General features: G+C 47.0%; 9 protein-coding genes and 3 pseudogenes across 22 annotated transcripts; 5 read left to right on the top strand and 7 right to left on the bottom strand.

Annotated features, from left to right (window-relative positions):
• Positions 1-9,534: 9,534 nt before the first annotated feature.
• On the bottom strand, positions 9,535-10,896 carry LOC134391275 (non-POU domain-containing octamer-binding protein-like; annotated as a pseudogene).
• A 6,549-nt stretch (positions 10,897-17,445) lies between these two features.
• LOC134390252 (alpha-1,3-mannosyl-glycoprotein 4-beta-N-acetylglucosaminyltransferase-like protein MGAT4E) lies at positions 17,446-18,600 on the bottom strand. The gene has a single exon (XM_063113469.1). The coding sequence runs from the start codon at positions 18,598-18,600 to the stop codon at positions 17,446-17,448; it is 1,155 nt and encodes a 384-aa protein (XP_062969539.1).
• Positions 18,601-41,939: 23,339 nt separating this feature from the next.
• Positions 41,940-57,886, top strand: TMEM183A (transmembrane protein 183A). 2 transcript variants are annotated; one of them, XM_063114683.1, is made up of 8 exons: positions 41,940-42,118; positions 42,291-42,380; positions 43,547-43,714; positions 47,722-47,878; positions 48,766-48,946; positions 51,374-51,454; positions 55,905-56,060; positions 57,351-57,886. In XM_063114683.1, exons 1-8 carry the CDS (start codon positions 42,010-42,012, stop codon positions 57,534-57,536), a joined length of 1,128 nt encoding a protein of 375 aa, XP_062970753.1. In that variant the 5' UTR covers positions 41,940-42,009; the 3' UTR covers positions 57,537-57,886. The 2 variants fall into 2 exon arrangements, with proteins under 2 accessions (XP_062970753.1, XP_062970752.1); XM_063114682.1 differs by having other exon boundaries at positions 47,719-47,878.
• Positions 57,887-60,703: 2,817 nt separating this feature from the next.
• On the top strand, positions 60,704-109,180 carry PPFIA4 (PTPRF interacting protein alpha 4). 7 transcript variants are annotated; one of them, XR_010024924.1, is made up of 31 exons: positions 60,704-60,794; positions 71,976-72,611; positions 76,140-76,241; positions 76,614-76,778; positions 77,081-77,155; positions 77,389-77,478; positions 77,980-78,171; positions 78,463-78,609; positions 78,867-79,001; positions 80,837-80,920; positions 81,228-81,359; positions 81,734-81,796; positions 82,495-82,586; positions 84,769-84,877; positions 86,484-86,692; positions 88,122-88,362; positions 88,806-88,841; positions 89,056-89,189; positions 89,493-89,659; positions 91,591-91,684; positions 92,101-92,182; positions 92,736-92,936; positions 93,651-93,713; positions 96,116-96,291; positions 99,723-99,820; positions 100,527-100,702; positions 103,044-103,112; positions 106,081-106,255; positions 106,502-106,609; positions 106,871-107,106; positions 108,641-109,180. XR_010024924.1 is itself a non-coding variant. In XM_063115113.1 (30 exons), the coding sequence occupies exons 2-29, from the start codon at positions 72,378-72,380 to the stop codon at positions 106,558-106,560; spliced, it is 3,600 nt and encodes a 1,199-aa protein (XP_062971183.1). In that variant the 5' UTR covers positions 60,704-60,794; positions 71,976-72,377; the 3' UTR covers positions 106,561-106,609; positions 106,871-107,952. The 7 variants fall into 7 exon arrangements, 6 of the variants coding, with proteins under 6 accessions (XP_062971183.1, XP_062971186.1, XP_062971185.1 ...); XM_063115113.1 differs by lacking the exon at positions 108,641-109,180 and having other exon boundaries at positions 106,871-107,952; XM_063115114.1 differs by lacking the exons at positions 60,704-60,794; positions 108,641-109,180 and adding an exon at positions 71,752-71,822 and having other exon boundaries at positions 106,871-107,952.
• A 4,738-nt stretch (positions 109,181-113,918) lies between these two features.
• Positions 113,919-116,826, bottom strand: MYOG (myogenin). Its single transcript, XM_063114250.1, has 3 exons — positions 116,276-116,826; positions 115,434-115,515; positions 113,919-114,815 (listed from the first exon to the last, which is right to left on the bottom strand). Exons 1-3 carry the CDS (start codon positions 116,819-116,821, stop codon positions 114,694-114,696), a joined length of 750 nt encoding a protein of 249 aa, XP_062970320.1. The 5' UTR covers positions 116,822-116,826; the 3' UTR covers positions 113,919-114,693.
• ADORA1 (adenosine A1 receptor) lies at positions 115,176-194,710 on the top strand. 7 transcript variants are annotated; one of them, XM_063114248.1, is made up of 7 exons: positions 115,176-115,358; positions 118,311-118,396; positions 118,788-118,944; positions 157,926-158,023; positions 158,262-158,510; positions 159,197-159,261; positions 192,694-194,710. In XM_063114248.1, exons 5-7 carry the CDS (start codon positions 158,508-158,510, stop codon positions 193,331-193,333), a joined length of 708 nt encoding a protein of 235 aa, XP_062970318.1. In that variant the 5' UTR covers positions 115,176-115,358; positions 118,311-118,396; positions 118,788-118,944; positions 157,926-158,023; positions 158,262-158,507; the 3' UTR covers positions 193,334-194,710. The 7 variants fall into 7 exon arrangements, with proteins under 7 accessions (XP_062970318.1, XP_062970313.1, XP_062970316.1 ...); XM_063114243.1 differs by having other exon boundaries at positions 158,864-159,261; XM_063114246.1 differs by lacking the exon at positions 118,311-118,396 and adding an exon at positions 115,662-115,733 and having other exon boundaries at positions 158,864-159,261.
• Positions 194,711-194,902: 192 nt separating this feature from the next.
• MYBPH (myosin binding protein H) lies at positions 194,903-203,083 on the bottom strand. The gene is made up of 11 exons (XM_063114427.1): positions 202,829-203,083; positions 202,591-202,725; positions 201,696-201,863; positions 199,122-199,210; positions 198,563-198,758; positions 198,272-198,411; positions 197,535-197,694; positions 196,538-196,674; positions 196,190-196,376; positions 195,878-195,928; positions 194,903-195,343 (listed from the first exon to the last, which is right to left on the bottom strand). Exons 1-10 carry the CDS (start codon positions 203,037-203,039, stop codon positions 195,912-195,914), a joined length of 1,440 nt encoding a protein of 479 aa, XP_062970497.1. The 5' UTR covers positions 203,040-203,083; the 3' UTR covers positions 194,903-195,343; positions 195,878-195,911.
• A 3,572-nt stretch (positions 203,084-206,655) lies between these two features.
• On the bottom strand, positions 206,656-213,296 carry CHI3L1 (chitinase 3 like 1). The gene is made up of 10 exons (XM_063114438.1): positions 213,263-213,296; positions 213,036-213,065; positions 212,097-212,298; positions 211,503-211,559; positions 210,562-210,712; positions 209,652-209,773; positions 208,416-208,539; positions 207,743-207,925; positions 207,005-207,121; positions 206,656-206,796 (listed from the first exon to the last, which is right to left on the bottom strand). The coding sequence occupies exons 1-10, from the start codon at positions 213,285-213,287 to the stop codon at positions 206,656-206,658; spliced, it is 1,152 nt and encodes a 383-aa protein (XP_062970508.1). The 5' UTR covers positions 213,288-213,296.
• A 19,573-nt stretch (positions 213,297-232,869) lies between these two features.
• On the bottom strand, positions 232,870-244,358 carry CHIT1 (chitinase 1). The gene is made up of 11 exons (XM_063113468.1): positions 244,334-244,358; positions 243,222-243,251; positions 240,552-240,753; positions 239,923-239,979; positions 238,647-238,812; positions 238,293-238,417; positions 237,964-238,087; positions 235,617-235,802; positions 235,186-235,299; positions 233,686-233,812; positions 232,870-233,114 (listed from the first exon to the last, which is right to left on the bottom strand). The coding sequence occupies exons 1-11, from the start codon at positions 244,356-244,358 to the stop codon at positions 232,870-232,872; spliced, it is 1,401 nt and encodes a 466-aa protein (XP_062969538.1).
• A 29,629-nt stretch (positions 244,359-273,987) lies between these two features.
• LOC134390281 (aldo-keto reductase family 1 member D1-like) lies at positions 273,988-275,699 on the top strand (annotated as a pseudogene).
• A 3,091-nt stretch (positions 275,700-278,790) lies between these two features.
• Positions 278,791-279,973, bottom strand: LOC134390250 (sorcin-like; annotated as a pseudogene).
• Positions 279,974-280,058: 85 nt separating this feature from the next.
• LOC134390249 (splicing factor U2AF 65 kDa subunit-like) lies at positions 280,059-281,685 on the top strand. Its single transcript, XM_063113467.1, has 2 exons — positions 280,059-280,075; positions 281,037-281,685. Exons 1-2 carry the CDS (start codon positions 280,059-280,061, stop codon positions 281,683-281,685), a joined length of 666 nt encoding a protein of 221 aa, XP_062969537.1.
• Positions 281,686-284,213: the final 2,528 nt, after the last annotated feature.

The raw sequence follows: 284,213 nt of genomic DNA, 5'->3' as shown, positions 1-284,213 counted from the left end.
CTTACAATGAGAATGTTATTTACTGTAAATGAAATTTTTTAAAGATTATGAGGGTAGCCCACATCAAGAATGGAAGGACAGGGTGTCTATCATATAGAGAGTCTAAAAAGCATTGAAACCGATTTTGCTGAACTGAAGCCTGTCTTAGTCCTGGCTTTGCTCTCCAGAACCATCTCCTGTGCTGCAGATCTACTAGAGTAGACTTCTCAAGATTTTATGTGCATACTAATCACCTGGGGGTCTGGTTAAAGAGAAAATTATGATTTCCTAGGTCTGGTGTAGAACTAGGATTCTGCATTTCTAACAAGTTAATGGACCACACCTTGAGTAGTAAGGCACTAGATGATCTCTAGACCCCCCCACGGAACCCAAGGAGACTACCCACTCAACACTGTGTTGTCACCTCCCAACTTCTTACCTTTTACTCAGTCCCCTTTTTCATAGTTCTCTCCTGTACTTTTCCATCATTACCCTAGTTTCATCAGGAGAGGGGATGGGAGATTAAGGGACTCAGAATTACTGTGTGTTGCAGCCTAAATTCCTTAGACCCAGTCCTCCATCTCAGCATACCTGTCTTCTTACTTTTCACCCACCTCCCCTTCTACCCTCGCCTGAGCTGGATGACCTACCTCCCGCGGACACTCACTTTTTTCCATGGGAGGGGCTCCAATCAACACACGGGAGTTCACATTTCTCAGCGATTCTGAGTTTCTCTGCATATCTTTGAAGGTTTTCAGGTGGTTTGTTCTACCAGGGTTGATCTGCATCCGAGCTCTCTGCCAAGCTACCATCTCCTTTTCCTCCTGAGAAGAGTCAGCGTTAGCTCTATGATTCATCCTCTGGGAATAATGGCTGGGTGGATCCCCCTTCATATAACATAACAAAATAATCTCCAGGATACAGGGCAGGTGGCTCAGGCTCAGTTCAAGTTTTTTCCTTGTCTTCTGGGAAAGTCCTATTCTAGGGGTTCCCGTATAGGTGTGGATCCTGGGGTGAAGAAAGTTGGGATTTCTCTAGCTCTCTTGGGTTATATGTAGGGAATGAGATGGTGCCAGTCTATGCCTTTCTTCACCTATAATTACAGTCTGGTATGGTTCACCTAATGTCCTGAAGGGCATAGCATGAGTTAGGTGTGAGAGATGCAGAAGGCCGGGTAATACCACCCCATGTGCCAATCTACAGTCTCTCCCATTGGCGGCATTTCACACTTTCGCATTCATTCATCACCCTCCCTTCTCTTTTATCTTTTCTGGATTCTGGTGGAATTTTCTCTACTCCTTAAAAGTTTACTTGACTTAGAGAAATGACTTAACTGCTTTGAGATTCAGGATCCTATTGCATAAAATAGGGGTAAATGTATAACTTTGAAAACCAAGGGAGATTTTTTAAAATGGGAAATTTATAAAACAAAGAGAAAAATTCAATTGCCGTAAGAAAAGGACTAACTCTGCTGAAGCATTAAATGAAGGTTACTACTTCCCAGCCCTGAATTCTCTCTTTCAGAGTGCCACCATCCTGTATTATTTGCATCACATTTAAATAATATGTTGATTCTTCAAGCTTTCTTGTCTCTCTTCTACTTCGAATGTCTACAATATTCAAGACAATTTCACACAGATACACACTTACCTGTCTTTTTTCTTCTAGTCTGGAGATTTCAACTTTGCCCCACCCAAAATTTTCGGTACTCACCAGAGACAGGAAACTTGTAGTATCAAAAGGGTTTTCATCAATGAAATAGAAGATTAGGAGCAGCACAGCTACTGCAGTAATGATGCATCTCCATAGGGAATCTTCCATGGTATTCGGGTGGGAGTCTGCAGAGCTGTTTCTGACCCTGTGATCCTTGGAAGTACACTCAGGTGTCTGCAAGTTATACACTATTGAGAAACATTTTCATTTGATCATAAATTTTAAAAAAACTTTACTAATTACAAAGAAAAAACTTCTTTATTGTTATAACTTACAATTGAAAGACATTACCATTGAATAATTGTAGTTTCCAAACCAGCAATTCTCAACCTGGGGCTCTTGAATATATATTCCTAAGGATCCTTAACAATTTTTTTTTCTTCCAAAGAGAACTATATACTTCTCACATTTGAGAAACACATGTGTATAGGAATGTAAACAAGGGACTCAGTCTCACAGCCAAGTCTGCCTTCCTCTTACCTGCAAGTCTCCCCACCCAATCCTTCATTTCTCTTCTTCTTGATACCACTGTTTAATGAAATTTCTAGAGTTCTTTCCCACCTTGATTGCCCCTCTGTCCCCTTGACCTGATTTCCATCGAAGGTAAGATGAAGGGCAGAGAGCTCGATTCTGTTGCAGAAGGAGTTCCCAGGTGCATTACGGGGAACAGTTCTTATTCACACATTTAAACCAGACAGCATCCCTTGAGGAGGTAAGGAAGGGATTGTGAGTGAATGAGTCAGGGACTGAGATGAGGTGATCTTTAATGGATATTTGTGGTAGAAGAATCATGGAAGAGCCTATTGAATGCATTACCTTATTGATGCTCTGCAGCCAGGAAGACATTAAGACTTTGCTCTAGTCTGTATATCTTACATTAATAGTGGAATGTTCTAGAATGAGATATCTGAAGCCTTTAATTCTCTCTCTCTTCCAAGCTCCATTTCTTCCAGAATGCCCACTGCTCCCTCTGTCTATCACTAATTTTCAGATGTTGTACAGATTTAGATTTGCTTTATGATGAGCCAGAAGTTCTGTGAGGTGATACTTTTTAGTTAAGTACTAATTGCCCTGTTCTGATCTCTGTACAATCCCCAATGGGATCAAAACACAATTGAAGTCACACCTAAATACTAACTCCAAGAAGAGAAACAGTAGGTTACTCTGTCCTCTCCAAACCTCAAGCGAGTATTTCTTCTTGTTTTGGGGTGTGAGGTCTCCTATATCCCCACAGGTTTTCTGCCTGATTCCAGAGACTGTCCTTGCTGTGTGTTTCTGGGGCATGCTTGTCTGGGGCTTTGGAAGTGACTTCAAGTTCTTCCAGGGATGCCTTTCCCCACATTACCTGAAGTCTAGGCACTTTTTGGTCATGCATTCATCATTCCTGACTTTTTGTCACGTCATTTTCTTTTGTTCTTCTGGATGACTCATTGAACAAAACGTAGACTTACTAAGGCACTTATGAAGGATATAAGGTAGGGTATGAATGGGAGCAAGTCAGAGGTTCAGGAGACAATGCCCCTTTCTAACAGGAGCCTTCCAGTCCCCCAGGGCTCTTGAGGAGGCGGTATGTAAGGAGATTTAAAAGGTTTTTGTTGTTTCTTTTTAAAGATTAAACCACACACATGAAAGTCCTCACCTTGACTGAAGCTGTAGTTCCATCTGAGACTTTTTTTTTCCTGGTGTACAGGAACTCAGATTCACATCCTTGGAGTGTTCAGGGCTTTCCCCAAAGTCAAGAAGAAAATATAATGTTTGAGGGAACTGGGATGGGGCCAGAACGTGCATCCTCTGAGGCAAGATGACGTTGGTTACCCTCTCAGATGACACCTCCTTGACAACCATTGTTGTCTCTGAATGGGGCTATTTAGCAACCCAGCCTCACACCAAACTCCAGCTCCTTGGAGAGGGAGAGGGTGAGGAAGGTCTGGTATTAGCCTCCCAGGATTCTGACCCAGGGATGAGGAATGTAATTGGGCCACATTTTTCTCCAAACGAAAACAGTTTTATTGGTATTTTTCCCAATTATAAATATGATACATGTTCAATGAGAAATTTTCAATCAATTTCAAAAGAAAAAGCAAAAAGGATTCAAATTCCCAATGGTCAGAGGTCACTTCCTGTTGTCATCTGAAGAACATCTTGAATCAAAATGAAAAGGGTGGATTGAAATCTGAGTTTATGGCAACAGAGGTCGAGTCACTAAGAGCTTGAGCAACTGAACTTACCATGTGTGGCAATTTCTCAGAGAGTTCAGAGAAGAGGTACGTCTGTCTCTATAAATTGCCCATTTTCAGTTTCCTTGGGCAACTTCCAATTCCCACTTACCCCGGACATGCTGTCCTTTTCTCCTAAACATCTCCATCACCTTCTTTATCTTGGCATCTTCCGCATCATCCTTAATAATTAATGCCCTAAGTCTGTCTGTCTATCCCACTCCATCTCCCCTTCTACCATTCCTGGTCTGCTCTGGACATCACATGCAATCAGTTGCTGCATAAGAAAAAATGATGGCAGTATAAGATTATCACCTTTGTCACGCCAGATTATCACTCCAGGACTGCAGTTTTCACTCTTAAAAAGATCTCTCCCCAAACAACTACGTCTGCAATAAGAATCAGCTTTTACTTAAAGTCATTTGCCCAGAATATTAGGATTCTCTCTTCCCTTTTCCGCTTGCTCTTCATCGCTTCTGTTCTTTCCTCATTTCTTCCTTGTCCTCTTCTTGATCCTTGTTATCTGCCTCTTATGCTTCTGCTTCTTCTTCCTGTAACTGAGGTCCAGTTCTTACAAGAATTGATGTAGAGAGTGCTGGGCATAGCCTCAGTCTCAGGAGGCTGCATCTAGTCCTGGTGTGCAAGCCAGACTGGGCAAGATCTGGACGCCAGCCCCTCAGAGAATATCCTCAGGGGCCTCTTCATGCACTTTCCTTTGATGCTGGGTGGGGTCTCGGGTTGGGCCTGGGTCACGGGCAGGGTAGGAGGCAAGGTGGCTGCAGCAGCAGCGGTGGTGTGATGGTTGCCTTCAAGGAACCAGTCCTTCTCTTCCATCTCTCCCGCCTCTGGTGCAGAATTGTGTGCTGTGGTTGTATCTTTAGAGGACATTATCATGGATGAAGAGTTCCATGTAATTAGGAGAAATTACACGGACAAGTATTACGAGGAGTTTGAAGACATGGAAGAGAATAATCACCTGTGCTGCCTATTTTTAACCAATATAGTTGCTTGGTAGAAAAGTGTATAGAGAAACAGCTGCTAGAGGCTTCCTGCATTTAAAATTGTGGCTTTCACAACATCACAACCCAGCATCATTAGTCTTTAGGGAAATGCAGATCAAAACCACAGTGAGACACCACTTCATACCCACTAGGATGGCTGTAATAAGAAAGACGGACAATAACAAGTGTTGGTGAGGAGGTGGAGAAATCGGAATCGTCCTCCGTTGCTGGTGGAATGTAAAGTGTTTTCCACAGCTACTGTGGAAAACGGTGTGGCAGTTCTTAAAAGTCAAGTGGAGTTACTACATGACCTAGCAATTCCACTTCTAAGTATACACCCAAGAGGAATGAAAATACATGTCCACCCAGATATTTGTACATGAATGTTTATAACAGCATTATTCAAAAGAGCCCAAAAGTAGAAACAACCCAAAGTTCATCAATTGATTAAAGATAAACAAAATGTGATATTCCATAAAAAGGAATAAAGTACTGATAAGGGGAGGGAGAGGGGGCCGGGGAGAGATTGGACAAGGGGCATAAAGAATAATTATGATTTGTAACAATATATATGCTAGTAATACTGATTTGATCAACATATCTTGATGTTGAACCCCAAAAATGTGTATAATCAATTTAGATTCAATAAATAAAATAAATTAAAAAAATAAAATAAAGATAAACAAAATATGATATTCTATAAAAAGGAATAAAGTACTGATGCATGCTACAACATGTATGAGCCTTAAAAACATGCTAAGCAAAAGAAACCAGATACTAAAGGCCACATATTGTATGATTCCATTTATATAAAGTGTCCAGAATAACAAATCTATAGGGGCAGAAAATTGGTTAGTGGTTGATAGGGTTTGGGAAAGAGGGAATGGGAAGAGTTTGATAATTGATGCAGAATTTCTTTTTGAGGTGATTAAAATGTTCTGGAACTAGATACTGGTGATGGTCGCACAACTTTGTGAATATGTTGTAGAACACTGAATAGTGCACTTTGAAAGTATGACTTTGATGGCGTGTGAATTATATCTTAATTTTGAAAAGAATTGCATGGATCTGACTCTCTTGGGACCGCTGTTTCTCCTAAAATATCTTCCTGTACTTCTTCCGGAGTAGACACCTGTCCCAGGTGTTTCTGAGTCAGGTTACTGCGGGATGAGTGGATATTGAGCATTCCCCTGGGGAAGCCCTTCCCCCAGCATACATGTTGGTGTGTCAACAACACCGAATCACTTAACATCACACACACTCTCTGTTCCAAGTGCCACAAACAGAATTTACCGGAATCTTGTGGGTGTTCACAGCTCTTTCACTTGATCAAGAGCTTCAGTCCTTCAGCCCCAATGGCCCAGCTGTGTGGTGTTTATGACTATTTGGTAGTGTTTATTTAGGCTTTTATTTAAACCAGCTGCCCCTTTTTAAGTTTTCTGAAGTTCTTATTTTCTGTCCACCATTGTAGGACAATCACAGCTAGTCTTGTCTATGGAAATCAGTGGAAAGAGATGTGCTTTATGATAAAGCTACGTGTGAAAATCAATTCCTAGTCTTAGGTTTGCAGTCCTTTTATCGCTATGTCTTCTGTTGATCCTGAGATAGTCCCACTGTTTCTAAGAGAAACTCCTTTTTAAAATCTTTTTTCCTCCCTTTTCTTTTTGGCAGCTGGCTGGTGCAGGGATCAAACTCTGGACCTTGGTGTTATCAGCACCACACTCTAACCCACTGAGCTAACCAGCTAGCCCAGAAACCTCTTTTTTAAACAGGACTATTTTTGAAAACAAAATTTTTATAGATTAATACTTAGGCTAACCTAGTGGATTTAACTTGGAATTTATCTTGGAATTTCCAGCGATCACCCACTCAAAGGTGTGCTTTTTAGTTGTTAGGGCTCTGAAGGCAAAAATGTTTTCTATATCGGAGTTCCTATTTTGCTGGGCTCCAATGCACATATGCTGTGCACTAGAAGCTAAAACAGGTGTTCTCTTCTTATTGCATGTTAAGTGTGTGCAGGTTTGCTTACAATCTTTTGTGTATAAGGCAGTTTGTTAGTTTTCCGTTGGGGTGGGGACAAGTTTGGTAAAAATGTGCTCACTGTGTGAGCACTGAAATTCCAACTAAATCCTCTTCCTGTCAAAATCTCTTGTACGAAGATCGTGTTCTACCTGTCTAACTCAGCATAAAAGGAGGTGGCAAACAGCTGTAAGGATTAGCTATCTGACTTAAGTTTAGTAAAACATTTTACATAACATTACTGGCCTGAAACTATGTCACAGCTTTGAGGCCAGATCTTTGTCACAGACAATCCCAAAGAACTCAGGTAGTAAGAGGTGGATAAACCCAGGGGTGGGGAGCCACAACAGAAGACCACAGGCAATCATTACTGTCTCAGAGAGTAATAACTCCTTTTGTGGGTGCTTCATGGTCCACCCCTTCTCTCACCCCAGGACAAACAGCATTATGGGAAACGTTCCTCCAGTTGTAACTCGCCAGCCCTGGGGATCTGGAAGAAGGAGTGGAGCGGGGGGGGGGGGGGGGGGGGACTCCCGCAGCTCCCACATGCTCTGTCTGCTCTGCTGGTTAGCTCAGGCACAGGGTTTCTGCACTAACCTCATGTTACTTTTGAAGACCCCAGAGCTCTAAGTTGCCTCAGGTGTAGGGACAGGTTGTTTGTCCCAAAGCAATGCTGGGGGAAGCAAGAAGTCAATTTCAATAGATCCCTGCCTCTCTTTCTGTCCCACAGCTACGCCTGGCTGACTCCTGCCCAGACAAATGCCTGCTATCTGATTCAAAAGAGCTCACACCCACCCTCCAGGGTTTCTTGGTGTTTTCTCTCTTGAGTTCTCCTGGGGCTGATTTTGGGAGAGGGAGGCTGGTATCTTGGAAGGAACTTCTGGCTATAGTTTTCTTGTTTTGCACTGTAGTTATGAGACTACACAAAACCTTTGGGACAGGCCAAGGAGATCTTATGTAAGCAAGACAGACAGTCAACAGGTGTTTCCTTATTTCCACTTCATAGTTGGCATCGTTCTAGGTGATGGGGGAATAACAGTGGATTAACTCAAGGAATTTGCTCTCAAGGAGACAAATAACACAGAAATAAAATAAGAGTAATATGATAGTGTGGCCAGGAGATTGCCTTAGTTAGGGTGAGGGGGAAGCCTTCAGAAATGTGATATTCAAGTTGAAACCCAAATGATGAGATGGAGGTAACCAGGGAAAGAGATTTGCAGAGATATCTGAAAATTCAATAGCCCCGAGGAAGGAATAAGTTTGGTGTATTTACGGGATGGTAACAGATTAGTGTATTTGGAGCTTGGGAGTTATTTGTTCCTCAAAAGCTTTAAGGAAATTGTTCATAAAGTCATCCAGAGCAAGATTCATTTCTGGTAGGTAAGGATTTGATAACTTTTAAAATTTCTTCCTCTGTTACTGTTATATCCAGAAAAATCTATGATTTAATTCAGATATAATGCAGCATTCATATATTGTTTCCACAGTATTCTTTAGTAGCCTTTGAGTGAGATCTTTTCTAAGTAGTAACATATTCAACTTCATTTCTCGGCTCATTAATCTGTTCTGCATCAGTCTTCTCTCATCCATTTTATTACCTTTTCCTCATGGAATCAGCTGTTCAACTAATTTTTTTAATGAGTTTTCTTGATTGGAATTCATTGTCTCATCTTTGTTATTTCTTGGGCTTTTAAATGTGTTTTTATTTTTCCTATTTTTAAAAAAAGGTTTGAAATTTGTATTTTAATAAGTTGATGGTGCATTACTGCCCCATTTCTCAGAAACCCCCCAAATTTAAGGGATCAGGGAAAAATGAAACATGGTACACCAATAGAAGAAAATGTAGAGCATAACTACCTAAGAAAGTCAAGGCTAAGAGCTACTGTCAGACCTTCAGCATACAGCAGCTCTATTCCCAAGATTGTACTAGGCCTATCAAGAAAAGCTGTGAACAGCAACATGGTAGACACAACATAAAAGGGCCGTTCCTGGATTGCCCTTACCCAAGAAAAAGATGGAGGCAAGTTAACACAAGTTTTTTAAAGATATGCTAAAATGAACATCTCTAAGAGAAAATATCCTTTTTAGGACATAAAGGGTTAATAAACGGGATAGAACAGAACGGTATGTACATTGCCTGTGACCTGTGTGGACATTTGCCTGAATTCTCACCTGGGAGTGAATGGGGCAGTGGAGCTAAGGTCATTGGGGGAGGTTTGGTTTTTGTGGTCTATGTGGCAGTGTCTCTGGGGTTGGAGGACGGTAAGGTTGAGAAAGCAGATAAAATAGGATGGACAAAGCACAGAATGATCAAGATTAACAGGGCTCTCAGCGGATCCCTTTTGCCGTGGAGGCCCTTAACAATCACATTTGAGACTTAGAAATGCACCGCACAATTGATTAAACAGTATACTACACAACTGATTTGTTAAATACCACCCATCCATTGCCCTCTGCCTCCAGCATACGCCTTAGAGTAAGTAGTACCGGCAGGGAAGACCTAACTATTGGGAGGAATGCCTAACACTTTTCCAGGGTAGAATTCTGGCTAGTCCCAAAAGGGTCCTTCCTTTAAGGGTTTTGGGAAACTAGACACTGAGAGTTTATTAGTATCCGCGATGTCTGTTTGGAGCAAATTCAGCTCCAGGAGCTGCACGGTTGCATGCAGGAGGGCTTCCACCAATTGCCCCAGTTCCTTCCATTGGGGCAGCTTGGCCAAAGCGTTGAGTGGTCGGTGGAGTCAATCCCAAGGTTCCATCTGACATGGTAGTGGCAGGTCCTGGAGGAGCTCGAGCTGTCACAGGAGCGGGGGGGTGTGGGGCATGGCACCTGTGCTGTTTGGACTCATAGCACCTCCCATAGCCGTCTGACCCAGCCGTACCTCCTGCTCTCTCGCATCAGGAGAGGTTCCCTTGAGTCCTTCCTGCTGTCGCCGCCTCCTTTCTTCCCGGTGTCACAGCACCTGCGCTCCTCCTCCTGCCTGATCTCCAGTTGCTTTTGCTTTGCACCACTTGGTTGGGCAGTTCTTCCATCCTCCGGAGTTCTGTTTGGCTCCTCATTGAATCCTGCCTCATCAGCATGACCTGGAGCTCACGGAGAGCAGCCTCCATCTGCAGCTGCAGCTCCTCACGAGCGCCCTGGATGCTGCGGTCACTCGGTCCTGCTGCTGCGTCTGCGGCTCAGCCAGTGCCTTGCAGCCCATGGCACGCTCACACTCCAAGGAGCCGGGCCGTGCAGAGCCGGGGGCTGCTCTGTTCCCTGTGAAATTGCTGGTCCTTTATAACCAGCTTCTCTGGAAGTCCCGCTTCGTCCTCTCACTGGTGCACGGGCTCCACTGTCACAGGTCGAGGAAACGTGGCGAGCAGGAAGGAGGCTGCACTGCGTCTGTCCAGAGCTTTCCGAGCAGCTGGCTTCCCTGAGAACTCCACGATGGCTTTTCCTGAGGGCCTTCCTCAGTCATCCGCGATGATACAGCCCGCGCCACCCGGCCAAACACAGAAACGTACGCTGGACGCGTACTGAGGAAGGTTCCAACCGTGACGGATGACGATGGCCGGCAAAGCGCACCCGCGGCTGTGGTCCAGGGAGTGGCGCTTGTCCAGCTCCACCTCGGCGATCCCTGCTAGGGGTCGTGTTTCCAAGCGGATAAAGCCAAAGCCTCTGTCCTTGTGAATGCAGACCTCGCCTGCCTTCCCACACTTCTCCGTTTCCTCACTTCCTCCTCAGTGGTGTAGGAGGACGACTGCCCACAAAGAGGCGGCTGCGTGGGGTGACGGTCTTCTCTGCTAGTGTCCTGCAGTTCTCCAGGTCGGTATCAAGCCTTCATTTGGGCTGCTGGCTTGTTGCCCGCTTGCAGGTGTTGGCGGTGGCGGTGGTGGCTGCTGCTGGTGCTGCCGGGGGTGATGCCGATGGCGCCTCCCTGGAGCACGGTTGTGCTTCTCCAAGTTAAAGGCTGTGTCGCTCTGCATTTTTTTACTCCTCTACTGACTTCTCAGAGTGACGGCGACGCTCCACGGCCTCTACCAACCTTTGTCCTGTTTTTAATCTCTTGAGTCGAATGGAATAACAAACATCCAAATGCTTTCATTGTTTCAGCTTATATATATTATACATATGCATATATGTGTGTCTGTGTCTACGAGGGTACTTCAAAAAGTTCACGGAAAATGGAATGGAAAGAGAATATGAATCTTTCCATGGACTTTGTGAAGTACCCTCGTACTTCAATAATACCTATCTCATTGGGTTTGCTGTGATATATTTGTATAGTTATCTCTATGCAATATGCAATGTATATAGTATGCAAAGTGTATAGTGGTTGTATATACTATATGAGTATGTAGTACACACTATACTAATTTTCATTGGTTAATTAATTCTTTCTCTTCATGTCAGGCTGTGTGTATTCCACTTGAAGCAATGTATATAGAAAGCCCTTGGAGTGCTTGAACAGTAGGGAGAAGTTTAAGGGGAAAAGGAACGGAAAAGACATCTTCCAACTTAAAAACATCCTTTCAGAGTGCTTGGTATGGAGGTGGGTGGAGAATGGGCACAGGAAAAAGTCCCGTTCTCTATGGATTATAGACGGAGGTCACAGGACACAGAAGATCGAACCAGACTTTGTAATCCCGCCATCCATTCTCAGGCTGTTCATACTCATTCTCCATCCCTCACCTCAGCTTGCATTGCTGAACTGCAAAGAGCCGATGCGGTTTTCCTGCTTTGGATGTGGGTAGGTGTGATGGCTAATTTGGAGCACTAAATGCAGAACAGTGCCTTCCTTAGGCAATGGGGTGGGCAGAGTAGGAATTAATGACAGAGACCCCTCCTCCAGGTGAAAGTGACACCTAGGCCAAGAGTTGCCTGCAAAGGCCATGTGCCCCTCTCCACAGGAGGTCTTCCCTCTGTGTTAGGCTTAGAGCAGACCGAGTTTGGGGCTTCCACAAGGTTTTCCTCCCCAAATCCAGAAGAATTAAAGCAATGATGGAACTAAATAAAGGCCGATGGTGCTTGAAAGTCAAAGCTGGTTACTTCTTCCAGAGAATCTGACAATCACCGTTCTGAGGGGGATTGTGAGGACCAGGGTGGTGGGGCAGAACTTTCATCTTTATTCCAAGGGCGGGGATTACAGGAAGAAGAAAGGACTTACACTCTGACAAATATTGTGGGTGTGCTTGGTCAGCATCCACTTCAGCCTTCTAATATGCCTCTCTGTCTTGCAGAGACTGAAAAACTGAAACCTACATTTCCAGATTCCTTAAGCTGCTAAGGTTCCAATATGGTTTAGATTTAGGTTTCCACAGTGAGATAGACACGTATAAAATCCAGAAATGGAACATTTGTAAGATGGGTGTGATAACAATAATACTTATCTCATTGGGTTTGATGTGATATATTGATATAGTTATTTCTATGAAAGATGCAATGTGTATAATATGCAATATATATAGTGGTTGTATATATAGTTATATATAGTTGTATATATATACTCATACAGTATACTATCTCTATATACTATATACTACATATAGTACATATATAGTATATGCAGTATATATTATATATAGTGTATTGTATAGAGAGAATACAGTGTACTCATATATATAGTTCATATCTATGTGTGTGTGTGTATAGTTTATATACATATAGAGTGCCTGGTTCATAGTATGCAGTATATATGTGTTAGCTATTAGTTATTAGTACATTAATTTTTTTAAAGATATCCTGATAATTCTAAAAATACAGCCAAGGTTAGAAACCACTGACTTAAGGCCTTATAACCAAGGTAAGGAATTTGGACCTAATTTTAATTTTATTTAAGATATTAAAGAGCTTTAAGCAAGGGAGTAATATAATCTTCTTTATATTGCTAAAAGAATGCTCGGGCTTTAGTGTAAAGAGAGAATTTTGGAGTGGGGAAAGAGCAGAAGAAGGAAAAGAGTTAGGTAGTACAGAAAGCCAAGTAAGAGACGATGATAGTTAAGGCTGAACAGAGAAAACATAGTTGAGTTTATGATATGTTCTGGAAGTGGGTTTCACCTGCAGCTTTGATGGGTCGGGTGTGGGTAGGTATGATGGCTAATTTTAGGTGTCAGGTTGACTGGATTAAGGGATATGCTGATAGCTGGTAAAGCATTATTTCTGGTTATGTTCGTGAGAGTGTTTCCAAAAGAGATTGGCATTTGAATCAGTGGACTGAGTAAGGAAGATCTGCCCTCAGTGTGTATATGCGGGCAGCATCATCCAGTTGGCTGAGGGCCCAGATAGAGCAAAAAGGCAGAGAAAAGGTGAATTCAGTCTCTCTTCTGGAGCTAGAACATCCTTCTTCTCCTGCTCTGGGACATCAGAACTCCAGGTGATGCAGCTCTGATAGCATTTTGTCTACCAAACACCATCTCAAGTGGCAGGGTAGTTTGCTCCAAACCTTGACCTGCTGCAAAGCTCTTTATTACTCTTGGTCTGACTCAAAACTAGCTGCCTAATTTGTTACTTTGTAAATAGATTGGGATAGCATACCCCAAAGTGGTGTATGTTGCCTCTGAAATCCAATCATTTTCACCAAGCATTGTGTCTTTTTTTTTTTTTATGGTGAATGGTACAGGGTCCAAAGTCTTGTCTCTAACTTTAGAGGGAATAGCCTAACATGTCCATCCCAGAAACCTCTTGGTGTATTAGGCTCCTGAATTTTCAGGGTGACCATCTCCTAACTTTTGGTGCACATGTATCTAACCAAAGAATCTAGGTCCAGTGAATATAGTACCATCAATTTAATGGCTCAGTGTAATATTCTGTGGGATACCAGGGAGTTCAAGTTTCCTGCAGGCTATATGACAGAAAACAGGAGAGGTGAAAGAGCTCTGGGCCGAGGTGTTAAAAGTAGACTGTTTTTCCCACCTTGTATATACATAGAGACATAGAGTTTTTTATTTTCCTTACTGATAGGAATGAAAAGAAGGCACTTTCCAGATCAGCAGCTGAATTCAGGTGCCAGGGGCTTTGTTGATCTGCTCCAGTAAAGATGCCACATTTGCAACTCAAAACTGACTAAATTTGCCACAATTGACGTCAGTATTCAGGATTTATCTGGCATTGGCCAAATGGATGAATTCAATGGTGACTTATATGAGAATCACCCAATTGCGTTATTGAGTCTTTTGATGATGACACTAATCTCTGCAATCTCTCTGGGAAGTGATATGGCTTTTGGTTTACTGTTTAGGTGAGGGTGAATTCATCCGATAATAGCCCTTCCACTGTGGGTCAGGGAATCAGTGTGGTATTTATTTCTGCCGGTTCTAAGCATTTTTAATCCTCTTATACAATCTGAGATTTTTGCAGGGGAGGGGGAACCAATACATGTGTTTGAGGCCCTATTGGTTCCACTGCGACATAGGCTAGGGCAAAGACTCGTCTGTTACCTGACTTTTATAAGCCTCTTCTGTGACCCATGGATCATGGTGACAGTTTGGGTGTCCAGGATTAGGGTTACTTTATAGCCCGTATCCAATAATCTGTAAAAAGTTTGGGTACAGTCATCCCTTGGTATCTGTGGGGGTTGGTTCCAGGACCTTCCTCCCAAAGTGGATACGAAAATCTGCAGATGTTCAAGTCCCTTATATAAAATGGCATAGTATTTGCATATGACTTATGCACATCCTCCTATATAGTTTATGTCATCTCTAGATTACTTATAATACCTAATGTAATATAAATGCTGTGGAAATAGTTGTTACACAGTACTTTTAATTTGTATTATTTATTGTTGTATTGTTAGTTTTTATTTTTCTAAATATTTTCAATCTGCAGTTGGTTGAATCTGCAGATGTGAAACCTATAGGTACAGAGTGCTGACTGTATTTCCCATTCTCTGGCACATCCTGGTAAATATGGGGGAAGGCTTGGGAAAAGATTCTTGGTATACACTTGTAGCCTTATTGCAGGTCTTTCCTCAAAAAAATCTGTAGTCCCTCTCTGAAAAGGGGCTCCAAGTCCGAGCTGGATCGAGAAACTGAGTAAAATGCTGTGAATCCTCACTTCTGCAACTCAAGTTTACGTTTAGCAGACCTGGAATTTTTCTATCAGCTACCCACTTGTTTTATGTCATTTCTTTCTTTTCTGGAGGCTTTATGATCAATTAGGCATTAACAGATCCCTATGAGCCAAAGCGCAAAGCTTATGGTTTGGAAATAAATAAAGTTGTCATTATTTGTAGATAACATGATAGCATATGATAGAGGCTGGATGTGTTGTCCCCCCCAAACTCATGTGGAAATCTGATCCCCAATGTAGCAGTGTTGGGAGCTGTTTGAGTCATGGGGGTGGATCCCTCATGGATGGATTAGTGCTCTCCCTGGGGGGTGGGGTAGAGAATGAGTTCTTGCTTTATTAGTTCCCACCAGAGCTGGTTGCTTAAAAGACCCTGGCACCTCTTCTCTCGCTCTCTTGCTTCCTCTTGCCATGTGATCTGCTTGTACCCACCAGCTGCCCTGCCGCTTTCCACCATGAGTAGTAGCAGCCTGAGGCCTGCTCCAGATACAACTGTCCCAGAATTGTGAGCCGGATAAACCTCTGTTTATAAATTACCCAGTCTCAGATGTTCTGTTATAGCAATGCAAAAATGGACTAATACAGCATACAAAGAATATCCCAAGCAATCTACAAACTATTAGAATTAATATGTGAATTTAGCAAAGGCACTGATTGTATCAATATAGAAGTATCAATTATGTTTTCTGTATAGTAAATACAAATAATTAGAAAATAAAATTTACAAATGATACCATTTATAATACAACCAGAAAACATCAGTCCTAATAATAAATCTAACAAAAGGTGTGTAAACCATCAAAACTGAAAACTATATTATTGAAAAACATGAAAGATGCAAAGACATGGAGGAATATAACCTATTCATGGATTGGAAGACTAAATATTGTTAAGATTTAAATTTTCTATAAATTTATCTCTAGTTTTCTGCAATATCAATCAAAATTTCAGGAATTGTTTTGGTGGAAATTGACAATTGGATTCTAAAATTGACAGGGAAATGCAAAGTGCCAAGGACAGATAAGGCAATCTTGAAGAACAGAGTTGGAGGACTTACACTGCCAGTTATGAAGATCTGTTACAAAGCTATCGTAGTTCAGACAGTGTGGTATTGGCATAAAGATAAAAAAGTAGACTGATGGAATAGAGTAGGAAGTCCAGAAACAGACTCATGCACGTGTGGTCACTTGATTTATCACAAAGGTAATAGTACAGTGTAGTGGGGAGAGGATGATCTTTCAATCAGTGTTTCTAGTCAACTGGGTATCCACATGAAAAATGAAATCATAATCCCTAACTCACATTACACATAAAATATCAGTTCCATACAGTCTAGTGTTACTAGGAGAGTAGGAGAATGGCTATCAGGTAGTATTTTGCACTGCTAGTGGTGTATTTATATGTGGTAAAATAAATTTTTCCTCATTACTCTCAGAAATTTCTTGGATATTCTCATATGTTCATTTTTATAGATGGTTCTTAAAATTAAAATGTCAAATATAAAGGAAACTACAAATAGCCTAATTAGAATTTTATTCAGATTGCATTGGATTTATACATATTTCTTACATATACATGATTGTATACAAAGAAAATCCAAAAGAATCTACAAACTATCATTTTGAATAGTAAGCATTTGTTGTTGCTATTACCCTCTTGTTAACACCAACTATGTTTTATTCATTTTAGAATCTGTCCTACCTTGAATAGGGCCCAACAAAAAGAACTCACAAAAAATGCCTTTGAATAAATATGTGAAGGAATAAATTAATGTATGCCCTCAATTTTTAACCTAGAAATGCTAAATACAAGGGTATTTCCAAAAGTTTGTGGAAAAATATATTTGAAAGATAGTACGAAAATTTCCACAAACTTTTTGGAGTCCTCTCATAGATGATTTCATGCTCTTAGGTAATAAATTGTTTATTGCCATAAAGAAAGTGTATCCATCAGTTTTGTAATTTTTATGCTTTTGGGGGGACATACAGAACACTGTCCTAGAAAAATGTAGAGATGGAAATAAACAAAGGTTTGCAGCTACTTCTAAGGAATTCATAGACAGTTGAAAGCCCATGTTTGGGCCCTCAGTAGGGTCCAATGTTTGGAATTTCGGAGGACTGGACCTTACATGAAGGTGAATGCCAGTACTACCCTTATATCATGTTTTAGGTCATTCCCAATGCTCTGTAAAGCAGTACCTGCCTCAGGGAAAGATCCTAGGATGGAAGACCTGTGAGGAGAGAAAACTGGGCAAGGGCATGGTGAATACTTCCATCTCTCTGGCAATTGGGGGTCAGATGGATCCAGTTCTCTTTCTGCTTCTTAGGAGGCTGTGTCACCTCTATTAAGTAGCCTGGAATGACTATGAGTATGATACTCCTGACCAATTTAAAACCTGTAATTTATTGTCATCTGTGTTGAGTCTATCCCCAAACCTGATCCTTTCAGAGTCCACATTGGCCTTTTTATCCCTACCCTTTCTCAGGCTTAACCCAGATATTGATCTGTCTAATACAAACACTAGACTCCTGATAGTCTGTCACAAGCAGTCGAACACATCTCACTGCCTCCACAAAGTCTTCCTCGTAATACACCTTCTGATGGAGTTCCCCCTTTACCAGTGGTCCCAGCAGCATATAGCGGGCACAGACTTTTTTCTCCAGAAGAGGCTCATAGCCCAGTTCCACCTGTCCATGTTGCAGGTGATATATCCCCTGCTTTCCAAGGCCTGTCAGCACCTGTATCTGGGTCACACTGTGAGACTGATTCAAAACCAAAGTATATGTGCTGCCTGGAGGGGAAAGGTGAGTCTGGAAGTGACTTTCATTTTGAGAATAAGCATGTTCCGGGAGATGATGGCTTCTCACCATCATGTTAGTGTAGATCTCGGCAGGAGGGTTGTCAGGTTCACCAAGATTCTCTTTCCCTTCCTCTTCTTTTGCCTCTTCATAACATTTGTCCTCAGAAGTAGAGAAATTGTTCCAAGAGTGAAAGAGATTGGGAGCAAGGCTAACTGGAACTGTTTGGCCTAAGAGTAAACCAAAACTTGATAGAAGCAAGTCAGTAGGAGTGTTCTGGAAGAGGAGCAAGAAAGAGGCGAGGTGGGAGAGGTCGCTCGTGTGGAAAACCTTCCCAGAGAACCTCAGGCTGGAGAACTCCAGCATCGCCCAAGGCAGTTCCTTCCAGGCTGATAATGCCGAATAGATGGCAGTCACGAATTTGGGGGTGCAGCGAACATTATCTTCCATCAACAGAAAGTAATCAGAGAGCGTGCTTGCCAAGTGCATGAGCAGGGCATAACCTGCTTTCTGCCTGGAATAAAGCCCTTCGCAGGGTGAGGAGTGACTCATGTTCTTCAGATCTCCCGGGAGGGGAGAGCCACTGAGGAGACCCAGGGCCACGAGCAGGTTCCCAGCCTCAATTTGTGGTGCGAAGAGGCCCGAAATATTGGCAACCGTCTGGCCGAGCCACTTAGGGTCAGGATCTGCCAGGTGGAGCAGCACCACGAGGTACTTCAGCTCAGGTTCCGAGGAAGCTTGGAACAGGGACCGCAGGGTGTCCAAGAGGTAGGTCCCATGAGGACGCCACACTGAGATCCCCACCGTCAGCAGCTCTGGGGGAGACATGGGGACCTTTAGCACTTGAGGATGGTGAAGAGGTCCTAGGACTCTCCTCCTAGGCCTTCCCCTTCATGCCAAGACCTGTGACAATTTCACATTTCTTTTCCCTGGGAGACTATGGTCCAGATGAGGGGTTAATATCTGACAAGAGCTGTGAAGTGGTCTCATCTGATATCTGACACTTTGAACAGCTGCAGGGGAAGTGTAATGAAGGACAAGGCTCTCTGATGGGGATGGCCACCATGTACCACAGGCAGATTTGCTGGCTTGGCAAATTATCTTAGCCTGGCCTTGACCTTCAGAGTTATTATCTCAGCTACCGTGGATCAACTGGACCTGGATCAGAGGATCTCAGAGACCTACGTAAACCCGAGGTCTGGCGGTCTAGGGCACTGTGCTGTGTAAACCCAAGGGCACTCAAGCACCTGGCGGTCTAGGGCACTGTGCTGTGTAAACCCAAGGGCACTCAAGTGTCTGGTGGTCTAGGGCACTGTGCTGTGTAAACCCAAGGGCACTCAAGTGTCTGGTGGTCTAGGGCACAGGGTCACAAAGTCCACGCTGCCCTCTTTTCCCTCTACCGAGTGCTTTTTCCCATGGCTCCCCCAGCTCCTCTCCCATCTTGTCTTCCTCTCCCTGGGGAACCTGCCATGAATGAGCTTCACTATGGGATGGCTCTTTCACAGGGTCCCTGTGGCCTTCTCATCCTCTTGGTCACTGAAGGAGCTGGCAGCTGGGAGGAAAACGCACTCAGGATTCTCACTGCACCAAACTCTATCACGTGCCCTTGCTCAGAGCACCCTCCTTTCCTCACCAGACGCCAGCCAGTTCCCCTCTTACCCACCTGCCTTCGTCTTGTTGCAATACCTTGTCCGGCCTTCTCCCAGTCTCACCCCTCCCCCCACATACTCACTCTTTTCCTGGGGAGGGGCTCCAGCCAGGAATTTGTAGTTGGCGTGTTGGAGTAAAGGGGAGTTTTTCTGCATCTCCTTGAAGGTTTCCACATGTTTCTTGCTTTCAGAGCTGATTTGTTCAACAGCTATCTGCCAAGCTATGTCCTCCTTTTCCTTCTGAGGATAAGATATGTATTAGCCCTGAGGTTCATCCCCAGATCTTCTGGAGATAATTGAGGGGCAAATCCCCCTTTTAGGACAGGCCGGGCCAGCCACAGGATCCAGTCACCAGAGACGCCTAGTGTCAGGGCTCAGTTAATGGCTCTCTGCACCTACTCATGAGAACACACAGGGCTTTCTAGCAGAGGTCATGTTTCCTGAGTCTGGGCAGTGGGGCTCCCCAGGTTTGTGTGGACTGTCTGGAGGAAGGCCCTAGGCTTATGCAGGGTAAGAATTTTCCTGCCCCTCCCCACCTCACACCCCACATCCAAGTTCTCGTACCATTATCAGGCTGGCAAACATCATTTAACATGGCTTAGGACTGTGCTACATCGTGATGGAGATGCTGAAGACCAATGCCTGGTTTTAGGAACTTACACTCACTACCTCATTCTAAAGTCCTTTCTTTTGCTCAAATCTGACCACACACACACACAATTCTAATCCCCTTCTCCACGCCCACCCTGTTCTTTGCTGCAGCTGGTCCGAGGTGTTTTAGAAAAAATATGGATTCCAACAGCTCAGCGTGACCTGTGTGTATTTGGTCTTCTCACTTGCAGATGTTGGACACATTGGGAAGTAACTTCAAATCCCCCATGTGAGAAATGGGAAGACATTTCCCACGGCAGGCCTGGTGAGGAAGGTGACTAGCACCCAGGGCTCCTCATGGCCTGCTGGTCCTTCCGATGAGCACAGTCTACAGGGGCAGCTGTGCCTCTTCCCCACACTTACAATGCCCTCTCTTCTTCCCTGTCCCTATTCACATCCTATCCATCTTTCAAGGGCCAGTGGGAAGTGGCTGCGTTAAATTAAAAAATTTAGAAAGTAACTGTGAATCAGCCCGGCAGGTGCTGGTTTTGAATGCTTCTTTTAACCATGTGGAAGACCCTGTGGAGTTCCTGAAGGAGAGCTGCAGGAAGCGATGGAATCTCAGTCGCTCCTGTTCCATACTTCTGTGCTTGGTGGGCCTCTTAGTTACCACAAATTGGGCATCAAATCTCCCATTCTCTCCGAGGTCTAATGCCACTCTGTTTTCCCCTGGAAATTTTCCCTTTCTTTATCTGTCCCTTTCTAGTGTCATCGTTGACCGTTATAATAAGTTACTCTTTTTTTATCCTTTTTTTTTTTTATTTTGTCTTTTCCGTGACCGGCACTCAGCCAGTGAGTGCACCGGCCATTCCTATATAGGATCCGAACCCGCGGCAGGAGCGTCGCTGCGCTCCCAGCGCTGCACTCTCCTGAGTGCGCCACGGGCTCGGCCCTTTTTTTCCTTCTTGACTGGGTGATTTACAGAAAGTAAATTGCCTTTTCTTAAGAGAAATGAATAAATTATGTCACTTCCTTTTGTGTTCATTTAAAAACCTTTCTCTAGGTCTTTACTTCTCTTTTCTGAGAACATTTGCAGTGATTCTAGTATGTTCTACGTAGACAAGACCTGAACATGTACTTTTATTTATTTATTTTCCTACATAATAATTGAAAATTGGCTCCACTATAAGATTCTGGTACTCACCAAAAGAAGTTTATATTCACCATTGTGGACATTCTCATGAAGGAGGATGCTCAAGAGGGCTAAGGACATAATTGCTATGATATATTTCCAAAGGCAGTGGTGCATGATGCCAGGGTTGAACGTAGTTCTGCAGAGAAATGTGAACAGCACATGGATCTTAAGTACCTTCTACTCAGTGAAGCACACAGATGCCATTTTCATGTCCTTTTTCCTCCCATTTCTATTTCAAAGTATCGCTGCCTTCTTCTTTCCTGAGCTCCCTCCACCCCATACTGACACTCCTCACCCAAACTTTTTGCCATCTAAAAGTGAACCCAACGAGTTTGATTCCATTCAGTCTCCACATTCTGTACCTTCTGCATGGTTTTCCAGATGTATTGTTATTTTCTAGCTGTTTATGACAGGATAGGAACTAAAGCTGCCTTTATTCATCCACTTAAGCCAAGGACACTTCTTAGGAAATATGAGGAAAGAAAATGAACACGTCCATGCTATAAAAGGGAAAACCCTTTTGGAATAGGGATCCAACGAGAAAGGGAGTGGTGCCAAAGAAAGAAAACATACCAAGAAGGCAAAGGGCTCAGATATTATTCTGTACTCCCAAATCCTCAATCTCAAACTACAGTTCCCTCTTGGGTTTTGCTAATTCTCCCTGTCTCCCAGCCATTATGCTGCCTGATTCCTCAAGGATCACCTCAGTGTCTCCTTCCAAGCTCATGTTTGGTTGGGTGGTAGGACCGTCGTAGGGATTTATGCCATAGAGTCAGGTAAAGACAGTAGAGTACACACTCTTCATTGCATACATTCCCACAGCACTGTTGAGGCAGAAAGGAAAATGGAAAGTAACCAGAAGTTTCTAACCATGTGAAAACCCTCACCACAGTTGAAGCAGTAAGTCCACTGAAGTCATTTCATCTGCCTGATGGCTCTTGGGTCACACACATCCACAAAGGAATGTGAAGTCTCTCAGAGAGCAGGGATTTTTCTGAAACTAAAAAAGAAAATGACCCTAGTATCTACAGGGCTGGACTCTGACTACATGGAGGAGATTGAAGCCACTGAATGGCTTCTGCTGCACAGCCAAGCCTGGTCCTCCCTCGCAGGAGACAGCCCCTGGCAACCATTGTTCCCTCTCAATGGGGAGCAGGTAACTCACCATCCCCAGCATCGCAGCAAGACCTGTTTGCAAGTGAGGGTTAGTTTTGGGTGGTGAGAAAGTGTTAAAGCCAGCTTTCTAGTAGTGGCAGAGCCAGAAAGTCTCTTCAAATATTCCATTTGCTCCCCTACATTTCTTGGTCCCCTTGCAGTTAGATGAGGCCACAATACTAACGCCAGCCAATGAAAAACGAGTAGAAATGAGTTTGTGTCATTTCTGGGGCGAGACAGTGAAAAACCCATACGAGATTCTCCGCTTTCTCTCTTCCCCCACTCTGGTGACTGAATTGCCTATGCAAGTCCAGATGGGAATAGCTACAATATGGTGGAAGATCTGTCAGCCTGGTTCCCTGAACGGCTGTATACAGCAGAGTCAGTGCTTCCTCCCCAAACCTGGATGAGACATGTAATTTCAGGGAGAAATAGATTTTCATTGTCTAAAGCCACTGATCTGGGGTCCTTTGATAGTCCAGTGTAACAGCCTATCCTGACTTAACCCAGCAATTTACAATGAGTTTAGAATGCAACTCTATCACTTTGAATCCAATTGGTGGTAGGTTTTGAATGACACCTCCACGAACGTAGAAGAGCCTAATGGAGAATTGTAAAGAAGAGCTATAGGGGTGATGAGTCTCCTCATTACTCCCATCCCACACCTCATTTCCAGGCTAAGATCAGGCCCTACTACTAGGTAGGCCTCATACTTACTATAAATTTGTCTTTAAATCTGATTCTTCATAGTCTCTTTGATGTTAATATTTGACCCAGGAAATTTCCCTATTCTTCATCTGTTCCTCTTCAGTTTTATAATCGACAACATCCCACTTTTTCCCTGGCCTTGTAGACTTTTACTCTACGTGCATGGCCTAGTAGTCAGCAAAGACTTGAGGAAACTCCTACAGAGATTTCTGGAGCTCTTTTTTTCTGCATAATTGCCTCCTTTCTGGAACTCTGTTCTGCAATGTCTGTGGTCCAGAAATTTCCTCATGGCAGAAAGCCAGGGCAATTGTAAGGCTTACTTCATTTCTTTCTCTTTTCTCCTAGGTAACTTGTGGTCTAATGTCTGAAAGCATTTTTTTTCTTATATTTTATCCAATTTTCTAGTTGTTTATGACAGGAAGTTAATACCAGTTCTAATTACTCCATCATGACCAGAAACAGAAATCCTAAATTCGACTTTTAAATTTGAAAAATAAAGCCTACAATTATAGACAAGCTTTACTTGGTGATACTATTTTTTTTTAAAAAAAGGCTCATGTATAAAACTATAGTATTATGCCAGAGGACATGGATCACCTGAGACTGGGATAAAGAAGCATCCTTTTCCTCTCCCTTTCCTCCTCTTTCTTCTTCTACACCTTTTTCCTTTTCCTTCCTAAATTTTTTAAAAAATTATTTAAAAAAATTAAAAATTGTTTTTATCTCATCCTCTTCCCTCTCTCCCAACCAAAATCATTCTTAAGCAATTTATACAGAAGTTAAAATGACAATAAAAGTTCTAGTATAAAATGCAATTATTAGTCTAAAAGCTAGTATTATTGTAACTTTGGTTTGTGACTCCACATTTTGTTTTCTATATGATTTCAGAGACTAATGCATTTAAAACACAATTACTAGTCTATGTTTTTGGACACGCAATGTATAAAGATGTAACTTTTTTTTTTTTCTTAAAAGATGACCGGTAAGGGGATCTTAACCCTTGACTTGGTGTTGTCAGCACCACGCTCTCCCAGGTGAGTGAACCGGCTATCCCCATATAGGGATCCGAACCCACGGCCTTGGTGTTATCAGCACTGCACTCTCCCGAGTGAGCCACGGGCCAGCCCTAAGATGAATTTTGTGACATCAACAACTGAGAGGGGTGGGGAAGGAGCCAAGTATTTGTATGTTATTGAAGTTAAGCTGGTACAAATTTAAATTAGAGTGTTATAAATTTAGAATGTTATATGTAACACCCATGGTAATCACTAAGAAAATAATTATGGAATATACGCAAAAGGAAATGAGAAAAGAATAAAAATATTTCACTACACAAAATCAGCTAAACACAAAAGAAGACAGCAATGTGGGACATGAAGGACAAAAAAGCTGTGAGTCATATGGAAAACAAATAGCAAAATGACAGAAATAAGACTTATTATTGCTTTATTTATTTATTCATTATATATATATATTTTTAGGTGGATGACCAATATGGGGATCTGAACCCTTGACCTTGGTGTTACCAGCACCACACGCTAACCAACCTTCTTATTGCTTTAAATGTGAATAGATTAAATGCAACAATTAAAAGACAGAGACTAGTGCAATGGATTTTTAAAAAAGCATGATCCCACTATATGCTGTCTGTAATAGACTTGCTTTAGATCCAAAGACACAAACTGGTTGAAGGTAAAAGGATGAAAAAAAATATTCCATGAAAATAGTAACCAATAGACAGTAGGAATGGCCGTACTAATATTAGACAAAATAGAATTCAAATTGATAAAGTTTGAAAGAGACAAAGAAGAACATTATGTATTAATAAAAGTTTCAATACAGCAAGAAGACAACAATTATAAACATTTAAGTACATAATAGCAGACCATCAAAATATATGAAGCAAAAATGTATAGAATTGAAAGGAGAAATAGGCAGTCCTACAGTCATACTTGGATACTTCAATACTCCACTCTAAAAAAATGAATAAAACAACCAGATAGAAGATAACTAAGGAAATAGAGGACTTGAACAACGCAACAAAACAGCTAGATATAGCAGACATATACAGAACACTCTACGCAACAATGACAGAATACACGTCCTTCTCAAACGCATGTGAGACATTCTCCAGGACTGACCACATGTTAAGCCCCTAATTACGTTTCAGTAGATTAAAAAAGATAGATATCATACAAAGTATCTTCTCTGACCACAATGGGATGAAGTTAGAAATCAATAACAAAAGGAAAGCTGGAAAATTCACACATTTGTAGAAATTAAACAATACTTCTTAAACAACCAATGGATCAAAGAAGAACCACACGGGATATTAGAAAATACTTAGAGCTGAATGAAAAGAAAAACACAACCTACCAAAACTTACAGGATACAAAAAGCCAATGCTGAGGGGAAAATTTGTAGCCATAAATGCTTACTTTAAAAAAGAAGATCTCAAATCAACAATCTAACTCTACAACTTAAGGTACTAGAAAAAGAAGAACAAATAAAACCCAAAGCTAGCAGAAAGAGGGAAATAAAGATTAGAGCAGAGATAAACAAAATAGAGAATAGAAAAATAGAGAAAATCAACCAAACCAAAAGTTCTTTCTTTGAAAAGATCAACAAAATTGATAAACCTTTAGCTAAACTGACTAAGAAAAAAGAGAGAAGATTCATATTACTAAAATCAGAAATGAAAGTGGGGTCTTGCCTGTTAGCTCAGTTGGTTAGAGCATGGTGCTGATAACACCGAGATTCAGGGCTCGATCCCTGTGCCATCTAGCAACCCCCGCTGCCCCCCACCAAAAATGAAATGAAAGTGAGACATTACTACTGAGTCTACAGAAATAAGGATTATAAGAGAGTAATTATAAATAATTGAATGCCAACAAATTGGATAACCTACATTAAATAGACAAGTTTCCTTTTTTTTCTTTTTGGAGGCTGGCCAGTATGGGGGTAAATGCACCAGTTTCTAGGAACACAAAACCTACCAAGACTGAATTATGAAGAAACAGAAAATATAAATAGAGCTACTAGTAAGGAGACTGAATCAGTAATAATAATTAAAAAATCTCTTGACAAAGAAATGCCCTGGATCTGATGGCTTCACTGGTGAATTCTACCAAACATTTAAAGAAGAACTAATATCAATCCTTCTCAAACTCTTCCAAAAAGTTTGAGAGTAGGGAACACTTCCTAACTCACTCTGTGAGGCAAATACTGTCCTGACACCAAAGCCAGCAAAGACATCACAAGAAAAGAAAACTACAGACCAATATCCCTTATAAACATTGGTGCAAAAATCCTCAACAAAATATTAGAAAACAGAATTAAGCAGTATCTTAAAGATTACACACCATGACCATGGCAGATTTACTCCTGGAATGCAAAGATTGATTGATGGTGAAAATCAATCAATATATATACCACATTAACAGAATGAAAGGGAAAAACCACATGATTATCTCAATCTGGGCAGAAAAAGCATTGACTAAATTCAACAGTCTTTCATGACTGAAAACACTCAATAAGCTAGGAATAGAAAGAAACTACCTCAACATAATAAAAGTCTGCATGAAAAACTTACAGTGAACATCATACTCAGTGGTGAAAGTCTGAAAGCTTTTCCTCTAAGATTAGGAACAAGGAAAGGATGCCCACTTTTGACACTTCTACTCTATAGTACTGGAAGTTCTAGCCAGAGCAATTGTGCAAGAAAAAGAAATAAAAGTTATCCAAATTGGAACAGAAGAAGTAAAATTATCTGTTTGCATATGATATGGTCTTATATGTAGAAAATCCTGAAGATTCTGTAAAAGACCCTTTCATAACTAATAAATGAATTCAGCAATTTAGCAGAATAGAAAATCAACAAACAAAAAAAATCAGTTACATTTCTATACTTTAACAATGAACAATCTGAAAAGGAAATTAAGAAAAAATTCTATTTGTAATAGCATCAAAAAGAATAAAGTATATAGGAATTAACTTAACCAAGGATGTGAAAGACTTGTATGATAAGAACTATAAAACACTGTCAAAAGAAATTAGAAAAGGCATAAATAAATGGAAAGACATTCCATGTTCACTGACTGGAAGCTTAATATCGTTAAGATGTCAGTACCACCCAAAGTTATCTACAGATTCAGTGTAATCCTGAGGAAAACGCCAGAGATTTTTTTTTTGTGGCAGAAATAAAAAAATCCATCCTAAAATTTACATGAAATTTCAAGGGACCCTGAATAGACAAAAGAAATATTGAAAAATAAGAATAAAGTTGGAGGACTCACACTTCCTGTTTTCAAAACTTACTATAAATCTACTGTAATCAAAGCAGTGTTGTATAGGCATAAATAAAGACATACAGACCAATGGAATAGAATAGAAAGCCCAGAAATAAAGCCTCACATATGTGGACAAATGATTTTCAGCAAGGAAGCCAAGACCATCCAATGTGGAAAGGACAGTCTTCTCAACAAATGATGCTGGGGAAAATGGATATGCACATGCAAAAGAATCAAGTTGAACCCTTACTTTATACTATACGCAAAAATTAAATCAAAATGGATTAAAGACTTAAACTTGAGAGGTAAAACTGTAAAACTCTTAGAAGAAAATTTAGGCAAAATCTTCACAATATTGAATCTGGCAGTGAATTCTTGAATATGACACCAAATGCACTGCAACAACAACAACAACACACACACAAATTGGGATTCATGAAAATTTAAAATCTTGTGCATCAAAAATCACTATCAACAGAGTAACAGGGCAACACACAAAATGGGAGTGAATATTTGTAAATCATAAATCGAATAAGAGATTAGTATTCAGAATATATAGAAAACACCTAAAACTCAACAATAAAAAACCAAATAACCTGATTCAAAACTGGGTGAAGGCCTTCAATAGACATTTCTCCAAAGAGGATGCAAATGACCAATACACACATGAAAAGATGCTCAACATCACTAGTCACGGGGAGTACAAACCAAAACCACAATGAGGACCTCACACCTATTAGGATCACTATTATAAACAAACAACCCCCCCCCAAAACAAAACAAAACAAAAAACCAGAAAATAACAAGTGTTGACAAGGATGTGCAGAAATTGAAACCTTTGTGCATTGTTGGTAGGAATGGAAAATGGTGCATCTGTTGTGGAAAACTACATGGTGGTTCCTCAAAAAATTAAAAATAGAATTGCCAGCAAATGGTGCTGGGATAACTGGATATCCATATGCAGGAGAATGAAACTAGATCCATACCTCTCACCGTATACTAAAATCAACTCAAAATGGATTAAGGATTTAAATATACACCCTGAAACAATAAAACTTCTTAAAGAAAACATAGGAGAAACACTTCAGGAAATAGGACTGGACACAGACTTCATGAATACGACCCCAAAAGCACGGGCAACCAAAGGAAAAATAAACAAATGGGATTATATCAAACTAAAAAGCTTCTGCACAGCAAAAGAAACAATTAACAGAGTTAAAAGACAACCAACAGAGTGGGAGAAAATATTTGCAAAATATACATCTGACAAAGAATTAATATCCAGAATATATAAGGAACTCAAACAACTTTACAAGAAGAAAACAAGCAACCCAATTAAAAAATGGGCAAAAGAGCTAAGTAGGCATTTCTCTAAGGAAGATATACAAATGGCCAACAGACATATGAAAAAATGCTCAGCATCACTCAGCATCCGGGAAATGCAAATCAAAACCACATTGAGATACCATCTCACCCCAGTTAGGATGGCTAAAATCCAAAAGACCCTGAACGATAAATGCTGGCGAGGTTGTGGAGAAAAAGGAACTCTCATACATTGTTGGTGGGACTGCAAAATGGTGCAGCCTCTATGGAAAATGGTATGGAGGTTCCTCAAACAATTGCAGATAGATCTACCATACGACCCAGCTATCCCACTGTTGGGAATATACCCAGAGGAATGGAAATCATCAAGTGGAAGGTATACCTGTTCCCCAATGTTCATCGCAGCACTCTTTACAATAGCCAAGAGTTGGAACCAGCCCAAATGTCCATCACTGGATGAGTGGATACGGAAAATGTGGTACATCTACACGATGGAATACTACTCAGCTATAAAAACGAATGAAATACTGCCATTTGCAACAACATGGATGGACCTTGAGAGAATTATATTAAGTGAAACAAGTCAGGCACAGAAAGAGAAATACCACATGTTCTCACTTATTGGTGGGAGCTAAAAATTAATATATAAATACACACACACACACACACACACACACACACACACACAAACGGGGGGGGAAGAAGATATCACAACCACAATTACTTGAAGATGATACGACAAGCAAACAGAAAGGACATTGTTGGGGGGGAGGAGGGGAGGGAGAAGGGAGGGAGGTTTTGGTGATGGGGAGCAATAATCAGCCACAATGTATATCGACAAAATAAAATTAAAAAAAAAAATAGAATTGCCATATGATCCAGCAATTCCACTTCTGGATATATACCAAAAGAATTGAAGGCAGGGACTTGAGATATTTGTGCACCCATGTTCATAGCAACATTATTCAGAACAGCTAAAAAAAGGAAGCAACCTAAACATCCATTGACAGATGAATGGTTAAGAACAAGGTGGTATATACATAGAATGGAATATTATTCAGCAAGAAAAAGAAATGAAGTTCTGATTCACACTACAACATGGATGAAACTTGAAAATTCCCAGAGCTCTCAGACAGTTATACTAAGCTGCAAGTAGCATGTTTACAACTAGCAATGTAGCTCCATTTTTTATTTTTATTTTTTAAATTTATCATTATACAATGTAGTTGTTTTTCATGGCCCTTTACCAATTCCTCCCTTTTAGCCCTTCTTCTCTCCTTTTCCCACCCCTCTTCAACATCATATCTATTCTCTTATCTTAACAAGTTTAAGGAATTATTGTGATTGTTGTATCTTTTTTTTCTATTTGTTTGTTTATTTATTTTTATTACCTCCTACATATAAGTGAGAAGATGTGATATTTCTCTTTCTGTGCCTGGCTTATTTCACTTAATATAATTTTCTCTAAGTTCAACCATGTTGCTGCGAATAGTAGTATTTCATTCTTTTTAACAGCAGAGTAGTATTCCATTGTGTAGATATACCACATTTTCCTTATCCGTACATCTGATGATGGGCATTTAGGCTGGTTCCAACTCTTGGCTATTGTAAGTACAGCTGCAATAAACACGGGAGTGCAGATATCCCTCTGACATGATGATTTCCATTCCTTTGGGTATATACCCAGCAGTGGGATAGCTGGGTCATATGGCAGTTCTATCTGTAGTTGTTCGACCTCTCCAGTATTACTATTCTCAGTCTTTTGGATGTTAGCCATCCTAAGTGGAGTGAGATGGTATCTCAAAGTGGTCTTGATTTGCATTTCCCAGATGCTGAGTGAGGTTGAGCATTTTTTCATGTGTCTGTTGGCCATTCATATATCCTCCTTTGAGAAATGCCTATTCAGCTCTTTTGACCATTTTAAAAATCAGGTTACTTGGGTTTTTTTGCTGTTAAGTTGTTTGAGTTCCTTGTATATTATGGATATTAATCCTTTGTCAGATGCATAGTTTGCAAATATTTTTCCCATTCTGTAGGTCGTCTTTTCACTCTGTTAATTGTTTCTTTTGCTGTGCACAGCTTTTTAGTTTGATTTATTTTATTTTGGTTGCCTGTACTTTCAGGGTTGTATTCATAAAGTATATGCCCAAACCTACTTCCTGAAGTGTTTTCCCTAAGTTTTCTTTTAGGGGTTTTATAGTTTCAGGATGTATATTTTATTCTTTAATCCATTTTGAGTTGATTTTGGTATATGGTGTAAGGGGGGTTTAGTTTCATTCTTTTACATATGGATGTCCAATTTTCCCAGCACCATTTATTGAAGAGGCAGTTTCTTCCTCAGCGTGTATTCTTGGTACCTTTGTCAAAGATCAGATGGCTGTAGGTATATGGGCTGATTTCTGGGTTCTCTATTCTGTTCCATTGGTCCATGTGTCTGTTTTTATGCCAGTACCATGCTGTCTTGGTTACTATAGCTTTGTAGCATAGTTTAAAGTCAGGTAGTGTTATGTCTCTGGCTTTTTTTTTTTTTGCTCAGGATTGCTTTGACTATTCGGTGTCTTTTGTTGTTCCATATGAATGTTAGGATTGTTTTTTCCATTTTTGCGAAGAGTGTCATTGGTATTTTGATGGAAATTGTGTTGAATCCATAGATCACTTTGGGTAGTATGGACATTTTCACAATGTTAATGCTTCCAGTCCAAGAGTATGGGATATCTTTCCATCTTCTTGTGTCCACTTTAATTTATCTCAATAGTGATTTGTAGTTCTTGTCACAGAGATTTTTCACATCCTTGGTTAAGTTTATTCCTAGATATTTTACTTTTTTGGTGACTATTATAAATGGGCTAGCTTTCTTGATTTCTTTTTCTGCTAACTCATTATTGAAGTATAAAAATGCTACTGATCTTGCATGTTGATTTTTTATCTGCAACTTTGCTGATATCATTTATCAACTCTAAGAGTTTTTCTTGTAGAGTTTTTAGGCTGTTCTATATATAGGAATATGTCATCTGCAAACAGGGACAGTTTGACTTCATTTTTTCCAATCTGGATGCCCTTTATTTCTTTCTCTTCCCTGAATGCTCTGGCTAGTACTTCCTATACTATGTTGAATAAGAATGGTGAGAGTGGGCATCCTTGTCTTGTTCCTGTTCTTAAGGGAAAAACTTTCAAATTTCCCCATACAGGATGACATTGGCAGTGGGTTTGTCATATATAGCTTAATTGTGTTGAGATACTTTCCTTCTATACCTAATTTGTTGAGAGTCTTCATCATGAAGGGATATTGAATTTTTTCAAATGCTTTTTCAGTGTCTATTGAGATAACCACATGGTTTTTGTCTTTGATTTTGTTGATGTGGTTTATCACATTTATTGACTTGCACATGTTGAACCATCCTTGCATCCCTTAAAAATCCTATGTGGTTACAGTGTATAATTTTATGCATGTGTTGCTGTATTCTATTAGCTAATATTTTATTGAGGATTTTTGCATCTATATTCATCAAAGATTTTGGCCTGTAGTTTTCTTTTTTTGTTGTATCTTTGTCTGGTTTTGGTATCAGGATGATGTTTGCCTCATAGAATGAGTTTAGGAGAATGGCCTCTGTTTTAATTTTTTGGAATAGTTTGTAGAGAACTGGTATTAATTCTTCTTTAAAGGTTTGGTAGAATTCTGCAGTGAAGCCATCTGGTCCTGGGCTTTTCTTTGTTGGGAGACTGCTGATTACAGCTTCAATCTCTTTGATTGTTATCTGTTCAGGTTTTCTATGTCTTCTTGGTTCAGTATTGGTAGTTTGTATGTATCCAGAAATTTATCCATTTCCTCCAGGTTTTCAAATTTGTTGGCATATAGTTGTTTATAATAGTCTCTAATGATTCTTTGTCTTTCCAAGGTATTGGTTGTAATATCTCCTTTTTCATTTCTAATTTTTGTTATTTTGTCCTCTCTTTTTTTTTTGTTAGTCTAGCTAATGGCTTGTCAATTTTATTAATCTTCTTGAAAAACCAACTTTTTGTTTCATTGATCTTTTGTATAGTTTTTTTTGTGTTTCTATTTCATTTAGTTCTGCTCTGATCTTAATTATTTCTTTCCATCTACTCACTTTGGGGTTGGATTGTTCTTGTTTTTCTAGTGCTTTGAGGTGAAGTGTTAGGTTGTTTACTTGCCATCTTTCCATTCTTCTAAGCATTTATTGAGATCCAATCAAGATGGTGGAATAGACAGTCTGCAGCACCTCTCTCTCCCACAAATCAACCAGATTTACAACTATAAAAATGTAGCATCAGCCAAGCCGGGGCTGTTGGAGCTCAGGGGAAGAGGAGGAGAGACCTACGGAGTTCATGAAGGTGGGAAAAACTATGACGAGAGAAAAAAAAAGCTGCTCTGAGCATTTCGGGCCACGGCTGCTTTAAGGCTCGAGCACATAAGTGCATGGACCAGGAGCTGGCAGAAGCCACAGCTGTGCCCTTCAGATGGAGTTGCTTGGAGGCAGCAGGAGAGAAGAGGGCCTTGGCAGCCCCCAGGACAGCAAGACCACTAATAGGGTTCCCACAGACCCACGTAGGAGCGAGGAGCCAGAACAACTGAAAAAAGGGAGCCATTCAGACGCCGGTGAGTCATCACAAGGGACTGGCGCAGGGCCCATCCCATGGGAAGTATATGCAGCACAGGTGGTGGGGGAGACGTGCCCACCAGGGGAACACTGGGGCACAGCAAGGACAGCCGACCTGCCCTGCAATCAGCATAGGACCACTCAGAGGAGACTGGTCAGGAATGCAGAATTGCATGGCGTGCAGTTTGATGAAAAAACTCAGACCCAGATCAGATGTTCTACAGAACACAGATCCACTGGGTCACTGGAGAGCCAGAAGTACCTATAAGGTCAACCCTTAAACCCTGAGCTGCTCAAAAAGCTTTTCCTAGGGAAACAGCAGCAAAGTAGCAATTTAAACAACTACACAGCTCAAGTACTGGTTCCCACAGGAAGTTCCCCTGTGGTAGAAGCAAAGGACAAAAAATTAGTTCCAGCCCAGGCACACCACCAGCACCTTGGGGCCTGCCTGGGAACTGGAGGCTTGGATCTGGGGACCGGACCCCACTCCCACTTCCAGGCAAACTGCACCAGTGCCTTGGGGCCAGCTGGGGGACCTGAAGCATGGAGAAGGGAACTGGAGCCCCCTCCCACAATGAGGCACACCATGCCAGCACCTTGGGGCCTGCTCAGGGGCCCGAGACAAGGAGAGGGGACCAGACCTCTCTCCCACAACCACACACACTGAGCTGGTGCCTTGGGGCCCACCCAGGGACCTGAGGTATGGAGTCGGGGACCGGACCACCCTCCCACAACCAGGCACAACATGCCAGCACCTCAGAGCCCACCCAGGGATCTGGGGTATGGAGAAGGGGACCGGACCTCTTTCCCACAACCAAGCACAACATGCCAGCACCTCGGAGCCCACCCAGGGGCCTGGGGCAAGGAGAAGGGGAATGGCCCTCTTTCCCACAACCAGGCACACTGAGCCAGTGCTTCAGGGCCCGCATGGGGAACCAAGGAGTGGAGAAGGATACTGGACCCCCCTCCCACAACCAGGCATGGCACGCCAGCACCTTGGGGCCTGCCCAGGGACTCAAGGCAAGGAGAAGGGGATAGGACCTCTCTCCCACAACCAGGCATACTGAGCCAGTGCCTTGGGGCCCACCCAGGGACCTGGGGTATGGAGTTGGAGACCAGACCACCCTCCCACAACCAGGCACAACATGCCAGCATCTCAGAGCCCACCCAGGGACCCGGGGCATGGAGAAGGGGACTGGACCTCTCTCCCCCAACCAGGCACACCACGCCAGCACCTTGGACCCTGCCCAGGGACCCAGGGCATGGAGAAAGGGACCGGACCACTCTCCCACAACCAGGCACACCAAGCCAGTACCTTGAGGCCCACCCAGGGACCCGGGGTATGGAGTCAGGGACCAGACCAACTTCCCACAACCAAGCACAACATGCCAGTACCTCAGAGCCCACCCAGGGACCTGGGGTATGGAGAAGGGGACCGGACCTCTCTCCCACAACTAGGCACACCAAGCCAGCGCCTTGGGTCCCACCCAGTGACGTGAGGCATGGAGACAGGAATCAGACCCTCCTCCCACAACAAGGCACACCATGCCAGTACCTTGGGGCCCACCTGGGGACCCGAGGCATGCAGAAGGGGACTGGACCCTCCTCCTACACCAGGCACAAAACACCAGCACCTTGGGGCCCACCTGGGTACCTGAGGCATGGAGAAGGGGACCAGACACTCCTCCCACAACCAGGCACACTGCGCCAGTACCTTGGGGCCCACCCAGGGACCCAGGACATGGAGAAGGGAACTGGACCCCTCTCCCACAACCAGGCACAAGGTGCCAGTGCCTTCGGGCCTTCCCAGGGACCAGAGGCATGGAGAAGGGGACCAAACACACCCCACAACCAGGCATATCACCAGTACAAGGAGCATGCCAAAAACAGCACCTCCACATGGGTGGCCCACCACAGCCACCACAATAACCATGGCTGCTGCAAAAGTGGCTAGACGCCACAGCCACCACACAGATGGCCTGCCAACCACTGGAGTGCATTCACACAAGAAGAGTCACCAGCAGAGAAAAAGAAAAGAAGAGGATGTCTCTTTCCACAAAACCCATTTCAGAGTGACAGAAGCAGCATCTGCTCTATGATAATATTGGGGGAACTGATCACACCTCTCAGCATTGGACAGATCGTCTAGGCAACAAGTTAACAGAGTAACCATTACTCTTTCAGAAGGAGAGAAGAAATCTAGGGTTATCAGTGGTTGGAGGGGGGAGGGAGAGGGGGATGGGGAGAGGTTGGACAAGGGGCATAAAGAATAATTACGATTTGTAACAATATATATGCTAGTAATATTGATTTAATCAACATAGCTCAATGTTCAAACCCCAAAATATGTATAATTGATTTTGATTCAATAAATAAAATAAATTTTTAAAAAATGAAGTAATCATTTATTGCTGTAAACTTCCTTCTTAGTGCTGCAAGTATTAACCTACAAGTAGAGTATTTACAACTAGCAATGTAGCTCCATCCTTTTTTTTTTTGTATCCCACAGAACTCTGGTGTGACCCCAGGAGAAAGGGATGGAGCAGGTATTCCCTGATGGAGGAGACAGTATAAAGATCCTAAGGTCAGACTTTAGTCTGGTCCCCAAAGCTGACTGAGTCACAAAGTGTGGAATTATGAGGCTGAAGAAGATTGTGTCTACCCCCCCAACTGGTCGGCCCTTGAGACATGATGCTTGGTCCTTCTCACCTGGCCCTATTTCATACTTGTAAATTAGCAATCCAATTCCCCAACTTTGCAGGCCTAGTGACAATTTACAAAAGCAAAGAACTGCACCTACTTGGACTGATGCCCATCCTAAACAGAGCCGACTAATAGCACACAGGTGATAGAAAAACAAAGAGCTTTTTCACTGTGAGAGGGCCAGAGCCATAGGAAGAGTACTAAGAAAGTGGAGGGTCACCGTGAATATAGTTTCAAGAAGGATGGGATCTCACAAAAATATAAGAAGAAAGAACACTGAGAAAATGCAATTAGGAGGTCACTGGCTATCTTGGAGAGCAAAGTTGCAATGGGCAGGTGAGTTCTGAAGTCAGAGTTTGGAGACAAAAAATGACGAGGTGATGAAGAATCAAAGATCATGGGCCTGTTAGTACACTGGGTGGAGCCTGGTGCTGATAACACCAAGTTTAAAGGTTCGCATCCTCTTACTGGCCAGCTGACCCTCTCTCCCAAATCTGTTCTTACTAGTCATGAATGGGAGACAGAGGAAGGAGCAGTGTTTACCACAGATCTGTTCAAGACAGAATAGACGTGTGCAGGTTTGTAAATCAGAGAAAGGAGCCTGTAGGTAGGAAAAATCACTTCTGTAAGTCCTGATTTGTTTAGTTTTTGCAGAGTCAGTTTTCAAGTTTTATTAGTCCCCCAAATCTTGATCCTGTAATGAGGCTGTACTGCCCCCATGAGGTGTAAACTGACTGGGAACTTCATTCTAAATTAGGAGTCTGCAAACTTGCTGTTGAGGGCCAGATGTAAGTACTTTAGGCTTTGAGGTTCATGTTGTCCTCTCACTACTCCGCTGCCCTGCTAGAACGAAAGGAGCCACAGATGGTTCTTTGAGGAAGACGTGGTCGCAGCTGTTGCGGACTCTGGTCCGCCCACTCCAGCTCCTGACTCGGGGCCGTTCTCTGTCCCCGAGGAAGCAGCGCCACAGACTCGGCTTTTACAAACACAGGAAAGACACCCGTGGGACCAGAGGTGGCGATTCACCAAAGCAGAATTATCCCAACCAGCCGCCACCCTAGGCGAAGATGTGTGCTGCCGACTGGATCAGAGACGCAAAGGAAAAGAATCCCACAGTGAAAGAACCCGTTCAGACCCCTATCAACATTCTGAGAATCACTGCGAGAACAACTTTGGGCTGAAGGTTCTAAGACTTGGGAGAATCCAGGATGAATCCATAAGAGAATCCACGAGCGACTCACCGATCTTGCACAGTTCTTCCGAGATTGTTAAGAGCAGATTACTCCCTTCAGTATTGAGCCAGGCAGGTGTCAAGGTTGAAGACACCACTGCAAATTCACCAATTTTAATAAATTAATTACCAGGTATTTAAAAAAGAAAGTACAGATAATACATAAGCAAATTGGCGCGTCTGTGTTCCAGTAAAACTTCATTTACAAAAAATAGGTAAGGGTCAGATTTGGCTTGCACCCCTGGTTCGCTGACCCTTGATCTAAACCTGTGGTTCTCAATATTTGGGCTTGTTGGGAAAATATAGGAAAAAATGGTCAGGGCCCCTCAGGTGTTCAGAATCTTGCCAAGCATTTGATGTAAACAGGCATATGCACTCAGGTGTTCCCTGGTTATACTCTAGTGTGATTGCGCATGTGCACCCAGGCGTCCTGGGTTATGGACTAAAGTATAAGGATGAGTGGCTCTGACCCACGGCGCCTCCCATCCCTGGGATGCCCCCCTGGGGGGTGGGGAGGGGGAGGCCACTAGTGCTGCTGGAGGCTGCTGCTGCTAGTGCCCCCGGGACCCTCTGCAAGGCCACTGCCACTGCCACTGCTGGACCTGTAAGCTACCGAACGTGTAAGCTGCTGCTGCTGAGGAAGCTGAGGACGGAGCTCATGTCATCTGCCAACAGCTCCTGGAATCTTTCCCAATTAACTAGCATGAACCTGCTGTGTGAGGGGTCTGGTGACCCAGTCAGTAGTATGGGTTTGGAGGGTCTGAGCCCTAGCTCTGACAATATAAATGGAAACAGTATAACTAAAATGATGAAACATTTTGGCTTTAGTTATGATTTGTCTTGCTTTATAGGGCTGAACATTAAAGTTATCGGTTTGTTTGTTTTTTAAATGTGGATGCCCAGGCCCCACCTCCAACTGGTTGAATAAAAAACTTTGAGTGTGGAGCCAGGTCACTGGTACTTCATAAAATTCCCTCAGGGAGTCTTTTGTCCAGTCAAGGTTGAGAAATACTGATTCAATTGAATATGCTTCTAGTTGTAAGAGTGGCTAATGTTTGAATGCTTACTCTGTAACAGGTGCTGAGTTTTCTATATATCATCTGTTAATCCTCACAAGTCTACAAATTAGGTAACATGTCCATTTTATGGAAACGGAAACTGAATTTTGGTGAGATTAATTTGCTCAAGGTCATGTAACTGTTAAGAGGAAGAACCATCTGCCTCTAGAGCCTGAGCTTCTCATCACTAGGCTACTCTTATTTTTAACTAAAAAAAGTCTCAGCCTCTATCTGAACTTAACTAGATAAACTATTTTTGCCTATACTATATTTTAAACGAGGCATATAGTTAGTTACAAGCAGTTTCCCCCATATTTAATTAATGTACTTTTTCTAGTGCCACTGAATTCTTAAATTGTTTCTCAGACCTTGACCACCCATTTGGCACAAAGAAATTCATTAAGTACCCTTTCAGTTTGTCGTCTTACAGATTTTCTCCATTTAGCCACTGTTTAACGACACATCTGCTTAGACTATTTTAATCAAAAGCAAAGGTTTAGTATGATTGTTCTCCATTTTAGAGGCTGTATGTATAGTGTTTTCATATGTGGTCTTTGAAGACAGTCTTCAGCTTGAATTCTGGTTCAGCCACTTGCAATGCTAAGTACTTAGTAGATATTAGCTAGGCTTCTAGCATTTTAATCAATGGGAATGGGCTCTTTTGCTTCTGACTTATGTATTCTCTCTTCATGCAATAGAAGCAAAAGGAATTAGTCACCTAAGTTATCTTTAAACAATCAACTTTATACCACCATAATAGCTTACATTTGAGTGCTTTACTATTGCTACTTTAGATGTCTTTTATGTTAATGAATTTAATTATTTCAATAACTCTGAAGCAGATGTTATCTGTAATTTACAGGCAAGGAAACAGGCCCAGAGACATTAAGTAATTTTTCAAAGGTCACATAAATAAGTGGAAGAGACAGGTTTTGAAACCAGGCATGTGACTATTGCAGAGCTGAACTCTGGGTCCTCTCAGTCTCACAGCCAAACCTCAAAATAAATAAATAAACACACCGACACAGGGTTGCAGTGGAGGAAATAAGACATTCAATTCCAAGGCCAAGAAATTAGAGACCAGGCAGCTAAGGCTGAAAAATAAGACTGGAGCTTTCCCCCTCTTACAAGCCAAGAGATTTTCAAAGGGAGCCTTAGTGGGTGGGGTTTGAAACAGTGAGCAGCCAAATGGATGCTCCTGGTTGGTTGCTCCAGGTGAAACAAACAGCTCTGGAACTCTGCTTATCAATCTTCTGACATCAATCAGTCTGGGATCTTTGGTTACTTACATAAGACAGATCCAGGTGAAACAAAGACAACCCACGTTTGATCATCACATTCCAAGAGCTAGGAAAGTTAGGTTCTGGATTATGAATCCCAGCTGCCCATTCTGTTCTATGCAGCTGCCTCCTCTATACTCTCTATTTGAATTTTTCAATTGTAAATCCCGACTTCCCAATTAGCCTAATTCCTAGACTCCAGATCACCCCACCTTTTAGGGGAGAGGCCCAGCTGAAGCTCTGTACTTTTAAAAAAATGAATAGAGGAAGGAAACCTGCTCAGTATCATGACTTCACAATCTGTGCTCTTTACTACTTTTAAAATATTGCTTTATTATACTACACTATCTACAATAGAAAATTCCACTGTCATGTATTTCTTTAAATCAAAAGGAATAATTTTCCAATGCCTCCAAGCAATGGTACCAAGGCTTTAGAATTTCACAGGCTATTAAGATTTAAAAGAAGACTCTGGCAACCAACATAGACTTGCCACCTTTATATTTTGATAAGAAAGAACCTTAAAAAGCAACTCCTCCACCATCAATTACTATTAGCACAAAATAAATGAAAATTTAATACCAAAAAAGTAGGGTGGACAGAATCTAGAAAGATAGCATCCTAATAGTACATGTTTTCATACATTGTCCTTAAATTTCCCACTTTGCTGAGGTTAAAGATTTTAGAATAACATTTTCCTTCCACTTTCTTCCTAATAGTTACATTAAACCACTGCATTTAAATATAATGGCAATTTTAGTAACTTTTACAACTTGTCTTTCTAGAAAGAACCTGTGTCTTTGGGTCTGGAAATTAAGGGTCATTGATTAAAAGTTGTTGCTTTTGAATAAAAGTGGCCAAAGGACTTAAGAGTCAGAGAAGCCTTGCTTAAGATCTTCTCAGTTTTGAAAATTTGAAAGATAAATTAACAGTTGTGGGAACTAGCATTTCTTCCATCCCAATGGGTTAAAATAGTAATTATACTATTTAAGTTTTTGATAGTGACAATGTAATTGATAGGGTTTATGTCTCTTGCATCTTTGCTTTCCTCCAGAGTCCAAATTGCCTGAGTGTTTTCAACAGGGTGCCACATGAGCAGAAATCTACATGCATTCAGGCCTCATGAATTTTTTATTGATAACATTGTGAAGTGAGAAGGCGTAGTGCTTACCATCTGCATTTTGAACTTGACTACAAACATAAATTATGTATACATGGAAAAATTATTTGAAATAATTTTCTTTCAGTTAACAGTCTATTGGATGCTTGTTTCGTGTTTTAACTTTAGATAAGCTTCAATTATAATTCCTGACTCAAGCCTACTAGCACGACCCCTGGTGGTAGCCTGTTACATAACGTTAGTAAAAGACCAGTGGTTTGCTCCTAATGAACTTATAGGTAGTAACTAATTAGATTAAAAAATAGGAGTCCCCTTCTCAATATTTTAGGATGACACTCTTTGGTGGACCCAGCAGATTAGATGCCTGAGCCCTATGTACTGTTTCTCAAGCCAGGGATTATCACACAGTAGAAGCTGAAAGGAATTTAGAAGGATAAATGAGAACATAATTCAGGACACCAAATAACTTTCTTTCTTCCTGCGTTTTGTGTGTGTGTGTGTGTGTGTGTGTGTGTGCGCGCGCGCGCGCGTGTGTGTGTGTGTGTGGCTGGCCGGTACAGAGATCGAACCCTAAACCTTGGTGTTATCAGCGCCACGCTCTTATCAACTGTCAAATAACTTCCTACTCGCACTGGTGGTACTAACCCAGTGTCTGCTCCCCCACAGTTCTGTAGCCTTCACTCAGTGACTCTCTTCTCTCTCAATACAAAGGAAAGATCACGTCGATCCTTCTAGTATTTTGTTTGGGGGATGGCGATAGAATGAAAATCTTTTAGGAACCCCTTCTCCTATTTTGGGAATTCAGAAGTTTATAGCTTTCGTAAAAGAAATTATAGTGAAGACTCTTATAGACCCATGTTGGAATAGCAGGTGCTCAGTATTATATGGCCTGAAAGAGATGGAGCACCAAGATGACAATGTATGTGCATGTAGGTGCTGAAGTGGGCCTGGGGGGTAACGAGGCGTTAGCAAGAAGAATCCGGAAGACCAAGATGTAGGCTCTGAGGTCTAATAAAAGCGGGAATGGATTGCTTGTCTGAGACACTAATTATCTCACAAGAGGTACTGCGAAAATCGACACCACAAAGCAGAACAGCCCCTCTACCCTTGCGGAACTCACACCCAGCTTGACCCGCGGGCGCCGGATGATGACGTATCGCTGGACCTGGCGGTGGTTGGTTCCCGAAGGGCGTCGCCGCCAACGCGACTCAGAGCCCTGGCTTAAGTCCTCGCGAGAGCCGCGGTCTCGGCTGAGGGATGGCCGCCGAGCCGGGCGGGGCTGTTCTGCGGCTCCCGGGTCCCGCTCTTCGACCCGAGACATGGCTCGGGGCCCCGGCCCGCTAGGCCGGCCTCGCCCCAACACAGTCGCCATGCCCAAGAGAGGGAAGCGACTCAAATTCCGGGCCCACGACGCCTGCTCCGGTCGAGGTGAGCGAGGGGGCGGGGGCGCTGACAGACTTGGGGCTGGCGGCACGAACGGGCTGGACCGTGCGGGTGGGAGGGCGGCCCGGGCTGGGGGCCTGCAGTGAGGAGGAGGTCTTGGTGGGGAGGACGCGGAAGAGAGAGGGCCTCTTCCATGAGGGCTGGTGCTGTGTTTCAGTGACTGTTGCGGATTATGCCAACTCGGATCCGGCAGTCGTGAGGTCTGGACGGGTCAAGAAAGCAGTCGCCAACGCCGTTCAGCAGGAAGGTAGGCATTGGAGGGTCCTTTCAGAGTCAGGCCGTTAAGACAAAACTAAGTGTTTTATTTTTGGGGGGATTCTGTCTCACTGTTTTTCTTGCATTTCTTTGGGCATCTTCCCGTAAACGTGTTTGCTTTTCTCAATGTTTATTTAGTCTTTTATTCAGGGAAAGGAGGATTCGCCAAGAATAGCAGTTTCTGTGGCAGAAATACTTTATTTCTGTCTTTACATTAAAAAGAAAAAAAAATCTGCGTACTCTTTAGTTTCCTCTGCTTTCTTCTTGGTTATGAATCTCTTTCCTGTAGTTCACGTATATTTTATTGTGCCGTTTGCTTCCTTGTGTAATAACCTTGGAGTGTTCTTTTCCTTTTCTGGTGTTTCTTTTGCTTTCAAGCTTTTTACTCACGGGTCCCTGAGACTTTTATGACACCTACTGTCTCCAGACCAGGAGTAGGGTTAAATTGGATTCGGTTTTCTCTCAAACATTGCTCCTCAGAATTTATGTAAATGAGAATTACTTTTTTTTTTTTTCAAAGATGACCGGTAAGGGGATCTTAACCCTTGACTTGGCGTTGTCAGCACCACGTTTTCCGAAGTGAGCTAAGCGGCCATCCCTATATAGGATCCGAACCCGTGGCCTTGGTGTTATCAGCACCGCACTCTCCCGAGTGAGCCACGGGCCCGCCCTCACCTTTTGTTTTTATCCTGCATGGTTTATAGTGGGAGAATTGTGCACTTCCTTTTTCTTAAGGGCTGAAGTTGGCACTTAAAAACATTTTTTTTTGAATTTATATTTATTTTTGTGGAGTACAGTGTGTTGTTTCAATACGTGCATATACTGCACAATGATTCACTTAGGGTAAATAGCATAGTTTTGTATCCGTTAGTCCACTGCTTCTCCTTCTCCTACCCCCCAACACTTGAAGTTGGCACTTCTATGAAGTCAGTTTCTGCAACTTTGGAGTCAGTTTGCCCATTGCTTTCCAATTTTTTGTATTTAAAATACTAAAATTTCTTTAAAAAAAAAGTTGGTGACAGATTTTCAGCTTTCTCTAGAAGACTCACCTTGCTTCCACCCCACCCCTTCCCTGGTAGATACTGCTATCTTGGCTAAGTTGTTTGTGTTTCTGGGTGGAACTGTGTGCCATCTCATTCTCCTCTTATTTTCTTCTAGTAAAATCTCTTTGTGGCTTGGAAGCCTCCCAGGTTCCTGCGGAGGAAGCCCTTTCTGTGTCTGGTGAGCCCTGTGACATCATAGACAGCAGTGATGAGATGGATGCCCAGGAGGAAAGCATTCATGAGAGACCTATCTCCAGAAAAAAAAAAAGCAAGAGGCCCAGAGGTACAGGGCTTGCTTTCTTTTAGCTTGTTAGTCTTGTCTCTGGTGATAAATTGAAGCTATCACTTTCTCAGTAACCCAAGGGTAGATTCAACGTGTGATACTTAGGGGAGTTTGGAGGCAACCTGGCTTTCAGCAAAGATCTTGGTAGTGGGGATTGGGTTTAACACTTGGCCTTTTCACTTTGGTCTAAATTTGAGATGGGAGGAGATTGGTAAGAGCCAGTAGGAACTGTGAATTGGACTTCAGAAGCCATTCGTTGAGAATATATTATTATTAGGTAAAAACTTGAAAACAAAAAGCCTTTGCATTTCTGGATTTCTGAATGTGTAAGAAAGCAGAGATGTGACAAAAAATGTTTTCCCAAGTATGTGGACTTTATGTAACCAGTTTTATTTCAGATGAACTTAGGTATTATTATGGGCTTGTAAGTGTTCTGCAATTATTAATGTCTGCTTTATGTTTATAGGAACCATGGGAAAAAGAAAAGTATGTGATGTTTACATCTTAAAGGTGATAAAACTTACACACAAACAAAAGAAAATAAACTAATTGTATATAATGTGTTAGATCATCATTTTGATTCCACATTGTGCTCCAGACTTAATGAATCAGAATCCCTTGTGGTGGAGCCCAGAATTCTTAACGCTAACGTGGTTCAGAAGATCAGCTAGGTTTAGTGTAAGCTGAAATAAGTGATAGGGGTAAGGGGTATTTTTGGTCTTAGATCTATCAGAACTGTCATCTCTACTTGAGAATCAGATAGTAGATATTTGTATTTGTTAAAATATATTGAAATAATCAATAAATTAATGAACTGACATTGCTTTGCAATTGTAGCAATTATTGTCAGTGATGTCCTCTTTCTAGCATCCAAAAACTAATACTGAGATTCTTCACACTTCTTTGTTCCTTAATTTCTTGCTTAAAATTCCTACTTACCACCACTGTTCTATTACAGATTTATCTTATTTTTGTTTTTTGTCTTTGACACATTCCATAGAAGAGGTTAGACTTTTTAAAAAAATCTTTATTGAGATAAAATTCGTTCCTTTAAAATGTACAGTTCAATGGTTTTATATGTTCAGAGTTGACCAGCTGTCAACATGATCTAAGTTTAGAACATTTCCATTAGCAAGAAAAGGAACCCCATACCTATTAGCATCACTCCTCATTCCCTCCCAACCTCCCACCCCTTCACCCCTCCCCGCCAGCCCTGACAACCACTAATTTACTTTCTGTCTCTATAGATTTATCTATTCTGGGCATTTCATATAAATATATTGTCTTTTGTGTCTGGCTTCTTTCATTTAGTGTAATGTTTTCAAGGTTCATCCATATTGTAGAATGTATCAGATAATGTTGCTATGAACGTTCATGGACAAGTTTTTGTGTGGACATATGTTTTCATTTCTGTTAGGTAGGAATGAAATTGCTGGATCACATAGTAACTGTATGTTTTACTTTTTGAAGAATCACTGAACTGTTTGGTAAAATGGCTGCACCATTTCATATTTTCACCAGCAAGGTGCAAGGGTTCCAATTTCTCTTCATCCTCCTCAACACTTGATATTATCTGACTTTTTAAATTATAGTGGATATGAATTGGTATCTTATTGTGGTTTTGGTTTGTATTTCCCTGTGCGCTAACGATGTTGAGCATCTATACATGTGCTTATTGGCCATTCGTGTATCTTCTTTGGAGAAAAATCTATTTGAATCCTTTGCCCATTTTTAATTGGTTATTTATCTTTTTATTATTGTTTTTTTTTTTTTTTTTTTTTTGTCCCTTTTTTTTTTTTTTTTTTTTGTGACCGCGCTCAGCCAGTGAGCCAACCGGCCATCCCTATATAGGATCCGAACCCGCGGCAGGAGCGCTGCTGTGCTCCCAGCGCCGCACTCTCCCAAGTGAGCCACGGGTTCGGCCCTTATTATTGGGTTTTAAGAGCTCTTTATATATTCAGGATACCAGTCACTATCAGATATGTGATTTGTGGCTTATAGACTCTTAAGCATAATTCATCTTTTAGTTCTTTGCTCCACTTTACCGCATTAGGTTCCTCCATTCTGGACATACTGGATTTTTGTTGTTGTTATTTTGTTTTTTTCTTTCTTTTAGCTTCTTTTTAATGAAACATATACAAAAGAAGACAGAATAGTATAACGGATTCCATGTAGCATTACCTAGCTTCAACAATTTACCCAGCTTTCAACATTACCCAGCTACAACTCACGGCCATTTTTGCCTCAACCATTATTCCTCCACCTCATCACATACAGAGTGGATTATTTTGGAACGTATTTTAGTATTTCTCTCCAGAAGGGAAATACTGTTAAAAAACACCATTGTCATATTTAATAGACTTAACAGTAATTTCTTAATATGATCAAAATCTTGTTAGACTTACTGTTTTATTGCCCTCACATATTTGTTGTTTTTATGAGAAACTTGGTTTCATGCTAGCTCTTTATTTCACTTGGCATGCTTTTCCTCTTAACTTGTGTCTATCAAAACTTTTTATGTCCTTCATGGCTTATCTCCACGAAGCCTTACTGATTCTGTTTTCTTCATTTTGAAATTTCTTAATAATTATGTATAAAACACTGACAGTTCTTTGGTATTTACTGAATTTTGTCCCTAAACACAGAAAATGTTTAATAGCACTCTGCTTTGTAAAAGTCCTTATGGATCTCAGTAGAGGAAATTCTGATAGTTATTTCCCTTCTTTTTTCAGAGGGAGAAGATGTAATGTGGGAGAAGTGGGGACCTAGACATGGTAGACTGAGCCCTGAATGGTTACTGGAGATTACAAGAAGGGATAGGAACCAGAAAAGAGGAATTTTTTTAAATTTTTTTTATTAATATAAAGATGACCGGTAAGGGGATCTTAACCCTTGACTTGGTGTTGTCAGCACCACGCTCAGCCAGTGAGCGAACTGGGATGGCCATCCCTATACAGGATCCGAACCCGTGGCCTTGGTGTTATCAGCACCGCACTCTCCCGAGTGAGCCATGGGCCGGCCCCGAGGATGTTGTTTTTGACATATTGTTGTCTGTTGTAAAGAACTTAACACAAGATCGTGATTGAGTCATAGAGCTGCCGGAAGCAGTTAGCTAGAAAAGAAGGGGCAACTTTCGGGAGGTGGTAGCTTCTTTTTGCTTAGAAAAGAAGAAAGCTGGTTTTAGGATAGTTCTATGACTGAGTCTGAATTAAGGATTAGTACAAATTCAGGTATCTTTATGGAGTTGTTACCTGAACCTGAGATGTACAGTAGACCTCATAGTCAAGAGAATTAATAATACCGAGGTCTGACGGAGGAGGAGGTGGGGATACATTGTCCAGGAGTGACTGAATGCTTCTAGCCAGGATCACAAGTCAAACTGCCAATGACAAAGGTGAAGCTGGAAGAAAGGAAGCATGTTTACAGGAAGTTATTGAGTAATGAGAGTACGCAATAACTTAACTGGTTTTTCATTTAGTTTGCACTTTGAAGTTTCCTCATATCTTTTAAAATCAATTTTGTTTTTCACATGACTGAGCTGAAGAAAATGTTTTGTGGATGGGGACTGTGAGGGAAATCAAGGGCAGGGTTTATAGTACAAAGCTGGAATTTGGAGTCAGAAAACCTGGGTTCTATTTACCTTGACTAGGTGGCAAAGTTCTGTTCTCTTATTAGTAAAATGTACACAGTAATATTTTTATTTGGATTGAAAAATTATTTGAGTTGAATGATATAATGTATACAAAGGCACTTTGAGAACTTCAAAATAGTATGTAAATAGTTGTTAAATAAAGTTTTTAAGAATGAGACCTATTCACTTAGACAACAGCAGGTAAAAGTTTCTAGCAGCTATAATAAGTAAGAAATGATAAGTTGAAGGGGCTTCCTTGGACCTATTTAAAACCTTTTTCTTTGCAAGCCTTGAGAGAATTGAAATGATTGAGTATCTTTAGATATGTGTGTAGTAGAAGATCAAAGATGATTGTTCTTTTTTTCTGTTTCAGAAGACCTGGATGGGTCTGGAGGAGAAGAGTATCCCATGGATATTTGGCTATTGCTGGCCTCCTACATCCGTCCTGAGGACATAGTGAACTTTTCCCTGATTTGTAAGAATGCCTGGACTGTCACTTGCACTGCTGCCTTTTGGACCAGGTTGTACCGAAGGTGCGACCACAGAGAGCTCACTCTGTTTTCTGTGTAGCTGATTTCATTGCTGTTTATAATTTGGAACTACTCTTTGGATGGTGACCTCTTTTCACTTTCTCTACTCCATGCCTGGGCATGACCCTAGCTTTGGGCTCCTTGAGCCCCTCTCTAATTTAAACTTGATATTATTAATTCATCCAGGTAATTGTCTTCCCTGAGGTTGCCTCCTCCTCCCCTCAAGTATCCACTTTCAGCAAAAAATCTTGCTTCAGGTCCCAGAAAGAACTGTCCTTGACTTTTCGTCAGAGGTTTATCTTAGCTAGAATGTTCAAAAGCTGCAGATACATATCTGCTTATCTTTCCAACTGGATTAGTTTCTTAGATTGCTCGTTATCTTGAGGTATCTGTCATACAGTTTTTGTATTTATGCTGCCCTGTGTAATATAGTTGTAGTGGTTAGGAGCAAGTGAATTATTATTAATAAAAAGTCGAGCTTTTGATGCTGGGTATGGAAGTGTGATGGAGGTTATAAACTGTTAGTACGGTGTAAGAGGGATGGGTGTTGAAGTAGCAGGGAGTAGAGAACTTGCTGAGATATCCAACAGGAGAACCTGGTGGCTCCTTCCCAGTACAGGTTCTTTTTGAGCAACTGAAGTATATCATATCAGTTTAGAGTCTTGCTCTTTTACAGAGTGAAAGAGTTAGAATTTAAACTTTTAAAATGAATGAAGAAGTGAAGAATTACAAGGTACAGAAGCAAAAGTTACTGAGAAGTTAAGCATTGGGGATAAGCTAACTGTTGGCCAGTACAGTAAAGTTTGTACAGAGACCAGGAGTCTTAGGAGACTGACCTAGAGCAGGAGAGACAGGTCACAAATTGGTAGGAGTAATGTGTCATGTTTCAGGCACTACACGCTGGATGCTTCTCTGCCTTTGCGCCTGCGACCAGAGTCAATGGAGAAGTTGCGTTGTCTCCGGGCGTGTGTGATCCGCTCTCTGTACCATATGTATGAGCCATTTGCTGCTCGAATCTCCAAGAATCCAGCCATTCCAGAAAGTACTCCCAGCACATTAAGAAATTCCAAAGTAAGTGAGAATTAGTGTTGGGGTTTGACTAATGGACTCCTACATGGTGAGCCTGTTATGGCTTGTCTCCAGCTTCTTTGATGGGGAAGGCTGTAGGTCCCTGGCTGCTGGGAGACTAATGTAAACTTTCAGGGCTCAGAGGTTTCACTTCTCCAAGATATTCCTGCTCTCCTGGGCTGGCTTATGTTACCTTTACCTTAAAGCTTTCTTGTGCTTTTAGTGTATTCCTTATTCTCTTTATTTTAATTTATTTTCATGCATTGTACGTTGGACCCCTTTAGATTTTAGATTTTGATGGTTTGGGCTAGGAAGAGCACAACTCAAATGGTAGATGCATGCTAACCATGCTACAAAGATAAAACACGACGGAAACAGCTCACTAATTTTCTCTTTCTAATGTGACCTTGACATGTTATTCCCCGTTATTGTTGACTTCCTTAAAGAATTCTGATGTAGGCTTTACTTCTTTAGCATTTGCTAAATGCCCTGTGCCTGGCTATTGTCAGGCTCTCTGGTAGGTAATCTGAGACTATAAGGTACACCAATTCATAGACCTGAGCTATCTAAAATTCTTCCTGAGTTATAGGCTATTTTTATCTCTGGATTTATCCAGTATTTTATATTCATACATTACATTCAAGTTTTTGGCATTCTTCTGGTTTGTAAATAGGTCTACTACCTTTGATCCGTTCTCTCCTTTTTTTCTTCCCTGATGAAATCTCTAGTGAAATCACCTTTGCCAAGCTAGACTGGTATAGCAGATATGATTATTTAGGCAAGTTGATATCTCAGCCCCTTATTCAACTAATAATGTCTAAATTTCATATCTTTTGAGTTTGTAGGTAATTTTTATTACTCTATTCCTACCCCAAATCTGATGTTCTACAGCACATCCCATTCTCTTGTACTTTGTTTTTATGGTAATGGACATTATATAATCATTCTTCTCCCCTAGTTTAGCTCTAGGGTGATAACATTCTACCTGATACATATTAATTAAAAGGGTACTATTGATTTCAGGATTATCAAGATTGCCCCCTAGGCTTGCAAACTGATATAGTCAGGACCATTGGCTGAGCTCAATTTAATATCATGCTAGCTGATGGATTAAGGGCGGGAGTAGAATGCTGGGTGAGTAGAATTTCACCTAGCAGCTGCTTCTGCTTGTAATACGAGTAGACAGACAGTGTATCATCTCACATTTACAGTGTCTCTCCCTCCAGAAACATTTGATGGTATCAGACTATGGTGAGTGTGGGAATCATCCCAAAGTTAACCGTGCCAGGTGTGAATCAATAGCTGGGAGCAGAGCAGCATTGGGCAAACTCCTCATGCTTGACACATCTTAGCGGCTCCAGTGCACAATGCAAGTACTACTGCCTAAATTCTAAAATACCCATATCTTCATATACTTATCACTGTATATTAATTTTTAAAAGTGGACTATAAAAAGCAAAAGCAGAATGAAAACTAAGGTCTTAATCCAGATAGTAAGCCCAGGCTATCTGGCTGCTTCTTTTGTGCCTTGTTGTAAGAGATCTTCTGAAGAGGGTGTGGGACCTGCGGTGGCAGGTATCCCATGCATGGCCTTGCCACTTGTATATCCACAATCGCATGGCATTCAGGGAGTTGCCAGCATGCCTTAAGGAAATTGTCCCATGTTCCTGGACTCCAGCTTTTTGCATTTGATTCCCCCTCTCTCTCTTTTCAGTAGCATAGCTTGTGTGGGACACTGGAGCTGTTGTGATGGCAGCAGATGTGTTTTCCCCTTAGAGCCAAGCCCATTATTTTTGATGGAACAGCAGGACGTACAGGGCATGTCTGAAGGGCAGGACAGCTGGCACGGCGGACGACCCACCCCTTTTCCCCTGGGAGGTACTTCACTTCTTGTGCTTAACCCTAGCTGTAGCCTGACTTTGATTGAGGGGCTTACTCTAGACTGAATTTAGCCCAGCTCTGTAGTTTCTATACTGGCTGTCTGCTCCCAGAAGGTCCTGAGTGGCTTGCTCCCATTACAGGGTCAGCCCTCCCTGCCTGCCTCATGGCCTTGTTATAGTGGCTACTGGCTGCCCGTATATTTTAATATAGAGGAGTGGCCCGTTGAATCAGAGAGAATGCCCCAGTCTCTAGATACCATGTTTCTGTCTTTAAAGATGAGAAGAATAGGGGTTGACCTCAGTAGCCTCTGAGGTTGACTTATATTGGTCCCTCTTCTTACAGAATAGCCCTGGGATTGTCTATTTTCATGTTGCACGAGTGTCAAGTTGGGGGCCTTTCTGTGCCAAAGTAAATGTCTCAGCATTGGGACTTGGCTGGCTTTAGAGCTGTCAAACAGAGAGGTTTTTGCTGATTATTTTTTTGTTACCTTATAGTGTATTTTGATTTTTTTTTTCCCTTTTTTCTCGGTTTATTTTTACTTTCTTATAGTGCTTACTTTTCTGGTGCAGAAAGGTTGTTGGGAACAGACAGGAACCAATGTGGGAATTCAACTTCAAGTTCAAAAAACAGGTATGTGGTCTTGTTTAAAGAATAGAAATTTATTTCCAGTTCTGGAGGCTGGGAATTCTGAGATCAAGGTGTGAACCGATTCTATGTCTGGTGAGGGCCTGGTCTCTCTGCTTCCAACATGGTGTCTTGGTTGCATCCTCTAGAGGGGAGGGACACTGTGTCCTTACATGGTAGAAAACGGAATGCCAAAAGGGGCCAAACCCAGTATGAAACTCTTTTATAAGGTCCTTAATCCCATTAATGAGGAGGAGACCCCATGACCTCATCACCCCCTAAAGGCCCTACCTCTTAATATTATTGCATTGGAGATTAAGTTTCAACTTAAATTTTGGAGGGGATACAAACATTCAAACTATTACACTAGGCATGAAATTGCCTTAATAAAGTCAAATAATATAAAAACTTCTAATAATGTCATAAAAAGAAAAGCAAGGAGGAACTATTCTGTATTGAAAGACAAAAAGATAACCTAATGCAAGGAGTAAATCTTGAGTGGATCATGGATTAGGGATCAAAGAGCTATATATAAAAGACATTTTGGGGGCAATTAAGGAAATTTGAATATGCTATGGATATGAGGTGATAGGAAATTATTAATTTCCTTATGTGTGATAATGATATTGTGGTTATGTGTTATTATCTTCTTTCATACTGAATTAAGAGTGAAGTGTCAATGTTACTTTAAAATAGCTTTGTGCCCCTTCCCTGCCAAAGAATGTGATTTTTATGTATATATGTTTGTGTGTACACACACACACACACACACACACACACACACACACACACACACACACACACACACACAGAATGCGGAGGGAGGGAGAAAACAAATATGGCAAAATGTCCAATGGTAGAGTATATATGGTTTATTGCACTGTTTTAACATTTCTGTATACTTGAAGACTTTTAAAAAGTGGGACAAGGAAAAAACCTGTTGTAATGATGTTCTGAAGTTATTTGCTTAAAATGTTTTTTGTTGGTCAAAGCAAATGTGTTTGTAAACAACAATCATTTACATTGCTTTACGTCCGAGGCAATTTGGGGAAGCCATGAGGAGAGGGATTGCCTAAAGTCTTTGAGAAGAAGACTAGATACTAGTCTTCTGTTTCTCTGCCATTTGTCAGACTGTACCTGAGATCTTGGCCACAGTGAAGAGCTGTTTTGCCTCCTTAGTAGCTGTTTTAGTCCGTTTTGTGTTGCTATAACAGAAATACCTGAGACTGGGTAATTTATAAGGAAAAGAGGTTTATTTGGCTTAATGATTCTGGGACAGCAGCATCTGGCACGGGCCTCAGGCTGCTTCTACTCATGTCGGAAAGTGGCAGGCAGCTGGCGAGTACAAGCAGATCACATGGCGAGCAGAAGCAAGAGAGAGAGAGAGGAGGTGCCAGGGTCCTATAAACAACAAGCTCTCTCAGGAACTAATAGAGCGAGAACTCACTCGTTACTCCCCCCTCCCCCAGGGAGAACATTAATCCATTCATGAGGGATCCGCCCCCATAACTCAGTTTCCAACACTGCCACATTGGAGATCAAATTTCCACATGAGTTTTGGAGGAGACAACACATCCAAACTCCATCATTCCACCCCTGGCCCCCCAAAACTCATGTCACTATCACATACAAAATACAATCATTCTATCCCAACAGTCCCAGAAGTCTTAGATTGCTCCAGCACCAACTTAAAAGTCCAAAGTCTCATCTGAGACCAAAAGCAAAAGTCCTTCCAGCTGTGAACCTGAAAAACAAAACCAAATTTATCTACTGCCAAGATATAATGGTGTAACAGTCATTGGGTATACATTTCCATTCCAAAAGGGAGGAATAGGCCAGAAGAAAGGAGAAACAGGCCCCAAACAAGTCCAAAACCCAGTAGGGCAGACATTATGTCTTAAAGCTCCAAAATAATGTTCTTTGACTCCAAGTCCTGCATCCTGGGCACAATGGGACATCCAGGCCCCCAAAGCCTCGGGCACCTTTGCTCCTACAGCTCTGCCAGGTTTAGCCTTGTCTGCAGCTTTTCCAGGCCTGCGTTGCACATTGCCAGTGGCCCTGCAGTTCTGGGGTCCTGGCGGCAGCCCTGCTGCCTTGGCTCTACTAGATGTTTCCCTGGTGGTGGCTTTCTGTGGGTGCTCTGACCCCGCTTTCCTGCTCAGCATTGCTCTAGTAGATGGCCTCTGCAGTGGCGCCACCCCTGCGACAGATCTCTTCCTGGGCCCCCAGCCTTTTCCATAAATACTTTGAAATCTGGGTGGAGGCTCCCAAGCCTTCCCAGCTCTGGCATTCTGTGAGCCTGCAGACCTAACACCACGTGGATGCCGCCAAGAGTCCTGGCTTGTATTTTCCAAAGCTGCAGGTTCAGCCACACCTGGGGCCAATTTAGCCACAGCCGGAGCAGCTAAAGCAGCTGGGGTGCTGGTGCTGGAAGCAGCTTCTTGAGGTGGCCCTGGGCAGCAAGCCCATGGAGGGTGCCTTGGGCCTGTTCCCCAAGACTATTCTGTCTCCTTAGGCCTTTGGGCCTAAAATGGAAGGGTTGGCCCCAGAGGCTTCTGCAATGCTTTCAGGGCCTTTTTTCCTTTGCATGATAATCCCTTTCCTTTGTACTAATCTTCTTAGCTAATGGTCACTGGGCTGCACCATTGCATGTTATCTGCTTTTCTAACACGTGACTGTGCTGCAAATTTTCCAAATCTTTATGCTCTGCTCCCATTTTAAATTCTGTCTTTACATCATGCCTTTTCTGCCATAACTTAGCATAGGCTGTTAGAAATAGCCATGCAGCATCCTTAATGCTTTGCTGCTCGGAAATTTCTTCCGCCAGATACTCTGGTTCACAGCTCCTAAGTTCCAACTTCCACAAAGTCCAAGGGCATGGACACAGTGCAGCCAGGTTCCTTGCTATGGTGTAGCAAGGGTTATCTTTTGTCCAATTCCCAATAAGTTCCTCATTTCTATCTGAGACCTCCTCATCCGCATGGCCTTTACTGTCCACATTTCTATCAGCATTCTGCTCGCCATCACATAAGACTCTAAGACATTCCACACTTTCCCTCGTCTTTCTGTCTTCTTCTAAGTCCTCCAAACTCCTCCAACCTTTGCCCATTACCCAGCTCCAAAGATGCATCCACATTTTCAGGTATCTGTGTAGCAACACCCCACTCCTCAGTACCAATTTTCTGTTTTAGTCTGTTTCGTGTTGCTATAACAGAAATACCTGAGACTGGGTAATTTATAAGTAAAAGAGGTTTATTTGGCTTAGGATTCTGGGACAGCTGCATCTGGCACGGGCCTCAGGCTGCTTCTACTCATGGCGGAAAGTGGCAGGGAGCCGGCAGGTACAAGCAGATCACATGGCGAGCAGAAGCAAGAGAGAGGAAGCGAGAGAGAGAGAGAGAGAGAGAGAGAGAGAGAGCGCGCGCGCGCGCCAGGGTCCTATGAACAACAAGCTCTCGCAGGAACTAATAGAACGAGAACTCACTCAGTAGCCTTATTTTTTCCCATCTGTCTCCTCTGCTTAGTATCTCACTGATGGGATACATTGCAAATACAGTTAGTTATCCCTCACTTGATGGCAGGTGGATCACAGATAAAGTTTGTAATTAAAGTCAATCATATTTTCCTATTGACTTATTTCAAAAACACAGTTCTGGGGAAGAAGTTTGGCTCTGATATTTTACATTTAATAAGATGCCCACTATCTGTGATAACCATTAGACATTGGTAGGAAGTCCACCAGAGGACCTTTCTGGGGAGGGATTGAGGGACAGTCTTAGCAGTGGTGAAATATGACTAGAAGCAGAGATCAGAATTACTGCAAGAAAGTAAATGCTGAGATTTCCATTAGTTCAGAGACTTATGTCTCCTTTGTTTTATGGTGCCCGGAATTAGGTGGCCACTTCTGCCTCCCTTTTGTGCAGCAGATGTTCCTTGGAATCTGACAAGTTACAAGGAATTTGCAATCTTTCAAACATTGGAATAGTTTTCCATTTCTTGTCAGACGGCAGGGAATACCATCTACGTGAAGCGTAAATGCACTGCCACATTTATCCATTCAAATGTGTTTCCCCTTCTTTCAATGGGCAGGTTTTCTTTGATCTCTGTATAGAAACTGATATGTATATAAAGAAAGAGGAGGTAACAGAAAAGTGTATCTCATTAGCTTTAGTTGAGCCATAGAATTTTCATTAGTGTAGACTTGGAGCCACGTGAATTTCTTTTTCTTTTTCTTTTTTTTTTTTTGTCTTTTTGTGACCGGTAAGGGGATCGCAACCCTTGGCTTGGTGTCGCCCGCACCACGCGCAGCCAGTGAGCGCTCCGGCCATTCCTATATAGGATCCAAACCCGCGGAGGGAACGCCGCTGCGCTCCCAAGCGCTGCACTCTCCCGAGTGCGCCACGGGGCCGGCCCCACATGAATTTCTTCTAAACCATTAATTTTCAGTCCTCTTCAGTCCCCTAGGTTCAAGAGCAAGTGTATGGGAGGATTGCAGCCTCCCATTCAGTATGAAGAAGTTCTTACCAACCCAGACCAGGACTGCTGCCTCCTGCAGGTCACTACCTGCAATTTCATCTTTATTCCAATTGTCATGGGAATGATATTTACCCTGGTAAGTGGGGATGCAGGATGTCATTCTCAGCTGTTTTATAGACTTTCAACATGTCTAAGGTTTGAAGGAGATTTGTAAATTTAACTGCTGAGGAAGAAATCTTTGAAGAATAATGAAAAGACAGATTTGTGGGGAAGGTAATTATATCAGAATATTTTACCTTTGTTTCCTTCTCTGTAGGGAAGGGAATGTTTTTGCATATTCATGTGTAGTGGTCATTAATGACTGAGAAACAACTTGTTAGGAGTAATGAGGAGGCATATATGTGAACACTGTATATGAGGACCTTGAGGCACGCAAGTGGTGTCATAAATAGAATATTAAAATATAGGGTGATAAATGGAATATTAAAATATAGGGTGACCAGCTCAGCTCTGTCCTTTGTGTGACGTTCTGACTCTTAAGAGATTAGCTAAGAATTAGATTAGTAAATAACACATGTGCCCCTGGCATACATTTTCCAGGTTCTAAAACATTTTAATTGAATTGGCAACTGGAGAGCTCATATGATTTGTCTTCTCTGTATTTTAGGCTTGTGTTCAGAGGTACATGGAGTTTTCCATCCACAATGAAAAGACTTTTATTTTTTTATGGTAAAATAAATCATGCTTCATGTAAAGAATTTAAATAATATTTATATTGAGAAAGTAAAGGTGACTTAGACTTCTGGTGTCCTTTAACTGCAGTTAACCTTTTGGGAACTGTTCTTTTAATGTTTCTGATAATATGTATATATCTACTCTTTTAAATAATTTTGTATAATTGTGATTATGTCATACATGCTGTTTTTATTGCAGGCACCTTTCCCCACCCTCCAGGTTAATCCATATTAATGACCTAGTTATTTACTCATACTCCATGTATTCCATACTCACAGTTCTACAAACACACATGCACACATTTAGAGGTTTTGTGGCTTATTTTACAAAAAAATGGGATCAGATTTATGTTTCATGCATCTTGCTTAACTTACCTTCGAACCATCTCTTGCAGCTCCAACCCAGTTTATTAAAAATTGGCTTTGGTGGTAGTCTTTGTGCATGTATCCCAATTTATTCATCTATTTGTGAGGCTTTTTTTTTTAGCATAGATTTAAATACTTAAAGCTGAGAAGACCTTATAAAATCGCCCTTAATGCTTATATCTTTACAAAAGGTGCTGGTGTTTTAACTTAGAGTCTGATCTTGTGGCCTAGCCAGTGTAAGTTAAATCTAGACTGTTTCGTTTCATAGTGAACCATTGGAAACTAAGTTGTGTAGGTTGGATATTGAATTCTCTTTTCCCTTCCAGTTTACTATCAACGTGAGCACAGACATGCGGCATCATCGAGTAAGACTGGTGTTCCAAGATTCTCCTGTCCATAGTCGTCGGAAACTGCGCAGTGAACAGGGTGTGCAAATCATCCTGGACCCAGTGCACAGCGTTCGACTCTTTGACTGGTGGCATCCTCAGTATCCATTCTCCCTGAGAGCATAGTTACTGCTTCCAATCCCTTGGGGCAGCCCTGAGTCTAGTCCATTAGTAATCAGATTCCAGTTCGGAGGGGGCGGCTGGATTGTATATCTGGTTAGTAATGCACGTGCTCTTCAGTTTCCTGGGGCTCCTGTTACAGGAGGGAGAATGGATGAATCAAAAGGAAAATCAACTATGATTTATAAACATATTTTAATGTAAAAATTTGCATTTGAAAGGAGAAACATGGCCCTGTTTTCTGTGTTAAAACCCCATTTGGTGCTATTGAGTTTGTTGTTCTTTATTCTTTTATCCCAGCAAAAATGGATGATTTTGCTCTAGGAAAAAAATTAAACTCTTAAATCTCCAAACAAGGAAGTTTCAGCATTCGCTTAATGGATCAGAGGAACCTTAGAGCCTAAAATTGTTGCTACTGTTGCTTTCAGTTTATTTGCCCCTCAAATTCAAGTGAATATTTTCCCTTCTCCATTTATCCTTCTCCAGAAATAAAGCAGGTGACAGGGTTTTCATAATCTTATAGGATTGACTTGTGTATCTTTTTAAAAAATAATTTTTGGATATTTATTGCATAAATATTCTTTGGCTAGTTTTGGATTTTAGCTATTTTTTGCAGGAGGCTGTTAGTGGTGATGATAATGACTTTGTGCCCTTGGTACTGTACTAGGAATTTTACATAGTATCTCTCATTCTTACAATCTTGTAAGATAGGTGATACTATTTCTATTTTATGGTTGAGAAAATTGATTCAGTGACTTACCCATAACAGCTAGTAAATAGTAAATGCAGAGCCAGGATTCCAACCCAGGTCTTTTTGCTAAACCACAATTAAAAAGGACAATCTCATTTTTCTTGTGATAGATGGTGGTAAAAGGGGGTAGGCAGAGTGTACATAGATAAAAACGTAAAAGGGTGAGTACGGATTTGATTGTAATATACCTTATCCCTAATCTACTAAATACTAAAAAGTATTTAAGATTGATGAAAGAATCTTTTAAATAAGTGTTTCTAAGTAAAATGTAAAACCAAGAAAGTTATTTCAGGAAGGACGGTGGCATTTTCATTGAACTGTTTGAAAGGCATTTATTACATAGCTGAAGGTCATTTTAAAAAATGTGTTGCATGTTGAAACCCGCCTCTTGAACCATAAGCACTTAGTGACTTTGCTCTGCCCTGCACTGTGCTACCTCTGCCATTAGCCTATGTGCCTTCAGGAGCCTGGCCTTTTGTTGGTGCAGAGATGCTAATAATGTCCTTTTGGTCAAAGGACTTGCTATAGCTGGTGTATTCTAAGAGGATAAGGGGTGTTTCTCTTTGTTTTGCTAAGAAGATAAGCTTCCTGTTTGTCCTTTCCCCTCACTGCCCACCCTCCCCTTCCACCAAAAAAATATTAACCAGTGAGCCAGATATTAGCTGGATATTGCCAAGAGATGGGCATTAAGACGGTGTTCTTTAATCATGAAAATCTTGTGGGAGCAGATACTGTGAGCCAAACTGCTAAGTTAGCATGTTTTTTCCTTACCATCTTCCCCACCCCCTGCTATTTAAAGAATATTCTTAGGAAGCATCTGCTTAATACTGCTGCTAACAGCTAACCTTACCCCATATTGAGGGTGGTACTAAAGCTGTTCACACAGAAAGTGAGCCTGGATCAGTGACACAGAGTTTGGGCATTTAAATGATAAAAACAGACAAACCTAAGGACAGTAAGCACCTTGCAGATCTCTACAATCAAGCTGCCTCTTTTGAGGCAGGAGGAGAGAAGCACACAATCCCTAGTTCCCGGAACTAAAGATACCATGGAGCCAGGAGGGAGTTCTGGTGAACTGTTCCCCGTTTAGGAGTTACCTTTAAGAGGGGGTTGAAATAAATTTGGCTTAATAATTGTGTACTGAGGTAACTTGAGTTTTTGTGTCAAACCCCATGGTATGATTATTACAAACTGCTTCAGCTGTTTTCTCAGCATAAATTGACAAACACTTGTTAAAGTGTTATCAATGGTTATCATGACTTCAGCCTTCCTCTGCATTGGCCGAGTTGCCTTTTCTAGCTTGATTCATGTTTTATTCATGAAAGGATGTGAATTGTCTCAGGGATTTCCTTTTGGTGAGAACCCCAGACCACCTGGAGAAGACTTGGACCTTTCTGGACTACAGGTTAAAAACTGCTTTGTAATGTTCACTTCCTTAAACATATACTGTGATTTTGCTCTGAGGGTCAAACAATAATACAGATTTAGCTTCAGTAGTTCTCACTCCCCCCCGCCCCCCCCCCACTAAATCAGAATTACTCAAGATTTCCCTGCGTTTTAGAGATGCAAGGAAACTAAGCCGAATGGTAAATATATTGGGGGAAAATAAAGAAGGTTATGTGTGTCACTGATCTTAGTTACAATATTCGCTGCTGATAACAGAACATGCTGTGTACGTATGTATAAATACATATGTACACGTTGCCTGTATATAAAAATTCACATTTCTAGCAGTGCTTACAGAGTATTGGTAAATGATTGAGTAGGCACTGTGATGAAACTTCTCAAATCAGGTGGGAAAGATGCATTAACAGCCGCAGGGGACGGAGTATGGGAGCATGTAAGAAAATGGGGAAGTTTAGCTAGGACTTTTCACACTATGTACATATACTAGACAAACTTATAACAGTGTCAGGACACGCAGGTGCCTGAAGGCAAGCGACACAATTCACTGTAGTGCTTGCTTCAGAAAAGTATCTGGGTTTCAAGTTTCTCCACTTTAAAAATGGGTGTGGCCAAAGGAAAATTAACAAACTGGGCAGGAGAGAGCAGTTCTGAAAGGTGACAAATCACTGGCAACGATTACAAGGCCAGGACCGAGGCCAATTTAGGGAACGGGTTATTAGACTAGGGACGGGGTGAGTTCAAAAGGAGGGGCAATGTGCCGAGACCTTCCTCCGCCAAGCGAGACCCTGGCATTCCTCACCGGGTCGGTATTCTGGAGGTCGCACCAAGATGGCGCACAACATCAAAGCGGTGCCCTCGTCACGTGCCGGGCCGGGGAGCGCCCGGGGGCGTGGCCTCGGGAGAGGCGGACGGGCCCCGCCCTTGGGGTGGGGCCAGGGATGTCCGCGGCGAGGGGGCGGGGCCTCGGGCTTGGCTCTTGGGCGGCGGAGGCTGCAGCTACCTCGGCGCCCGCTTGGCTCTGTAGGACGTGTCAGGCTACCCCGGTCGGGGGCGGCTCCCTGCTGCCTCCGAGCCCGAGCTGCCTGGCCATTGTCGATCGCAGGCAGGTGAGCGCTCAGAACCCGGGCTTGGGGAAAGGATGCCACTTTTTCCCACTTCCTGCTCTCCTCAGCAGTTCGGGGAAGGGTCTCTGTTTAGCGCGCCTTGGGAAACAGACCCTTTTTGCTCCGGATGTGTCGTCTCTGGCAGTCATCGATACTGCTCCCTCCGCCGCCCCTCGCCGGCCTTTACGGTGCCCTGTGCCCTTGGGGTCAGAATGGGGGCCGATGCCCGATTTGCGGGAAGAGCGTGGCGTTCGCCCTCAGCTCCATCGGCTTCGTGGTAGGGGGCTGAGTTGGCGAGTCCCCCAGTGGGAACTGGGTGGACTGCGCCCCGTTTCCCCTCCAGGAGAGTCGGAGAAAAAGCGTCTGGGCCAGCCCCGCTCCTTTGGGTACGCGCTTCTGAGGGGTTGAGGTCTTCGCGCTATCTGGGGGGTCTTGATCCCTCTCGTATTCCTCATAGCACCCTTGTTACTATCGCTCGTTCCCCATTCCTTGAACTGCCAGTCTCGGGCCGTGCAGGGCGGTGAGGTGCAAGGAGCGGCCAACCCGAGGCCTGGTGGGGGTGGGGATGGGGTGGGCGCAACAGGAAGAGCGCGTTGAAACAGAGGTTCCTGAACTGGGAGGGTGGGAGTGGGGAGCTGACTTTCATCCACGCAGTGGGTATGTTTTCCAGTACCGATCTTGAGGTTCTGATGGTGGGTGGGGAGAGAGGTCGGGTTGGAGGACTTGGAAACGTGGTGTGGGTGGTTTTCTTTGAGAAGGAGGAGCGATCCAGGACAAAGTGCCACTAGGTGCTGATGTCACCTTTGAGGAGAGGTGTGCTGGGGGCCCCATTAGAGGGGTATGGGAGTTGAGGCTGCTGTTCTGCTCGTCTAGGTGAAGAGCAAGTGGTTAAGGAGGAGGCTTTGCTTAGCATAGATAGCCTCTTATGGTGTGAGTTTAAGGGGCCCCTCCAGGAGCCAGGCTTTAGGGACTTCCCACAGTCTTTTCCAGAGTTGTTGGATCTAGTACCTAGTACTTTGTAAAACATCCAGCAAACATTTATTGGGCACCTACTGTATGCCAGACACCATGCTAAGTGTTTGGTCTTCTGCAGGCAATTTAGGGTCATGGAGCAGGTAAAAGGTACACATAGTAGGCACAAGTAGTAGGTACTCTAACACCTCCCCCGTCCCCTCCCCACCACAGTTTTGTTGCATTACTATTGGATTAGAAAAGAAAGAGCTGTGTCCAAATGCTTTCAAACAGCTGTCTGAACTGGTTTCCAATCCATGCACCCCCTACCGCTATTAACTTGCCAGGTAGCTCCAGGGGACCTGCCTTAGCAAAAAGGACAGCATGAATGATTTCCCTTGGTTATTTTCTCAGATTTTGTCCTGAGGCCTGAGGCCGCTTCCTGGGATAAATGGTGTCTCAAAGTAATGAGATTGTGAATAACACAGTGGGTCTTGAGGATCAAGAATGCACTAGACTCTATGCACAGTGGGAGACACCATCTCCAGAAGAGGAAGAGTGTGGAGGAGGGGTGTGTGGAAGGGAAGTCTCATCCAGTGGTGTCTGCGTGTGTGCTGCTGAGCATGTCATGGTGTCAGAACTGTGGAGTGTCTGTGGTCTGGCGGCCGGGTTGTGAAGGAGGGGTTGGAGGGGCAGAGCAGGGCAGGCAGCCTGGGTTCCCTCTGAGTTGATTGCTGAAATGTTGAGTTGGAAACCGAGTTGTCAGGGGTTGCTTATGGGTCCTTTCTGAGCCCCTGAGGATAGCAGGGCTGGAGCTAGGGGAGAGGATGTAGAGTTGGGCTGTGGTGGCCATGAGGCAGGGGTGAAGGCTCAGTAGGATCAGGGAGCTGTGTGCCAAGGGGGTTATAAGTTATGGGGGAACTAGCCCAGGCCTTTTTATGCCAGGTGTACTCTCCCCTGGGCTTTCGGCCCTAATGTGCTGGGTTGGTGGATGGGTTGCTGTAGAAACAAGGTGTGGTGACTGAGTGGTATGGAGAGGTGTGTGTGTGTGCTGGGGTGGAGGCATTGGTGAGGGGCAGGGAGGACTGAGGGAGTGAAAGCTGCCTCAGAGTCTGGGTCCCAGGTAGGGAACTGGGAGAAATGGAGGGAAGGGAGTGGGATCAGAGGGAGGGCCAAGTGTGTATTGCAGCCACATGAAGTCACCATCTGTCCCCCCTCTGGCCTGCTAGCTCACTGACCTATAATTAGCTCTGGAGGACATACGGTGCTGGCTCACTGGAGTGTGGTACTTCAGGTGGCCGGCAAAGTAAAGAGTACTCGGAGGGGCATGGTCCTACACTGTGGTACGACGCTGAGGACCCGGCCCCTCTGAGTACTCTGAGAGGGGCTGCTTCTAGGGGAACCTTCGCATGTGCTGTTGTGGGAGGGGTCTAAGGGAACTGAGAATATTGTGGAAGCAGGGCTGGTGGGAGAAGATAGCAGTGGGGGAAGGTGCTGGAACAAGGATCGTATGAAGCTTCAAGACTGCGCAGAACCTGAGGACTCCCCTTTTGTCCTGGCCTGGCTCACCACACACAAGCACGATTGCTGCCCAGCCTATTGCTCTGCCTTCAGAGAGGCTTGGGTGCTGCAGCCTCCGGACCTCCCTCCAGTGTCATCTCCCCCAGGTGAAGTCAGCTCTAGCACAGAGCAGCTGCCTGCCTTTCACTTGGGGGCTAAGAGGCCTTGACTGGGCTGTTTCATTCTGAGAGAGCTGGAGGAGAAACTGCCACCCTTTAATTCAATTGGCCATACTCCAAGTGGTGCTCAGCACTGACCCCTGGGCTGTGCCAGAGAGTGAATATTTGGTCACATGCTACTCTGTATTTCTCTCCAGTGATTACATGTGTATCTGTGTTCTCCCAAATAGGCTGTGAACTTCTAAGGTTGAGATGGTATCTTACATATCTTCTGTATTTGGATTCACAGAAATCATTTAGTAAAGTGATTAGTGTGGATTGAATTGAAGATGTCTGTCTTCTGGTCCCCTGGGTTCAATGAAACAGGGCCTCTTTGCAAGTAGAAATATTTAACCTGGAGCAGAGAAGCCTCTGGGGACCCAGTACAGTGGTGTACATTTCAGTGGGGGAATCAGATTCTACAGGCAGTAGAGTAAAAATCTCTAAATCTCTCGTAAACCATGGTATATGGGTTTAGGTTTATAACCCTGAAAAAATATGAAGGTATTGATATAGCTTGTATTGTACACATTCTATATTAATTATATAAATAAATAATGTATATATTATTGTGCAATGATTAAAAAAGAGTACATATGCACAATATAATTTTGTTAGGTATTAGATGAAATAGCTGTTTTTAATTTAGAGGTCATTATTGCTTATTTTGCTCAGCCAGTAGAGTTGAATTCTCATAGATTAAATGCATATCTGATGTGCCTTCATGACCATTGTCTTCAGGTAGATAACTGTCATTTCAAAGGGGAAATAAATTTCTGTTCAATTTAATAAAAAGCTTCCTTAGAACAATGAAGATTTCCTCATTTAGTAGTGAGCTCCTTGTTCCTGAAGGATAATTAAGTAATGACTGAGCTGTCAGGGAAAGGAATGCCTACACAGGGTGGGAAGTTGGGCTGCATGACCTCTGAGAACCCTTCTAAGTAGGAATCTGCAGTTCCAGGTAGGGTGTTGGGTTGGGGTGGGTGCTGGATGGTAGAGGTCCTTGGCAGCTGCTTCAGAAGAGGGCTGGCCTTTGGCTTAGAGGAGCGCGGCTGAGAGTGGAGGGCCTGGGGAGTAGGGCCAGGCCTGGAGCTTGGCCTGGGATGTTCCATGAGAAGTGGGCATTCTGGGAGATTTCAGGGATGACCCCAGCAATCTCTCATGGAAGTAGAGCCCTGAGCTTAGGAGACCCTGCGATGCATCGCTAATGGGTGGTGGTAAGTAGAAGGGTGGGCTGGGCCCAATTCCGTAACCTCAGCTCACACTAGGCCAGTTGTGTAGTGCCCCCAATTTTTGGCCCTGTTTGGGGCAGAGCACCTGAATCAAGCGGAGTTGTCATTCTTTCATTTTCATTCCCTTCCCTCCCTCCCCTCCTTCCCCTCCCTCCCCCTCACACATTCTCACACAGGTTCAAGACCATACATATACTTCTTCATGACCAGCAGTAAACTTTCATGATCACACACGCATGCATGCACAAGGTCTCATGGTGCTCATGTGCTCTTCTGAGCATATACAATTTCATGACTCCCAAATTCATGTGGTTGTATGACCACACGTGTTCACTCATGACTGTGCTCATGCTCACATACATGTTCTCATGAGCACAGTCACATGCAGTCAGGAGCCCTGATATGTACGTATGACCACACACATCCACACACTGTCATGACTATACACACCCACATGCTCTCATGCACATGTTCTCAGGACTACATTCTCAGGACTGTACTCTTGCACATGCACAGTCCCTCTCTTTCCCTCTTTCATGATCATGCTGTTCCATGAATACACATGACACTCCCCTGACATTCTTTTTTTCATGACCACACACACACACACACACACACACACACACACACACACACACACACACACACACACACACACACACACTTTGGTGACTGTGTACACATGCATACTTTTTATGATGCCTGCCTACATTTCTCTGGGAAGTTCTGCACTCTAGGTTTTTCATGTGCTGGCACGTGATAGCACTCTGGACAGCCTTGTTTTCTGCTATGGGATGGCTCCCTAATCTGATGGGCTGATCTGCTAATGCAGTGACTTCTGAGCATTTATTTCTTTTTTTCAACACCAGAGGACTCTGTTTAATATTTACCCCACATGGACTCCTAGTTTTGAAAGATTTTTATTCTCTGAATATGCCACACCTATTACTTTATTTCTTCTTTTGCAAACGTTTGACAACATTTGTGTTAATTAAAGGCTCTGATTAGCAAACAATGACTAGGGTTATTGTATTTAATGATGTAAATTCAGCAGAAGCTGTGTGCTATGTTCAGTGGTACAGCCTTATACCTTGGCTTGGGTAAATAAATGATCTCTGTTAGACATTTAGAATCTGGACACTAGCTGGTGGGCTCCTGGTGTTATCTGTACAGCCTTCCCAGGTTTATTGCTCTGTTGCATTGATGTGCTGCCTCTCTGAGAGAGCTTGTGTTTATTTCAGCAGGGACCTTCTGTACACAATACTTAAACTAGGAATTTTCTAACCTCTTTTTAGACTTGGAACACTTTTATACAAATGAAACCTTAATCAGGTATTCTATAAAACTGACAGATTTGGAGTTGATGGGATTAAAGTAAGAAAAGGGAGTTCAGAGCCCTTGGAGTTTGTCACATCTCTCCCCTTTTGTTTGTGCCCCTAAAGGTACTTTGTTCTAAAGCCCAGCTTGCAAATCTCTGCCTTAATTTAAAGAGGCCATTGTGATGGCTGTAATTTTGGGCATTTCAGAAGAGGAACTGTTTTGGGGGTGCACAGAGGCTTGTAGTCTTCCCTTCCCCACTAGTCTTTGACGTTAGTCCACCTGGAGTGGTGATAGTGAGTGTGACCATATGGCCAGGTATGCCCAGCACAACTCCGGTTTACACCAGTGTCCTGGTATGATTGTTAACAGTGCCTCTATTCACTCTCAAGTGGGTCCTGGTTTGGACAGTAAGTTGTATGCTTACCCAAGTGACAGGCCATGTCTTGGGAAGAAGTGGCCCATATCTAACTCGTGGGGAGCAGCTAGAGAGATGGGCTTCACAGAATCAGGGCCAGGAGAGCCTGTTGGATAAACAGACACTTCCTTCTATGTCCCCTGAATGTGCCTGGCATTAGGCAGCTGAGTACCTGGACTGGCAGCTGGTGCCAACCTGTGCTTAGGTAGCATTTAATACTTCTCAGAACTCTTTCATGTCTGTTATCTCCTTTGAGCCTCATGACACCTAGGAGGTCACTAGAGAGTGTTGTGTGTTATGACCTTCATTTTCCAGATCTGGGAACCTGAAGCCCAGAGAAGTGAAGTCTCGCTGCTGGTCTTGTAGGGGGCCCAGAGAACTGGATGCTTTTGGAGGGATTTATAACTAACAGTGACAAAATCTTAAGAGCTTTTCCAAGAGTTTTTTTTCTAGGAATGGCTTTTCTGTAGCCAGAATGGGTTTCTAATTTTCTTACTGTATTTAGAATGGGCCCAGCCTCGAGGCTCTGGGAGCCTAGTGTGCTGAGAGTTAATACTTACAGTGTTCCCCGGGCACTAATCTCAGCACTTTATGTACGTTAACTCTAGTAATCATCATATCAGCTCTCTGAGGTGGGTACTGTTATCATCTCCATTTCACGGAGGGGGAACTGAGGCTCAGAGAGATTAAGTATCTTCCCAGGGCCACATGAACAGTCAAGGAGGAGCCAGCATTCAGACCCATCAGCCTGCTCCTGAGTCTGCCTTTCAAGACAGGAATGGCCCCCATCTTGCTCTCAAGAAGCTTTAATTTTCAGTGGGCAAGATAAATAAACTTATTCCCAGGCCTTGAGCCAGTTTTTTCTATTTTGGAGTTCCCCTTCTTGAAGTTGGTCAGAAATGACTGTCACACGTATCCATTCAGTTCCATATATGCCCTGTGTTAGAGCATCTGAAGGGTAGGATATGGCTCATACCCCTGAGTCTGCAGATGGGATGATGTAAAGTAAGATCAGTACCATAAACAGAGGTATAAATAAAGGGCTGTGCTGGATCAGCAGGAGGGCTGATCTCACCCATTGTAGGGAATCAGAAAAGGCTCATGGAGGACATGGTGTTTGAGATGAGCTTAGAGGGTGGACTATGTTCTTTAGATTGACATGGAAAGGGAATGAGGGGCCAGGTGTGGTGCTGGAAGGGCCCTGGGAGTATGTCAGTGAGCAGGGCCATTGAGCAGCAGGGGAGGAGGTTGAATGGGGCTTTTGGAGGAGAAGGTAAGTTTGGGCCAGGCTTCTTGGGGTGGCGAGCTGGACAGGAGAAGAGGAGAAATATCTGGGGGAGAGGGAAGGGGAGGTGGGCAGCCTGAGGGCGTGGGCAGCTGGACTTCAGCTTCACTGGGTGGTAGTATCTGGAAACCCCACAGGAGGAGGGGGGCCGTGGCTCAGAAGAAGGTCGGTTTCTGTAGTTCCTACAAGAGTCTGGGTGGGGTGGGGAACTCAGGGGACTGCTTACAACTTGATGTGGAGCCAGCTAGGGGTTGGGGAGAGAGATTTGGGTAGACAGTGGATGGGGCCTTAGAGACAGATCACTTCCCCCAGACTTGAGGAAGAGTGGTAAGAGGAGGGTGAGGTGAGCTGTCCCCAGGCCACCATCACCCTGATGCAGGTGGGAAAGGCCATGGCCAAGGCCCAGGTACGTTGGTTCCGGGGAGGAGACGTGATACATGAAGGAGTCACCTTCACTCTTTCTCTTCCTTTATCCTCTGCCCTCCTTGGAGTCAGACAGATGAATTGAATCCTAGTTCTTCCTTTTACTAGCTGTGTAGGACTTGGTTACATGCATTTGAGTCCTAGTTCTCACATCTGTGAAGTGGGAAGAACTACATCTTCCTTACAAGGAATTGTGAAGATTAAAATAAGTTAATATATGTCGACTGGCAACAAACTGCTTGGCACGTGGTAAATATTGAAGAAGTCATGTGGCTATCATAATCATTATTTTCTGGATGACCACCTCCCCCTTGCTCAGCCTTCATCCTTCCTCCAGTGGAGTGGGTATATGACTCTCCTCTTCTACCTCTTACCTCTGAATGGGCTCCCCGCCTGCGGCTCCGTCTTTGCCCAGTTCATTGTGCTCTCAGACTTTAGCACAGCCCCCAGCAGCTTTGCTGGCCCTGCGGCCTCCACAGGAGCTGGCAGCCTTACCCTTGCTGAGCGATCTCAGTGTGTTGGGGCCTGCCATCTGGTAGGGCAGTAGGGAGCCAGCCTGTGTGCATGTGGCCAGCCAGACATCAGACCCAAGTGCCTGTCCTTCCTGTTTGTTAGGAAAAGATGGGGGTGACTTTGGGGAAACCACACAGGCCGTAGAGTTTGCCTCTAGAGGCCTAGTTTTGTCCAGCCCCTCCCTCCTCACCCACTCGCTCACACCTGCTCACTCTGGAGCCCTCTTCTGCTGTTTCACAGCCTGCCCACGCTCCTCCCTGGCAAAGCCCCTTGAAAATGCTTGCTTTGGGGGCTGGCAGCTTTCGCCTCTTAATCATGTCCCGTGAGTGTTATTTAGAAATTGTGCAGGAGTTGAGGAGGCTTCTGTTAGGCTGAGATGATAATTGAGCTATTTAAAGATGGCCCTGAAGCCAGGAGCCAAGTGTCCCGAGGTGGCTGTCCTAAAGCTCCCTTCTGCTCACTGTGCTTGTGCAGTGGGTGGGGGCAGGGGCAGGAGGTCCTGGACTGTCATCTCAGGGGCATCTGCCTGGCATCCTTCTCTGGGCTCTTCTTCAAACTAGCTCTACGTGATGCCATTTGGCCAGGGGAAATGGAGTTGCTACCTGGCACCTGGTTTGGAGAAAGCCCAATGGGCTGGTGGTACTAAAGCCAGCTTCTCAGTTGCTAGAATAACCAAGAGGATTTGGGGAAGCCAAATTGGACCAAATAGCACGTCCCTCACAGTTGGCAGCCTGAGGTCTTGTTCTTCCCTCCTGAGAACTATTTCAGCCCCTTTCCTGTAAGGAGCTTTAAAAACTTCACCTACAAGGGCCAGCCTGTGGCTCACTTGGGACAGTGTGGTGCTGATAACACCAAGGACAAGGGTTCAGATCCCTATATAGGGGTGGCCAGTTAGCTCACTTGGGAGAGCATGATGCTGACAACACCAAGTCAATCATACTCCCCTGCCATCGTAGGGTGCTTTCTACTTTCAAAGCTCTGCTCATCCATAATCTCATCCCCCCAAGGCAGGCAAAAGAATTGCAGGTTCCATCTTATAGCAGAGGCCTTAGTAGGTGGTGACAAGCCCAAGGTCACTGGCTGGTCTGTGGCAGAATTGCAACCCAGCTCTCCTAAGTCCCAGTTCTGGGCTTCTTCCTTTGTACACTGCGGGCCGCCTGGGGATCTGCTGTGCTGAGGCTATTCTCATTGTACCTGAGCTCCTGAGCATACTATACTCTTCTCCAAAGGACAGCCTCTGCTACAAGGGTCCCCTGCCCCAGCCTGGTGTCCTCTTCTGGCTTCTCATTTCTTCTTGTTGTGTGTGGGGCATTTGGAGGAATAGAGGAGGCGTGGGCCTGAATGATGACTAGCTTGGAGAGGTGGTGGGGCCATGGGGCCCTTCAGCCTCCTGGCCTGGAGCATTCAAGGTGAAGGGTCCTGGGCACAGTGGGTGGGAGAACTGGAGGAATTGCTGTGATTAATAGCTCTGGCCAGACTGGGGTAGCAGCCCCTCCCCTCCACTCCCTGCTGCTTTGTGGGGCAGGGAGGTGAGTGCGGGCTGCCTGGCTGTAGCAATGTTGGGGGAGGTAGGGTGCAGACCAGGGTTCTACTTCTCATTTCTGTAGCTTTTTGGGACTCTTCCCTCTACGGTGACTATCCCGCTTGGGTAAATGATCTCCTTGATCAGAGTTTGTATGCAGTTTCTATGTCTGGGAGTGTGTGTGGCTACTCATGTGTATGCCTAGGTCTCCACGTTCCTGTGTCTGCCTGCGTGCACACGTGTGCATATGTGTGTGCCCACGTGCCTGCTTGAACTATCGGGCCCCTCTGGGAATGGCTGAGGTTGTGAGCTCTGTAGTTTCCATGCTGGTGCTCTGACTTTCATCTGACCCAGGCCCCACCTTCCTCCCTAGCCTCCCTCATACTGCCCCCCATGTCTACATAGATCATCAGTACTCTGGAGGGAGGTGTTCAAGTGGAAGAGGCTTGGCCCCTCTGTTTCCCCTGCTGGGTTAGATCCTGCCACTGGCCTGTTCAGTGTCTGATCTCCGGCCTCACACTCGGTCCCAGTGTCTTCTGTCTGCTGTGACCCTCCTAGTCTGTCTATTATTCCCACCCCTGAGGGATAAACAGGAGGCTTTCCTGTGTCTCCCATAAGAGGAGGGACGTGGGAAGGAAGGAAAGCACGTGTTAGGGACCATTCCAGGTTTGCCCATCATGCCCATTCTCTTCTGTCTGAGCTCTGAGACAGTTCCTCTGAAAACTGATTAAGGTGGAGGCTTTCTAATAGTGGACAGGGAGGTTGCAAGCCAGGGGTAGACAGAATTCCCCAGCTGCGTGCTGCTTCCTCATTACATCTTCATTTACCCTGACCATTGGGCTTCCATGTGCCAGGCTTCAGACATCCCTGGAGCCAGGCTGTGCACATGCTAACCGTCCTAGCTAGTGACTCCTGACAGTGCCAGCAATGGGTAATTACACTGAGGGAGCAGATTCCCAGCCATGAGCAGGGAGCCCCACACTGCTGCCCAGCTCTAGGAGAGTGACAACCCCCTCCCCCCACGTTGGCCTTGCATTTCTTTCCATCATTCAGTCCCTTCTCCAATGCAGAGGTGGTAGCCTATGAATTCAGAATTGAAGCCTTCTGTCTGCCAGGCCTGCGTGCCGTCCTCCTTGGCAGGTTTCAGAAGTGGGGAATGACGAGCCAGAGCCTCCTCCCTGAATTATGGACATGGTAGCAGGTCAGGGCTCTCTGCCTGCCCCAGTGCCCAGCTTGTGCCTCTCCAAGGCCTCAGCCCGGTTGTGCCAGTGGTCAGGACAGAACTACTGCCTCCCGTTTCCTACGACCCCAGTAGTACAACCTCTGTGGGACTCACACCCACTTAGAGCCCTTTAACCCCTTCTGCACTTGCCTTGGCTTGAGTATGAGAGGGGAGACTGTGTGGGGAGGGTCCAGAGACCCTGTTTCTTTCCCTCCCACCCCCAGGTCTCAGGAGGACTCTGGGCAGCCTGCCGGCTGCTCCCCTACCGCTGACTGAATCATTTCTATATTTGGCCAGCGAGCCACGTGGGTGGGGAACCACTGCACTGCACTTCTGACAGCTGCTGGGGTTGGGGGGCAGGGGCTGGGCGGCAGAGGCTGTGGCAGTAGGCAAGTGTGTTCCTTGGGAGAAATAAGGAGGCGCCATCAGAGTAAGCCGGGAGAAGGGGTGGGAGAAGGAGCATGGGCCAATACCTCCCTCTCCTCCCCCATGCCCTGGTTCAGGTCCTGCCGCCTCTGCCCCAACCCCTCCCTGATGCCCTTCTCCACTCAGCTGGTCCTCACAGCAGTCTCTTCTCCCACAGACCACACCGCCCTCCAGAAATGATGGGTGTTGCTAGACCCAGCTGGGATTCTGCCAGGCTCCGGCGCTCAGTCTAAGAGAACGACCATCTTCCAGCCCTGCTCTCCCTGTCTGTCATGGCCATGCTCCGCTGCTGCCTGCTTATCTGGGGACACAGGGCACCCAGCCCTAGCCCTGAGATCTTAAGCCAGGCCTTCTGGCTCCATTCCACAGGGGTACTCCAGGCCCCAGGCCCCTTTCAGAGCAAGAGCAACTGATGCCATGGGAGAAGCCCCTGCCCACCTGTCCACTCACCTGGCACTGCCTGTTTTGAGACCCAGACACTGGGTCCACCTGGAGGTGCCAACCCTGTGAGTCTTTCCCCTGTCTCTCTGACGCTGAGAAGGTCCTGCCCACCCCCACCATGTGTGAGGTGATGCCCACAATCAACGAGGGGGACCCCCTGGGACCCCCCCATGGTGCCGATGCTGACGCTAACTTTGAGCAGCTGATGGTAAACATGCTGGATGAGCGGGAGAAGTTGCTGGAGTCCCTTCGGGAGAGTCAGGAGACCTTGCTGGCCACGCAGAGCCAGCTCCAGGATGCCCTCCATGAACGGGATCAGCTTCAGCGCCACCTTAATTCTGCCCTGCCCCAGGTAAGGTCTCAAGGTCTGCACCTCCCTCATCCTTGTGCCCTCCCCCAGCCCTGCTGAATCCAGCGTCCCCTGGGCCCTCAGCTCAACTGCCTCTATTTGCATATCAACATTGGAATTCACAAAGCATTTACTTTATCTTCCTACATAAATCCTTTCCCTGTCGCTCCCAAGCTCCTCAGCCTGGAATTGGCTTCACCTGGAGAAATGGATGGAATGTGATGCAGGAAGAAAACCCAGCCATAGTTGCCAAGTGCAGTGAGCCCAGCAGGCCAGTAGGTGGCACCCTAGACTGGAAAGAAACCTTACCCTGTTTTGGAGGTGGCGGAAGTGGAAGTGGGAGAAGCCCTAGAGATCATCTAGTCCAGCTCCCTTAATGCACAGATGAAAAAAGCAAGAGATGTCACACAGAAAATATAGGCAGAGCTGAGTCTAGAAGCCAAGTATCTTGACACCCCATCTCATGCTCCTCAACAGCACTACTGCTAGCTATGACATAGTTACCACTTAACTGTGTATTTTCTGTGTATTAAGCACTTTGTATGGATTATCATACAAAATTCTCACAGCTATGAACTTGATACTATTGTCACTATTAAACTATTATTTTACAAAGGATGAAACTAAAGCTTGGGGAGATTAATAAATTGCTCATGAACACCCAGGTGGTAGAGGGAGGAATTAAACCCTGGGCTGCATGCCTCCAGAGGCTGTCTACCACTCCACTGTATTTCTACTTGGCCACATTGGCCCCAGAGCTCTCTCTTGCTTCCTGCTTATCACCCATTTGGTAAATATTCCAGGCAAGAAGCATGCTCTGAGGATGGAGAAGGGAGCAGGAACCTGAGTTATCAGGCTCTTGTCTGCCTGTTGCTTGTTGAACAAGGTGTGAACTCTGCCTGGTAACCAGGCCCAGGGAGGGTTGGCGTTGGTCTGCCTGTGAGCACAGTGCTGACAGTGACTGTGAACTCTCCACACTGGACACATTGCATAGTCCACCCTGAGCCAGTGGGTGCACTGCTGGGGTTGGGGGAGGCAGCCCTGAGGAGCCAAATAGCTCAAGCCTCAGCTCCAGGCCCTTTCCCCATGTGTGGGGAGAAGAACCAGGGCTGAGCCTTGGTGGGTGAGTTTCCTGCCCAGGGCTCAGAAGTAATGGGGGGCAGAGTCTTGTGATGCTTTAATTGATAAGAATGTGGAACCCTGGTGAAGAAGCGGGGTGAGCAGGTAGGCCCCTCCTATCTCAATGTGAACAAGACCCTGAACATGCCCTAGAGTGAATGAGCTAGTCCCTGCCCCCAAGGAGCTCATATGCTAGAAAGGAGACATATAGAACCCAAATGACTAGAAGAGAATGTGGGAAGATAAAAGAGGCCCACAAGGGTTGTTAACCACAATATCAGTGATAAAAATAGCTGCCTTTGATGGGCTTGGACTAAATGTTTTCTGTACGTTGGCTCATTTAATTCTCATAGCAACACCTGGAGGGAGGACTGTTACATCTATCTTACTCATCAGAGAATGAAGTTCAGAGAGGTTAGTTAACTAGTCTGAGGTCCCACAGCTGACAGGGACAGAGCTGAGATTTGATCCCAGGCCTGCCCAACTTCTCACACTAGAAGCTTCATGAGGGCAGAGGTTGTGTCTTTCTAGTCACTGTATCCCCAGTGACTGGCACTGACTCTGGTACATGGTGGTTGTTCACAAAAATTTTGGTTGAGTGATGGACTCCCAAACTGGTGTTCTTAGCCACCGTTCTGAACAGTGTTCAGGGGAGGGAAAAAGCCTTCCCCTGGGGAGTCCAGAAAGCTCCCAAGGAGACTGATTCCTTTGAGGTGGGCTTTGAAAGGTGCATATGTTTTCATCAGGTGATGGCAGAGGGTTGGGCTCTCAAGGGGGAGGGATTCCATTGAGCAAAGGTGTGGTATTGGAAAGGATTGTTGATGTTCAGAAATAGCAAGTAACCTAGGTTGACTGGGCCTTAGGGTATATGGAAAGGAACCATGAGAGAGAAGTTTGAAAACCAGGATAAGAAGTCTGGATTTGTAGACAGTGTTGTGCTGGGGGAGATTATCCTGGTAGCAGTGTGTCAGATAGGTTAGAGGAGGGGAGGGAGGGGACAGGTGTCCTGGGGTGGGGAGACCAGGCAGACACTGAGCTTGGAGGGTCAGGGGAGGGGAGAGCGCCGGCCCTTTGGTGGTGGTGTCATGGTGTGGGGCTGGGGGGCATGCTGTCAAGTCTTGTCTCTGGGAACAAATGTGTGCATGTGTGTGCGTGTGTGAGCTGAGGGGTGAAGCAGCATGAGGCTCAGGCCTGGGTTTCAGGTTGTGAGATGCTTGACCTCGACTGTGTTTGGCCATGGCCTTGACAGAAAGACAGTAATCAAGGAATAGGGTCAGAGGTCTGTGGTTTCTCATGCTCTGGCATCTCTGGTCCCTTGTCCCTTCTCACAACCCATCTGCCTAATCTGGAGTGATAAGAGGGGATTGCTTTGGGGATGCTTTCTGTGGTCATGAATTTTGGTGTGTGAGGGGGGCTGCAGGTTAGGATAGGGCTGCACCCTCTGATCAGTCACTCTCAGAACTTGGACATCCACAGAGTTTGGGCCACTCATCTGAAAACTTTTCTGGAATAAGGCGATGTTGGATTAAATTAATATGATATGATGAGTCTGGAACTGTGGGGCCAGCCTCTCACCCCTGTATGCTTGCCCTGATGGAGGAGGGTGGGCTGGCAAGGCCTCTAAGGTGTCTGGGCCTGACAGTGTGGGAATGGGTCTCCCTCGAAGGGATACTTGGTGCACGGACATTCGGTAAAACCAGGGCAAGTGCCTTGGCATCAGGTGGTGGGGAGAGCCCTGGCCTGATTGAGCAGGGCTCCCAGGAAGCCAGGGCTAAAGCCACGTGGCCATGTGATTGGGGAGGTCTATGTGTGCTCTTGCTCCCCTGTAGCTGGGTCCTTCAGTCCTCTTATTTCACTGGCCACCTGCAGTTTGCAAAGCCCTGGGAAGGGGTGGGAGAGAGCTTCCAGAGGCACTCACTCAGACATTCTCTTCAACACCCCCCTTCTCTTTCCTCTCTAATTTCCACCAGTTTCTGTTTGGACCTTATTCCACTAAACCAGAAGCGGAACTCCTCTGTGTTACTGAAGGAAAATGTCATTGGATTGCTGGAGAAATGGAAAGCCAAGTGGGAGGGAGGACACAATCTGGTCATATTGGTTGCTGGAGGGGGAAGGGGCTGCAGAGCAGACTCAATGTCTTTCTCACTCTTGTACCCAACTTTGTTCCATCAAATCCTAACACATACTTGGAATGCATGGAGGACCTGGAGGAATCAGAGATGTGGACCCCTCGGGGGAAGCACATGCTAGCTGCAGGTTTACTGCCCTGCAATGTTGGTGGATCAGGATTTTCTGGGGGGCAGGTGGTGGAAGTAAAGGCTGAGTGAGAGGATCCCACCACTGACGTGGACATACAGGACACTGCTTAGGGGGTGAATCCCCAAGCACTGAGGGACCTTGGGGGGTTTTCAGGAATTTGCCACCTTAACCCGGGAGCTGAGTATGTGTCGGGAGCAGCTTCTAGAGCGGGAGGAAGAGATATCAGAGCTGAAAGCAGAACGGAATAACACAAGGGTAAGTGGGAATGACCTGAGGGTGTGTGTGTGTGTGTGTGTGTGTGTGTGTGTGTGTGTGTGTGTGTGTGTGTGTGTGTTGCAGCCCCCTTCTTACCTCTTCCTGCCTCCCATCCTGGGGTGATAATCAGGTCATTTAACCACCAGTGCTGGATCATAGAAAGTGCAGGTCCTGGGGGAGAGGCCAGGGCGGCTAGCCTAGGGGTGGTTACTCAGCTGGGGCAGCAGCTATTTACCAATATGGAAGTATTTCAGCATTTTGACAGAGCTGTGGCTGTACTCATGTCTAGTCGTTGATCATGTGGACCCTCCTTGTAGCTCCTGAGGCACATGCTCATAGCCCTCCCTCTCGCCCTCCCCTGCTTCCTGCCAGCTGCTTCTGGAACATCTAGAGTGCCTGGTGTCCCGCCATGAGCGATCACTGCGGATGACTGTGGTGAAGCGCCAGGCCCAGTCACCTTCGGGGGTCTCCAGTGAGGTGGAGGTGCTAAAAGCACTCAAGTCTCTGTTTGAGCACCACAAGGCTCTGGATGAGAAGGTACCCTCCTGAAACCCCCATTCCCAATCTAGCCAGGCTCCCCTAGGGGGCCCCATGTGTCCCTTCTCCGAGACTTCTGCAGCCAGTGTTTAGAGAAAACTACCTACTAGCTTCAGAACTGGCTCCCTACTACCATTGACCTAATTTCAAGGTCCTTCTGTTAGGTTTCCTCCTGGAAATTTGCCTCTTGTCAGGCCTTTCACTTTCCCTTATGCCAGCAGTGGTAGAACAAGCCCAGGCCCTTCCAGCCTGAGTCCAGTGGAGCCCTCCTTCCTTCCTCCATCTCCCCTTACCTTGGGCAGGTGCGAGAGCGGCTCCGAGCAGCACTGGAGAGAGTGACCACTTTGGAGGAGCAACTGGCAGGTGCCCACCAGCAGGTAAGCTGCCTGCCCACCTTCAGTCTGCAGACTGCAGCTCCTGGTAGTCTGGACTGGTTTATCCCTTTGCCCCATACTGTTCCTCATCAGATTTCTCCCCACTGTGGCTGGAGACAGCCAGCCAAGGCTAGGCTGGGCACCTCTTTCTAGGAGGCAGAGGACCCAGGAGGGTCTGGAATGTATAGGAGGTCCTTTTCTCGTTGACTCATTGCCCTGGTGGCTGTGTCCTACAGGTGTCTGCCCTGCAGCAGGGAGCAGGGGTGCGGGATGGAGTAGTAGAAGAGGAGGGGACTGTGGAGCTGGGACCGAAACGCCTGTGGAAGGTGGGTAATGGGGAGCTATAGAGCAGGGGGCATGTATTCCCCAAGACAGGTGAGGAGGCCCTGCCCTGCTTTAGTTCAGTAGAGTAACTGTTTGAATTAAATTTGGGGCTTTCTCCAATATTCCCACTTCTCTTTCCTTCTTTCTCTCACTCCATCTGCAAAGAAATCTGTAGATTTTCATTTTAGTGCCCAGCACACTGCTAGGCACATAATATGCTTTTCCACTTGAATTGTTAGGTGCCATCTACCCTGTGTGTAGGGATCAGTCAAGATTCCTTTGTTCCCGTAATCATGCCCCTTTCAGGGTCACAAGAGGCTAAGATAGGTAAAACTAGTAACTGTTGTTTTTCAGCTCTTAGGGTCCAGAGGAAGAAAGGTGGCCCTGGAGGTGTGCTCTGCTGTTAGGGGCAGAGCTGTGATTGCTCTGGTGCTGCCACTCCTCCCACTGGGGTGGGATGCCCTGGGCTTCCATGACTGACTGGTGGCTCACTGTCTCTGCAGGATGACATGGGCCAGGTGGAGGAGCTGCAGGAGCTCCTGGAGAAGCAGAACTTTGAGTTGAGCCAGGCCCGGGAGCGACTGGTCACTCTAACAGCAACCGTGGCTGAACTTGAGGAGGACCTGGGCACAGCCCGCCGGGACCTCATCAAGTCAGAGGAGCTGAGCAGCAAGCATCAGCGGGACCTCCGGGAGGTGAGTGGGGGCCTGGGCCTGTTCTCAGGGACCTCATCTTGCAAGGTGCAGGCATTTGGCACTCAGGAGGGAGGGCCAGGCAAGGGCTCGAGTATAAGACTGAACACTCGGCTGGGTCCATTGTGGGGACAGTTGATGGGAGGGGTGGGTCAAGGCCAGAATCAGACAGGAGGGTATAGATCATGCCCCTTTCTGGCTTACAGCCAGCCAGGTTTGGTGGAGAGGTGCAGAAAGGATGGGCACAGGGAAAGGCTGGTGACCTTCCCATTTGTCTCCTTTTCTCCCACCGAGGCTCTAGCCCAGAAGGAGGACATGGAGGAGCGAATCACCACACTGGAGAAGCGCTACCTGGCTGCTCAGCGGGAGGCTACATCCATCCATGACCTCAATGACAAACTGGAGAATGAACTGGCCAACAAGGAATCCCTGCACCGCCAGGTATCTCCTCTAGGTGGAGTGGGAGTGGGCATTGTACTTGACCCTAGAGGTCCCGATGACCATGCAGGAGCCTTCCCTTGGTGGCCCCAGAGTCTGTAGGTCACCTTGGAAAAGGGGAAGTCAGGCATCTTAGGCAGCCAAAACTCAAGATTGTCCCTTGCTGCTTCTGACCTGTCACCTGCTCTCTGCTGAGGCTGGCGAGTAGGGAGAGGCTTCAGTGCTCCCTCTTGAATCATTTCCCCACCCCACATCACTAGTGTGAGGAGAAGGCCCGACACCTGCAGGAGCTGCTGGAGGTGGCAGAGCAGAAGCTGCAGCAGACGATGCGCAAGGCAGAGACGCTGCCAGAGGTGGAGGCTGAGCTGGCCCAGAGGATAGCAGCCCTCACCAAGGCAAGTGGGTTGGGGCCCTGGGATCTCTGCCTCTGTGTACGTGTCCTGAGCTCTTATGGAGCCCGGCAGGGAGCAGAGAGAGGGGAGGCACTTTGGGCCCAGAGCCAGGAAACTGCTTCTCACTGTGGGACTCCAGGAAACACACTCCCTTGTGTCTGTCCTTTGGAAGAGTAATCCCTACCTTCATCACCCCACAGGGATGTAAGAATCCCATAAGAAGGGGTGTAAAAGTACTTTAAGAAGGAGGAGAGACTATGCTGATGCAAAGTATTTTTATTATCATTGATACCATGGTGGTTCATACTTCATTATGTTTGGGGCTGGAGTGGAAGATTAGGTTTTTTATCTCTCCAGAGAGGAGAGAAGAGAAATGATTAAAGTCTATATATTCCTGATGGGGGTGGGAAGAGGAAGTATAGGTTGAGCACATCGTTTTTTACCAAGTTGAAGCATTCTAGATTTAGGGACCATCCCTGGTGGCTTGAAGGCTGCAGGTTTAGGATGAATAAAAGGGAATATAATTTTACCTAATGGATAGTGAACTTTATGGGGTAGTCATTCCTGGAAGATGTGCCGGCTGAAAACATAATAGGTTCTAGAAAAGCTAGGTAAATATATGGACTTAGACATGGAGTGGGTTAATCAAAAGACTTTAAGAATGTTTTCAGTAGGTTGGAGGCTTTCAGGGGGACTAATGTGGGATAACTGTAGCTACTCCTGAGCCACAGGTAGTAAGCACCAGGCCCTGGAGCCCCTGAAGGACAGAGGCTGGCCTGTGTACCATTGTGGCAGCTCAGATGCTCTGGGGATGGAACTGCACCCTGATTGTGCCTCCCTAGACCCAGTTCCAAGTCTGCTTCTGCCACTGACTGGCTCTGTAGCCTGAGAAAAGTCACCCCCTCCCTAAGTGGACCTCCACCTATGGTGATGGAGTTGGACTTAGTGGTCTCTAAGGTCTATCTATACTCTAGGATGAAAGGCTGGGTTTAAATGACAGCACAGGATGTGATGAGTGGGATGCTGAGCAGTCAGCTTTAGTGTCTCCCAAAAACTGACAAGAAGGGATGGGCTGAAGTGATTAATACGCTCAAGTGAGTCATAGCAGGAGATTTTAAGGAAGGATTTCCTGACTGAGATGCATGATATTTTGGAATATCTTGTCAGCTGAGACAGTGGGGTCTCCATCTCTGGAGATACATGAATGGAAGGGGAGACCACTCTACCTGGGCTGGTTTAATAACCATGGCTAGGCTAGCATTTGTTGAGTGCTTATTGTGTTCTAAGTGTTTGCCACGGATTAGCTCACTGAGTTGTTACAGTGGTCCGATGGGCATAGGTGCTGTTATGATCCACGTTTTCCAGTTAGAAAACGAAGGCACATAGAGGTTCAGTCATTTGCCCAAGGTCACACACAGGTAAGAGAGGGAGCAAGGATTTGAACCCAGACGATCTGGCTTGAGTCCATGCTCTTAAGTGCAGCTCCATCTATCTGGAGGCATAGAGGAGATTTATGGTAGGTCATGCTTTAAAGTGGAATTTTTTTCCAGAAGCACGAGGAGGATTTATAGTATCTTGAACTGCCAGCTCTGAGATATTTTAAGGCTAGCCCTGAGCAGGAAGGAGATGGGAGGAAACCTGGCAGGGGTCAGGGTGCTTGGGAAGAAAGGCAGTGGTGATGGCAGTTCTGCTCTAAGGTGATAGGTGGAGGGCTGGGCTTCATTGGTACTTGAGGCCCTGACCCCAAAGACCACGCTGGCCCCAGGGTGCATGGGCTATGGGGGCCTGAGCAGGAGGAACAGAGAGATCTGTTCCACTGGCCCACCACTGCTCCATAGGCTGAAGAACGGCATGGCAACATTGAGGAGCACCTGCGGCAGCTGGAGGGGCAGCTGGAGGAGAAGAACCAGGAGCTGGCAAGGGTGAGGGCCCTGGGCTGGGCTCTCAGGCCCCTTTCTGTCCCTAGGGCATGCTCCCAGGACTGGCTGTGGAAAGGACATGGAGGAAGTGTGGGAGCTGGGGAAAGGACTGGCCAGGGACAGAGGGGTGGCAGGAGGCCCACGGGTCGGGGAGGAGGTGGCTCAGAGGGCTGGAGAGGGGCTTCTAGAGGACCAGAGGGGGACGGAGGACAGACGAGTGGGGTAGAGCCCCGGTGGGAATGGGTGGCTCCCTGGAAAGGCAGCAACAAGGCCCTGGGGTGGCCTGGTGCGAGGTGGGCTGGCTGTGCAGGTGCGCCAGCGGGAGAAGATGAATGAGGACCACAACAAGCGGCTGTCGGACACTGTGGACCGGCTGCTTAGCGAGTCCAACGAGCGCCTGCAGCTCCACCTCAAGGAGCGCATGGCGGCCCTGGAGGAGAAGGTGCAGTGGGGCCTCGGCCTGGGTGGGTGGGGCTGGTGGGCGGGACTGCCAGGAGGGGCGGAGCCGGCCAAAAGAGGCGGGGCGAGGCGAGGGTGTAGGTGGAGTCAGGCCGGCCTGGAGGGGGCGGGGTTGGGATGTGGGAGATTAGTCGGGGCGGGGCGGGGCCTGCGGTGAGTGGTGGAGTCGGCCTGGAGTGAAGCTGCAGAAGAGAGGAGCAGCAGGGCGGGGGAGGGGCGGGGGGACGTGGGGTGGGGAGAGGAGACGTGGAGGGTCAGGTCCGGGCTGGGAGACAAGGCATGGGCCTGCGTGGGGGCCTGAGCTGAGTCAGGCGACAGCGGCGGCGGGCTTTCTGGCTCACAGCCTTTCTCCCCCAGAACACGTTGATCCAGGAGTTGGAGAGCTCGCAGCGGCAGATTGAGGAACAGCACCACCACAAGGTACCCAGCTGCTGGCCAGCCCGCCCAGCCTGGGAGGGCCAGGGTTGCCCTGAGGAGAGGACACGCCTGCTTTTCACGCAGCTGCTCTCATACCCAGCACTGTGTCAGCTTATACATTAGTCCATGTGCATATGTTATGACATTATTCTTGACTATAGCCCATCATGGTAGATACATCACTTCTGACAGGTAAAGAAGAAACTGAGGCCATAGCATAGGGCATGGGGTGGGCAACAGAGAGGCAGGGCCAGTGAAGGGCTCAACCAAAGGATTTGGTGGGGCCTCAAACACTGGCGAAGCAAGAGTCTGGTGATTCTGGGGGGATTAGCCACTGTCCCTGCCTCAGCAATGTCTGTGGGGTCTGGAGATTGGCACTGGGAGGCCTTCTGCTGCCCAGCCTCCTCTGTCATGCTTTTTTGTGGTGGTGAGGGGTCAGCAGGTCTATTCTAGTACAGTCTTTCCTTAGACAGACTCCTTTCCTAGCCCTGCCCCTCTGCCGACCCTTCTGCTCACTTTCCAGTTGGACCTCTTCTTTTTTGGTGTCATCTGTGGGCCTGGCCGGGGCCCCTGGCTTTGGACTCTGCAGTGTATTCTGCTTCTTCCCAACTCTGCTGTCCTCTCTGTCCCTCTCTGACTCCCACTCTCCCTTCTCTGCCCCTCCCTGGCCCCCACCCCCACCCCGGGTCTGCCTGGCACAGGGCCGCCTGTCTGAAGAGATTGAGAAGCTGCGCCAAGAGGTGGACCAGCTGAAGGGTCGAGGGGGGCCGTTTGTGGATGGCATCCACTCCAGGTACTGGAGCGCGGGAGGCTGGGCGTGCTGGGATGGGGTCCTGGATGGACCCTGAGGAAGGAGACTTCCCCCGCCAAAAGACCGCCCAGGACCTCAGGGTCCTCCTCCTACTCAGGGTGGGACACTGAGGCTCAGAAAATTTGGACAAAGTCACTCAGCTCACTTGGGCAATTTGGAAGGGAGCACCTGTCCTCTGAGGGATGCTGAGAGGGAAATAATCAGATGATGCTCCTTCCCGATTGCCCTGGAGAGGGGTCTGCTAAGTTACGTGCTCACCCGTGTCCCACAAGGCCACTGGTGGAGAATGCCACTCACTCTAGTTCTTTGAGACACCATCTTTGGGATTGTTTTTTGAGAGTCAAAGACCACCTAAGTTCAGGTAGCAGGCACGGGGCAGAAAGACAGCAGAAGAGATTGAAATGAGGTATCAAGAACTCCCTTACTGTTGGAATTTGAGGTGCTATGTTACTCATATGGTTGTGGCATCCCTTTTCCTGAAAACATTTAGAAAGGTGATGAATAGAGCTTGCCACTTCATGCTTGAAGTAGGCCCACATTTTAGAGAACCTGTGGATTTTTCTCCACATTTTGTGAAGCAATTGGCATTGACCTCAGACCTCAAGCCTGTTGTCAGTTCTTAGCCCAGAGGAGTAGGGTGAAGCTCAAGGAGACTGAAGTGAATGTTGCCACTCAAGGTTCATGGCTCCTGGCTGTTTTCTCTCCAAACCAAAGTTTCTTAGAACAGAACCCTTGTGTTTCCCTTTGATCATGCTCTTGATACAACAGGGAAATAGGGATCAGCTATTATGAAGAAAGGTTAAAGGAGATGTGTGTATATATATGTGTGTGTGTGTGTGTGTGTGTGGCAGAGTAGTACTCGAATTAGGGAAAGAGATGTTGAGCTTAAAGAAGAGAAGCCTGTGGGTGTGCTGGGTGGTAGACACTTAAGTACCATCTTCAGGTTCATCAGGAATTATTGTGTAGGGGTATGAAGAGAAACAAAGAAAGGAGACAGATAACAGTAGTTGGGATTACTCCTGCTTCTCTTTTCCTGTAGGAAAAGACCAGAAAGAACAACCCCTCAATTAATATGACATGGCCTACAGTACACCAAGCTATTTGCCACTGCTTGCTTTCCCTAATGGTTGGAAATTCCTGGCTTTTACTGTAGAATCACTGGACCCATCATGGAATTGAGGCTGAGTTGCATGGAATTAGGGAGAAGGAGAGATAGGCAGGAACTCTCCTCACCTTTGAGCTACCTTGTGGAGTCTGTTGCGGGCTCACCCTGTCCCCTTGTTCTGACCTCTCTCAAGGGTTCCAAGCTGGGAAGCCATAAGGAAGAAGTGTCACTAGGGGAGGCTTCCAGATACTCCAGAGGATCATTACTGGGATCCTAAAATCTTGGGGTTGGAATAGATCCTTGGGGCAGTCAAAGTGGTTTCTCTAGGGCCGAGCCCATGGCGCACTCAGGAGAGTGTGGCACTGGCAGCGCAGCAACGCTCCCACTGTGGGTTCGGATCCTATATAGGAATGGCCAGTGCACTCAGTGGCTGAGTGCCGGTCACGAAATAGACAAAAAAAACCCCCCAAAAGTGGTTTCTCTAGCCTGTCTCTGATGCAGTGTCAGGGCCTCCCAAAGCTTGCTGGGGATAGGGGATATGCCTGTGTTGAATTTCAGCCAGGGACTCAGTCCAGATATAGGGAGACCCAAGGGAAGGTTCTGGGGAGTAGAACAAGAAACAAAGACCCTAAAAGTTAGAAGGACCTTTAGAGATCATCCCTTCCAGCCTCTCCCAGGGCTCAGAGCCCTTCTGTACCATTCTTGTCAGATGGCCAGAGAGCCTCCACTTGAATACCTTTTTGATGGGTATTCAAACTTTTAAAAGCGTCCATTTGCTTCACGAGCCAACTTTTGCCATTAGAAGATCCTTCTTATGCTAAATGGAATGCTGCTCCCTAGAACTTTCTCGCCCGGGTCATTCTGACCCCCGGAGCACCAGAGAATAAGTCTAATCTTTTGCTTACTTGGCAGCCCTTGAGACATTTGTGATAGCTCTATGTCCTGCTAAGACATCTCTTCTCTGAGCTGAAGATCTCTTGACTCTTTGGACCCAGTGGGTGTGAGCTGGGACTCTCAATCCTCAGGGCTTGTCTTTTTTCTCCCTTGCCATCTCTCAAGGTCACACATGGGCAGCACAGTGGATGTGCGGTTCTCCCTGAGCACAACCACCCATGCACCCCCAGGTCTGCATCGCCGCTACTCGGCAGTGAGGGAAGAGTCTGCCAAGGTGAGGGGGTGGAGGGGTGAGTGTGGAGGGGTGTCCCCTGGGAGTTTGGGGTCAGTTCGGCCGCGTGCCTGGCTCCATTTACACAGACGGCTGGTGTACGATGCAAATCCTTCCCCTGCTTTCCCTCATGTCAACGACAGCTGCAGCCCTGGGGTTGGGGCCATTGTCAACTGCAACAGCTGTGCCCACCCCCCCTTGCTGTGGCCTCCTGGTGGGCAAGAGGTAGGGGCTGGCAGGCGGCCAGCCAGTCCCTGAGGCCCCACTGAAGTGTGTGTGCGTGTGCCTGGGTGTGCAGGCGTGTGTTTCTGGTGGTCAGGGTTGGGGATGCAGGGGTAAGACTGGATTGGCAAGGTTTCTGGAACAAAAGCTGTGGTTAATGGGGGAGATGAGGGAGGGATGACAGGTTAACTGGCCCTTAGGATGGCGCATAAGCTTTTGGAGAAGCAGCTGTGAGTTCATGCTGTCTGAGTCTGCCTAGGGAGATTAGGGGGAATGAGGCAAGATAAGGGGCAGAAAAAGGCTGACTTCTACATTTTGGGGAAGTCTGATTCCTGTCTGGTCCCATAATTGTTAATCATGTTCTGTCCTGAGCCCAGGGCCTTTAAATGCTCTGGGGCACTAGAAGATATAGATGGAGAAAGAGGGAATTCCTAGTCAGATGGGGGAAGATTCATTCCTGCCCTTAAGAAACCACCAGTCTTATGGAGGAGTCACAGTCTGAAGGTACCTCTTTTTCCTCTCTCCCCTCACTCCTTTACTCTTTCTTTTATAAGAAAGCAGCAGCAGCCCTGGAGCTCAGACTGAAGGCTGCAGGAGCTAGAAAAGAGCCCTGAGTGGAAGTTTGAGGGCTTGTGTCATAGGGAATGGGTGTTAGAGCACCTCTCTGTCCCTGGCCCCCATCCTTTCTTCCCCTGCTCTCTGGCTCCCTTAGTTCAGTTCTATACCCTTTCCTCTTCTGGGCCTCTGTCTGCTGAAGAGATTTGTAGGATGACATCTGAGAAGCTGCCATCTCTTGGGGTTGACACTTGTGATGTGCTGACACTCTGGGAGACACAAAACTGTCAGGCCTGCTTGGCCTTTTCATGTTCCCTGGATCTAGTCATGCTTTGTGAGTTTGTGTGAATAGAAACTTGATATAGTGCTTGCTTTGTGCCAGACACCATGCTAAGGGCCTTATGTGCAATTCCTCATTTAATCCCCCCAGCCACTTATGAGGTAGGTACTATTACTACCGTATTTTACAAATGAAGAAACTGAGGCACAGAGAGGTTAAATAACTTTCCCATGATTGCAAAGCTAGTACTTGGTAGAGCCAAAATTCAAACCAAGGCAGTCACTCTCTGGAATCTGTTCTTAACCACTCGGATAGCTAGCTCCTTGAGTTAGTTAGAGCAGTATTTCTTGGACTTTAATGTACAAACAAATCACCCAGAGATCTTGTTAAAATGCAGATTTTGCATCAGTAGTTCTTGGGGTGGGGCCTGAGATTCTGCATTTCTGGCAAGCTCCTAGGAGATGCCAATGCTGCCTGGTAGAGGCGGGGAGGGTGGTGCCCCTCAGTTATCTGGAGTGTCTTATTATTACTCCTTTACCCTCCTTTGCTAAGGATTGGGAGCCATCTTCACTGCCTGGGGCGCTGGCCCCCATGGCCGCTCCTGCCTTTGACAGTGATCCTGAGATCTCCGATGTGGATGAGGATGAGCCAGGGGGTCTGGTGGGCTCCGTGGATGTTGTCTCCCCCAGTGGCCACTCAGATGCCCAGACCCTGGCCATGATGCTGCAGGAGCAGCTGGATGCCATCAACGAGGAGATCAGGTTCGGGCAGGGGTGGAGGGCCCGGGAGTTGCCTTGAAGGACAGGGCCCCTTTGTGTTTGGGCACGGCAGGAAAAATTCTACATGCATTTGCTCATCTCTGACAGCTGCACCTTAGAGTGCCACAGCCTAGGACCCTCTATGGGGCATCAGGCAAGTTTCTGGTTCAGTACAGGACTGAGAGAGGCAGGGCCTCGAATTGATTTCTCAGGCTTTATGTCCCCTCCCAGGGATGGTTATGTGGCTGGGCTTGGGAGGCTGTGTTCTTGTATCTCCTGCAGCTTATCATAACCACTAAGAGTGTAGCTCCTACTTACTGAGGTCAGCTCAGGGTGAGAGCTTTGTAAATGTTACTCTCAGTCTTACTGCAGTCCCTGAGGTGGGCAACATGATCTCTCTTTTGCAGAAAAGGGGACAGAAACTCAGAGAGGTTAAGTGATATGTCCAAAGCCAGGATTCAAACTCAGCTCTAAACTTGTTCCACTGTCCCAAGCCTCCCATCCCTACTGAGGCATTAAACAGAAACTTGTGGCAGGGAAAGTTGTGAAAACCTTCACTTTATCCTGCCTTTTTAGCGAGTTTATTAATGTTAACGACAAGCAGCAAGGGAAAATCTGGGCCAGAGTCTACCAGAGCATTATAGGCTGTAGAGGTCATCTGGTTCAATGGTTTCCAGACTTTTGGATTTCACAGACCAGTTACAAAGAACACACACACACACACACACACAGACACACGCACGCACGCACGCCTGCCAGCCAGCTATTTACTATCAGTTATTCTGCAAAGGAAAGGACATTTTAACATTCTTAAAGTAGGAAAGACATTCTCTCAGAATAATGACAAGTCCTTTTCCTTAAAGCACAGTTGGCACTTTTACATTAGCATGTGTCTGTGTGTACATATGGGTATGTGTGAGGGGGTACACACATTCCTGTCTGAGTGCCTCCCGTGCACACACATACACCATTATCATTATTTCTCTGTGCAACAGGGAAAACCCCATTGAGTGTTGGTATCAGCTAAAAGTCCTGTGTTTGGGAACTTAGATCATTCCAGACATGGCGTATGTTGGGAAATTGAGGCACAGAAAGCAAAGTGCCTGACTCAAAGTCACCCCTGTAGTTAGTGGTAGGTCAAGAATTCTGAATTCTGGGACAGTTTGTCTCCACTGACTAGATTGCCTCCTTCCCCAGCAACTGCCTTTATTAAACTGGGGAGGTAAGCCAGCTGTCAAGAGAGAGAGAAAAATGTGTCTGAGCTGCAGTGGATAGAACCAAGCACGTGTTGTACATCCCAGTGATGCCAGAAACAACAAGGCAGCTGTGGGCATTGCCTTCTGTGTGTGGTGAGTGCAGGCATTGCCCAGCACTGCCTTCTGCTGGTCCTTGCTGGGGCTAATGGTGAGGTCTGCTTGTGCCTGCCTCCCAGGATGATTCAGGAAGAGAAGGAGTCCACGGAGCTCCGTGCCGAGGAGATTGAAACACGTGTGACCAGCGGCAGCATGGAGGCCCTAAACCTGACACAGCTGCGCAAACGCAGTTCCATCCCCACCTCTCTGACCGCCCTGTCCCTGGCCAGTGCGTCTCCCCCACTCAGCGGCCGCTCCACACCTAAGCTCACCTCTCGCAGTGCTGCCCAGGACCTGGACCGAATGGGGGTCATGACGCTGGTGAGAGTCTTTGGGCAGCAGAAGCATCCCTGTCACCACTGGGTTCTGCATTGGTGCAGTTATACGGGATAGTAGGGCTCACTCTCAGTTGGTCCTGGCATCTTCCCGTGATGTGTGTAGACCTCAGCATGTCAGCCGCCAATATGTCCTTCTGGGTTTGGAAAGGACCTGTATAAATATCTTCCTTGCCTTCTCCCTTGGATAAGCCCCAGAATGCCTAAGAAACTCATCTACTGCCCACACTTCTTCCTCTCTTCCAGAGGTAGCCCTGACTTATTTTTCCAGGCCGGCTTTTTTTTTCTGATGTGATTTTCTCTCCAGGCCTGTGTGAGGCACTGAATCCTATCTTCTCATCCTAAGAGACTACTGGGCTCCCCTTGGGCTTGGCTTTGGGGCATCCAGAGCTGAGTCTGAGCTCACCCACCCTTCATTCTCTCTTCCAGCCCAGTGACTTAAGAAAGCATAGGAGGAAGCTGCTGGTGAGTGACACCTGGTGGCCCGGGTACTAGTGGGTTAATTGCTCCCAGGCCCTTCCCTTTTGGCTTTTCCCCCAGGACCTTTTGGTCTGAGCCTGAACTCGGAGAGGCCCCAAGGCCTTCCACTGCATTTCTCCAAGCTCCTCTGCCTCGTGTGGGCTGGGTAGGCAGGTCCCAAATCACCCTCTATTCCCTGACGGCTCCACTGTCTGTTCAGTCGCCAGTGTCTCGGGAAGAGAACCGAGAGGATAAAGCCACCATAAAATGTGAGACTTCTCCTCCTTCCTCACCCAGGACGCTGCGGCTAGAGAAGCTTGGCCACCCAGCCCTGAGCCAGGAAGAAGGCAAGAGGTGAGTGGAGCAGGTCCCACCACTGATCTGTCTGTCCCCAAGGTCATCTCATCCCTTCATCTGCTTCTGAAAGGACTGTGTCTCACCTGTCCCAGGCACCTGAATGTCTCACGTCTCTTTGCAATACCATCAGGGAAAGATGTCCCCATGTCTTTCTTGGTCACCTGCTCTGATTATACCCCCTCACTCCCACCCCACCTCTGACACAATATGAATTCTTCCTGAGCTCTAACTTCCATCTCTCCTGCTGTAAGTTAAGTATGTTTCTTCTTGTTCCACCCGCTCCTGGCTGTCGTCCTGTAGTGCCTTGGAGGATCAGGGCAGCAACCCCAGCAGCAGCAACAGCAGCCAGGACTCCTTGCACAAGGGCGCCAGGCGCAAGGGCATCAAGTCATCCATTGGCCGTCTGTTTGGGAAGAAGGAGAAGGGCAAGCTGATCCAGCTGAGTCGGGATGGAGCCACAGGCCATGGTCTCTGTCCCCTTCCTAGCAGAGGGCTGGGCGGGCATAGGGGAGTCAGAAGCAGGAGGGTGCACTCAGATCCTGCCTTCTCTGCCTGCCTGCCAGGGACCAGTGGGTGGAAGCCACAGGCAGGCAGAGTTTAGCTTTCAGGATTAGTTTTCTGCTAGAGCTGTTTCACGGTGGGGTATTTGGCATGCTGTAGAAGGGATTCCTGTATAGAAGGATGGGACCTCTGAGGTTTCGTCCAATTTGGAGGTGTTCTGATGTACTGTACTCTGGAACTTCAGGAGAAATTTCTTGGTTCTCTCTTTAGAAGATTCAGTTCTTAATTGGAACTTATTTCTAGTACATCTGGCCTCCAGGACTCAAATATTATAACACCTAATCATGGTGTTATTAAGTTCAATACAGTGCTTGGGCAAGGATAGCAATATTATCACCACTGTGATAATATAAAGTTCTAGTGTGTGCTTGGCATGTGGGAAGTACACAATAAACGTTAGCTAAATATTAGCTTTCTCCCCACCACTGGCCCCTTTCCTCGTTTCCTTTCTTCCTTCTTCCCTCCCTCCTTTTCTTTCCGTGTGGTCTCTTCAGTCATTTGCTCAACAAACATTTATTAATTACTCTATGGCTTAGTACTAGGTGTTGAAGCAATAGTTCTTACTTTAAGGAGCTCATCATCTAATGAAAAGGAAAAAAAAAAAGAGAGAGAGATGATTCCAAAACAATATAATGATAGGGATGTGCCCAGGGTGCCTCTGGAACCCAGAACCAGCCATGGAATGGTAGGGGTGACAGGTATGGCCTTCTCTGCTAGGCAACACCTGAGCTGAAGCTTGAAGACTGAGTAGGAATTAGCTGAGCCAAGAAGAGGTCTGTGTGCAAGGGGAAACGGAGGTGTGAGAAGGGGAAGGAGTCGTGGGTGTGAGAGTTTGTATGTAGTTATGTGTGTTCAGAGGGAGAAGGAGGAAGGTGGGAGGAGTGGGGAGATGGGATGGGACAGCTAGGCTGGACTCAGACCATAAGGGCCTTGCAGCAGTCTGTTGAAGAGTTTAGAAGTTCCCCTGAGGCAGTGAGAGTATTGATGAGTTTCCTGTGGGAGAGGAGTTTGATCAACTAGAAAAAAGGAAACTTTGAACCCAAGTACCTCTGCTCAGGATGTGGGATGGGAGTCTCAGCCCTGGAATGAAGTAAAGCACCCTCTCCCCACCCCACAAGGGTGAGGGGAGTTGTGGAGCTGGCCACATGTGGGGAAGCGGAAGGTTCTGATCAGTGGAAGAGGCATTTTTTGGGTGAAGCCTTCTGATTTCCTGTGTTCCCCACACCACATTAACACATATACCTAAGACAGCATCTCAGATTGGTTTCTGGTTTACCTACACCTGCTGCCCACTGTGCACTGTGGGAGTGACCAGAACTTAAATGAATTCTAGGATGTTGCCCTTTGCTGTGAATTCTGTAGGCTTCTGGCATCAATTCGAGTATACTTAATAGAAGAAGACAGAGTTGTGTGTGTTCCCCTTTGCAGTTTTGTGCAAGTGAGCACACCTGGAGAAAGAGGCATCTCTCATTGTGCCAGTTCCCTGTCCTTGACCCAAGTCAGGATAATCCTTCTCTGAGCCTCGCAGCTCTCTTTTGGCTGGCTCTCTGGGTTTCCTGTGCACCTTAGCTTGGAGGAAGGACAGATTCTGTCTAGGATTGTAAGATGGGACAACTTTGGTCTGTCTGGCTGGATAACACCCCCAGGGCTGAGGTTCCCAGGGGGACACTGTCTGGGCTGGGCATGACCCACACAGTGTCACTCTCTGACTGCCTGGATGTAGGGATGTTGGACAGAGGCTCTAGGAATAATGGGTGGTCCCATCCAGCCTTCTTGGGTTGTCCTGTGCCGAGGAGCCTCCTGCTCCTGGCTGACACACCCATCTGCTCCCTTCTAGTTCTGCTAACAGACTCTGAGCTCAGTCTGCAGGAGCCCATGGTGCCTACCAAACTGGGGACCCAGGCCGAGAAGGACCGGCGGCTGAAGAAGAAGTAAGAGCCACAGGCCTGCCCCCGCCCCCTTTCCTTCCCCTGGGCCACCATGGAACTGAACTTAGGGAGCTAGAGCCCAGCAAGGCCCTTCCAGAACTGAGTTGGCCTGGTCTGTGTGGGCACAGCAGGGGCTGGAAGTTCTTAGAATGACACTAGAGAAGGAGGCAATGGAGCAGATCGAAATGTCCAAGTCAGTGTGTCAGCTCATGTGCAAACAAAGTGAGAGCCATTTGCCCTGTGAGGTGTTCCTACCCCATTTCTTGGTGTCATGTTGCTTCAGGTGGAGAGCAGCGGAAGTCCAAGAGTGGGGAGCAGGAGTAGTGGGGGTCCAACTTTTTGCTGAGCCCAGTGGTCCCCAGGAGTAAGCATGGTTGAGAGAGAAGGAAGGGCTAGTGTGTTGTTTCTCTTCCTGCAAGACACCAGCTGCTTGAAGATGCCCGCAGAAAAGGGATGCCCTTTGCCCAGTGGGATGGCCCTACTGTGGTCTCCTGGCTGGAGGTAAGCCTGGGCAGAGGGATCCACCTAGGGGTCTGGAGGGAAGGATGTGTGCGGTAGGGTGGGGCAAGGACTCCTGGGCAGAGGGGTGGTGTCCCTAGACCTTTCCCAGCATGTTTCTCCCCTGCCAAGTACACAGGTGCCATACCTGTCATTTAGCCCTGTCCCCTTCCCCCAACAAACACACATACCAGTTACTTCGGGTTGAATTGATGCTACTTACTAATGCCTCATGAGTCGCTAAGTTTGGATAAAGGGAACTAATCACTGAGGCATTAGACTTTCGCAGGCAGTTTGTTCTTTTAGGCTGCCCCGAGGAGCTAATCATCCGTGGGAAAAATCCCTTCTCCTTCCCAGGCCTCAGACATTTCATCTGTAAAATGGGAGAGGGATTGATGATGGTCTCCACATGTCTAAGTTCCTGTCCTCTGCATTTGCTACACTGAGACCATGGACGAGGCCTGGTCTTGCCCCTTGGTATTGCCGAGTTCTTGGCAGTGGAGCCCAGGTCATGGGGGGAAGGGGCTGAGTCATCTCCTATGCCCTGTGTCTGCAGCTCTGGGTGGGGATGCCTGCCTGGTACGTGGCAGCCTGCCGGGCCAATGTCAAGAGTGGGGCCATCATGTCTGCCCTGTCAGACACGGAGATCCAGCGGGAGATCGGCATCAGCAACGCCCTGCACCGGCTTAAGCTCCGGCTGGCCATCCAGGAGATGGTGTCGCTGACCAGCCCCTCTGCCCCACCCACCTCCAGGACTGTGAGTGGCCTCTCCTCAACCCACGATGTTTTCAGAAGCCCTGGAATAGTGTTTGCAAAGTTTCGCATTGGTCTCTGGGAAGATAGTATCAATGAGCCCTGCCTCTTACTTCACATTTCCACGAAGGGCTCTCCCTGGTCTCTGGGAAAGTATGACGTTGATTCTTGGAGGATCCCAGCAGACCTGCTTCATTGCCTTCCACACACCACCCATGAGCTTCATTTCCCCATCCCTGCCCTGCCAACGATTCCAGATCTCTGGGCAGAGTTTCCAGGGTAGAACTTTTGGGGTTCTGTGTTATTGCCAGATTGGGAGAAGCAGAGGGAGTAGGGCATTTGTGAATTCTGTCCTGGCCTCCTGACCTCAATGCAAGAATGCAGACTACTCCACAGACCCCCAGGGTAACGTCTTTCATTGTTGTTCGTCTCTGGGATTGGGGTCAGCCCCCTTTGCACATCAGCACCATTCATTCATATTCATCCAGGAAGCATTTACTGAATACTTCCTGTGTGCTAGGCACTGTACCAAGCAGTGTGGATATGACGATAAAAGAGATGTGTTCTCTGCTATCAAGTTGCTCAGAGGTGGACAGTGTGCAGATCCTATGGGAGGACACAGGGAGAGAGAATCTGCCCTTGTCCTTGGGGCTCCCAGCCTGATGGGGATCCTGGGGACCCATACCCAGGACCAGCTAGTTTTCTTCTCTGCTTGCAGTCTTCTGGGAATGTCTGGGTCACTCATGAAGAGATGGAAACTCTGGCAACTTCCACTAAAACAGTGAGTCTGGCCCTTGGCCCTGGGGTTAGGGCTAATAGCTCCCACAAGGATGAGGGGAAGGTCAGTATAAGATTGGTATCCCTGATGTGTGATTGGGTTCTGTTCTCAGGGTGGAGGATTGTGAGGAGAGGGGTGAGATTGTGAGCAGTTGTGTATGTGGGGGTCTATTCCAGGGGTCACAGGCTTACCCTAGGCCACTGGTGTGCTGCAGTGGGGAAGAGTTTGGCGGGGAGTGCTGTGCCCAGGCATGGGCCTGAGCCCCAGAGTCCCCGCTCTTGTGCTTTGTCCTTGGTGGAAGAACAGGGAGGGTTGGGAGGGCCTGATCTCGCCTGGCTCCTAGTCAGGCCTCGGAGGTGTGGAAGCCTGATTTTGCTACACACATTTGCTTCCCTCTCACCACAGACATGGGCGCATGCACCAGCCTTCTTTTCTCTCTTACCCATCCCAGCAAGCTTCCCCTAGTCATCCTGCCAGCTCCTGGGCATCTTCTCCCTCTTCTGATGTGGGACTGGGGTGGAGGCTGCCGGGTTTCTTGACTTTGCCTATTTCCCCTGACACGCTGCACTCGTTCCTGCTAGGACAGTGAGGAGGGCAGCTGGGCGCAGGTAAGATTCTCTTCCCTTGTCCAGGACCAACTCTCAGATCCAGGACAGTATTCTTCCAGTAGCTTCTCTCCCCGGGGGGACTCTCCGAGTCCCAGTGTGTTTGCGTCCCTCTTCACACTACGAGCCCTGCACACAGATTCTCTCTCCAGATGAAGGACCCCTCCTCTCCCCCCAGTCCCCTTCAGCTACCTGTTCTGGTTTCTCAGGGTGGCAGGTGAGGAGCCCTGGAGGGCTGTGCCCCAGTGCGCCTGGCTTTTCTCATTTTGACTCTCTTCTCAGGAATAATGAGACTTAGATTGGTATGAATCTTCTTCCTCTCCCCATCCCTCTCAGGGGCACCTCTGGTGAACTGAGCAAAGGCCTTTCATTCCTCCATTTAATGAGCCCATGTTTATTGAGCATCTGCTAGGTTTTAGGCCTTTCTAAGCTCTCTGGATACAGACGTTAACAAACAGAGCCTTCATGGAGCAGTAAAAAAATAAAGGGATAATATCAATAAGCAAACAAATAAAGGGATGATATCAGATAGTGACGAGGGCCATGAAGAATGAAGCGTGGACAGCACTGGTGATACCTGTAGGGAAAACCCCACCAGCAAGAGGCTGGACAGACCTGCTGCAGCGCCTCACACAGTGTGACACTACTCAGCAGAGGAAGTGACGAATCTGAGAAGTAGCGTTAGATGAAAAAGGCAAATCCCAAAGGATTCATAGAATCTGATACCAAAACTTAAACACAAGAAAAATTAATAATATATTGTTTAGAGCAACATACACTGGCGATTATAAAAACTATAAAAATTGTTTTTAAAGAAAGAGAATGATAGACAGAAAGCTCAGCAGAATATCACCTCTTAGATGGGCAGAAGGAACTGGGCTGGGGAAGAACACCCAGGTGGATGTGACTGTGGAAAATGTTCTGGTTCCTAACTGGGATGCTGTCCACAGATGCTAATTTCATTTTTATGCTTAATAATGAACATAATGTTGCTTGTCATTTCCAATGTATCAACTATTTCATTTTAAAGGAGAACAAAACAGAAATTTTCAATCTTAAAAACATCAAGAAGGGTAAGGAAGGCGTGGTGGAGGGTTGCTGTTAAAACTAAAGCTTTCTAAAGACGGCTGGTCAGGGAGCAGCCTGCTCCTCCTGTCAGGAGGTGATGTCTACACAGCACAGGCCTCTCAGAACCAGGCGGAGGGCTGTGCGTGGGAAGGCAGTGAAGGACCTGGAGAGTTCTTGGAGTAGAGGACCCAGCCTTAGAGATCTGAGCCCTGGCTCTTCAGGGACAGGCCACCCGCCCTGTATTTTTTTCCGTCTTCAGCCAACATACAACATCCTGTGGACTGTGTGGGGCCAGGCGTTTCTCAGAGTGAGATGGCTTCCTTTGCTACTCTGTAGGTCCTCTGTAACACGGCCTCTCCCCTGGGCCCAGTGGGCTTGCAGCTCAGTGAAAAGCAGGAAGGCAAGTCTGCTGCCCAACACCGCAGATACATTCCAGAGTTGACAGGGAGGATTTCAGATTGTCTGTGCCTGAATAGCTGCTTCTGTTCATTAGTGTGGAAAATTGATACATGAGTGGAACCGTATCACTTTGAGATCTTAAAGAGTTCCATTTAAAATCCCCATCTCCTGCCACTAGTAGCTCCTTAGTGAAGATAAACTGAAACTGTATTAAATGGCCCCTCTTCCCTCATGGGTAGAGGAGGGATTCATGTTTCTCCCAACCGGCTATGCCAGCTGCGACCTCCTGGCACTGCCTTCTTCCCCACAGCCTCCTCCATCTTGTTCCCCCAGACCCTGGCCTATGGGGATATGAACCACGAGTGGATTGGGAATGAATGGCTGCCCAGCCTGGGGCTCCCTCAGTACCGCAGCTACTTCATGGAGTGCCTGGTGGACGCACGCATGCTGGACCACCTGACCAAGAAGGACCTGCGGGTCCACCTGAAGATGGTGGACAGCTTCCATCGGTGAGCTGGGCTGCAGCCCAGGGCCACTTCCCCAGTGTGGGTCTCCCCAGCTCTGGGGGTCTGTGTCCAGCAAGAGAGGTTTCTCTCCCCCTTTCCCATGGCCTGTCTTGGGTGGTAACAGGTGTCCCTGTTGGGAAAGTCTCCCTTCTTGAATTCTTATCTTATCCTGCAATTTGAGTGGGATGGATCCTCTTTACCTCTAACCCTTAAGACACAAAAGGTCATTTCTCTTTAGCTTTATCTTCTTTGAGATTTTCCCGCTAGGTCTGAATCTCATGGCTCATCTTTGGGCTTGCTGAATTCTCTATTTAGGTGTCTCATTCCTTCCAAGTCAAGGGGCAAAGTCTTTCTGAGCCTTTGCCCTGCCGACATCCTAGATTGGAGCCTGTCGACTTTGGACCCACATCCTTTCATGCAGGATGTCATCCAGTCCTCTCCTCTTTGCTGAAAAGATCTTCTGTTCGAAAGTATCTGTGGCAGAGGTCCTAAACTGGCAGCCCGTGGGCAGAATTTGGCCCACAGACATGTTTTGTTTGGCCCAGATATATTTTAAAAATTACAAATTTAGTTGCCAGTATTTAAACAGTAGGAGATTTTATACAAAATTCTGGGTTCCTGGCTTCTCTGTCAACACATTCCAGCATGGAAACAACCAGCTGGAGAGCAGTGCCCTAAGGATGGGATAGGCATTCTCTGGCCCGCCCCACACTCTCCAGCCTGCTCTATCACTTGCATCACCTGCCTGGCCCAGTAGGCATTTGAGTTGGACAGCAAGGTGGGTGGTAATGGTCCCAGGAGTTGGCAGTTTTTAGGAAGTTCTTCTTAACATCTATCTTCAATTCTCACAGGTTGCTGTTTGAGCCAGGTTTTTTGCTTTGAGTGGATAATGAGACAAGGGGGGGCTGGGGTGTGTGGCTTTTCAAGGTTCCTTTGGGGCTCTGTGGATGTTCTTTGGTCTCTCCAACTCAAAAACCATAGAAAGTTAAATCTGGAAGGGATCTAGTGAGCCTCCCCATTTTATGAATGGAGATGAGGAAACGAGGTACAGGATGGAGCAGCAGCCCAAGGTCACTCAGGAGTGACAGCAGAGTGCAGGTAGAACTCGAGTCTGCTGACTCAGGTCCAGTGCTCTTGCTGCCACACTCCTGTCCTGGAACCCGCAGTCTTCCAGAACCCATGGCGAGGGCTGACTTGTGAGGGAAGCCTGTGTCCTCCCAACTGCCTCCCTGCCCCCGCCTCAAACTGGGGCTGAAAGGGAGTCTTTTGTCTCTGCCGGGGAGGCTGCCAGGCCCAACTGCACCTGTCCTCTACTCAGTGATTGATAGGGCTGGGGAGGGAAGGGCTGTTCCCCCACAAGCCAGGCGGTGCCTGGACTGCTAAAGGATCTGTCAGCCCAGCTCCACCCAGGACTATGGAAATCCTCCCCACGAGACATTCCCAGCCTGCATACGTGGTTCCAGACTCAGCTCTAAATCTTGAGTCCTTCAGAGTTTCTAAAGCATTTTCGTATGCCTCACCTCAGTTGTGTATATACCTGCTTTTCTTCCTCATGAGCATGTTCTTACGTCTTTAAAAATTCTTTTAAATCATGATAAGAAAGGGATGTTTAAAAACTCTCATTTTATAGGTGGGGAAAACAAGTTTAATAGAGGTTGAGTTCTACCAGGTCACCCAGCCAGGTGGTTATAGAATGGGGCTAAAGCCCTTGTCTCTTGGCACCCAACCCAGAGCTCTTTTCCTTGGAACATATGTCCTATTGGGCTCCTTAAGGAGCTCATGCTTTGATAGAACAAGCACACACAATAAGCAGAAGTATCACCCTAATAATGGTACTGTCACTGAGCACCTGTGATGTTCCAGGGGCTGGGCTGAGCTCTTCCATTTGTTATCACCTTTACTCCTCACAGCAGCCCTGCCAGAGAGGTATGACCCCGTCCCTTGTGTGCTGAGGGCTCCTCAGCTAGTAAATGGCAGAGCTGGCATTCAAACCCAGGTTAACCTAACTTTAGGGGCTTTATATTGTTGCTATGCTATACAACAGCTTTGAAAGTCAGAGGAAGGAGACTGAAAATTATAGGAAGTGAGGGTGAGATTAGATGGCATTTTCGGTCATGAGCTGTGTGTACTCATGCCCCCTCACTGTGGCTCAAGGTTTAAATCAGTGGTTCAAGTCAGGAAAGTGTTCCTCAAAGTGGTATCTCTGAGCTGCAAGGGAGAGATTGTTGTAGGCAGAGGCTGCCTGGGTAGAACCGAGAGAAGAGAAGGAGGGAGCAGCCTGTGTAATTTAATCTCACAAAACAATGGCCTCAGTAATAGAGTCAAAAGCAGCTGGAGTTGGGAGGGATCTTCTGTTCCTCCACAGAAGGAATGAACTGCCTTGAGAGGTAATGAGTACCCTGTCACTGGAGGTGTTCAGGCACAGGCTCAGTGACTACTCAGAGAGCGCTATAGAGTGACACCTGCACTAGGTGGAAGCTTGGACTGATGATCTCTGGGGTCCCTTCTAACACACAGAATCTGTGGTTCTAAGCCTGATTTAGTTATTATTCATTGAGTGCTTATTGTGCACCTGTACTGTTTAAGTCCTTTTAGTAATTTATGTGAATTATTTCATTTAATTCATTAAGCATTTATAGAGTGCTTGCTCAGTGCTAGGAGTTTAACATCAGTGAACAAAACAAAGTTCTCTGTCCTTGTGGAGCTTATATTCTAACTGTGTGAGACAGTCGAGGAACAATAAATATATGGTATATTAACAGAAACAGCTAGGAAAAAAATTAGACCAGGGTAAGAGGGATTGGGAGTGTGGGTTGGGGGTGGTGGTGGATGACGTTGCAGTTTTAAATCTGATGAACAAGGTAACTAGCGAATTGGACTGAGAAGGTGACATTTGAGCAAAAATTTAAAGGAGACGAAGGAGTAAGCTATGCAGCAGACTGGAAGAGGAGTGTTCCAGGCAGAGGGAGCAGCCAGTGCAAAGGCCCTGAGGCACGCAGGCCTAGTGAGCTGGCTGTGTTTGAACAGGGGTGTCAGTGTGGCTGCAGCTGAGAAGGTGATAGGGAGAGTAAGTCAGAGGGGGGATCAGACAGGTAAGGGAGCAAATCATGTAACATCTTGTAGGTCACTGTAAAGACTGAGTGGAATGGGGATACAAAGGAGTATCTTGGGACGTGTTGGTTTCATTCAAAGAACTTTCCTTCCATCAATCGGGCCCACTCCCTGGCTGAGAGGGAGGATATGGGGTAAGCAGCAAGAAGGAAGTAGCCTCAGGACAGGTCATGTACAAGCCCCAGGGGAAGGAGTAGCATGGGGTGCTCTTTGTGCTGGAGGCAGTCAGTCTGGGCAGGCTGTGCTGGTGCTGGCAGACATGGGGCAGGTGGGACAGGACATGGCCAACTGTGGCTGTGGCTCATGGGGCTGTGTGCCTGCAGAACCAGTCTTCAGTATGGCATCATGTGTCTGAAGAGGCTGAATTATGACCGGAAGGAGCTGGAGAAGAGGCGGGAGGAGAGCCAGCACGAGATCAAGGGTAAGCTTGTCACGCTCGGAAGGGCCTCCTTGGAAAAGATAGGGGAGCTACCTGCCTAGCTGTTACCTGCCTTGGGCCAAGCGGAAAGGAGGCATTCTGTGCCTCAGGGGAGCTACAGGTCTGAGAGGGAAGAACAGCCTCTACCTTAAGGAGCTCCCAGTCTAATGAGGAAGACGTAGTCCTTGCCTAATGGACGCTGCACCATCTGATGGAGGAGGAACAGCTCCTACCCAGGTGGCTATAATACCCCTCTGACACCCCCACACACCAGGCACTGGTCTGGAGAAATGCAATGATTCCTCTGGGACAGTGCTATAGACTGGTATGCTCATGGAACTTGGGGATTTGGGTTGGGTTGGACAGTAAAAAGAGGCAAGTCTTAGAAGAGACTTCAAAGGTGGAAAGAATAAGAAGGCCCTTCCAGCCTGGGACGGGGGATGACCCATGCAGGGGATCTGGGGAGAAAGCTGGGAGCCTGTTGGCCTGACCCTGAGTACTGCAGACTGGCAGGAATGGAGTGAAGTGGGGCTGGTTCTCCAGGACCCCAGCTGCCAGGGAGGACAGAAAGATGTGGAAAGTTGGGGGAGGGGTGGGAGCCAGAGAGCACGGTGGACTGGGGCTCTGCGTCTCTGGAGCTCTTTTGCTATCCTTGGTGGGATCTTGGCCAAACCTAGTGTCTCCTTCTGCCTCTTCTCCCGCCCTCCAGATGTGCTGGTCTGGACCAACGACCAGGTGGTTCATTGGGTCCAGACTATTGGGCTTCGGGACTACGCAGGAAACCTGCACGAGAGTGGTGTGCATGGTGCACTGCTGGCCCTGGACGAGAACTTTGACCACAACACACTGGCCCTGATCCTCCAGATCCCCACACAGAACACCCAGGTGGGTGACCTTTTAATCAGTCTCTCTCCCTCTTTCGCTTGCTTGCTGTCTTTCTCTCTCCCTCTCTCACACACACACATAGGCTTAGGGATTTGTGGGGGGCTTTTCTGGGGTCTGTCCCAGAGGGGATCTTCAAGTGGTCCTTGTGCATAACCAAGCCTCCTTGGGCACATGTGTCCTTCACATACAGAGCACACCTGGCACAGGCCTGGCACATAGTGTGCCCTTATGTGTTCATCCCCACACTGCTGTGGCCACCTTCATCTCCTCCCAACCCCATTTTGTACCTGAGACTCTATGCCTTCCTTTTCCCCAGCCTGCTTTTCTGACCTGACTTTTCTTAGAGGGGAACTAGCCCTGGGGCCCCTAGGGACCAAAGAGCCCATATCTCCTCTGTCCGTCTTGGGGATCTGCTTCTGTGCCCCCAGGCTTAAGAAAACTAAATATACCAAATAACACAGCCCAGAGCCTCTCCAAACAGGGCTTTGTCTCCCTATCAATAGCTCAAGATTAGACTTCTCCTTAAATTACATTTCATAATTTTTATGGAACTGTCATCCAAGAATATCTCTAAATTCCCTTGAACCTATTTATATTTTTGGCCCTTTCTAACTTCCTGTGGGGAATGGATTCTAGAAGTACTACCTGTTGTGTAAAGTACTTCCTGATTTTATTTGTCCTAAATATGCCCCAGTCAGATTCCCCCTGGGAAGGGAACTGCCTCTTCCTAATAGTTTAGGTTTGCTGAGGATGTTTGTATTCAACCAGTTCTCACCTCTTGTGATTTCATAAACTCTAATTGCATTGCCTCTGGGCCCAAGCCTTTGTCTCTCCAGACAGAGTGGTCTTAATTCTTTTAGTCTTTCCTCATATAGACTTGCCTGTGTCCCCTGATCATTTTAGCTCCCTTGTCTGGACTGTTTGCAGCTGTCAGATATCTTTTAAAATTCAGCCACCAGAGCTGCACAGGCTATTCTGGGAGCAGACACGTTTTGGCATGAGTGAGGGTAGGGCTGTGTTGTCTTGTAATTCTGGGCAATGTGTTGGCCTTTTGGGGGTGACAGCAGCACACAGGACCGGGGTGTCCTATAGGGTCTCCACAGTGATCCTCTGGCCCTGCAACCAGCCAAAATGGACAGTACAGATCCCCTTATTCTCTAAAAAGCTTGGATTTCCCCGCTAATGCAATTTCTCTGCATTTGCCCACCTTGAATTTCATCTTCCACTTTCCTGTCCATACGTACTTTGTGAGATGTTTCTGAGATGTCTGAGAAATGTGAGAAGTTTATACCTGTCATCTTCACCTTTTACCACCCAGAGGAACAGTGTTGTTTGGATACTGGAACATTTACTATGCTTCATCTTTCAGATCATTTATAAAAATGTTATGTTTCCAATACTGACAAAGACTGTCCTTATAGAACTCTATGAATGATATTTTCCACTGAGAAATGGGCTTTTCTTTTATTCCCTATCTCTGAATGCATTCAGTGTTGTGGATAGCAATAATTCCGTAAATAGCAAGGATACCTCTCTATTGCTTTCTAACCTTTCTTATTTTCCTGACCCTTTCATTTAGCTTAGCTACTGGGAGAAGTGGTATCTGACCCAATATGGAATCTTTCATTTAAAATGGCTAAAAATACCTGGTGGCAGTTTGAAAAACTTTCCTGTTTCTGGCATTTCCCAAAACTTTTAATGAGTTCATCTCCTGGAGGCCTAGAGGAAGCCTCTGTGCCCCACGCAGCCCAGGGACCACCGATATCCATGACTGAGAAGTCTTCCTTTTCTTTTCTTTTTTTCTTTTATTTTCTTTTCTGGTGGCTGGCTTAGACCTTGGTGTTATCAGCAGCATCATGCTCTAACCGAGTGAGCTAACCGGCCAGCCCTGAGCAGTCTTCCTAATTTAACTTTTTGGTGTGGAACCTTATCAAGTATATTTATTTAATCCAAATAGGTTAAGTTTCAGTTATCCATGGTCTACATGCTTATTTACTCCTCCAGAAATGTAGTCAGGCATGCTTTTCCCCTTATAGACAAAACATGTTTTTTTTACCAGTAGGTAAAGTCTGTCCATCCAATATGTTCTGTGATCCTACTTTTTAAAAAGTAGGATCTTTTTTGATTTGCTCCATATGAAAGAATCCTAAGGCTTACAGTTTCACTTCTGAGGTTTGCTTGAAGGAGCAGCATCAGGAAGGTATGTGAAGGCCTCTAATGGGCTAAATGCACTGAAACCCCCTTCTCTGCCCTTGGACCCCAGGAAACAGGTAAAAGATAGTGTAAAGGTCATTAACTATAGCCCCCCTCACCTTTCCCTCTCTCGCCCTATGGACTCCAGGCACGCCAGGTGATGGAGAGAGAGTTCAATAACCTGTTGGCCTTGGGCACAGACCGTAAGCTGGATGATGTGAGTACCTGGCTATGAATTAGGGGCTTTGGGGACTTGGTTATTGTTGGTTCATTGGATTTGTTGTTTTGTTGGTTCATGAGTTCTGCTTCCCCTGAGCTGATGATTATTGCGCTGGCCTAAGGGAGAAGAGCCAGAGGGGATGGAGCTGATGCAGGGGGTTGGGGAGGAATGCCGGGCCTAGCAAGACTTGTCTTTGGGTAGCAATAGGCTGTGTAGAAGCCTCAATGAAACACCTTCCTTGTATAAAAGCTGAAGGCCCCTATACTTCTAGCATCTACCAACTCTGCCCAGCCCTCCTAACCATGCAGGATCAAAGGTTTCCCCCAAGGGCTGTATCTTTGGGATTATAGTTTTTTCTTTATCTCTCAGACCCCAACTCATCAGTGCGACCTGCCCAGCACATCTGCAGCCTGCTCTTTAGATCCCAGCCCATCCTACAGTAGTGTGGTTGTTTGGAGGTAGATGTTCTGCTGAGGTTGTTAAATGACAGCTTCACTCCCTTGTTCCTCAGTACAGTCTGACACAGCTAACACATGCTCAGGCTTTTATCATCCCTGCCTTCCCACTAGGTTAAAGTTTTCCTCTTTCAGCCCTCCTGGTCACTGAAGAAACAGCCCCTTGCACTTGATTTCATCAGGCCTTCCCTTGAGTTTAGGGAAGACCCTGACATCCTGAGCCATAATACTCCCCTTAGAGATGCCAACCTGAGTTCACCTGTTTCCTGAGGACATAGCTCCTCTGTGCCCCCCGCCACCTCCTCCCTTCCTCCTCCCTGCTCACTCTCCTATCACTGAACTTGCTTGCCCTTGCCTGTCAGGTCTGCCATAGCTGATTTGGCTCCAAGCAAGTTAAAAAAGAGCCCAGACTCTGTTTATTTTTAGTATCTCCATCTTCAATCAGATCATTATTTCTTAGTTGGGTTTAACAGGGCTTAAACTCGCTTTTGTAGAATGACTGTTCTGCCTCCGTAGATTGGGCACACTCAAGAATACACAGGATTTGTGAAGGTTAGTTTTCTTCACAGAGAGACCTTGAAGTTTGGAATATATATATTCTTTTTTTTTTTTTTTTTTCCCAGTCAAGGAGATAAGCTTTCAGATCCCCCTGCTGTCCCCACTTTCAGAGACCTTAACCTACCCAATGCCCCTATAATACCGACACTCTGATTTGTTTCCTACACACTGGGGATCTTAGCTTTCTTTGCTGCTGTCTGGAAAAATGACTCCCATTAGTATTAGTATGGTGCTTTCTAATTTAGAAAGCTATGTATTCCTTTAATCCATACAAAAATATTCTTTGAATACTGGGCCAGGCATGGTGGTATAATGGTGACAGGTGTTTCACTTTATACTAGAAGTCTTCATATGGGACAGGTTATTATCCCCATGTTACAGATGAGGAAATTGAAGCTCAAAGAGGTACCTTACCTGCTGTTGCAGAGCTGATGTGTGGCAGGGCAGGACTGGAGCAGATGTGTGTCTTCTTCCTGTGCTCTCTCCCCCATATCCTGCTGCCTCCTGGAAGCTCGTGGAGCTAGCTGGCCTATCAGGCTTCAGACATGGGGTGGAGTTATTGAGTGGGTGATGTCATCGGGCAGCCTAATGAGGTTTCTGGGATGCAGCAGTGATGAGGAAAGTTCTTGATAAACTCTGGAATGGGACTTCTGCATAGGGAGGCCACTGCCATCTGTGCATTTAACAAATATTTATTGAGTGCCTGTGTATCCACAGGCACTACTCAGGGGCTGGGGATACACTGGTTGAGAAAAAAAAAAAGATTATGGTTTCTCCTCCATGGAGCATAGAATTTGAGTGAGAGAGAGAGAGAGAGAAAGGGAGAAAGGGGTGGAAGTAGGGAGGGAGGGATGAGGGGCAAGGGAGGGGGAGGAGGGAAAGGTATTAATGAAAAAATCTCATAAATCCATGTAAAAATGCTACTAGGATGAGTTCTATGATAAAGAGGTGCGTGGCGCTAAGAATTGATCAGAGCATTTGGCCTACTCAGGGCACAAACAACAAACCCTAAGGGGTTGTTGAGGTGAAAATGGGTGGGTTGGTGTCCCTTGTTCCTGCTGGTACCACTCTGTCTGCACCAGTTCTTAGAACATGAAGTGGAGGGAGATAAGGCATGGCTACAAAGCAGGGTGGTTGTGAGCTCTGAAGGCTGGGTTAGGGAGGCCGATGCAGGGGGTATCCTGTAGGGTTGTGGCCCTGGGTGTCCTTCAGCATAGACAGATATTTTGGAGACTTGGCATGGGTGAGGGGGCAGATGGCAGGTGGCCACCTGCCATGTCCTTTGGAGATTGGTCATCTGCTTGACCCATCACTAGCACACTGTGCTCTCATCTGATCCCATTGGGGTAGGTAGTCTGAGAAATAGGGCAGATGTTGCTATTCCCATTTTACAGATGAGGAAACTGAAACTCAGAGAGGTCATCCAACTTGACCATTTCACATAGCTATAAAATGGCAGCGCCGGGATTGGAAGCCAGGCATCCGGACTCCTGATGCAGTGCTCTTTCAGCATACTCAGACAACAGCCGTTCTGAGACCCCAGGACAGGAGAATGTGTTTGGGGCTGGCTGGTGACTTCCCATGGAGTGAGGCTGAGAAGAGGAATAATCTGAAAGGCCAAATGGGCATCCCAAGCCCAGTTTGAGAAGATTGAAGTGGGCAGGGGAACAGAGTTTAACTCCAGGATGACAGATCTGACCAAAGGGACCTCCTCCTAGATGCCATCTAGAGTCATAATTTCAGAGATGCAGGGATACCTTGGAGTCAGCCACTTCAGTCCCTTTCTCATTGTACACATGGAAAACTGAGGACGAGAAAGGGCGAGTGACATTGCTCCCTTATTTCCAAAGATGATACCCCTAGAACCAGCCATGACTGCCTTCCCCTAGGCAGGGAGTGAGGGTGGTAATTCCAACATGCCCCTTGGGCCTCTGCATGACCCTACGGTGCAGGGGGATGACAAGGTGTTCCGACGGGCGCCCTCTTGGAGGAAACGCTTCCGGCCACGGGACCACCACGGTGGCATGCTCGGCGCCTCGGCTGATACCCTCCCGGCAGGCTTCCGTGTGTCCACCCTGGGGCCCATGCAGCCCCCAGCGGCCCCGCCAAAGAAGATCATGCCTGAAGGTGAGTGGCAGGCTGGCGGGGCATGGCCGAGGCCCAGCAGGGTGCGGGCTCCTGGCCTGGCCTCCAGGGGCCGGGCCGGGTGGAGAGGGGCAAGGCCGGAGGCTAGTGGCCCGACGCTGGCTCCAGGCTGACGCTGCACTAACGCTGCTGCTGCGGGCCGGTCCCCATGGCGGGCGGGCGGGTGGGTGTGTGCGCACACTAACCCACCGCTCTGTGTGTTCTCCCTGCGGCTGCCGACTCTCCCAGCCGGGACGGCAGGGGCGCAGAGACTGGAGACCTCCACAGTTCGCACCTACTCTTGCTGATCCCCCACCCTCCCGCCCGGGTCTGATGGGGGTGTGCCCATGGCTCGGGGTAAGTGGGCCAGGCCCCAGGGTATGAGTGCTCTGCTTGCCGGGCCTTGGCCCCCTGCGCCTGCCTCTGGCCGCCCGCCTGGCCCTGCTGCTTCAGCCCTGCTCACCAGCACTGCCCAGCTTGCCCCTTCCTGCTTTGTCTGGCCTGGGGTGCTTTGCACTGAGAAGCATGCTGCAGATCCGCAGATACCCTGCAACCCTGTCTCCTAGAGACTGACTCCCGACTCACAGCAATGCTTGTCTCTCTCTCTCTCTCTTTTAGCTCACTCCCATTATCTCTACGGACACATGCTCTCTGCCTTCCGGGACTAGCCACTGCCCCCAGCGCTGGCTTCCTCCTGGGTTTCACAGGCTCGCAGGCCCTGACCCCTCCTGCTTGTCCCCCTTCCTCCCACGGCTCCTAGTCTCGTCTGTGACTTTCCAGTTGCCCTGGATCTCATAATATATTCGTCCACCTCCTCGGCATTCCACTACCCTGAGTCCCACCATGTGTCCTTTGTAAGTCTCTGGTGGATGTGGTTGGGGTCTCCTGGAGTTGTGGAGGCATCCAGGGTGTCCATGCTTGGGATTCTGGGGCAAGGAGAGAAGGGCAGCCCAGGGCAGTATGACTCCACCCTCCCTCTTCTGAACCTAGTCTGGTATTGACTGCAACCTTCACCAGGACCAGGATCCTGGGCCAAGAGCTGGGAAGGTCCTTCCTTCCAAGAAAGGGGCGCTTCAGACTCTGCTCTGCTTGGGCTACTCCGGCTGTGGGGAATGGTCTGACAGCTGGTTTTAGCACCCCCAGTGCTACCCCTCCCCTAGCCTCTCACCACAACTGCAGCTCCTGCCTGTAGGACCTGCTTGGGGGCTGAGAGGGGCTGCACAGGCTGCATTCTTAGGCTGGGAGGAGGAAGACAGAAGTAGAGATTCCAGGCCCTGGCTTAAGCTGAATCCCAAATATGAGTTTGGGAAGAATCAGAAAGACATGGACCCTTGAGCTTTGGGCCAAGAGTGAGGATGGGGAAACTCTAATCCCCTCTACCCAGTGAAAGGTGCAGGCAGACTAGGCAGAGGGAGAGCTGGTGGCCTCTGGCGGGTAGCCTTAAGCCCAAAAGACAGTGGGAATGCCCTTGCACCCACCATAGGGTTTAGTTCCTGCTGGGCTGGGGGAGAGGAGCTTGTGTGGATCTTGGCTCTGGGACAGGACAGATCTAACCTTGTACTGCTGACTTTGCTCACAGCATCCCTTCCCTTGCTGTCCCCCGCCACCTCACTTATTTAGTAATCTCAGTCCCATAAGAATGAACCTGATGGGTAGGTTGAATGTACATTGACCATAAGATTAAATTTGGGAGAAAAGCAGTCTGAGGTTTCCTTCCTCTGACTTCCCAGGAAGAAAATAAAGCTTCTCCTTTAGTGAATCATGTTCCAGATCTAGGAAATCCAATGTTGGTGAAGGCAGTCACTCTCCTGCCCAGCCCTTGTACAGGGCTCTTTTGGTGTGCAGGGACTGTCTCCTCCAGAAATTCCTAGGATCTGCCCAGCTTTCACCATTTTTAATTGCCTTCCCCAGCAGCATGGTGGGAACCAGGGCTGAGGGCTGCAGGTCCTGGTTTGGTAGGAATATTATTCCCAAGAAATCCCTCTTCCACACCCATTCCCTCATCCTTCCAACGTGCCTGAAACTGTTTGGGACCCATATTCAGGGTGGGTCGGTGGAACCTAGGGCTTCATCAGAGTGAGAGTAGAGAAAAGCGTCTGGAGCATGTTTCTTGGAGAGGGGCCAGTGCAGTGCCATCTTCCAGGTCGCTGGAGCAGCTGGTATGCAACCTGATCAACTTGGGTTCCGAGCAAGGGCCAGGCTAGCAGGTGGGATAACCAGTCAGAGCACCCTGTCCAGAAGGAGCAATGGAGCCTGGTGGCTGTGCCAGGGCTTAGTAGAGGAGAGGCTCACTGGTGGTGGGGCTGCGTGGGCTCTCTCCTAGGCTTGGGCAAGGCAACCACCTGCCCTTGCTCTCCCTCATTGCTCCCAACCCTCTCCGTCCATCAGGCTGCTGGGATTGGAGATAGAGAAGTTATGGAGCAGAAAATGAGTTGGATGGAGAGAAAGAGCCCCCATCCCTGGGTAATGGATGCTAAGATTATGGAGAATCCCTAAATTCCTAAGATTGGTGGAGATGAGCATGACAAGCCTGTCTTACCCCTTCAAGGAACTCTCCGTGGGCTGGCTATACGGGAGATCCAGCACAGCCTCTCTTCTCTACAGCTTAGCCCCATCGTGGTTGGCTATGTCATAAGGCAGCAGATGGGCGAGCCAGGTTCATTCAGGGCACCTTGGGAAGTATTGCAGTGAGGTGATGGAGGCGAGAAATCTGTGCACACAGTGATGGAAGGCTGTCGTCTTGGTGGATCCCTTGCTTCATAGTCAATATATTTTTTTGATTGGAGAGTCGCCAGTGACCCAAGCCCTCCTCACCAGCCTCCTGTATCTCATCAGGTCCCTTCTCAGTACTGTACTGGCTCAGTGCATCAGGAATGGGTGTGTGGTGTGTGTGGGTGTGAGTGTGGGTGTGTATGTGCCAATAAACAACCTGGTTTTAAGACAATGTACAAATGGTCTCTAATCTTTGTTTTTAAACTTTGAGCTCACTTGACATGTCTATCTTCTCACAGTCCTAAGGGCTACTGTACTCTGGGAAGGAAATCTCATAGTTTTGAAGACTTATAGTCAATATTCTCTTTACTTATATAAGCACAGGATTGATGGGGAGGTTAATATTGGGGTTGCTTGTGCCCAGAGAGTAAAGGATGAAGGAGGGAGGAGCCTGACTGCTGGGCTTGACTGATTTCTCTCTCATCTCTGCTCACCTGGTCACACTTCCTCTGCTGGTACTCTTTCACACTGCTCCCAGAGTTAGTGCTCCTAGATGCCTCCTGGTCACTTCTCCGCGGTTCACACTTTCAGCAGCCTCTAGATCAGAGGTCCAGCCCCTCCTCAGTGGGGCCTGAGAAGCCATTCATGACTTGGCTGCTTCACCCTCTCCTCTTCCTGCCAGTCTCAAGCCCGCCTAACTCAGAAACGTGTGTTACCCAGCCCCGTCAGCAGGAGGCAGCATGACCCTTCTCGCCTTGCCTTTGCAGCTTTGGACCTTCAGGCCCACTTCAAGCATCACCGAGGATGCATTGCCTGCCCCTGCCCCGTAGAATTAGGTGAGCAGCACCCCTTTGGTCCTGGAGCACTCTAGGCACGCTGCAAATGCTGCAGTAACAGCAGTCTCCTTGTCTGTCTCACACTGGGCTGCAGGGTTGCTCCTTGAGGTCAGTCTCGTTGATCTCTACATCCTAGATGTGCATACTTGAATGAATAAATGAACCAACCTTATCTCAGAGGGTTGTTAATAAGGATTAATATTAATAAAAGCTAAAAATTACTGAGTACTATTGTGTGCCAGACACTGTTCTAAACATTCTGTCTTCGTTCATTCCTACTACTATGACAAAATATCTTAGGGTAACTTATAAACAATAGAAATTTACTTCTCACAGTTCTAGAGGCTGGGAAGTCCAAGGTCGAGGCACTGGCAGAGTCGGTGTCTGGTGAGGGTAGGCCTGTTCCTCATAGATGGCACTTTCTTGAGGTATCCTCACATGGTGGAAGGGGCAGAGGGCAAAATTGGCTCAACAAGCTCCCTTAAGCCCTTTTGTAAGAGCACTAATTTCATTCATTAGGGTTGAGCCCTCAGGGCCTAATTGCCTTCTAAAGGCCCCACCTCCTAATTCTATTGCACTGGGGATTAAGTTTCAACATTAATTTTGGAGGGACACAAACATTCAAATCATAGCACATACTAAATGCATTAACTCATTTAATTCTCACAGCCCTGGAATCTATTATCCTCATCATTTTATAGAACAGGAAATTATAAGACTAAGATCACACAGCTGGTAAAACACAGGTGTGGTTCTCAAACCCAGGTCTTCCTGACTCTACTGCCTTGCACTTAACTGCAAAATGTATGTTTAAAGGCCTGACCCAGTAACAGCAGTGCTTTACAAATGTTACTTACTTCTCTTTTAAGTGTACACATGCCCCTGCCGCTGAGCAAACCAGTTACCCAGCTTCCTTTCCCCCATTCCTGTGTCTGTACCACTTTGTGGTCCTTGGCTTCTGTGAATCTCCGTGGGGCCGTGTTTCTTCAGCTCACGTAAATGGTGAACTCCCCTTCATACAGTGTCACGCACCGTGCATTCTTGTATCCTCTCCAAGGCTGACAGTGCCAGGATGGCAGAGTCCATCGGCACAGATGACAAGATGGGAGAAAAGCAAACTGAACATAGCCCAGTGATGGCAAACAGTCAGGGAAGGTGCTGGCTTCATGCTTTCTGGCCTCTGGGGGTTCCCTACCACTCTCTCCATAATCAAAGGTAGAATTGATGAGCCGTGGTGACCAGCTGGCTACAGGAATGAGGTCTTAAGGGATCCAGGAAAACTACCACTTCCCTGTGTTGCTATTCCCTGGGGTGGAGGATGCGGAATGAGCAGGTTTATGTGGAAATGTGTTTGGTTTTGGACGTGCTGAGCTTGAGATGAGATCCCCAACATCATGTTTCTGTCAGCATTTGTAGAAAAGAGAGAAGAATCTAGGTTTCTTTTCTGGAACACTTTTCTCTGCCTCCTCTAGAAATGTTCCAAGCAGAATGAGAGGCAGGGAGTCTGGGCCTGGGTGGTGACCTGTGGCAGAGGGAGGACAGGGATGCAGCACAGACAGAATTGTGGGGGCCTAGTGATTTGGGTTTCCACACGGGCCTGGGCTGTGCTTCCTTAGCCGAGACCCTAGCTCAACTTGGAGGCTTCCAGTCCTCTCCCAGAGCTCTAGCTCACCTCCAGGCTTTTCTGCCCCAGCCTGGATCCCGGAAGCTAGGAATTTGGAAAAGTCCAAGGGATGTGACATGTTGGGGATGGTGTTTTTTCCATGAAACAGCTACCTGAGTTGAGGGGGCTTCTCTCTTCTCCCTCTCTCTTATCCCTCCTCTGCCCTGTGAAGTTGGTCCACCCACCTTCCACATACCTGCCGCACTTAAATAGATTTTCCAGTCTGCCAAATAAATTACTTTGAGAAGTTAGATACCTAAGAATGTTTATTGGAGTGCAACAAATAGTACTTTAAGCATTCTGCAACTCACGTTAGTTATCTGAACACTCTAATAAGTTCCTATTTACACATTAACGATTGGAATGTCAATTTTAACTAATTCTTATCTTTTCATTCTAGTAGATTCCCTAAAGTCCATTATTAGGCAACATTTGATTAACCCAGCTTGATTTATTGTAGGTGCTTCCACTGAAGAAAGAAATTAAGCTAATTTCCCTAAAGAACTCCAATTCATTATTCATTAATTGGAGTCTTGTCTGTAATTCTATTGTGCAGGTTAAGCATTTGTTAATTTAAGAAACTGTGCTTTGATGACAATTGTTTATTCTGTGAATATAATAAGTGAGGCTGGGCTCGTACTTGGGAAAGTTTGCCACTCATGCCTGTGAAATTCCAGCGAATTGTTTCTCCCTTAAGGACTTAAAAGCAAAGGAGACTTTGACAAAGACTGTGACAAAGTAAGTAGACAGTGACTATACCTGACATGGTAGGGATCTAGTGACTCTAATGGCCATTGCTGAGGACTGTGTATTCTTTTTAGAGTAGGAATTGGAACCTCAGTTTGCAATTGACAAGATGACTGAAAAGGAATAGCCTTAAAAAAATAGATCCGGCAGCCCCAGAGCGGGTCAGCTCCTTAGCAGAGTTGAGCACCCTTCTTGGCCAGCCCTAGCCTGCAGGAAGAAGTAGGACACTGGGTAGGAGTTGATCCGCACTAGGAGCTTGGGAAGTCCAGGGCAGAGGAAGTGAACCTGAGGGGAGAAGATGCCCTTTGAATGTGTAGTTCAGTGTTTGGGGTGGGTAATAAAGGACCAATTGTAGTTTCTAGAGCCAAAGCATGGCAGCCAGCCTTGATACCCTCCTCATCCTCAAGGGCAGTGAGTCAAGGTTGAGTCAAAGAAATGACCTAGGTATTCCTCTCCAGCCCCTCCAAGAGGGAAAGACTGTACACTCAGTGACACAAATTCAAAAAGAAGAAATTCCCGCAAAAGAGGGGCAGACAAGGCCAATTTGTGATTCCCAGTAGGTCCATCCCTGACTGGTTGTTTGAGACAAGCAGGCCCCGGGGCAGGTCCTCCCTTCTGCACCATTTTCTGAGTTCTGTGAGCTGCCTCTGAAGCTTCCTTCTCACCCCCACTCCAGGAGCAAAGTCAGGAGGGCTGGTGTGTGGGATACCACCCAGCTAAGCCCAGAGCAAGTGCAGAATGGTCACTGGAGCCTCATCAGTAAAACTGGGTTAAGTCAGTTATCAAGGGCCCCCAAATTGTATGGGGGCTGGGAATGTACCATGCTGTGAATCCCCAGACTTCTGTAATGATTGTGAAACTTATGATTTGTAATAAATCAGACAATAGCATGAAGAAGTTGGAATTAATAAAGTTTTTAGTAGATTTCATGGTCCATTCAAATTCTAGCTTCTGTTGACTCCCCAGTTAATCCTTATGTAATCTATTCCAAAATCTGTGTTCTCAATTCTCCACCCACCTTCTCCTCCTTAGAAGCCAGCCTTTGAAAAATAGCATCCCATATGAAGAGAACCCCAGCTTCTCTTCCTTTGATTGGTCTGTGTGAACCCTCCCCGCTCCCCCAGCAGAATCCCCTTTATGATCTGAGCGGTAGGCAGGGACTAGAGTCCCCTTCCACCTAGAGGGAATAGAAGAGTGTGGTGAGGGGACATGCTATTTGGCTTACAAGAAAGTGACAGTGTCTGACCCCACTCCCTCTGATTTAATCATCTCCCACTTTTCTACAGCGATGAGGGAGGGGACACCCACAAATTCCCAGGCCCCTGACTGTGGGCTGAGCACTGGGCATGTGACCATGCTCAATTAATTGGAAGCCAGTGGACCTGTTGGGAGATAAGATGGAGTGCAGCAGACTGTGAACAATGTCTGTGAATCACAGTGCAATGTAGCGCTCAGCAGGTTTTCCTGTGTATCCTGAAAGGATTTCTGTGCAATCAGGTCTTCACCCAGCTATGGACCAGATCCGCCCTGCTTCTGCAAGGGGTCCCCAGAGCCTAGAGATCACCAGTAAGAGGGTGCCTGCAGCGCTTTTGGAGCTCCACTCCCTCTTGTCCTGGGAAGCCCTAGAGCTGAACCACTGAATGGAAAGGGCCAGGCTGTCAGTCATTCCCCTCCCTTAGTATCAGCACGGACACTCTTCTAGCAACCAGTCTTTATTCATTTTTTAAAAAAGGAAATCCAAATAAGTTAGCAAAAAGAAAAAGAAAAAAAAAATACAAAACAATGGCAAAACCACACAATGCTTAGTTAACAAAAGAAATCACCCCAAGAGCCCCCGCCCCCCTTTCCTGCCTGTCCCCAGCAACTTCAGCACAGGAGACCTTGGTCAGATGGCAGCTTTACAAACAACACACAAAACAAAACAAAACAAAACAGGACATAAAACCACTGGAAGTTTCCCAATATTCACTGCAAAGGCTTGGCCCCCCAGGGACTTGGGAACAGAGACTTGTTCCTCTCCCTTTCTTCTCTATTCAGGGCAGGCCCAGCCCAGCCACTGGCATCAGGAACAGATCAGAACAGGAGACACACACAGCTTGTCCAGGTCAGGACGCTGTCTTTGTCTTTCAAACTGTCATTTGGGGCATGGAATTAGAGGCTGCATTATGATAAAAAGGAAACTCCTGAGTTTTGCCCCTGAGTGGGGGGCATACACGAGGGGGCACTCTGGTCCCCTGCTTTATCTCCCTAGAAAGGGGATGCCCTGTGCTCTAAGGAGCCAGCTAAATGAGGGCATCCATTCCCTTGCTGGTTAGTGGGTTAATCTTATATGGATGAGGAGAGGGATAGCCTGGCCTATGGTAGCCCAGGGCTCGCTTCCTGGCATCAGGACAGCCTGGCTTAGGAGGCCTCTATTGCAGAAGTGGTGGCATCTGTGGCCAGCTTGGGGGGACTTGCATGGATGCCCGGCCTGACAGACAATCTCAGTTGGGCATGGTTTCATCTGGGAAGGCCACAGACACATCCTCCACTGTGATGCTGTCCACGATGGAGGTGAGGGAGTGCAGGTTGTGGGCATCTGTGGGGTCAGCTGTGAGCAGATGATCTGTAAGGAGAAGGTGGTCAGGGTGTTACCTGGGCAAGGAAGGGGGTCTTGAGGCCCAGAATGGGGGATATGACTCTTGGTGTGACACAGGTCCTCCAGGACAGATGGGTAAGCAAAACTCGGGAGTCCTACTGCCTAGCCCCTGCCTTTCCCAATGCTGTGTGTGTGTGTGTACACGAACACACACATGCACATGCATGTTCCTCCTCTTTGAATTCCTCTAGCGCAGTTAGGATTTGGAAGCAGCTATTCCGAGGTGGAGCCAGGAAGGTGTATTCTCAGAGACTGGAACTGCCCTTTGCTGGGCTCAGTGTTGCAACACTGACTCAGCAATTCCCAGGGACCCCTGGGGCAGGGACATTCTCCTCTCCACTGAGAAGGTCAGCCACCAAGCACCAGCTGAGGAGCTGCCGGAGGCTGTGACCACTCTTTAGCTGGTCAAGGCTACAGGGAGGCCTGTGGCCTCGCAGCCCACTATTTGGGACCCTGGGGTCAGCAGGTCCCTGGATGGGCCAAGAGAAGAGGACTGGAGCACGGAATGAGGTAAGAGGGGAGAACTGGGCCTAGGGAGGAACTGAGGGATTTGAGCTGAGGTTACCAGGGTCAGGCCTCTCTTACCTCCTGGGTTGGTGCTGAACTCCAGCGCGCTGCCCCACTCTGGACTGCAGGAGGCACTGTGAGAGCTGCATTCGCTGGGCACCTGCAACACAGGGCCAAGGCCCAAGATCAGGGCACAGCCATTCCCCAATGTGTCTCTGCCTAGTCCCAGTGGGCAGAAGCACCTGTGGTGGGTTGGAGGGTGGGCCACAGCTGCAGCCCTCTAGCCCAGGCCACTGTCTTCCCCAGATCTTCACCACTGGCTCCTTTCAGGTCACAGAGGGCCTGCTTCCAGGCCTTTCCTGGCTTCCATCCTGGATGGTGCGTCTGCCCTCACACGACACCAACTTAAAGGGGTCTCTGGTTTTCCTGACCCTGGGGATAAGGGTGACAGAGGCAGAATGTCTGGCCCGACTGGGGTCACTTCTGCACAGGCCTGCTGGAGTTCCAATGAGACTGAGTGGGCTTTCTCTCTGTTGAGCCACACCCAGGATGGGGGTAGGGTGGCGGGCAAAGCCATCTTCTCTGGTGTACTTAGCTGGCCTTTCACTCAACTGACTCAGGCACTGGGATTAATCCTCACCCTTACCCAGACTGACTGTGGACTCGCTCCTGGATGCCTTCTTCAGTCCTGTGCCCCCGCCCCATCTGCACCTCCTCCCCACTGCCTTTCTCTTGTCTGGAAAGAACAGGAGGTCAGCCGGACAGTCCTGACAAAGGAACGGGTCTTGCAGCCCCCTAAGACCCTGCCTGGCATCTACTCCAACCCTCTGACTGAGCCCCCCCCATGGGGTCTCGTGGCTGTCCAGGTGCCTCCCTCCAGCCCCTACCCCTGGGCTAGGTGGGTGGGGGCGGCCACTTACCCCCGGCTGGGGCCCGCCCCCGCCTCGGTAGCGCAGGTCACGCTCCTCCTGGTTGAGGGAGCTGAGCAGGGCCTGCAGGCGCTCAATGTACTGGATGGCGCTGCGCAGGATCTCCACCTTGGGCAGCCGCTGGTTGGGGTTGAGCAGGGTGCTCCTCTTCAGGGCCTCGAAGGCCTCGTTTACCTTCTTGAGCCTCCGCTTCTCCCTCAGTGTGGCCGCCCGCCGCCGGTCCACGGACACCGACTTCCTCTTACACACCTTGCACGCCCACGGCAGGCACTGGCCCGGACAGTGCTCGGGGGTCCCCAGCCCCTTGTCTTCCAGGGGCCCGTGGGCCTCGGGGCTCAGGCCGAGCTCAGTCCGCTCATAGCCTGGCGGCTCGAAGCCCTGGAGGTGGACAGGCAGGTAGTTCTCCCCGTCGTAGAAGCGGGGTTCCTGGTAGAAGTAGGGGGAGGTCTCATACAGCTCCATGGGGTCGGAAAGGACTTGTTCCTGCCACCAGCCCCCAAGCTCCTGCAGCCCCTCACGCCAACTGCTGGGTGCCATTTAAACCCTCCCCGCTGGCATGGGACCAGAGATAAATATAGCCAACGCCACCGAAACCCGAGCCCCCTCTAAGCTGTTGCCGCACATCAAGACCTCACAGTGGATTAGGTGCCATCCCCTTCCCTGGCCTGCACCGCCCCACCCCGCCCGGCAGCCTGCCCCGGCCCGGCCCGGCTCCTGTGCACGGGTCGGGAGGCCGTCGGCTGTAACCTGATTAGTTTTCATTTCTCTGCAGCCCTCGTGGGGCAGGGGAGGTGGGGGCGGACACATTCCCCTCTCATCTGCTCCTTTCAATTACTCCCAGCCGGGCGGCCTGCCTGCTCTCCCCTCACTGGCCCCGAGGAAGCCCATGGGTGTCGGCCGAGGAGGGAACAACCAAGGGGTAGGCTTAGGCTTAGGCTGGGGCTTGGGCTGGAAGGGTCCTTCGTCCATCTCCAGGCTTCCTGACAGCACCTCGGCCACACTGTATCAATCAGATGAGACGCCTTTAAAGACCTCCCCCCCCCCCCCCCAAAGAATGAGGCTGCTCCAGATTGTGAGCATGCTTGGGCACTCAGTGTCCAGGGATCAGAAGGACTGAAACTCAGAAGAGCAAAGGATTCAAATTCTGGGTTTCCAAAGCAGCATTGACGTTGTATGTTGTCTTCCGTCTCATGTGACGGGGGGTATATTGAGGGAAGACAAATGTCTTTTTTGTTTTTTTGGCAGGGATCAGGGGAAGTTTTCTCTTTAACACAGCTTGTCGGGGTCAGAGCGGGGATTAGAACTTACAGTCTACACACTGCCTCCTCCTTCCCCACAGTGGCAAGGTCAAGACCTATTAAGTATTTGTTCACTTCCCTTTCTCACTCTGGACCACTTATTTGTCCTCCTGTGTCGCCTCCTCAAGTCTTTCCTGCCCCATTCAGACACCAGATTTTCCTACCTCTTTACCATCAATGGGGGTAGGAAAGGAAAGGAAACAGAGAGATTCAAACAGTTTAAATCTCCGCTCTCCTTGACCACTGGCGTGGTTGTCCTGCCCCGTCCTGTCTGAGCCTGTAATTTTATATGTACCGGGCAGGTGGAAGAGGGATATGTAATCTTCGGGCTTCTCAGTCCATGGCCACCTGTCAGTTGAGCCCTCAGGGTCTGAGGGGACCAATGTCTCCCAATGCAGTGGGCAGACCTCAGATACCAGCAGTGAACAAGGCTGTCTCAGGTCTGGGATCGTAGGAGGCGCCAGGGAGTGTCACTATCCTTGACCTTACCATCTAGAGGACCATGATGGTCACCTCATCTTACCCAGCCCCTGGTGCCCAGATTCTCTCCCCAGGTGGTCATTTTTCAGCTTTTGCTAATGTCACAAAACAGCCCATTCCACTGACATGCGGCTTTGGGATCCTTCCGGCCTTTGAGCAGCAATCTGCTCCCTGTCTTTTACCCTTTGGTCCCAGGTTTTGTCTCTAGGACAGTTTGATCTGTCCTGCTATCCCTCCTTTCTTGACAGATGAGACTGATATTATAATTTCAAACCAATGGCAATAAGAGGAAGAGGAACTGTGCTGGGGACTTGAGGAAGACTTCACAGGGGAGGTGAGATCTGCACGGAATTTGAGGGACTGGCTTTCCTTCCTCCTGTTATCCATGGTGAGGAGCCAGGAAAATTCTGGTGTCCTTTTGGGGTAGGAAACAGAGGTGAGGATTGGACACAGCTGGATGGTAAAAGAAGCCCAAGCATGATGAAGGGGAACACTGAGGTCTTAATTTGGTTCTAACCAGTGTGATAGAAAGTGGCTGCACGGATACTGTGGGTTCTTAAACCTTGCTTTGAGCCTGACCAGCTGGGCTGAAAAAGAGTATTTCCACTCCCACTCCCACTCCTACCAAAAAAAAGAAAAACCTTGCCTCAGTTTATACTCTAGTCCTGTTAGCCCTGAGAAAAGCAGTGATGGAAACCTACAAATTGTGTCTTCTGTCCTTTCAGGGTTCAACCTGACTTACCCCTAAACCGTGTGTCTTCTTCCTCTAAAATGGAAGCAGAATGGGCTTATTCTGGGATGGTTTCCAGGATCCTACTGTCTAGATGGCGAGCACGGACACTGAGCTGTGAATACTGAATTACAAGGCAAGGGAGAGCTATGGTAATTCCACAGTGGGCACGGGTGCCAGGATCAATTGCAAACAAGTGGGTTCCTCAAAAGTGTTTCAGGAGTTTATAGAAATGCAAAACCCCTGAAGGCTGGGCCTCTGTGGAAGGCTTGTCGGGGAGGAGTGCGTTGGGCTGGGTCTTGGAGAACAGGTAGGATCTGGATGAGAAGAGGAGACGGGAAGGGGACACTGGGTAGGTGGGTTTGTATGGAGCTCGGGGTTCAGTCAGTGGGTGATTGGAGACAAGCCTGCAAAGATGGGAGGAGGCCCTGCTGGGCATGGAGGGACTGGAAGTTGAGGCAAGGGGACCACACAGAAGAGCATGACAGTAACCCAGGAGTGAGATGATGAAGGGCTGAACAATCTGCTCAGAGGTAGGAGGGCAGATTCGATGGGGAAAGGAACCATGTTTCATGCTGGCAAAGGATGGTGTGTGCCTGGGATAAGGGAATGATGGTTGTATTAAATGAAAAGGCATTTGGCACATGGAAACTTTAGTCCCTTTTTAGTATTTTTGGTAAATATTAGTCTGTTTTCTTGCTTCGTCTTCTCTTCCACTCCTGGGTTCCCACCTATGCTTAGCCTCCCAGTTCTCCCCCCAGGTTGTCCTTGCCTCCAAGGCACCAACCACAAGAGCAGCCATGGAGGAGGGAAAACCCGTCTCCACTCTGTGCGTGTATATTCATTTGTTCATTCTTTCAATCAAGAAACATGTATTGAGCACCTTGTGCCAGGTGCTGGGGTCACTAGCGTGAATAAGATATGGTCTCTCTGCCATTAATGTCCTCAGTCAAGAAAAGGAGATAAGTACAGAAAGTCATCTAGCTAAGGTAGAAAGTGTCAGTGATAAAAGAGTAGGCTTGAAAAATACAATCCACAGAAGGAATTTGTCCATACAGTCCTTCATCTGTTCAACACATATCTGCTGAGAACTTACTCTGTGTCAGTCCCCAGGCTGGGACCAGACTTGGGGTGAGAGCAGTGAGAAGACTCAGTCCCTGTCTGCAAGAAGCTCTGTGGGCTGTGAGTTTGGCCCTGTGTCTCTATGATGTTTGCCTCTGACCAAACGGGAGGGCAGGGCTGGGAGGTTAAGGTGACCTTGTGTGTCTGGGTTTCTATGAACCCCCGTCTGTAGATGTGTTTGTGTATGTCTGAGCAAGGTGGCCCGGGGACCATGTCAAGGCCCAGCTGTGGGGCACAAACCCTCGCAGGACTGAGATGACAGGGCAACCCAGGTGCCCTTGACTGTTCAGAGCCCCGATGGGGGCACTGGCCCTTTACTTACCTTGCTCTCTCGAGACAAACAGTGGAGAAGCCGCGTCTAAAGGCTTGGTCCCCGCCCCCCTACCCCCCCCACCCCCCCACCCCCACACATCCCTCCACCCCTGCAAGCTGCCCTCTGATGGATGGGAACACATTGGTGCCAAGCACAGAACAGCCTTTGTGCTCCGCCACCAGCGGCGATCCATCAGCTCTAACCTGACAGCAGGGCGTCCGGCCCTAATCCCCACCCCTGCTGGCTGGGGCACACGGGGGCCCCCTGTCCCAACTGTAGCCTCCTCCTCCAGCAGTACTGCTCCCTCCAGAGGAAGCCCTTTTCCCCTGCTGGGGCTCCAGGGCCAAGCTGGTGGCTCCTTCATCCCGACTGTCTCAACTTGATTCTGTCCATTTGCATGCTGGGCTGATCTCATTTGCTTGGTGGCGGCTGGATTTCAAAATGCTCAGAAATCTCCTTCACCTGCTCCCTGCTCCTTTCTTCCCCTTCTGCTGCATAGCCAGTCATGGATTTCTGGCCTCTAGCATCTTCTAGTCCCTGCTGACCTCGTGGGTGGGCTGACCTGGGCTGCCAGTTTGCTTGGCTAAAATCAAAGCAAGTTTCCCATTCTGGAGTCTCATGTGCTTGGGAATAGAAAATCAAGGCGAAGGGTCTGGAAGGGTAGGAAACTCTGGCTTCTCCAAACAGGTCCCACCATTTGTTTTCCTAGGCTGGATCTCTGGGCATTATGGGGGACAAGGTGGGGGTTGGGTGGCGGGAATGTATGTGCATTTCAATGGGACATAGATGAATAAACATGACATGCAAATCAGTATTGATGATTTGTGGGGCAGTAGCTTTGCAACTGGTGAGAACTGATCACAGAATCATAGACTGTCAGAGCTGCAAAGCATTCAATTATTGGCTAGTCCACCTTTGTTCTACACATGGGAACAAAAGACCCAGAGGAGGGAAGTAACTTGCCCAAGGGTGCACAGAGGATGAGTGTCAGAAGTGTGAGGGGTGTCTGCTCTTGGACGGCCTGAGCTTAGGCCTTGGAGCTGAGTCCAGGTGCCTCTTCTCCCTCCCTGTGGCTGGCTGGCAGGTAAGGGTGCAGCGAGTGAGCACACACTCTCCAGGTGGGCCTGGGGCCACAGGGAGGCAGACAGTGAGGAAGTTGGAGAGCTTTAATGGAGAGTTCAGGGAGACATCAGGAGAAGTAGTGATGGAAAGATGAAAAGATACAGAAGAAGCGGGAGAGATGGGGCCTGGAGAGGCTGCAGGGAGGCCTGAGGGCTGAGGCAGAGGACAGGTTTGGAGGCAGATGGGACCAGGGCTGAGATGTGCAGAGGATGGGAGGGCCCAGGACTCTGGAGGCCTCACATTGTTTCCATTGAAGACTGAGCATCAGATAGCCACTGGGAAATCCCATCCCTGCCTGGAATCTGGAGCTCAGAGCCAGGATCATTCTTCAAGAATCTCTGGCTTTGGAGCAGGAGAAGGTGCAAGCCTGGAGGCAGAAGGGGTTGGGTCTGAGGAGGGTGGGGGTCAAGGGAAGGTGATTGGTGGGGACAAAGAAGAGAGCTGGTTTTAAAAATAACCAGAACCACATTGGAGTGTGTGGCAGTGTGAACCTGGGGGCCTGGCTGTGGTGGGGCCTTTGGAAATATGGATGAGGTTTCTTATGAGTATTCCACATTCCTATGAGAACAGGCCCTTCAGCTCCTGGTTAGGATCAATACAGGCAGGAAGTTAGGGGAAAGTGAAAAGGAAACCCTGGATAAGGAGTCTGGACACAGTGCTGTCATGTCTCCTCTCTGGTTCTCATTTTCCCCACATGTAAATCAAGATGCTGGACTGAATGACCCAAATGGCCCTTTTCTTCCTGACTCAGTTGTGGGTCTGGGGGAAGTGCTCGTGGAGTCAGGACAGGAGGACAGATGGAGAGTTGTCTGAACCAGGCCTAGCCCTAAAGACTGGACCAAAAGAATCAGAGAGGACAGTCTTCTTTGAAATGTGTTGTCCTTTTCTTTTCTTTTTTTAAAAAGATGACCGGCAAGGGGATCTTACCCCTTGACTTGGTGCTGTCAGCACCACGCTCTCCCGAGTGAGCCACAGGCCGGCCCTGTGTTGTCCTTTTCCATCTCCACTTCTGCTTCCACACTAGGCCTCACTGAAAGGTGACCAGATAACCATTTCCACCTACCTGGAACTGCCTGGCATAGCTGTGTCATACTCACCTCTGGACTCAGCCCCCTGCTTTTTCCCCTACCTTGCCAGCCACCCCCCTGCCCTCTCTGTGGGTTCAGAAGCCCTAACATGCCACCCCACCCCCCTTCACTCCTTGGACTGCTTCTATTTCTGCCTCTTTGACAAGTTGTGACATATTTGGGAGCAGCTGCTGCCTGGGTGGAGATGCCTTTGCTTTCCTCCCAGCTCTGTCCTCTCCTCCCCAATCCCTCTCCCGACAGCTACCCCTTCTCAGAATGTGACCCTCCCTGCATTCTCCTCTCTGGAACTCAGACATTCAACTTTTCCTAGGATTCTGCAGGGGTGGCCAATGCTCTAGATGCACACAAAGGGATTCTTCTGGGATAGAAAATCAGGTGGCCAGGGGTGAGGGCGGGGTAGGATTTCTTCTGCCAAGTTCCAAGCTGTGTGGTTTCAGGAAAGTCTTTTCCCCCTTTGGGCTATATTTTTCTATCTTTAAAATTGGGGTGATAAATAATGTCTTCCCTGTCAACCATTAGTAACTTCGCTACTGGTCGACTGTAGAGCATTGGGGATTCTCCGGTGCTATTGCTTCTGTTACTCTCGTCTCCTGTGAGGACTTTATCTCATTGTCCTTGTCTGCTGGCCTTTCCGCTGAGCCCACAAACATGCTGAAGTCTCTCCCATCAAAAAATCTCTCCCTTGTTCACGTAGCGCCTCAGCTGTGGCTCTGTCACTAACCTTCCCTTCCTCCCCAAGTTTCTAGATAGAGGAGTTTACACTTACTCTTTCCACTTCTCACCTCCCGTTCACTTGTCTACTCATTGGCGTCCACTTTCCCTTGTTCTCTAAAACTGCTCTTCCCAAGATGCACAGAGACCCTCAGCAGGTGTCAACTCCAGGAGATAGTTCTCAGTTTTACTCTTACTTGATCAGTTTGTGTCATTTGACCATGTTGACCATGCCCTCCTTGAAGCTCTCTGCTTCTAAGCTTCAATGACCTCTGCATCTCTTAGTTCTTCTCTGATTTTATCATCATTTCTCCTCCTCCCTTCTTTTTTCTTTCTCCTCCTCTTCTTCTTTCTCTTCATGAGCTCCTCCTCTGCCCACACTTTAAGAGGGATTTTTTAATTTAGTCCTCTTTTCTACTGTCTCACTTGGTAATTTCATTTTCTCACTTAAGTTCAACTACCATGTATATAAATGCTTGCAAAATTTTACCCATCTCCTAACTGTTATGTATTGATTACTCCCAAGTCTGTATACTCCAGGCTTGATTTCTTCCTTGAGCTGCAGATCACACACCCAAGTTTCTGGTAGATAGCTCCACTTACATGTCTTCCAGGCTCCTGAAATGAAACATATCTGTTATGAAATCCATCTACTCTCTCCTCCACAATAATATTTCCCTTATTGGTGACTGATGTCACCATCTACCTGGTAATTTCTCTTCATCTCTTATCCTTCCATATCTAATTGTTCAACAAGCCCCACAATCCCTGCTATACTCTCCATCTCAACAATTCCTAGACTCACATAGAGCAGGAATTGTTTTATTTTCCACTAGCCAGAGTGAGAGACCTCATTGAAGACATGGGGCTTTTAACACAGATTAAAAAAGGGTCACAACTTAGTGTAAAGTAAAAGCTACTCTAGATCTGCCTTCAAAAAGTTTAAAAACAAACCTCAAAAGTATCAAATTAATTTAACCACCTGCCAAAACAAAGTTTGATACTCTTTAAAGAATTGTAATAAAATCTAACACTTAATTGTGTAAAGTTCACAATGTCAGTCTTCCAATCAAAAATTATTAGACAGCAAAGAAGCAGGGAAAAAAGTGACCCATAATCAGAAGAAAAATCAGTTAATTGAAATAGACCTAGAAATAATAGGAATGATAAAATTAGCAGTCACAGCCATTAAAATAGCTAGCATAAATATGCTCAATATGCTCAAGGATCTAAAGAAAATCATAAACATAAAACATAAAGAGAGAAATGGAAGATATAAAAAGGAAGGAAAATTTCACTGGATAGGATTATGTGTTAGTTTGCTTGGGCTGCCATAACAAAATACAGTAGACTAGATGGCTTAAATAACAGACATTTATTTTCTCCCAGTTCTGCAAGCTGGAAGTCTGAGATCAGGGTGCTTGGAAGTTCAGATTCTGGTGAGGGCACTCTTCTTGCAGACAGCTATCTTCATGCTGACATGGCCTTTCCTTGGTGTGTGCATGGAAAGAGAGAGAGAGAGAGAGAGAGAGAGAGAGAGAGAGAGAGAGAGAGAGAGAGAGAGAGAGAGAGAGATTAAGGTTGGTGTCTCTTTTTATAAGGGCATTAAACACACCAGACCAGAGCCCCACCCTCATGGCGTAATTACTTCCCAAAGGCCTCATCTCCAACTACATTGGGGGTTAGGGATTCAACTTCAACATATAAATTTTGGGGGACCAAAACACTCAGTCCATTACAGATTAACTGCAGATTAGACATTGCAGAAAAAAAGTCATTGAATCTAAATACAAAGCAATAGAAACTATCCAAAATGAAACATAGTGAAAAATACACCAAAAGAAAACAAAAAGAGCTTCAGTGACCTGTGGGATAATATTGTATTGTTTGGACTAACATACATGCTATTGAAGTTTCAGAAAGGAGCAGAAAAATATTAGAAGAAATAATAGCTACAAATTTTCTAAATTTGATGAAAACTGTAGACTCCCAAATCTAAATCATCCAATAAACTCCTAAAAGGATAAACACAAAGAAAACCATACCCAGGCACATCATAATCAAATGGCTGAAAATCAGTAATAAAGAGAAAATTTTAAAAGCAGCCAGAGAAAGAGAGGTATATTATATATAGAGGAATAAAGGTAAGAATAACTGTTGATTTCTCATCAGATACTACAAAGGCCAGAAGATGATAGACGACATTTTTAAAGTGCAGAAAGAAAAGAAAACCGGTCAACCAAGAATTCTGTATCCAATGAAAATACCTTTCAGTAATGAAAGTGAAATAAAGACTTTTTCAAATAAAGAGAAGCTGGCAGAATTTATCACCAGCAGATCTTCACTACAAAAAATGGTAAAGGAAGTTTTGTAGGCAGAAGAAAAATGATACAATATGGGAACTTAGATGTACATAAAGGAATAAAGAGCACCAGAGCTGGGAAACTTGTGGGTAATTATAATAAGATTGTTCCCCTTCATTTTAAAATTTCTTTAGAAGATAGTTGTCTGTTTAAAGCAAAAATAATAATAATGTGTTGTGGGGCTTATAACATAGAAATAAAACGTATGACAACAATAGGACAAAGAATGGGAGATGGGAGTGGAAATATACTGTCGTAAGTTTCTCACATTGTATGTGACGTGGTGTATTATTTGAGGGTAGATTGTGATAAGTTAAAGATGCGCCTTGTTAACACTAGAACAACTACTAAAAAATAAAATATACATGTATAGTTAATAAGACAATGCTGGAGATAAACTGGAATATTTACAAATACTCAATCTTGAAAAAGACAGGAAAAGATGTAACCCCCCCCCCAAAAAAAAAACAAACAAAGAGCAGACAGGACACATTGAAAACTATTAGCAAGATGGCAGATTTAAACCTAACCATATCCTATAACTGCATCAAATATAGTTAGACTGCATTCTAAAAAGCAAAATACAACTACAGGCTGTCTACAAGAAACTAATTTGACACATAAAGACACAAATAAGTTGAGAGTAAAAGGATGGAAAAACATATACCATGAAGACACTAATAAGAAGAAATCTGGAGTGGCTATATTAAAATCAGAAGTAGATTTCAGAATGGGAAATATTGCCAGGGATAAAGAGGCACATTGCATAATGATAAAGGGGTCAATTTATCAATAAGACATATTCATCCTTCATCTAAATGTACATAACAACAAACCTTCAAAACCCATGATGCAAAAACAGACAAAACTGAGAGGAGAAATAGACAAACCAAAACTTTAGTTAGATAACTTTAGTGCTCCTCTTCCAGTAATTCATAGAACAAATAAAGTCAATATGGAAATAGAAGACTTGAACAACTCTATCAATCAGTTTTACCAATTGACATTTGTAGGATACTCCATCTAGCAATAACAGAATACTCACTTTTTTCAAGTGATGGAACGTTCACCAAGATCATATATTGGGCCATAAAACAAGTCTCAATAAATATAAAAATATTAATAACAAAGTGCGCTGACCACATGGAATTAAACTAGTTATCAATAACAGAAATTTCTGGAAAATCCCTTAATATTTGGAAGTTAAACTTCTATATGACCCATGGATCATTACTTATTGAACTTCAGTGCTACATGAACTGTGTCTCATTTAATCCTCTTGATAACTCCATGAAGTATTTACCATTATCACCATTTTGCAGATGAGGGCCCAGAGCTCAGAGAGGTTAGGCAGCTGGTAAGTTATAAAGCTAGGAGCAGAAACTCAGATCTGTGTCATGGCAAAGCCCAGATTATGATCAGTATGTTATTCTATGGTGAACTGGTTAGAGCCTTCAAGATGGGTGCCCCACAGAGTGGGGAGAGAGAGCTGGCTGAGTGCCCTGTTGGGCATGGGGGGCGAGGGGAATGTGCACTTGACACGCTGTGTGCCTCCTCTACTCCTCCCCACCTGCAGTCTCACCCCCAGGCTTGGTGCTCCAGAGTGTTCCCCACGGAATGTTTCCCATTGGATATTCCCTTGTGCTCTTCCCACCCACATTCCTCTGTTTTGAGGCTCATCATTAGTGATCTCTCTCTCCTTGGCAGGCTCCCGGCCTTTGGTTAGGTGCTCAATCCAAACTCCTCACAAGCCCTCCTGGCCTTCCATTGCCCTCACTCCGGGCTCCCCCACCAGATCTCAGCAGGCCTACTTTCTGCTCCAGGGCTTTCCCTGCGCCCTAAGCTCCCAGCAAGACCCGAGACACTGTGCTCCTCAGGCAACCTTGTCAGACCCAACTGGCAGTTGCTGGTCCCCTGGAGTCCACCAGGAGTCAGAGTAGCCCCAGGCTGCCCAGAACTGCCCGCTGGCGCACCTTATCTATCTCTTTTACTTGAGAGGCCCTTGAGCCAGACTGCCTGGGTTTTAAATCCTGGCATTATCACTTTCGAGGTTTGTGATTTCATATAAGTGACTTTACCTCTCTGTACCTCCATTTCCTCATCTGTTTAATAAGGATAAAAATCGAACCTGTCTCACAGTGTTGTTGTGCATGTTAAATGAGTTCCTGTTTATAAAGTGTCTGGCACCCCAATAAGCACTAACTCCATTATGATTACTGAATCTACATTCTTCTGTCCATATCTCTTCCATTAGACTGGGATCTTCCTGAGAGCAGAAATAGTACTTTTTTTTGTCACTCTATTATCCTGGATGCTCTCTGGGGAGAGGGGCTGCCTCTCCCCTAAAGAATGGGGGTCCCCTGAGGGCAGGAAATGTGTCTCCAGCATTAGACAGGGATTGTGTCTGCCCCTCCAGCTCTGAATTTCTCTGTTTGCCTGCCTCTTGGTGCCCAGGACAGGGCTGTGAATACAGGAGGCTCAGTGGAGCTCCTGGCGGTGAGGATGCTGAGGGGAGGGGCCCTGGAGGCTCTGCTCTGTGGGTAGGTATGGCAGGTACGGCCCTGGGGAGGGAGCCATGGGATCCTAGAAAGATTCCTACCCAGGGCAGTGTGACCCCAGAGAGAGTTCGGCAGTTCAGGAATGAGGTCCCAAGGCAGCTTTCAGGTGCTACTCTGACCCTAGGAAGGTGCAAGCTGGGGAGTTCTCCTAAGACCCTTCTCTCCATGCACACTACCGTTGTGAGGAAGTTCAGCCCTAAACACAATCTTCCTCCCTTCTCCTTATCAGAGGATAGGAGATACAGTATGGTATGGGGCAAAGAGCAGACTGAGATGGCATTGAATTCTGTCTCTGCCACTTGCTAGCTGCGTGACTTTTATTCATTGAATATCTTGTAACCTTCGTTTTCACCTAGGCAAAATTGTAATCAGAAAACCTTTTTCTCTGGGCGTATCATGCGCTCAATAAATGTCAGTTGAATGAAAGAATGCATATTAATTTCCTATCTTCTGGGGAGTTTAGGGAGTGATATAGCCAACCCTGTCCCTGGTAAACTAAATTCTAGCATCTGTGGCTGAACAGGTCATCAGGATGACATTTAGTTCATTCCCAGCCTTTAATCCATCCCAGGCACACATTTAAATAAGCTCCCAAAATGGAAGCCTTGGTAATGCATTCCTGTGCTTTGGTCATGAGAAAATCCCTTCTAACATTGCGTCACCTCATCCCGCCCCACCCTCAATGGCACATCACAGGCATGTCTTTTCTTTGACTCTTTTCTGTAGCTGGAACGAGGAATGTGGTAAAACTCATTGAGTCAAGAGTCAGGACGTGGATTCTAATTCTAGCTCTGCCATTAACCCCTGTGTTAACCTCCTCGAGAACTGGAAACTAATATTTACTGAGCCTCTGCTGTGTGCCAGCCACTGTGCTAAGTGTTCTACCTATATTAGCTCAGTTCCTTATAACAAGTCTGTGCAGTAGATGACAGGAGAAACGTGAGGCTCAGAGAAGTTAAGAAACTTATACCAAATCACACAGCTATTAAGTGTTTAGTTCACGTCTCCCTAACTCCAGGCTCTTTCCGTTGTGTGGTGCTGACTTCTCTGGGGGCCTCAGTTTCCTGATATGGAAAATAAGGAAATTGGATACAGTGTTCCAGATCCCTTCCAGAGTTGGCATTTTGTCGCCACCTGCTCAAGGCCTATGGAAGGATCTTAGGAAATTTCTGCTCAGCTTCCTGACTTGGTGTCCCTGCCCTTCCCTGACCTTCTCTTTTGTTTGTCTATCCCCAGGCCCTCCTTGCCATCTCCCCAGTGAGTTGGTGTGAGACAAGGAACCAAATGTTTCCTGGAGCCAGGCAGTTCCATCTGCTGCGTTCCCTGCATAGCGGGCTGTGGGAACGCTGCATTCCACCCTCCAGACCCTGGTTCCTGGAGCACTTCCCCCGAGCCACACTGCTTGTCTGCATTCCCCTTTCTGTGGGAGCTTGGGCCAGCCCAAAGCATTTGCTTTTCTGCCCCTGAAAGCAGCTGGCCTCCTGGTAGCAGGAGTGGGGTGGGTGGACTTGCTTCCCAAGCCCAGGGACTTTTCATCAGCGAGCTGTTTCCATTTCTAAAGTGCCAAGCACACCAAAGGAATTCATGCAGCCAGACATTCACTGATTCACATGCTCCACATCCTCACCCCAGCTTGGCTCCCCCATGGTGGAGACATAGCCCTGACTTCACATTTCTAGCTGTGGCTCACCTCAGCCTATGGCTTGCTTCCATGCATTTATAGGTGGGAGGTTGGTCAGGGGACCAGCCTGGGATAAGAACTCAGGGACCTGCTCTTTCTTGACTCCAGGTCCTCCTGCCCTGGTCTTTTGGTAGAGCAGCTTCCACAATATGGTATCAGGCTTTCCAAGTCCCATTTGCCTGTTCCTCACTTTTCTTGGCTGTCACCAGATTTCTGAAAGTGCTATTTCTTGATTGGCTAGTGAGCTCTCACGCTTCCTGGTCCAAGGGTGAGGAGCAATGTTTTCTTGGATTCCTGAACCTGGAGCCAGATGCATCCTCGATCTAGTGTCACCTGGTGGGGGATGGATGGTCAGAGGAGTAACCTGGGCCCAGAGTAGGATTGCCTCAACGGAGCAATGCGACCATCATCACCATGTCATCATCAGCAGCTACGTCAGCATTCAGGATCTTCCTGCTTACTGGGCACTGTGATCAATGCTTTAGGCACATTAACTATTTAATCCCAACAGTGGGTCTGTGAGGAAGGTATTATTACGTCAATTATCAGACTGGTTAAGAAATTTGCTAATGGTACTAATGGAGGGTGAAGTCAGGATTAGAGTCCAGCATGGCTGACTCCAAAGTCCATGGACAGTCTTCTCCATTAAGGTCTACTACCTCAGACCTCAGACTCAGACCTTGGGCAACCTTGGTGACCAGCTGTTCTTCAGAGCATGCAGGCACTTTGGAAGTGCACATTGCAGATATTCACAACATACTTATTGATGAGCTGAGCTAAGATGGAGCCCATGTCGCCAAAGCAAGTCCCTGCTATGGCACAGAATGAGAGTTCAGGGCCATTTCTCCTTCTTTGGGTAGACCTGAACTTTATAGCCTCATGCTCTATGACCTGGGGTGAATTCCTGGACCTTTGGACTTTGGTGGCAACTACTGGGAGAAAACAAGGATGTCATTCAGGGGGACATAGAACTATAGACCGATAAGAGTGAGGGGGCCAGATGCCTTGACCTTCAAAAGGGCTGCTTCAGCCCACGGAGTAGGTGAGTTGCATCAAGCTGCCTGGGGCTTTGATTATTCTGAGACAGATAGCCTTGCGCCTGGAGTTGTGAATTTTGGAACACCCATCCAAATGGATGGCTGTTGGTGGGGGTGCCTGGCACCAGTGCCGGTAGCCCCAGGAGTGGGTGTTGGCACGATCACTTGTGCTCCTGGCGCCTCACTCCCTGCACATGCTGCTCCTGGGCTTGGGCTGGGGAGCAGACGGTGCCTCCTGACTCATTTTCCTTTTGCTTTCCTCTTACTGGCTGTCATTGCCAGGGCTGGGCTCGTGGCCTTGGAGTTTAGTAGCCAAACTCTGACCTTTGACATCTCCAAATCTCCCCCTCCCCCCTCTTGCTAACCGCAGTGAAATCATCCATGCATAAATTATCAGAGCTGGGAAGAATCTTAGACCACCTGTCTTGTTTTAACTAGCAAAAACTGAGAGCTAGGGAGGAGGAAGTGACTTGCCCAAGGTGGCAGATGGCAGAGTGAAGTAAGCCATATTGGACTTCAGCAGCCTTCCTGCCTTGTCCTCGAGAGCCAGGAAATACTCATGTATTAAGCCCGGAATGTCTTCTACATACAATCACACCGCCTTTACCTGGGTGATCACCTAGGTGCACACACACTCACACACATGCACATGCACATGCTGTGCAGAGCCTCCTGTCTGCACCTCCCCAGAGCCCGCCGAGCCCCAGATCTTTCCAGATCCCTGTCCTCTTCCTCAGCACCATAAAAGCTCCTGGTCCACTCTTCTACCCCTTGGGATGTACCCCCTGTTAGGTGGCAAAGGGCTGATGTGACATAATGGGACATGTCTAGACCCTTGGCCTCTCCTCCCTCCCACACTGAGCAGGCAGAGAACATCACCACTTATAGCTATGAGGCCTCAGGCTGGTTACTTGCCCTCACCAAGCCTCAGTTTTCTCATTTTGAAAATGGGGATAATAACGCACTTAGCTTAGTGCCTGGCACCAGACAGCTAATAAAATGTTAGTTATTATTTATTATTATTAATGGGACTATAAGAATTCTTGAAGGCAGTGGTTCTCTGGAGGACTTCCCATGTAGCCTGGAGAATAGGGCTCAGGCTCCATAACATTGACATGATGGTATCTCCCCCTCCAAACAGAAACAAAAACAAAAACAAGAATGAAAACAAAACTTCTGCATTCTAGGAGTCCTTGTGGAGGTCTCACTCCCTACCCTGGCTCCAACCATTGTCAGCCAAGCCTCGTGCATTTCACGGATCTCAACTCTGCCTGTTGTGAGTTATAAATAACCACGGCCATCTGTTCTGTGAAGCCCCAATACTGAGACCAAAAGCAGAAGCTTCCTAGATCCCTGCCTCCATCCTTCCCCATCTTCGTCTGCTTCTGGCAGGATTTTTATTTTCCCTGCTTTAGAATTTAAAGCTCTTCCCTCTTGCGCTGCCTCCCCCAACCCCAAGCCTGTGTGTGGACTCTCCATCATTGCAGATGTCGAGGAAACCTCCGGGGAATGGTTCTCTTGGAAGGAAGTGCCCATTTAAAGAAATTGCACAGAAGTGGTGTGCTTCCTCCTTAACCCTTGGCCGGGCAAGGCCAGCAGCTGCAAGACAGGTGGGATGTACACAGAAAACAGGAACTGTGAGGCAGGCACCACTTACTGCATAGGGGCTCAGAAGCCATGGCTTTCCAAGTCCCCAAAGCCAAGCAAGTCCTCAACCTTGTTGGGGAGATAAGGTGAGAATCCTTGGGATCTTTGTTCTTATTCCCACCCCATAAGAAAACATATCCTTCCTAAGTCTTGTGTGCCTCAGCCCCTCTCAACCTGCCCAAGTGATCATTAGCTACTCTGGGTGGCTATGTGCTATGAACTCAATGTTTGTGTCTCCCCCTCAAATTCATATGTTGAAGCCCTAGTCCCCAATGTGATCGTATTTAGAGATAGGGCCTTTGGGAGGTAATTAGGGTTACCTGAGGTCATGAGGGTGGGGCCCTCATGATAGGATTAGTGCCCTTTTGAAGAATAGGCACCAGAGAGCTTGCTCTCTCTGCATGCACACACCAAGAAAAGGCCACATGAGCACAGCAAGAAGGTGGCTGTCTACAGGCCAGGAAGAGAGCCTCACCACAACCCAACCATGCTGGCACACTGATCTCAGATCTTAGCCTCCAGAACTTTGGGAGAATAAATTTCTGTCATTTAAGCCATCCAATCTATGGTATTTTTAATGGTAGCCCAAGCTGACTAATATACTATATAAGCAGAACAGACCAGACATTCTCTCTTCGCAGGAAGAGCATTTCATCAGGGGCTTCCTGGAGATATTGCCAATGACTTTGTGGTCTGCTCCATTAGTGAATTGCAGCACAGAGGCAGCCATATTTTTTCATCCTATCCTAAGCCATGTGATCAGAAATCCGTATGTATGTGAAACATATAAAGTTTTAATTGTTGTACCAATTTTTCTAAATAGAAAGGAATATTTGTAAATTATAATGTATGTAATAATGTATATAAGACAGTTGTATCCCTGCCACCCAGTGCAAGAAAGAGAACATGGCGGCATTGCCTTTGAACCATCTTACACCACTCTCTCCTCAAGCTGAAGTCATCTCATCATTAATCTTGCATTTATAATTCCCTGGCTTTTCTTCACAGATTTAAGACATTTTTATCCCTAAATGACATACTGTTTGATTTTTATATGTTTTTGAATATTTTATTAATGGAATCAAAGTGTATGTTTTCTTCTGTGACTAACTTCTTTCATCTGTGTTGTGTGTGTTGCAGTTCATTTCATTATAGCACATTCTTTCCACTATAGTGCATATAGTTCATTATAGAATTCCATTTTGTGAATATGCCACAATTATTCCTCGATTCTATTTCTGATGAAAAGTATTTTATCCCAGTTTGGGAGTACTAGATACTGTGCTGCAATGAGTATTCTACTTCATGTCTCTTGATTTTCTATATGGAAGAGTTGCTGTAGGAAATATATATATAAAGAGAGAGCAGTGAAATTGCTGTCAGAGTATATGTGTCTTAAACGTTGCTAGATAATGTAAAAATTGTTTTCAATGAAAACAATTGTTTTCATTGATTGCACCAATTTACGCTCCCATCATTAGTGATATTATCAGACTAAAAAATTCTTTTTGTTTATCTGGAGGGAATAAAATAGGATATCTTGTGGTTAAAATTTGAATATTCTTGATGACTAATGAAGTTGAGCATTTTTTCAGATGTTTATTGCTCATTCAGATTTCTTCATTTGTGAAGATCGTCTTCAAGTATTTTCCCCTTTTTAATACTGGATTGTATGTAATTTTCTTATTGATTGTAGGAGTTCCTCAGATATTCTCAATAGTAGTTATTTGTCATATATAGAGAGAGTCTTGATGTGTATACACACACACATTTGTACATATATATATACATGAAGGTACTTCAAAATGTTCACAGAAAGATTTGTATTGTTTTTTAATTCTATTTTTCCATAAAATTTTTGAAGTGCCTCATAAACACTTACGTGTGTGTGTGTGTGTGTGTGTGTGTGTGTGTGTGTGTGTGTGTGTGTGTGTATAAAATCACAAATGACTTCTCCCATTGTGGTTTGCCTTTTCACTCTCTTAAGGATGTTTTTTGGTGAACAGAAATTTTATTTTAATTTAGCCTGTCAGTCTTTTCCTTTAGGGTTAATGCTTTTGTTCCTTTTTAAGAAATCTTTGCTCATTGCAGGTTCATGAATATACTTTTTTCTGTTTTCTCCCAGAAGTTTTGTTGTTTTACCTTTCACATGTAGGTCTCTATATATCTGGAAGTGAGTTTTGTATGTGGTGTGAGGTTGGGGAGTGAAGGTTTATTTCCCCCCCATATGGATGTTCAATTGATACAATATAATTTATTGAAAAGACTATTGTTTCCCAGCTGCATTGCCAGTGGTGCCTTTGCTGTACATCAGGTGACTATATGTATGCATTTCTGGACTATTCTATCTATTCTTGAACTTTTTTTTTGTTCTTCAAGATTGTGTCTCCTCCATTTAAAATCAGCTAGCCAATTTCCACCAAAAAACCAACCAAACAAAAAATCTGCTAGAATTTCAGGCAAAACTAAGATCTTCACAATATTGTGTCTTTTAATCCATGAACTTGGTGTATCCCTCCATTTATTTATTATTATTTTTTCATAACATTTCTCAGTAATGTCTTGCAGTCTTCTCTGTAAAGGATTTTCACATCTTTTAATAATTTATTCCTAGGTATATGATTTCTTTTTTAGTGCTGTATATATATATATATATATGGACTCCTTAAATATTTTATTTTTAAACTTAAATTATTTATTGCTAGTGTATAGATTTACAATTACTTTTAAATATTAACCTTATATCCAGTGACCTTCATAAATGCACTTATAAACTTTAACAGTTTATATATAAAATCTTTTGAAAATTTTATGTTCACAATCATGCTATTATTGGCTAATAATGACAGGTCTGTCTTTGTACATTTCTTATTCATTTTAATTTTGTATTGTCTTATTGCACTGGCTATGACTCCAGTATAAAATTAAATTGAAGTCATAATAGCAGACATCCTGATCTTGTTCCTGATTGCAAAGGGGAAATCTTTGTATATTTTACCAGTAAGCGTGATACTTGTCGTTGTTTTTTCAAAGATAATTTTTTAAAAATCAAATTAATGAAGTTCATTCCTGCTCCTAGTTTTTGAAGTGATTTTATTATAAATAAGTATTGAATATTATCAATGCCTTTTCTGCATCTATTGAGATCATGTGTCCTTTTCCTTCGGTTTTTTTCCTCTGTACTATAAATATGGTGAATTACATTGTTTGATTTTTGAATGTTAAATACTTTTTATACGTAATTTTTATATGTAATTTATATATCATTGCATTCAATTAGCTAATATTATGTTTAGGATTTTTAAGTATGTTCATGAGAGAGATTGATGTGTAATTTTCCTTTCTTACAAAGTTTTCTCAAGTTTTGGTAACCTGATTATGCTATTCCCATAAAACAAATGGGGAAGTGTTTCTCCTTTTCTACTATCTTGAAAAGTTCATGTAAGATTTTTGTCCAATTCTTCATTAAATATTTAGAAGAATTCACTTGCGGATCCTTCTAGCCATAGAGTTTTCTTTACAGTTTTTAAATTACAGATTTAATTTCTTCATTAGAAATAAGACTAACCATAACTTCTATTTTTTGTGTTAATTTTAGTAACTTTTGTATTTTAAGAATTTTTTCATTTAATAAAAATTTTCAATTGTATTGGCAGGTGTTTATAACATCCTTTTATTATATTTTCAACATATGTAGAATTTGTAGTGACGCCCCGGCTAACCGGTCGTCCCTACATGGGATCCAAACCCATGGCCTTGGTGTTATCAGCACCACACTCTCCTGAGTGAGCCACGGGCTGGCCCTATGGTCTTATTTTTATTTTACTCTCTTGCATTTTCTTTTGGGTTTACCTTGCTCTTTTTTGATAGGTTTTTGAGATTAATGCTTAGATTATTGATTTTCAGGCTTTCTTTATTTCTAATATATGTATTAAGGCTTCGTTTCTAATATATAAATACAAATTTCCTTCTAAGCACTGCTTTAGCGGAATCTCATGTTTTGATATCTTGGATGTCTATAATCATTTAGTTTACAATATTTTCTAATTCCTACTGTAAAGTCTTCTATCATCTTTGGCTGATTGAGAAATGTGTTATTTAATTTCCAAACATTTGGTGATATTCTAGTTATCTTTTTGTTACCGGTGTTTTGCTTAATTCCTCTATGGTCAAATGACATACCCTGTATGGTTTCAGTATTTTGAGATTTGTAAGATTTGCTTTATGGTCAACATACAGTCTATCTTGGTAAATGACCCCTCTGTACTTGAAAGTCACGTGCACTATGCAAGTGTGAGATTTAATGTCTGGGTCAGGTTTGTTAATCATGCCACTCAAATTTTCTCTCTACTTGCTAATTTTTTGGCTTTTTAGTCTATCAATTACTAATAGAGATGTGGTAAAATTTACAATTACAATTGTGTATTTATATGTTCATTTTGTTGATTTTTCCTTCATATATTTCAAGACTATATTATTAGATACATAAACATATAGAACTGTCATATCTTTCTGTTGAGTTAATACTTTTAATTATCATTCACCTATTTATTTATGTTAATATATTTTGCCTTAAGTCTACTTTGTCTAATGTTAGTATAGCTATACCAGCTTTCTTTTGGTTAGTATTTGCATGGTATATTTTTTGCATCAAAAAATTAAAAATTACTTTTAATTTTTCTGTGAACTTATATTTAAAGTATGTCTCTTGTCAGCAGCATTAAAAAAAATTCAGCCTGTCTTTATCTTTATTTGGAGTATTTAGTTCATTATTATTCAAAATAATTACTGATATGGTGTTTAAATATCATCTTACTATTTGTTGGCTATTTGCCCCATATTTGTTTCTTTTTGAAAATTTCTTGCCTCCTTTTGAATTAATTTATTTATTATCCCATTCCTCTCCTGCTCTAGGAGTTATTAACCTAACTATTAGGTTAATAGTGAGTATTAATTTATTATTCTTTGAGGGCCGAGCCCGTGGCGCACTCGGGAGAGTGCAGCGCTGGGAGCGCAGCGATGCTCCCGCCGCGGGTTCGGATCCTATATAGGGATGGCCAGTGCACTCACTGGCTGAGTGCCGGTCACGAAAAGGACAAAAAAAAAAAAAAAATTATTATTCTCTGAATTATGTCATGCATCCTTGACTTACTTTAGTTTACCTTTGATTAGTGTTTTTGATACTTTCCACACAGTGTGATAAGGATCTCACAGCACTTTAATAACTTCTTTTATGCAAACCCTTTATGCCATTATCATATATTTTAATTCTACATGTACTTAAAACCCCACAAGACATTATTGTTTTGGTTTTAACAGTAAATATTTACCTAAATTTACTCATATTTTATTCCTTTTGGATGTTCTTCATTCCTTTCTGCATTACTGTGCTTCCATTTTACTTCTATCTTTACATATATTTTTAGTGTTGGTCTACTGGTAATAAATTCTATTTACTTTGTTTGTTTGAAAACTATTTACCTGCATCTTTTAAGGTTATTTTTATGGTTTATAGAATTCTAAATTTATGGTTGTTTTCAGCACTTTAAAGATGTCATTCCATTGCCCTTTGGCTTTCATCATTTCTGTTGAAAAGTCAGCTAACAGTATAATTGTTGCTCCTTTGCAACAATGTCTCTGTACTCTGTCTACTTTTAAGATTTTCTCTTCATTTTTGTTTCCTGCAGTTTTACTGTGATGTACTTAGGTATTTTGGTAGTGATGGTGGAGTGGTTATGTGTATTCTTTAATCTGTGGTTCCATTTTCATATAATCTAGGTCAGTATCTCCAAATACTGCATCTTTCTTATCTTTCTTTCCTTCCTCTTCTTCTGTCACTCCAATTACATGTATGTTGGGCTTTTAACTGTACTATGTGTCACAAGCATTTTTCACACTTTGTAGGGGTATGTATTTTTATCCAAATATTTTCTATTGACTCCTCTTCCAATTCACCAATCCTCTCTTCTGCTGTGTCTAATCTGCTATTGAACCCATCAAATGAATTCTTAATTTATGTTGTGGCATTTTAAGTTCTAGGACTTCCATTCAATATTTTTTGAAAGATTCTAGCTCTCTGATGAAATATGCTGTTCTTTAATGCATTTCTTGATTATATTAATCATAGTTATTTTAAAGTCTCTGTTTGATAAATAGAAAGTCTGATTCACCTACGGATCTAGGTTTTCTTTTTTTGGAGAAAGTGTCTTTTTTTCTCTTCTTGGCTTTTAATCTTTAGTGTGCTGTCAATTTTTGATTGATTCCTGATATTGTTTCTGATAGGACTGGCTGGTTAAGTCTGTTGGTTGGTTAGAGCATGGTATTATAACAACAAGGTCAAGGGTTCACACCCCTGTACCAATCAGCCACCAAAAAACCAAAAAAAAAAAAAAAAAATTGTAGAAGCCGTACATGATGTTAACTTCCTCTAGATAAGGATTTAAATTTTCTTCTGTTGGGCAGATAGGTTATGATCAGATTAATTTGATCCAAATGAGACTTGTTTGTATCCATGTCACTCTTACTTCTAAGATATAGTTTTTCTGACATCTAAACTGAAAGCCACAGGCCCTGAACTCCATTTTTGTCTTCCTTGAACCATAAGCATTGACAATTTAGGAAAATTCACTAATGGTAAATTGTCTTTAGAGTCTTGGTCTCAATTCAATGCATTTCACTTTTCTTTGGATCTTGGCCTGTCAAGTCCTGGCTGCCATGGTTACTCTTTGTGCCTTCAGACAGTTTTTTTTCCAGCATTTAAAATCCTCAGTATGAGGGATAATCTGATACCAACTATTTTTTTCATAAGTAGAAGTAAAACTCCCCCACTAGATTTAGAACTCTAGAAGAACAAAGACTTTTCTGTCTTGTTCATCACTGTATCCCAGTTTTTAGAGCAGTGATTGGAACATGTTAGGTGCTTAGTAAGGGAGAAGTCCAGTCCTTGGCTTCAACATGGGTCATGGCAATGATGTGATTTGCCCCCTGCACTGCAAGTTAGCCTCAAAACCTGGAAAGGTGATGCACCTGAATCTATGGCACCTGCTGGGATTTTAATTGGAATTGCATTGAAACTACAGATTACTTTTGCGTAGAACTGACATCTTTATAATTTTGTGTATTCCAAACTATAAATAGATGTCTCTCTCCATTTATTTAACTCATTAAGAGGGCAACATAATACAAGATTAAGAGCTTGAATTCTGTAGCTAAACTTCCTGGGTTCAAGTTCCAGCTCTGTCACTCAGTAGATTTGTGACCTTGGAATAGTTTCCAGTTTCCTCATCTGTAAATGGGATTATTACAATAATAGTGCCTTTCTCTTAGGGGTGGTTATGGGGACTTAATAGGTTACTAATTGTAAAGCATTAGAACCATTTGACATGTAGTGAGTTCTGTACAAGTGTTTGTTATGCAAAATAATTATCCCTTAATGCTTTTCAATATTTAAATATTTGTCCATAAAAATCTTGCACTTCTTTTGTTAGATTTATTCCTAGTTACTTTATATTTTGATGTTATTTTGAATAACCATAGTTTTAAGTTACATGTTCTATCTGTTCTTGCTGGTTCATGGAAATGAGATTGATTTAGTGAAATTGTTATTTGTAAATTGATTTTGTGTCCAGTAACTTTGCCAAACGCTTTTACTTATTCTACTCATTTATCTGTGGATTATTTAGGATTTTCCACATAGATAATATTATCATTCATGAAAAATAATAATTTTGATTCCTTTTTATCAATTCTTAAAACTTTCCTCCCTCCCTCTCTTTTTCCCCTTCCCTCTTTCTGTGTCTTGTTTAGACTTCCAGGTCAATGAAGTGATAATGTACATTCTCTTCTTATTCCTGATCTTATACAGTAGATTTTCAAGGATTCACCATTAAGTATTATGTTTGTTGTGAATTTTTAAAAGCTATATTTTATTAATTTCTTCCTGCTTCTAGTTTGCCAAAAGTTTTTGTCATGAATGGATGTTTAGTCAAATACTTTTTACAGCAGCAAGTGAGATAATTTTTATCCTTTAATCCATTGTTGACAAACCAACTTTCATTCCCAGAATAGACCCATGTTGGTCAAGATATAGTACATTTTTATATGTTGCTGTATCTGGTTTGTTAATATTTTGTTTAGATTTTGCATCTATATTCATGAGTAGAATGACTGTAAAATTCTGTTCTCAGACTTTTTCTTGATCTGGTTTTGGTATCAAAATTACACTCGGTTTATAAAATGAGTTGTGGATTTTTTCTTTTTTACACTTCTGGAAGAGTTTTTGTAATATTGGATTGTTTCTTGAATTTTTGATAGAACTTCTGACTTAATTTCTTTACTGCTTACAAGACTATTCAGGTTTTTTTTCTTCTTAAGTTGGTTTTGGTAAGTTATATTTTTCTAGGAATTTTTCCATTTTATCTAAATTTTCAAATTTTTTGGAACAAAGGTTTTTCTTGATATCCTCTTATTATCTTTTTAAAATCCTTGAAACCTGTGTAATTTTGTAGCCCTCTTTTAATTTCTAATATTTTAAGTTGTGTTTTCTGGTTTTTATTCGATTAATGTTGCCAGAGTTTTACCAATTTTATTAGACTTTTCAAAAAACTAATTTTGGGCATTATTGATCCTCTCTATTGTTTTCTGTTTTATTAATTCTGGTTCTTTATTGTTTTCATCCTTCTACACTTTCTTTGAGGTTAATCTGTTGTTTTTCCTTGAATTTCTTTCTTTCTTTCTTTCTTTTTTTAAAGCTGTGTAACCCTGGTCTTCCTTGAATTCCTTAAGTTGAATGTTTGATACATTAATTTTCAGTCTGTTTTACTTTCTAGCATAAACATTTAAAACTATGATTTCCCTCCAAAGTATGACTTTAATTGTATTTCACTAATTTGACATATGGTGTTTTTGTTTTTAAGCTTTCCTAAATATTGAAAATTTCCATTATAATTTACTCTTTAATTCATAAGTTATTTAATGTTTTTATAGCCTTTTCTTTCATGAAAGATATTTTCACCGATATAACCATTCTAGGATGAAATTTTTTTTTTAGCTCATTAAAGATAATATTCCACTGTCCCCTTTCACAATTGGTGAACAAAGCTGTTAGTCTAATTGTCATTTTCTTGGAGTATATATATCTTCCCTCTCTACTTTTAATATCTTTTCTTTTTTCTTTTCCTTTTAATTTTTATTTTTATTATTATTATTATTTTTTAATTTTATTTTGTCGATATACATTGTGGCTGATTATCCTTTTAATTTTTAAATTTCCTTTTAATTTTTTAAAAAATTTAGACATTCTGAAAGTTTTACTGTGACACGTTCTAGGGTGTGGATTACTTTTTACTTATACTGCTTGTGATTGGGGGGCCTTTCCAATTTAGTGGACTGTTACCAGTTATTTAATTTTCAGCCATTAACTCTTCAAATATTGCCTCTATCCCTTCCTCTCCTGTCTGCTAGAATTTCAGTTTAATCTTTCTTCTATACTTCCCATGTTCTTTTCTCTCTGAACTGCATTCTGGATCACTTCTTTAGATCTGTTTTCCAGTATGGTGATTCTCACTTCAGCTTTGTTTAATCTGCTGCTAAACCTGTTCACTTCATTTTAAAAACATTTTTTAAATTGGAAAAAATGTAACACAGTTCAGAAAAGTGCAAAAATATAAATGTACAGCTTAACAATGAGCTATAAAACAAATACCCAAGGAGCTACCCTAGAAGTAGAACATTACCAATAGCCCAGAAGCCCCCTGTGCATCCTTTCCTGATTCCTAACTCCTTCCCTCAGCAGAGATGTTCACCACCCTGACTTTTATGTAATCATTTCTTTGCTTTTCTTTATGCTTTTACTGCTATGTCCAGTTTTGTTGGCTTGTTTTCTTTCAAGTTAATACTGTATGCGTATTTTGCATGCGCTTCTTTCATTCAGTGTTATGTTTGGAGGTTAATCCATGTTTGTACCTATGGTTCATTTATTTTTGTTGCTGTGAGGTATTCTATTATATGAATATATTATAATTTTATATCCTATTTTTGATGGATATTTGAATTAGTTCTTTCCCTTTTTTGAGGGCAAGTATTTTCAACAATGCTGCTATAAACATCATTGTATATTGGAACACATGTGTGAGTTTCCCTAGGTTATGTTTTAGGAATTGAATAGTTAGGTCACAGATTATGTATGTCTTCAATTTTGCTAGATAATTCTAAACTATCCCAAAACAGTTATTCCAGTGAATTTCAATATATATATATATATATATATATATTTTTTTTTTTTTTAAAGATGACCAGTAAGGGGATCTTAACCCCTTGACTCGGTGATGTCAGCACCATGCTCTCCCAAGTGAGCCAACTGGCCATACCTATATAGAGATCTGAACCCGTGGACTTGGTGTTATCAGCACCGCACTCTCCCAAGTGAGCCATGGGCCGGCCCGAGTGAATTTAAAATTTTAATTGTTTTACTTGATCTGTTTTTATTTTTCCTTCAGGCTTGCTGGTATGGGGATCCGAACTCTTGACCTTAGTGTTACAAGGCTGTGCTCTAAACAACTGAGCTAACCAGCAAGCCCCTAGTCTGTTTTTAGAAATTGCATTTAGTTTTTCTTCAAATCCACTTGATAATATATTCCCTTGGTCTTTACACATACTTTTAAAATTTCTTCTTTCCTTTCTTTAAGTTTATATATACACTTATTTCTTTTCCTGATAGTTTCAATACAAAAGCTTTGCAGGTATGATTCCTCTGTCTCGGGGTTTCTCAACCTCTGCACTACTGACATCCGGGACCAGATAAATCTTTGCTGTGCATTGCAGGATTTTTAATAGCATCTCTGGCCTCTGCACATTAGATGTCAACAGCACCACTTTCCCTGACTCCCCCTGTTGTGACAACTAAATATGTCTCCCGGAGGGCAAAACTAGCCTGGGTTGTGAATCACTGTGCTCTCTGTTTTTTCCTCTGTGAGCTCTCGTTCCTGGTATCTTCCTTCCTTGTGCTTCATGATTATTTACTATAAGCTCATGTTGCTCAGAACTATATCTGTGAGAATTCTCTGATACCTGTCTTGAAGGTGTTTCCTTTCCTCCAGGAGTGTCTTTCATTTGCTGCTGCCAGACACCTGAGGGCACTACCAGCCCAGGATCACAACAAAGTAAATTCTTGGCTTTTTGAGCCACCAAGATAGTGCAAATTTGGGCAGCAAATCTACACAAGGGCTAGCTGGCAGTTATTAATTCTCAAGGGAGGTGTTTAATTCTCAAGGGTTATTAATTCTCAAGGGAGGTGACATAGGCAGTGCCAGGTTCAAGGCAGGTAGGTAGGACACTGATTTGTGTTGAATTCGCCCTTATACTAAATTGTGCGTTTCAAATTTAAGTGTTTATGCTGGGGGTGAGGTCTCCTATTAGATACCCCACCCTTGACAAACACATGGTGCTTTGCAAGGTTTATGAAAATTGTAGATTTTCAATGTAAACGCTGACATCAGTACAAGGCTTACCTTTCTGCGTGCTGGCTTTCACATGATTTTAGGCTTCTGAACTTACCTTTCATTCTTTTTCAGTTTTTTGGTGCCTTTAAAAAGGTATTTTAAGTATTTTGTCTAGTGTTTGTTGCTGTTTTTATTGAGAGGATTAATCAGTAAACTACTCTGCTACACCTTAGAACTGAAGTCCATAACTTTTAGAAATTAATAACAATAGCAAAGCTAGATGAACAAATTTATGGATTGTTAACAGCAGTACAAAGGCAGTACAAAAGGAGTTGGATTGACATAATTTATGCAAAAGTTCACTCTTACAGGCCTATGCTAGATGTGGGTCGATTGTGAGAACATCAGTGAAGTCCACAAGGACAGGTAATGTAACGAACGGAGCTGTGGAGTGAGCTTAGTCAGGGGACCTGTCAATACAGACTCCACATTTACATCACTGTGATGGTTCTCAGCATTTGTGTGAGTTGTTACATGAACAAAAGAAAACGAAAAATGGGCTCAAACATTGCCCAGAGTTAGACCACACAATAGACTGTTCCAGATTCTGGGATTTATCTAGTACTTTCTAAAATTTTAGAAAAATTGAGTCTTCTTGGTGAGCATAATTCACTTTAAGCCTGATAAGGTCCCTGGAAATGAAGCCCCACTGATAGGGCTGATGCCCAGTAATTTAGATACATTCTCAAGTTTATACACACTTCAGTTAAGAGCACTGACGCCAGAATGTCAGATTTGGAGTCCAGGCTCCTGCACTTGACTTCTCTGTGATTACATTAGTCTGTTTCTGTTGCTTATAACAGAATATAGGAGCCTGGATAATTTACATGTAAATGAAATTTATTTCTTAGTTTGGAGGCCGGGAAATCCAAAGTCCAGGGAACACATCTGATGAGGGCTTTCTTGTGGATGGTGACTCTTCACAGTGAGGTGGGGTACCCCGTGGCAAATGGGCTGAGCAGAAAAGAGCTAACCTCATCATTTAGTCCCCTTTCAAAGCCATCAGAACTACGGCCGCTACTCTATGAATCAACCAATCCACTCAAAGGGCACAGTCCTCACAATATAATCATCTCTCAAAGGCCCCACCTTTCAATAACCGTAATAGGATTTTCCACCCTCTTAACACTATTACAACGGAGGTTGAGTTTCCAACACATGAACTTTCATGGGACACATTTAACCCATAGCAGTGTCTGTTTTATTATTTGTGAAATGGGAACAATACTACAAACTACCCCCACAGGTTTGTTGTGAGGCTTGAATGAATTAGTACATGTGAAACCTCTGGAATAGAGCCTGAACATATAAGCACTCAATAGAAGTTAATTTCAAAAAGGTAAAAAAATACAGAAACTTAAAGTAAGTTTATACTTATCAAAATCTGAGAATTTCTCCTAAAATGTGACTTTATGCCCATCAAATAGCACCACATTTCTTTGCTGTTGCTGATTTCCTTGTGCTTGGGATAGTCAAGCTATAAGAAATGAAAGTAGGTTCTAGTGGTCAGTCACCTAGTCCACGTGTCCAGCTTAAGTTCAACAGAAGCATCAGCAATGTTTCAAATAAGATTAGAGTTTACAGGCCTTGTCATGTCAGTAAGACCCAACGTCAGATGAATTGGGTCCCTCCAAGCCTTGTAATTCCCTGTGGGCCTTCATCTGGGGAAGCGGTTCAGTGTCTCTCCAACAAGTTTCCATGATTTACCCACCCAACAGCATCGACATAAACAATGTCGCCATATTCTGTTTTATCTTCAAAAATTTCAGTAAACTCACAGTAGTTAAAGGACAAGAACGAAAAGAAATTCACAATTTTGGTGACTTCATCAGTGTTATCATCTAACGAATGTGTTTTGCAAAGTGCACAGCACAGACTTTTCAGAGGAATAACGCAATGCAAGTTCCTTTCCATGGGAATGAACTGAGACGGCACTGCCCCCACCTCTCCCTTCATTGCAGGATCCCTATCTACTGGCAGTGATTTTTTTTTTTTTTTTTTTTACAAGTTTTTGCATGTTTATAGCCATATTCTCTTTTTTAACAACCTCTTCTTGGGAGGATAAGTTCTAGCTTTATCAAGTCTCTGGGGGACTGCCTTTCAGGGCCAGGGGACCACGTGTTCCTCCCTGGTCTCATGCAGTGAGGGAGAGAGGCACCCTGATGAGTATGAATCCTGCTTTAAGCTTCTGCACTTTTTAACTTGTTTTCATTAAGTTAATATTTACCGGACACTTACTATGTACCAGCCACTATTTTAGGTGCTTTCCACATAACTCATTCAACTGGGAAGGCAACAGACTTCTTAAGCACCATTTGGCTTCCCTGAATGTGGAAGAGGCAAAGGAAGAGTAAGAGACCCAAAAGAAAATTGTCATCTGCCCCCAGACATACCCTGTGCGCCACGTCTCAGCTGATGGCTCTACTCTCCAGTCACCATGTGAGGCAGACACCTAAAGGTCATACTAGACCTCTCCTCCCTGCCTTCCCACATCTCATCGATTGCCGGTGTCTCATGGCCTGTCCCTCACCAGCTTCTGTCATAGTACTTTTCACATTGATCTGCAACCATCTGTCTCCCTGTCCATCTTCCCCTCTTAGGACACAGACTGACTTTGATTTCTGAATACCCAGTGCCATAGCAGGCCCTCAAAAGACATTCACTAAATGAATGAATAAGTGTTATCATTTCTACATAAGAATTTCTTGAATTAATCCCTCTACCCCCACCCTGTTGACTATCCCAGCTTAGGGTCGTACTCTTTTTTTGCCAGAGCTCCTTCAGTTACCTCCTAACCTATGCTCCTTCTCTCCACTTTGCCCGATTCCCACGCACTTTCTTCATTGCCTCAAGGGTCATCTCTCTAAAGACGAATTAGAGGGTGCCGCTGCTCTGATTAAACCCTTCAGTGCTCCTCCTTGCCCTGGGGATAAATTTGAGGCCTCGTTTCTTGCGTCTGTTCCTCCTGAACCCTATGTCTAGCCATATTAAATGGTAGTGTATGTGGCCCTTCCGTGTGTGTGTTTAGGCCCCAGTGCCTTTGCACGTTGGCTTCTACCTAGGATGCTACTCCTTTTTCTCTGCCTGACCATCTCCTGCCCATCCTCTGAGACCCAGCTCAAATGTCCCTTGCTCTGTGAAGCCCTCTGGGACCCTACAGCTCTACCTTCAGAGGATTAGATCTGTACTGAGCATTTGTTGGTTGGCTGTAATTGTTTGCTCACATATCCATGCCTCCATCTCTCCCCACCCCACTAGACTGAGTCCCTTGAGAGCACAGCCCTGGGCTTGGTATCTGTAGCTCCTTGGTGGGCCTCAAAAAATACTGGAGGAAAAAGGGAAGGAGGAAGTTCAGAGGCATTCCATCTTCTGTGTACGGGGAAAGCTGTTTTCAGCCCAAAGGGTCTGGAAGAGCCTGGTTGACCCAACCACGAAAGATGGCCCACCATCAACCATGGGCTTCTCTTTCCAGCTCCCTCTCCTCACCCCCCTTCTCCCCTCCCCCCCACTTCTTCCTCCACACTCTCCTCCTCCTCCTCCTCTCTTTTTGCTCTTTTTCTTTTCTTTGCGTTCCTTTCCTGCCTCCTTCCTGTTGCTATTTCACTTTCACACTAATCATACAGTCCACAAACGATATTATAGCTCTGTTAACGGACCCAGCAGTAATAACAGTGCACCCACAATGCTGCTACCACACGGATCAGGTTGCATTTGTCTGTATTCCCTTTCCATCTTTGCATGCCCACATCATTTTGTGTAGCTATATTCATAATGTAGTTTTAATTTTGTAGTCTCCTTTTAAACTTAATATCAGAGGTATTTTCCATGTTCCTACAGAGTCTTCGTAATTATCATTTTAATGGCTGCATAATATTCTGTTCACTGAAGATGCCAAGTTTTACTTAACTGTTTCCTTTCCGTTGGACAGCTCCAGGTTTCCCTGTTGCAGAGAGTGCTGTGATAAATAAGCATCATCTTTTACTGCTTTCTCTGTTTTGCTCCTTCTGTCCACGTTCATTTGCTTTCTCCTCACTTCACTTTTTCTTTTCTTTTTTTTGTATCTCCTTCCACCCTCTTGGCTGCAGCTCTCTTTCCTACAGCAGGAATTTGCCTCTAGGTGGATACAGAAATTATCTTAGAGGAACCTAGGATTTTGGAAAAAAATTATTAAAATTTTGTAATAAGATGTTCCTAAGGACACTTTTGCTATTTTTGTACCCTTAAAACAGTGTAAAAAGGATAAATGTTTCTGTTCACATGGGGTAGGAACACAGGATCAGGCAGGACCAGGCTGGAGAAGGCTCAAACCTGTGACAGTGACACATTGTTTGTAATGGGAGAAAATGAGAAACGATTTAAATGTCTGTAACTAGGGAGATGGCTACATAAACCAGGATGTGTCTATGCTAGGAAAATTATGTAGCATTTAAAGAGCTTGTACACCTGTATGTACCAATTAGACAGATAAGACTTTGTTTAGAGAACTTAAGTTGCATAATATTTGTACTGCAAATAACAACAAAACCAACAAAACCCAACAAACCCCAACAAAACCCAAACACAAGATAACACTATATATTTTCTATGGATATATGCACATATTTGCATAATATATATTACATATTATAATTATATCATACTCTTATATACATACTTACATTATACTCACATATATAAAATATATACAGGCTTACGTGTGCATGTACAGTTGACCTGTCAACAACAGAGTTTTAACTGTGTGGGTTCACTTACAACACAGATGTTTTATAACCTACTACGGATCAAAAATACAGTATTCTTCAGTTGTTGAACCCATGTATACAGAGAGCTAACTTTTCATATATGTAGGTATATATACACACTTATATTGTGCAAATATAGAGAAAAATGCCTGGAAATATACATACTAAACTGGTGACAATGGTTACCTCTGTGTTTAGGGGAAAGGGTCTGAGTTTGGGGAACTGATCAAAGGGAGTTTGAACCTGAACTGCAATGGTTTCACTTTTTTTTTTATCAAGGAAAGTGTATTCACATATTACTTGCATAATAAGGAATTAGTTGAAAATTGCTGTCACTGTTGTGTCTTTCTGTTTACCATTGTACACTGACCAGCCCCTCATCTATTGGGCTAATCAGGAATAAATGAAATGTAATAAGAGAATGCTATTAAATATGCAAATGTCCTCTTGGGAAGAATGGGCTTTTTGTTTTGTTCATGCTGAAATATAGGGTGTTTGGGACAGTGCTGGGGTGGGCCAGGACAGGGGAAAACAAGGCCTGCTTTTGCCGGAGATGAGGCCCCCCCCATATCAGACCCTGCCTCTCAGCCAGTCCTTCCCACCTGCTCCTGGCAGGTGGAAGTTGGGGGTTTTGAAGTGTAGTCTCCTGCACTGAGTCCTGGATGGAGGACAACAGATGGGGCCACACAGCCCTGCTGCTCAGACCAAGGGGAACAGGTGGAGGCTCTGGGGTCAGAGTGTGAATGCTGGCGATTCATGAGTAGTGCAGGCAGGCAGAGTGCCCAGCTCAGGGACCAGGACAGCTGGGCAGCACGTGGGTGGGACAGGGAGCAGGGGGATGGATGGGCCCAGCCATGGGGGAGGAGGCACTAGAGGGCAGAGGACAAGGGAGGGAAAGAGGGGGAACTCCCCCCAACCGCATGCTGGGCAGAAGTGAGGTCAGAGGTCTCAGGCTGACTTGCAAGGCTTAGGAAGCTGCAGGGTGAGTGGACATAAAGACAGAGAAGCATGCCCCTTTTCTGTCCCTTCACCCTCCTCCCCCATCCCCAGCTGTCCCCTACCTAGCCCTAAACCCGAGGCATTTGGGCCATTCCAGCAGCTGTGCCAGTCCTTTGGCTGGGTCAGGGCATGGGCAGGGAGGGAAGCAGCTGCCACCCCTCCTCTTGCAGATGGGGTAGGAGCTCAAGGAGGTGACCAGGTTGGGGAAGTCTCAAGCCTGTGACAGGGACAATCCATACTTTTCTGTCCAGAACTCCTATCTGCCTACTGTATCTCTCAACCCATTTCTCTTTAATTAAGTGTTAGAGTAGGAAAGGTAAAAGAACTATGAAAATAGTAATGATTATTACTAACATTTACCAAACACCATGTGCAAGGTACAGTGCTATTGATTTTATAATATATCACTGAATCTAACAAACAGCCCATTCGGAGAGTATTATAATTTGTATTTTACATATAAGAAAATGAGGCTTCTTGGTTAAGTAATGTGCTCAAAGTCACACATTAAAAGAGAAGTGAGATTTGATGCCAACTTTGGCACTAGAGCCCAAACTCAAAACCCTTGAGGAGGACTTAATTAATAAAGCGTTCTATGCCCAGCCTACAGCTAGCAGTCCCCTTTTCCAGAAGTAGCAGAGGTGGATGGGTCTAAGTTAGCTTTTCTCCCTGTCAAAATTGAGAGCAACTAGCTGAGGTGCGGTGGAAAGTAAAGGAAGCTGGAAAATCCTTTCCCCTCGAGATTTCTCTAAATACGAGCAATCCCATCCCTTCGGGCTGGATTAGGGGATTGCGCCTGGAAACAAGAGAAGAGACAGTGCTGTGGGAACAAAGCACTTTGGGTGTCAGAATATTCCCTCTGGGCGGGCAGGTTTGCTGAGCCTTCAGCACTGCAGGGGAGTGCAGGGGAGCCTCGGGAAGGTGAGGACCCCATTGCACCGCCGGCTGAAGCGTCTCACCTGCGGCCCTGCGCAGTGCTCCGCCAGGCGCTCCAACCCTGAACCCACACATGGCTTCTCCCCGCTACACGGGGACCCGTCACCGAGCGGGGCGGGGCAGGAGGTGCGAGTGGGGTCTGCCCTGCCCAGCTCCGCGCCCCACGTCCAGGCTTCCGTCCGGCCAGCAGGGGGACCCCGAACCTCAGACAACGGCCCTGAGCTGGGCGTCTCCTTCTGGCTCTAGATCGGGCTGCTCCCTCCCTGGGCCTCAGTCTCCTCCTCTGCGAAATGGGAAAGTAGTTACACTTACTACACCAGCACCGCTGTGACAGTTGAATGAGTTCTAAACAGTCAAGCGTTGTTAGACTTTCTTCTTCTTCTTGTACTCTTGTGGTATATTATTCTGAACATTCAGCACTCAGTACGTTTCTTCATCTCTATGCACCAGGAGCTGTTTTAAGCCCCAGATGAAGTCCGTCTAACTCTTGGGCCAGGGATAGTGGATGAACTAGAAAAGTCCAGTAGCTGCAGGGCTCCCCTGTGTCTCCACCGCACCTGCCCAGCCAGATGAGTGAGTGGCTTTCAGGTAAAGGGTGGACACATTTAGTAAGCTGCTGTTATCCCTCTGGCCTGGAATTTAGGATGTTTGGGGGGGGCCCAAGTGGAGGCAGAGAGCCCAGGCCACCCACCACCTCTCTGCCCTGACCTCGGGAAAGTGAACTCCGTGCAAATTCCTTTCACACGCCCAGTGCTCCCTGGTGACAGGGCCTTTGGGTGCAGGGTGGAGGGGTGAGGCAGATCCGAAGGGTGTAACTCTAAAAGAGTTCTGCTTAAGATCAGGGAATTAGGGCCAGGATAACACTGGAGCTGAGGGAATGAGAGGACTCCTCAGTGTGATGGGTGGATGCCAAGCCCGGTTTCCATCCTGCTGGGAGGGGCTTCAGTGGAGGGATCACTGTGAAAACGTGTGCACGGTGGGCTCTCCGACAGACCCCGGGGGTCCCAAGGTGCTGGCTGAGGAGAGGCGCCATTCCGTCCCAGTTAGCGTTCTCCGGAGCAGAGTGAAAACTTGCTCCTGCCAAGGAGCCTCTGGTGTAAGTCCTTGCACCCTGAGACACGGTCCACACAGCACCCAGTTACAGCTTTGGAGGGACGTGGTGATTGTTCACGTTGATTATGTTGCTTTTCGGTTCCTCCTGTTTCGTTTCCTCTGGTGGACTGCAGACTCTCAGAGGGGATCCTCGTGATGTGCTGGGAAGAACTTTGGACCGGGCGTGGGAAGGCCCGAGCTCACACTCCAGCTCTAGTACTCGGTGGCTTCAGATCTTCCTCTGAGCCTCGGTGTTTTAATCTGTTCGAGGGGGATTAGAACAGCTTCCCAACTGGCAGTGTGATGATGCAGGAAGTAGATGTAAGAGAGGGCCAGGCACACGTTCTACCTTCCCTTCTGTCTGTATCTACCCAAGAAAAACGAAAATATATGTTCAAACAAAAACAGGTACATGAATGTTCATAGCAGCATTATTCATAATAGCCTGAAAGTGGAAACGACCCAAACGTCCATCAACTGAAGAATGGATAAACAAAATGTGGTATGTCCACAGGATGGAAGAGTATTCACCCACAAAAAGAAACGAAGTGCTGACACGTGCTACAACTCAGATGAACCTTGAAAACATTACGTGAAGCGAGAGAAGCCATTGCAAAGGACCATAAAGTTGAGACATATGGAGACGTAAAGTAGATTAGTGGTTGCCAAGAGCTGGGGCAGATGTGGTGGGGCAGGGCCAGTGAGTGCTAATGGGAGCAAGGTTGTTTTGGGGGAGACGTGGTGAAATGTTCTAAAATTAAATTATGGTGACAGTTGCACACTTCCATAAATATACTCAAAACCATTGAATAATGCACTTTAAATAGGTGAACTCTATGATATGTAAATTATATCTCAATAAAGCTCTTACAAAATTTTTTTGACTAGGTGTCCTGAATTTAATCTGGCAACTCTAATTGGACATTTGGGGTTTTTCCACTTTTAGGCTATTATGAACAATGCTGCTGTGAACTTCTGTCCTTCTTTCCTTATTTCTCCTAGTCTTGATGGCTGCCTTCTCCCTCCTGGAACATACAGAAGGCAGGGGGAGGTATTCTCTCTCTTGAGGGGCAAGGACACTGCTTGTCGGGTGGGAAGGAATAAGGAGGCATTAGGGAGTCTGATGCCAGCCAGCCTAACCTCTGACAGAAGTCACCTAATCTCCCCTGTCTCGATTTCCCCTTCTGTCCAGCGAGGGGTGGGAGAAACAGAGAATCACTTGCTCTTTCACTCTCAGAGGTGGTGTTTGAGGTGTCCAGGAAGGTGCGGTAGTATGTGCTGGCTGGGATGGGGTGGGCTGCCCAGGGCTGTCTGAGATCTTATGAGTCCACCACGTGGTGGAGCCACATTTGGGGGATGGCAGATGGATTGCCCAGAGGCACCTGTTTGGCTGCAGAAGGGGACAGAGAAGCCAAGAAATCCATGGCTGGTGCCTGGTGGGCTGGGGTCAGGGCAGGAGGCTGGGGGCTGGGCTGGGGGCTGCCAGATGAACAGGAGCTGATGCGGGAGAAGGCTGAGAAGGCTGATTCTTTCGCTGATACGCAATGTGGCTGGCAAACTGCAGGCCGTGTGTGGGGTGGGGGAGCGGAGGGGCCTGGGGGGAGATGGGATTGGGGCAGAAGTTCTGGAGCCTCCTCTCAGGACTCACTGGGAGTGCGCGGGGCCGGGGGAGGTGGTGAGCGTCCAGACCCCCGTGGCCAGCCGGCAGCATTAACTGCTTAGGTCCTCGGCAAGTGGAGTCTGAGGCCTGATTCATCTCTTGCGTGCCACGGCTCGCCTCCCTCAGGCTGTGAGCATGCTCACATCTCCCCATCTGAATCCAACCTCTTTTTGACCCCTCTCCTGTAGCTCACCACCCGTCTTTTGTTCTCTTTCCTCCCAAGCTCCTGACTCGTGTGCACCCACACCGCCACCTTTCCCTACCTGCCCCAGCGCTGACCCTTGAGAGGCGCTCCTACTCCCACCCTCTCCTGGGGGTTCTTTGAGGTCTCCACTCCCTTCTTGTCACCAAATCCAACCACTTCCCCCTCGGACCTTTCATGATGGCCCTCCAGCCCTGAGCCAGCCAGCACCCTTCCTCCTGCACACCTGGCAGCCTGCTCTTCCGCTCTGGCTGCTCTCCTTCCAGCCCAGCTTTTTTCCAGCTTCTCTTCTGCAACCTCTCCCTGAGTGATCTCATCTCTCCCAGGGCCTCGACTACCATCTGATGGAGATGACCCAGCTCCAGCTACGATTGCCCCCTTGGCCACTTCCAGAAGCCTGCTGGACCTCTCCCATGGGCACATCCCACCTCATCTGTCCAGGGGTGGACTTCGTATCCTCTTGCACCCCATCTCCCTTAAGTCATCAGCATTTCCCCGGGAACCCAGCCTGAAATCCAGGAGGCATCTTTCATCCTCATTCTCTGCCGGCTGCTGCGCTGGGCTGGCCAGTGAGCCCGGGAGTCCGAGGCACATCTCTTCTGTCCGTCATCTTCTCTCTTCCCACCGCTTCCTCTTATGTCTAGCTCTCTATCATCTTTGACCAAGGCTGCCGTCGCCTCCGACAGGCCTCCCTGTTTCACCCTCTCCTCCTCCTGTCCACTCTGCACAGTGTCACTGACGATCTTTCTAAAGCATCTTTCAGATCCCTCATGCCTCTGCTCAAAAATCCTCAGAGACTTCCCATTACCAGTGATATTTGCCTAGTGATTTACAACTGAAAAAGCACTTTCAAATGAATAAAACAGGTACTGTTATTATTCCTCTTTTACGGATAAGAGCACTGAAGCTCAGGGAGATGGGATGAGTTGTTGGGGTTCGCCCAGTGCTAAAGGGTGGAGTCAGGGCTGGGGCCTTCTGGCTTTAACTGGGTGCATCGCCCCCATATGACCCTGGCCTGGGAGAAGGGAGCCTAAGGAGGAAGGGAGAAGGCGGCAGAGAGACCCAGGCTGCAAATCTGAGGAGAGGGAGGGTGGTGGAAAGGGAGAGGAGAGAACTTCAAAGAAGTCACTGCACAGGCAGACGTGGCATGGTGAGGGTGCACCCCTTGGGGGAAGGGCCAGGGGCTTCCCTGCCATGCAGAAATCTTTTCCTCCCTGTCTGTCTGCCCTTGCCCAACGCTCTCCCTCCTCGCACACACAATGCCCAGAACAATGCTGAAAAAACCAGACAGGGACCCAAATATCCTCCTGCCTGCTGGAAACGGACAGAGAAAAATCCTAAAACCTCATCCACTCCTCCAGGGCCCCCTGGGGGCTGAGCCAGGCTTTGAACACCTCCACCCTCCACCTTCCTTGCTGGTGTCTCAAGAGGTGTGCAGGGATGGCTTCAGGCTCTTTGGGTGGCCCTTATTGACCTGGGGCATCTAACTCAATTTGGAGAGCTCCAGGAAGGGGAAAGTGCAGGGCTGCTGAGCCCTCCCTGCTCCCACACCCTCCTGCCCACAGTGGAGAGACTGCAGTGGGAGGGGCCAGCAGAGAAAGCCAGGACAGGGGCTCTGGAAGGAAAAAAGCAGGACTGAGAGGTAAAGGGGGAGTGGGAGTGAGGACCAGGCCCTGGGGGTCTTTATCTTGCCCCAGAGTCACATGCAAAATAGAAGCTTGTTACTGGGTACCTTTAAAAGTGCCTAAACCTGGTATCTTTGGATTTGGCACTGACAGCAGCATCACTGGCTATATGGAGCAGATTTCATAAATTTGCACTCTCCTTCTCTTTCTGTCCCATCAGCACTCCATTGGTTTGGTGCTGCCTGCTTGCCTTTTTGATCAAATACTAGTGCTGGACACACTCCATAAGTCAGCTCTTTAAGTTCTCATAAACACCCTATGAGGTGGTGTCCCTAAGCCTATTTCACAGATGAGGAAACCAAGGCTCACCTATCAGAGGTGGGGTGAAGAGTGGAGGGTCGCATGGCTGCAGAGTGCAAGCGGACCCTGGTGGGGTGGCTCATCTAGTCAGGGGGGTTCTGGACATGCTGAAAAAGCCAGAGTTGTTGGCTCAGCATAAATTCTGGAGACCTTGGCTCCACCTGCTGTAGGCTTTCCATCTGCACCCTCCCGCATTGCCCCATTGGGGGAGCCAGGACTGAGAAGGTTTCTAGGTGGAAAGACCTATCTGCTTGGTCTCTATCTCAGTCTGTCTCTCCCACCTTGGAATGGACTTACCAGCTATTGGAGCAGGAAAGTATGGTAGACATCACTTGACTGATGGGTAAACTGAGGTCAGGAGACTCCGAGGAGACAGAGTGCTTTTCCTAAAGCAGCTCTGTAGGATGGACCCTACCTTGCCAGCTCTGTTCTCAGACAGGCTGGTCTAATCCCTCACGAGGCCTGGTCTGGAAAAGGGCAGGGATAGAAAGAGGGAGAAGAGAAGGGAAGAAGGTTTGGGCTTGTTTTGCCCAGAACTGAGGAACAAACAAATTACCTACAGGTGTTATGCAAATGTATCTACCACGCGTCAACAACCCTTGTTAAGAAGAGTTGGGGTGGCAGTGTATGTGTGTTGAGGGGAGCAGGCCCAGGCGCCCTCCAGAGCTGAGGATGCTGCTGAGGGTTAGATAGGGTGACCACAATCACCCACCCCCTGCCCCAAGCTGCACCTGCCTGGGTCTTTGCAGGTTTTCCTGGCAGCCAGATGAGCAACAATTGGGAAGTTGAGCAAAAATTGAGAGAAACTCTTGAGCCAAAAAGGACTTGAGCCAAGGAAAGGGCTGAGACACAGGGGATGGCCTGAAGGCCTGCATGTTTCTGTGGCATGGGGAGTGGGCAGAACGTCAGGACATTGCTGGGCATGTTGGGGGTGGGGGTGGGGTGGGGCAGGGAAGTGGAGAGGAAGAGGGGGAAGGAGAGTTTACACTTCCTAGTTTCTCCAACTAGCCTCTAGGGAAGGACTGCACTTTTGTTGTGTGAGGCACACATTCCTTGCTCCCCCCTGAAGGCAGAAGTGGAAATTATGTTTTCTCACACTGGGCTTCCTCCTCCTCTGAGGAAGATTCAGCCACCCTTACCTCCCTCCTCCCAGCTACTCAGGTTCCAGCCCCACCCCGTCCCCACTGGGATTCAGCGCAAACCCCCAGCAGGAGCAGCTTGCCCACCCTCCTCTGGGCAGAACCCCTCTCTTGGCATCCTGAGATCTAACGAGGGGGCAGTGCCCCAGAGGCCAGGGTGTGGCTAGTGGCGCTGGGGTCCCCCAGCCAGATTCTCTGCCTTCCCCCAGCCCTTTCCCGATACCCACAAAAAGGGATTTCCCGGGGTGAGATCTGTGCAAGGAGCCCATTCTGAATAAGGGTGTGCCTGGGTGGTCATTAGTCAGTAGTAGTGAATTACCTGAACTGGAACTGGGGGGAGGCAGCCAAGAGAGGGCTCTGGACACAGCGGGGACAGCACGGTGCGGGGATTCAGGAGCCTGGGTCTCTTACTCTGGATCTGTTAGGATTTTCCCTGTGACCACTTGGAAGTCCCTTCCTTCCCTGAGTTTGCTTCTTTACCTGTCACCTGAGGGCATTGGACTCAATACCTTATGGCTTAGGTACTGTGCTGTGAAGGGGGAGAAGGAGGAAAGAAAAGGGGCATGGAGCGGGTGACACTGACAGAGATGATCTTGGGAAGCTCTGTCACTTCTCTGAGCCTCAGCATCCTCATCTGCGAAATGGAAATTGCTAGCACACTAAAAGGCAGTTCTGAAAGATGGATGAGAAAGGATCATGACTCAGGATAGAGCCTGCAACGTGTGCTGGAAGAATGCTCCTGAGAATATGCAGGGGCTGGTTTCACGGAGACGGCAGGTTTTAGGGTTGGGGGAGGGTGCCAGGGCTACCAACGGACTGCGTGGGAGGTCAGCGAGGGGGGTGTTTTGGAGCTTGGCAGGAGAGATGCTGCTCCGGGAGGTGTGGAGGGGTCGCTGGAGGCCAGGCCGGGGCTCCCGGGCAGCCCGCGTTGAGAAGGGAGAGAGTGGACGCAGGGAGGCTGCAGCCCTGTCCAGTCCCCAGGCAGGACGCGCACACCAGACTCTCCGAAAAGCTCACGTTTTCCCAGCTTTTCTCACCCAGAATCACTTCCTTTGTTTAGAGGAGGGGTGGGGAAGGAGACGGAGGGTGAAGGGAGGGGCCCGTGAGTGCCGCCGCCGCCCCCGCCCCCTCCCGGTGTGCGGAGCCCGACTGTCACTCGGCTCCCGCGCTGGGGGCGAAGAGGCGCCGGCGCCCGAGTCGAGTCCCAGCCAGCTGCCACCCCCGCCTGGACCCCACAGGCCAGCCCCGGATGCTCGAGGCATCCCCGGAGAGAGCGGCGGCGCCTGGACAGAACAGCCCAGGGGGACAGGAGTGCTGCCAGCCTCGGTGACCTTGGGTAAGTCTGTGCCTCAGTTCGCCCCGGGGGTTCCCCAATGGGGGCGCAGGAGAGGGTTGAAAGAAGAAACGGGAAGGCGCTTTGGGACAGGTGTGGGCGAGGGTCCCCGGCCGAGCTGGAGCGCGGCCGTCTCCGGTGGGTGGGCTAAGGCAGGGGTGCGCGCACGCTGCGGAGTGGGGGGCCCGGGCGCCGGCCTGGTCCTGGGCTCAGTCCCCCTCTCCCGCGTCTGCCACCCCAGTCCCAGGTGCGGTACGGGGGTGCTACCTCTTTAAAAGCCTCCGGGGCTGAGCCTCTGCCGCACCATGTGATTGCTGGAAAGGCCGGGCTGCGAGCGCTGCGGCGGGAGCCTGGAGGACGATGAGCGGCCGCCCGCCCGGTGCCCAGAGCCCAGCCTTGGCCGCCGCGGCCCGGGAGCTCTGGGTGGCACCTGGTACCGGGAACTTTGAGCACTGCCTGTGGGACCCCCTGCCGGCCAGCAGGCAGGATGGTGAGCTTCCCTCATCCTGTTCTGTGGGCAGGGGTGGGCAGAGCCAGGAATGGGGGACCCCTGATGGCTGTGTGTGTGCTGGGAGCTGCCTCACACCTGATAAAGCCAGTGGAGGAGAGAGCGCTGCTATTTTAAGTTGCCGTATGGAACCTCCGGGGGATGATAAGGGGAGGGACAAAGATTAGGCAGAGAAAGGGCCCGGGTACCGCCCCCGCCCACCGCCGGTCTGGACAGGCACTGGATGTGCCAAGCGAGGCACATCTCCAACGGGCAGTGGGAGTGCCAGGGGCTGCCTGGGCTCTGCTCCCCACCCCCCAGGCGGGCCTCCCCACCCCAGGCTTCCGTGACCACAGGTGCCTGCCTCGTGCCCCTTGGTGCCCGTCTGCTGATGTGCCCAGCCTGTGCCCGCCATGCCGCACTCCATCTCGGCCTTCCAGGCCGCCTACATTGGCATCGAGGTGCTCATCGCTCTGGTCTCTGTGCCTGGGAATGTGCTTGTCATCTGGGCGGTGAAGGTGAACCAGGCGCTGCGGGACGCCACCTTCTGCTTCATCGTGTCGCTGGCAGTGGCTGATGTGGCGGTGGGCGCTCTGGTCATCCCTCTCGCCATCCTCATCAACATTGGGCCGCAGACCTACTTCCACACCTGCCTCATGGTCGCCTGTCCTGTCCTCATCCTCACACAGAGCTCCATCCTGGCCCTGCTGGCGATCGCCGTGGACCGCTACCTCCGTGTCAAGATCCCTCTCCGGTGAGTGCACAGCAGCTGAAGGGGCTCATGGCATGGCCACCCCACGCTGGCTGGCCTGAGGGCCATCTAGGAGGAGAAAATTTAGAGCATAAGACCCCAAGTAAGCCAGGTATTTTCTGGGCCATTTTGCCCAGGTCCTTGCTCTCCTGGCTGGGCCCTTGCTCTGCAGTGCCGGGCTGAGCTGCAGTTGGAGAAGCAGGAGGGATTGGGTGGCTGGAGGAATGTGAATCTCTGGTGCCCAGGACCCCAGAGCTGAAGCTGCTGCAGCCAGGGAACCCCAGGCTGCCTGTAGGGCCTGGGGTGAAGGTGGGGGATTTGGAGGGGCCACCAAGACGGGGGTCACAGTGAATGCTGGATGGTAAGAAACTGAACCCCACCAGTCCCATAAAAGACAAAGGGGCAGAGCAGAGAGATAGGATGGGGCTGGCACACCCAAGCCAGACCCAGGTGGGCTTCTTGAAGACACTCTAGCTCTCTTGTTCTCTGGGTATCTCTGTGCCAGCCAGCTCCACCTTCGGGGCTGTCCTGCTGAACCCAGCAGTCTGATTACATCTGTCCAACTCCTGCTCATGGATCTCTGTTGAAGGCTGGAGGAGAAAGAAATGCTGGCGCCTGCTCTAAACATTCCTGTTCTATTGCAAAACCGTGTGTCTTTGCCGGTCACAGCAGAGGTGCTTGTGCTGCTTCCAGGCAGCACCGGGGTGGGTGACCTGGTGGTGGCAATCCTCAATGTAGTGTCCAGTCCACGTTGGGACTCTCTGCCTGGGTCTGCCAGGCCATAATCTCATCACCAGGCAGTGCCTGGGCCACCAAGGGCCAGTGAGGGCCTGGGCACAGTGCCAGGGACCAGCCCTGCTAGGACACTCTTGTGAGGCATGCTTGCCCCCTCTTTGAATTCTTGTCACCAGTAGATTCCTTTTCTACTGGGGAGGTCTGTCCATCTCCAGGACCTGCTGCCCCCAGTATAGCTTTCAAATCTGGGACGTAGGGCCTTTGGCCTCCCTTGGCCCCTTGCCCAGCCAGGCCTAGGCACCCACATTTTTCCCTTTGAGTTACATTTGTGTACATTTAACTTTTCAAAGCCATTTTTCATGCGCGATTTTTTTCCTGATCTCATCGTGATCCTGTAAGGGAGGAGGACCTGGAGAGGGTCTGCTGAAGCCGGCTGGTAATAGAGCCTAGATTCAGTGGTCCGCCTTGCTTCCTGACTTCCCCATGCCCAGCACCTCCTTGCCCAGCTTTTTGCCGTCTACCTCCTTCACAGGTTTCCCAGAGAAGGTGGGGTGAATACGGTTGCTCAGGGTGTCGGGCACGCAGCCCAGAAGCCCCTTAAGCTCAGCCGCTGAGGGGCCTTCATGCTGCCATTAGACCCAGGTCATTGCCGGGCTGTACACATGAAGCTGTCTCAGCCCATGAGAAGGGCTCCACCTCTGAGTCCGATCACTATGACAAAGTGTTGCCACATTAGGAAGTTCACGCAGACGTGCAGATGTAGGAAGGCTCCTTGAGAAATTCTGTCTGCTGAGTGGGTGCCAAGGAGAGCCGAAGGCACTGTTCTGATGTGGCAGAGGTCACGGACCACAGAATGTGCCCTACTTGCCCAGGGGGGTGGGGATGGCTGTGCTGGTCAGAACTGCTGGCTTATTCCTCCAGGAGGCAGCTGCTGTTGCTTCAAGACTGGGGGGTCTTGAGGAGCTGTCTTCTGAGGGCCGAGGTAGGGGCATGGGTTCGAATCCTTGCTATAATGTCTAGCTGTGTAGCCTTGGGAAAGTCACTTACTTAACCTCTTGAAGCTTTCGTTTCCTCATCTATAAAAAGAGACTTTCATAATAGTACCTACTTCCTAGGGTTACTGGAAGAATATAGTGAACTCATCCATAGAAAGCACTTAGTATTATGCCTGATATGTTATATGCAAGCTATGAATGGTAGGTTTATGGTTACAGTTTTATTATCATTATTTTTTTAATTAAAAAAAATTTTAGGGCTAGTCAAGCGAAACAGTGGGAGAGGAGAAGGAACAAAGAAATCTGTAACTGGCTGTGATCAATTAGTTGTAAACATCACTGCACTTGGACCAGCCTTATTATCATTATTAACATATGGCTCAAAGTAGGGCTGGATAGGCAAGCCCTGCCTCCTCTGCCCCCACACTCATGCTTATACGGCAGCACACACACGTGCAGACACATGTACACTCACACACACACATTTCCAAGGAGGTTTCTGTATTAGTCCATTTCTGTTGCTTATAGCAAAATACCTGGAACTGGGTAATTGATAAGAAAATGAAATTTATTGGTTACAGTTTCAAAGGCTGAAAAGTTCAAAGTCCAGGGAACACATCTGGTGAGGCTTTTCTTTGGTGGTGGCTTTATAGCGCTGCAGGTGTCTCACATGGCAGAAAATACTGCAGCAGAAAGAGAGACCCTCATATGCTCTCCTTTTAAAATCCTCAGAGCCACACCCATGACCACCCTTATTAATCCATTTACTATCACTACTGCACGGTCCTACAATCTAATCATCTTTTCAAGGCCCCACCTTTCAATTACCATAATAGGATTTCCCACTCTCTTAACACTTTCACAGTGGGGACCAATCGAGCTTCCAATGCATTAAATTTTGGGGGTGCACATTCAATCCATAATAGTGTCAAAGTACTAATAAGTTACATCAATACATGTTTCTTCTCCCCTGTGGATTGATGGTGCCTCAAGGGCAGTGACCACATCTTGTCTGTTTCTGTAAATTCTCCAGAATGCCCTGCTCAGTGTCTGGTCCATAGCAGACACTCAGTAAAAGTTGACTGAATTGGCTGGATTTCCAGAGAACACACGGTGGATCCTCAAGCAGGCCTCCCAGATGTCTAACCTCTAACCTTCTTGCTGTGGGCTGGACCTATCCCCCTCCTACCTCAGGGCCCTGACCACAGCTGCCCCACTAGCTCAGCATGGCTCCTTCAGGGCCACACACCAGCAGTGCCTGAGAGTGTCCTGCCCTAGGGAGAGGAGCTTTTCTCCTGAGTTGGGAAAAGGCTGTCGGGGCCTAGCTCTTCAAGCAGGGGCCTGGCTGAGGGGTTGGGCCACTCTAGTCCCTTGCTTGTCACTGCCTAGGTCCCCTGCAGGAGGAACTGCATGTTCTGCTCTCCTCTAGGCAGTTGGAGTCAGCAGGCTGCTGGGTCTGTGAGACCCCTCTCAGCCAGATGTCCCCAGGTGCCTGGCTTCGTGCCCTGATATGCCAGTCAAAGGTAGGTGCAGCCCCGGACATCAGGGAGTGATACTGACCAAGCACTGGTGAGGCATGTCTGGGTGTCTGGATATAGGAGTCAGCTGGCCTCTCACTGAGCAAGACATGGCTTGGTCAGTCAACCACAAATTTTATTTCCTTCCACTTGGCAGAAAGCCGAGAGAGAAAAGAGATTCACATTATTTAGTGTGATCTAGTTACAAATTAAAAAAATAAAAAAATAATAAAGCTCAAATTGTCGATTCATCAATAACCTCTGGTTATTTACATGTAGTGTGCATGATATTTGCATAGCACCCCCACATGCTTAGTAATTGACACCCTGTTGCCCTGAGCTCCTACTTCTAGGGAATCTCCATCATTCATTCTCCCATCTCCTTGCCCAGGGCTTTCTTGGTGTCACTCTGTGGCAATTTGGTGCCTACTCCAGGGGGCTAGTTGTGGGCAGGAGTGCTAACAGGGAGCTCCCTGATGAGAGCCCTCTCTGTGGGATCTCTCTGAGATCCTAGCAAGAGCTTTTCATGGCCAGATGAGTAAGGAAGAGAAAGGAAGATGTGGTGGGTGTTTGGGAGTCAGACCTGAGTCTGAAACTTGTTCTGTTACTAACTAGCTGTGCAACCTTGGACGAATCATTAAACCTCTCTGAGCCTCCCTCCACCATCTGTTGTTGGATTCAAGGTCTCTGAGGATCCTTTAGGGGTTCCTTATCTGCTGCCCAAATGACTAAGAAGTCTCAGGCCAAAGTTTGCAGTGTTAAATATGAGCATTTATTTGGATGGCCATTCAAAGGAGCCCTTGGTACCTAAAAGAACTTTAAGACCCTGGACTTCCTGAGAGCTTAAAATTACGGACACTTATAAGGCATGAATTGAAGTAGGGGTCCCAAGAAGCATGTGCATGTCTTTGGGTCAGCATTGAGGTCAGTGTAATTATTTCTGGCCTCCTGGCTAAGGTTCTCCTTGGCTCCTTCGAGTCTGGAGGTATACACACTTCAAAGCAGGTTTGAAGCAGCAGGTGTTTTGTGAAAACAACTCAAGATTGGTGTTATAGATGTCATTTTAAGCATAAGGCATTCATTTAAGGAACAAACATACTGACCTTCAAATCAAGCCTTAGCCTAAGGAAAAAACATCCTGACCTCCAGATCAAGTCATCGCTTAAGGAAGACTTAAGCGAAGTTTATGTTTAAAACTTAACCTACTCTTACCTTCTTATTGCTACTCCCAGGAATCCACTGTGTCCTGCCCAGTCAAGCAGTTTTTCTTCAGCTGTCTTCCCCTTCCCCCAGCCAAGGCCTGCTCGGACTGGGGTCAGGAGAACAGCCAGGGGAAATCGGGGGTCTGTCCCCTGGTTTGACTTTCAGCTGTGTTTGTGGTTCTTCCTTATCCTGACTCCTGCCAGTGCTGTGCTGGGATCCTGAGAGGTTTCTGTTGTATTGTGTCTTTGAGCTCCTAGTGAGTATGTGCTAGGAACAATGCCATGTTTTTTATACATTTTATCTTATTTTATATTCATATACTCTCACTACAAGAAGTAATTGTTGTCTATCAAAATTAAGGCTGTCAAGGCAGAAATAATTTTGTAAAGTTTATTGGGAGCCAAATGTGAGGATTGACCAGGGAAACACCATCCGAGGAGTCAGAGAAGTTTCTTACACATAACAAAGTCTTTATAGACAGAAAAGGCTGAAGGAAGCAGAAAAAAACAAAAAAAGCAGATCAATCATTTCAAAGTTACTTTCCTTATAAACTAGGGACAGGGAAACAGAATATTGGAAAAATTACTGATTAGTTAACATCAGGTTACTTCAAACTATCTCTTTTGTGTGAGGATTAATACAGAAGGAACTTCATTACCATGTCTATTAAAGATTTAAAACTGGCCTGTTTTGGGGAAATTGGCTGTTATCTCTTTCTCCTCACTTCTTGGAAGGTCAGACCGAAACCTAAGTGACATGGAATTTAGCAGGGTGACTCCATTTTTTTTTTTTTTTTTTTTTTTTCAGTCTGGTCTGTTGGGGCCTAGTTCTCCTCCGTCCAAAACAATGGTCTCTGATAATTTTTATCTAACATTGTTATCAGCATTCTCTAGACAATTCTTTAGATAAACTGAGGTCTGAGACTCAGGGAGGTTTAGTAATTTGCCCAGACAAATGGCTTGTCAGGAGCAGAGGCAGGATTTGAAGGCAGGTCTGTCTGAGATGCCTTTAACCAATAAGCCCAAGTGCATCTTGCATCAGCCCAAGAAGCTGTAGGATTTATGGAGGCGTTTCCTCAAGCCGTCAGTGGGGTGATTTTTCTCCTCTGGTCATTGCCAATGGTCTCTGTACTGTGTTCAGCCCACGCTCGTCACCTCCCCCTCCTCCCCACCTTCACTCCAGTGGGCAGTTGAGCCCCTGACAGCCCAGCCTCTGTCCACAGCTGGAAGCCTGCCCAACTGGGCTGCTGACCTGGGGAGGCACAGCAGGGAGTGGGGGAGGCCCGCATGCTGGGCCGAGCTTGGGCAGGGAGAGAAATCTGGTAGATTAGGGTGTTTTTGTCTTCAGGAATCATTTAGTCCCCCCCACCCTGGCTAGCCTGGGCTTCCCTTGACAACCAAAGTGCCTTGTGTGCTGTCACACCCCACCAGACGTCTTTGGCCTCTGGGTCCCAGAACAGTTGCTCTCGGGTCTAACCATCTGCTTTCAGGAGAGGTAGGCTGTCTCCAGATCCTCTGAGTGTGGATTAATCGTGGACCCAGAGAGTCAGAGACAGAAGAGGGGCCAGAGGCAGCCCTGAAGCCCAACCCTGCATGCTTGCAGACTGATGAGGAAACTGAGGCCCAGGGAGGTTGGGGGCTTGCCCAAGGTCACTCTGCTGGGAGCTGTGTCCTCCTCCCAATCCGGATTCTTGCTCCCCTGCCCCTGATGTAAAAGGCTAGAGCAGGAGGAGTTGTTAGTAATCACTTTGTCCTCACGGAACAGAAAACAAAAATGCAGCTTCTGTGGGTTAAGTCCGCACATCAGCGGCAGGCTGAGAGGGGGATGGAGGGAAGCAGCTTTGGGATTAAAAAGGTAATTTATGTGTTTGAATTAGGGATAGCCTTCAGGTGGGTTCTGCTTAAGAATGCATGAGCCAGGGGAACATGGACTTTTAGTCAAAGAGGCATCTGGACACCCGGTTTGCTTTCAAGAGTGGAAGTGGCCTCCAGCCGGCGCTGGGATGGATTCTGGGAAGTCTCAGTACTCAAGGAGCAACCTGCTCAGGGTCTTCTGAGGAGCTTCTTGGAAGCAGGGGAGTGGCCAAGACGCTTTCTGGAGAACCCCTTCTACCCAGCCATCATGGGATGGAGCTGTAGGGGCAGCACCTGACATTTGGTATTTTTTTCTGAGCATAAAAGCACTCCATGTTGGGCCGGCCCGTGGCTCACGTGGGAGAGCGTGGTGCTGACAACACCAAGTCAAGGGTTAAGATCCCCTTACCAGTCATCTTATTAAAAAAAAAAAAAAAAAAGAAAGAAAGAAAAAAAAAGCACTCCATGTTGATTGTGACAAAATATAGGAAAGAATTATGATGATGAAATCACCAGTAATTCTACCACCTACAGAGAACTTCTGTTAACATTTTGGTGTTAGAGAAAGTTTTTACACACACACACACACACGCACATATATAGATACATTATTTTTACATATTGAGAACATCTATATATACATGCTTTTATATCCATTTTATTCACTTAACATTATACTTGTATTATAAGCATTTCACCATGTCAACTAAAATTATTTCATAAGAGGTTTTAGGATGGTGTAGTATTGGATTGTATTACTACTCATATTTTAGGTTTCCTTAGGGAGGCTTTTCCTGACCCCCTCCCCACCTGGACCAGGTTAGTTTCCTCTGTGAGGTACTCAGGTTGGATCTACTTCTCTTTCCATGTCTGTCACTTATCACCTGGCTAGTTTTCTATTTTAATGTCTTTCTTTCTGGGCTTGGTAAGTGCCCAAAGGGCCAGGACCACATCTACTTACATACCTATATATCCCCCAGGCCTGGCACAGGGTAGGCATGCTGTAAACATTTTTTAAATAAATGAATATTTGGATATCATATTTTATTCATTAATTCTTATGCTGTTGCCTACTTAGATTGTTACTTATTTTTTATTATTATAGAAAACACTTCAATGATTCACATTGTTTGTAGGGTCAGAGCCAAGCCTAGAACCCTGCCTCCTTGTAAATATCACAGACTCAATCTGTAAGGATTTTCTTATGAGGGCAAATACTTCCGAACTGCCTTGACTCCAGCTCCACCCTCCCCCAATTTCACCCACACTGCCAATCTGTAGGGGGTGTTTGATATTTCTCAGCCCATTTGTCGTTCTGGGCTAAGTAGGGCAGGACTGTTGGGCCCAGGTCTAGTCCTTATTGCCCAGTCTCTTCTCAGAGACTTGGACATCCTGTTTCTTTGCCTCTTGGTGAGGAGAACAGCCTCCAGGATAGAGGGATTGGAGTGAGTCCTTCTGGATTGGCCCCATTTGGCAGGGTGGGCACAGATGCACAGAGCAGAGAGGAAGGGGTCTGAGGGACACACAGCTCCTTGGGCTGCAAGAATCACTCCTTCAGTCTCACCCTTCTTAATTCAAGACCAGAGGAGGCTACCAGCTTCTATAGAACACAGAAAAGGGAGATAGGTGGCTGTGGGTATGGGGAGAGAAAGGGGCAGTAGGCAGGTGAGGGTTGGCATTCACGTCCCCTTGGAAATACTGGCTTGAAGGTGGGCAGGGAGATGGGGGCAGCTGGCAAGGGGCTTTCCTGACCCTAGGGAAGAGGAGATTGGGGGACCTTCTCCTGCATTGCTCATTACCCTGGCAGTTTATTACCTAGCAAGACTGCAGAGAGGTGTGGGGTTGGGGGTGCTGGTGATAGCTATTTACCTATTTCATAAATGTGCTTTGAGCACCTGCTATGTGCCAGGCACTTTGCCAGCCTGGGGATAGAGAGATGGGCAGCTGGTCTGGTCTCTACCTTTGTCTGGGAGCTCTTAACACTGTTGAGATTGTGGATTCCTACAGACCAAGGTGGACAAAGAGAAACTTCCAACCTGCCTGTGGTGGCAGCGGGAATGGCAGGAGACTGGTGCCTGACACCTTGCAGTAGGGGCATCTGGACCCTACTCCACAGTCACATTCTGCAGCCCAGGTCTTGTGGGAGAGGCCCACTGGAACTGTCTTCCTGCTACCTGCTTCTAGAACTTCTCTGCTCTTTGGGAGAGGAGGGCAACTTGTCACCCCTTCTTGTCTCTGCACAGGATTCTAATATAGATAGACCTATTCATTGGTTCATTCATTCATTCATTTGTTCAACAAATGCGTCTTGAGTGCTTCATATGTGCTAGGCTCTGTTATGGATACTTGAGAGACATTCATTAACAGAACAGAGATCCTCACGGAGCCTGAATTCTAATGGGCTGGGGGACAGGTGCTAAGTAATAAACACAATACCCAACTTATGTAGAGTGTTAGAAGGTACAATGTGCCATTGAAAAATGAAAACAAAAGCAGGATAAATAAGATCGGGAGTGCCAGGATGAAGCTGGGAGAAAGGGTTGTAAGTTTAAATAGGGGAGTCAATGAGGCCTCATTGAGAAGGCGCCATGTGAGTAAAACCATGCAGGTGAACATGCCACACAGATATCGGGGATCACGTCATGCATGCAAAATAACTAGAATGAGGACCCGAGGGTAGGAATATATTTGAAGTGTGTGGGGACTAGCAAGGAGGCCTGTTCATCTGGAAGAGGTGAGTGGTAGGAGATAACAGGCTGCTGGCCCACACAAGGCTTGGAGGCCGCTGGAATGACTGTGGCTTTTCCTCTGAGGGAAATGGGGAGCCATTGCAGGGCTTAGAGCAGAGAAATGCCATGATCTGACCCAGGTTTTAAGGAACACTCAGGTTGCCATGTTGAGAATATGTATTGGGGCAAGGGTGCAAGCAGGCACGAGTCAAGAGCTATTGCAGCAGTTCAGGCGAGAGAAGACAGGGGAGGCTTCAATCTGAGTTAGCAGAGGAGGTGGTGAGAAGTGGTTAATTCTGGATGTGCATTTTTAAATTTTAACTTTGTATTTCCTTTTTGTTAAAGAAAACTTTCAGGGCCGCTCCGTGGCGCACTCGGGAGAGTGGAGCACTGGGAGCGCAGCAGTGCTCCCGCCGCGGGTTCGGACCCTACATAGGGATGGCCAGTGCGCTCACTGGCTGAGCGTGGTGCGGCCGGTCGCAAAAAGAAAAAAAAAGAAAACTTTCATACTGTAAAGTGTATACATCTTACATACATAGCTCATGGATGAGTATATACCTACCTACCACCACCCAGATCAGCATTTAGAACATTTTCAGCACTCCTCAGGGCTCCCTTGTGCCCCTTCCAGTCAGTATCCTCCAAAAGGTAAACACTATTCTGACCTTTATCCCCATGGGTTAATTTTTCCTGTTCTTGAATTTTTTATAAATGCAATTGAGTAGTATGTACTCTTCTGTGTCTGGCTTCTGAAGCTCAAAATTGTGGCTGAGATTTATCTCTTACTGAGTAAAGCAGTCGGGTTTCCCCCCTCATTCCTATTAGAATTCCATTGTATAAATGTACCATGATTTGTTTAAATTTTATTTAAAATATAAAGAAAAAGCCAAAGAATTTTCTTATGGGTTGGATGTGGGAATTTTCTTGTAGATTGGGAATTCACACGTAGATTAGATGTGAGAAAGAAGAGTCACTCACTATGACCAACTTTTAGTCCTAAGCAACTGGAAAGACGGAGTTGGCACCATCCAAGGTGGGGAAGGCTGCAGGTGGTGTAGGTTTTGGAAGTAAGAAAAGGAGTTCAGATTTAGACATGTTGAGTTTGGAGTGTGTAACAGATGCCTTGGGGGAATGTTGAGTTGGCAGTTGGATGTGCAAGGATGGAGTTCAGGAGAGAAGCCTGGGCTGGAGATGTAAACGTAAGAGCCATTGGCATGTAGGCAGGATTTAAATCCACGAGGCTGGATGAGATCTCCAAGGGAGAAAATACAGATAAAGAAGAGCAGAGGACCAAGGATTGTGCGTGAGAAGGTGGGGGGAAGAGAGGCACCAGCTAAGGAGACTGAAGGTGAACCCCAGATGTAGGAAGAAAGTCCTGGAAGCCACGTGTAGAAAGTATATCAAGGAAGGACAAGAGATGGGCTGTTTCAAATGTTGCCAGGGGTAGAGTGAGATGAGGACTGAGAATCGCCATTGGATTTAGCAAGGCCATTTGCAGCCTTGACAAGGGCAACATGAATGGAGTGGTGAGGGCAGAGAGCCTGATTGGAGAAGGCTCAAGAGAGAAGAGGAATGGAATTGCCAGCAGCTGGTGTAGATTACTCTTTTGAGGGATTCTGTTGCAAAGAGAGCAAAGCAATGGGGCAGCAGCTGTCAGGAGAAGTGAGAACAAAGCATTTGCTTTGCATTGTCTTTTATGACAGGAAGGAGGTTAGTGTGTTTGTGCGATGACTGAAATGATCCAGTAGAGAGTGAAACATTAATGGTGGAGCAAAGGAGAGAATTTCTGGAGTGATGTCCTTGCTAAGGGAGTAGGGCTGGGTCTGGGGCATAGATGGAGGGACTGGCTTTAGGCAGGATCCTGGAGGTTCTTTTATGGTGGTGTGTGTGGATGAAGTTCTCTTCTGATTGTTTCCATTTCCTTAGAGAAAGGAAGCAAGGTCATCAGCTGAGAGGGAGGATGCGGTAAGAGGTGTTGGAGAGAGTGGCAGGCGAGAAGTAATTCTCTAGGAAGTGGGAGAGTGACTAGACTCAGGAAGTCTAGTATAATTGGGGGCAGCATGAAGGGCCCACCTGAAGTTCACAGTGATGAACTTGAAGCGAGACTCAGCAGCATGGTTGTGTGTTTATCACCAGCCATTTTCAGCTACGCAGGCACGGGCATGGAGGAAGCAGAAAGCTCATTGCTTCATTAATGCCGAAGTGCCATGTTCGTGAAAAAATTAGGTATCTCACCAAGGTCAAGAAGTTGGTCCTGGTGGCTGCCCTCATAGAACTTAGAGACTAGCAGGGAGAGAGCCAAGAGGCATGTGAAGAAGGAAGCTACCTTAAAATGCAAGAAGAATTCAAGGAAGGGAGCTATCCTGCTATTCTCAGCAGCAGGCCCTAGTGGGGTGATCCTAAACCCTGTGTCAATGCCCACAGAGACCCGTAGGGCCTGAGGACTTAGGTTAGGCCTTGTAGGCCTTGTGGTTCATGGCCAAGAGTTTGGATTTTATTCTAAGTGCACAATGAAGGCTCTGAGTGGTTTAAGCAGGGAATAACATACTTCAAATTACATTTTAAGAAGGTCAAAAATCCTTAACAAAATATCAGCAAATTAAATTCAGCCATATAACAAGAATAATATATCACCACCAAAAAGGGTTTAGTCCATGTTTGCAAGGGTGGTTTAATATTTGAAAACAAACCATTTGGTGTAATTCACCACATTAACGTAAGAAGGTCATTCTGCCTGCGATGGGGAGGACGGATTGGAGTGGGTTAAGAGAGGATATGGGGAGACCAGTTAGGATGGGGGGCATTGGTGGGGCTGGGAGCGTAGGTTGGGGTGGGGGCATTGGTGGGGGTGGGGGCAGGCAGGGAGTGGAAGAGGCAGTGGTGATGGAGAGAACTGGAAAGATTTCAGGCAAGTTAGAGTGAGAACCCACTGGGAATGGATTGGATATGCAAAGTGGGAGAAGGAGTCAATGTGACTCTCCAGGTTTATGGCTTAAGCCACTGGGTGGATGGTGGAGCTGTTTCTGGAGATGGGGAAGGGTGGGAAGGAGGAAGAAACTGGGGGGGGGGGAGATTTGAATCCTCTTAGGTACTCTGGTGGGGGCAATGTGATGGCAGGATCATGGGTGGTCTCTCCGGCTCACTCCCCAGCTTCTGTCCCCTTGTGTGGTCAGGCAGACGGGCCCCTTCTTGCTTCACACAGCCTCAGGGAAGGGTTCCCGCAAACGTCCAGCAAGTTTCCTGGGCTCCTCCAGCTGCTCCAGCTCCTCTCTTCCCACCTCACCTCTCAGAAGGCTATTACTGGTTTTCTCAGGCTGGGACCACAACAGTAAGGACATGTGGCTTTGGGCTCTCTAAAGCTTCCACAAGGAGACAGCAGAGTTGGGGGTTCTTCCCTCTGGCCAGACTCTATTCAGAAGGGGACACAGTGGCTTCTGGGATAGCTAAGGCCCCCAACCCCTTCCTCAAGTCTCTGCCCATCGTCAGTAACCGTCAGGAGGGTCCTTCCCCTGGATGCCACGTGCCTCCAGAGCTCATTTCCCACCCACTTCGCTGGACTCCACCCAGTGGTTGGCACTATGGGTTGTGTTAACCCCCTGCATGGTGGTGGTCCCCACTCCCCAACAATCAGGGTACTCTCACAGCTGCTGCAGGTGGCCAGATGGCACAGCTTCAGGTAATGCAGCAGGGTAATGGCTGGTTGATAGGCAGGCAGTTATCAAATGCCACTTCCAGCCCAGCCTGATGGCAGAGCAGGCGGGATGGGGAGCCCCAAGGCCGGCATGGAACACACTGCATCCCAGGGTGCTGGCCTGCTTGCAGCAGCCCCGTCAGCTCTTCCATGCAGGAACATCTCCTTTGCCTCAGGAAGCAGAGAACACCTTGCACTGCAGTTGGCAGGGTTGGCGTGGGCGCTGGGAGCCAGGCCTCACAGCTCTCACTGTGCAACCTGCTCTCAGAGGCTACCGCCTTCCACATCTTGGCTCCCCACTCCTGGGAGAGCGGGAGCTGAGACTGCAGCACGGCAGAGTCTGTTCTGCACCCTGATTTCTGTCCCAGCAGAACCAAGGGCTCTGATGTACACCCACCATGCTGGAATGGTAACTCAGCAGCAGTTCTCTTGGGGGCAGGAGTGGGGAAGGTCTGTCTTAAGAAAGCTCCTCTAACCCAAATGTTTGTAATGGTCCCCCTTTCAGAGAGGCAACTCCCTCCCCTTGCTTAACAGAGATACACTAGGGAAACGAAGGGCAAGGGCAGTCTCTCCAAGCAGACAGACTTGTGTAAAAATCCTAGTTCAGGCACTTAGAGCTGTGTTGCCTTGGATAAGTTGCTTAACCTTTCTGAGCTTCCATTTTTTTTTCTGCAAAACAGGCTTCCTAGGGTTGTTCAGAGGCTTAGAGATAATATATTTTAAGGGGCCAGCACATAGTAGGCACTTAGTGAATGGGGTACTGTTATTGTTGTTAATTAAATAATCCAAAGCCTGTTTTCCATTTACTACTTGATGTTATGTGACCACTGTGATCCCACTGGGTTCAGGTCAGTGTCACAATGAGTGGCATGCGCTGTGAGGCAGGGTGTGTTTCTATCCAACTGTCCTGCCCATTGTAGCCAGCACCTAACGCATGCCTGGCTGGCACTTAGTTGGTGGCTTAATCAGGGTCTGCTCAAATATAGGAAGAAGACTTAGTGGGGAAGACTGAGTAGCCAGGTTGCGAAGAAGTCATTCAGATGTTGCATATTCACCTACAGAGGACAAAGGCAGGTCATGGAGAATGAAGGTTTATTTAATGAAAACATTCCCAAGGGTTCAGAGGGTGGCAGGTACAGAGAGGTGAAGGGCCCACCCCAGCTTACCCAGCAAGTTAAGGGGTGAGTATCCTGGTCTCCTGAGTCCCAGCTCAGCTCCTACTGTCCCATGTGCCTGACTGTGTGAGGGGAAGGGTATGACTAATCCCTCCTGAGTCCCGTCCTCCCATGTCCTTGCCCTGGGCAGCTCAGGTGAGGGAGCTGAAGCAAAGCCTCCCCTGGGGCTAGCGGCTCCATAAATGATCTCTGGGGAAGAACCATTTAGTGTGTGTGGGGACTCGCCGTGCTCAGAAGACACACCTGCTGCAGTGGCCTGTCCTCTGTAGAGTAAACACGATACCCCCTCGCCCTCCCCCTGCCCACTGAATTATGGGCTCCTGCGGCCATACCTGGAAATACGTAGAGCTGCTTTGGTGATTTGATAACAGTGACGCAAACCCCATCCAGAGCGGCTGTGTCAGGCCCCAGAGGCTGATGGCAGTCTGAGAGTGAGGGGCGTGCAGGCATGAAGCCCTTCCACCACCACCTTTAATTGTGACAGCAGGGCATGGCTGTGGGAGAGAGAGAGAGACAGAGTGTGTGTGTGTAGGAGGTTATAATGTTTATTTTTATTTTCATAAGTCAAAAAATAATATTCTGGGCTTCCAGACCTTCCACTCAACTCTGCTTGCTCACTTCCATACCCTTCCCCCACCCTTCACTCTCCACGGTCCAGAACAGAGTCCCAACCAAGCTAATCTGTTTCCTATTTGTGCCCCACGCAACCCTCATCCCTACCCCCGCCCCCACTAATCCTCCTCGATGTAGGAACACCGTTCATGTGTTCAAATCAACAAGGGTTTTCTGACGACAGACATTCTGTCCTCAAGGGCACAGACCCGCAGTCTAGTGGGGGAGACCTACAAGTTCCCAGCTGCCACACTGGCAGGCGGCCCACACCCAGCGCACAGGGCCGAGGCCACCCCCGCCAGCCCGGCTGCTCAGCCACCCTCCTCCTACCTGTGCTCAGCTGCCTTTCTCCTGGCCAGTCACTTCTTACCTGTCTGGGCCTTGGAATCAAAGAGAATGATAAAAGAAAGGGATTTGACATTAAGGCCACCTCTTACACATACCCACCCAGAAAACTGTTCCTTACTCTTGTCTGTCTAATGCCTACTCATTCTTTAACCCTCAACTCAGATGTCACCTCCTCCAAGAAGCCTTCCTTGTTTTGCCTTCACATTCCCCCAGCTTCTTGTGCACTTCTTTAATACAGCCCTTGTCACTTGCCTGTGAGCAATTTGTGGGTGGGACCCAAGCCCGTTCATTTCTGTGTCTACAGTATGCAGCATAGTTTCTGCCTGTTTTTGGTATCCAGTGAATCACTGAATGAGTGGTAACGGTAGTGACTCTTGAGCACCTAGGATTTGCTAGGCCCTGTGCTGAATACTTTAGATGAATTATCTTATTTAAATCCTCGCACAATTTTATGAAGAGGTGCTAATAATATTTTATACTAATAGTATAATATATCACCATTTTCCACAGAAGGAAGCTGAGGTTCAGAGAGATTCAGTAATTTGCTAGCACTCACACAGCTGCTAAGTGTAACCAGAATTGTTGAATGAACACTTGAATGGATGAATGAAAAGATTTGAGCCTTGACTCCAACACTTCACTGGGCGATCTTGGGTAAATCGCTTACCTCTTTGGGTCTCAGTTTCCACAGTTGGAGAATGGGCATCACTCCAATCCTTACCGCAGCCTTGTCTGCCAGGCAGTGCTCTCGGCATGGAAAGAGAGAATGGCTTCATTGTTCAGGGCTGAGTTGGTTCCGGGTGTGTATGGGCTGGAGGTTGGGGGGGTCCTGAGCCCAGAGAGCGTCCCCTGCCTGCCTATGTGGACTTCAGCCATGGGAGGAGACGCCGACTCTCAGCTCCTGTGCAGAGGCCCCGGCACTGCCCTGTTGTTGAGGGGCAAAAGCCCAGTGCCAGCCCACACGTTCCACCGCTGTTGGTTCCCTCCCCACCTCGTGGGGCGTCAGCAGTTCAGACCCAACCCACAGTCAAGACTTGAAGAATACTATCCAAGGGAAACGCCTGTGAGGACAGTTGAGGACAAAGAAGCCCCCCCCAAACCAGGGAGAGGCTAGAGGAGAAGTGACTTGAATCTGCCTTGCACAGAGGGAGTCTTGGGGTTGGGAACCAGGAGGCCTCGACTCTGGGCCTGGGCTGCCACTGTGCCCACTTGGACAAGCCGCCTCACCCCTCTGGACCTGCACCCTCATCAGTAGATGGGACTCACAGTCCCTGTGTGACCCCTCAGGGTTGCTGCCTGCAAGGACCCAATGCGTGGGGTGTGTGGGGTCTCTAAGAGGCACAGAGTCTGAGTGCATCCTGGGGCAGGCACAGCCTGAGCTCTGGAGCCAGGCTGGCTGAGAGCTGATTGCCCCGTCCTGGCTGTGCCACTTACTTGCTTTGTGTCCTTGGCCATTCTCTCTGAGCCTCAGTTTCTACATCTGTAGAAATATGGAATATCTATGGAAATAATAATACCTACCTCATGGGATGACCGGGCAGATTATACGTGAAAACCAACGTGTAACCCAACATCTCTCTCCAGTATCATGGGGCTCAATGTCCTCCTTTCCTGCTGTTTGGGGGAAGGGAGGAGGATGGGTGGATAGTGGTGTGCGTGTGTGTCTCTGTTGCAGTTGAGGTGGACAGTGTGGCTTCAGGAGTTCCTGTTTACAAGCATGTTAAGGCCTGAAGTTGGCATGCTCGGCCTTGGAGAAGTGGCCGTGGCAGGGCTGGGAGGTGGATAAAGCCCTATGCACAGGTGAGGGTGTGTTCTGTCACTGTTCTCGGGGATAACTCCTGGGGAACCTGCCTCTGAAATGTCAGACGTCACCTCCCCTCCTACTTCAAGCTCCTGTGGGAGCCCAGATGGCTGACTGGCACCGGAGGGTCCCGAGGAAGGAAGACTTGCTGTCTGGTCGGGAGAGGGTGCCTACATGTTGAATATCTCCTCGATGTCAGGTGCAGTGCTGGGTGGCTTCTATGGTAGCATATCTAATTTTATTTAGTCCTACAAAGCAGGTATCAACACTGCCTTACAAATAAAGAAATAGAGACCAGGGAGGAAGGTACCTTGAAAATTGTTACTCAGCTAGTAAGTAGCAAAACTGGGATTTGCATGTGTGCCTGCCAGATACCAAAGTTCATGCAGTCTGTGATACACCCCAGTGCCCTTGCCACTGTCCTCAGGGATTCCCAGACTGTGGAGAACTACAGCCCTTGTTCACAGGGAGATTCTAGGCTAAGGGGGAGACAGAATATAAGATCTGGCAGTTAAGAGAAATCAGCCTAGGCCAGGCTAAGAGGGCTGAGGTTTCTGAGGTGGAGAGTGCTTGTGGGCACTGGCCTGGCTTGCTGTCTGATTTCCTTTTGGCCCTGCCTTTCTCTTCAGTCCCAGAGCCTGCATGTGCTCATTTGCAGGCTACCTCACTCACAAGTGCAAGGAAGCTAAATCAGGAGGTGTTGCTAGCATCATGGCAGCAGAAATAATCCCACGAGGTCCCTCAAGGTGAGAGTGGTAGAGATGGGCTGGAGAGGCGGCCCCGTGGGCCCTGGGCCAGGTCCTGGGGTTGGTGCTGTGAAGGGCTCAGGGAGACCCTCTCTGCCACCATTCCCACAGGTAGAGTGCTTCCTGCAAACCGCACTGGGCTCAGAGTCACAGGACACTGGTTTCTGTCTCAAACATTAACCAGCCAAGCTGTAGCTTTGTGCACTCACTAATCTTTTCAAGGCCTGAGTTTTCCCACCCGTAAAATGGCAACAACAGAACCTGCTCTTCTCCCTTGGAGCTGATGTGTGCACTAAGCAAGTGCTCTGTCAGCGGTGCTGTGATGTGCCACTGTCATCGTGCTGAGGCGGGGAGCCACTTGCCCCGCTCTGTTCTCCCATCCCAGCTCCCAGCCTTTTTTCTGCTCATGTTGGGGAGGGGGCTGTCCATTGTGAGAAAGAGGTCACACTGGTGGGTTTGTGATGGGTCCTGCAGGGATTTGCCTTTCTATTTCCTGCATGATTCAGGACAATTCCTTTCTTCTTCTGGGGTTCCTCAGTCATCCTCTTCCCCAAATAAGGGTGGGGAGAGCTATCTTTGTGCCAAATATTGGGCTGAGTGCCACTGGCCTTGCTACTCAAAGCCTGGCCAGGGACCAGCAGCCCGGGCATCACTTGGGAGCTTGTTAGAAATACAGGATCTCAGGCCCCAACTGAGACTTGCTGACTCAGAATCTGTATTTTAAAAGGACCCTGGGTGAATCATATGCATGTCACAAAGAAGCTCAGACACACAAGAAGGGATACTAGAGAATGGAAGACTGTGTAGTCTCTGTCCTCAAAGCCCTCACAGTTCATGGAATGTCAGTGCATGAAACACAAAACCCGGGCTTTAAAATTCACTCTTGTAGCAATTCTGGAAGCCAGATTTGCTCATTCCACGATGTATACTTGTATTGAAGCATCACATTGCAGCCCATAAATATATGCAATTATTATTTGTCAGTAAGAATAAAATAAAATAAAAAGATAAAAGTTTTTAAAAATTCCATGAAAAAAACAATAAACAAAACACTGGCTTTAGAGGCGGCCCACCTGGGTTGCAATTCCAACTCCCGCCTCTACCTGTAGACCTTGGGCAGGTCGCCCAGTCTCCTCTGTGGAGATGGATTCCTTCCTCCTAGGATGATCAAGAAAAGAGTGCAGGAGAAATTATGTGACACTCAAGGCCAAATGGTGACTATGGATTTGCTGGGAGGTGGGCCGGGCAGATATCAGCTCCATTTTCCAGATGAGGAAACTGAGGTTCTGAGAGGTGATACGATTCACTAACACAGCAAGTCTGAGTCTGGTTCAAACTCAGGCCCTCTAATGCCTGTCCCAAGCCTGTCATAGTGTTTCACTGCCCCAAACCTTGCTTTCTGGCCAGCCAGTGTGCTCTGTGGGAGACAGTGGGTACCAGCATGAAAGGTAGGGAGGGGAGGGAGAAGTGTGGGTGGTCAGGCTCTCCGTCAGACCTTCCAAATGGCCCAGATTGTCAGTGTTCCTATCAGCTGAGGGAGGGGAGCCACTTTGGTGCCCGTGACCCCTGCTGCGGCTGCTCTCCTGTCCGCCCCTCTCCCATGGCTGCAGTGCGTGTCCTGCCTGGTTCTTGCTTGGCCGAGTTCCCCAGGGCCCATTACTGCTGGCTTTCTGCATTTTCTTTTTCCAGCTCTGAGCACAGCACTTTGAAGTTTTCGTGAATGGTGGATGGAAAAAAAAAAAAGGCTTTGATTTAATAAGCTTCCTCCTCCCCCACACACATCATAATGTGAGATTCCCTGTCCAGGGTCGTGGCAGATGTGAGTGATTTATAGCGCTTTGCAGAAGTGGAGGAAGTGACTGAAAATGAGTTTATTGATCAACCCTCAGGAAAGCTGCCTTGCCAGCCCCTGCTCTGGGACACTGCCAGCGGCTACACGCTGTTCCATCCTCCCGGTGTAAAGGACAGGGGTGCAGGCCAGCTCCCCGAGGAGGAGAACAGGCTGTTCCCCACCTCCACCCAGGCCTGGCAGGGAGGAGAGAGGCTGGTCTTGCAGCAGGAGGAAGTGTGGTTAGACGCTTGCTAGAGCCACCTAATTAAGTGGCATGAGACACTGGAGCTGGGTGATTGAGGCAGAGCCTTCAAATGAAAATCTCGAGAATTCCACCAAAGTTCCCGCGTCTGTGAGCGCTGGGTGCGGGGCTCATCGGCCTGCCAGAAGGGATGTCGTTGTAGAGATGAGCAAGACTGGCTCCCTCTTACCCTCCCTCCTACTTTCTTCGCATATAAAGTGATTACTGACATATAGTAGTTGGCTTAATATCTGCCATGTTTGCAATTGCTTTCTAGTCATCTTATTTGTTCTTTGTTTCTTTTTTCCTCCTCTTTTTTTGTCTCTCTGGTTTTAACTGAGCATTTTATATGATCTCATTTCCTTCCCCAAATATTATTGGATGCCTACTGTGTGCCAGGTACTGCGGTAGGTGCTAAGAAGTCAACATTGAACCAGACTTGGTCCCTGCCTTATGAGTACTTTCAGTTATATGCTCAGGGAAGAAAAGCAGAATTTTTCTGCTTGTCCCACATGGGGAGGAGGAGATCTGGGAAGGGGGATCTATGTCTTAGCGGCATCTGCCTGAGTGAGCCTGCTTGCCTCCCACCTTCCACTGCATCTGTGCAGAAGAGAGGGGGAAATGGTGAACAAGTGCAGGGGAGCTGGAGGCGGGGCTCACGGCTGGCAGCAGTTGCTGACTCCTCTGTGTGCTGCTGCCTTGGCTTGGATGGATGCTGGCTGGGGAGGGATGGTTCCTGGACTGGGCCTGGCCTGCGACATCATGTAAATGCCCCTGCACATGTGGTGGGACACAAGGTAAAGAAAGTATCAGGTGACACCAAGTAGAGACAGGGGGATCCGTTGGGATCTGCTGGGGTTCTTCCTGCTGTTATTTGGCATCAAACCCACTGACCTGGAGGTGAGGTGGAGAGAAAGACCAGAACCTGGGAGAATATGACTGCTCTTCTTCCAGGTCCCAAGAGCAGTGTCTCCTTGGGTTCTGATGTAGCAGGAGGGACTGAAGTTAGACTCTGAGAAGGACTTTCTGGTATAGAATGACAGCTATGGAATGGAGATCTGTGTGTGGGGGTGGACTTTCTTTGGACAGATTTCCAAGGTGGAGAGCTGTCCCTGTCCTCTCTGTCCTCCTCCCACATACTGCCCTCTGTCAAATCTTTTCCAGAGCAAGGGGCTAGATTCTGTGAGCCTTAAGGAGCCCTGACAGCCCAATGCAGTGAGAACAGAGAAAGACCCAAGCCCTGTGAGAGCAGGTGCCTCCTCAGGGAAAAGCATCCCTATCTCCCAAGCCTGGGAAGGTCTGGGAAGGGCCCCTCTTGTGACTCCAGCAGACCTGCCTCCTGAATTCCAACCCTGGCTGCTGCCTTCAAGCTGACCTGGAGTTCTGGAGTCTGCATTTGCAGGGAGGGGGCGGTTCTCTCTGGTGGGAGTTGGATTACAGTCTTCTCATGGAAACAGGCCTTCAGATAGATGCCCATACTCCGTATTTGCAGACAGGCCAAAAGATGCTCAGAAAGGAGGTGGGAGAAAGGGCACGGGCCCCCTCTAAGTCTGCCTCCCCATCTTCAGTCTCCAAGCTGGCCACTTACCCAAGAGAGCTTTACTGCGGTTATCTGGGGTTTGTGGCTTCTCAGCACCCTGTGCAAAGTTTAGTGCTGAGCTGAGCAAGTTCCCAAACTCCCACCCACTCCCCACCCCGGACTCAGACACTTTAGTCAGGCACATCAGGGAACACAGACTAATTTTGTACCAAGGTTGAGTTAGGTGGGAGAGCTGGCTGCAAAATGGAAACTGAAGCCACATGACTGGCCTTCCAAAGTGAAACAAGTGACTTGGTTTTTCTATGTCCCTGCAACCTGTTTTGTATCTCTTCAAGAGCTGACTGCACTTCCCGCAGGCTGAGGGGTTTCCTCCTGGTATGATAACAAAGGGTACCTGTTGCTGCTCTGTATTTGTCTTCCCAGAGAGCCTTCTGGCCAGTCTTCCCATCCCATTGTGCCCAGGACAACACCAAGGCTCAAGGAGTTTGTTACTCGCTCAAGGCCACAAGCTGGTAACAGTTTGAACTTGGATCTTATTCTACAGCACACTTCATTCATTCATTCCTTTGTTTGTTCACTCAACAAATGTTTATTTCCCTTTCCATTTCATCTCGCTCCCCATCCTCCACCCCGTGGACACAGAGCCCGGGCATGGAATCCTGCAGGGGGGACTGCCCTCTGGGGAGGCGTGTGTGCCTCGCAGCCACTGCCCCTGGGCTCCTCCTCCCCATACCTGAGAGGAGTTTGGTTCTCAGTGCCTTTTTCTCCCTTCCGCTAGTGCTGAGCTCAGCTCTCCATAGACGATGACCCAACATGTTCCAGAAGGGAACCATGACCTTCCACAGCTTGGAAAATATCTCATTCAATCCCTCATCATCCAGATGAGGACATGGATACCCCCAAAGGAGAATGGTCTCACCCAAGGCAGCTCAATCCTGGCAGAGCCTGGACCAGACTGGGGTCCCCTGATTCCCACCACAACGAGGTATTCCAGAGGAGTACTGCCCTCCTTTGAGGGTTCTGGTGTTGGCAGTGGGCCCCCTATGCTCTCGCGAGCCTGGGGAATTCTGCAGCCTTCCAGCTCCCTCCTGCCCTGGCCCTCCCCATGTGCCAGCTGGGCTGGAATGAGCATTTCCTTCTGCCTTTTATAGGTGACCACAGTCTGCAAAGGCCACAGAAGCCTATGGGGAGCTGAATAACCCAATGAGCTCCCTTCCTCCACCATGTCGGGCCTTTCCACTTCACTGGAAAAGAAATTTTGCCCCTTTTACCACTGTGGTCATCTCCGTGAAGCTTCACTGCACCAGCTACTCACAGGTCGTTAAGTCTCAACACAGATGGGATGTTTTTTTTCTGACCCACTGGATGAGTCAGAAACAGTCACTCATGGCAGGTGGGGCCACTTGGCCTTGGTCCTTTCACCATCCTCGCCTTCGTATGAGAGCTGGAGAGTCTCAAACCTTACAGCAGAAAGTGGCTGGGAATGCTGAGGTCTGGGTCTAGTTGCCTGAGTTTACTGTCCTGGTCAGGCACCTCCTCCTCAAGGACCACCCCCTCTGTGGGATGTGGCAGCTGTACCTGGCCTTCGGGTGTGGAGGAGGTGGCTGCATCTCAAAATTGCCCAGGGCATTGTTTCAAAGTGCAATACCTGGGCCTCCTGCCTGTGTGAGAACCATTTCTGATATGCCCTGGACTGGGGAAAGGGATGGGGATCACAGGCAAATATACTTTGAAGATGTTCCTCAAAAATGTGCCCCAGATCTAAGAACCTTCCTCCTATACCCCATCCACTGCAGCACCACTGAGCAAATCCACACCTCTCTTCGTAGAGATGAGAGAGCACACCCACAGAGAAGAGATGCCCATCCCAAGGCACACACATCTGTGGCAGAACCTGTGTTGTCAGTCATCTGTGCGACCTTTAAGTCTGGGGCTTTACCCTGGGAACTCTGGCCTTACAGGTTGTAGCATAAGCTGCTGTCTCATCAGACTGCGAGCTGCCTTTGCTCAGGGGCTGGGCCTCCCCCGCCAGACTGAGCGTTCCTCTAGGGCAGGAGCTGCATTTCTTCCGCTTAGGTCCAACACCCAGAAAGGGGCTCTGAATCTGAAGGAGGGACAGTGGGGGCAGTTGCTCAGAGTAAGGGACATTAGGAAGTCACATACATGAACTTAATTGTCTTTTCCAACAGGAGGTATTTGTCCTCAGCAAGTGGTTAGGAGCTACTTCCAAGACCCATTACACTAATGACCTAATCAGTTTATCCAGCTCTTTTCTCTCAAGGGGCTCAGAGTACATGCCCCTCCTCTCTGTGGCCTTGCAGACTGGCCCAGGGTGTGTCAGCCTGACCCCCCTTTTGGGGATTGATGGACACTGATGTCAGAGATGGGGGTGATGCTGCAGAGCCCCGAGTGAGCAGGATTGGAGGTGGGCTTGGACCCCAGACATCCTGCCTCCTCCCCAGGGCCTCTGAACTAGACTCCCCTGGGCAATGTTACTGCTAAACATTTGGCCCCTGGAGTGTGTCCAGCACCTGTGATTGTATCTAGTTTCCTGTTCTCCTTTGGGAGGAAGAATTTCTCTGTGGGAAGTAGTTTAATAGTCTGAAAGAAAGACTTACTTCCCTCGTCTTCAGATCCAAGTCTCCAGTTACAAGTGGCTGAGATTCTTGATAAAAAGGGAGGCAGGAAGGAGGGGAACCAGAGCTATGAAATATCGCTCCTTCTTGGCCAAGGGCAAGATGGTGGGTGATGCACAGAGGAAAGGGGAGATGCAGAGTTCGGTCCCCGACTCTCCAGACTGCGGGATTGCAGAGAGATGCCAACCCTCGGGCCCCACCCAGCCCTCTGCTTCCCTGCCCCCGTGCCCAATGCCTCGGTAAAGAACCAGTGACAGGAAACAAGGACGGCCAGGCCTAAGGACTCTGCCCTTGTCAGCAGTTGACAGGACACTTCGTCACCTCTGCTCTCAAGCAAAACCACCGTTAACCTTTTCAAACCCACGTGTGGGTTCTCTCTCTCCTCTTCCGAGCCAACACATTTAAGAGTCTGGTCAGGTCGCTTATGCCTCTGGCAGGGAGTTCTTTGGGATGACTCTGCTCAATTCTTCCTGCTGCAGTTTCAATCCCAAACTGCTGGGGTCTGACTAGGAACACAGGGGTTGTTTTAGGTATTTACACCTGAGGGCCTTTGATGCCAGGAATTGGTTACACAGGTGATGAAGTAGCTGAGATGCCTAACAGGGGACAGTGAAGTAACCCAGAGATTAGCAACACAGGAAGCTACCCCTGGGCTGAAGGACAAAGGGTTGAGGTGCTGTCCTAGAGCCCAGGGCTGGAGGCGCTGGTGGGAGCTGGGCCCGCCGTGGACGTTTCTTGCGGGAGGTAGAGCCAAGGAGATGTAACCACTGCTAGAGACATGAGTGGTGCAGAGGGAGCTCTCCTCCTGTCTCCCCAACCCTCCAGCACTTCACTGTTTCCCATGGGGCTCAGGAAATGCAGCCTGCAGGGGTCAGCCCCACGGTGACACAGAGCGGAGCAGGGTGAGGAGGGAAAGCCGAGGACAGAGCTTCAGGACCGGCGTGCTCCAGTTTTGTTTGTGCGGCGATGGAGCGGCCCCTCTACACCTCCCTCTGGCCATTCTCAGTCCACCGAAGAGGATTCTTCACAGCCCCATGCCCACCACCCCCCCTCCAACTCTTTTCTCTGTCAAGTGCGTCTTTGCTCGCCTAGGTCCCAGGGTGTGCTCATCATCTGATGGCATTCTGAGCGTCTCCTGTTCTAAGAAGGCTTATTGTTCACATTCTCAGAGTCAGCCTAGAAATCAGTCCCCAGTGGTGTCCAGGAAGAGCCCTCCCCTGAAGCTGCAGGCAGGGAGAGGCTACCCCTCTGTTCTTTGTCAGGCCTCCAACTGGAAGTGACCTCATCCATGAAACGAAGGACCAGTGAGGAGCTCGGCACTTTCATGACTCCTGCTGGGATTTGGTATGAGGTGGAGACACCTCTCTCTGGGCTGCAGGCTGGACGACTCTGGGGAAACTAGTTCTGGCCAAGGGAGCCTCTGCTGGTCTCACAGCATGCAGGGATGATGCGGGAGCTGCCGTGGATGTATTGGTGGCTGGCTGGTGACCTGGTGGCACTTGTTCATACATCTCATAAGAGGCCCTTGCAGCAGCAGCCTAAGCAGACCAGTAGTTGTCTGATTCAGCAGCAGATCCCCTACAGCTCCCAACACAGAGGAGAATGAAGCTGGGAATGACCTTCCTCATCCAGGGCATTGTGATTGCCTCCAGGGCTGGGGCCAGGCCTTTCTGTTCTGACAGTCTCTGACCGAGCACCTACGATGTAATCCTTATCCCTGGTTCCCTGAGATGTGCTCACACGGTAGGTCCTCAATCAATTATTTCTGAGTAAATGGATGTATTGATTCATTAATCCATTTTTATATGTATTCATTCATGCATTCAATAAGTAGTTACTGCACACTGTTCTAGGTACTGGAGATGTAGTGGTGAACGTGCAGAACAAAGGCTCTGTCCTAATGGAGCTTACATTTTACTGGAGGGAAACAGATAATAAATGCACAAATGTACACACGTGCACACACACGCATACATACACACACACGATACAGGTTGAGTATCCTGTATCCAAGATGCTTGGTACCAGAATTGTTTTGGATTTCAGATTTTGCAATATTTACAAACATAATGAGACATCCTGGGGATGGGACCCGAGTCTAAACACAAAATTCATTTATGTTTCATATACACATTATACACATAGCCTGAAGGTAATTTTGTACAGTATTTTTTTTTTTTTTTTTTTTGTCGTTTTTTCATGACCGGCATTCAGCCAGTGAGTGCACTGGTCATTCTTATATAGGATCCGAACCCGCGGCGGGAGGGTCGCCGCGCTCCCAGCGCAGCACTCTACCGAGTGCGCCACGGGCTCGGCCCTTGTACAGTATTTTTAATAATTCTGTGCGTGAAACAAAGTTCAAGTACATTGAACAATCAGAAAGCAAAGGTGTCACTATTTCAGCCACACATGTGGACAATCTGTGGTTGTTTAGCATCACCATAGGGGTATCTGCAGGCTTACAGACATTTTCAACAATATCTTTATACCACAGAGCAGAAAATAAGTAAAACCACAGTGAGTAAGGTGTATAGGTCTTGGCCACATGTGGGGCATCATGGGGAGTCTATGGTTTGTGTGTCTGGCCTGCACACATGCCACAGTTTACCCTCTGTGGGTGTGGGGGGGAATCTGGGTATGCTCAGAAAAGATATGTTGCCGCTGAAGGGGGCTGAGAGTGTCTTTTTCTCTTGGGGATGCTGCATAAACTCTGTGTTTTGTGCCTGCACTTTGAGTGTGACCTGTTACATGAGGTCAGGTGTGGAATTTTCCACTTGTTGCATCATATTGGCACTCAAAAAGTTTCAGATTTTGGAGCATTTCAAATTTTGGATTTTCAAATTAGGGATGCTCAGCCTGTAAGGGGAGAGAGAGAGAGAACCAGGAGGTGATAGGCTCTATCAAGAAAACTAAACATGGCAAGAGGATACAGAGTGACGGGGAATGTTCTTGCAAGGTGGTCAGGAGTCTTCTCTGAGGAGGTGACATCTGAGCTGAGACCTGAATTGGGGAAAATGAGCCTTCCTAGACATTGCTGGAGATGAGCAGGAAGTGCAAAGGCCCTGAGGTGGGGGAGTTCTTCAGATATGCACACAAAGGGGTGCATCCAGTAGTGTGGTGTGGAGTTCACAGGCGAATGGGGTGGTATTCAGGGTAAGGGCACGGGCCCCTCAGAGAGAGGGGCTGGGGAGACTCAGGGAATGCCCTCTGCTCAGTGGTCAGGATAAAAACCTGAGAGTCATCTTGATGATTCTTTCTCTTACCTGGGCATCCAAACTCAGCAGCAGGTCCTGTCTGCCCTGTTCCTAAATATGTCTCAAAGCCACGCCCCTCTCCCCAGTTCCAGGGCCGCCGACTAGGGCGCCCCTCCTCGCCTCCTGCCTGGATGTCTAAAACAGCCTCCTGCTGGTGTTGCTTCCCTCGTCCCTGCTGCAACACATTTTCCACCAGCACAGCAACCCAAATTAACTTTCAAAAACAGAAATTGGATTTTATTATCCCTTTGCTGAGAATGGCTTCCTCTGCACTTAGAATAACCCCTAGAGCATTTGCCATGGCCCTCTCAGCCCGAGGTGACCATCCCTGACCAGGGCTCTGACTTTGCCAGCCTCTCCTTGCCTTCACTCCTGAGACTCCTCCACACCAGCCCTCTCTCTCTGTTCCTTAAACCCACCCTGGCCTGGGCGCCCTTACCTGGCAGTGCCTTCTGCCTGGAGGGCTATGCCCAGATTGCTGTCCTGATGTCCTGTTTACTTCAACCAACAGGTCCTTTCACTCTCTGACATGATCCAGTTTATTTGTTTGCATGTGCATTGCCTGTCTCCCTGCCTGTAGAACAAAGCCTAGAACCTGGATTCCTAGAACCTGGTATCTGCAAGGGGCTCGCTTAATGAATGAACGGAAGAGTCTCAACTGCCTGGTAGCCCCAGCAGGAGCAGGACAGCCAACTAAATACCCAGGTAGCACATGCACATGAACACACCGTTCCGGTGGCTCACGAAGAGGTCAGGCTTTGAGGCTTCCAGGCAGGGTATGATGAATCCTTATAACTATTTAGTCAAGGGAGATTTCCTGGAGAAGGTGAGGCTTGCCTTCTAGGCCCTAACCATGGTTCCCTTCTTCTGCTCCGGGAATGTACCCTCCAAACCTCCCTTGTCCTTTCAGAGTGGCTGAGCTGGCTCCAGTGTGGCCTCTAGACTTGGACATATCTGTCTTAGGAATTCTGTCTCTGCTTCTTCCTGGCTGTGTGGCCTTGGACAAGTTTCCTAAGCTCTCTGAGTCTCAGTTACTGCAACTAGGAAATGGGAATAAAAGTAGTACCTGACTCATAGGGCTGTGCTGAGGGGTCAATGAAGTTATGTCTATAAAGTCAGTGTCAGCACGTAGAAAGCAGCAGTAAGTGTTAACTCTTTTCACCATTGTTATTGTTACGATTATCATTGATCAGTTAACTTTTTTTTTTTGCTTTTTAAAAAAATTTTAATTGACATATTGTAAGTATACATACTTACAGGGTACAATCTGATGTTTTGATACATATCTGTTATATAATAATAAGGTTAGGGTAGTTAATGTATCAATCACTTCAGGCATTTATCATTTCTTTGTGGCAAAAACACTCAAAAGCTTCTCCTCTAGCTAATATGTAATATACACAACTTAACTGTTAACCATAATCACCGCACTGTGCAATAGAACATCAGAACGTGTTCCTCCTATCTAATCGGATTTTTTACCCATTGGCCAACCTCTCCGTCTTCCCCCTTCCCCCTGGTCTCTGGTAACCACTGTTCTACTCTCTGCCTCTACTATATCAGCTTTGTTTTTATTTATTTATTTGTTTGATTTAGGTTGCACAAATGAGTGAGGTCGTATGGTATTTGTCTTTCTGTGCCTGGCTTACTTTACTTAACATAATGACCCCCAAGTCTATCCATGTTGCTGCAGATGACAGGAGTTCATTCTTTTTTTATGGTGGAATAGCACTCCATTGTATATGTATACCACACTTTTTTTTATCCATTCCTCTATTGTTGGACACTCAGGTTGATTCCATATCTTGGCTATTGTAAACTGTGCTGCAATAAACATGGGAGTGCAGATCTCTCTTCAACATACTGACTTCATCTCCTTTGAGTGTATTCCCAGTAGTGGGATTGCTGGATCATGTGGCAGTTCTATTTTTAATTTTTTGAAGACCCCCCCATACTGTTTTCCATAATGTCTGTCCTTGTTTACACTCCCACCAACAGTGTGCACATGTTCCCTTTTCTCCACATCCTCGCCAACAGTTGTTTTCTTTTGTCTTTTTGATGATAGTCATTCTAACTGGAGTGAGGTGGTATCTCATTGCTGTTTTGATTTGTATTTCCGTGATGATTAGTGATGTTGAGCATTTTTTCATATACCTGTTTGGCTACTTGTATATTTTCTTCTGAGAAACGTCTGTTAAGATCCTTTGCCCATTTCTCAATTAGGTTATTTGTTTTTTTTTGCTGTTGAGTTATTTAAGTTTCTTATATATTCTTGATATTAACCCCTTGCCAGATGTAAAGCTTGAAAATGTTTTCTCCTATTCTGTAGGTTATCACTTCACTCTGTTAACAGTTTACTTTGATGGTAACAGTTTCCTTTTGATGTGATTAAAAAGCAAAAGCTTTTTAATTGGATGTAATCCCACTTGAAGTCTTATTTAAAAATTCCTTGCCCAACCCCATGTCGTGGATTGTTTCCCCTATGTTTTCTTCTAGTATTTTCATAGTTTGGGGTTTTACATTTAAATCTTTAATCCATTTTGAGTTGATTTTTGTATATGGTGAGAATCTTGTCTCATTCTTCTGCATGTGGATATCCAGTTTTCCCAGCACCATTTACTGAAGAGACTATCTTCTCCCCAATATGTATTCTTGGCACCTTGTCGAAGATCGATTGACAGTTAACTATTATTTTTGAATTCCCCCCTCACTTAGCCTCCAGAATCTCCTTCCCCACATATGGCAGCCCCACCAGGGTGTCCTGGATGAACCAAGGGCTTCCTCTGCCCTGCCGTATTTGAACACAGGATTTGCAGACCTCCTTTCCTCATTTCCACCTCTAAACCACGCTGACTTGCTCTGGTGGCAGGTGTGATGTGAATTCCACTCCTGTTCAGCCAGCGCAACTCTCAGCAGCAATGAGAGGCTCAGCGCTCCCCACCTCTTTGCTCAAGTGATCCCTTTCCCTCTCAGTGTCTCTGCCACCCCATTGCTGCAAGTACTCAGACTTTCTAAGTATGAAAGACTATCATCAGCAATGAGATTCCAACCAATAAACTGATTCATACTATGGTGTTAGTGTTGTCTTGGCTTTAAAAAATAACATATGAAGAGGGCACCTCATAACCCAAAGGAATGTCTCACCAGTGGTGGGGTTTTATGCACCGTGAGAGTGATGCTGGAGGTGGTTGGGCTCTCTCTGCTTCCTTCAATTATATCTCTAAGGAGCTGTCTGCCCTGCCTGCCTGTGGACTCGGCCCCACTTGGTGATTTAGTGTCTGTGTTCTGTTGCTCCCTCTCCGAGTCTGTCTGAGACTGCGTACTCCTGAGGGCAGCTGTCTGTCCAGCTAATTCCCAGCACAGCCTTGGGGTGGTGAGGCCTCAGGCTCCAGCGTGGGGTGGACATCCCTAAGCACTGGAGTCCCTTTTCACATGCTCCCACCCCTGTGTGCCCCAGGACTTGCAGCCTCTGCTTCTCTTTCCCATGTGTAAGGAAAGGTGGATTTCACCCTGGCCCTGGGAGGCAGCCCTTCCTGTGAGAGCCTGCCCCACCTCAGCCAAGGTCTTGGGTCCAGCCCTTTCCCACCAAGGAGAAAATAGCAAGAAAAACAGATGAGAACTGATACCCTAAGCTGCAACGTCTGCTGGGACCTGGCTCTGGAGGTGCCCCAGGAAAGCTTTAACCCTGGGGCTCCAGGCAGTGGAAAAGAGAGAGCAGAGGAGGGGAGGCACCTGTCCAGCTAGAAGTTGCCTCCTCTCTCTCTCGCCCACCTGGAGCCCTGCCAGTGTCCACCTCCCCTGTCTCAAAAGATCTTCACTGCTCAGATGTGGGTCCTGGACTAGACCTCTCTCCCCAAATCCTCAGGCTGGATGGCAGCACCAGAGGTTGCCTGGTCCACCCCCCTGGTTCTGGGTGGTACCCTCCTTGAACGGGGTCCAGAGGTTCCCCTTTTAAAGCTCTTAGGCAAGGGATATTCTCAATCTGCCAATCATTCGCATTTAAACCACCCATAGACAGCCTGGTGCCCTAAAGGAGAGCTGGTCTTGGGGTCAGGAGGACTGGGCAAGTGGAGTTCCTAGTCCGTGACTTGGGGATTCTGCTATCTGCTGTGCTCACCTCACAAAGGTGGTTCCAGGGATTACCTGAGATGTGACTGTGAAAGGGCTTCATAAAGGATAAATACGATATAAACAACAGATGTAATAGGCAGTGGGGGACAGGAAGGGCACCCGGCCCCACCCTTCCCTCTGCAGCTGGAGCCCCTTGACCCTGCCGAGGCTCACCCTGGAGACCTGGCCTCACCCTCCACCTGGCCCCTCAGCCACCTTCTCTCTAGGCAGAGTGATTTGCAATCGTTTGGTCTCTCCCCATGGACTCATGAACAGAACTTCTTTTGTCGTGTATGGGAGGACATGGGGGGAGCACTTTGAGATCATCAGGAACAAGACCTGGGCAAGATGTCTTAATAGCCCTTAGGCTGTATTTGCTGAGCATCTGGAAATACTGGAGCTTTTCTAGGTGTGAGTATGTCAAGGGTCTTGGGGGGTTGGGGGTTAGAGCCAAGGCCAAGGAATATTGGTAGGTGTTTGCAGAGCATGTGCACATATTTTATCTCGTTCAGTCCTCACCCTCGGAAGAAAGTCCCATAGTCTCATTTTCCAGAGGAGAAATTGATCTAGCAAGTTGCAGAGCTGGGACCCAAATTCAGGTATTCTGACTTCCAGTGCATGCACCAGGTCTGGCTATTCTGCTGAGGATGCAGAGAAGGGGATGGGCTTCAACTACAGGAAGAGAGTGTCAGTGAGGCACAAGTGTGCTGGTCAGCTCTCGAGGCTCCATGTGGTTTGGGGACACAAGGATCCTACAATCATAGAGTAGGGAAGGGGCACCACCCTGAAGGTGCTGGAGTCATCTGGGGGTCCTCAGTTTCTCCACTGGAATGATGAAGAGATCAGAAATGAGGTTGCAAAAGTCCCTTCTGGTGCTCATCTTCTAGATGGGGGGAGGGGACATCCAGTTTCTCCCACCCTCCAGATTGTCCCCATTCCTATTGTAGCCTTCACTGAGCAAGTGGGCTTCGATGGATGGGAAGGGTGGGCCCCTCCCTTGCTGCTCACTTCAAAGCTGGCATGTGGGCAGAGGACACGATGGCTGCTGGCTGGACTGGTTTATTAGTATTATTATTATTATTTGGTGCCTGGCCAGTACAGGGATCTGAACCCTTGACCTTGGATTGGTTTAAAGGGAAGTGGGGAGCCCCCAAGATATTAAAACCCTCAACCCTGTCACCTCTGGCCAATGATCAATCCAAATGTTTTCATCTTCTGTGTGTCATGACACAAAAATGTTGGAAAACTAAATCCCTTGGCATTATCCTGCTTATTTTGTTTCCTTTAAAGGACGTGTCACCATCTGTAGTCATCTTGTTTATTTACTTCCTTATTTTTGTGTTATCTGTTTCTTCCCCTAAAATGTAAGCTACACGGAGGAGGGGATCTTTTATCTTATTTTCAGCAGACAGCAATGCCTAGCACACAAAGCACTTGGTAGTTATTTGGTGAATGAACGCACTCATGCTTGCATGTGTAAGTGCATGAATGAGTGAGTGAGAGCATCTAGCACGCAGTAGATGTTCAGTGCACATCAGTTTTTCTTTCCTGCAAATCATTCCCAATTAGCTGAGCGTTGCAGAGCTGGTTCTTGAGATCAGCCCCCTGGGAGACAAGAACTGTACAGTGATTGGAAGGGAAAATGGGAGGTATAGATGGGGGTGGGTGATAGGGCACTGGCAGGGAAGTGTGGGACAGGGCCAAAAGAAGGGGGTGTGTGGGAAGGATTTTTTATGACAGTGTGTCAGCCAGCCCAAAGGAAGGGGTGGAGGGCCGGCCTGTGGCTCACTTGGGAGAGTGCGGTGCTGATAACACCAAGGCCATGGGTTCGGATCCCATATAGGGATGGCTGGTTTGCATGGTGCTGACAAAGGAAGGGGTGGTTTGTTAATCTTCTGGCTGCTTTGCTCAGTGTAGGTAGATGTGTGTTAAGAAGCACAGGATAGTGCTGCCACCTCTGTGTGGCCTTGGGAAGATCACGTGACTACTCAGAACCTCAGTTTTCTCATCTGTCAAATGGGCAGTCCTCCTTTTGCCAGTGCCTTCCTGCCCCTCAAGGGCCATTGTGAAGTGATGAAGGGACAAGCAGTGGGAGGTGCTGTGCCCATGTGAGTGATTTTTACTTTGGTCCTTTTCTTAAAACTCCCAAATAAGATTCTTTATTATTTTCTGTTATTATTTTAATCGTTATTCAGGATTCCCTCTCTCTAGAAAGGAGCCAGGGCGTTGCAAACTCTGCCCTAAATCTTAGATCCTGAAGACTCGGTCCTCGAGCAGAAGACATGCACCTCCCTGCTCACTGGGCCTGGGTGGGGAAGGGGCCTCTTCCCGGAGCCCCCCAGGGGCTGGGTGGGCCTTGGAGGGGGCCTTCCTGGCAGCTGGGAGGCAGCTCCTCACACTCTGCCCTCCTGTCCTCAGGTACAAGACGGTGATGACCCCCCGGAGGGCGGCAGTGGCCATCGCGGGCTGCTGGCTTCTGTCCTTGGTGGTGGGCCTGACTCCTATGTTCGGCTGGAACAATCTGGGTGAGGTGGAGCGGGCCTGGGCGGCCAACGGCAGCGCGGGGGAGCCGGTGATCAAGTGCGAGTTCGAGAAGGTCATCAGCATGGAGTACATGGTCTACTTCAACTTCTTCGTCTGGGTGCTGCCCCCTCTGCTCCTCATGGTCCTCATCTACCTGGAGGTCTTCTACCTGATCCGCAAGCAGCTCAGCAAGAAGGTGTCGGCCTCCTCTGGCGACCCGCAGAAGTACTATGGCAAGGAGTTGAAGATCGCCAAGTCGCTGGCCCTCATTCTCTTCCTCTTCGCCCTCAGCTGGCTGCCCCTGCACATCCTGAACTGCATCACCCTCTTCTGCCCGTCCTGCCACAAGCCCAGCATCCTCATCTACATCGCCATCTTCCTCACGCACGGCAACTCGGCCATGAACCCCATCGTCTATGCCTTCCGCATCCAGAAGTTCAGGGTCACCTTCCTTAAGATTTGGAACGACCATTTCCGCTGCCAGCCTGCTCCCCCCACTGACAAGGACCTCCCTGAAGAGAGGCCCGATGACTAGACTCTGCCTTCTGCTGCAGTGTCCAGCAGGGTCTCAGCCGGGTCCTCGCCTCCCTGCCATCCCACGGGTCTCCCCGAGCCTTCCCCAGCTGGGCCGTGGGCTGTGTGCACCGGGAGGCTCTGGAGAGGTGCCCGCGGAACAGGGAACCTCCTCAGGGAGTTAACTGACCTCACCTCTGGGTCCTGCAGGGGGTTCGGGAGGGCAGAGTTGGGGAGGAAACTGGGTGCCCTGAGGTGAGAGAAAAGTGTCTTGAGCCCCCACCCACCTGACCATCCCACGAGCAGCCCAGTGCTTCGGGGTTGGGCAGGTCCTGGGGAGGCTGCGACTGCAGAGGAGGTGCCTGGGCTGGGCAGAGGATGCTCAGGCTTCCACAGCCAGGCAGGGGAGTTGCTTGTCTTAGGTGTTGGTGGTGCAGTCCTGGGATCAAGCTTAAGGAGAGGAGAGATCTCCTCCGAGATGGAGGGAAGGAGAGAAAAGGGATGTCTTTCTCTCCTGTTCCATAGGAGAAGGTGGACAGAACAGCCAAGGGGCAGGAATCCAGGAGCCTCAGTCTCCACCTGTGAGGACTCAGTGACCCAGGCCATGCAGGGTGCCAGGGTGCCTGTTCTCCTTGTCCTACGCGGCCCAGGATTGCACTTAGGAGAGATGGACAAAGTGCGTGCAGACATCATTTCCAACATTCTCTTTATTCGCCACCAGCCCTTGGACCCTAGGTGGGGGCTCTCAGCCTTGCAAAGTGTATGTGGTGTGGTAGGTGCTGTCCTCAAACAGCCACCAGGCGGCAGCACTGAGCCCTCCTTGCCCCAGGCTTCCCCCAGGAGGAGCCTGGAGTGTAACTACCTGTTCTCTGGGCCACCAGCTCCACCAGCCCAGTGTCAGGCCTGGACTGTCTTAGGTGACACTCTCTGCTGCTTCTGGGCCTGATGGAGAAAAGAGCCCCGGACATGCCAACTCTTGGGAGCATTCTGCCTGCCTGAGGAGGGGATGGATGAGGGGGTAGGAAGGGCCCGCGCAGACCTGGTGCTGACTGTGGGCACTCCAGGGTGGGGGGTGGCAGGCTGGAACAGGCCCGAGGAGACTGCCCTCCTGAGAGTGTGGGGGAAGGTCTTGCTGGAACTTAAATACCCTAAATACCCCTGGTATCTAGCTCAGTTTTCAGGGGCTTTGGACAGAGGAGGTCTTTAGGGATCTGGGGAAGGACCAACCCATTCCCTGCCAGGCCTAGAGCCCCTGTGTGGAGGGATGGGGCTGGATGGGGGAGACGGTGGCCAAGCTGGAGGGTTCTGAGTGGGAATATCGACTCCAAGCCTTGATTCCAGGCCCCGGTGGGGTGTCCCCTGGCTCCCAAGGGAGGCCCACGTGATTAATAAAAGACTGTGAACCTTCGTGGAGAGCACACCGCTGACTACCCACCCCTCCCCTGTTGGAGAGCAGCAAGACAGGCTCGGCAGAGGAGAAACAGTGGGGGGGGCAGGGGGGGGCTGGGGGTGTGGAGGCGTTCGGAGCGAGGTGGGTTCCACAGAGGTTGTATCTGTTCCTATAGCTATGCACTTGGGGTAGCAAACCCCAAATCAGAAAGCAAGGTCCTGAGAATTCACCTGTCCAGAAACTCCCCGTGACATCTTGAGACCCTTCCCGCTGGCACCTTCCCCATGGTGACACATTCCAATGCCCCCCATGGTGACACGGCACCTCCCCCTTCACGCTGATGCTGGCTGTCACAGAGGTCCCCGCACAGTAACACCACACACCTTTATTTGAGTGCTTGTCTCCCAGGGCACAACTCTGCAGGTCATGGCAGTCTCTACAACTCTCGGGCCCCTGTGCCCAGGAAGCCTGGCCCAGGGCCTGCCGGGCCCTCTCCTGAGCTCTGGACTTCAGTCTCTAGGGAGAGAGGCCAGTAGGTACCAGGGGAAGTTCCACCAGCCATCGCTATGGAGATGGGGGTCTTGGGTATCTGTGGAGTCTGATTCTGGGCCTGGGGGACCTGACCCCTCAGACCAGCAGCACCTGGCAGGGAACATGCTTCATGAGCCCCTAGGTGAGGCAGAGCTCAGCTGCACACCAGGGAGGGGCGGGTGGGCAGTGGGGAGCAGCACCCTCTTCCCTTTCCAGGCCCCCCTCCGTTGGGCCCAGTGCCCAGGTCTCAGCTCTGTCCACTGACGTTCTAGATACTTCCTTACTCATCCAGAGCCTCAGAACCAGCAGGGGAAGGAAGGCAGGTCAGGGATTGTTGTCCCCACTTTGATGAGGAAACAGGTCCAAAGAATGCCGTAGCTTAAGGCCTCTCAGAGCCAGGACCAGACTCCCACCCTGTGACCATCGTTTGCTGAATCGCCCCCCTTCTGGGCCTCCTCAGCATGGCCCGGCCCTGCAGTGTCACCTTGTGTCTCTGGACATGCGTGTTACTTGCCTGTGGCTGCAGATCTGTATCCAGAGCTGACCACTGCCTTCCCTTCTCATTCCCCCCCGCCCCCTGCTCAGCCTCCTCCCTGCTTCTGTGCCACCCCCAAAGGTGGCAGGGGAGTGGGTCCAGCCATTTACCTGTCTCCTCATCACAGCCTCCTCCCGTTGCTCTTCAGTGTGTGGCTGAGGCTGGAAGAAATCCTGTGGGTTAGATCTTGGGGAGGAGGAGGGGGAGTGGGAGAGGTTGGAGGCTGCATGCCCTTCGCCCACACTGGGCCTTCCTCCCACGTGGAAAGCCATTCAGGCAGCCTGACCTCGGGCTTTACCCCCCACTGCCTCCTGCCTTGATTTTCAGCTCAGCTGCATCTAGTCCAGCTCCAGAGAGGTGGCTTCTCCTGTTCGCCTATCCACGGGAAGGTCCCTAAGGAGTGGCCTTCCTGAGACCCTCACCTTTGACCTCCAGCCGGCAGTCCACGGATGCCTCCCCCAGCACGTTGACAGCCTTGCAGGTGTAGACCCCGGAATCAAAGGGGCTGGGTTTTCGAATCTCCAGGGAGCAGACCCCTTGCTCAGAGAGGGCGCGGTATTTGGGATCTCCCTGGATGTTCATCTTGTTTTTCATCCAGATGATCTTGGGCTGGGAGGCAGAGTCAGAGAAGAGCTGGGGAGAGTGTGGGCTGGGACGGGGCTCTCGAAGGCCATCCCCAGGCTTGGGAGGAGATGCCTGGAGGATTCCTCAACCCTGCTGCCCCCACCTGCCCCCTCTGGCCCAGGGCACATCAGGGTCTGGCTCCTCACCTTGGGTGATGCTCGGACACTGCAGAACAGCTGAGTGCTGTAGCCGGGAGTAGAAGTGTGGTTAGCCAGGGGCTGGGTGAATGAGGGGGCTTCTGAAAAGTCTCGCTCAATAAACCCTTTAGGTTTGGCAGCAATATCTGGGTTCAGAGAAAGTGGGGTGGATTTAAGGTTACAGGTGTGGAGAAGACTAAATGAGGACTGACCTCATTTAGGATCTTTGGGGAGCAAAGCATAGCTATTTTGCAGGAACTTAGAGACAGAACATCTCAGAGAGGCAGAGGAAAGCTGAGACCGGCCCTAGGTGGGTCAGGGCAGTGAACGGAAGAGAGTGGGCAGGAAAACCAGAAGTGCACCGAGCTTGGCAGGAGGTGGGGACCAGTGACTCAGAGATGCCACATTTCACTCTGTTTGTCTTTGGACACCTGACTGGCTTTCCTTTTTTAAACAAAAACTTCTTCCTAATTCTGTGCAGCTCAGGCTGTTGTTCAAAACGCGTGCACCTTCAGGAGCCCACAGAGGCTCTGCATGGAGAAGGGCCTTAGAGCATGTGGAGTGACAGGGAAAGAGGGCCGGCTGCCTGCATGGAGCAGTGACACCCAGATCGCTCTTGGCATCTATGTGGTGTTACAGTATGGTTGGGAGGTTTGATATTTTAGCAAACTCGCCAGGCCACCTACCCACAAACACGTTGCCTTTCAGAGTAGTTCCCCTGGGACACTGTGCCTGAGACCCAGAGCCTGCTAGGATGTTCGCAGCCACATGCACTTTAGAATAAGTACACAGCCTCCCAAGGAACACCTCTCATTTGCACGGGTTTGCTCTGATGTGTTTGTTAAAATCAATCAACCACATCCATTACTTTATAGTTCGGGTGCGTGCACAGCTGTGCAGCAGGAGGCAGTGAACGTTTCTGCTCCCAGCAGCCCAGAGAAGGCTGCGGAGACACCGAGGAAGAGGCGGACACCTGGCTTGGTTCCCAGCCCTGGGCCAAACCCACCTGCCTTCTGGATGTGGGCGAGCTCCTTGGTGACGGCGGCCGAGGCACTGAGTCCACATAGGTTTTCAGAGAAGACCCGGAAGGAGTACGAGTTGCCGACGATGAGGTCAGAGATGGTGCAGGTGGTCGGGTGGTAGCGCTCCAGCACTGTGAACCATTGCTGCCGGGACCGGCCCTGTCACCCTCACCTCTCACCCCCATCCTCACCCTCCCTGCTCACCTTGTCGCTCCTTCCTCAAAGGGGCTCATTCCCTGCCTCCGACCCTGGTAGGCTGGACAATCCAGCTTTGGGCCTGAGGGACTTTGAATTGGAGAAGTGGCCCCTGGGTCACTCAGGTGACCTCTCTGGGGTCCTCAGAATCCTAGAGCCTTACTACTCAAAGTGTGGCCCGCAGGCGTGCAGCCTCAGCATCACCTGGGAACTTCTCAGAAATGCAGGATCTCAGCCCCACCCCAGGCTACTGAATCAGAATCTGCATTTTAGCAAGATTCCGAGGAATTCACATGCACATTAGGATTCAAGAAACATGGCTCCAGAGCTTGAAAGGCCTCAGAGAGGCCATCCAGCCTTCCCGGCAATCTTCAGGAGGACACTGAGGTCCAGAGAGGGAAAGAGTCTTCCAAGGCCACACAGGGAGTCGGGTTGAAGGTAGTTAGACTAGACTCTTACTGGGATGGGCTGTCCTGACCACCTTGGACACTCCTACCCTGACCTCACTCAGCCCCAGCAGCCTCACCCCTGTCTTTTTGTCCGCCTTCTGCACCGTGTAGCCCAGCAGCTCTGTGTTGCCCGTGTCCTGCGGTGCTGTCCACTCCAGGGCAGCATTGCAGCCCCAGACATCCAGCAGCTTGATTCTGCCAGGGGGCCCAGGTTTCTCTGCAGGACCAGAGTGTGAAGGGAAGGACTGTGAGGGCTGGGCCTGCCACACAGTCTCACACCCAAGATGTGGCCTCAGCCACACGTGTTTGGCCTGCCCCCTCAGCCGTCTGGGGTAGGAGATAGGGCCCTGGGTCCCCTGGCCTCATACCAATCACCAGGATGTCGATGGCTGCCTTGGCCTCCAGGCCTTCCAGCTGCACGGTGAGCTCGTAGAGGCCTGAGTCAGAGCGCTGGGCCGAGCGGATGAATAGGATGGAGTCCTGGTCCCCGGTGTGCACACTCACCCGCTGGCTGTCCAGGGTGTGGCTGTCATGGGTCCATGAGGCCTGAGGCTTGGGCTTCCCCTGACAAGGAGGAGCCCATGGGGTGAGTTCAGGGAGGTGCCAGCACCCCGATACCCCCCTCTAGCTGCTAGGGTCTCTGGAGCCATGTCCTGGGGAGCCTGCCCCATTGGTCCTTCTCAGGAGGGGGCAGCTGTGGTGGGAGCCCCAGGTGCTGCCCAGAACCACATGCTCCAGGTGTCCAGCCTGCCCTGCGGGTCCCCCCCTCCTGCCCTCAAGCTGGAGAATGACAACTGAGTCGTGTGAACGATTGAGAGGATGAGACTGTCTTTATGGCTCCCACACAGAACCCCCAGAGGAATTCTGACATTTCCTAGATTCTGCTGACATACCTCAGTCTCTTACCTTGGGTGGAGACATACCCACCTGGAAGGGGATTTGCAGGTTGATCGTCTCTCCCACCTGACGGATGTAGGTCTGACGAAGGTGGCGTGGGACGCGGATCTTGGGGGCCTCTGCATCAAAGCAAGAGTCTAGATTTAGCATAGCAGTGAGGTAGCTGGTTGGGGCTTCTGAGGCAGGGGTAGGGGACAGCTGGCGAGGGCTGCTGGCTGGGCAGGAGGTCTCCTGGGTGTGTTCTGGCTGCCTTGGGCTGCCTCCTTGTGGGAAGGGTGAAGCTTTCACTCCTGAGGTCTAGGGGCCCGATGCCCTGAAGGCCCTCGGGGAGCTGAGAGCTGGGAGGTTCCAGGGAGGTCAGGGCCTCCATGGTGTGAACTAGTAAGCATCCCGGGCACTCCGTTAGCGCCTCGACCCTGCCAGGCTGGGATTTGCCTTGCAGCCCAGGCATTCCCAGGCTCCAGATGGGCCCCAGCTGGCTCTCTGTCTTCCCCTGGTGGGGAGCAGGTGCTGCACCTGTCAGACTGTACTGCTGGGAAGGGAGCAGTGCCGTCTTCCTGCTAATCCAGCTCCCCCACTCTTCTCTGAAAGCAGAGAAGCCCTTGTGAAACCTTGTTTGCCCCTTCCTCGGTCCCCAGGCACTATTGGGAGGATCAGGATGTTTCCTTTCCTAATAAGCAGGAGCAGGTTTACTCCCTCCTTCCTCTGTCACCTCTACCACAATCTTTTAATCTCACAGATGAGAAGTCTTTCCTGATGCAGCCCTATGCTACGGTAGGGACCACCTTCCCGACCATCACCTAATCAGGTGCAACCACTGAAGCCACTGGGCATTCCCAGAGAAGCTGTGGCAACCACTCTCCCTGTGCCCATGGGTGGGTGCTGGGCTGTGACTGAGGCTCCTCAGCAGCAAACAGGTGGCAGCAGTTGGTTGGTGGTGCACAGGGTGCAGGAGGAGGAGACAGTGAGAAGGAACACTGTGTCTCTGAGGATTAGCTGAGCAGGCACTTGGCTCTGGCAGCACCAGGCATGGAATGCTCTTGGGGCAGCTGCAGGGGGCCGGGAATGCTTGGCAGCTCCAGGTGGCCAAGGAGGGACAGCTGAGCAGCCAAGGATCCTGGACAGGGCCCCATCCCGCCTGCCCATGAGGAGCCTGGCTGCTCCCCATTTGTTCACAGCCTCCTACCCCTCTTCTCTCCAGGAAATCCCCTTCTCTCCTGCCAGAGGAATCTTAATGGAGAAGTGGGTGCTGAGTCTGGCTGGCTCCTTTGGCCCTGGGCCTCAGAGGCCTCTCTGAGTCTGAGCTCTCTGGAGCCCTGGGAGAAGGCCTAGGACCCTTCCAACCTGGAGGGCTTCCTGGCATCTCCAGGCTAAGTCAACACATTCATAGTGCAGCTGCTGGGTCGGGTCATGTGTCACCCAGACTCAAAGGCTGGGAATGTCCTTGGGTTTTGAAAACCACCAGAGAAGATGTTCTGCAACCTGGCAGGGCATGAATGGTCCTGTGAGGGCAATCAGATTCTGGGACAGCCACTAAAAACCTGGGTGACCTTGAAGGAGTCCCTGGGTCCCTTGGGATCTACTCCATGCAGCCGCTAAAAACCTGGGTGACCTTGAAGGAGTCCCTGGGTCCCTTGGGATCTACTCGGCTGGGATGGACAGCCATGACTGTCTTCAAATTTAAGCTCTCTAACGCCATGGTTCCTATGTATCTCAGGCCTCCGAGTTGAGTATTTCCTCTAATCCAAACTTGACCCCTCCTGTGGTCATGATACCCTCTTCTTCTGCTGGCCTTGTCCAAAACTGTGGGACTCTGCCAGGAACCATCCATTCCTCTGGTGAAGGAACGAGAAGGAAGGTCAGAAGTCCTGGGCCACCTGCTCGCCTGTGTCTCTCTTCACCTTGGAGCCCTGTGCTATCCCCAGACTTCAGATCAGACCAAATGACTCACTGACATTAACAGACTGAAACCCGATCAGCTTTGGGAGGGGAGTGAGGGTAGGACTGAGGCTGATGCACCCTGCAAATAGAAATATTAGCAATGGGGACAGCAGCTGGACTCCAGGTCCCCAGTGCCCTCTGGGGATGGAGAAGCCTTCATGGGCCTTTTGCAAACCCTCTTCTTCCCACTAGGGCCATGGTGGAATGAGGGGCAAGCCAGGTCTTCTCTCTGTTCCAGAACCTTTGGGAGAATCTGGAACCCAGGCCATAGGAAATGGCTAAATAATGGGAGAAGACGAGCTTCCATGGCCACTGGAGGGATTAGGATTAGCTCAGAGGAAGAACAGATGGACTCTTAGCATTGGGACCCTGAGACAGGTGGCCTAGGGAACTTGATCTTTCATTTTGGGCATCAGGAAGCCCCTCCCCCAATGCTCAGGGCTGGACCATTCAGGGAAATGGCTTCTGTGACCTCCAGAGGCCCCTTGCTGCTGAGGAAACTGGAACTTTTCTTAAGGCAAGATGGCAATAGCATGTGGCTTGTGCATGTGTGTGGGATGGGGAAAGGACCACCTGGTTTCCTCTGCCCACTGGCCTCAATTTCCCCCATTAGATAAGGTGCCTGGAAAGGGCTGGGGAGCAGGAGGCCAGGATGGGCATTACCGATGATCTCTCGGATGTGGACGAGCTGGTCCAGCATGGCCGGCGGGCCGGCCCCTGCGGAGCTCACTGCAGCCACACGCAGGAAGAACTTGTCTCCTAGAGCCAGGTTCCGCATGGTCTGCTGTGTCACCATCATGGGCCGGTCATTCACAGGCACCCACTCTGAGGCTGAGGGGAATGGAGAAAGTGTGAGGCCTCGGTGACATTGCCACGGGCACCCTTCTAATGGGACTTCCCTTCTCACTGATGACCTGGGGAAGTGGACCTCCCTCTCAGGGCCTTATTTCCCCCTTGCTCCCCTTCCCTGACTTGTTACTGCCAAATGGCTTCAAAGACACCTGATGTTAGAGTCCTGGCATGGTGGCCGGAGATGGGGTTGCTGAAGCCCAGAGAGGGTTGGACATATTTGCAAAGTCACATGGCAAGGTGGGGGCGAAGGCAGAGGACAGGCTGCAATTGGCTGCAATGGGGGGACAGCGGCCACAGGAATTTGACCCGTTTCCTATATCTCCTCCCTGTCTCTCACAGACAGGGCCCCTCTCCAGCCCCTATGCTGTCCACCCCTGCATTCCCTCCCCACCAGGGTCCTCTGAAACCCAGCACCTCCCGCCCTTCTTATCAGAGCAGTGCCCAGGGTACCCCACCCTTCTGTTGCTCAGAGGCCCCTGCAGCTGGAGAACAAGGGGCTCCCGAGGTCATCTGGACATGCCCTGCCCTCAGAGGTAGCCTGGCAGGGTAAGGGGTGGTAGGTGGGCAGGTTGAGGGGAGTACAGCTTGCACTCCCTCCTTCTGTATCTGCCCCAGACAGACCAGACTGCAGGGTCTGGGGGCTTGTCTCTGCCACCCTCCAAACCCACCTCCCCCAGGTGTATGCAGGGCTCAGCCCAGTGCTCACCTCCCTCTCTGCAGAGCTCCAACACGTAGCCCTGGAGTCCCAGCCTCCCCAGCTGCTCTGGGGGCTCCCAGCTCACGGTCACAGAGCTGTTGCTCACATCCTCCAGGGTCAGCAGCAGTGGTGCACTGGGGACATCTGAGGGAGAAGCCAGGGTGAGATGGAGAGGTACGTAGCCAGGAAGCTCCCTGCCGCTGCCTGCACTCTGCCTTCCTCCTCCACGTGCCCCGCTTCTGGTCACCTTCACTTGGGGGTGCAGGTTTAGTGGCTGCGGGGCCTGCGGGGGCGGGGGCCTGAGAGGCAGGTTCCTGTGGCTCGGGAGCCTGCTCTTCGTCAGCGGGCTCCAGTGCTGCCACTTCTCCGGAAGGCTCTGTGGTGGGCACCTTGGTGGTCTTAGATGCAGTGTCCTCTGGACCACAGGCAGAGGCCTCAGAGGTGGCTTTTCCCGTCATTGCTGGGCTGGCTGGCAGCAGCAGAGAGGGTCAGCAGTGGTGGGTCTGGGTCTCCAGGGTGCCTGGGACACCTAGATCCAGGCTTATATAGTCAGGGGCTGCCCCACCCCTAGAAAACGATTCTCAGCTGTGGGGTCAGGTCAGGCGGGGGACTGGGGGGTGGGGAGTCACCCAGGCCAGGAATAGCTCTGGGGGAGGAACCACAAGGGCCCCTTGAGGAACGCACTACCTTGTCCATCACCCTGACTGGACCTCGGCAGCCAGGGTGCCGGTGCCCAGCTGCGGGGAGGGCAGAGACGGGTGAGATGGGACATCGGTGGGGGCCTGTGCCAGGTGTCAGGGCAATAGGAGGGAGAGCTTCCATCTGGAGAATGAGCCCAGATCAGGCTCTGAGTGTCTGGCCTCTATGGGGTCACTTGTGCCCAGGGCTTCTCACACTGGGTGCTGGGGCCAGATAGCCTGGTGCGCCTTCCCTGTGAGCACCTCCAGCTCTGCCCCTGTGATCCCCACTCCTCTGGTCCCCACAGGCCCTGGGAACTCTCACCTGTCCTGTTTGAGGTTGAGGGCCTTAGACAGGGAGGGAATTGAGGTGCCCAAGGTGGGGCTGGCCAGAAAAAGGTCCTCCAGGAAGGAGGAGTAAGACCCCTGGTTCCTGTCTCTGTTGGGGAGGTTGGTAAGGATCTGACCTCCCCTAAGGTCTGCTCTGGGCCTCAGTTCCCCATGTATTACAGAGAACCCTTAGCCCTTGGAGGTGAGATAAAGTCATAGACAGATCTTGAAGAAACCCTTCTGGACAACAGAATTCTGATTGAAGCAGGGTGCGGGCATAGGTGTTCCCAGGGTGGGAATGAGGCAAGTATGACCAAATTTCTAATCATTGATCGATTCATTCAATAAAACACTGAGATTGGTAGTTATCTAAAAGGTGTAAAATACCCTGTGTCACGGAGGAGGGGAGCAGCAGGAGCTGTCATTGCTGGTGGGAGTGTGGATTGGAGCAGTCACTTTGGAGAAAGTGAGATGGGGCCTAGTAAAATAGATACCATGCCCACTCTATGACCCAGCAGTTCCACCCCTAGAAACCCCACACACGTGCATCAGGAGACCCAGATGAGGACTTTCCTAGCAGTATTATTTGTAATAGCCAAAATCTGGGGTAAAACAACTGGTCCTCAGCAGTGGGATGGACTAATAACTGTGTAGTATTTATGCAACTATGAAGCAAAATATGGAATAAAATGAACCAACTCCAGCTGCATAAAACAACATAGATGATCTTATAGCACAAGGTGAGCACAAGGGAGAGGCTCACGGACATGGTGTGGTCTCATCTGCATTGAATTCAAACACAGGCAAAACCTGGCTCTCTCCTTTCATGCCCATCCATGGGTGCTGAGACCAAAGAGGAAAAGCAAGGTCAAAGTTGGCACAAGTTAGGGTAGTGGCTGCCTGTAGTCAGAGGGACAGGGATGTATGTGATTGTGGAGGTTTCAGGAATGCTAATGAGCCTTCCTTTCCTGTCCTTGGTGATTACACAGGTTTTCACTACATAGTAATTCTTTAAATTAAACAAATACATTCGATGCACCCTTTAGCATGTATAACACATCCCACAATTTAGAAATAAGCACGTAATTTATTTAGGGCCCTCGGCAGCATGCCCTCTCCCACTTCCTGGGGATAGAGGGAGACGAGTGTGGCTGCCTCTCAACCCGGGCTTTCCTTGCTGGGGAGTGGCAGTGGAGGGCCTGGGGAGCCTCCAGGTCAGGCCCTGCCTGGGTGTCCATGTTCTCTGTCAGGTGACTCAGTGTCCTGCCGGGCAGGGAGCAATCCCTGGAGACCCGATCTTCATCCTTGGCCTCTGACTATGCAGCTATAAGCGAATGTGACTAACCCTGCAGGACCCTGAGTCAGCCCTGGAGAGCCTGTCCCAGGCTGGGGGAAGGGTAGCCCCAGGGGAAGGGGGTTGGCTGCCCAGGAGGGTTCACAGCACTGTGTTTTCAAAGACCCTTGTTGGTGGGGCAGACAGTGGGCAAGGAGTAGGGAAGGCTTAGACCTCCCCCCGCCTGTCCCCCCCCAGCCAGCAGTGAGATGCCAGGTAGCCCCCAAGGCTCTAGCCAAGTTCTTGCTTTCTTTGCCTTTAGCAGGGCTATGACCTTGGGATCAGTCGCTCTGCCCAGCTCCAGCTGGTTCAGATTTCAGGGCCGCCCATAGTAATTTCCTTCCCTGCGCCTCAAACCAGAGTTAGAAACCATCAGGCCAAGTCGTAATTAGTCTACCTGACAGATCATCCACGTATTAGGGAATCCACAAATAAATTCTCTTTAGTTTTGGAGTTGTGTATCTGGACTTTGTTTGGATAAAGACATGTCCAGAGCCCTGAGAATTCACAGAAGCCTGCTGAGGGCATCTCTGGCCTCACAAAAGTTGTAAAACTGGCTGTTCTTCCCAGTCCATCTCAGCCCAGCCCATCCCATCCTCCCCCCACCTGGTGTGGGTGTCCTGATATATACATGAGTTGAGGGATGAGTGTGGGGAAGGGGCCAGCACAGGGATGGGGTCTAGGCTGCCGCAGCACGGCCACTGACAGACCTCAGCCCAGCAATGGAATGGGCTGCCTCTGGTCACTAGGAGTGTCAGGAGAGGCTGGAAGGCCATCCCTCAAGTGCCCTGTGGAGAACCCAGCCCTGGGAGGCAGGGAGGGTGCACCAAATGACATCTGCATTTCCTTCTGGCCCTGAGGGGCCAGGGTTCAGGGTTCTCTAGCCTGTTCCTGTGGTCAGCTCCCACCACCTTCCCGTGGGTGGTAAGAGATGAACTGAGATTAAAAGGCTGTTTTCCTGGTGCCTGATAAGCCTTCAGGAAACAGAAAAGGCTTCTTTCAACAGGGACTTAATTTAGAAGTCTGGATGGCAAGGACTTTAATATCTAGAAAGCCATCAGCCATGCTTGGGTTAAGTCCAAGGCAGGTGAATCTGAGGAGGCTGGCCTCCCAGCGGGGCTCCCTGGGGCTGGCAGAGGACATGGTGGCCTCACTTCTGCAAGCTCAGGACTCCCAAGCCTCAGAGAGAGGAACCCAGGAAAGATGGGGGGTGAGCCCGATGGGTCCTGTGGATCCACACAGATAGACTGAGGCTCGAGCCAGTACACAGTTAAACTCTTGTACTTTATTGAGCAGCTGTGGAGTTAAGAAAGGAAAGTGGGTTAAGAGACACGATTACATTCCTAAGTGAAGGTTTGGGCTTTGTAGAGGGTATAATTAGTATGGCCACTGTGTCTTTGGCTACTTGGTGGTAGAGCTTGCCAAGATAGTGTCCTTTGGTAAGGAGGGCTGGGGGTAAGAGAGTTGAAGAAATTCTCTCATGCCAGGCTTGGGGTCTGTGAGCATTTTCATTAATCAACAGGTATGTTCTGATCGTATGCTGGTCCCCAGGCCCTCACTGTCCCCACAGTCCCACCCCTGCCTCCCTGTCCACCAGGGCTGAGCTCAAATCTCAGCAGCACTGGGGCCTTTGCACAACAGGTTCCAAGGGAGGGAGACTGAAGCTCAGCTGGAGACTCAGCAGAGCAGGTGATCAGGCACCTTTGGCCCCCACTGTGTGCAGAGGACAGAGGGCTAAGCTGCAGCAAGCGCATCCTTGATGGCACCGGTGAGAGGGAAGCGCAGATTCTGGCCACAGAAGGAGCCCTGGAAGTCATCCAAGTCCAGGGCCCACACCATGGCGCCCGCCAGCTGCCTGTTTCTCAGGTACCGCACCTGGCAGGGGAGGCCCAGAGAGCAGGGCTGGGTTCCCCAGGTCAGGGTGTGTATGGGGGTTGTGCTGTGGGCTCCTCCCCAGGGGAAGGGACTGCAGGCACCTGAGACACACACACAGGGAGCCCAGACCAGCGCTCCACGGGATCTGGTGCTTGGAGCAGGGCCCCCCTCTCCCTTTCCACCTAAGGCGTGGCCTTGGGAAGCCTACCTTGATTTTGACGCTGTCCCGGTCGTCGTACCCCACCCACTGGTTGCCCTTAGTGGCATAGGGGACCTGCTGCCCGAGGAGTCTGTGGACCGTGGCTCCGTGGAGGAAGTCACAGATCTGAGCAGAGCACAGGGCAGGGACAGCGTGGGGAGTCCTGCTGAGGCTTTGCAGGTCACCAGGTAATGTCACTCCCTAAATCTCTTGCAGCCCCTCGCTTCACTCTGCAGGCTTCATGCAAATTTGTGTGAAACAGATGCAAATGTCCCGCAGTTGCAGGCTTCACGTAAATTTAGGTGAAACAGATGCAAATGTCCCCCAGTTCATGGCTGCTGAAGTGTGAGGGCTTTTAGGAGGTTCTGACTTGCTTCCTCCACCTTCAACAGAGGTGTGAGGCCGAGACCAGCCCAAGGCCACAGAGAGCAGCGGAGAATGGGCTGGAACAAAGAACCTGCCTCTTAGCCATTGCTCTTTCCTGGGCTTGAAGGAAGACTCCAGCTAGCTGGCTAGAGGGATATACCGGGAGCTTGGTGGTACAGACTGTGTCTGCTCCTTCTGGGGACTTTTAGTTGTAAAAGGCCTAACTTTCCTCCTCCTTCCTCTTGCTCAGGAATGCTGAGCCAACTGAACATTTTTTTTTTATTCCCAAAGGAGAAAAAGTGGGGGTGGGGTGGAGGATCGCCTTCCCTAGGGCTGCTGGTGGTGCTGGGGGAATCTTACCTTCTCCCCCAACTCCATTACCTCGTAGTAGGCGAGGATCCCTTTCTCCTTGGTGAACTGGCCTGGTATTCCCTGCCCCACGACTGGAGCTCCGACACCCGTCTTAGAAGAGGCTAGAGTGAAGCTCTTCCCGAAGGCGGGGATGCCCATCACCAGCTTATTGGCCGGGGCCCCCAGCCTCAGCATATACCCCACAGCATAGTCCTGGGTGGGGGCAGGACAAGGACACTGCAGTTAATACTGCCACCTTGACAGGTGGGGGTATAGTTGTACGGTGCATCTGGGATTCCTGTTCCCTCTGGGAACCGATAATGTCAGTTAAAAATTAATATTATAGTTTCATTCTTGAAAATATCCTTTTAGGCATAGGAAGGGATTATTACTATTTTACAGGTACAGAAATCAAGGTTGCACAGCAAATGAATGGCAGGTTGAGGCTAGATGCCCACCTCCTCAGGCCCCTGCCTCTCTCCAATCTGCCCTCTGCCTTCACTCAGTCCACCCTGCAGTGGGTATTCCCGGAGCCATGGAGAATGCACGGACTCTGGGCCTCAGTTTCCTTATCTGTGAAATGGACTTCATAACCCCTTTCTTGCGGGACTGTACCAAGGCGTAGATGGGTTAGTGTGTGAGCACTGGCACGTGGCAGGTCTCTGTGGCCCCCTCCTGGCCCTCCCTCCTTCCAGGTACTCACAGCATTGCTGAATCTGTCAGGACTTGCATCCACCTGGCCTCGGAACAGGGGGCTGTGATGTGCTGTGGCCTGCTGCCAGTTTCCGTGAAAATCATAGGCCATGATGCTAATGAAATCCAGGTGTCTGGGGAGAAAGAAGATGGAGGGGGAGGTGGGAAATCAGAAAAGCTCTGGACCTTATATCCAGGGCCCTAGCGGGAAGGAGGCAACTGACAGGCCATTAACCCAAACCGCAGTAGTTCCCAGTCCTGGCTGCTGGACCACCTCCCCTGTGCTTTTCCAGGGTGTGGGCTCAGGTCCTGCGAATGCACTTAAGGCAAGGATGGGTTATTCTGTTAGCCCCAGCACACACTTGGGAGCTGGCCTCCCCCTCACCTTACTGCTCGTCTCCTGCCAAGCTCATCTCGGTGAAAGCAAATTAAAAATAGCATCAACAGACAGCCTAATGGGGAACAAGCAGGACCAAAGGATGGCCTGACACACCGAAGTGGGAGGAGGGGCTGCTCCACACCCGCCCTGGCGAGGAGACTGCAGGTGGATTGTGTGAACAGGAGCTGCAGAGACTTTTGGCAAATGGCTGAGAGCCACCTCTTTCCCACCCTCTAAGTGATCAGTTTAAGCACTGAGTCCGAGTCTACACCTCCTTAAGACCCTAACGAAGATTCTAAAGTTATTTTGAAGAGTCTTTGTTCCTTACTCCTGGGTTTCCCAAGACGCATGCCTTTGCTGTACGGATAGATCAGACTGCTTGGCTGTAGACTGGCTGTCCTCTCATATATAAGGGGCTGGGCAAACAGGAAAGGGGGGTGCGGTGTGTCTGAGAGCACTTTGAGGATGCCCCAGCATTCTAGAAATGAAAGGTATTATTGCTGCTGTGTTGCCCCTCTGGGGACTAGCACCCCGCTCAGCCTGGCACGGGGAAAATACCCTGTAATGGCTGGTGGATTTGTGTAGCTTTTTCTACTTCCTGTTCCAAAACAAATTCATAGCAAATCTGTCAAGGTCAGCAACACCCCAAGAGAAAAAGGAAAGCAGGGATTCTTACGCCCCATTTGACAGATGGGCAAATTGAGGCACAGGGTGGGGCAGTGACTTGTTCAAGGTCACGCAGTGACGTTTGGAAGATCTGAGACTAAAAGCCCAGTCTCCTGAGTCTACCTCGAATGCTAGGGCAGGGTGGAGGGAAGCGGGCTGTCTGCAAGGGCCTCTGGGGAGGCTGCCTGGGGTGAGACTCACTGGGATATCTGGGCGATGTCATAGCTTCTGTCAATCTGGACCTTCCCCGCAGACAGTGCTGCACTGAGCAGAAGCTGCTTGGTTCCTGCCTTGGCTTCCTTTGCAAATTCAGCCTTCATTTCCTGGATGGGAGACAGGCAGGTGAACGGAAGGGGCCCAGGTGGCCTGAAAGGGAGACTTGCCAAGGGAGGCTGAGTTCTCTGAACACCCCGATGACCTTCCCTGAAGGTCTGATCCCCAAGCCGCCTGGGCAAGTGGAAATGATAAAATGGCCCATCAGTGGGCCCGTCCTCAGGGGCACCCATCCTTTTCCTAAAATACTATTTGGACAAATCTTATCCCAAAACTGCATGCACACCCCTCAGCACTCAGTTATTTCCTGTTCTGGGGGTCACTGGAGCAGTGGGGGATCCCAGCTGGCCCACAGATGAGGTTGGAACACATTCATCTTTCGGTATGTGCTTTGTTCCTGGTACGTGAAATCACACAATGAGTGGTTAGCATTGGCACTGTGCACAGTTTGTTTAGACTCTCGCTCTGCCACTGGGGTAATGGAGATGGCTGGGCTGCCCCCAGACAGAGCTGAGTGCCACCGGATGCAGCATGTGCTGGGCAGCGGAGCTGAACAGTGGACAATGGACACTGCACCAAGTGGGCAGTGATGAGCAGGGGCTCTGCTCAGTCATGACCTTCTGCCCCTCAGGACCCCACCCCTGCCTCCCTCCCTGTCACAAGATGCCTTCCTTGCTGTGTGAGATCTGCAGGGCACAGGGTCCAGGACCCTGCAGTGAGGAAGCTGAAGTCCCTCTCTGCCTGTGGTTAGGAAGACATCAGCTGAAGACAGCTTCTAGCCCACCCCACTCCCTGATGCCTGCCCACCTCCCTGCCCTTTCCTCGACCTGACCAGCACCTTGATCAGGGTGGTGAAATGCCGCTTGTCTCTCCGTCCAGGGTAGAGCCAGGCTAGGTCCAGACCGTCAAAGCCATGGGTCCGCAGAAACGGTGGCACTGACTTGATGAAAGTCATGCGACTCTGGGTGTTGGAGGCTATTTTGGAAAATCTAGGACCGAAATCACCTCTTGTAGTATGCTCAGCACTGATATACTAGGTGCCTTGGCTTTCTGGTGGTGTTTCCAGGGCCTGGGGAGCCAGGAGCCTGAGCTCACACAGCTCTTGGAGGGCATGGATGGGATAGGACCCACCTCTGGGCATCTTAGAAAGAGCATGTGCTTTGGAGCCAGACACCCCTGGTTTCCAAGCCTGGCTCTATCATTTACTAGCCAGCCACTTTGAGCAAGTTGTAACCTGAGTCTCAGTTTCCTCATCTGCAAAATGGGGATAATGATAACATCTCAAGTTGCTGTTGGGAGGATTACGTGTGATGATGGTGGGAAGGGGGACCTGACACATAGTAAGCACTCGATAAGTGGGAGCTGTTATGGCCATACCCTACCTCCTTATCAAGCCCTGCTCCAACTCTCCCTACTCCAGGGAGTCTTCCCAGGGTCTCTACACCCCCCAATTTCCCCACTGGTTTCCATCCCTCTCTTTCCAGCCCCTACGGCAGTAGCCGCAGTTCTCTGTTCACAGGTCTCGGAAGTAGCGAAAGCACTGGGAGGGAATCAGGAGATGCACCGTTAACTTGCTGTGTGACTCTTGGTGGGGTCTCTCTCCCTCTCTGGGCTCTGCTTTCTTCACTGTATGTGAGGCAGGCCCCTGAAGACCAGTTAGGCCTGTGTGCCTAACCAGTTTGGTGCCCGGTAACCCCATACAGTGGGTGGCAGAAGCCCAAGCCTCTTTCTTCCAATTCCATCATCCTCGATAGTCCTGCCACTGGGGATGAGTCCTACCTTTGAGAGCCAAAACTCCATCCTCCAACAGACAGGAGGGTCTTCAGATTGGGGTTCCTGTGGGGCACAAGGAGGTCAGGGAGCAGGGAGGGAATGAAGTTGTTGTGACACTGGGTGGCCCCATGTCTGGGATGCCGTAGTAGGTTTTTAGCTTGGGGTGAGAGGCTGGATTAGGCCTCTGAGGACTCCCAACCCCAGTATTTAGTATTCAAAGAGGTCACAGACTTTGTAGTAGACACTCTGAGGGACGCTGTCCATTTCTGTTCCCCCAGCAGGGAAGACAGAGTGCCGCAAAGTAAAGCCGTGAGCATGGCTCCTGCTCCCTGGAGAGGCACCCTCAGGGGCAGGAGAGGGCTCCCTTTCGCAGGGGAGCTCAGCAGTGCCTTCTCCTCCAGTCTACTCTGTTATCACCCCACATACTGCCCAACACTCACCTTCTGCACCTCCTCCCATTTAAGCCAAGGCCCTCCAAATCTTCCACCCAGAGGTGGTACTGTGGGCCCTCGCCCGTCCTCCTGGGCAGGGTCGCCCTTCCCCTGGACCGCCCTGCTAACCCTCGATCTTCCTCCTCTCCTGGCCAGCCCATGGCCCAACCTGTTCTTGAGTGCATTCAATGTGTCATAGAGTGTCACGTCATTCCACTCCCAGGTGTCGATCTCATTGTTGCTTATGTTGGCAAAGCTGTAAACGATGTGGGTGCAGAGGAAAGGGTCGATGGCATCTGGGAAGCAGCTCCCATCCCCTTCCCGGTACTGGGACCAGCTGGTGTAGTAGCAGACCAGTTTGTATGCAGAGCCTGAAGGAGAAGTCCGGGGTGGGGTCCAGGCCAGAATTCAGCAAGGGACCCTCTGGTAGAGCCCAGAGCTGAGCACCAATGGGATGGGGGAGAGGGGGACCAAGGTGTGAGCAAAGTCAGAATTTTAAGTGCAAGGGGCTGGCTCAGGTCCTCCTGCCTTTGGGGAGTCTCCTGTCTGATGAAAACGAGGCCTGTTCCGAAAATGCTTAGAAAAGACCAAATGCAGTGGAGAGGGGCTCTGGCGCATCTTTTCTCTGCCTCCAGGTGGGAGTGGTCCTAACTCATAACCTACCCAGAATGCACCCAGCAGTCCCCGGCTCCTTCAGCATGTCCCCCAAGCTGGGGCTCGACATCCCAGTGGAACAGCAAGTTGTTCCTCTCCTCCAATTCTAGTTCCTCCTGCTGCCAATTAAGTCCTTTCCGGCCTCTTGCTTACAGAGGAAGGAGGCTACCGGGCTCGTGTTAGTGGGTCCCACGGGCTCTTAGTTAAAACTTTCACTGAGCCTGAGCCTTTTGAAGTTTGTTATTTTGAAATTTTCAAATATACAGAAGAATAGAGAATAGTAAAATAAACATCTATATACTTATCACCTCGGTTTAACAAACATGAACATTTCTGAGCCATTTGAATCACAGAGAAACTGGAAAAATGCTCCCCTCCTGCCAGGAGCTCCTCCACACCTGCCCCAGGCCCTCACCAGGTCTCCCAGGATTTAAAGCATTTGGGGATTACTTACAGCACTGCAGCAGCAACAGGACCGCAAAGCCTGAAGGGAAATCCAGGATCAGACCCCCTGCAAGTGCATCCCTCCCCCCCGCTCCCTCCCCTGGCTCTGCTTTCCATCCCGCCTTCCCCCACCCAGCAGGTAGGAGACACCACTGTGCAGTGGTTCTGTGGCCTGTCTGGGCCCTTCAGCCTGAAAACCCACAACCCCATTTGATCCGCCTCGGCCAGCCCAAACACCTGTCTGAGCCACCCGCAGACCCATCCCGGCTGCAGCAGAGTGGCGTGGCCTCGTTCTGCACCCACAGGCTCCTAGTGCTCAGCTGCTAGAGAGGGCCTCCTCCCCAGGCCCCACATTTCCTTTTTATACCTGTCCCACCCCACTCCCCCATGCCCCAAACCACTCCTTTTAGGGGAACTGAGCTGTGTGTCAATGAAGGAACCACAAGATCGTGGGCTGCTAGAGGAGGATTGAGAAACCCTGGAGTTTTTAAAAGTTTGGGCCAGGTCTCCATGAGGCACCTGCCAGCAGGACAGCCACGGTGTGACGATCTGGGTGCTCCCGAGGGTGTGACTCAGCCCTGTTTCCAAAGACCTTCCTGGATTCCTTCCCGTCTGCACCTCGCCTCTCACTGCTTGCCAGCACCTTCCTGGTTTTTCTGGCAGTCTCTTACCTCTGCATCTCCAGCCCTCAGCCCAGGACCTTGGCCAGCTTGAAACTGGCCACAATTAAGTTACATAAGCCTCAGAATCCTGAACAAGGTTGTTATTTTCTCCCCACATTCAGCATCGCCCTGCCTGACCTATCCCCTCAACCCCCAAACTTTCTCTCTCTCGAACTCCCTCCCCATCAAATTTCTCCTAGGGAGGGACCAGCAAGCCTTGATGGGGACCGGAGCAAAAAGCCCTGAGCTGAGGGCTCGTTTTTGGGTCCAAGATCCCTCCTTTTAGCAATTCACGTGCTGAGTATTTAAAGGAAAAGCCGGGAGAGGAGGGGGAAATTCCCAAAAATGCTCTGAAGCCCGATGCTGTTTTGCTTCCTTTTTGATGCCAAGGAAGATGGGGGAGAGGGTCTGATCAAGCCTTGGGCTGCAGCTCAGTTCCGCGGAGGAAATACAGGCCACTCGTGATGTTCCCCGATGAGCAGCTGCACAGACCATCTCAGAAGGTCAATAATCTCTGCTCCTCTCTCAGTGAGGCTTTTGAAACCTAAGCCTAATGACGTGGCCCCTCTCTAAACCCTCCAGTGACTTCTCATTACTCTGGATAAGAATAAAATTCTTAACAAGGCTCTGCAGCGTTTGGCCTCTGTTTGTACATACTTGTTTTGGCCAAAGATCCAGGACAACTTCATTCTTTGCAGACTACAAATTAATTAATAGGCAGTGAGTGAAAAGTTCAGTGCTCTGAGGGCCAGAATGGGTCAGAGAGCTTCTCAATAATAAAGTTCCTTTATTTTTACAATAACATTAGGTAATAATCATATGGTGTTTTCACTGGTTCCGTAGCCCTGTTGGTGAGGTCTCTCTCCTCTCCTCTTCTTTCTTTCCTTTCTTTTCCTCTAAAACATGAACAGCCCCTCCCCTTCATTGTCAGAGGAGTGGACAAATAGTGCTTTGTCGGGAATCATACTGTGAATACTAACGGGTCACCGCTTCTCTCTTTTAAGGACTGTCTCCTTTCATACCCAAGATGATTGACAGTACTGCCAGTCAGTGATAACCTTTCCTTGTTCATTTGGGGCATTTCTCTCATCTCTAATAGAGATACGCGATATTAAGGCTTTGCAGTGAACTTCTGTCTGGAGGTTTGGCAAAACCCCTAGGGCTGCGGATGAATTACTTTAATGTGTAAAGTCATTATGTGGAGTCCTTATCAGCAATATTTTCTCTAAGCCTCCCATATTTGTTAGTATTCCTGGCCTGCCAGAAAATGCAGTTCTTTACTACCTGTAAGGCTAAAATTTAATGTCATGAATACATACCAGTGTTTTCCAGAGGACCTCTGTATTAGTCTGTTTTGTGTTGCTATGACAGAAATACCTGAGACTGGGTAATTTATAAAGAACAGAGGTTTATTTGGCTCATGATTCTGGGACAGCTGCATCTGGCACGGGCCTCAGGCTGCTTCTACTCATGGTGGAAAGTGGCAGGCAGCCGGTGGGTACAAGCAGATCACATGGTGAGAGGAAGCACGAGAGAGAGGGAGAGAGAAGGTTCCAGGGTCTTTTTAAACAACCAGCTCTCACAGGAACTAATAGAGCGAGAACTCACTCATTAATCCCGCCTCCCCCAGGGAGAGCATTAATCCATTCATGAGAGATCTGCCTCCGTGACTCAAACAGTTTCCAACACTGCCACATTGGGGATCAAATTTTCACATGCGTTTTGGTGGGGACAACACATCCAAACTCCATCAACCTTCATAGGTATTATTTCCGCAGGTAAAGTGTAGTCTCTGTTCCTTAATAGGGGCTTATCATATGACAAAGATTCTGCTTGGCCGAACTTTAGTCAGGCCCCTGAGACTTCTCCTAGGCCCATGTGTGAACTTCCTTGGAAAATCCAGTTTTAGCAAAGAGCCCTGCTAAGTCAGTTTAGCAAGAACCTCCCACCCTCCACATCTGATCAGTTTCCTCATCCTCCACCATCACCCGGGTGATGTCTGATCACCTCGAACCGTCTTCACAATGGTTCAGCCAGAATCCCCCTGACCCCTGATGTTTCCTCTTAATTTTCAATCCACCGACCCCCCCCCCCTTGCTTCTTGGCTGTAAATTTCCATTTGCCCACGCTGCATTCGGAATTGAGCCCAATCTCTCTCCCCCACTGCAAGATCCCAGTCTCGATGTTCCTGAATAAAGTCTCCTTACCATGCTTTAAACAAGTGTCATTGGATAATTTTTTTCTTTAACACATACCTAATTAAATGGAATTTTTGGCATAGTCAGGAAGAGAAAAGACAGATTCATATTGAACCTGTATGAATAAACCTACACGATCATAATCATTAATTCCATCTAGAGGAGGATAAGCTATATCAGTTTGTTTGGTTACATTTCTTTCCTCTCGAAATAGGATATTTGGTCATAAAAAGTAAAGGAACTTATAAAGGCAGTCTCCTTTTGACTTTTGTTATCATTGTTTTGTAGACAAGTCCAATCAACACATGCCATTATATTCTACACAATTGTCCTTTTTAAATTGTCCTGGTGATGTATCAGTTTATAATCTGCAGTAAAATCTCTCATGGAATTTTTTTTTTCTTTTGAAATTTGAAAGTGTGATTGGGACAAAATTACATTTAAAGAGTGCTAAGATGTTCTGTAAGTATAAAAATAAACTGGATTTGAAGATGAATAAAAAAAGGTAAAATATCTCATTAATATTTTTTAAATGAATTATATGTTGAAATATTAATATTATGGATATATTAGGTTAAATAAAGTATATTAAAATTTTAAAAAAAGAGGGGCTGGCAGGTTAGCTCGGTTGGTTACAGTGTGGTGCTGATGACACCAAGATCAAGGGTTTGGATCCCTGTACTGGCCAGCTGCTAAAAGAAATAAAAATAAAAAATTTTTTAAAAAGAATGCTTCATTCCAGTTCATGTAGGCATAATCTATTAAATTGAGGATGGGAGATTAAACACAAAGATTTTTACTAATGTTAATTAAAATAAAATATTAATCATAACAAAATCAGTTCATCTAGTCCATTTAGTCCAGGTAGTTAACTTCTGTTTTGTTGATCTTGGATTAGGTGGTCTACTTCCACAGCATTTACATTTTTTGTTGTGCACCCTGCACAATTACTCAGCTCTGCTATCTGCTGTAGAAAGAAAGCAGCCATGGCTAATAGTAACCCAATGAGCATGACTGTGTTCCAATAAAACTTTATTTTAAGAAACTGACAGCTGGCTTGCTAGCAGAGGCCTTAGTAGATGCGAGGAAAAAGGAAATACAATCTGTGTATAATAAAATTAAATGGTTCAGGTTAATCAACAGGAATGGAGCAGAGTGAAGTCTTTTACCAAGGTACAATATGCAATCCATTTGTGTGACAGAGTGAGGACATTAACAAATCTCCAGTGCCTTTATTTTTATTTATTTATTTATTTATTATTATTATTATTTTTTTTAAAGCTGACCGGTAAGGGGGTCTTAACCCTTGACTTGGTGTTGTCAGCACCACACTCTCCGAAGTGAGCCACGGGCCGGCCCATCCAGGGCCTTTATTTTATCCCATAAAGTAAGAATGTCACCAATTGACAAGGACATTAAAACCTAGAGACAAAATTTAAGACAAATGAACATGTTGACAATTATAGTGTCAGTCTTTGTACATGAAAATCATAATGTCTCCTTTCAAAATGAAATGTATGATTGTTTTCAATAAACTCACTGAAATGTTTAAATACTTAACTTGGCAAATCTGAACGTTTCTTTTTAATAAGCAGGAATAAATAGAGTGGCTCATAATTGTGTTGAGCTAATCAATCATTTGGAGAATGTCAAATATAACTAATTATTTTTAATATCTCCTTTTTTTATAAAGTAAAAGAATATATTTTTGTGTTACTATGGCCATGTAAAAAAATCCATACATAGTTTGTTGGAAAAGACATCTTAAAAGTTTTATTAATCTGAATAATCTTAGTTAGAATATTATACAAACTTTTCTTCTTATACTATTATATATTAGATATTAAAGTTAACAGCAATGTGTTGCCTCTTATTATGTAACCTAGTAACCAAGGTTGTTAATTAAACCCACAGTCAAAAGGTTTTTTTGCTTTTTTCCCCCTAAATTACAGTTTTAGCGAGAAAAAAATTCTGAGTCAAGAGATTTAAAGCATGAAAATAGAAAAATGTTTCAGAAATCTTTGAATTCTTTACATGTATGTAAGTACTTAAATGGTACTATTGCTTTTAGGAAAAAGCCATTTGGAACAGGAGCTTATTCCATTAGATTTGAAAAGATTTTATATTCTGATTTATTACCTCCCTCCAGAAATGGGTAAACTATATCAATTTGTTTTCTCAATTTTTTTTCACTCTTATAAAATAGGTAATTTTACCACCTCTTGTACAAGCTGGAGGAGCCAACAGTGACGCAGCAACAGAATGCAAGGTAGAAATAAGCACCCCCAGTGTCTGTCAAGACGCTGACCAGTTGAGATATATAATTAAGCACCATTAGGTCTTCTGAGGGGAAGCATCATTGTTGAAAATCTGAGAAATTCGGAGATTTCCTTCTGAATTTAACAGGGCAATCGCTTTCTCTTTTGATGTCCCTATCCCTTCCAATAATGACACTCTCTCTTTTCAACCTCGTATAAAAATTTCTGAAGAGACATTACTTTTTGAATCATTTAATTATTTAGAGAAATTAGAGATAGCTGATTTGTCTCCTTTTATCTTTGCTATAGAATTTTCTCTTTATAGTTATCAACAGTTATTGAGACCACCATGACTTTAAAAGCCAGGACTCTGGGATGAGGAAGGAAGCTCTGAGCTTAGATTTAAAAGTCCCCTACTGTTACCACCATGAAACACATAACACACAGAGAATTCTATCAGTAATCATAGAGACACTAAAATACTTTTTCAAGTCTGTATTCTCAAATGCCAGTAAATATCAGAATCCTGGGACAAACACATTTACCCAAAATAAACTGCTAGGGGTACTGGATTCTAGAAATCCCTGACAGAAGTGACTTAATGGTCTGTCCAAAGCATCAAACCCAGATTCCACTCCTGCTGCTACCAGTGTGGCACAATTGGACATGTGCCCTCAGAATCAGAACCAGAACCAAGCTAGGCAAGAACCAGACTTAGCTCTACCGCTGCACATGACACTCCTCAGAGGAGCCAGGGGACTGAAGGGTCCAGGCATGGAGAAGGTGCACCGTAAGCACCATATGTCTGTTGGCTCCATCGGTACGAGCCAGGTGGCCAATAGTATGGTAGGATCTTCAGGAAAAAACTGTCAGAAGGCCAGAGACCAACGCATTTAGAAAAGGGAAGAAAATGTCCATGTGCAAAGAGAGAGAGTCAGCTTTCAAATGGAACTGACTTGTCAAATACAAAGCACAATTATTTAAAGGAAAAAAATCCAGAATGGCCAAGATTACCATGTTTGCATTAATAACATTTCTTATGGTTGTCATATTCACAACACATCATCCTCTGACCTCAGCACAGCAAAATTCAGGGATCAAATTGTTTTTGTGAGGGAATCCAGATTTCTGGGAAGTATTCAAGGCTTATTGGTTCGGGGACCAGAACCAGTAAGGGTGAGAGTGTTGGTTTGTTTTCCCTTTCTTCCTCCTGTGGTATGTGAAGAGCTTAGTCATATTGGAAACAGGACAGAGTGCCTGCCCTGCTCACCACACGTTTGTTCAGCCAAACTGAACTGAAGTTGACGGTCCCTTCCAGGACCATGAAAACCATGGGCTCTTTAGAGAAGCCACCTAAAGATCATGGGCAATAGATTATACAAGGGTCCCCTCAGCCAACCTCAAATGCGTTTCCTTGTACACAGACAGGGTGGACTTGACCCCAGGCACCACTTCTGTCTGCCTGGATGGGGGCAGGGGCAGCCATGTCTGAGGGGCCTCCTGTGTAAGGGAGCAGTGCTCCCTGGGGTCATGTGCTGGCACATGTGAGCAGTGGACTGCCAAGAGAAAGCTGGGTAAGGAACAGCGTGAGAAGTTGGGGCCAGCAGTCTTCGTCCATGTGAGGGCACCTGGATCAGTGATGTGAGTATTTATGTTCCTAGAACACCCCTGACCTTGGCTCATCTTGTTAAGGAGGTGACGACTACTCCAGCTGATCCAGGTGGCCCCATCTAGGGCTCAGCTGGCTTGCTCCCACCCCTCTCACCCTCACAGAGCGCCTCCTCCGCCCTCACTCTGCTGCCAACTCCCCATTTAAATTACTCCTCTCCCTGCTTCCAGACTACTGCCTTCTGGAAACTTCCCTCTTTCACCAAGCTCATGTCTTCTGACTCTGGTTTTACAACCATTGCTTCTATGGGGATTTGGGAATGCCTGCATCTAGGATGGTGTTTTTAGTGCCTGTGTGTTACGTCTTTCCTCTCAGACTGGGAGTTTCCTGCGGCAGGGCTGTCTCTTTTTCATCTGCCACGTGGATCTCCCTTAGGGTAGGAACTGTCTCCTCTTTTCCTTCAGATCTGGAGTCTCCTGAGGACAGGAGTTATTTCTCCTTCCCCTGGACTTCACTGCTGCCGTATCTGTACAGGGGTCTGACTCTCTCAACAGGTCTCTTCAGCCCAAGAACCACGGCCTCCAACAAATCTCTTTGGCTGGTTGGTGATCATGATCATAAATCATTGTTCTGAAGGACATCTTGCACCCACACCCGTAGCAGATACAAAAGGTGTTTACAGGGAGCCTTCGTTGGGCCTCCCTTCCTGTCCAGGTGACAGCCTTAAACTCCCATCCGCTGGACTTTCTTCCCTTTGTCCTCACCGTTCGATATCCAGAGGTGAGTAGGAGTTAATAAAACACACACACACGCACGCACACGCTCACGCACGCACACGCACGCACGCCCACACACGCACACACAGGCACGCACACACGCGCACGCGCACGCGCACACGCGCACACGCGCACACACGCACGCGCAACGCACACACACACACACACACACACACACACACACACCCTTTCTCTGTACACTCTAAGTCTCATCTACAAATGTGCAGTTCTAACCTGTGTAAACAGCTCTGTTTACCATAAACAATGGTCCTCTCACTGGAATTGTTCCTGATGCCAGGGAAAAGACATTCTGGCAATAGAGCCAGGGTCTCAGTGATCTCAACCCCACACTGTGCTGTGGTGGAATCAGGAAGAGACCCCACCCCGCCCCCCACCCCGCCTCACACTCAGCTCTGCCACTCGCTGACCTTGGGAACATTACTCAGCCTCTTTGAGCCTCAGTTTCTCACCAGAATTGTTGGAAAAGATTCAATGAGATACTGTACATAAGGGTCTGGCACAGAGCAGGTGCTCACCGGAGGCTGGTTCCTGTCCCTCTCTGACTCCCTCCTTAATTTCTGGCCATTCTGTGGGATTTCCATCTTCTGCAGTTGAGATGATTCTGTGGATTCCCACTAAGTGCTGAATTTGGGGAGCACACAGAGCAGAGCTACTTGGAGCTCTTTTGCCATAGCCAGGAGATGAGTCAGGCAACCGTGAGGACCCCTTCAAGGGCCTTCCACACCAAACAGTCCATCACAGGCACCTACAGACCCTTCACCCCTTGGGATCCTTAAGGCCAGGCCCTTTGGCCTGAGATGAGATGAGAGGGCCCTTTCTGGAGCTGGAAAATGGAAGAGGTCTGAGGAGATCAGCTTACATAGGAAGGAGATTGTGGTGAAGAAGAGAGGATAGTGGTCCCCCAAAGATGTCCACGTCCAAATCCCTGGAGTCTTTGACTGTGTCATCTTACATGGAAAAGGGAACTTTGAGGATGTGTCTTAGTTAAAAACCTTAGATGGGGGGGTTATTTTGGATGATCTGGTTGGGCTCAACGTAATTACAAATACTGACGAGAGGGCCGAAGGAGGGTCAGATATGGAAAAGGGGGCATGATGACAGAAGCCCAGGTAGGGGCAAGGTGCTCTGAGAGTGGAGGAAGGGGCCACGAGCCAAAGAATGCAGGTGGCTTCATGAAGGTAAAAAAGCCAAGGAAACAGATTCCACCCTGGACTCTCCAGAAGGAATGCATCCCTGCTGACACCTCGGTTTTAGCTTTATAAAACTTATGGCCTGCAGCACTGTGAGATATTAAATTTGTGTTTTTTTAAGTTATTAATGTTTGTGGTGATTTGTTTTACAGCAGCCACAGGGAACCAATACAGAGATTGTTTTCCCCACGAACAACAAGGAAGCAGAGAGCAGGTGACCTTTCCAGGTCACTCAGCTGCTGACGACAGAGCTTGCCTTAGAGCTGGGTCTCCACGCTTCATACAACCAAGCATAGTCCAAAGGCCTGAGGGCAGGGAGTGGGAGGACATGCCTGAAAGTGCCCTTTCTCCTGCTAACCAGGGGCCTCAAGAGGGTGAAATCCACAGGGGCTGGAATGCACCTGACATGTTGAAAGAAAATGCCAGCTCCCTTAATGAAAACAAACTCAAGACAGGGCAGCAGGAATGCATAATCCCTACTCTGTCCCAGGACTTGCCCTTGAGAGGCTGTCACCAAGGTGGCCTTGGGGGTGCTGGTCATCTCTTAACACTCTGGTCCAGGAGGTGGCACAACCCTGCCTCTGCAAAGCTGAACCTGAGCCAAAGCATTCAAATAAGACTTGATGGGAGGCCCAGGGGTAACAAAGGCCAAGTGCATGCTGTGAGATGGGTGTTGGACAGTCAGACCTCCAAGCTATGCTCCCCCACTCATTCCACACGGAGGGTACCACCTTAACAGGGACACACCCTTGCTCCCAGGTCGGGGCCCAAGAGATGAGAAGCCCTCTCTCAACTGTCTAAGGCCGGTCTTCTGAGCTCTGGTTTCCAGTACAGATTTGACCTTTCCCCAGTGCCTGCGACGGGCTCCTCCTCTTAATGGACATGGAGTTCCCTAGCACATGTGAGCTGGCTCCCACTCGAGCCACAGCAGACCTGAGAGAATCCAGCAGTCACCCAATGTCCAGATCAGTTACACACTTACACTGTCTGGTTAAAGCATTACATTACTCACTAGAGCCCAGGAGTCTTTTGGTGGGAGAACTACTTCACATCCTATATCCACCTTGAGGGGGAAAGTGGACACTTTTTGTGGGTGTCAAGTGTTCAACACATGGTGTGCCAGTCACCCCCCTGTCAGAGCCTGGGATGGAGGTATTGGTCTTGTCCCTATCTTCCAGATGAGCAAACTGAAGCTTGGAGGGGAAAGTAATTTGCCCAAAGTCATGCAGATTTTACATGGTAGAGCAAAATGGAATCAGACTCAGTTCTTTCAACACGGGACACAGAGCTTAAGAAAGGCTGCCCACGTAGGGGGAAGGAGAGCAGGAGGGAAAGGGAAGGGAGCCCATATGCTAAGAAAGCTCGTGATGCACAGAATAGTTGAAATCGGGACTGTCCTAGATAACTGCTATAAATCTTGCCAAGAAGGAAGTCAGAAGCTAACTATAGGCCGAGGACCGTGACTGTGAGAACTCGGCCAGTCTCCGGGCTCTGCCTTCCTTCCTCTTGGTTATTTTCCATCCTTCCCACTGTCCCCTGCAACGACCAGCATTTAAACCCTGAAACTGAAAGAGACAGCTAGGCAGTGGGGAGCCAAAGAGTCTTTGTCCAGCTCTGCGGCTAGTTTTGGAGGAGAAAGAAACTCCACAATACAGTGTTTGTGTGGGCAGTTTTGAGAAAATTTAAATGTGAGAGGGGAGGGGGGCAAATCCCTGGTGGCTTAGAAGGAGGAGAAAAGAGCTCCCTGGAGCCAGTCACCTGGGCCTGGGGGTGGCACCCACCTGTTCTTCCAGGAGAGTTACTGAGCCCCTGTTAGGCACCAAGGGCTGGGCTCAGCCAGGTGTGGTGTGGAGGGGTTGGGGGACCTGCTCTAGGTCTGATGGTCAGGGAGGCCTCTCTGAGGAGTGACCTTAAACTGAGATCTGAGGGATGACAGGGAGTTAGCAGTGTCAAGAAGGGGGAAAGGATCCAAGTAGAGAACACTATGTGCAGAGTCCCAGGGGGGAGAGTTTGGGATATTTTAAAAAAGGGGGGCGGGGGAGGGGAAGCAAGCAAGCAGGCAGGCCAGCGCGACCAGAGCAGACTGAGCCGGGGAGAGAGGCAGGGGCGGGAAACCACGGAGGGGTCTGCTTTCTGTGCAGTGGGACATCACCAAAAGCTTCAGCAGGGATCCAGAGAGGGTTTATGTTTTGAAAGTCACTCTTGCTGCTCTGCAGAGGATAGATTTGGAGCAGGGCAAGAGCGGAAGAGGTGAGAGCATAAATCGCTGTTAACGAGCCCAGGCGACAGGCGTGGTGGCCTGTGCCTGGCTATGGGATGGAGGTGGAGAGAAGAGAAAATCAACAAACTTACTTATGGGTTGGATGTACAGAGAGAAGAGAAAAGGAGGAACCGGGAACCACCTCGGTGTCTTATCTTTAGCAACGTGGATGGGGGTTGTGGTAATTCTGTAAAGCGGGGAACACCTGGGGTGGGGATAGGTTTTAGAGTACGGGGTCTGTTTCAGGCATATGAAAGAAGAGCTGTTTATGCTTCTCCTGAGAATAGAGTAAGTTGGCCAGTGGATATGTGCACCTGGAGCTCAGAGGGGAGGTCTAGGCCCGAGATATATAAATGTGGCAGTCATTAGCATAAAGCTGCTATTTAAAGCCATAGGAATGGATGAGCTCATTTAGAGCGTGAAGGGCAGAGGGCCTGTGCCCAAGGCCTGAGACATTCTGACACTTAGAGGTTAGGTGGAGGTGGAGCAGACCACGAAGGTGCAGGTGCAGCCGCAGTACTTCATTCAGCCCAGCACCTGCAGAGCCTGCAGGCTCAGCCCACGTGCTCCAGGAGATGGGACACCAGGGAGTAGGACAAAGCCCTTGCCCGCAAGGGGCTCACCGTCTGTGCAAGGGACAGTTGTATGAGCCGATCATCACAATGCAATGTTATAAAAGTATTTGTAAAGATGGGCTCAGAAACTTCCACGAACTGGAAAAAAAAGTCTGTGATCGTTGGTCCCAGTAGCTGGGGATTTGGGTGAGTCTATGGGAGGAGACTTGGGCCCCCAAAAAATGGAGAAAAAAAAAAGCAGAGTCTGGAACTATTCCAGATATGGCACCCTTCCTCGAGATCCCCTGTGTCCCCTTGAATCCAGCTTCACCTCTTTCCCTGCCCACACCACCCCAGCCCACCACCCCACTACCCCCAAACCTAGTCTGCTTCCGGTTTTTCCAAAGACCCTGGTCTTCTTCCACCAGCATCCCCACCGTTCCTGACCAACCACGTGGAGCCCAGCTCACTCCTGGTTTCCATCCCCACCCCTTCCCTGACAGGCCAGTCTCCTTAGAAGGAGAACTGTTTTCTAAAACCAGGATTAACTAGACAGGAAAATGACTACAACCTGGAGCCTTGCCCCCCATCAAGGCGGGATGTTGTCTCAAAAACAGTTGCTTCGTTTCCTGCTGTTGAGAAATCTTGTGTGTTGACCGGCTTGTATTTCACCCTGCTTGAGAAAAAGAGAGAAATCTGCCCCACTGAGCTTCTCAGAGAGAAATGATGTTAACCCCCTCATGTCTGCAGACGAGGGCCCTCCGTCACCCACCTTCCCGCCTCCCATCCCTGCTGAGGGCAGCGGCTGGGCTGCACCAGGTCACTCTGGTGCCTGTGTGGCTCTCTCTCTCTGGTGGCTATGTTCAGCCCATGAAACTGCTGTCTGGCCCCAGCCTCTCTCTCTGTCCTTGTCTCCTGCTGCCTGCCTCCTCTGCCTGTGCCTGGAACAGTCTGGATACACCCTGGGGATCCTGGTTTTCAGCCTGAGGCCGTGGCTCTGAGTCTCATAACTTACCCCCCCCCCCCCCCCCCCCTGCAGACTGCTGTAAAGTCTGGACCTACATTCAAGGTCAGTCTCAGTGCCGAGGCCTCTATAGTGAAGGCCTTCACTGATCACCAGCCAAAGAGGCTTTCTCCTTCCTTCAGGCATGTTTAGCTTGTCCCTTTTTCATTGATTATGGCTCATTTACCTTGAATTATGATACTTTGTGAGCATGCTTTCTTCCCTCTTCTAGACTGTATAAAGTCCAGAAGATCAAGTCTTGAATCTAGAGTCAAATCTCATCAATTTCCATAGATAACCTCAGCTAAGAGCTTGGACGTGCTTGTGAAACGAATGAATTTTGATTAGAGTTGTAGGGGGGAACTTGAGCTGATGTGCAAGATGCAACTCAGGGCTTGATTTATGGGTTCTCTGCGAAAATGCTCCTCTGACAGCTAAGAGCAGAGTCTATAAAGAGAGAGCAGTTCATTTGTTCGTTCACTTATTCATTCAACAAACCCTGAGTAAGCATTTACTATGTGCCAGAAACAGTGTTAGATGCTGGAGATATAGTAATAAATAAGACTGCTAAAGCCCTGCTCACACGGAGCTTCTCTTCTAGTCCAGGGAGACAGGTAATCCCCAACAAGGAAAATATCCCATAGCAGTGCCATGATACAAATAAGTCAGAGTGATGCCAGAGAGCGACTGGGAGGTGCTTAAAAGGATTGGCTAAAGAAATGACACTTAAAAGGAGACCTGAAGGATGAGCCGGGTGGCCATGGGAAGACCTGGGCATGACCCATCCAGGAAGAGGAAAGAGATCAGACCAGGCTTTGAGGTCGGGGAAGGCGAGGAGAGGAGGTGGGAGGAGTGAATGGAAGAGTGTCTGGATCACGGTGAACCAGGGGGCAATGGACAGAGATAATCCACAGTTCAAAAGGGAGATGACAGTGCAAAGCCCAGAAGCTCTGACTCAGGGCTGGGTTTGAGCCCCGACTCTAATTATGAGTGGGGTGTGAACTCAGGCCACTTTTCTGGGTCTTACTCTTCTCATCTATAAAACACCCAACTTTCAAATTTCTTGTGAAGATCAAACGATGTAGTAGAAATAAGCACCTACCCTGTTGACTGTAGCACTGGTAGCCCGTAATCCAAGCAACGATCTGGAAACCGTCACTGCAAGGTCAGGGATGCGCAGCAGCTGGGAGCCGAGAGAGGGGCGAGTCAGCAGCGGGCCCAGCTTCATCTCCCTCTTCCTTCCTCCTTTCCTCTCCCCTGCCCTTTCTCTCCCCTTCCCCTTTTTCTTAGTTTTTGTTCTTTCTTTTTGCCACCATGATTTCTTCTCTTTCCTTCCCATTCTTTCAAGTCATGTCATCTCAACTGCCTCAAATTTGAAAGACATATTTTAAAATATTGATCATGCTTATTTTGTGTGGTTTTGTCTTCCTTTAAAATCATGTATTTTTAATGTTTTACACATCTTTCTTAATTAAAAAGAAAAAGCAGTAACAGCTACGCCTAAATTAAGTAATTTTACACAATGACATGGCCCGTGGATGATTATTGCTCCACTGAGGTAACTGTCCCTTAATAGAAAATGGCTCCCACCAGTGGATTAAAGGATTAGAAGGAAATTGTCTGAGGCATCTGGGACCTGGTGTGCTGGGAGAAGACGTCTCCGTGGGCCGAGGAGAGGAGGTCTGGATGCTCTCCAAAGGACAGTAACTTCTGAGTCACTCCAGGGATGCTCTGGAGCACAGCCTGGGTGTCATGCTCCGCCGCAGGCTGGCATTGATTCTCTGGCTGCCTCTGCAGGTGTGGAACAGGGCAGATGGGAGGGCAAGGAAGGCCTGTAGGGTCAGCTTGTGGAGACGGAGGCCCTGAGCCATCTGTAAAGACAGGCTCTGGTGTAAAGCGCCTGGTAAGACAACCCCATTGCATTGTTGCAGGCCCCTGTGCTTAGCCAGGAAAGGACAAGTTTCCTGTGTAGTGTGCATGTGTGCATGTGTACACATGTGTTGGGGGAGGAGGAAGCCATAGAACAAGCCCCCACATTCAGCTCAAGGCTTACATTGAAAGGGGCCTTCTGATGGAGAGAGCGCAGATGGGGTCAATACCTGATGCCAATTGAAGATCTAGTTGTCCCCTGCTTTCCTTATGTTTTGAGAAGGGGCATCCGTGGCTGGCAGGGGCTGGTTGTAGTCAGTAAGTCATCTAGTCCAACCTGTTTGCTGTAGAATGGGACATGGATGACTTGGATGAGGTGGGACTTGCCCAAGGTCACACAGGGAGGCAGGGGTCATGGTCTAGTGAATTCTTCTCCCATAGCAAGTTGACTTTGAGACTGGGTGACAGAGGCAGGAATATGGTAGGGTGACGTTCTTTCTGTACTCTGGCTTTAGGGGTCCCAGATGTCAAGTGTAAAGACCTATCCTGGCTCATGTTATGGAACCAAGTCCCTTCAGACTCAATGTCTGCCTTCCAGTGTGGCAGGTTGACAGGAGGTGCCCTGACTTGTGTACCAGAAGGCAGCCCATGGCTTCACCATGGACACAGATGAGCCACACACAGTGAACTGAGAGAGAACTTTAAACATGAAGAGGGTGGAGATTTCCATCCCTATAGAGGCCCCCAAAAGGCCACGTGAACTACTGCTATAGTTGAGGATCTCAAATTAGATGCCAGGAAGGACCTTAGGGAAAACAAGGCCACCAGCTGGTGGGCCTGTGTTGCTGGGCGAGTCTGGCTCCTCAGTGTCCCAGTGGCTCTGCTCCAGAGCAAGGCCAAGGACAAGTGGCAGTAATGGCGGTACTTGTGGGCCCTGGGTCCTTGCGCCCTTTCCCTCTAGATGCCTCCCCTTCTCATGTGGCCCCCTGTAGTGTCCCTTCTTGGAGTGTGGTCTCTAAGGAATGGAGTTCCAAGGACGTGGGAGCATTGGAAGGGTGTCCTCAGCCTGGCTTCCAGCTGCCTGGCCTTGTCAGTTTATTCTTGGCCAGGGAGACAGCTGGATATGGCAAGGACACCCTGGAGGAGGGGGTGTGGTGGGGCTGGGGCATCCTAAGCTCCCAAGATCCTACATGCCATGTGGTGGGGGCCAAGGAGGGCAGGGGAATTACAAGAATGTCTGCATGCTCCCCCTCCCCACTCCCACCCTGAGCCAAAGAGGCATGGCCCAGCAGCAGTGTGACAGTGGGCCTTGGGAAGGCACGCTTCTCTCCCTAAGACTGTTTGAAAAACATTTGTTGCCCGAATGCCTGAATTAATTAAGAGGGATCTGGTTATTCTCTCTTTGCACCAAGCTCTGAACATGGGGACAAGGGCAGTGCTTACAGTAAAGAGTTGGATGAGCATAAAGAGTGCTTGTAGTAGTAAATCCACCCTGCACCAGCTGGTAGCATCCAGGGAAGATGCTAAGAAAAAGCACAATGTGGAAGGCGGGTTGCTGGGGGACCCTTTAGCTACACCCCAATCCTGATAAAAGGTGCTCCACCAACCTTTCAGAGGCAGTTCTGTCTAAAATGCTTTGCCACCGTTTCCATTCAGCCAGGGTTCCTCCTGGTTCCCCCGAACTCAGCAACAGCAGGCCCTAGAGTCAAGGGACATGTGTGTCTGTTCCACGTGAGAGGTTTATCAGGTAGGGAAAGTGGCTTTCTGAGGCTTTCGACTTGGGGTGGGGGTGCGGATCAGGGCAGAAGAAGGTCTTGCTTGGGAGTGGAGGAAGCTGGTTTACTGAGCGTGGATCCTCTGGAGATCCCTGGGGGAACCCATGATTCCTTCAGCAGGAGGTGGTGAGAGCAGCATCTCAAGATGAGCCATTTCCCTGGAAGGCTCTTAACTGGTCATGGAATCTTTAACAATCTGGGTCCACTCCCAGGCCTCTGGGAAAATGGTAGGTTTATGGCATCTGACCCAACCTTCTCCAGGGCCACTTGGGAGGGACAGATGGAAGGGAGAGATAACCGGCAATGTCCCTGACTTTATCTCAAATAAGGGCTCTTACACAAGCAACACAGAGATACTGAGTTTTAAGTAAAACAAGAACAAGCTTTAATGCTACCTCCTGTTACCCCCAGACCCATTTGGGGAGGAAGGAGACAGTCTTTGGCCTAAGGAGGGACAAAGAGTTTCAGCTCTCCATCTACTCAAGGAAAAATAGAAAATGCCATGGTCTTGCAGCCACCAAAAACATTGAATCAGCAGTTACAAATCATCCTCAAAAAAAGCATCGAGCCAAGGTGGCTTTACTGGTGACTGCTACCAAGCGTTCAAGGAACAGATAAGTCCTTTTGACACAACTCTTTTAGAAAATTGAAAGAAGGAACCTCCCCAGGTCATTTCATGAGACTAGCAGAACCTTAATACCCTAGATCAGTTTATTATTGGCTGGGGTGACAGCTGGGGGTGGCAAGGACATCCCAGGCAAGGACATACAGGCCTGTCTTACTCATTAAGATATAAATGAGAAAATATGAAAGAGAATACTAACATAATCCAGCAATGTACAGAAAAGATAATATATCATGACCAAGTTGGATTAATCCTAGGGATATGAGTTTAACAGGAAAAAGTGATTAATATAATTTACATTATTAATAGAATAAGAGAAAGAATCTATAAATAAAAACCAGTAGACAAAGTTCACATCTATTCTTATGAAAAGTCTTAGCAAACTAGAAATGAAAGAAAACTTCTTTAGTTTTATAAGGGGCATCTACAAAAAACCTGCAATACATAGTGTATTTAAAGGTGAAATATTGAAAACATCCTCTTTCAGGCCAAAAACATGACAAAGATGCTCATTATCACTGCGTACGTTCACCACTGGGCTGGAGGTCTTAGTGCTGTTGTCAAGAAAAATAAACAACAGGTATAAGGTTTTGAACAGAAGAAAGAAAACTTATTTATGCAGATTTATGATCGTCTACACGTGTGATATTGCGAAAGTATATATTTGGGCTTCATCCATGTCTCCTGACATACAACCCCTAAAATCCTTAGCCTCCAAATGATAAGAGCCTTTCATATGCTGATAATGGCTGCAGCCCCTGGGTAGCTTCAAGATAGAGGCTGATCACAGCAAAGACCAAGGTGGGACTTTTCGTCCCACCCTCCAACCTCCAAGGAGGGGAGAGGGGCTGAAGGTTAAGCTGATAACCAGACAGATGAGCAAGTGCAGGTTTCTGGAGGGTGACGTGCCAGGGGCGAGCATGGAAGCTCCGTGCGCCCTCCCCATACCTCACCCTATACATCTCTTCATCTATATCCTTTGTGATATGTGTGAGAAATGTCCTCACCTGTCCAATGCCAAAGGATGGACACAGACACATGAGGTACGACGAAGCAAGACTTTAATGGCAGTCTTGCAAGATCAGGTGTCTGAGGGACAAGCACACCCCAAACGGTTACATCAAGCAATTTATTCCCTCGTGCACAAGTCCCTCCCCCAGTTCTTCATTGGCTGAGTACTAGGAGATGTACAATCTTCCCAGACATCACCTAAGTTTCATTATTTCCTTATAAGATATTTATTGTTCACTTCCTGCTGATGGAAAGGGATGGACTCAAGACAAGCCCAAGTCCTGAGCAGGGAGAAGAACCAGGAAATGAAAAGAACAGAGGGCTGGTGACCAGCCACCATCTTGAGAAGTTATTTCTCAAAGGTGACGTGCTGTTTTCTGGGTTTTGTTTGTTCAGTGACTTTCTGGGAACGTGCATTCTCTGGAGTTGTCATACCTATAAGCTGGTTAAGCAGCTTTTGTTAGGCTCTTCTTGAAAATGAATCACTTAAGCTATTTTCTTACAATATCCTTTTTGAAAAACCAATAAATGGGGCTGGCCCGTGGCTCACTTGGCAGAGTGTGGTGCTGATAACACCAAGGCCATGGGTTCATATCCCTATATAGGGATGGCTGGTCGGCTCACTTGGGAGAGCGTGGTGCTGACAACACCAAGTCAAGGGTTAAGATCCCCTTACTGGTCATCTTTAAAGAAAAAAACAAAAAAAACCCCAATAAATATAAGTATGTGTTTCCTTGAGTTCTGTGAGCCGCTCAAGCAAACTAATTATACAACCCCTAATTACAACCCCTAATCAGGGTTCCTGTGGGAAGCCTGATTTATAGCTGGTTGGTCAGAAGTTCCAGAGGCCCGGACTTGTGACTGGTATCTTGTTGGGATGTAGATATGACATATCCCCTTCCGGATGAGAACTTGGAGGACAGGAACACATGCCAATGCAGTCTGTGTTCTGGACTGAAGCAGATCAGATTTCAGAAGGCCCAAGGACAGGCAGGGTGTAGAAGTGGAGAAGGCATTGTTAGGGCAGTTTGCTACTCATTGCACTCATGCGAGGGGCCAGGTCACCTCCCTCTCTCCCCACCTGTCTCCATCCCAGCTGCCCACCTGAGTCCCACCTCCAAAACCAGCTTGGGTGGGTGAGTGCATGACAGGATAGACCATTAGGTTATATGCAGCTTTTCTTCAAATAGAATGACCAAGGTGCAACCCAAATCTGCAAGGACCATCTAGGTTACTCTGTTCCTCTGGGATACTGTGTGTGCAAGCTCTTCTGGCCTGTCTTAGCCTGTTTCAGGCTTTGGTTCTGGACTCAGAACTGGTTAGAATCATCCTCATTGTAAAATGAGGATAATAATTGTTCCTGCATCATCTGGCTAACAGGAGCAGTAGGTGAGAGAAGGCATGTGAAGGACCTCAAAGAGGATTTATCTCAGAGAACTTAGTACCAGAGGTCTGAATTCTTATTGTAATGCGGAGTGGCTGCAAACAGACCCCTTAAGGCAAGGAAATGCTGTTCTCTGCTGCCATCTATTGTGCATCTCTGGAATAACACCTGAGCAGAGGTTAGCCGGAAAAGCTTCTGAAGGGCCAATGAATGTGTCGGACCCAGGGCCATGCTCTGGATGCTGTCACCTGTGCGCTAGAAACTGCCCACTGGAACGTGGACTCATTGAGACCTGGCACGGGGCCTGGCATATCCTGAATGGACCACCTTCCCACCCAGCTCTGACCTGTGCATACTTCATGCCACCCTCCCTCATGGTTCCCCCAGGCAGTTTCTGAGTCAACAGTGTGCTTAGAGATCCTCTTTAAATCACCACATTTTGGAGAAGACGGTGCAAACCAAAGATTTATTTTGCAAATGAATAGGCAGCCCGGGAGACCCAGAAAAAAGAAAGCCAAGGCCGAGAGCAGAAAACTTGGATATGGAAAGACCACACAGGCCTGCAGGACCCAGGAAAAGCTGGGGAGGCAAGCCATGGAGAGATCCCAGGCCCCAGCCTTGGGGCTGGGGATGGAGGGACCTTGGAGATTCAATTCCAGGTGCAGCATTTGCAGGAGGAGCTGAACACCAGGCCTGCCGGGCAGTTTTGTTTGAATAGCCGCCCGCCTGCACAGCTGTAGAAGCTGGACCGTTCCTGAGGGTTGGGGTAGAGCCCATTAGCTTTGCCCTGGCAGAAGGTGTCTTGTCCAGGGCTGGGACCATGCTCAGGTTCTGAAGGCTGACCCGGTGGGGGAACTCGAGGCTTGAGGGGGCTTAAAGGCATGCTTGGAAGACCTGGGAAGACAGTGAAGATTCAACCAAGGCTCCCTCAAGAGATCCCACACCGACAAGCCAAGCACGCAGGCAGGCAGCAGCCCAACACCCCACACCCTACTGGCAGAGCACAGCCAGGTACCCCAGGCAGACAACAGCCAGACAATAGCCACACCTACAGCTGGAGCACCGCTCCACAGACAACACCTGTGCTACACGTGTGAAACAGGGTGTCAGTGGCCTTATACCACCTGCATAGCCCAACCATGTCTGGTGAGGGGGAGTGGGGGTCCCACACTGCAGGCTGAGTGCAGGCTTTCTCCTCCATAAGAGAGGAGCAAGCTGCTGCTCCCAGCTGAGGCCCTCTGGAGGGAAGCCCAGGTTACAACACCCCGGGCAGGCGTTGCTACAACCAGGTAGAAGAAACAGAGCATGGAGACTCATTGCAACAGTTTCCTCAGCTCCTGGGGTTTCATGAAACTTGGGAAATCACAATATTGGGGCAAAGTCATTTCCTCAGAAGGACCCAGGACCTATGGTCCATTAGGAGTGGACCACTTTTGTCCACCTTTGTCCCTGGCCCCTTACTCACTCAGCTCCTGCCGCAGCGTCTGGATGAGGGGGTACTGGCCCTGGCCACAGAAGAAGCCAGCAAAGTCGTCCAAGTCCAGTGTCCAGACCATGGCCCCGCCCAGGCCCTTCTGCTTCAGATAGCTGACCTACGCCCCAGAGATGCGGGCAGGGAGCCTGGTGAGCCCAGCCAGCCACCCCAGGGACCGCTTCTTCCTCGCTGAACAGAGCTCTTTTTTCTCCAGCACCCTCAGGCCCATGATCAGCAGGAGCTTCTGGAGGCAGCCCCAGGCGGGGAGCCTGCACGGCTGCGTCCTGATCCCTGCTGGGCATCTGTCATTGTGCAATCCCCTTGTCCTGACATAAGCATGGCCTGCGGTCAGGGTGGGGTGGAGGGCTGAGGAGTAGTGATGGGCGTGGCCCTCCCTTACCATCTCGGTCTTTGCTGGCTGAGCTGCTTTATTTGAGGGTCCTATCTTCTGGCTGCGGTAGGTTCAGTTACCGCGGGAGTGACTGCGCTTCCCAAAAGATCTGAACCAGGTTCTGCTTCCCTGTCTTCATGTCTTGGTCCTTCTGAGGGCCAGTTCTCCCCCACTAGGTTCCCAAGGCTTCCTGAGGGTCTGGCTGTGTGTTCCTTCAGAGTGTGCTTCTCTGTCCCCTAACCCTGCTAGGGGGCCATGGTGCTCGCCCTGGAGTGGGGCTGGGGGCTGGAGGGTCGGGGTGGCCTGGCCCCCTTGCTGGCCCACTCTCCCTCTCCAGCTACCTCCCTTTCTATACCCGTCCCTGCTCAGGGGTCCAGTTCTGTGGGTCTACGCCTTGTTCTCGAGTCCATCCCCCGCTTTCTCCTCTGCCATGGCTTTGATGGTGCGGTTCCCTCCCAGAACGCCCACCTTCTGTGCTTTGAGACCTACCTCAAATCCCCTTCTCCCATCTCCCCCAGCCAGGACCATGCTCCCCCTCCATCCTCCCAGAGCACTTTGTCTCCACCTCTCAAAGAACCTGCCACTGTGGTCCCTACGGGATAACTGATGTGGGGCGTTCAATAAAACAAATGCAGCATCCCTCTCGGGAGCAAACGATCTCATGGGGGACAGAGGCGTGGAAACAAAGAAACACACTAAAGCTTTGGGGCCCCAAAATTGAGCAGGAGAAGGGAGCCCTATACATAAATCAAAAGGTCCATAATTTGAACATGGACCAAATATTGCCATGGACTGAACAAAAGCATATGCCTCACCACCTGTATTTTTCCTGTTTATATGTCTGTAGAATTAGTTTGTATTTAATAAAATACAAATTTTCTCAAGAGTGCTACTCAATATAGAGCAATTTTTTGTCATTGTGCCTTTTCTTAATCAATAGATGTGAAAGGTACAAAATCCTATCACATGGAGATGTGGGAAATGTTGGGACATTTGAAAGGAGCTTCATCCTTGAAGAGGTTCTGGCTGTTGTCATTTGATATTAATGACAGGCCTTGGGCCTGCCTGGGACAACCCTCTCCAGCAGGGCTGGGACTCACCTTGGCTTTAAAGCTCTCCGCATCATCAAAGCCCACCCACTGGTTGTTCTGGAAGGCATAGGGAACCTCCTGGTCCTTGATTCTGTGCTTGCTGGCCTCCTTCCAGGAGCAGACCTGTGGGAGCAGAGAGCAGAGCTGGGGATGAAGAGCGGGGCTCTGGCAGGCACCTGCTCCTCCTGGCCAGGAGGAGAACTAGAGATTAGGAAATTCCTGTCTGAGGAAGCCTGGAGAACCTAGGAGGTTTTAGATTGAGTGGCCTGGACCCTGGATTCCACTTGAGGCAGCCAGGCTTACGGATAAATACAAGATGGCAGGGATGGGATGGGATGGGATTCACCTGGCCAGAATTCTCTGTGCCTGATATCCTCGCTCAGAAACTCCAGGCAGTCCCTGACCCCCACAATACTCAGGGTGGCCATGGGTTTTCTTACCTCATAGTAAGCCAGCACCCCTGCCTCCTTAGTGAAGGGGCCGCGAGTGCCAGGCCCTGTGACTGGGGCCCCTACTGTGGTGTCTGACGAGGAGGCCAGGGTGAAGGTCCGTCCGTAGGTGGGCATGCCAAGGATCAGTTTGTTGGCAGGGGCCCCCTTCTGCAGCCACTGCTGCACAGCAGCATCCTGGTGGTGGAGAGGAGGGCAGGGTTAATTTTCTCTTCTTTCTGCTGGGTTCTGGTTGTCTAAGACTGGGGGATCTGGAGACAGAGCTGGGAGGGACTCCCCAGCTGGAACATCAGGGCCTTTAGTAGAAGTCCAGGCCTGCCCATCTTCTTCTTCTTTTTTTTTTTTAAAGATGACTGGTAAGGGGATCTCAACCCCTCACTTGGTGTTGTCAGCACCACGCTCTCCCAAGTGAGTTAACCAGCCATCCCTATATAGGGATCCGAACCCGTAGCCTTGGTGTTATCGGCACCGCACTCTCCCAAGTGAGCCACGCACGGGCCGGCCCTCTGCCCATCTTCTTTAGACCTGTCTTAGACCTCGGCCCCAGGGAGAGAAGCTGCATGGCACTTCAGCAGGGAGCATGGGCTCTGGAATCATGCAACTGCTCACTGAACAGATATTCACTGGGTGGCAGGCACTGTCCTAGACGCTTGTGTACATCAGGGAACAAAGCAGACAGAGATCCCACCTTCTCCAGCAACTGATTCCACCTCATGGAGCCTTGAGTTTCCTGTCTGTAAAATGGAAATAATGAAAATATCCACCGCTGAGGGCTCTGAGAACTGAAGGATGCAGAAGGTCTAGCAGAAGGCAATAAAAGGTGGCTTGCGGTCATCGTCATCATCACTATTGCTACAAGTTTCACTCTGAGTACAAGGGCAGGGAATTGGGCTGTGTGCTTATCTCTGTATCACCAGTGCCTGGAACATGCCTAACACCTAGACGCTCCAATAGAAAGAACAAAGCAACACTTGGCTCCTCACCCGCCTCTGAGCAAGGTCTTCCCCTGATCACGTGTTACCTGATGTAACCCCCAGGCCTATGACGTGAGGAGGCATCCAGTGTAAGCACGTTGAATAAATGATGAAGATTCTTCCCTCAAGTCAGGATTATGACCCACTTTCCCCAAGAAGCTGTCCTCATTGAGTCCAGATTTAGTTATTCTGCAGCCTCTTAGCACTTAAAGAATGGTTTTCACTGAATTTCTTTTTCTCTATCTACATAATTTATATTTGATCAGGCTGGAGCTTTCTGAGGGCCAAGGTCCGAGCTTGCCTGAGTTTGGGAACATCATCCCTCTGGCCAGAAGCAATCTCCAGACACACAGTGTAGTGAGTAGAAGGCCTCTTTGTGGAAAGAAAAGGGCCTCCTTTCCTCGATGGATTCAGAGCACGCAGCAGGGTGAGCAGAGTGGGGTGGGACTTCAGCCCCGCTCACCTTGTGGGGGATATCTCTGTGTGTCTCCCCACTGGGTTGGGGGCTTCTTGGGGATACAGCTTCCCCAAAGCCTCACAGCTTTCCAGATGGGGTGGAGGGTCAGGCTCGGGGTGACATGCAGATGTCTGACTCACCAGCCCAAAGAGGTGCGCTTTATTTGTGAAGGAGCCACAGAAGTAAAAAATGTCCCACTCCTGCTGACACACAGAGGTGTGGGCTCCTCAAAAGTAAAAAGCATTTTAGGTTAGAGCTTTGCTGTTGTTGTTGTTTGTTTTAAGAAAAAGTGATAATAAGTTTATTTCTGACTTTTAAAATCTAGAGTGGGTAGGTAGGGAGATAACTAGATTGCTCAGCGAGGAAGATGTGGGTAGAAAGCGCCAGCCTACCCCAGACTGAAACAAGCCCGGCCTTTTCAGGGGCTCAGGTGCGGCTGGGGGTGGTTCTGCTCTGAGTGACAGCCCCGGAGGTGTTTTCAACTTGGGAAAGCTGCCACCCCTGAAAGCACCTTCCAGAAGGTCAATCAGGGACCGGGGAGCGAAGGTTTGCCCAGTGTCCTGATGGAAATGGGCAGGTGTGGGGAGGAAGGAGGGACTATGTTGGCTGAAGATTTAAGCTCAAAGAGGGCCTCACGATGCGTCCCTTGCTTGTTTGGTGTCATTAAATCGGTTGACTATGTCTGCTATCAGCCAGGATACTCCACAGAAGTGAGGTTTCCCTTCAGCAGCAGCATAAAACAGGAAAATAAAGCAAGCGAGCGAGCAAGCAAACAGAAAACCACCAGTTTCTCCGGGCCCTGCTTGGTTTTCCTGTTTTTCTTTCCCATTAGGCCCATGAGGTTCAAAAGCAGCCATGGAACAGGGCCTGCTGGACGGGACACTTGCTCATCCCTCCAGCCACTTACCACGTTGAGTTCGGCCGCTGCGCCACTCTCTCCCTGCCTCTTGTAGAGGGGACTGTTATGTCCTGTGACTCTCTCCCACGAGCCGTGGAAGTCATAGGCCATGAGGTTGATGAAATCCAAGTTCCTGCAGGACAGAGGGGATGAGGGGCTAGTGATCAGGGGGAGCCCTCTTTCCCTCTCTCCCACCCCATGGTGTCCCCTGGTGGGGTGGGGTGTGGACAGCCATGGCCAGAGGCAGGGGGTTGCAGGCTGGCCTTGGCTCTGTGGAAGGCCCTTGGCCTCTCCCACCTCAGAGAACATGGGGTGCAAGTCGTCTACTTGAGACTCACTGAGCAATTCTGTCCACCTCATATCCAGCCTCCACATGGACTCGCCCAGCTGGGACTGCCGCACTCAGAAGGAGTCGTTCCTTCCCTGAGGTCCGGGCTTCCTGCTGGAAGGCTCTGGCCAAGTCCTGAGGGAGCAGCTCAGAGTAAACACAGAGGCCGGCCCCGGTGGACCCCCGGGAGCCCCAAGCAGATGTTCCCTCTCAGGAGTCTGAAAAGTGACTGCGGGACTGGTCAGTGCTATGCCGATGTGTGAAGCAGCTGACCCTGGGGGGTCAGCAGCACCCACGTGTGCTGTGGGGCCGCAGCCCTGGGTCCCTCCGCAGACTGGCTGACCACCACCCCACCCAGCCACACCTGCACCAAGGCTGTGAAGCGCTCCTTGTCCACCGCGGGGCTCCCCCGGCTACCTGGGTACTCCCAGTCAAGGTCAAGGCCATCAAAGCTGTATTTGCGCAGAAGCTTGATGGCCGAGTTGACAAAGGTCTGACGGTTGTTGGCCGTGGCCACCATATCTGTGAACCTGTGGGTGATGAAGGGAGTATGGGCCTGCCTTGGACCAGCTGGAGGCCACTCTCTCCCTCAGAGGCAAGTGAGAAGCCACTCGGGGTCCTGATGTTCCTGCATCTAGGCCAGGAGAGGCTCCGGGAGGGATGCTTCAGAGGCTCCTAGGGTATTTGCTGGTGAGCTATGAGCCTGGTTAAGGAAAAGGAACAATCTAGAAATGCTTTCTACCCGCAAACATTGACCTCACTGGGGGCACATTGACTCACAAGGAGCCCTGCTTCCCTTCAGAAGCTTTTCACCGTATCCCTGAATAGTCCCACCTTGCATCAGAGCTAGCTGCCACCCCAGCATGGAGATTTAAAGGGGAAGAGGAGTGTTTCTAAGATGAAGAGAAGTGTGGCAAGATTAGCAAAGACCTGGGGACCTGGGACCCGGGGCCTGTTTTAGTTTCTTTTTATTAACTTATAGTTTAATTTGATTAATAGCAGCAGTTCTTATGTGGGGCCCATGTGCCTGGGGACACCAGGCTAAAAATCCTTGCATGTCAATGAAAAATTTGTGTATAGTATTATTTTGGGAACATGAGTCATAACTTTCATCAGATTCTCAAAAGGGTTCATGACCCAAAAAAGTTTTAGAAAGACTGTTTAGAGCTTTGGGAATCAGATATTCTGGATTTTCCAGGAAAAGTCTCCTTCCAAATATTCCATTCTATTATTCCATAAATTATCAAAAATGTCCCAGAAATGCCAATATTTTGGCATCCAAGCTCCATTTCAGACTGCCTTTTACACCCAGACATGGAAAAAAATTCTTTCTCGACAAGATATCCCATTCTAGGGCTCAGAAAACATACACGCTGTATGTTGTCTGGGAGTAGTTGGGGTCCTCCCTCTCCCCGTTTCATGGAGAATGAGACTAAGGCCTGTAGAGGTCAGAACTCCCTGTGCTGTGATTAGATCTCATGCTTCTGGCAAGAATGAATCTGTAATGGCCTGGCACTAAGCCCACTCCGCTGCCCTCCTGACAGGGCATCAAGACCCCAGAAGGAAAGTCGGCCCCCAAAGTCCAGCACCCCTCCCCCTGGCCCTGGCCAAACCTCAGACTCTGCCACAGTCAGACTCACTTCTGAGTGCCGAAGTTCCAGCCCCCGATGGCTAACAGAGTCTTCAGCTTGGGATTCCTGGAAAGAAGAAGAGACACTCCAGAATATACCCCACAAGCTCCCAGGGCTCCTGTAGGGATGATGGGTGGGAGGGAGATGGGCGATGCCTAAGACCCTGGGCACAGGGACTGGGCCTGTACTGAGCACTCTGGGGAAAGCTATAGATGGGAAAGAAGACAGGTTCCTGACTCAAGGACCTCCTGTCCTGCTGTGGAGACACTGCTTGTGGGCATACACAAGGAATTCAGGAAGCAAGTGACCGGGCAGGTCCTCAGAGAGGCTTTGCAAAGGTGACCGCCACACTTGAGCTGAAGCACAGATGGAATTTAGGATGAGGAAAGCCATTCCTGGGAGAGAGAAACAGTTCCACAGTCCTGATCCCACTTGGACCTAAACTGCAAGGGCCCTTTAGAATCCCCTAATCTATCCCCACCTCTTCCACGTAAGCACAGGAAAGCCCAGAGAGGTGTTGAGACATGCCCAAAGCCGCACAGTGGGCCTGGGGCAGGACTGCAGTGCTGGAAGGGTTTGGCTCTGAGAGGAGGCGCCCGTCCCTGCACGCCCCACCGCCCTCCTCCGCCTTGGCTCACATCTGCTTCAGGCCGTTGAACTCCTGGTAGAGAGCCTCGTCGTTCCACTCCCCGGAGCTGAGCTGGTGATTGTTCATGCCGGCAAAGGCATAGATGAGGTGGGTACACAGGCTGGCATCCACATCCCTGGGCAAGAAGCGAGCCACCCCCTCTCTGTACTGGGCCCAGTTGGAGAAGTAACAGACTAGTTTTATGGCAGAACCTGGCCAGTTGGGACAAAGAAAAGAAATAGCTATTTCTTTGTCAGGAGGGCTTTCTGGGGGGGACTAGCACCTTCCACCCTGGGGCAGGCAGGGTCCTTGGGGATCCACCTTCTACACCAGGAGCGAGTCAAGGGACCTGGCAGTCAAGAGTGGGTTTACAGCTCCTCCCAGTCAGGTGAGCAAGTTCAGAGCCCCTATGAGTGGGTAGGGCCATCATCACAATCCTCAGTTTACCAGTCGGGGCAGAGCCGGAGCTAGGACCCAGGTCTCCTGACCTCCTGACACCCTTGAAAATCGCTGGCCTCAGCCTGAGTCCCCGGGGCCAGCGTCTGGCAGTCAGGCCTCTCTACCCCCAGTTAGACCCTCCTGCAGGCCCTGAAGGCTGATGGAAGGCAGCCCCAACATAAGGCCCAGGGGGAATTAAGCATGGCGTGTTCATCCGCTGAAGAGAAGCGGCCGAATTTTCACAGCATGGCTGGGAATACTTCAGAATGTTAATGAAAATGCAAATACACAAAGTGGCAGATGTAACAATCCAGGTACAGGCCCGGATTGTTTCTCCAATCTTGCATCGAAGCTGTTTGTATTTACTGGTTGTCCCTTGTGGAGAATGCATGTTTATCAATATCACTGCTAAAGTTCTAATAAAGAGCTTATTTTGTCTAGGAGAAGGCAGCTTGTTTCTCATGCCCCTGAGAGTGTGTGGGAAGACTTTGTCCAGGATGGGGATCTGTTCCCAGTGGGGCTCTAGCAGTGATGGCCTCCACTGAAGTCAGCCCTGTTTTGGGTTGACCGGAACACCAGAAAGCGAGAGTGCTCGTCTTCTTTCCTGCATCTGCCAAAAACTGACTCTGTGTCCATCTCCTGTCTTGTCCCACCTCGCATCCTGTGACAGTGTGGTTTATACAGCCAGCATTCCACAGCAGGGCCTTGGTGGAATGGTGAGTTCAGACTGCAGAGTGCCTGTGGCTGGCATCTAGACCCTGGGACTCCCCTTTGCTTCCACAGGCTCTCTCTGCACAGTCCCCTCCAGCCCCCACATGGACAGTAAGAGGGGGTGGGGAGAGGGGTGCAAAGTGGCTACAGGAGGGTTTTGGGAAGAGAAAGCTCAGGCAGGCCCCAGGGCATGAAGGGCCGACCCTGGGCACATGGATGGCTCCAGAGGGAGAGAAGGAGGAGCTCTTGGGTAACCCTGGGCCCTAACTAGAGGTCACCCAGGAGTGGAGCTTGCTGGTAGGGCTGGGCTGCAACCTGCGGTGACATAGGAGCAGGACCGGTGAACTCCCCAAAGCAAAAGGAAGAAGGAGGGGATAACCCAGAGAACACATCCCCCGGGCCATCCAAGAAGGAGCCAGGAGGCTTTTTCTATCACATCATGTCACAGCATAGTAATATCGTGCATGGATTTTTGTGCTGTGGAGGTAATAAAGGGCGGTGGGTAACAGCAGGGAATCTGGAATATTGGTGCCTGGGCTGAAATCCTAACTCTGCAAATTGCTAGCTGTGTAACTCAGCTTCTTCCTCTGTAAAATGGGGACAATCGTTGTACTCCACAAATGAGCCTCATAGCACTACCCAGTGGGCCAAGAGTTAATATACATACAACACTTAGAAGAGCGCTGGCATCCAGTAAGCTCCTCTCCAGTGCTTCACATACATTAACCCTGGGTCCACACAAAGTCCTATTATTATTATTACTATATGTCAGTAAAGCACATAAGTAGCTTGGAGGGAAGCTTTCTGAGAAATCTTCAACCTCTCTACCTGCCCCATGTCCGGGCCCCTGGCTGTTGACTCCTGTGAGACCGAGAGGGGAAATGAATGTCCAATGCCTCAGTCTAGTGTGAAGCGGGGGGGAGCAGCCTCAGGATGAGGGACTGAGGGGCCAACTGATGCCCAGGGAGTCAAGCAGGATGGGAAGGGGACCCGAGAGTCCTGAGTTGCTCAAGATCCCCTGGAGATCTCCTTTCTGTTTGAAACAAGAAGGTGCCCCTTCCTGCCTCTCCCAAACTCCACATCCAATCAGCTCAACAGATACAGGAGCAAGCACAATGTCCTTGCTGAGCTAAGGGGCTGGGGATACAGAGCTGGATAAGGCAGGAGGTTCCTTACCTCCGTAGCTCAGAGTCTGGTGGGAAAGCTCCTAAGCCAATAATGGTAGACGCTACGGTACGTACTGTGAAATGTGTTCAGGTGCTGAGAGAGGCTGACATTTAAGCTGGCCCATGGGCATGCAGGAGTTCAGTGGGTAGATAAGGAAGCAAGAACCCCCCTGGGAGAAGGAATGGCAGGGCTATTAGACGACAAGGACATTTGCAGGAGGCTGAGCTTTGGAGGAGAGTCCCTACTGAAATCTGGCAAGAACTCTGGGAGTATGTGCAAGGCTAGGGACTTGGGGAGGGGGAGATAAGTGGGGGAACGTAGCAGAGCCCAGGGAAGGGCTGGCCTCAGGGACGATGCCACTTACCCCACTGGATCATCAGTAGAGCCATCAAACCTGGAGCAACACAAGACAGGTAGAGGTTAGGATGTCATTCTCACCTTCCCAGGCCCCATGAGCTCACAGAAGCACGGGAGGCAGAGGTGATCAGGGGAACTGGTTTCAGGGTAGTTTCATATAAATCCAGCTTTCTCCTACCAGAAGGGACCCAGCAGGGCACCGTGTCCATCCCTTCACCCAGTTCAGACAGTGGGGGCCCCTTTCCAGCCTGGGCTGGCCTCAGAAGCTGATGGAAGATTCCATGGGCTGAGGCTGCCCCCTCTCTAGCGCATTGTTGGAATGGTGTGGATTTAGGAAGATTATGAGAAAACTGCTGACTTGTGAGGTATTCAGAGAGAAAGCTTCTCTATCGGAAGAATAAGAAAGAAGTTCTTTCTGTCCAGGGGCTAAAAAGAATTGATCTGGAAGGGCTTGGCTGGGAGATTCCATCTCCTGGTGAGGCCCCTGTGCCTCTGCTCACCACTATGTGACTTTCTGTGGCTTTCCTGCTGCCCACCACAAGAGGCTGGCTGTGTTCCAGCATCGTTGGAGACTTAGGGCTCAGCAGGACTCTTTCAAAGAGATTTCTTTCACTTTTCTGATAACCTTGGATTTTCCTGTTAACCTAATAAAACCTGCATAAGAATTTGCAAGGACACTCAGGGTCATGGCCTCCAGGCTGCTCTCTTGCAGGACAACCAACCTGGGGTTGGGGAAGAACCCAGTGGCAGTGGGTGCTTCTTGGATAAGGTCAAAAGTAAGGACCTAAAAACAGGGGAAAGACAAAAAGACCCAGTGCAGGGGGCTCAGTGATTCTGGACTTCCAGGACAGAAGGAAGAAAGTCAGTTTCAGCCTGTTGAGAAAAGCCTTTCCTTGCAACACAAAAGCTCCTGAGCTGAAAGAACCCCAGGGGAGCCCACAGGAAAGGTAATCAAGGGCCTGCAAGTGAGGAGGCAGGAGGAGGGATGGACTGACCCTCCCAAGTTCTCCTGAGCCCTCATGCTTCCTTGCATGTATAGCAAGGAGCCCTAGGTAGTCATGTCCACACCTCCCCATGGCTCCCGAAGCCAGCCCTCTCTCCCTGACAGTGCCTGCTCACCTGCCCGGGCCACGGACCACGCCATGGTGCTGACTCAGTTGCAGACTCCAGCTTTCCAGGTCCTGCTCTGCTCTTATCTGGCCGCCCTGTCTCACCCCAGGCAGGAGTGTTGACATCAGGGGGACAGAGGGAGGAGGGGGGCTGGGGTGGGGTGTGGAGGGGTAGGGTGTTGAGTCGCATGGGTTGGGCAAACCTGACACAATGGCCTTTTGCAATTCTTGCTTTTCTCAGACAATCACAGAATACACTGGACTGTTAGTGTTGCCAGACCAGGAGGCAAAGAAAGGAAAGCGGGAAGTGTTTCTAAACTGCTGGGGGGCATGACTCTGATTTTCCTTGTGTGGGTTGGCCAGGACCATGAGCAGTCCCAAACTTAACTGGGCTTTGGAGGCAGAGGGATGACTCTCAGGAGTCAGGGCAACGGGGTTCCAGACCAGCCCTCTTGCTTCCCCACTGCCTTCCCTTGAACTCAGTTTCGCCATCTATAAGATAATGGGGTTGCACATAAATGTTATTTATTTTTCACAATAGTAATATTTTTATTACTACCCACATGATAGTAATTTTTTTTATATCCGTTGATTGAGAAAAATACATAATGATAAGTAGCGACTATGAGTTTAGTAATAGTTTTAAATGCCTGTGTTTCTTATGAAGAATCATGGACGCCTGAATTAATTTCCTAGGGCCGCTGTAACAAATGACCGCAAACTGGGCAGAAGTTCATTCTCTCACAGTTTTGGAGGCCAGAAGTCTGAAATCAAGGTGCTGACAGGGCCACGCTTCCTCTGAAGGGGAGAATCCTTCTTGCATCTTCCAGCCTCTGATGGTTCCTGATGTTTCCCGGCCTGTGGCAGCACAACTCCAGTCACTGTCTGCCTGTTTTCGCATGGCCTTTCGCCCCGGGTCTCTCTTTTCCATCTCTAGCAAGTCACTCTAATCCAGAATGACTTCATTTTGAAATCCATACCTTCATTTTATCTGCAAAAACCCTTATTCCAAATAAGGTCACATTCCGAGATTCTGGGAAGAGATATATTTGGGAGGCCACCGTTCAACTCACCACAAGAGCTAAGTGGGTACATGTTCAATATTCCATCTGCAGACATGTGTGGCACATGCATGAACTCCAGGGTCCTGCAAAAACTGCAGCTTCCAGAAGATCTGGTCCTTGGTCCTTGGGCTTAACATGAGTGATCTGGATGGCCAAGTAGGAATGTCTGGTGATTGCAGGTGCTGGAGTCAGACTCCTGGGGTTGAATCCCAGATTTGCCATGAACTACACATGTAACCTTGAGTAAGTGCCTTAATTTTTCTGAATTTCAGTATCTTTATCTGTAAAGGGAAATCCTCAGAGGATTGTTGTGAAGGCACTGCATGTTGGCTGCAATTTTTCCTGGTTCTGCCTGGCTGGACATTTCTGCCTGATCTCTGAGAGCATCAGAGATCAGGCCTCTGGTAACCTCTCTGAGTCCCTTGAGAGGGTTGGGCCCTGGTGCCCAGATGGCCCTGTGTACTCCTTTTGGCTGCTGCAGTTATGATCTCTGTTTCAGTTGTTTCCACCCCCTTCTCTTGGGGATCCTGCAAAGCAGCCTGTTCAGGGCTCCTCCAGGTAGTCAGGGAGTGTCCTTATCTTGTCCCCCTCCCCTTCCCACCTCCATATACATAAACTAGCCTGTAGCTTTGAGCTTTACCGACTCAGTTTCACGTGACCAAGAGGACCCGCACTGCAGAGCCCAGGTTCTGAGTGGCTCCAAATGCTGACCCCTCCCCGGTCATCCAGATGCTTCTGTGTGCCTAGTAGCCCCTCCAGTAGTATCACTGCCTCAGTTAATGCAGATGTTTCTTTTTATTATTATAATTATTGTTTTACTGTTTTATTTTTATTTTTGTCCCAGACCACTTTTTTCAAGGAAAGATATAGAGAAACCTGATATATGAAGCAAATAAGCTCCAAGTTGCTCTGGTAAAAATCTGGTGAGGGTCAAGGTCTCTGAACCATGTCTCCTCTGTAAAGATTAACACTCCCCCGCAGGCCCCAAGGGGTCTTATGGAGCGCCCCACTGGATGAAAGCCTTGTCTCCAGACAAGTATGCCAAGGAATGCAAATACATGCCTTATTTCCTCAAAATCAACATCATAAACTTTGAAATGCTAAAGGCATTTTCATTAAAATAAGGAATAAAACAAGGTTGAAGACTGTTTCCACTATTGTTTAGCATTGTTTTGATAATTTTGGCTATTACACTAAGGAATTAAGAAATATTCTAATGATACAATTACCAATAGTTGTAGATATGTTTGGGTACTGATATAGTTTGGATGTGTTTGTCCCCCCAAACTCATGTTGAAGTCTGATTCCCAATGTGGCAGTATTGGGAGGTGTTTGGGTCATGAGGGCATATCCCTCATGCACAGATTAAAACCCTCCCTGGTGGGCCGAGCCCGTGGCGCGCTTGGTAGAGTGCTGCGCTGGCAGCGCGGTGACGCTCCCGCCTCGGGTTCGGATCCTATATGGGACTGACCGGTGTACTCACTGGCTGAGTGCCGGTCACGGAAAAAAAAACGACAAAAAAAAAAAAAAACCCTCCCTGGGGAGGGGGGGGCGGGGTGACTGAGCTCTCCAGGAATTGATTAGTTCCCATTAGAGCTGATTATTGAAAGGAGCCTGGCACCTCTACTCTCTCTCTTGCTTCCTCTGGCTGTGTGATCTTGTACCCGCTGGCTGCCTGCTGCCTTCTGCTATCGGTGGAATCAGCCTGAGGCTCATGCTGGATGGAGCTCCCCAGAATCATGAGCCAAATAAACCTCTTTTCTTTATGCTTACCCAGTCTCAGGTATTCTGTAATAGCAACAGAAAAACAGACTAATACAGGTACCTAGAAAATCCTTCAGTTTTCTAGACTCTAGAAAAATAGACTGGAAATAATAACAGAGTTTGGTAAGAGAGCTGGATTTAAAGTAAATATACAAAAATTAATAGCTTTTCTCTATATTAGCAATAACCATCTAGATGGTTCCCAGCATCACTCTCTCCCACAGCCAATCAATTTACAACTACTAAAAAGCAAAGACTACCGACCAGGGACCACTGGAGTTTAAGGGAAGGGGAGGAGAGACCCATGGATTTTGTGAAGGTGGGAGAAGCTATGGCAAGAAAAGGAAGGGACTGCTCCAACCATTTTGAGCCCTGGCCACTTCAGGGCCAGCCGATGAGGGGTGGGAAAAAGTTGTAGCACACAGAGCAGGAGCCAACGAAAGCTACAGCTGTGCCCTTTGCATGAAATTACTTGGAGACTGCAGGGGAGAAGAGAGCCTCAGAGTGCACCCTACCAGCCCCCAGGCCAGCAAGACCACTGACAGTGTTCCCGTGGGCCCATGTAGGAGCCAGCGCCCACAGCCAGCTGAAGGAACCACCCAGAGGCCAATGAGTCACCTCGAGGGACCTACACACAGCCCACCCAACAGGAAGCATTTGGAGCGCATGGAGAGGCTGGGCCACCAGGATAACATTGGGGTGCAGCATAGGCAGCTGATCAGCCTTCTGATTGACACATGCCTACTCAGTGGAGACTGGTCAGGGAGATAGAACTGCAGGAGATGTGGTTTGCTGGAAAGACTGTCTCAGCCAGAGTTTCCACACAACCCTGGTACACCTGACCTCACAAGACCCAGAAGTGATTAAAAAGTCAACAATCAAACTGTGAGTCACACAAAAAACCTTCTCCAGAGAATCAGCAGCAGAGCAGCAACTTAGCTTAACCTAGAAGAGAGAGCAGTCTCCTCAAATGCGCAGCCATCTGTGTAAATACACACAGACCGAAAAAGAACAAAGAAATATGACACCATCAAATGAAGCAAACCAAACACCAGCAATGGACCCAAAGGAACAGTGGATTTATGAAATGTCTGAAAGAATTCAGAATAATCCTCTTAAAGATGTTCAGGGAGCTGCAAGAAAATACAGATATAAAATTAAAGAATATCTGGGAAACAATCCAGGAGCAGAGTGAGAAACTTGACAAAACAATTGAATCAATTTAAAAAAATAGAAATTCTAGAAATAAAGAATACATTATCTGAACTGAAAAACTTGATAGAAAGCTCCAACGGCAGATGTATCAAACTGAGGAAAACAACAGTAAGCTCAAAGGTAAAATATATAAAATGATTAAATCAGAGGAACAAAAAGAAAAAAGAATAAGAAAAAAATGAAACAGAAATACAGCAAATAGGGGACTCCCTTGAGCAAAATAATCTCTGCATAATTGTGTACCACAAGGAGAAGGAAAAGGAATGGATGTTGAAAGCATATTCAAGGAAATAATGGCTGAAAATTTCCCAAGTGTGGAGAAATATGACAGCATCCAGGTACAGGAAGCTCAGAGGTCATCAATTAAATTCAATCCAAGGGGGAGGAACACCCCAGGGCACATCATAATCAATTTATAAAAAAACCAAAGACAAGGAAAGAATACTGAAAGCAGCAAGAGAAAAGAAAGAAGTGATGTTTGACAGAACCCCAATATCTCTGAGCAGATTTCTCAGTAGAAACCCTACAGACCAGAAGAAGGCAAAGAGATGATATACTCAGAGTGCTGAAGAAAGAAGACCATCAGCCAAGAATTCTGTATCCAGCAAAACTAATCTTCAAATGTGAAGGAGAAATAAAGTCTTTCCCATACAACAAAAGCAAAGGGAATTCACCAGCACTAGACCTGCATTACAAGAAATGCTAAGGGGAGTTCTTCAATCAGAAAGAAGATGACACTAAGGAGGAGCAAGAAAACATTTGAAGGTACATAGCTAATTAATAAAGTAAGTTTGGACTACTCCAATGTTACAAGGGTGGTGAATAAACCACTTACATCCTTAGTATGAAGACTAAAGGACAAACCTAACAAGGCGACAATACATACAATAACCATATAAGAGATAGGCAATATTAAAAGATGTAACTTGAAACAACAAAATGTCCAAAACAGGGGGTTGGGGGCAGGGAGAAGATGACGCCAAATCACAGAGTTGGCTTTGATTCTTACTTTTTTCTTAGATTTCATAGTTAGATTGTTATTAGTCTAAAATATCTGTTATAACTATAATATGTTTTCTGTAAGCCACATGGTAACCTTAACACAAAAACCTATAAGAGACATATTAAAAGTAAATAGCAAGAACTCAGAACACACTGCTGGAGAAAACCACTCAATCACAAAGGAAGACACTAAGATCAGAAAAATGAAAAAAAGGATCAACAAAAGAACCAGAAAAAAGTAACAAAACGGCAATAAAAAGTCTCTATATATCAATAATAACTCTAAATGTAAATGGATTAAATGCCCCAGGTAAAAATACAGAGTGGCTCAATGGATTATAAAACAAGAACCAACAATATGCTGCCCACAAGAAACTTGCTTCACCTATAAAAGCACACACTGACTGTAAGTGAAGGAATGGAAAAAGATATTTCATGCAAGTGGAAAACAAAAAAGAGCAGGAGTAGCTATATTTATATCAAATAAAGTAAGCTTCAAGCCAAAGAAATAAAAAAGATAAGGAAGGTTGTTATATAATGATAAAGGGATCAATTCAGTAAGGGAATATAACAATTCTAAATGTATATGCACCCAACTCCAGAGCACCCAGTTATATAAAGCAATTACTATTAGATCTAAAAGGAGAAATGAACTCCAACACAATAATAGTGGGGGATTTTAACACCCCACTTTCAGCAACAGACAGACCATCCAGACAGAAAATTAACCAGGAAACATTAGAATTAATCTCTGCTCTAGGACCATTGGATGTAATGAATGTATATAGAACATTTCATCCAATAGCTACAGAATACACATTCTTCTCAGCAGCACGCACATGGAGCATTCTCTAAAACAGAGTACGTGTTAGGATACACAACAAGTCTCAACAAATTTTTAAAAATTGAAACCATATTAACTACCTTGTCTGACCACAATGGAATAAAACTAGAAATCAACAACAAAAGAACACTAAAAACAGAAGAAAACACTAAAAAGAAACACTAAAAACACAAATTACATGGAAATTTAACAACATGCTCCTAAGCAATGTATGGGTCAAAGAAGAAATCAAAAAGGAAATTTAAAAATCCATGGAGACAAATGAAGATGAAAACACAACATAACAGATCCTATGGGATACAGCAAGAGCAGTTCTGAAGAGGGAAGTTGGTAGCAATAAATGCCTGCATCAAAAAAGAAGAATGTCTTCAAATAAACATTACACTTCAAGGAACTAGAAAAATAAGAACAACCAAACCTGAAATCAGTAGAAGAAGAGAAATAACAAAGATCAGAGCAGAAATAAATGGGTTAGAAGTTAAAAATACAATACAAAAGATTGATGAAACAAGGAGTTGATTTTTTGAAAAGATAAACAAAATTGATAAATCTTTAGCTAGACCAATGAAGAAAAAAAAGGGAAGACTCAAATAAATAAGATCAGTAATGAAAAAGGAGACATTACAACTGATACCACAGAAATACAAATGATCATAAGAGAATACTATGAACAATTATATGCAAACAAACTGGAGAACCTAGAAGAAATGGATAAATTCCTGGACACTACAACATACCAAGTTTAAATCATGAAGAACTAGAAAACCTAAACAGACCAATAACAAGTAATGAGGTTGAAGCAGTAATAAAGTCCCCCAACAAAGAAAATCCCAAGACCAGACGGCTTTACTGCCAAATTCTACCAAACATTTAAAGAACTTATACCAATTCTTAAACTCTTCCAAAAAATTGAAGAGGAGGGAATACTTCCAAACTCAGTTAACAAGGCCAATATTAACCTTATTCCAAAACCAGAAAGAGATACAACTAAAAAAGAAAACTACACACCAATATCCCTAATAAACACAGATATGAATGTCCTCAACAAAATACTAGAAAACAGAATCCAGCAACACATTAAAAAGATCATTCACCATAATCAAGTAAGATTCATCCCAGGGATGAAAGGATGGTTCAACACAGGCAAATCTATAAATGTGATACATCACATCAATAGAATAAAGGAAAAAATAAAAACCCTTATGATCATTTCAATAAATGCAGGAAAAGCATTTAATAAAATCCAACACACTTTCATGATAAAAAAAAAACAAACAAAACACTCAATAAACGAGGTATAGAAGGAATGTACCTCAACACAATAAAGGCCATACATGACAAGCCCACACAGCTAATATCAAACTGAATGGACAAAACTAGGAGGCTTTTCCTCTAAGACGTGGAACAAGACAAGGATGCCCACTTTCTCCACTCTTACTCAGCACAGTATTGGAAGTTCTAATTAGTGCATATGGCAAGAAAAAGCAATAAAGGGCATCCAAATTGGAAAGGAGAAAATCAAACTATCCTTATTTGCAGATGACATGATCTTATACTTAGAAAACCCTAAAGACTCCACCAAAAAATTACCAGAACTAGTAAATGAGTTCAGTATAGTTGCAGGATACAAAATCAACACACAAAAATCAGTAGCCTTCCTATACGCCCCTTATGAAATGGTTAAAGAAGAAATCAAGAAAGTAGCCCCATTCACAATAGCTACCCCCAAAATTAAGTACCTAACCAAGGAGATGAAAAACCTCTACAATGAAAATTATAAAATATTGGTGAAAAAATAAATAAATGAAAAGATATCCCATGTTCATGGGTTGGAAGAATTAACATTATAAAAATGTCCACATTACCCCAAGCAATCTACACATTCAATGCAATCTGTATCAAAATATAAATGACATTCTTCACAGAAATAGAAAATATGATCTTAAATTTTGTATGGAACCACAAAAGACCCTGTATAGCTAAAGCAATCTTGAAAATAAAACTGGAGGCATCACACTCTTGACCTCAAAATATACTATAAAGCTATAGCAAACAAAACAGCATGGTACTGGCATAACAACAAACAAACAGACCAACAGAACAGAATAGAGAGCCCAGAAACAAACCCACACACTTACAGCCAACTCATTTTCTTTTTCCTTTTTTTTCTTTTTCTATTTTTTGGAAAACAGGTGACTTTTCCCCCCCTCCCCCTCCTCCCCTACCCCCTACCTAGGTGACCTTTTTGTTTTTATTTTTTCTCAAAGAGGAAGCACTGTCCTTTTGATGGCAGGTTCACCTGAAGAATAAATTTTGAGTTTGTAACAGCATTCAGGACTGTTCTGTCAAATTTCAAAATGAAAGGACATTTTTTCTTTTGACAAATAATGTACACGGGCATTAGGTGTGGGTGTGCGTGCAGAGACGAATGCGTGGAGCCCCAGTGGCCCCGGGACTCCCTCCTCTAGGGACACGGGCAGTGGGCAGGGCAGGGCAGAGGGCTCATTGCTGGGCCAGGGAGCGGATGCTTGCAGGTGAAGAGTGGGAAAAGCAGATGAGGGCAGGTGAGAGCTAGGGACTCCATGGGGTCGTGGGGGGCAGCCGTTGCAAAAGGGACTGGAGAGTATAGACCCACGGAAGAAGAAGAAGAAAAAGACAAGCTGGCAAGAAGTCAAGTCCGAAGGTAGAGGCAAGAAGAGGAGATGCTGAAAGCAGTGAAATGTCTTTCAATTAAACTGCCCCTTTCCAGATGGCACCGGGGAGGACACGGCACTGTTTGCTAGGAGGCTGTATCCCACTTGCATTAAACAGTGAAGAGCAACCAGAAGCTTCTTCAGTAGTTCCTAGACGCTTCGTCTGCATGCTGTACACTAAATGCGGAACTTAGAACCCAGAGCCTGAGCGCTTGTGACACACTCACAGTGACACTGAGGGCGGACTCTGTGCGGGGCCATCCTGCCCTCCTACTTACTGCACCTTCTCTGAGCCAGGTCTCCTTTGGAACCACCAGAGCCAGCAGGCAGCAACTCCCACAGGTAGATGACTGGTTAGTGACCCTTCCCCTCCTGTTTCCTTGGAATAACAGAATCTGGGATGACTTCCTTCTGTTTCTTACTTAAAAACCACAACAAAGCCAACATATACTGGCTCACAAAAACATTTTTTCCAGAGACCAGCCAACTGATTTTTGGCAAAGGTGCTAAGAATATACAGTGGGGAAAGGACAGCCTCTTCAATAAACGGTGCTGGGAAAGCTGGATATCCACATGCAGAAGATTGAAATTAGAGCCCTATCTCTCACCGTACACAAAAATCAACTCAAAATGGATTAAAGGCCTAAATTTAACATCCAAAACTATGAGACTACTAGAAGAAAACATAGGGAAAAAGCTACCTGAAATGGGAGTGGGCAGTGCTTTTTTGAAGAAGACCACAAAGGCACAGGCAGCTAAAGCAAAAATACACAAATAGGACTACACCAAACTGAAAAGCTTCTGCACAGCAAGGGACACAATCAACAAAGTGAAGAAACAACATACAGAATGGGAGAAAGTGTTTGCAAACGACACAGCAGACAAGGGGCTAATATCCAGAATATATAAGGGGCTCAAACAACACAATGGCAAAAACCCAAATAACCCAATTAAAAAATGAGCAAAGGACCTCAACTGACATTTCTCAAAAGAATACATGCAGATGGCCAACAAGCACATGAAAAAAATGCTCAACTTTACTAATCATCAGAGAAATGCGAATTAAAACCACAATGAGATAACATCTCACCCCACTCAGAGTGGCTATTATCAACAAGACATGGAAACACTATTCAAAATAGTCAAGAGATGGAATCAACCTAAATGCCCATTAACGGATGAATGGATAAAAAAAATGTGGTATATATACAAAATGGAATACTATTCAGCCATAAAAAGGAATGATCTCCTATCATTTGCAGCAACATGGATGGTACTGGAAACCATCATGGTAAGTGAAATAAATCAGGCACAGAAAGACAAATACCACATGATATCAGTCATACATGGAATAAAAAAAAAAGTGGTTCTCATAGAAGTAAAGAGTAGAATAATGGTTACCAGAAGTTGGGGTGTGGGGGGAAGAGATGGCGTGGATTAACGGGTACAAAAATATGCTCTTTACCCAAGTGAATCATTATGCAGTATGTGCAGGTATTGAAACAACACACTGTACCCCACCAAAATAAATGTAAATAAAATTTTTAAAAAAGAAATAGAAATGAGGGAAATGTCTGATTCACAGAAGTGCCAAAAGCTATAAAATATTCAGGAATAAATTTAATAATAATAAATGTAATTGTAAACTTATGAAACTTATTGCAGGATATAAACCTGTAATAAGACCTGAACATGTTCTTGCACTCATAAAAAATATCAATTCTTCTCAATTAAAAATAAAAACCAGTATATTCCAACTTACTATAAATCCATTGGGATCAAAACAGCATGGAACTGGTACTAAGATAGACAATCAGAGGTAGTTTTGAGCATGTCTGTAAACATCAATGATGTCACTGCCTACCAATCTGGCAAGAATCAGAGTTGGGCCCCTCCCATCATTTACAGTAGAAATGACACGTGATGAGATGAAGGAGTGCACAGAGAGCAAGGAAGATCAGCGAGAGGCCCCTGGCCAGAGCATGGTAGGGAGGCAGGGGAGGTGACACTTGAGCAGGGCTTAGAGCCAGCAGTGTGGCCAGGCAAAGAGAGAAAGAGAGGGAGGGAGGTTACAACAAGCATGTCAGCCAGAGACCTGCCCATCATACACACAGGACAGTGAGACATAATTACAAACCCCTGTCCCATTGGTGGAGAACCAGAGGTTGAGGTAGACAGGCTGGGGTGGGTGGTCTCTGCTGAGGGGCTCTGGGTGGAAGGGCGCTGGAAACGGCTGGCAGGAGAGGAGAGAGGTACAATGCTTTGCCATCCCAGACTTAGTTTACAGTTACATCTCAGGCTAGGTAGGGCACATCATAGGCAGACCTGAGTTGCAAAATATTGAGGAATAACAATTCCCTGTATGGAGGCTGAGCCTGGAAAGCAGAGGGCAGGCTCCCCAGAGTAATTTCTTGGGGAATCCATTGAGGCACATTCAGGTCTGTCTGTCTCCAAACTCAAGTTCTTTCCTTTTCTGTGCAAAAGGAATTGTTCTGAGATGGCAGAAGGTAGTGCAGAATAGAGTGACTGGGGAGATGGGAAGGAGGATCTCTGTAGGATTTGAGGGTCAGGGAAGGTGGCCCCAGGAGGGAGAAATGACACATGCTGAGATGAAGGGGTGCACAGAGAGCAAAGGAGCTCAGACAGAAGCACATGGCCAGGGTGCCATGGGGAGGCAGAGGAGGTGCCTGCCATTTCTTATCCCCCAAGAAATTACTTTGTGGGTCTTTATACCCTCCCTTCCATCCTCTCTGAAGCTGGAAAGGAACCTTCCCCAGGGATGACCCGGAGTGCCTGCCCAGTAAGCAGGCACCCATGTGTAGGACTGAGAGCTCCCTGATGCCTTCAGCAAGCTCCAGTACACAGCCCACCATGTCTTTGCTCTCTGACTCACTCCCTCCTGGCCCGCCTACCTTCCAGCCCCACGCTGGTCACTGCATCCTGAGCATTCGAACGTGAGCATGTCAAGCCCTTCCCCAGCTCAGGGTCTTGGCACATCCTGTTCCATCTGCCTGAGTGTGTTCCCTTTCCTCTCTTGTCCTTCAGGTCTTATCTCAGCTGCCACCTCCTCAAGAGGCCTCCCTGTCTGCCTCTCTCAGGCAGGTCACTCCTGATCCTCTCTTCTGAAGTGGCATGTTCTTCTCCTTCCTACACCTCATCCTAATTTGCAATTATATATGTATTTTGTCAGTTTATGTATTTAATATGTGACTTTCTTACTAGATTGGAAGCTCCAAGAGCAGGGACCATGTCCGTCTGTCTACTATGCACCAACAACCCAGGGGCCAGTATAAAAAATATGCCTCAATAAATACCTGAGTGAGCTGATTATTGAATGTTATTTCTTAGTATCCCTCACCACTCAATGTCAAGTGCTTAGTAAGTGTCTGGCTGGTGTGAGAAGTGCAAACCACCCCTTAAAACCTCTCAATATATTAGCAGACACCATTCTCCCCACATTCCAGCTGGAAAAAGACAAGCCAGAGAATCTGCAAACTTGCCCAAAGCTGGAGAAAAGAGGAGCCAAAGCTGGAATGGAGACTCCCAGCTTCTTCACTGCTCATCTGGGCACCTCCTGACAGTTCTGAGCCCCAAGCAGGGGTGGAGCTCGTGGCTGTTGGCTGCTGTGGGCTTCAGTCACACTGACACTGACATCCTGAAGTCAGAGCACCCCCTGGGAACAGAGGGCACATTGAGTGCTCTCTGCCATGCAGATCCTGGCTTTGCCTGTCCAAATGTCAGCTTGTTTCCTGTTCTCAGTGGGCCACATCCCAGTGGAAGCTGCTTCTCTCACCAATAACAGGTATGAGCCTGAGGCAGTTGGCTGCAGTGGATGCCACAACTAAGAGGGGAGGGTCGGGCCTAGGCAGTGAGCAAGGGCCAAGACTGGAAGTACGTCCCGTTCAGACCCTAAGCCTCTCCCCCACCTGCCTTCTTCAAATGCCTGACCTCCCATCGTGGACTCCTCTCCTCTCCTCCCTTCCATCTCTCTCTGTCACCCTCTTTCTCTCCCTCTTGTTTTCCCTCCTTTATTTACTTCTACATGTAATTACTGATGCATAATAATGCTCATTGCAGCATTTTAAAAAATAACATAAACCTAAAACTGGCGTAAGTATTACCAATTGGAGCCTGGAATTCTGTACCCCATTAAAAAAACAAAACAAAGATTTCCTCAATATATTGTTAAAGGAAAAAAGCAAGGTGAGCTCATTGCACATGGCAGCTTGAACACAGGTATTTATCTCCACTCTCTCCTGAAACCCCCAGAAATGGCACTTGGAGGAATGAAATGGTACAAATCCACTAGGACAAAGCAAATAGAAGAGAGGGCTAAAACATATGAGAGATGTCAATAAATGTTTGGAAGATGAAAATGGAATGAACAAGTGGCACTGGCTTAGCAGACCTGAGAAAGCTGAAACCCCAGACTGCAGGTGGGGATCCCACAGGCAGCAAGGGGACTCACGCCAGAGAACAGGTCGGCAGGAAGCTGCAAAGTCGGCTGAAGTCAAGAACCATGAAGGTGGGTGATCTGTTAGACTCCCAGATCCTCTTCATCCCCATAAAATATAGGGATGGGCAAAAGTGACTGTAGACTTGGCCCAGCAGAGGTTAGAGTGGGAGTCAGGGGAGGTGGGAAGAGGACGTTAGACAGAATGGCTGTGTCCCTCTTCCATTGTCCGAAATTGGGGCCCTCAGATAAGAAGCCACCCAAGCCCCCAGAGCTTCTGATGGCTTTTGATGACTCACCACTGCATTTGGAAGAAAAGACAGATCACCAGATGTTTGAGGAAAGAGTCCCATGAAAGACCAAAAACAAACAGAAAGAAGGAACTTGGAGAAATCAGAGTGGGCGGCAGTGAGGGATTCTGACTTTCTACCCTCAGACAATTATATTCTGCCCATTCACAATGAGCATGCATTACTTTTGTTCTTAAAAAATACTTTATATTAATCAATGGGCATAAGATTTCAATTGAACAAGATGAATAAGCTCTAGAGATCTGCTGTAAAACATTGTACCAATAGTCAACAATATTGTATTTTACACTTAAAAATTTACGTAGAGAGTAGATCTCATGTTAAGTGTTCTTAACACAACAAATAATTTTTAAAAAATATACCTATTTAGGGCCAGCCCATGGCTCATTCGGGAGAGTGTGGTGCTGGTAACACCAAGGCCGTGGGTTCGGATCCCATATAGGGATGGCCGGTTAGCTCACTGGGAGAGCATGGTGCTGACAGCACCAAGGCAAGGGTTAAGATCCCCTTACCGATCATCTTAAAAAAAAAAAAAAAAAATATATATATATACACATATATATACCTATTTATTGCACACCTTCTAGGTAACAAGTGCTTGCCTGACACTGGGGACCCTGGGATGAGCTCACAGTCCCTGTCCCTGTGGAGCTTACAGCTGCAGGGTTAAGCACTGCTTTTCACTGGGGTCATTTGTTAAAATGCAAATCCCCTGAGGGGGCAATCTCAGAGTCACTCACACTGTAGCCTCTTTTTCCTGAGACAGAGAAATTTTGGTTCAAGCACCATGGGCTCTGAGGTTTTTCCTATCTTCCCCTACATTTGTTGAAACAGAGACTCCCCATCACTCAAGGTTTTAAACATTCAAGGGCAGGGAGCTTCAGCTTGGGACCTTGGACCAGGGCCTGCTGGTGCCGCTGAGATGGATTGCGCCAGGCCTCTGGGGAGCCGAGGAGGGAGGGCTGGTCTGAGAAAGACCCTGGTGGGAGCATCTTGGCCCTGGGTTTCCTCAGCTCCCATGCAGGGGCTGTGCACAGTCTTCTATTTCTGGAGCTCACACCCACTCCCTGCCTGCTGACGGAATGACTAATCTGCTTCGTCTCCCATGGGCTCCCCAAGATCGTCATGGGATATATTGTCAAAAGCTCTGAACCGGGCTGGGCTGAGCCTGGCAGGACAGCTTGTCCGTTGTGCTCTTGTATGCTTGTTTATAGTTCTCACTCCTAATTCTAGGTATTTGATTTCCCCCCTTTTAAAAATTAGCATTTCCAAAGCTTTATCTATGTCACTTATCTTTCAAACGAAATAAACTTATACATTTACTAATTGATTCTGCAGTTTTTAATAAACTGGCAGGAATACTTAAATGGTGATTGTGATAAATTGCTGGAGGCTAAACGTGGACTAGTTTTAGAGTTAAAAGCTCCTGGGTGCTCGGTGTAAGGGGTGGAGGGCACACTTTTGTGGGTTTTACCTCCAGAAGTCATACCAGGTTCTCACACTGAAGACTGGAATGTTACAGTGGGGGAGGGAAAGTAATTGTTTTGAAATATGCCTAGAGCTTCCTCCATAACAAATGCTTGCCCTCCAAGGGAAATTACTTTACTAAAGCCTTATCTTGGGGGGCACGGTGGGGGGTGGGTGGGAATTAGCCAACTTAAGCCCCCTCTAGCCTTCCTGTCTCATGTACTGAGAGAAAACACAAGGGCTAAAAAGGTCACAGCCCGGGGACTCAGGTCCACAAAAAACTAAGATTTAATTTTAAGATTTATAACACTTCCCTTCCCCAACAATTTACCACCACATCAACAGGGCTCCAGTATAATAACTGTGGATTACAACTGAGAGAACTGCAAGACACAGAACTTAAGGAGCCTAGCTCCTTGCCAGATTAATATAAAATCTCGCACTAAAAGCCTAATGATTTCAGTTTCAACTACCTGATAATATCATGCTCAGCTTTCAACAAAAAATTATGAGTCATGCTAAAAAGCAACGAAAAAAACACAGTTTGAAAATAACTAAACTTAGATATGACACAGATTTTGGAATTATCAGTTATGGAAGTTAAAATTACTATGCTTAATGCTTAATATATTAAGGGCGTTAATGAAAACGTGACATATAAGAATGTATGGGTAATGTAAGCAGAGAGTTGGGAACTCCAAGAAAAAAGCAAAAGGAAATTCTAGAAATCAAAAACATTGAAATAGGGCCGAGCCCGTGGCGCACTTGGTAGAGTGCTGCGCTGGCAGTGCGGCGACGCTCCCGCCGCGGGTTCGGATCCTATATAGGACTGACTGGTGCACTCACTGGCTGAGTGCCGGTCACGAAAAAACGACAAAAAAAAAAAAAAAAAAAAAAAAAAAACATTGAAATAAAAATGAAGAATGCTTTTGATAGGCTCACCAATCAACTAAATACAGCCAAGGAAAGAATAGTTGGCTTGAAGATATGTCAACAGAAACTTCTCAAACTTAAATGCAAGGAGAAAATAAAGAATTTAAAAAGATGGAACAGAATACCCAAGAAATGTGGAACAATTACATGAAGTGTAACATACAGGTAATGGAATAGCAGAAGGAAAAGAAAGAAACAGAAGAAATATTTGAAGGAATAACGGCTGAGAATTTTTCGAAATTAGTGACAGACACCAAACCACAGGTCCAACAAGCTCACAGAACACAGAGCAGGATAAATATGAAAATAATAATAATAATAAAATCTACACCTAGCCATATTACATTCACATTTCAGAATAATAAAAACAAAGAGAAAATCTTAAAAGAAGCCAGAGGAACCCTAACTTTAGAGAAACAAGGATAAAAATTACATTGGATTTCTTGGAGAAAACATGCAAGGAAGAAGATAATGAAGAGAAATATTTAAAATATTGACAGAAAAAAAGAGGGACAGAATTCTAAACTTAGTGAAATTATCCTCCAAAAGTGAAGAAGAAATAGCGACTTTGCTGGGGACAGGACCGGAGGCAGGATGGCTGACCAGAAGGAGACATTGCTCATCTCTCCCCCACAAAGGGAGAGCACTTCGAATGTGCAGCTACACTAGGAGGAGAAAAAGGAAAGAAGGGGGAAGGAACACATCAAGGGAAGAGCAGAAGCTTGGTGAGTGCAGGGACTCAGGATAGCCACAAAGACATGGAAAAATTCTCCATGGCCAACGCCACCCTATCCCCTACTCCAGAGTGGCAGGGACTCAGGAGGAACTTCTGACCAGGGGAAGGTGAGTGGACCTGTGACCCAACCCATGGGGGAGTATGTGCCACCCCTGTGGCTATGCATTAGGTGTTTGGAATGCTGCAGGCACAACTGGCTGAGTTGGTTGGGAGAGAGACACACACCCTCAACCCCTGGATCCCAGACTGCTTTGGTGAGCTTGGGGCCAGGATCGGCCATTGGTTTCAGCCCCGTGAAATAGTCCAGTGCAGCAAGGGTGCCACCCTCGGGACAGAGGGGGTTGGTTCATGCTTCCTGCAGACCCAGAAGGCACCATATTCAGGCCAGTGCCATAGCCAGTGACCTTGCCTGCACCGGTGGGATGCACATGTAATACTATCAGCTGTGATGAGGGGGAGGAGAATCCACACACACTTATCTCAGATTTAACCTCTGCAGCCAGACACCTGGTGCAGAAAACTCTTGGTGGCACACAAGTCTGAAATGACCTGGGGGTTGGGGCACACACTAAACTGCCCTCACCCCTCAGGCCCCAAACTTCTGCAGCAATCACTGATTTGAGATTAGCCCCAACACCCAAGACCATATAACTCTGTTCCCCACAGAGGTCTCACTCCCCTGTGGCTGCGTTACCATGCTGGGTTGCTCCTACCCTTGTCTATGCAGCTCCTGTGCCCTAGGAACAGGCAGTCCAGGACAGCAAGAGTGCCAACTTCAGGACAGAAGGGTTGGGTTTGGCATGCATATTTTAGAGAGTCAGAAAACTGACTGAAATATCTAGCCACTGCTGGCACCCCACCTGCATTAGTGAGGCACCCTTGCATTTTGTGCAGCCATGAAGAGGTACTGGAGGATTCATACATCTCTCTCGGGTGCAGACACACACCAGTGCACTAGTGAGCCCACCCAAGGCTGCCTGCCCCAGCAAAGGGGCTTCAGAGGGATACAACATCTCTCTTGGGGGTACAGAAACCCACCCACAGCTCCAGCAACCCTGTGCAGGACAGCCCACCCCAGCTGAGGAGATCCAGAGTGTCCCAGTAATGACCTTAGGATCACAAGAGCCTGTCCACAACCACAGCAGACTTGCCCAGAATGGCCACACCAGCTGAACAGTCATAGAGGGCCCCAGCATCCCTCTTGTGGGTGAAGGATCCCACCCCAAACTGCTAACACCTAGCTCAGAGTACCATGCTTCAATGGTGGTGCTACAGACCATTCCAGTGTCCCTCTTGAGAATACAGGCCCCCTCCAAATCTGGTGACCCCACTGAGCATTGCTCATCTCAACAGTTAAGCTACAGAATACCTCAATACCTCCCCTGAGGGTACAAGGCTCTACCCAAAACCCCAGAACCTCATCATTGAGTTACCCAGAGGAGCTGTTGAGCAACCCCCAGTATCCCCCTTAAAGCCTAAGATCCTATCCCTGACCCTTAGGATTCCTACCCAGGGTCACCCATTTAAGCTGAAGACCTTCAAATCACTCCATAGCATCTATCAGGGTCATAGGACATTAGCTGGGTTGCTGACAAGCCCACCTAGCATCACCCAAGCCAGCCAAAGAGTGATAGGACCCCCAGGCAATTCTCCCAAGAGAACCCACCCACATCCTCAATAACCCAACACAGTGTCACTAACCTCAGAAATGAATTACTAAGTCCCCCAGTGCCCAGGCCATGAAGGCACTCACATGCAACTCTGATATTGAATACAGCCAAAGTACCAACAGAGATAGTGCATTGCTTCATCTACCTGAAGTCAACACTAAAACACCCTACTCAATGGTCAGTATAAAACACATCTATAGGAGGAAGTCTCTCTCCTCAAAGCCAATTCTGGAGTAAAAGAAGAAGTAACTGCTCTATCAGATGACCAGACATCAATGTAGAGATAATAGAAATGTACAAAAAAAAAAAAAAAAAAAAAAAGACACCACCAAAAGAACACAATAATTCTAAATACCAGACCCGATAGAGTAGGAAACTCTTGAAATGACTGAAAAGGAATTCCAAGCAACAATCTTAGAGGAATTCAATGAGATACAAAAAGACTCAGTTAGGCAACACAACAAAATGAGAAAAAGTATCCAGGATATGAAGAAGGAATTTTACAAACAGATTAATACTTTAAAAAAGAATGTAGCAGAACTACAGGAACTGAAGGATCCATTCAATGAAATAAAAAAACATATTAACTGAGAGTTTAAGCAGCAGGTTAGAGCAAACAGAGGAAAGAATTTCTAATCTTAAAGATAGTCTTTCCAAAATAACCCAGTGAGACCAAAAAATAAAAAATAAAAAAATGAGAAAAACCTAAGAGACCTAGAAGACAACCTTATGCACACAAACATTTGAATCATGGGTGTTCCAGAAGGGGAGGAGAAAGGAAAAGACATTGAAAACATATTCAATAAAATAATAGCGGAAAAATTCCTAGGTATAGAGAGAGACACGGACCTTCAGATCCTGGAGGCTCAAAGATCTCCAAACAGATTCCCTCCTAAAAGGTCCTCTCCAAGACTCATTATAGTCAAACTGGCAAAACTCAAAGACAAAGAGAGAATCCTAAAAACAGCAAGAGAAAAGCATCAAGTCACTTATCTGGGAGTCCCTATCACACTAACAGCAGACTTCTCAACAGAAATACTACATGCCAGAATGTGGGGAGCTGCCCATGTTACACCGTAATCGCCATTACAAGATGGCGCCGGCCGACACTGACAATCGGCAAAAACAAGTCTAGAGCGCATGTGCTGGGAATTTCCCCACCTCTAGTCTCTGCCTCTCCCATGGCGTCATCTGGGCTGATGCACGACCGCCAGTCAGAGGGGGACACGTCCTAGGCGAGGGACAGTTTTCTATAAAAGGGAACGGGCTTCTGTACTTGGGGTCTCCGCCCCGATAAGCTTGTGCTCTGCCTCTCAAGACGCATTAAAGCTTTACTGCAGAAGGATCCTGTGTGTGCCGCGTCGTTCTTGCTGGCGAGACGGTTGCGCGGGACATCTGGTGCCGAAACCCGGGAAACTTGTGACATCGTCAGCACCTTCGGAGACCCCCTGGTGACAGGGAGGATTCAGAACTGCAGGAGGGTAAGTTCAGAGAGGTGTGTCTGTTCTTGGTCTGGGGTGAATTCGGTTAGATTACAAGGTTTTAGACTCATCCCTTGGTGTGGTCAGACTGATGTAGATACGCAGCTGCACCTGAGACCCATGTGAGCCTCTCGTACATAAGGGAGCGGTGTGTCTCACAGCGCCTCCTAAAGCAGGGCGCATTATGGGTTCCACGCAGTCTATGGTTACCGCTTTAGAGGCTGTGCTGAGACAACGTGAGATCAAAGTAGGGGGCCGTGTACTCAGAAATTTTGTGAAAGAGGTAGATCGTGTGGCGCCATGGTATGCCTGTTCCGGCTCCCTAACCTTGAGCTCTTGGAACAAATTGGGCAAAGACCTTGACCGCAAGTACGCAGAGGGAGACCTACGTCAGGGCACCAAGACCATTTGGAAGTTCATTAAGAATTGTTTGGAGGATGAAGGCTGTAAACCGGTAGTGACAGAAGGACAAAATATATTAGAGGAAGTCCAAGACAGCATGTCAGAAACTGAACGGAGTGAGAGGATGGGTACCCGCAAAAGGAGAGACGTCTCCAAAAAGGTAAACGGCCCTCCCGGTAAGTCTGCTGACAAGGGAGTGAAAAAGAAAAAGGGCCCTCCCGGCGAGTCTGCTAACGAGGGAGAAAGTCAGCGCCCAAGTGATTTTCAGGAAAAAAGGGACAGCCTCTATCCCCTGAGGGAGCTGGGAGCCCTAAACTTAGGGGATTCGGGCTCTGATTCCCTCGGTCTTAGTGATGAGTCAGAACTAGAGGAAGAAGCGGCTAGATATGAGGAAGAGAGATATCACCCTGATGAATATTGGAGAAGTGACGCAGAAAGGTTAACGCGGCCGCGGCCCACGGCGCCGCCTCCGGCGCCGCCTCCCTATGCGTCACGCTCATCCGCCTTCTTGCTGATCCCTGAAAGGGTGAGGAAAAGACTGACCATGACCTTTCCGGTCTTTGAGACTTCCGAGGGAGGACGGGTCCATGCCCCTGTTGAGTATACTCAGATTAAGGAATTGGCAGATTCAGTTAGAAAGTCCCAGATGGGTATTCAACCGATCCCGGTGCGACCCATTGCTCCATTGTTGCCTGGTACAATGGGCCTCATTCTCGGTAGGGGGTCGCTCACCTTAAAAGGCCTGATTGTGTATCCAGGCTTGGTTGATCAAGGCCACACCCCAGACATTCAGGTGTTATGTTCATGTCCCGAGGGGGTCTTCTCTGTAAGTCAGGGAGACAGAATTGCACAACTTCTTCTCCTCCCGGACGACACCACCCCCTGTGAGGCTAGAAAAAGGGAGATGGGCTCCTCCGGGCCAGACTCTGCATACCTAATTGTGTCCCTTAAAGAAAGGCCTAAATTGATGCTAAAAGTCAATGGAAAGATGTTTGAGGGCATAATGGACACAGGGGCTGATAAAAGTATTATATCTACTCACTGGTGGCCAAGGTCCTGGCCCACCACAGAGTCCTCACATACCTTACAAGGCCTTGGGTATCGATCTAGCCCGACAATCAGCTCTGCCGCCCTGTCCTGGGAGACATCAGAAGGGCAACAAGGATGGTTTACCCCATATGTCTTACCACTCCCGGTCAATCTCTGGGGAAGAGATATTTTAGAATACATGGGTCTAGTATTATCTAATCTTTACTCCCCACAAGCCCAACAGATGATGAAAAGCATGGGTTACAAACAAGGGAAAGGCTTGGGACGTGGAGAGCAAGGTAGGGTGGAGCCCATTTCCCCTGAAGGCAACCCTGGCAGGCAGGGCCTGGGTTTTTCCTAGGGGCCGTTGAGGGTTCTATGCCCATACCTTGGCTTACAGAGGAGGCGGTATGGGTTCCTCAATGGCCTCTGTCCTCTGAAAAATTAGAAGCTGCCACTAGGCTGGTAAATGAACAATTACAGCTTGGTCATTTGGAGCCCTCTACTTCACCATGGAATACTCCTATTTTTGTAATTAAGAAAAAATCAGGAAAATGGAGACTTCTCCACGATTTAAGAGCCATTAATGCACAGATGCGTGTGTTTGGCTCCCTTCAACGGGGCCTACCCCTGCTCTCTGCCCTGCCTAAACAATGGAAAATAATAATTATAGATATCAAAGATTGTTTTTTCTCCATACCTTTGTGTCCCCAAGATAGACAGAGGTTTGCCTTTACTGTGCCAGCTGTTAATCATTCTGAGCCTGATAAGAGATTTCAATGGAAGGTCTTGCCTCAGGGCATGGCTAATAGCCCTACCATGTGTCAGTTATATGTCCAATTAGCCCTTGAACCTATTAGAAAACAATTTCCATCCTTGCTTTTGATCCATTATATGGATGACGTTTTAATGTGCCACAAACATCTAGAGACTCTACAGAGGGCATATCCAATTTTGCTCAAGACATTAGAGCAATGGGGACTTCACATTGCTACAGAAAAGGTCCAAGTTACTGGAATTGGCTTGTTTTTGGGATCGGTTATTCATCCTGATAAAATAGTCCCTCAAAAATTACAGATTCGTAGAGATCATTTACATACTTTAAATGATTTTCAAAAGTTATTGGGAGATATAAATTGGCTGAGACCATTTTTAAAAATCCCCTCTGCTGAGTTAAAACCTCTGTTTGACGTATTGGAAGGGGACTCTCATATCTCCTCCCCGAGAGTATTAACTCCTGCAGCAGATCAAGCCTTACAGGTGGTTGAAAGTGCCTTACAAAATGCTCAGTTACAGCGCATTGATGAAACAAAACCTTTTGATTTATGTGTTTTTAAAACTATGCACTTACCAACAGCTGTTTTATGGCAAAATGGGCCTTTATTATGGGTCCATCACATTGAATAATTTGTCTTCTTCTGTGGCCCAGGCCCTGAACACACAAACTGCAATAAATTCTCAGTTAAGGGGAGGATTGATGGTGGTCAATCAAAGGGTAGATTTAGTCCAAGAACAAATAGAGGTTCTATGGCAAATTGCACAACTGGGATGTCAATGGAAATATTCAGGATTATGTGTAACTAGCATCCAATATGAAAATTATACCAGGGCAGCAAACTTGTCTCATCGCTTGTCTGAGTATCTTTTAGGAAACTGGACAGGAGACTTTGACGGCCTGATGCGGGACCTGCGCTCTGCCATCGTGGCTGTGAATTCGACAAGAGTGGATGCCTCTTTTGCAGCTGGATTGTCCTCCTGGATCACAACTGCTATGTCACATTTCAAGGAATGGGTGGGGGTGGGGTTGTTTGGAGCGGCCCTCTGCTGTGGACTAGTGTTCCTTCTGTGGCTGGTCTGTAGGCTGAAAGCCCAAACACAAAGAGACAAGGTGGTCGTTGCCCAAGCACTTGTGGCTCTGGAGCAAGGAGCCAATCCCGATATTTGGCTATCTATGCTCAAAGACTAGTCCACCTTCTTTTCGGCTGGCCTCCCTGAAAACTGGTCAGTGGGGTTCGCCCTGGCTCGTGCTGGCCCACAACTCACAATTCAGAGTCCGTTCCAGTAGGTCCAGAGACGGGCAACTTCCCCCCAGACGTGTGCCGACCTAAGACATGGTGCCTGGTGGCGATAGGGTTAACCATTGACGGGTAAGGTCACGGCCTGAGGTGGGTCGACCTAAGACAGGACTACTGGCTAGACATGTTGTGGCCAATGAGCTTGCTCCAGCCTCTTAATGTAATAAGAAAGGGGGAGATGTGGGGAGCTGCCCACGTTACACCGTAATCGCCATTACAAGATGGCGCCGGCCGACACTGACAATCGGCAAAAACAAGTCTAGAGCGCATGTGCTGGGAATTTCCCCACCTCTAGTCTCTGCCTCTCCCGTGGCGTCATCTGGGCTGATGCACGACCGCCAGTCAGAGGGGGACACGTCCTAGGCGAGGGACAGTTTTCTATAAAAGGGAACGGGCTTCTGTACTTAGGGTCTCCGCCCCGACAAGCTTATGCTCTTCCTCTCAAGAGGCATTAAAGCTAAACTGCAGAAGGATCCTTTGTGTGCCGCGTTGTTCTTGCTGGCGAGACGGTAGCGCGGGACAGTTTTCTATAAAAGGGAACGGGCTTCTGTACTTGGGGTCTCCGCCCCGATAAGCTTGTGCTCTGCCTCTCAAGACGCATTAAAGCTTTACTGCAGAAGGATCCTGTGTGTGCCGCGTCGTTCTTGCTGGCGAGACGGTTGCGCGGGACACCAGAAGAGAATGGGATAATGTATTCAAAATGCTAAAAGAAAAAAACTGCCAACCAAGAATACCATACCCAGCAAGGCTATCCTTCAGAAATGAAGGAAAAATAGTGTATTTCCCAGATAAACAAAACAAAACAAAAAAACTGCATGACTGTTTTTGACCAGCCTATGAGAAATCTGGAATCCAAAAAATGATGACCACTATTATGAATACACAAGAAAGAACAAAACTCCCTGGTAGAACAAAAATGCAAATGACATCAGTTGGTTAGAGTGTAGCCTTATGACACCAAGGTCACATGTTCAGATCCCAGATCCCAGTACCAGTCATGACACACACACATCCAAAAAGTATACAATTCAGTGGTTTAAAAAAAAATTTCAAAAGGGAAAGAAACTATATTTTAACATCTCAAAAAATGAACAAATACTGAAGACAAACAATAAAAGGAAAAGAAAGGAACAAAAGAAATTTAATACATCCAAACAAAAATCGATAAAATGCCAGGAGTAACAGAGCACCTTGAAATCATTTCAAGTAGTGTTTCAGATGACAATGGATTAAAATGAGAAATCAATGACGAGCAAAACTCTGGAAACTATATGTGGAAATAAAGCAACATGCTTCTGAATGACCTATATCCGAATGACCTGAATTTCCAAGAAGAAATTAACCAGGAAATCAAAAAATATCTTGAAACTGATGAAAATAAAGACACATCATACAAAAACTTGTGGGATATTGCAAAAGCAGTACTAAAAGGGAAGTTTATTGCAATAAATGCTTATATCAGAAGAACAGAATGACTGCAAATAAACAACCCAACACTATACTTCAAAGAACTAGAAAAAGAACAATCCAATCTCAAAACTAGCAGATGTAAGGAATAATTAACATCAGAACATAACTAAATGTAATAGAGACCCAAAAATGATACAAAAGATCAATGAAACAAAAAGTTTTTTTGAGAAGGTAAACAAACAAACAAACAAACAACAACAACAAAAAAAATAGAGAGAAGACCCAAATAACAAAAGTCAAAAATGAAAAAGGAGACATTGCAATCGATGCCACAGAAATATAAAGAATCATTAGAGACCATTATAAAAAACTATATGCTAACAACTTTGAAAACCTGGAAGAAAAGGGTAAACTTTGGGACACATACAAACGGCCACGACTATACCAAGAAGAAATAGAAAACCTGAACTGACTGGTAACAAGCAACAAGATTGAAGCAGTAATCAACAGTCTCCAAACAAAGAAAAGCCCAGGACTGAATGGCTTTACTGCTAATTTTACTAAATCTTTAAGGAGGAATTAATACCATTTTTCTTGACTGTTCCAAAAAATTGAAACATTCTCCCAAAGTCATTCTATGAGGCCAGCATCACCCTGATACCCAAACCAGAAAAAGACACAAGAATTCTGCAGGCCAATATCTGTGATGAATATACGTGGAAAAATCCTCATCAAAATGTTAGTGAACAGAATACACCAACACATCAAAAAAACTATGCACCATAATCAAGGGGGACCCACCCCAGGGATGCCAGGATGTGTCAACACACACAAGTGAATCAATGTGATACATCACATCAACAAAATCAAGGACAAAATCCATATGATTATCTCAATAGATGCAGAAAAAGCATTTGACAAAATTCAACATAGCTTCATGATAAAAAGACTCTCAGCAAATTAGGTACAGAAGGAAAATATCTCACAACACAATAAAAGCCATGTATGAGAAACCCACCACCAATATCATCCTGAACAGGAATAAGACAAGGACGCCCACTGTCACCACTCCTATTTAACATAGTATTGGAAGTACTAGGCAGAGCAATCAGGCAAAAGAAAGGAATAAAGGGCATCCAGATCAGAAAGGATGAAGTCAAACTGTCCCTGTTTGAAGATGACATGATCCTATATATAGAAAAACCTAAAGAGGCTACAAAAAAATTCTTAGCAATTTCAGTAAAGAAGCAGGATACAAAATCAACATAAAAAATCAATAGCATTTTTATACTCAAACAACGAACTAGCAGAAAAAGAAATCCAGAAAGGAAGTCAATTTACAATAGTCATCAAAAAATAAAATGCCTAGGAATAAACTAAAGAGGTTACCACAAAGAGAACTACAAATCCCTGGTGAATGAAATCAGAGGGGACACCAAAAGATGGAAAGACATTCCATATTTATGGATTGGAAGAATTAACATTGTCAAAATGTCCATACTACTCAAAGTGATCTACAGGTTCAATGCAATCCCCATGAAAATACCAATGACATTTTTCACAAAAATAGAAAAAAAAATCCTAACATTCATATGGGACAATAAAAGACCTTGAACAGCCAAAGCAATCCTCAGCAAAAAAATAAAGCTGGAGGCATTACACTACCTGACTTCAAATTATACTACAAAGCTATAGTAAAAAAAACCAACATGGTACTTGCATAAAAACAGACACTTGCACCATGGAACAGAGTACAGAACCTAGAAATCAACCCATATACTTATAGCCAACTGATCTTTGACAAAGGCACCAAGGACATACATTGGGGAAAAGACTGCCTCTTCAATAAACGGTTCTGGGAAAACTGGACATCCATATGTAGAAGAATAAAACTAGACCTGTAGCACTTGCCATATACCAAAATCAACTGAAAATGTATTAAATACTTAAATATAAGACCAGAAACTATAAAACTCAGAGAAGAAAACATAGGAGAAACACCTGAGGAAGTACAACTGGGCAAAGACTTTATGAATAAGACCTCAAAAGCACAGGCAACAAAAGAAAAAATAAAGAAATGGGATTATATAAAACTAAAAAGCTTTTGCACAGCAAAAGAAGCAATTAACAGAGTGAAAAGACAACCTACAGAATGGGAGAAAATATTTGCAAACTATGCATCTGACAAGGGATTAATATCCAGAATATACAAAGAACTCAAACAACTTAACAGTAAAACAAACAAACCAAAACACCCAAGGAACCCAACTTAAAATAATGGGCATAGGAGCTGAACGGGCATTTCTCAAAAAGGGATATAAAATGGGCAACAGACACATGAAAGAATACTCAACATTGCTAAGCATCAGGAAAATACAGATCAAAACCACCTTGAGATATCATCTCACCCCAGTTAGACTGGCTATTATCAAAAAGACAGAGAATTAGAAAATCTGACAAGTGTGAGGAGAAAGGGGACCCCTCCTACATTGTTGGTGGGACTGTAAATTAGTGCTGCCATTATGGAAAACAGTATGGAAGTTCTTCAAACAACTACAGATAGAACTACCAACAATCCAGCAATCCCACTGCTGGGTATATATCCAAAGGAATGGAAGTCATCATGTCAAAGGGATACCTGCACCCCCATGTTTATTGCAGCTCTATTTATAATAGCCAAGAGTTGGAACCTACCTAAATGTCCATCAACAGATGACTGGATAAGGAAAATGTGGGATATCTACACAATGGAATACTACTCTGCCATAAAAATAAATGAGATTCTGCCATTAATAGCATCGTGGATGAGCTTGGAGAAAATTATGTTAACTGAAATAAGCCAGGCACAAAAAGAGAAATACCACATGTCCTCACTCATATGTGGGAGCTAAAAAAGTAAACAAATAAAGAAGAAAGAAAGAAAGAAAGATACAACAATCACAATAATCTGAACTTTCAAAAGGAGAGAACAGATTGAGGCTACTAAAGGTGAGAAAGGAAGAAGGGGGTTAGCAAGGAATTTCTACAGGGCCACAAAAAAAGATTACATTGTGTAATGTTGAATATACTAATTATCTTAAGAGAAAAAAAGAAAATAAATTTTTTAAAAAAAGAAGCAATGGACAGTAAAATTAGATACAAAAATTTGTGTAATGAAGCTAAACTGGTCTTTAGTGTGAATCTCACAGCCTTTTAGGCATATATAAGAAAAGAAAAAATATGAATTCAATCACCTAACCCAAGAAGTTAGAAAAATAAAAAGAAATTAGACACACACACACACACACACACACACACACACACAAATAAAGGAATAAAGACTTTTTTTTTTTTTTTAAAAGATGACCGGTAAGGGGATCCCAGCCCCTGACTTGGTGTTGTGAGCACCACGCTCAGCCAGTGAGCGAACCGGCCATCCGTATATGGGATCCGAACCCGGGGCCTTGGTGTTATCAGCACCGTACTCTCCCGAGTGAGCCACGGGCCGGCCCAATAAAGACTTTTTTTGACAAACAAAAACTGAGGGAATTTCTTGCTTGAAAGAAATGTCAAAAGAAGTTCTTGAGAGAAAAGGAAAATGCCACAGATTAGAAACTCAGATCTACATAGCAAAAGAATGAACATCAGGAAAGGAATAAATAAAGGTAGAATAAAATCTTTTATTTTTTTCATTCTTAATGGATTTAATAGATAGCTCTTCAAAGTAATAACAGCAACAATATAAGTGGTTTTGTGGATAAATTAAATAAATGACAGCAATGTTATAAGGGACAGGAGGGAGGAACTGAAAATAGTCTTATAAGTACCCACACTACTCATAGAAACAGTACAGAGTTACTTAAAACTGGACTTATATCGTTCCTAATTGGATATTGCAAATGTTAGGACAACCTCTAAAAATGTTAAGAGAAGTACAATTGACGTGCTAAAAGAAGAGAGAATGCAGTCAGATAAAATGTTCAATTAAAACTAGAGAAGGCAGAAAGAGGGAAAAGTTTAAAAAAGGAAAGAACAGTGTGACTAATAGAAAACAGTCACAAACATAGTAGACATGAACTCAGTGATATCAGCAATTACTTTAAATGTGAATGGTTTAAATATACAAATTAAAAGAAAGACACTGTTGGCGTGGATTAAAAAACAACACCCAACTCTATGTTGTGGTATAGCTGGAGTACCTCTATTAATTTCAGACAAAGCAGACTTCAGAACAAAGAAGTCTGGGATAAGGAAAGGCATCACATGTTGATAAAGGGGTCAACCCTCCAAGAAGACATAGCGATCCTTAACGTCTACACATCTAGCAGCAGAGCATCAAAAAATGGGAGGCAAAAAAAGATAACTGCAAGGAACAGCAGATAAATCCACTGTGATAGTTGGAGACTTCAACATGCATATCAGTAACTGACAGATCCAGTAGGCAGAAAATCAGTAAGAATTGAACTGAACAGCATCATTAATCACTTAGATCTAATTGAAAGTTATAGAACATTTTATCCAACAAAAGCATTATCCACATCCTTTTCAAGATTATCTGGAACATTCAACAAGACAGAGCACATTCTAGGTCATAAAACACACCTTAATGTATTTAAAACAATAATAATCATTCAGGAAATGCTTAGACTGGAATGGATTTAAACTAGAATTCAATAACAGAAAGATGGCTGGAAAATCCCCAAATATTTGGAGATTAAACAACGCGCACATAAATAACACATGGGTCAAAGAAGTCTCAAGAGAAATAGAAAATATTTTAGGCTACATGAAAATGAAAATATAACATCAAAATTTGTGTGATGCGGTAAAAATCGTGCTTAGAGGAAAATTACAGCATTGAATGTATTTAATAGGAAAGGACGAAGAACCAAAATCCATTCTATAAGCACCCATCTTAGGAAACTAGAGAAAGAGGAGCAATATAAGCTTAAAGGAATGAGAAGAAAATAAATAAAAATTAGAGCAGAAACCAATGCAATTGAAAACAGGAAATCAATAGAGGAAGTCAATGAAACCCAAAGCTGATTCTTAGAAAACAACAATAAAACTAAAGCCTCTGCCTGTGGTGTTCAGAATCATTCCTCGAAAATTGAAACATCAGACTCTCTCCCCAACATGTGCTTCAGGGCTGCAAATCACCCCATACCTCTAAGTGAAGGAAATAGCACTCCCATCATCAGCTTGGTACCTGCTCAGAACCTACCTTGACCCCTAACAGAATCTGGGCCGCATCAGAGAAGATCGTCATCGACAGTGGGTGCCGACACATTGATGGGGCCTACACTGACAAAAACGAGCACAAAGTGGGAGACGCCATCGGAGAGAAGAGAGCAGAAGTAAAGGCGAGGAGGGAGGATATTTTCTACTGTGGAAAGCTGTGGCCTACAAATCTTGACCCAAAGATGGTCCACTCAACCCTGAAAAGGACACTCAAGATCCTCAAAGTGGATTCTATGGATCTTTACATCATTAAATACCCATGGCCTTTAAGCCTGGAGATGAAATATATCCCATAGATGAGAATGACAAATGGTTATATCACATATCAGATCTGTGTGCCACTTGGGAGGCTTTGGAAGCTTGCAAAGATGCTGGCTTGGTGAAATCTTTCAGAGTATTTCATGTTAACCGCAGGCAGCTGGAGTTCATCCTGAAAAACCAGGACTCAAACACAAGCCAGCCAGCAACCTGGTTGAGTGACACCCATATTTCACCCAGCAAAAACTCTTGAAATTTTGCCAACAACATGACATTGTCATTATTGCATATAGCCCTCTGGGGACCACTAGGGATCCGAACTGGGTCAATATTTCTTCTCCATCTTTGCTGAAGAATGCATTTCTGAACTCAGCTGGGAAAAAGTACAGTAAGACCGCAGCTCAAATTGTTTTGCATTTCAACATCCAGCGAAGGGTGGTTGTCATTCTTAAAAGCTTTAATCCTGAAAGGATCGAAGAAAGTGTTTAGATCTTTAACTTTTCTCTCATTGAAAAATAAATGAAGGAGATTGAAGCCTTGAATAGAAATGTCCACTTTGTGGAAATGCTCGTGTGCTTTCTGGTCTCTTTGCTTCCACCATCTTGCAATGTGAGACCCTTAGGTCACTGTCACCACCACCAGATGTGTTCTCTGGACTTTGGACTTCTCAGCCTCCAAAACTATCCAAGCACTAATCCTTTCAACAAACATTTATGAATGCGTACTTGGCGTGAGGTACTTTGTCAGCTGCTGGAGATACAAAACCAGACAAAGCTCCATTCTCATCCTCAAGAAGAACAAAGTCTGTCTTTGTTGACACACGTTATAGGAGTTTTTGGGAAAAGACTAAAGGTGTGATCTCTCCATAGCCAGGTGTTGCAGTGGAAAGTGTGGTGTTCTCAGCCTCAGATTCTTCATCTTCATTTTCATCAGAATTTTCATTGTTTTCTTCTTCATTTGAAGTCTCTGGGTGAAAATATCCACAGCAAGAAAAGTTATTTTAGCTGGAAGATAGCTCAAGATTTGTTGGCATGGTGAACCATTATTTGGAAAAATTTTGTATCCCTCAACTGTCTCATCACCCAAAGTTGACAGTGCTGTCCCCCTTTATGTCACTGGTACTTCTTACTTCCAAGAACTCTACTCAATGGCATTTGACACACAATCAATTTTCCTGTGCTAAGAAGAAACAATGCTCCAGGAAATTCTTAGTGGCATGTTATTGCACAAAGATGTTGTAAAAAATTAACACTATTCAAATAAATGCTTATCATAATCTTTAAAAAAAAAAAAAAGAAATGCTTGTGTGGTGCAATCATCCTGAATACCCATTTCATGATGAACACTGACTGCAGAGAGTTCCTGAACAGATTTTCCCTCCCGTGTGTGCCAGGACCCGGGGCTGGGTGATTCCCACATATATGAAAATGAAAGAGGTTTTACTATACTCAGATGAAGCGGTGATGGAAACATGCTTCACTTTTGTGTAGTGTAAGTGATTTTGACTTGCTCTGTTGAAAAAAATTTTAAATCTGTTGAAACAATTCTTTGGAAATTATCGGTTTATATTTTATTAGATAGATGTCCTCTAGGTTCCAGGCAGAAAAACATTAGACTTTATAAAACATTTCAAAAGCAACATATGAACACGCAAGTAATTCATAGTAACTCAAGAATCAGGGTGCGACCACTGGCAGTCTGAGTTCATGTGCAGTTTACAGAACAAGAAAAAGGGTGGAGAGACAGCATGTGCCAGCATGCTGGCGGTGGCCTTGATGGTTTAGACCATTGGTTGTAATGCATGCACAGCCAAGATAAGATCCACGCATGCATTACTAAGAAGGAAATGATTTTCTGCACCTTGGGTAGAGAGAGAGGGCTAAGTGTAGAAAAGTCTTAAAATAGAGCTAATTAAATACCACTGTCAACAGCAAAGCTGTAATGATTTTACTGTTGCTGTTTGTTTCCATCCAATGTGTGTTTGTTCTGCTTTTCCTCAGCCTGAAGGATGATTAATTACCAGTTCTCTGTTGCATCTTTTCAAGGGCCTGAGTTTCAACATAGCTGGTGATCCATACTTGCCCTGTCTTATCACTCTTTCCCAGGTTCATCATACAGCACCATTCTGTGAAGTGCCTTCAAAAGAACCAAATACACAAATAAAACCCCAAATTGTAAAATAGTCCAAAGATGCTGTATTTTAAAAAGCCACTTAAAAGGGAGGCTTTAGGAAACACTGAAAGAAGAGGTTTTATAAAATTATTATACTTAAGAATTTAAGAACCCCCCCCCCAAGAATGTAAGAGTATTATTGGGATATATACCTTTTGAGAAAGTAGCAAGTTCAAAAGAATGCTGGTAATTTTACTTTACGTAGATTTTAAAAAATTGCATAAGAAGATTATTAGAATTTAGCAATAGAGGTGCACCTGTTTTCAATTCAACTAGAGAAATAGATTTTATTCATTCACACTAGGTCACTTTCACAGTGTGAGAGTTCTTCAAAAATTGTGTTTTTCCAAGACCAATTGTTTGTAGATAATTTTCAATGACCTGAAGACATACATTTTTGAGAAATTATCACCTTAAAAAATTTGATTTGTATTCATTATTTCCACTGATTCCAATGTTAATTCTTACATTGCTGTCTTCTGTAAAATATTTTGTTCACAAGAAATAATAAAGTATTATGATTTGTTCTACCAAAAAAAAAGGAAAGATACAATTGATAAATATCTAGCCAGACTAACCAAGAAAAAACCAGAAGACATAATTTAATAATATCAGAAATGAAAAGGGGGACATTAAAAGGCTAATGAAGGAATATTATGGCCAACTTTATGCCCCCAAATCTGATGACTCAGATTAAGTAAATAAATTCCCTGACAGACACAAACCACCAAAACTCACACAAAGAGAAATACTCGTAGACGATCTGAATAGGCCTATATCTATTAAAGTAATTGAATCAATAATTAATAACCTTCCAAAAAAGAAAGCACTAGGGCTAGATAGGCTCACTTGTGAATTTTACCAATTTTTTTGGAGTTGAATAAATGTTTATTAAATGATTGAATATGTATATTTTAGCAATATTTGAAAAAGTAATTATACTTACAGTAGTGAAATGAGGCTAAAGATGCTTAGAAAAATGTTTCATTTTCATTGCTTGACAACTAATTGTTCACTTGAATAGTAATTCTCACATTGTGCCCTAAAATAAAATAGATACTCTGCTGGCAAGGAGAAAACAGACTAATTTAATTTTTTGTCCGTTAGATGCCCTTGCAAATGAAAGACAAACCAGGCCAGTTTTAAATGTAAGAAACAGAGACTTTGTCAGTGCCTGTTATAACAACACACTTTTTCATATTCAGAACTACCCCAAGAGGTAGGTGTTATCTCCTTTTAAAAGACAGGGAAACTAGACTTTTGAGATTATCTAAAATGACCAAACTACATGGTAAGAGTTACAGCCTGCATTAGAATCCAGATCCTACATGAAAGCCCATGGTTTAAAATTTTAAAAAAATTCTTCCGTTATAAATGTAATACTTGCTTATTACAGAATATCTGGGAAAGTAGTAGAAAGGAAGAAAATGAACTCATGATACTGATTTCCAGTGGTAGCCAGTCCTTTTGCTGTGTATATTTTTAAAAGTGTGAACACATGATACCAAATGGATGTATCAATATTTTAAAAATTAACATCTTCTGATTTTAAAGGGAAACCATACAAATTACAGAAAATTTGGAAAACACTAGAACGTGTAAAGGAAATTAAAATCACCTAGAATCCCATTAGCCAAAAGTAACTGTAATTTATATTTTCATATATTCCTTTAGTCTTTTTCTATCAATTTTCTTTTTATATAGTTAAGCTTATAATGTTCAAGATTTATAAGTATAGTTAACAAAGGTTTAAATTAATGTTGACAAATAGGGACTTGGTGACATAGTATATGCCATACAAATTATTCAACAGGTTTTAATGAGGCAGAAGATAATCACTCACATTTCCTGTCCACTCATAAGGCCATCAGAATATCTGTAAGACCTAAAGCCTGTGTTAAGTTTCTACTAAGGTGAACCCTGATATGGATTACCATGTTTGTTTGTTTGTTGGCATCCAAGCAAGTCTAATACTCTACACATAAAACTAAGAATACTCCACACATAAAACTTTCACTACTACATTAAAGCACCTCAAGGAGAGGAGAGATAATAGCTGTAATCTGATGAAAAGTTTTTAGTATCTAACAATGAAAAATAAATAACGCACCTTAGACATTTTACATACTTAAATTTACGTAAAAGAGACTTAGCAAGAAAATAAGGCATGACTGATAATAGTTCAAGGATATTTTAAATGGTGTAATAGACTTGATCTTATATTATTAAAGTTCCAAAGAATTTATTATCAAAATTAAAAATGAAACTTCAGTTGTACATAAAGTAATAAACCTTTACAATAGCTGTTAAGGGACAGTGACAATGAAAGTTTGCACATATTACTGAAGGCAGTGTAAGAAGAGCAAGGGAACTCCAGCTGGAATGTCCATTACGTTCATACGGTCTCCTCTTGATTAAAACACCCAGGACACACTGAATGAAATCATCATACGGAAAACTCGTAACACCTTGCTGAGCAGTAACCCATCTTCAAACACTGTGAGGGCCCTCAGTTTGATGCAGCAATGTAGTCATTAAAAGTGATCTCTTCATTGGGGCTATATCATTTTGCAATTGAATTCATGGCCCGGGTACTCAGCCTAAATCCCGCTGTTGTCAGGGCCTTCTGCAATTCTTGAGAATTCACTTTTCTACTCCTATCACTGTTAAAACTGGTCATTCAGTACAGCCCAGAATTCTTTAAATTTATTGAAACCCATTATGCCAGACATACCTCTATCCAGCATTGAAACCACAGCCAACAAGTCTCCAGGTTAAAAGGTTTGTATCCTCTGGCAATACCTGACTGTGTCAGACATCTCTGCAATTCATCAGCATCTATTTGCCCATCCTGTCCAGCCTCAGCAGCAAAGTAACCACACAGCAGATCCTGAGTCTGTCCTCTAGGAGCCCTTCATACCTATCTGGGTAATACCCACCACCGGCACCAGGATCTCTATCAAGTGTTTAAAGAAGAAATTATACTAATTTTCTACAATCAGAAATACATACAACGTATTACAGAAATAGATAGAGTAAATATTTTCTAACTCATTCTATGAGGTTATCATTGCCCTAATATTAACCAAAACCAGATAAAGATATTGGAAGTAGAAAAATTACCAACCAATATATCTCATGAACATAGATGCAAAAATCCTCAAAAAATTAGCAAATCAAATTCAAGAATGTATAAAAACAACTATAAATCATAACCAAATGGGATTTATTCTAGGTGTGCAAGGCTGGTTCAATATTTGAAAATCAATTAATGTAGCCCATCACAACAACAGGCTAAAGAAGAAAATCATATAATCATATAGATAGATGCAGAAAAAGCATTTGAAAAAATCCAATACTCATTCATGACAAACACTCTCAGCAAAGTAGAAATAGAGGGGAACTTCCTCAACTTCACAAAGAACATCTACAAAAAACCTACAGTTAACATGCTTAATTGTGAAAAACTCGATGCTTTCCCTCTAACAAGGGGAAACAAATTGGGACTAAGATGTCAAAAGTCAAGAAAAGTAAGAATGTCCTCTCTCACACTGTTGGAATTCCTATCCAACACTGTACTGAAAGTCCTAGCTAATGTGATAAAATAAGAAAGGAAATAAAAAATATATGTATTGGGAAAGAATAACTAAAACTGTCTTTGTTCACAGATGACATGATTATCTATTCAGAAAATCCCACAGAATCAACAATAACAACAAAACTCCTGGAACTTATAAGCAATTACAGCAAGGTTGCAGAATACAAGAATAATATACAAAAGTCAATTGTTTTCCTATATACTGGCAATGAACAATTGAAATTTGAAATTAAAAACGTAACATCATTTTACATTAGTGTCAAAGGAGTGGGGAGGGGAGAGAGAGAGAGAGAGAGAGAAAGTATAAATCTATCAAAACAGGCACAGGGTGTACATGAGGAAAACTACAAAACTCTAATACAAGAAATTTAAAAAGATCTAAATAAATGAGGAGATATTCCATGTTAATGAATAGGAAAAATCAATATTGTTGGGATGCCAATTCTTACAAAGTGATCTAACAATTCAATACAATCCCAACCAACTTCCCAGCAAGTTATTTTGTAGATACTGACAAACTGATTTTAAAGTTTATATTGAAAGACAAGAGGCCAATATTAAAGAAGAGTTAGAGCACAGCCTTGTAACACCAAGGTCAAGGGTTTGGTTCCCTATACTAGCCAGCCACCAAAAAAGGGGGGGGGAGGGAAGGAGGGAGGAAAGAAAGAAGCAGAGCCAAGTCAGAAGACTGGCACTGTATGACTTAGACACTTTAGACACTTACAGTGAATTTACAGTAATCAGGACAAGGTGGTATTGGTGAGGAAAAAAAAAACCACAAATAAATTCATGTAACAGAATAGAGTTCAGAAATAACCCCATATAAATATAGGTGACTGATTTTTGAAAACGGAGCAAAAGCAATTCAACAGAGAAAGAATAGTCTTTCCAAAAAATGGTGGTAAAACAATTGGAGTTGTGTCCACCATGGTCTTTGTGACTCTGCCCACCAGTTGTTCATCGGGGGCTTACCCATCTACCTGAATGATGACCAGGTAAAAGAGCTGCTGACATTGTTTGGGCCTCTCAAGGCCCTCAACCTGGCCAAGGACAGTGCCATGGAGCTCTCCAAGAGCTATGCCTTCTGTGAGTATGTGGTCATCAATGCCACTTCTCATGCTATCATGGGGCTGAACAGAATGCAGCTGGGGGATAAGAAGCTGCTCGTCCAGTGGGTGAGTGTGGGAGCCGAGAATGCCAGGCTGAGTGCCATCAACCAGACACATGTCACCCTGCAGGTACCAGGCCTGATGAGTGCCCAGGTGCAGATGGGCGGCCCAGCTGAGGTTCTGTACCTCATGAATGTGGTGCTGTGTGAGGAGCTGCTGGATGACTGGGAGTGTGAGGAGATTGTGGAGGATGTGTGTGACAAGTGCAGCAAGTGCAGGCTCCTCAAGTACAGCGAGATCCCCTGGCCTGTGGATGGCATCAAGGTGCCTAGCTGTGGAAGGATCTTGGTGGAGGTCACCTCTGTGTTTGACTGCCAGAAAGCCATGCAGGGGCTGACAGACTGCAAGTTTGGCAACAGAGTGTTTGTCATGAAGTACTGTGACCCAAACTCTTAACTACCACTGGGACTTCTGGTAGGGGCGGCCAGGGGAGGGTGGGGCAGGGATGTCTGGTGGCTTCTCCCTCCTCTCTCCTCCCCCTTTTCCCACTCTGAAGACCAAGGGCAGAGGAGTGACAGCTGAATGACAGCCGGCAGCAACAGGAATGGCAGCAATTAAGGGTGGGAGGTTAGGGAAGGGAGCGGACTGGGGAAGTGAGCGCACACAGGCACACACAGACAAGTGCACCCACACAGACATAGAGGGAAGAGGTTGGGATGGGGATGGGTGCACAGCAGGGTGGGATAGGACCTCCATTGCCTCTCCCCAAACAGCCTCTCCTTCCTTATACCCCTTTTCTTTCCCCCTTCCCCATGGTAGGAACATAGTGCATTTATATTTTATGGCCAAACTATTTGGAATTTTGTTGTCTGGTCCTCAGGGCCCAGCCCTCTTTCCCTTTCCAGGACCACAGCTCCCTCCTCTGGTCCTCTCTTGTCCCCTCCCTGGTTTCTTATGTAGTTGATTCTCTCTAGTCTTCCCCGACCTGCTTCCAGCCCCATGGCCCCCATAGTTCTCCTACTATCTGTGGCTGTTTCATATGTGCTAAGACGAATTTGCTCATTAAACATTTTGTTGTATTTAAACAAACAGACAGGACCCAGCAGCCAGCCCAGTGTGCACAGAGCAGGGAGAAATTCAGCAGGAGAGGCGGAAGCTCTGCAGAGACCACACGCCCTGTGGTGCCACCACCGCATGATCCAGCAGGTAGGCCTCACCGCTGCCACCCGTCTCCATCCCCAGCCCAGCCCAGTGTGCACCGAGCAGGGAGATGTCCAGCAGGGGAGGTGGAAGCTTGGCAGATTCTACTTAATCACATGTGGGTACAAGAAGAAATCAAACGGGAAATCAAAATATATATTGAAACTGATGAAAACAATGATACATCATACAAAACCTGTGGGATACTGCAAAAGCAGTACAAAGAGGGAGATTTATTGCATTAAATGATTACTTCAGAAGAATGGAAAGATGGGAAGTGAACAACCTAATACTTCACCTTAAAGAGAACTAGAAAAACAAGAACAATCCAAAACTAAAGTTAGCAGAAGGAAAGATATCATTAAGTTCAGAGCAGAACTTAATGAAATTGAAACCCAAAAAAAACATAAAAGATCAATGAATCAAAAAGTTGGTTTTTTGAAAAGATAAATATAATTGACAAACCATTAGCATGGCTAACAAAAAAAAAAGAAGAGAGAAGATCCAAATAACACAAATTAGAAATGAAAAAGGTGATATTACAACTGATACATCTGAAATACAAGGAATTATTCGAGACTACTATAAACAACTATATGCCAACAAATTTGAAAATCTGGAGAAAATTGATAAATTTCTGGACACACATAAGCTCCCAAAACTGAGCCAAGAAGACGTAGAAAATCTGAACAGACTAATAACAATAAAAGAGATTGAAGCTGTTATCAGAAGGCTCCCAACAAAGAAAAGCCCAGGACCAGATGGATTCACAGCAGAATTTTACCAAACATTCAAAGAGGAATTGACACCAATTCTTTACAAACTATTCCAAAAGATTGAAACAGAGGCATATCTCCCAAACTCATTCTATGAAGCAAACATCATCCTGATACCAAAACCAGGTAAACATACAACCAAAAAAGAAAACTACAGGCCGGTATCTTTGATGAATATAGATGCAAAAATCCTCACTAAAATACTAGCAAACAGAATATAGCAACACATATGTAAAATTATTCACCACGATCAAGTGGGATTCATCCCAGGGATGCAAGGTTGTTTCAACATATACAAATCAATAAATGTGATACACCATATTAATAAAATCAAACACAAGGATCATATGGCCATCTCTATAGATGCTGAAAAAGTATTTGATAAAATTGAACATTCATTCATGACAAAGACCCTCTATAAGTTAGATATAAATGGAAAGTATCTCAACATAATAAAAGCCATATATGATAAACCCACTGCCAATATCATCCTGAATGGGGAAAAGCTGAAAGCTTTTCCTTTGAGAACAGGAACTAGACAAGGATGCCCACTCTCACCACTCCTATTCAACATAGTGCTGGAAGTACTAGCCAGAGCAATCAGAGAAGAGAAGGAAATAAAGGGCATCCAGATTGGAAAAGATGAAGTCAAACTGTCCCTGTTTGCAGATGACATGATCCTATATATCGAACAGCCTAAAGCCTCTACGAAAAAACTCCTGGAGTTGATAAATGATTTCAGCACAGTAGAAGGATACAAAATCAACACACAAAAATCAGTAGCATGTCTATTCTCCAGTAGTGAACATGCAGAAAGGGAAATCAAGAAAGATTACCCATTTACAATAGCCACCAAAAAAATAAAATACTTAGGAATTAAGTTAACTGAGGATGTGAAAAATCTCTATAAAGAGAACTACAAAATAACTGCTGAGAGAAATTAGAGAGGATACAAGAAGATGAAAAGATATCCCATGCTCTTGGATTGGAAGAATCAACATAGTGAAA

This window comes from Cynocephalus volans, chromosome 11 (genome assembly GCF_027409185.1).
Source record: "Cynocephalus volans isolate mCynVol1 chromosome 11, mCynVol1.pri, whole genome shotgun sequence".
Lineage (NCBI taxonomy): Eukaryota > Metazoa > Chordata > Mammalia > Dermoptera > Cynocephalidae > Cynocephalus > Cynocephalus volans.
The sequence above is the reverse complement of the archived record's forward strand: the minus strand, read 5'-3'. Positions and strand labels throughout refer to the sequence as shown.

Bases quoted from the DNA above. Each gene is read 5' to 3' on its own strand.
- CHIT1 (XM_063113468.1), bottom strand. From the start codon at position 244,358: ATGGCGTGGTCCGTGGCCCGGGCAG. The intron at 235,300-235,616 runs GTAAGAAAACCC...CTGCTCCCACAG, and splicing joins GGGTGCTGGCTTACTATGAG to GTCTGCTCCTGGAAGGAGGC. The intron at 233,115-233,685 runs GTGAGTAAGGGG...CTGTCTTCCCAG, and splicing joins GACGCTGCGGCAGGAGCTGA to GTCTTCCAAGCATGCCTTTA.
- TMEM183A (XM_063114682.1), top strand. From the start codon at position 42,010: ATGGCTCGGGGCCCCGGCCCGCTAGGCCGGCCTCGCCCCAACACAGTC. The intron at 42,381-43,546 runs GTAGGCATTGGA...ATTTTCTTCTAG, and splicing joins CAACGCCGTTCAGCAGGAAG to TAAAATCTCTTTGTGGCTTG. The intron at 51,455-55,904 runs GTATGTGGTCTT...AGTCCTCTTCAG, and splicing joins ACTTCAAGTTCAAAAAACAG to TCCCCTAGGTTCAAGAGCAA.
- LOC134390252 (XM_063113469.1), bottom strand. From the start codon at position 18,600: ATGTCTCCCCCAGAGCTGCTGACGGTGGGGATCTCAGTGTGGCGTCCT.
- CHI3L1 (XM_063114438.1), bottom strand. From the start codon at position 213,287: ATGGGTCTGCGGGTGGCTCAGACAG. The intron at 207,122-207,742 runs GTAATGGAGTTG...TGCTCTGCTCAG, and splicing joins GGATCCTCGCCTACTACGAG to ATCTGTGACTTCCTCCACGG. The intron at 206,797-207,004 runs GTAGGCTTCCCA...CTCCCCTGCCAG, and splicing joins GGGACAGCGTCAAAATCAAG to GTGCGGTACCTGAGAAACAG.
- ADORA1 (XM_063114245.1), top strand. From the start codon at position 158,921: ATGCCGCACTCCATCTCGGCCTTCCAGGCCGCCTACATTGGCATCGAG. The intron at 159,262-192,693 runs GTGAGTGCACAG...TCCTGTCCTCAG, and splicing joins CGTGTCAAGATCCCTCTCCG to GTACAAGACGGTGATGACCC.
- PPFIA4 (XM_063115113.1), top strand. From the start codon at position 72,378: ATGTGTGAGGTGATGCCCACAATCAACGAGGGGGACCCCCTGGGACCC. The intron at 76,779-77,080 runs GTACCCTCCTGA...TACCTTGGGCAG, and splicing joins ACAAGGCTCTGGATGAGAAG to GTGCGAGAGCGGCTCCGAGC. The intron at 79,002-80,836 runs GCAAGTGGGTTG...ACTGCTCCATAG, and splicing joins GGATAGCAGCCCTCACCAAG to GCTGAAGAACGGCATGGCAA.
- MYOG (XM_063114250.1), bottom strand. From the start codon at position 116,821: ATGGCACCCAGCAGTTGGCGTGAGGGGCTGCAGGAGCTTGGGGGCTGG. The intron at 115,516-116,275 runs GTAAGTGGCCGC...CCTGTGTTGCAG, and splicing joins GGGGCGGGCCCCAGCCGGGG to GTGCCCAGCGAATGCAGCTC. The intron at 114,816-115,433 runs GTAAGAGAGGCC...TTCTCCTTACAG, and splicing joins GTTCAGCACCAACCCAGGAG to ATCATCTGCTCACAGCTGAC.
- MYBPH (XM_063114427.1), bottom strand. From the start codon at position 203,039: ATGACGGGAAAAGCCACCTCTGAGGCCTCTGCCTGTGGTCCAGAGGAC. The intron at 198,412-198,562 runs GTATGAGGCCAG...CTGGTCCTGCAG, and splicing joins CATCGACATCCTGGTGATTG to AGAAACCTGGGCCCCCTGGC. The intron at 196,675-197,534 runs GTGGGTTTGGCC...CTCTGAACCCAG, and splicing joins CGCCCACATCCAGAAGGCAG to ATATTGCTGCCAAACCTAAA.